The following is a 288,358-nucleotide window of genomic DNA, read 5'->3' as shown; positions in this document are numbered from 1 at the left end:
TACAAAGACATCGTTCAATTACGCTTTTCTATGACGTAATTAAATCTAAAATACATATGAATGTACTGTGAGTTTCCACTGTTGAAACATATGTATAAAAACATATCCAATAAAAAAGTAGAGACAATTAAAAACATATCGAGAATTTAACGCTCGAATTTTGAAAATCGAACATCTTTTACAAATTTGAATTCGAAATTTTTAAAAATCGAATTTAATCTTTAACAATCAAATTCAGTTTTATTCTTAATTTGGATGTTAAACGAATGTCATTTGGAAAAGTCAAAATCGAAAATTGGAAAGCGTAATATCAGAAATTACCATATTAAAATAATTCCAATTGGATTCTATTTTAATATCGATTGTCATCGAACTTTTCTTTGTGATAAAAGAGAACAAAAGTATATTCGTGTTTTTTGTAAGAAAAGAAATTTATAAAGGTTTTCTACCTAACAATAAAACCCTAAGTTAAAAATAGAATAGTAATAGTAACAAACATTTATATAAAAATCTGTAAATAAATTGTAAAATGCTAATTATATCTTATTCTTTTCTAAGTTAGTTAGTTTATGAATTTGCAATTTATTTTATAGCTCCATTAGACATCAGTTACTCATAAGCTTCGTTATAAACAATGATAATATATTAAAAATACCACAATATGTAACTCGATCCAATTTAACTGGTCCGTACATTGTTACAAGAGCGTTGTTATGTAACACGATCGCAGAGGCAACGCGTAAACTTAACAATAATATACATAATTTATCAAATTAAAACAACTTATTACCACGTTTAATATAATAGCTTCTTCGTTCTTTAATAATAATAATAATAATTGTTTATTTAGGCAACAAAAGTATTATCAAATTACAAAGTACGCCTGGGTCCTAAACTAGGTTCTAGACCCGTATTATAGGAGCCAGGACGCTCGTCTTAGTGCTATAGTTTAAGTAATAAGTTACATTGTGAAATTGCTTGCCTTACTTAATATAATGAAACTAAATAGTGACAATAGATACGGTCTTGACCGACCCGCAAGCTGATTCTTGTTAATATTGCTATTTACTTATCTAAAAATGCGACTGTTTTTTACACTTATTAACTATATTATTATTTTTGATAGACGTTCCCAAGTTCTTGCTCTTGTATTTGTTCTGCTTTCGTTTCTTTAATCCATTGTATTACACAAATATAGTTCATCATATGATGATATTGCACGCCCGAAGGGCTATCTAACTGTGTTGCAGCTGTTTATAAATGTTTGTAACCTTATAAAAATGTAATATAGTTTGTAATAATTGAATTATTATTAATAATAATAATAATATAATAAGAAATTATATTTCAATTGTTGTTTTAAAAATCATAGATCAATACTTTCAAAGAATGAAAAAAAAAGGCAAAGATAGTGGGGCGCTGAGGACGCCCATTTTCAAAATGGCGAACCCTATACATATATGACGTAATCACTATAAAATTACTGGATTACACGAAAAATTATCGATTTTTTCCATATTTAAGCTATTATTTATTATTTTTAGTCAAGTTAATTTCACTTTTGGAAGGAAAACAGATATGCGAACGCCTGAAATGTTAATTAAGAAGCTAGTTACACGTCATCTTATACATATTGAATATATCGATTTAGTCTATTTATAGCTGCGTCAGACATTACCCTAGGAATTTATTACAAAGCAACGAGTGATCTAGGCTGAAAGTGAAAAGAAAGTAAAAAAATTCTGAAAATATGCAGACATATGTTTACACGTTCAAATAAGTTTAAATTACAAATTATGTTTTCTTTCTTTTGTGATTTTTTAACGTAAATATTGTTAAAATATAAAGTTCGAAAAATAAATGGAAAGCCAAACTCACCGCGGCTGCATTCTCAAAATCGTCGGATCCAATATGGCGGCGGACAAAGAAGCGAATCGAAAACCCAACTTTCGTTCACGATCATTTAAAAAAAAAACTGAAAATTTTCCCAGCATTTCCTTTTTACTGAAACGTGAATTATTTTGGTGAATTTTTTTAGGTGATTCTTGATTTTTGTATTCTGTGACGCGATGTGATGCACTCCGGTGTATGCATCGGGGTGTACTGACCTAGGGCTTGTTGCAGTGGCGCAGGGCGCGCACACCAACGTAATGCAACACACACATTTACAATATCTTCACTACACGTAATAAACTTCGTTATTACTTGAACCGTAAGAGCTGGATTCGTTTATTACAATGTAGGTGAGCGTCTGTGTGCACCGAGGCCCGATATCGTTCGATATCCATGGCAACTGCTGAAATTATTCTGCTTAGCGGTACATACTTTAAACGTCTCCAACTTGCCTTGAATTGCACAAAAATTTCCAACGCTATACAAAATATTATTTCGCTACAACAAAACAGCATTTGAGTAAACAATCGTCTTAATATTACTACGTTAACTTTTTAAATAATAATTAAATATCATTTATTTCGTCTTGTAGTCACTCGATACAAATCTATCCTTAAACTAAGCAAGATCTTACGACTGTTCAGTCTTAAGGTAGAGTTAGAGGTAGAGTCTCCAAAGAGGCAATTTAAGATACTTGAACATCCTTTCCACTAGAACTTAACTATTAACTAATGTAGAGTATTTCTTAATTAATATCGAATCCTATAAAGCCTTAAACGAAAGGAAAATATCAAATATCTCCCTTAATAGTCTAACTTAATTTTCGTAATATAATGTAAGTTATTAAGTGATATTATATTACACTTATTACAACTAAGTTAACAAAAGAAAATCATCATTAAAAAAACAAACGACTCAAAACAAATAACAAAATAAACAAGAATTTATCGACAAGATACATAACAAAGAATTTGGATGAGAAGTAGAGGCATGAATAAATCAATAAAATAGCGCAACCGTGTAGCCTAAGTTTAAGTTTACTATAGAAAACTTACAGTATTGCCAACTCTTTCATTTTATACGAAAATGGGAGGGATGGCATTATGTTTACATACATGTGTATCTTCAGTGTAAACCCACGTTAAGTTAGAGTTTGTTATGCTTCTATCTGCGCAGAATGAAACACACCTATTGGGAACACATCAATACACATTGTACACGTTAACTTGTGTAACACAAACGTTGACTTGTTACTAAGTTAAGACTAAGTTAAGACTATGTAAGGCTAAGTTATTTTGAAAAGATTTTTTTTTAATTCAAATGTGTTTTAGTATAAACAGTGTGACATCTTACTAATATTATAAATGCGAATGTTTAGATGGATGGATGCTGGTTTAAGGCGTATCCAGAAAACCTGCATGGATCTAGCTGAAATTTGGCATAGATGTAGAACATAATATGGAAGAATACATAGGCTACTAATTAAGTTTCTTTAATTCTGTTCGAACAGAGTCGTGGGCGATAGCTAGATAATACGTAAATATAAAATATTACCTTAATATTCGACCAATTCTGATCACCAACGATGATTGATTCCGATAAGAATCTGTCAAAGAAACACAAATTATTGAGAATGATTTCCTTTGTATACTCAAATGTTTCATCACCTCTACCAATCATCCTATTTCTTATATAATCATAAATGTCTTGCGGTTAGCCATTACAGGAAAACTGAAGTCGAAAATGATGTCATGCAATGGTAACATTAGAATGATAACACACAAAGGCATCATCAAGACGTATGTTACTTGTACCCACCCTAATAATAAGGTTTATTACAGTACTGAACTGTATTCCCCATAACCTTCTTCCCGTTTTCTAACTTAAGCTTAACCTAATCGAAATCTATCAATCTTTTAAACCTTTGGTTTTCTTATTCTCGTCGTTACTATACGTCCCCATTGAGTAGCTTAGAGCTTGTCCAATAAAGAGACAAGACCATAGACAATTTAATTTCATAGTTTCTAATAGGTGTAAAGTCTCTACCCATAGACACCTGCAATAATATAAATTAGAATCAGTAATTTTTAACTAAACGACGTTTAGAACATCAACTTTGATGGCTAAGGGGTTAAGCACATGACTTGCTATCTGCAGGTTTTGGGTCAGAAAACCGCTATGTACCAATGTGTTTTTCGATTTACATATGTACAATTATCCAAGGTTCTTACGCTGAAGGAAAACATCTTAATGCAACCTGTGGTCTGCAACGAAATTTAAAAATATGTGAAGTCAACCCACACTGCGTCAGCGTTGTTGACTATGGTCTAGTCACTCCTGACTTAGGCTCAGGGCAGTTAGGACATATAATATGATGATAGATATGGAAAAGATAATCAGTACAGAAATCAAATGTCCTGCATTTGCATTGTATAAAATCTCAATTTACAATAATAATAAATTGAAGGTGACCCGTAACATGGTCAGTGTACTGACATCCCTGACTTCCGGCTGTCAACCGCGAGGTTCAACCACAAAGCTGTCGACGTATCACGGTTTGGTTTTAAAAAAGGAATTTATTGGTGTAATAGAGTATGTTGTTTATTGTCAACCCTAACCGTTACGTCCTTCGAGGAAGGAGATGGTCGGATCGTGATCGCAGTTTGGAATTTTTGAGAATTTGGCTCCTATGTATATAGGCCTAACGCAAAAAATGCAATTTTTCAGGCAGCCATTTCAGTACGATATCATAATAGCATTTATATGTTATGACTATATTTAAACACGACATTTAAAGGTTTTAGGAATAGAAAGATATTGCACAATTCGAAAATCACAAGAAGTAGTTTCGTTCAAAAACTGAGTTACCCCTATATAAGTAGGATGTCTGGATTTATTCACGACTGTTTAAAGTTGCTTCACACTAAATTAAAGGTCCACAACCTTGGATTTGTAAGTAAAAGTTATGTTTACTGTAATAACTTAAATATTCATTGCATTTTTTGCAGTTTGTACTTACTAACAACAGTTGATTAAAATGCATCTCTACCTAGTCGAAACTTGGTAGTATATTTTTTAATATTTTTTCCTTTCTCGTACAATTTAACATTGACGTATGTATGTTGTTCTCTTCATACATTTTGCACTATTTAGACCATACACACACTCAAACTAGTAATGTATATAAGTTCTCGTGTCACAATGTTAGTTACTCTACTCCTTCGACACATATTGACCGATTTTTATGAAATTTTATATTCACATTCAGTAGATCTGAGAATCGGCTACAATCTACTTTTTAATCCCGCACGGACGAGGTCGCGTGCGACAGCTAGTCATATTTAGATTCAAATATTACTGTCACCAAACCATTCATCAGTGAAAACTGTCGTCAGTAAACATATATGAACCCTAATTCAAGTCATCAAGGTCGATCGTTACAAAGAACTCCGGACCCAGAACGGAGCCTTGTGCTACAAAAAAAACAACCAAAAAATGACAAGCCGAGCCAAGACTGGCTCTTATCAATTATTCTTTGGCCGGTTTCATGCGTGCAAGTGAAATGGTACAATATACAAGCAATTTTAATACTTATTACAGTATAGTAAAGACTATTTAAGAGTGCATCTGAGAGACCTTGGTAAGGTAAAATAAAAGTGGGGTATGGTAAAAATTATGCTGTTGCTATGCAGCTAAAGATACGAAATCATTCCGTTTATGTTTAACCTTAAATCTTATATTTTATTACTTGATAAAATCATAAAGGTAATTAATTTGGAAAGTTCATGTTATTAAATACTTTTGCCTGTTTTACAGTTTTTATTTAAATTAAGTGACCTTAAATATGACTAAGTACGTGCACTTAAACGTAAATAATATGACTCGTTTATCTTTTTTAAAAGGTACATATAATATTAATTAGACTGTTCGTATATAGCATTATTATTAGGTTTGTAAAGTAGAAATTTTCATGTCTAAGTTGGAATATCTTAGGAATACATCAACAGAGTTTATCATCATCATCAGCTCACTATACGTCCCCATCGAGGGGCTCGGAGCCTACCCTAAGTAAGGGGTGATTAGGCCATAGTCAACCACGCTGGCCAAGTGCGGGTTGGTTGACTTCACACATATCTTTGAAATTCTTCACAGATATGTGCAGGTTGCATCACGATGTTTTCCTTTACCGTAAGAACGTCGGATAAATGTACATATGTAAATCGAAAATCACATTAGTACATGGCGGGATTCGAACCCAGGACCTGCAGATTGCAAGTCAAGTGCTTGACCACTGAGCCACCGACGCTCCAGGGTTTAAGTTAAGAGTAATTAGATTTTTTTTTAATTTCATAAACTAATAAAATCCATTACTGAAAAAGGTACCAGTGAAGTTTGATCAGTTTGTCTTTGAATCTCTTGAACATAGATTGCAGACTTGAAAAATAACAACGAGGTCTATTCAATTGTAAAGGTCAATTCTTCATTTTTACACTAAAAATAACAAGAGATTCATTAAGCTACTGAAACATAAGTTTAAGCTAAAGTTATGAAAATTTAAACTTAGTTTTTTTTACAAGAAATTTACTAATATTTCTTGTACCATTCCAACAAAGCTATGCTTGTGCTAGGACATGGTTTCCGACAATAGTCGAGTTACGGGATTCGAACCCACGACCACGTAATCGAAAATCTGTACCCTTAAACATTAAGCTATTGTCCTTGTCCTTTTCACTGTTTCTTAAGATTTAATTACGTCCACTATATGTGCCAATGACACTCCAAGGAAGAAGAATCAAATGTCACCTTACTCGTCAAAATCGGTTCATTTCTAGGCTAAAGACTGTCAATATAATTAACATACATACAAAACTATATATAAAAAGTTCCATAATTGCGAAGAACACCACTATATCCGGCAGGTAATCAAAACTAAATTTAGTATCAAGACATCGATGTCTAACCCCCAACTTGAACATGCACCATGCAAACCCAGAGAAATCAGGTCAAATTCGAAGAGTTGACAGCCCTATTTGTCTACTTGTATGTGTGTGTTTGAATGACTGCAGTATTAGAGGCTGTATTCCATAGCTGTGCGAAGGCTGCAGACGTAGGCCCTTCGCACACGGAAGCAAAGCCTGAGGTCAACGAACCTGACGCTGCCTTCGCTGCAATCTGTCGATGTCCTTTAAGTAATGGTCGTAGTGTTAGCGGAGATGAGGCTATTTCTTTGATGAATTATATTATAAAGAGTTTATAATACACGAAATAATTTAAAAACTAATAATCGTAATCAGTCTTCACAATGGAACTATGAACATTAAATTCTTCTAAACATGTCAATTTTATGAATGTCCACGGTCTATCCTTTCCCACATAAGGGTGAATACGTTCCTTATGAAAAGTGCGAAATTATAATTACCCATTTTCATTTTTATATTATAAAGTGGGAAAAAGCAAGCAGCCACATGAATTTTATGAAAAGGCGAATCCTTTGTATACCTTTAATCGACGGAGAACGCACAAAAAGACAATATTATCTTTTCCTACGAGTCCTTCTTTAAATCCACTTTCCATTCCGATTTTTTCTACCTAATTTTTCCCTTATAAGAGAGGGTCGGGAAAGGAGAGGAGTAAAATTAGGACTCCGGCACTCACACACGCTTGTCTTCTGTAATCTTGGGGTCTACTACTGTTAAAGTGCAGTAAGTATTGTTTATACAAAATAAAAGAAAAAGGTTAAGTACTGTAATCATTATCACATTGATAAAAATTGATATTTTAACAATAAAAGTGGGACACAAAAACAATGTGCGATATAAATTCAAAACCCGATAACAGCTTTTTTGAATAATAGCATACATATTTTGAAGTTATATCAGTTTAGTTAATTTCTTTAGCAAAATAAAAATAAAGATAGCTTAACAAACAATTTTTTTTATTTCAAGGTCACTGATATTCTATACATTTTGAGGTTATGAATTATAGTACTATCATACAATGACGCTGCATTTACATAGACTTACATATCGCTTCGAGATAATATTAACTAACGTTATTTAATCCACGTAATTTCAGTTACGTATGGAAACGCTTCAGCATCACTTGTGAAATCTAACGCTGTCATTAGAGACCCACCTTTATACCAGTCGACGCAATGAGGATACGGCAGTGAACTCTCTCTCAGTCATTCACATATATGCATCCCTCTCTATCACGCTGAATGCCGAAAACGCTTTGATATTGGATTTGAACGTAATTTGCTCACAAAGTTGTACGTTGCTGCATTTGAAATGAACGTTGTATGTACGAGTAGCTGCAGAATTAGAACTGAAATTCTTGTACATGGAAATCTCTTGTTGGAACACATGCGTATGTACATAATAACGTGATCCATATGTTATATATAAAATTCTCATGTCACAATTTTCGTTTCCATACTCCTCCGAAACGGCTTGACCGATTCTCATGAAATTTTGTGAGCATATTGAGTAGGTCTGAAAATCGGCCAACATCTATTTTTAATCCCGCGCGGAAGGAGTAGCGGGCGACAGCTAGTATGTATATTTTATCTGTGGAAACTACCTAACGTATCTGGCTATCATTTTATCAAAGTTCTTTGTTCATTTTATCAAAGATTATTTTCCATTTTTTTTTAGGTTTTTTTTTTTAACAGGAAGCAAACGAGCTGAACAACACCAAGGTAGGCAACGCATATGCAATTGCGTATGTCTATGGACAGCGGTCACTTCGCTATTTCAGCGATTTCAGGTGGCCGCTCGCTCGTTTGCCAAAAAAAAGATTTAAAAAAAAAATGGCGACAGTTCCGAACTCCTTACAACATCGGCAACGGATGTAGGTGTCAGTACAAAAGCGCGTCTGGCAATAGCACAAAAATGTCTAGACTGTGCCAACGATTTACACTCTTTAAATTACAGATTTAAGTGCCCCCTACATCTAACTACTGATTACAAGAAAAGATTTATTTACAAATTATTTAACAGTAGATTATTACTAATGGATGTTGTAAAGCATCAGTAGCTCAGGGGATAAGCACTTGACTTGCAATCTGCAGGTCTTAGGTTCGAATCCCGCCATGTACCAATTTTTCGATATACATATGTACATTTATCCGACGGTCTTACAGTGAAGGAAAGCCGTGATGCAACCTCCATATATCTGAGAAGAAATTCAAAGATATTTGTGAAGTCAAACAACTGGGCCAGCGTGGTTGACTATGGCTTACTAACCTCTAACTTAGGGTAGGTTCCAAACCCCTCAGTGGGGACATACAGTGAGCTGATATTCTAGAAGCTTAGGGTCAACTTGGGTCAGTGGCTTCCAAAGTTAAAAGGACTTTGGAATATTTAATAAAAATTTTCCAATATTGTGAACTTATACTCTGTACTTTATTGGGAAAAAGAAATAAAATGGCTTTATAAAAATGAGAATTAATAGTAAGATAATAATTAAACTTATTATTGTTAAGAAATACAAGTTCTAACATAAATTAAAGCTTCATATTAACTTACAAAGCCTTAACAATATGTTCAAGGAGTTTTTACACTTTAGCAGCCATTAAATCTAAGAAAAAAGAAGAAATTAAACATTTGAATTTAGTAACGTCAAATCAGTTATTCTATGTCTTTCTGTTATTCATGTTCTACAATATTAACACATTTTTCTGCAAACAAGGGTTTTTTTTATTTAAATCCCTGTACACAATATGTTATTAAAAACCTTTACAGTGTAAATTAACAATTTTAAAAAACAAATTAAATTCGTTTGCGACCTATTTGTATGTCCAAGCAATTAAATAACAATTAAACATTTTAATATTCTTTGTTATATTTTATCAAGTCTCTGAGAGACTGATTTACGAAATATGTTAGTGCGTGGCAATGATCATCAGTAAAGTCTTAGCATAGGTCAGTATTCTAGAAATAGCATCTATTTTAGCACTGGCCATTTAGCTGGGCGTGCCGCTGCAAAAATTTCAATAAAAAGTTTTTATTGCGCTAAAACGTCAGTGTAATCTGTGGTACATTTCTCTTTGAAGATCGCACAGACACGTCATTGATTAGAGACAAAGCTCTCCCACATTCCTTTCTAATTCATTGTTACTAATAATTCTGTATCTTAGTAATAAATGCGAATGTATGGATGGATGTTTGTTTGAATGTATCTCCGGAACAGCTGAACGGATTTTGATGAAATTTAGCACACATGGAGAACATAGTCTGGAATATCACATAGGATACTAATTATTTTTTAATACTGCGCGGACGTAGTCGCGGGCGACAGCTAGTTATTAATTAAAAAAATGCTTGTATGTTTGTTAGCTACATTCATTAAATACTACACAGATTAAATACATATTTAGAAAATATATAACCTGAAAATCTAAAAAATAAATATTTACATTGTGCAATTTTTTTTTATTATTTACACTTTTAATAGACAAGACCATCAAGACTTAAAAACTTGCAGCTGGATAAGATTCCAAAATCAATTCCACTTTTGTTTTTAAGCGTCAAATTGAAAAAGATTTTTTAATCTGTTTATAATAGGTCGTCTGTTCTGAGAAGCTATTTGGAGTATCTCCAACTTTTTTTCAGGACTTAGCAATAAGTGTAATTAATAAAATCTATATATGTACTAGAGAGCATCGGTGGCTCAGGGGTCAAGCACTTGACTTGCAACTGGTACTGGGTTCGAACCCGGTCATCTACCAATGTGTTTTTCGATTTCCGATTTCCGATTTACATATGCACATTTATCCGACGTTCTTACGGTAAAGGAAAACATCGTGATGCAATCTGCACATATCTGAGAAGAATTTCAATTCAACCCTCACTTGACAGCGTGGTTGACTATGGCCTAATCACCCTTAACTTAGGGTAGGCCCCGAGCCCCTCAGTGGGGACTTATAGTGAGCTGATGATGATGATGATACTAAAATGTTGGCAAAAAATTTATATTATTACCGTTTTGTATTCAGGAGTTTTATTACTTTCCACACTCAGAATCGTGTTATGGTTACAACGGTCTTTTAGTGCCAATCTCTCAAACTACATCTACTTTGAGGGATTCCCATAGATATTTAGCTATAGACATCTAATCCGAAGCACAGAAGTGGGGCGAAAAAGGGCAATTTTTTATTCCTTAGTGTTTAGCTTAAAACTTATAATTAGTCGTGACATTTTAAAAACACTAATTTACAACAGCAATAAAGCGCAATACTATTTTAATTTATTTTAAATAAATATAATTTTAGAAAATATTAGTTAGAATCACTTAACGCGAATGACGTGCGTTCGTTACAAAGTCCGGGCATCAGAATGAATAGCAAGGGGCTAAAACATCGACATTTTAGTAAGAATAGTGTTGAGTCAATACACTGGCACATTTTCGGATTTTATTCCTAACAATAATAATAAAATAACAATAATTAAAATTTGAACATATGTCTTGGTTGATTTTCTCTTTTATTCTCTTCTATCTTAAATTTTATAAACTATATTTTGCGGAATTTAGGAAGAAAAACTTTTTTTTACTAGTAAACATTTGAGTGACGCACACTCATGACATCATTCAATTAAACATCAAACTTATATAAAACACTCAATTTTGATATATTATAATATAACTAATATGTATGTGTATTATAGATTTTTTGTTAAAAAACATAAGCCTCAATTATCTTGTGGTACATCGTCCTTCATAATTTCAATATCTCGAACTGGGACGAGTGACGTACGTTGTGACCGATAGTAGGGGTCAGCGATCGATCGACAACGGAAAATCTAGATATCTAGACATTTCGAAATCTATCTAGGATTAGCACTGCTAGTAGCTCCATGATACCTTTCTTTATGACGTCATTTGATAACAATTACTAACAAAGAATCAATAAACAAATAGAATATTTGTAACAAACACTAAATAATCTTCATCAAAAATAGTCACTTGTTAAAAAATAAATTCACGTTCTAAATAAAAAGAAAAAAACATTTCAAACGAAAGCATCGCAGCGTCGTGTTAAAAGTAACGCCCTTTAATTAAAAAACGCTAGACATAGACAATAAGAGTAACAAAAGTTCCCTCCAAAAATTGACGTCTATCAAAAAATAAAATGGGATTTGTCGAGCTCCCATTGGTCCGTTGTATCTATTGCAGGGGGCCCGGCAGGTAGAACAGATTATAAAAAATATACGTTAACTATGCCGGGGATCTAGGATAGAGTATATGGAACCGGTCCAGTAAAGGGTCTTTTTTTTCTATTTCTCTAGTGGCTAGTGGCGGTCTACGATTGGGCAGCGGCTAATTTTTTTATACGGTCCAAGGCACGTTCAGGTAGGGCCCCGAGAATTTATTTGTTTTCAACCATATAACTTGTTTGGCGAAGTGTTATGTGGGATTGAGTTTATGTAAAAATTACATATAATGTATGATAATGGTTTGGAAGAAGAATAAAGAGTCGGGTTTCATTGGATTAATAGTTATTCGAAGCTAGAGTAAGCGCGTGAAATATAGTAAATTATAAAAAAAATTGCGTAAATAAAAAATGCTTACTTAATTAAATATATGGTTGCCGGCGATTCCGTCCGCGCAGAATAATATACAAATAAAATTAGTAGCCTATCTATTCTTCCAGACTATGTTCTACATCTATGCCAAATTTCGGCGAGATCCATCCATTCTTGAGATATCTTCAAACAAACATCCATCCAAACATTCGAATTTATAATATTAGTAAGATAGTAAGAAGTAACAATTGAGATTTTACTTATGACTACGCGTAGTAGGCACATTTTTACGACACACTTTTTTTTTATTTGCCTATCTAGTGTCGTAATTCGAATTTATAGTACTTATTAGGTATACTTGCATCTTGATATCAAATATTACATCGCAATGTCCATGCAATATTTACGTCAGATAAAAACAATGGACGACTATTCATATAAATGTCATATATTTAACCTCAAACAATACTGCATTCATATCATAATAATTAATAACTATTCAATCATCAATACAAGTTAAAATGAACTCTAACTTCTAATAATAGGAGTTATAATTGAATGTAATGTTATTATGAAGGTAACTGTGCCAAATCTTCATTCAGGAGTCACGGGCCCTGGCAGCAGCGAACTGGAGTTCAATGACCTGAGCTATGGAAATGTATATTACGTCACGTTGTTTAGCCTAGACTAAGAGCTAACTGACGACATCTAGATTTATATTCTGTCCATATATTATTGTGTTGTGTCCACACTTTGTCATAAATATTATCTACGGCTAAGACTTTAAAATGTGTCTAAAAGTTGAAATAAATTGTGCAGTCTCTTGTAGTAGATTTCTCATTAAATCTACAACTAAGAGTCTACCTTAGTAACTGTTAAACAATCTGAGTCCTGCAGCAACACGTATAATTCATAAGGAAGGTATTTTTTTACAATGGTATTTATTACTGGCCATACCTAGTTTTTTTGGTCATACATAGCCTATTCACCCTTCTTTGAATGCACCGACGTCATAGACATATAAAGTGGACAGCTTTTTAAGCCGTTTGTGTAGCAGCAAGACCTGTGCTTTCCTAACTATTGAATACTCCTTGTCTATGCCATGAATAGACAACTAATTATTCAATACGTACTTGTATTCATCATTATCAATCTGTCCTTATTAGCTACAAAGGTAGAGGAAGACCAAAGAAAGTATGGATAATGGAAGAAAGAGGGTATGCGTAAGATGGGGTTAGATTCTGATATGACGACTGAGCCGACCCTCCGTAGGTAAAAGGGCAAGTTGATGATGACCAACCTGTCCTTAAAAAAATTGCACTCTTTCTATATTTTTGTGGTACCGTTTGGAATATACTTCTACCACTACTTTTTAATAAATCTCTATCAGCCGTCAGCAGTCGCCTTAAGTATCTTCTTTTATGACGTCCTAGTCTTTGACTTTTTACAGGCAACAAAAGACATGAAATTCGTTATCAATATTTGCCTCATTTCGCGAGACTCGTCGGCGCCCCAGTGCCAGTGCGATATGCAAACGATACGAGTACAATATCTTATCAGATATCCGCGGACCGACTAGCTTACTGTCCTCGGGAATCGGCTCGTGTATAGATATAAGGTTATGCAATAGCCCACGAATTCTTGTTATAATAAAATAATAAGTACCAAAGTGATTAGTAATGTTTGTCATTCCCTAAACTCTCTAAAATTCACGGGAAAATCAGGCGAGAGTAAACGTAGTCAGAAAATGACTATAGCCGTTCACAAATTGATTTGTATACAGGGTGTTCAATGAACTAAAAAAAGAAAAGAAAGACAGAAAATCTTGAAAAACAGAACTTGAGCGAACCAAATTGGTGACTCTAGAAGGGTAATTAAACGTACTAGACACTGAATAGCATGCGAAGAGGTAAGGAAAGACCGTACCAAATAAAAGACTTATCTCTACCCATCTGGGTCACTGGTGTGTTGGATAGGAGAGTGGTTAAGTGTTGTTGTTTTGGTATTTTCCAAACCAATCGTAGAAAAGGAAACTACTAAAGTGTCAAATTTTGGTCATTTTAGGGCCAGTTTTTCTTTTTAATTATACTCATGACATTTCATAACCTTTCGTATGTTAACTGTCAAAATGTCAAAATCAGCCCATCTGTGAGTCCCAATACAGGACGCTCTCACAGACAGGAGTCTCCCTGTCTGTGGAGAGTCCTAGAATAGGACGATTAAATATTACTTACGATTCCGATTTTCCAAAGTGCAAAAGAGTAAACTCTTTATACACCGCAAAATACGTGCAAAACTAAAAACTGTCAACGCAGTGTGTCATCGTCCCGAAACAGGACGCCCCACAGACAAGAAAAAAAATCGAGCGTCCCAAATTGGGATGCTTCACACACAAGAGGATAAAGCGAGTCAAAGGCATTATTTATGATTGTGTTCTATTGATTCTGAATTAAATATATAGTTTCTGTAGCGGCTTTTTATCTTAATATCACTTCAACTATCATAACAATATTCGACATTTATATTGCATTTAATTATTCCTTATCTATACTATATGTTTGTATAAACGACTATATTATGTTTGTGTCCATCCTATTAAACTCATAGGTGTATGTTTTCATTAATTTTAATAGCACAGTCGGCTAAATCAAAGTGTATTAAGTAAAAACATTCTTATAGTTATCAAGTTTGTGATAAAAAATTGACATCTTTATTATAAGAAATCTCTTTCATACACATCCATGCAAATAAAAAGAATATTTGTAGGATTTTAATGAAATTTTCGCATGTTTTTGTGTGTACTTTACTATACTTTTTGAATTATAAAAAAATAGTTTATGTGTTCTTCTAGAGATGATCGTCGGTGGCTCAGTGGTTAAGCACTTGACTTGCAATCTGCAGGTCCTGGGTTCGAATCCCGCCATGTACCAATGTGTTTTTCGATTTCCGATTTACATATGTACATTTGTCCGACGTTCTTAAGGTGAAGGAAAACATCGTGATGCAACCTGCACATATCTGAGAAGAAATTCAACTAACCCGCACTTGGTCAGCGTGGTTGACTATGACCTAATCACCCTTAACTTAGGGTAGGCTCCGAGCCCCTCGGTGGGGACGTACAGTGAGCTGATGATGTGTTCTTCTAGAGTATGCTCTATATGTATGCCAAATTTTATCGAGATCCGTTTAGCCGTTCTGGAGATACCTTAATACAATCTTTACATCTAAACATTGGCATTTATAATATTAGTAAGATAACTTTTTTGAATTAGTTTTTTCATTACCGTACTAGCAGTTGACCGCGGCTTTGTCCGCAAGTAAATATAGGCCGGAATTGTAGCTTACCAATAGTGAAAGAATTTTTAAAATCGATTCAATAGTTTCGTAGTCTATTCAAACAAGCAAACAAACAAACAAACAAATCTTTTCATTTTGTAATATTAGTATCGATTATTAAATATATAACCAAGGCCATTTTTCTATTTTTATCGATGAATATTTTCAAAATAATAACAAAATATCAAATGTGTCATAACGTAGTCATTTATTTAACGGTATACCAAATAATTCATCTCATAAAGTATATCTTGGTGACAGTTTTGACAGGTCCACTGTCCACGGAACACAGTCCGTGCCAAGTGCCAATATTCTGTTATTTCAAGTGTCACTTTCAGCCACATTGTGTGACAGACGAAATTGGAGTAGACGTGTACACATTTTTAATTAAAAAAAAAAACAAAATTCACTTTTTAAACATTTTCAAATCTTTCAAGATTCAATCTCTTTAAGTATAATTAAGTCTTCAAATTTTAAAATTCATAATGTTTTTATTAATTCAGTACTAGGAAGTACTAATATATAGTTCAAATAGTCGAATGACCTTGAAACCTACCGCTACATAGTTAGCCCATTCGCACGGACGCTTTTTTAACGCCGCGTTAAAATTGGCATTGTCTTCTCTCGAGCGAACACTTTAAAATCTATCTTGTTTCCTTAGTCCAGTGTTCAAAATAAAACACTGTGTGGTAAAAACAAAAGATAAATGAAATTGCATTTTGTTTAATTTGACCGTTAAAAAAGCGCCCCTACGTATGAGGGTTTAGTACGCATCAGGCTATAGGCGTTGTTAAAACCTTAAATCACTATATCCTTCGAGAAAAAGCACACATCACATCATTTGATCGCACATTTAGATTATTGATAAGAAATGCAAGCATTATAAAAATGATATATAAAAACGGCTAAACACTCACGTATATACGTCCGGTGGCGGCACCGTATAGTTTCGAGCCCATCGGGGGCCCTTCATCAGGATGAGTGGTACTGGTATTATTTCGAGGACACGGCCCCGTCGTGAGCGACCACTCATTCTGATGAAGGGCCCCGGATGGGCTCGAAACTAGTCGGTGCCGCCACAGGACGAATATACGTCAGTGTTTAGCCGTGTTTATATATCAGTTTAGTATAATGTCTCACAAAAGTTTGAATCATTATAAAAATGTCTATGTTCCTAACAGTTAAATAATATTTAAGTTACAACACCGCGACCCACCGAACTACGAGCATGACTCACTGAACCCTGGACATCGCACGGAGACGGTTTTTTCATCGTCTGGCCGGGGACAGAAAAAAAATAACGTTGCTACGATGCCCTAATGTTTGCTCGCTCAATGTGTGCGAATACGCACCACGAGTAGAGTGACCACGAAACTTGTGTTTCTACTACAATAACAGGACAGTCTACTTTTGAAGAATTTCTCAAAAAAAAATTACACGTTACGGTTACTACTGTTTATCTACATTTAAATTGTAAATGGATTTTACATGTAAATTAATTAAAGACGTTAGCTAAATAAAAAAGTCATTGGTGTTCAAAATAATTACTATATTTTTCTATTTAAGAATACATCTCTTTGTATAAAATTAAATTATATTATTCCTTTTAATACTTTTCAATTCGCCACTTATATTAGAATTGTAGGTTATAGTGTAAAGACGATCTGATTCGTTTCTTAGGTAATATACAGATATAAATGATATACAGCTACAGTTTTTTAATAATACTAGCGGACCCGACAGACGTTGTCTTGTCTACACGTCTTTAATTTGATTATTTAAAATTTGACACTGAGATGGTAGTGTCGTCTGTCGGATCCAATGTAAAACATTCCAAAATCAACAACTACTAATAAATTTTAAAAACATTGTCCAGCGGACAAAATTGTGAATCTATACCATTCCCAGATCCCCTTGAACACACACAAAAAATGTCATCAAAATCGGTCCAGTCGTTTGAGAGAAATTCAATGACATACACACTCACAGAAGAATTATATATATAAAGATTTTTTGTACAATACACAATTTTTTAATTAAATTTTAATGATTTTTGCAATTATAGATCTTACTAATATTATAAATGCAAATATTTGTATGGATGGATGGATGTATGTAAATTAGAAGGTATCTCCAAAACGCCTGCAAATAATATCGTATAGAGATAAAACATAATCTGGAAGAACACATAAACAACTAATTAAGTTTTTTCTTATTCCAGCGCGAACGGAGTCGCGGGCGACATCACGTATTAATCATAAAAACAGTAATGATAATTGACATTGTTACATTATGTTTTAAACAGTGCTGACAGCATGGTCACCATAGCGTGGTTACGTGTAGGCATTGTGCGCAGAGACGCGCGTCGCTCGGCTTGGGGACACATCACTTGAATATTTTAATTATTACATCTTTGTTTCCAAATACATGTTGAGTAAAGCAATGTAACACACAATCTGAATTAACTGCTCTACTCAGAGACATTAAATCTACACTAAGCTACTGTATGTAACTATTTTTTTTTACGGAAATAGGTTTATATATAACAACGTAGAGTTGAGTGTAAAATTCAACCTTTTAAGTATAATAAATTTTATTACTAGACTGTAAATACAAAAAACATTGGTACTTAGTGGGATTCGAACTGAATACCTGCACATTACAAATCCCTTAACCCCTGAGCCACCGACGCTCAATCTTACTAATATTATAAATGCGAATGTTTAGATGGGTGGACGGGTCGATGTTTATTTGAAGATATCTCCAGAACGGCTCAACGGTTCTCTAAAAATTTGGTATACATGTAGAACATAGTCTGGAAGAACACATAGCTACTAATTAGGTTTTTTTATTTTATTCCGTGCGAACGGAATCGCTGGCGATCGCGTGTAAATACATATATTCCAAAGTATTGCATTATGTTTGCACTGGAATTTAAAATTTCCTAACACAACGGTTTCCCAACGTGCCTCCTAACGAAGCAGGCCAGACTTCAAGGCGTCTATACCTATTGCATACGACAAGTATGTGTCACCGTAAAATTGTGAATTTCGACAATGAATATCACTAGTCATATTATCAAATGACGACAAATTGTGAACAACATAAATAATTGAAGATTGTGTATTAAATTTAGAGATTTAAATCGTCAGATAGTAAAGTGATGCTACGTATTTTTTTTATTTAAAAATAGCCTGAAATGGGAATAATATTTAAAAAAAAATTACACCTAAAACTAACTTTTAAATTACTTTTAAAATCGATTTCATTTAAACAATTATCAATTTATAAAATGTATAGTGAAATTACAAACAGACGAATTCCCTTACTGGTCGGTGACGTAAATCAAAACACAATATAACAGTCTCTATCCCATTGACATAAAGGTTAAAATCGTGTGACAGTTAGACAATATGAATCGTGTATCAAACATAACATCAAGACAAACGCTTTAAGTATTCAAAGCAAGATTATTCTGATCATAAAACTACTTTTGAATTACCATATTAAGTTGTGGGGCCATTTTTATTTAAATCAATGTATCGTTCACACGTTCATCTAATGCTCGGTGTAACGTAAAAGAAAGATATAACTTTAACTTACTGAAACGAGAATGTGTTTTTCGATTTACATATGTACAGACGTTCTTACGGTGAAGGAAAACATCGTGATGCAACCTGCACATCTGAGAAGAAATTCAAAGATATGTGTGAAGTCAACCAACCCACATTCGCTAGCATGGTTGACTGTGGCCTAGTCACCCCTAACTTAGGTTAGGCTCCGAGCCCCTCAGTGGGGACATATAGTGAGCTGATGATGAAAATGAGAATGTGTTATTTGTTAGAAGGTATCTACAGAACGACTGCATAGATCTTGCTGAAATTTGCCATAGATGTAGAACATAATTTGGAAGAACACATAGGCTATCAATTAGAATTTTTATGAATTCCCCGTGAACGAAGTCGCGGGCGACAACTAGTTTCAGCATAATCCACTATGAGCTAGTAAAGACTATGAAAAATATTGTTATCTGTTTCTTTATTATATAAACTTTTTTTTAAATAAAAATTTATATTTTGTAATACATAGATTGAGCGTCAATAGCCTAATGGTTAGGGATACGGATTTCCGATCACGAGGTCGGGGGTTCGAATCCCGCCATTCGACTATTGTCGTAAACCAATATCCTAGCACAAGAGAGCTTAGTTGGAATGGTACAAGAAATATTAGTAAATTTACAAAATTACTGCTAATATTTAAAAATAAAATAGATGAATAAAATATAGATAACTAATACGGAGAACAAAAGTGAAGAGAAAAAATGTCTTCGGTCCTTTGCTTTTTTTTTATAACAGAAGGGGGCAAACGCGCAGCGGTAACACCGAAGTGTTCAACGACGCCCATGGACATCAGCAATACCAGAGGAACCGCAGATGCTTTGCCGGCCTTTGAGGTGGTGATAGGCTCGCTTCTTGAAGGACCCTAAGTCGTATTGGTTTGGAAATACCGCCGAGGACAGACCGTTCCACAACGCGGCTGTGCGAGGCAAGAAGTTGCGCGAGAATCGCACCGTTGTTATTGTAAATTTCCTCAGTTTTATTTACAATACAAAATACAAAATTGTAAGATCGACTCTAGAATATTCTTTAAACTTATATAAAACATTCCATCTACAATCTACATATCTATTATATGTTATAGGTACTTTATAGGTTATGTTGTCATTAAATATTGTCTATTACTCTATCTTCTAAATTAGGGTTACTATTATAGATAAAAAGGGTCTATTAACATATGTGTTAGATTTAAATTACATAGTTTGAAGTCCCCTGTATTTTTTAACAGTTGGATAGAATACGATGAAATTTTTGTTGAACATTTCAAGGACACGAGGAAAGGTCGCGGTCGTAAAACAATTTAAATATAAAAAACGATTGTTTGTTTTTATTACACTTATTAGTTGAATTGTAACATTAGTTGTAATTAAAACAACTTAATATTATAAATAGCTTGAATTTATGGATAGATGGATGGATATTGTTAGAAGGTATCTTCAGAACGGTTCAACTGATCGAGATAAAATGTGTCATAGATGTAGAACATAGTCTGGAAGAACACATAAGGTAAAAAGTTTTCTTAAATACGACACGAACGAAGTCACCGGTGAAAGCTGACAGATGTGTCAGGGCAACGCCTTTGGGATAACTAAAACCCAGCCCGTAAGGCCGTTAGTTGTGTTATTATATGTTCATATTGCATCTTGCATGCATCTCATGCAATATTAGCTGTCGCCTGCAACTTCGTCTGCATGGAATAAAAAACTTAGTAGTCTATGTGTTCTACCAGGTTATGTTCTACGTCTATGAGAAACAGCAAGAGCCATGCAGCCATTCAGGAGATACCTTTTTTTTGGGGGCCTTCAAGAAAAGAGCGTACACCTTCCTTAAAGGCCGGCAACGGTTCTGCGGTTCCTCTGGCGTTGCGATGTCCATGGGCATCGGATCAAATAATATTAGGCGATTCGTTGCTCGTTTGCCTCCTTCTCCTATAAAAAAACCTTATAACAAATATCCATCCATCCAAACATTCGCATTTATAATATTAGATAGTGCATATGCAATTGCAATTACATGCATGACAATTAGTTATGCAATTACTAATAAGACTAAATAATGTGTCCTTCATTGAAATTTTTTCTAATATATTTTTTTTTATAACTAAATGTGTTCCGGACGTTATCTGTTACATTATATAATTATTACAGTTTCTACTCATTAAACGAATTAATTTAATCTAAAGTCAACGACCTTAATCGGCATTAATCTGATTTATTCTGAATAACATTTTTTTTAATAACTTTTATAAACATTAATAATTATAATTCGAATATTTATTTAGTTTAAAATTAACTATAAATATTGCCTCTGGTTATTCTTTATTGAGCGTCCGTGGCTCAGAGGTCAAATACTTGAATTGCAATGTGCAAGTCCTGGGTTCGAATCCCGCCATGTACCAATGTGTTACATTTATCCGACGTTCTTACGGTGAAGGAAAACATCGTGATGCAACCTGCACATGAAGATATGTGTGAAGTCAACCAACCCGCACTTGGCCAGCGTGGTTGACTATGGCCTAATCACCCTAAATTTAGGGTAGGCTCCGAGCCCCTCGGTGGGGACTTATAGTGAGCTGATGATGATAATGAAATGATTCTTTATATTGTTTTTAAGACAGTCGACTACATAAGTAAATGAAACTATTTATCGCCCGTGACTTTGTAGCGACAATAGTGAGTTTTCTATTTTAATATTAGCTGTCGCGTAGATTAGTACCCAATCTGTTCTTCTAGACTACGTTCTATATGTATATTAAATTTCATAGAGATCCGTTCAACCGTATTGGATACCTTCAAACAAACATCCATCCATCCATCCATTTATCTAAACATTCGCATTTGTAATATTAGTAAGATTAGAATTAAGATTATAAAGAGAGAGAAGAGAGATTTGATTGAATAGTCTCCAAAACTGCGGAATAGATTTGAAAATACATTGACATCCAAACATTCACATCTAACTAATATTATAAATGCAAATGTTAAGATGGATGGATGTTTGAAAGTATATACAGAACGGCTGCATGGATTGCTGTAATTTAGCATAGATGTAGAACATAGTCTGGAAGAACACATAGGCTACTTATTAAGTTTTTTTTTTTAAATTCCGCGCGGACGGAGTCGCGGACGACAGTTAGTTTATAATATTAGTACGATTCAAGACAAATAGGACTTTCAAATTCGCACATTTTTTATAAGAATCATTGAGGCGAATAAAATTAAGGACACACTATACAATATTGAGTCAGTAACAAAATTATATAGGATGACCTTATCCTTGAAGATAAAAGCACCCTAAATAACCCTTATAATAAATTATAAACACCCTTACATCCTCAAGGTCACTCCCACGGAATAACTTAAGAACTTGTTCCTCCAAACAGGTCACTTTAAATTCAAGGGTGAATATTAAATTGGTATAATTTTATTATTAATACGTTATAGTTAAATGTTTATCTATTTCTATTAGTCTATTTTTATATAAGGGTTAACTATCATAGATCAGATTAGGGTCTTTTTATATATATGTGTTAAATTTCAATTATTTCTATTTCTCTATTTCATCTATTATATAGAAGTTGTTTATGTATTTTCAAGGACGTTTATTTCCTGTCCATTAAAATGTCATTTGACGTATTAAGTCGATACGGGAACGTACCCATACTACGTGACAATATTAGGGGGGGGGGCATAAAATACTACGGTCAGTCACATGAGCGGGGGGGTGGCTCAGATTTTAGACACGTAGTCGTTAGTTGTTTTTTTCATAATACATAATTCACTATTAATTTAAGTATGCATGCAGTCTTATGCTATAAACAAGAGTATGAGCCAAATTATTTATTTTTAATTTTTGCCTGTGAAGTTTTTAAAAATTATAATTATGAATTACTACGTAAAAACTAAAGGGCGGGGGTGGCTTGGCGTGTACTACGAGTGGTCACCGAGGGGAGGGAGGGGTCGAAAAAACTAAAACAATAGGTCACATAGTGTGGGTATATTCCCTAACTTGTCATAGCAACATTTCGTGCTATAGTTATCATAGAAACAGTTTGCTGTCTAAGTGGTAAGCGAATTTAATTCCTCGTTTACATGTACAAAAATTTTAACGAAAAAAAAACATCTTTTCGTTAGTTCTGTCTACCTAAATAGCTTTAGTATTAAGTGACATTGAAGGGCGTTTTAGAGCTAGCTGTATTGAAATGTCACTCAGTCTGTCCATTTATCTACATATAGATAAAATCTAGATATCAATCAGGTGTGAATCGATAATGGCCTAGTTGATAAGTAAGGGCATTCAACTCTACATTACGTTTGGAAATCTAATTAAGTTTTTAATCGATTATATTGATTCTCATGAATTTGGAACTACACTGGATTATGAGTTTAATTTTTTAACATTATAAAAAATATGCGTTGGTGGCAGATTAGGTGGCTAACTAGTAAGTGGCAACTTAGATTCGCTAAAATAGCGAAGTGACCGCTGCCCATAGACATCTGCAATTGCAGATGCGTTGCCTTTAATCGACAGGGGAGGGGACGCACAGGAACACATATTTGCGTAGTTTAATTTATAACAAGGTATAACGTAGGGTTGCCAGGTCGCCAAACCCAATAGGCAGTCCAGCCAATTTGGCCGGATAGAAACACCGGACAACCTACATTATTAAGGATTTTATCTCAGTATTAATAGCTTAACAAAAGCCGGACAACCCGGACACCGTTTATTTTGGACGGACACGCAATCAAAAAGCCTAACTATGTCCGGCTTTATCCGTACGCCAAATTCGGACTATATCATAGTTTATAGACAGCGGTAAATGACCGCTATTTTAGCTAAACCAAATGGGTGGTTGACTCGTTTTTAACCTAGTTATAGAATAAAGAAATTGATCACGATTTTTTGACAATTTTCGAATTGAGTTCCCCTCTCACCTTAGCCACCACTTTCGTATGTTGGATGATGTCACTTGGATACGAATGACGTCATAGCGTTTAGTTTTTTTTATCACAAACCGTGCAGCGAGATCCGCGATGGTTTTTTACCGCCGGCTCCACGTCCGCCTGGCACCGTCCACTGACCAAGTAATTACGAATTAATAAACTAAATAGCTATAACTTTATTATAAAAATATTATCCATTAAATGACGCTGTTACGTCCGCGTGGTTAAAAAATCTAAGGGTGAGTTCCCACTGTTCAAGATCTAAAAGAATCCAAGAGAATTCTCTTACATCCTCATTTCCAGATACACCAATTTATGACGTGTCTAGTTTCGTGACATTTTCGTAAGCATTTTTTTTTCATTTCTTTATAAACATATGTCTTTAGTGGCCAGTCAGTAGTGGAAAAATACTCTTGCAAAATATCAGCCAGTAACACTTTTGGAATGACAACGAAAAAAAAAACAAAACGGTCAATCATAATGTCGTAAATAATTACCTACAAGGCAGGCATGATTGAACGAACGCAAGAAAAAAAAAAGAATATTAGGTATGGAAAATAAGTGAAGGTAAATACACGTTTCCATTGCGAAACACTCGTACAAAATTATATTGTCATCTCTGTCTGACTTTACGGAAACAATAAGATAGCAATAACTTGTTTACAGCAGTGGAAGCTTACTGTAAGGAACACTGTCAATAAATAAGTTGTTTAAACAACATTTTATGGAAACCTTTTGGCTTAAAACAGTATTCCAAAGTACGTACTTACTCGATGTTCGATCACTTTAAAAGAGAAACAAACAGTTTAGGCCTATAGACAAAAAATATAGGACGTAGACTTAAATCTATATTTTAGTTTATAAAGCCTCATTTATTTTTCTCTCGGCTATATGAAATCTTAGATCGAATGTTCATAGACGTTTTTACAAAATTTTACTTTATAATCATTTTCAAAAAAATGTCGACTTTAGTCTATGGTTACCTGGCAGACAAAAGACTTGTGTTCTATACAAGGTTAGATTAAAAAAATCAATGTCCTGGAGCTGGAGCGGTATCAAATCAGATAGCAGATTACACGTGGTGCGAGTCGCGGCGTAGGCGATGTACCGTTACGGGGGGAATAGCCGCGCGCTTTTTTTCGCGCGCATGACCATCACAATATGGCGGCTAGCGTCGCATCGCTGCGCGCTTACCTCGCGGGGTCATACACGCGCCAAGCGCTATACGATACGTTCGTTTCACCTTCAACGTTATAATTGAACACATTCAAATACTAAAAACATACAAACATTACGCGGTATTTCATTTGGCACGTTAGAAACAGAGCAATCTTTTGCACGATGTGCAAACTCACGTACGTATGTATTTGATTTGGCACGTTGAAATCAAAAGTACTCTTCTCATCCATGTGTCAACTCAAACTTCGGGTGCTTGGCTTTCCAAGTTAAGGATTCTGCAGCTAATTATTCTTAAAATAACACTTACTGTGTATTTCTAAAACCCTTATAGATTAAGAAGTATTTTGTTATGGTTAGTTTCCTCTTTCATAAAATGGTATTTTCATCACCTTTGTCATAGACAATAAAGAATGACAAAATTATGTCTTTATGTATATCTTCAGTGATGGATGTTTGTTGGAAGGTATCTCGAGTACGATTACATGGATCTCGTTGGGATTTGGCATAGATGTAGAACATAGTCTGGAAGAACATATAGTGTACTAAGTTTTTTTTTTAATTCCACGTTGACGGAGTCGCGGGCGACAGCCAGTATGTTTTACATACAGTAATAAACAATAATATCTACACTGGAATATATTTATAAACATAACATAAAGATATGATGTCCTATAAATTATATGCCGACAGCTGGGCACATATTGTTTTCTTTAAACGTTTAAAAGGTTATCATTAAAATTAAAAGCTATCACGACAGTGTGGTAAAGGGGTAAATAGTGATATTTTTTACGATCCAACACTTTGTCTCTCTCTCTTTTATGTTACGCTAAAAGACCGAACTTATGTTTTTCGTTCGGTCGATTTACGTAACTTACTATCAGCCCAATGGTAATTCTTTTTTTGAAAAAATTACCATTGGGCCGAACGATCAATGATACAATTTTCAGTATAAGAAGAGAGGATGTACAGCAAAATAGATATTTTCCCAATACATCCCGCCCTCTCCAATTTATCCTTCCTTTATATTGAGGAAAACTGGTGGGATAGGAAAAAGGACTAGCATTGGAACCTTAAGAACCACACTCTATTGACGAAACAGAAAATTCTTCACGCCTGTCTTCTGTGTGGTCGTGGTTGCACCGTCCGACCATTCGTGCAGCCGCTACCGCTTCTGCAGTCTCTACCACTGGACGTATAAAATGCCAACTCCGCTACGACTAGCTGTCGCCCTTGATTCTGTACATACGGAATTAAAAAAAAACTTCATCAGTATCCTATGTTTTCTTCCAGACTATGTTCTACATCTATGCCAAATTTCAGAGAGATCCTTTGAACCTTTCCCCGAACAATCTATTTAAACTTACACATTTATAACATTAGAAAGATTAAATGAATATAATTGAGAACTCTATCCTATCCTTGCCTTGATAGAATAGAGTCTAGATCCAATGGTAATCAGTAGATGTTGTCACCACTGAACCGGGAGTCCCACTTATCTTATTAATATTATAAATGCGAATGTTTAGATGGATGTTTGTTTGATGGTATCTCCAAAACGGCTGAATGGATCTCTACGAAATTTAGCAGCAATGTAGAATATAGTATGGAAGAACACATAGGCTATTAATTAGTTTTTTTTTTAATTCCGAAAGCTAGTAAAAGTATAATAAAGAATATATTCTAGATCCAATGGTAATCACTAGACGTTGTTACCACAGAACCGGGAGTCCTGATAGGTATTAAATGAATGTCACCGCAGCGACCTCTGTCGTCCACAGACGTTATCGCTGATGTCACTGGCCAGCGTACACACCGCGACACTTCATGTGTCATATTATTATTAAAACTGCATTTGTATATTACGACACACTCATCTGACCCGGCGACAGACACTATACGAGGTATGGTCTGTCAGAAAATATGAAAAAGGCGTTAGGCCTAGAAAATGACAAGTAGATACGGTCCAAAATATTTTTTTTTGGCAGGATGACATTGGTTGGAAGTGTTTTTAATAAAACTAAATATGTTATCTGTGCACATACAAATTTTTGTCTGTGTGTCTGTCCGTATATATTTCGGTTAATCTTCAACACAGCTGGACCGATTTTTAATGACAGAACGGGACTTTTACTGAAGATTAGCTTATGTGTTATTTAGTCTTTTTTGTTTTTAATTCTGCGCTATATAACACTGTATAGATATACATAGAATATTCCCATCGCCATAACATTCGAAACGTTTATCTCCCTCATTCCCTATGAAAAAAAATGAGACAACAAATATGTAATGTTTTGGGCAGTGAAAATCCACGGTTAACAAAAAGCGTAGAATGGACGAACATTTCACGGCTTGACGCACTCTGTAATTGTGATTTTTTTCAAGTCCGTCTCTAGCGTTTATAATGTTTACGATAACAGATTTGATTTCTCTAAATACATAAATAATCTGCAAGGAAAATGATAAAGCAAGTAAATACAGGGGTCTAAGCTCCGAATATAAATTTGTCCCATTCGGCGTCGAGACCCTTGGTCCGTGGGGTCCTAGCGCTTTAAGGCTTTTTAAGAAAGTATCAAAAAAGTTAATCGCCATCACAGGGGACCGAAGAGCTGGCAGTTACCTCGGACAAAGAATTAGTATAGCTATTCAAAGGGGGAACGCTGCCAGTATCTTCGGAACCTTGCCTATAGGGACTCCTTTTAATAATATATTTTAGTTAATTATTCGTTTTTAATATTTTATTTTATATCAATACGCGTATAAACGTTCTATCTACAAGATTATGTTACGTAATAAGATATGGATTTAAGTCATCAAAATTAAAACATTAACCGTGGATTTCCACAGACTATATAGAAAAAAAAATATATTATTTTTTAATGATTTTTTTTTATAATCTTTTGCATAAATTATTCTGTAATGGAATCGACACGGTGGACATTAAATGGCACACAAAAAAAAGTTAATCTAACATTTTTTTTCTAAATAGTTTTTATGACAATCATTTGTTCTGAAATTTTATACTTTTTTTTTAATTGGCAAGTCAAGCTAATCGTAGTGCCAGTATTAATATCAAACAAAAATGTCCAATTTAAGGACTTTATCGTCCAACTGTTGGCTGATTGTAACGGACTGATGCCAAACCGCTTGCCAAATTCAGATATGTCAATGACCTTTATCTTACTAATATTATACATTCGAATTTTTAGATGGATGGATGGATATTTGTTTGAATGTATCTCCAGAACGACAGAACGGATCTTGTTGAAATTTGACGTAGATGTAGAACATAATCTGGAACACATAGGCTACTAATTAAGTGTTTTCAATACCTCGCGGACGAAGTCGCGGGTGACAGCTAGTATTAGATACATTCAGATCGACTAAATACTCAAGAAGGGCGGTGTTAAGAGCACTTAAATAAGGCGTGCATTTATGCGTAGTATGAATATAGAAGAAGTAAGAGAAGTGTCAGAGTCTATATTTATGCCATCCATCATTCATCTAAACATTCGCATTTATAATATTAGTACGATTAAATATTTTCCAAAAATTGACGAGTAATAGAAAATATACGAGTTCTAATAAGGATCTCGAAACAACTGTTTTTTGGGGACATACCATTTTTTATATATTGTCGTCATCCTTTTTATATTTGCAATCATTTTATGTCGACCAGTAAAGTCAGTCATAGGTTATAGAGACCATATAGTCATTGGGTTTGTACGCTTTCTCGGATGTCAAAATGGAACTATGAGCATCTATCCATGTAAATATTCGCATTTATAATATTAGTAAGATGTAGGCAATGGGTAATAATAAAGTGCCTACTACTGGAAGCAGTTTAGGTGATACGTATAAGGGGAAAACATATATATTGTTGGTAAAACATACGTAGTCGTTCATAATATCAATCGTCGGCGGTCAAAGGGTTAAAACACATATTTAAATGTATGTTGGAGTAATACAATATGTTTTTTAAGAAAATTAGATAATTGAATATAGTCTTTTATGCATATTTTGTTTAAATCGACAAACAATCATTAAGTAAAAAGAGAGAGAATAAATAACTTCTAATCTCGATATCACTAAATGGGAATTCGTAATGAATGAGAAATAATTTGTAATTTGTAATAAAACAGTTCTCTTTCCCTTCCCATCCTTTTTCCTATAAGGGAAGGATGGGAAGTGGAACTGGACTTTCCGGATGAGAGGATGCATGGATGAGAAAATATTTTCTTTCTGTGCATCCTCTCCTCCGTCGATTAAAAGTAGGCAACGCATATGCAATTGCGTATGTGTATGGGCAACGGTTACTGAAATAAAAAAAAGTCAAAAATGCCGAATGACCGTCCATTGCGTCAATTCTTGCTGATTTGTGTTTAGGACCGATTTAAATAGCTTTTTAAAGGTTTTTTTTGCTTCAATTTATTTACAATTTTAATTATAGCTATTAAAATAGGGACATTTTGTGATTTTCCTTAAGATTTAATAGATTACATGGATTTTAAACGCGATACTACCTTTTCTTAGCACATGACGTGTTTACGAAACACATTTTTATTAGTTAATTATATATTTACTGCTAATTGTAGGTGTCAATTACAAAATTCTAGTTGAGTTTTTCCTTATAGAAGATTATAAAAACAAAAAAAATAATAGAGGAACATCGTTTAGTTACTAAATCATTGAAACGAAGTGGAGCGTTACAGAACTTGGTTTTAACTTTTCCTGGTTGTCGTTTTTCTTGATAGACCTTATTAATTGTACTTAATTGCTAGCTAAAATTATTTTTTATTACATCTCAAGCCTTCGGTATAATATTTCAATCCGTTTTTATTGCAAATTATAGATGTTTTGTTAACACTTTCGTCACATGGTTCCTGTCTTTATATTGTTTCTATTTCAGCTCTTATCATCTATATAAATACCTGGAAATGCATATTTAAACTTAGTAAAGGTTAGTTTAAAGTAAAATAAAGATTGTACTTACAAAAACAATGATGTAAAGCCGACAACATCCAAAGAGATCCGCTTACAAGACACACAGTTTGCATGGTCCGGTCAGTTCACCGACACTTCACAAAATTGCCAAAAAAACAATGTCAAACGTCATATTTTTGCACAAAATCCGATTATTCGCAAACTGGACTATCCACTGGTTACATATCAAGGGTTTTCTAAATAGGCCTACAAGAATCTTATTGGATATATTAGACCGATACATGTGCGAATATTTGGCGCGAGCGCGCGGCCCCCGCGTATTTAGGCCTACGAGGTGAGCGCTAGAGCAACGCGCGCGCACCTCTCCGCTCCGACGAACACTTTTAGCGCAATCCTGATAAAATTTTAGACCCGATAGTGAGGCATGGAGCCCTGATAAGGGTTCCGAAACATCTAAACGTCGATACAATGTTAGCGGGCCGATCGCGGTGTAAGCACGTGTCGAACAGCGGCGGCAACTCCGGCGCTACGGGCGGGTTGGATATGCTTTTCTTGATCCAACAGGAGAGAGGGTGGAAAGGGCTGTCGTAGGGAACACGACAGGAATAGTTCGGGACAGTGTAGTCGGTTAAAATAGGTTAGTCAGTTGTAGGGTTGTCAGGGGGTCGTTTTTGGGGTCGTAGGATGGCGGAGGGCCGGGATGTCGGGGTCGTCGTGTCGGCCGACGGAGAGGTGAGGCGCGCGCGGCTAGCGATGGCGAAATGACGGCTCCCGCGCGCACCGCGTAACCTTGTACACACGACCTCGGGCCCGCGCTATGCCTAAAAGAAACATCCGATACACTCTGTAGGTATAACCACCTAATAGGTACCTAATTTTTTTGGGGCTCAACCTGTAACACAGTCGAGAGTAACGCAAATGAGACATTCTCAACTTTCTTCTGATAAACTGGTAACGTACAGTTGAACCGATCCAGAAATATATAGGTTGTTTTTTAGTCAGTTTTTTGGTTTAAAAGTAATGTCCTAGTAAACATAGATAAGAAATTTTAGTACCGAATCCTGTCTTTTGTATATTAATATAAGTAATACATATTTGTAATATAATTGGTAGAAGCATTTTAATAAACACCTCGATATTCCATAAAAGTAATAGACTGCAATTACCTACATTTATTTAAAAATTAACAGTAAAATTCTACCACACAATAGAGTCGGGATTAAACACATTTTTACTGAAAAAAATAAAGATACACCAATTAAAGATCACGAATTAGCTCACCTTTTGATTTAGGTATAGACTAGTTTCAGACCCCGTTGATTCTTCTTCAGGATGAGTGATTAAGGGCATATTCGGTGCATACGCTAAATATTGTAGTATAACAAGACTATTTTATTATACATGCGAATGTTTAGATGGATAGATGGATGGATGGATTTTTGTTTGAAGGTATCTCCAGAACGGCTGAACGAATCTCGATGAAATTTGGCATACTTATAAATCATAGTCTGGAAGAACACATAGACTACTAATTTTTTTTTTAATACCGCGTGGACGGAGTCGTGGGCGACATCTAGTCTTCAATTAAAGTTTTAATAATACTGGCACACCTAAATAATTGTGGTAGGCGTAATATCCAAAGAAAGGAAAAGCAAACAAATTTAAATATTGTTTAGTAAACAATCCTTAATATAGGTTATTTCCTGTTTGTGTTTTAAGATATTGAGGTTAAATGAGTTAATTAGACAACGAATTTTATACGATTTACTAAAGATTTAAACTAATTATTATTTTAATAAATTGCCGAGTCTCAATTTACGTTGTTATTTGTTCTTTTTGAATATTAAAAATTGGAAGGTGAGTGAAAGTAATTTAATGGAAACGTGGAAAGATCAACACGGTGCCGACTTTAGTGCTAAGTTCTAACAATTTCTGCTATACTGCAATATTTTAATATACATAATAGAATGGAGCAAACGAATGTTCCTACACCTAGGTGATCATCGCCCATGGTACAACACCAGAGGAATTGAATACTATTACCGACCTTTAAGAAAGAAATAGACTCGCTATTTGAAATATCATAAGTCGCATTGGTTTGGAAATGTTGCGTAGACCATACCGTTCTACAACGGCTGTACGTGGCAGAAAAGTTCGCGAGAACCGCACTGTTCAAGAATGCTATCCGAGTGGTGTGGATACCTGACGATCTGTCGACATATTTATAAACGTTAAATGGGGTAAACAAAACTCCATTTAAAACAGTCCCTTCCAATACGAACTCCTGATATTTTATCTTATTTTAAACTAGCTGTCGCCCGCGACTCCGTCCGCGTGGATATATAAAAAAACTTAATTAGTGTAAGCCCACCCATCCATCCATCCACATCCATCTAAACATTCGCATTTATAATATTAGTAAGTTAAATAAAAAGCAGCTCTTCGAGGCATAGATTCTAAAAAAAGAATATTTAGTATCCTATGTCCGTCTCCTGGCACTAAGCTACCTCCTCACCAATTTTCAGCCATATCAGTAAAGACGTTCTTGAGTTATAAATAGTGTAACTAACACGACTTTCTTTTATACATATATAGATATGCATTTTTAGGCTCTTAATACAGTACAATATCCATTGGTAAAGTTTAAATTAAAAAACAAAGAGCGATTTACAAAAAAAAATTGTGATATTTTTTTTTAAGTGACAAAATTCTTCGTATGAATACAGAGCCCTCTCGATAAGCACTGATTTTAATCTATTTTTAAATAATGTATGTAATATTCATAGATTTCCAAACATATATTATAAACAAGCCTTAAATTAGGGAACAAACAGATACAACTATTTCATAACGTATAGAGATTTAGAATATTAGGCAGTTAGACGGCTGGATGAAAAATGAACACTTACTTGGCATCATCATCATCATCATCAGCTCACTATACGTCCCCACCGAGGGGTTCGGAGCTTACCCTAAGTTAAGGTTGATTAGGCCATAGTCAAACACGCTGGCCAAGTGCGGGTTGGTTGACTTCACACATATCTTTGAATTTCTTCTCAGATATGTGCAGCATCACGATGTTTTTCTTCTCCGTAAGAACGTCGGATAAATGTACATATGTAAAATCGAAAATCGAAAAACACATTGTTACTTGGCAAATAATCGAATATTAAAAATGGATGGATAAATGGGTAATATAAATTAGTTAATATACAAAACTAGTATATTAAAGGAAATCCTGAATTATAAATGTTTCCTAGTATTGCATATTTATTAAATTATTCAATTTACTTGATTTTTCTTTTATAATTATAAGTTAGGACAAGTATTATAAAGTATAAAAAATTATTAAAAATCTTGTCATCTTTTTTTATTATCGAAATAAAAATATTTCTGTTTTTAATCGAAACTAATCATTAATTATATATTAATAACTCTATTTATTGTTAAAGAGAAGCACAATATGTACATTTTGATGTCTCAAAAATCACTAACGTTACTTTATGTTTAAGAACAACAAAAATATTTTAAAACACCGCTGCAATTTGCCGGATTTTATTTGAAAATCTATTAGCGCCATCTATTGACAAATTTATATAATTTGATCTTAACTCTGATCTGGCAATTTTAAATTAGAATTAACGAAAATTGTTCCTCAGTTTTGCTTTACAAGGGAGTAAAACATGTTATACATACATAAACGAAAGTTTGAGTACCCATACATTACCATTTCGAATGACATTCTTTGTATAAAAGTAAGTATTTTGTGAAGACAATATTAACATAAAATAGGTATGTTATTTATAAAACATTTGCTTAGATGTTATTATTAAAAACATTGATAATTCACCGTATGCTATTTTCTAGACTTTTAGACAAGGCTGTACATAATTTAGAACTAGATAAGTTAGGCTTAGATTTCAATTCACGCAAGCATAACCTTATATTTTTTATAGAATGTAGAAACCTCTTTAGTGTTTTTTAAAGATCGATAAAGTGTTTATTTAAGATACTGTTTACAAAAGTTAATCTTGGCTGTGTCTTACGTTTATCTTTAACTGAATAAGTCCGTACCGTTATGTACCTTTACAGTATTCCATTTGTAAGAAAACCTTATCTGCAATCAATGGAGTACGTTCCTTTCCTTTGGTTTTACTTCTAAAGAGTATTCAAGATAAAATTTCCTCATCTGTATATTTCTAAAAGTAACTTACTAATATTATAAATGCGAATGTTTAAATGGATGGATGTTTGAAGATATATCAAGAATGTCTTTACGGATCTCGCTAAAATTTGGCGTAGTTGTAGAACATAGTCTGGAATAACACATAGGCTACTAATTAAGTTTTATTTTTAATTCCACACAGACGATGTCTCGGGCTACAGCTAGTATGTTATAAATTTTACTTAAGAGAAAGGATTATTTTAAATTCACGCGTAGGTGGAACGACGAGGAATCTCAGATATCAAACACAATGATTAAGACATTCGACCAACTTTACATAAGCCGTGGGTTAAATAATCGATTTGAAACGACTTCGAATTGTTATAAATGTCCAGTTTTATTAATTCTGTTACCATCCAGATAAAAACAGAGACGACAAATACGACGGACTGTACACTCCTGTGTTATTTTCATTTAAGTATAGAAAAAGATTTTACCAACCTTTTATTCTTATTAACACGACATTAAAGACACTCCGTACGAAATAAAAAAATAAGTAGCCTATGTTAGACTACATTCTACGTCTACGCCAAATTTCAGCCGGATCCATGCAGCCGTTCTGGAGATACCTTCAAACAAATGGATGAACCTTATGATATAAAAAAAAATGTTTCTAACATTTCGCCATCTAACATATTCATTTATAATGTTAGTAACATATACAGTAAGAAGTAATGGCAACTTACGCCTTCAGTTATGGTCATTAAAAAAAAACTATAATAAATAAACAATAGTCAAACATTATTATGCTATAATATCAGTAATCATTATGGATAATCACGATCTATCTAAAATTTTACTAACTATATTTTAAATAGGCTCATCATATATAGAATCTATATACATATAAATAAAAATCAATTGCTGTTCGTTAGTATCGCTAAAACTCGAGAACGGATGAACGAATTTATCTTATCTTGCTATTTAAATGTTAGTGGAAGTCTAGGCAAGGTTTTAAAGGTGAAAAAAAATCGACAAATTGCCGGGAAACCCCTAAAACAGTCCTTTCCTTTTTACCATACAAACGGCTAAATGGATCTCGCTGATACTTGGTATAGATGTAGAACAGTCTGGAAGAACACATGGGCTAATATTATGTTTTTTTATTTAACTACGCGTGGACGTTGTCGCGTGCGATAGCTAGTTTGTTAATAAAAACACTAAATCATATTCTCGAATGAAAGCTTTCCCCCACTATCAATGTAGAAAGTAGATAGACATCAGGTGAGTACTGGGCACTGGGACTGAGTAGGCGACACAAAACTGGATTGTTTTCACTAAGATGTAGTGGGGAGGGAGAAACTCGATCTGTAAAGGTGCTGGCCAACAGACGATCTTATTTTTATCATTATACTATTATTTATTTGCAATTAACACGTAAACGCATCCGACAAGTTTTAGTTGTTCGAACTTGTGAGAAAATTATTTGTGCTTATGTTGAAATGTCTTAAAATAATGTTTATATATTCTTATACGAGTTTTATTTCTATTTAATAAATATAATATTGTTTGTCTAGTTAATATAGCACTCTTTAATTCGTCTAAGTAATTTTAAAGACACTGTTCTGTTTAATAACACCTTGAAACACTTATTCCATTTTATTTTTTTAACTACAGCGTACGTAGTATTAAATAAATATAATACTCAAATATAACGATGATCACTTAAGTCACTTGTTAATAATTAGGAAACAAAAGATGGGTAAGAAAAATTAAATAAAAACAATTATCAATGCCTTGACTTAACTTGACTTCATAAAAATAAATAAAAATATCATCAAAAAATTACGAACATTTCTGTGCTGGGACAAATTATTGTTGAAGATTTTATTTCTAAGTTGAGTAAGCTTGGAAACCACTAAAATTTTTAACATTAAAATTGAAAAACTTTAGATTTAGCTTCTATTGTATAATAGACTGCCTGCCATCTATTGTCTATTTGATTAATTATCAGAACGTGGAAATTTTAGTAATGCCAACCACCACTAGATGCCACTATAAATAAAATTTCTACTCACACAAACTTCAGTGTGGCAGAAAAACAAAATGCTTAAAGTAAATTAAAAATCTATGGTTATACGTCAAAGCTTGCAGCTAACTTCAGATCATTACATACACAATACAAAATTTGAAACATGGCTTCTACGAGATTTGCTGTTGTTGAAGTTAACGATTATTTATCAAAAAAACAAGCTTCAGATCCTGAACTAGCGGCAGATTGGGCAAAACTGGAAGAACTTTATACTAAAAAGTATTTATTACCCACATGCGTTACAAATATCATTCATTTATGTTTTAATATCTACATGGTGTTTTGCTTTTGTCTTTTTTCAGATTATGGCATCAAGTAACTTTAAAACTGCAGGAATTTGTAAATTATACATCTCTAAGGACAGGAGACCATTTAATACAGCTATACAACAACTTTATAACTATATTTGAAAATAAGTAAGTAGAAATTGCAAGTCACTGTTTCCTTATATTCTTCTGTAGAGTTCTCTGTTATTTGCTAATTTTGAATTAAAGATTTTAATTAAACCGTACAAGTAAAGCTTAAATTTTTATATTCTTTCTTAAGAATAACCTAATTGTTTGATATCCAATATAACCTCAAACTTACAATACAATAAATTGGCTAGATTTATAGCAATAGTGAATTCAAATAGTAAGAAAAGATGCCAAACTAAAGTTCTTAAATAACTTAAGTACTGAAAAACTCTGGTATTTATTCTTCCCTTAGAGTTTAAAACAAAACCTTTATTAATGTTTACAAAGGAGCTTTTGTAATATATTTTAGAAATTTTCAGACATTGAACCAGGATAATAGCATGCAAAATCTTTTCTTTTCCGAACAATGAAACCACAATATTAATTTAATTTCAGAATCAATCCATTGTCTTTGGTAGAAATAGTAGCTCATGTGGTTGAACAGTATGAGGATAAAAAGGAAGCCATCGCTTTCCTGGAGAAGATTGAGGCTAAGGTTAAAATGAATGATGAGGCTTTGACTCTTTGCAAGGTAATTAATTTAATGTAAATATCAGGTCATCTTATGTATTTTGAGTTAAATCTTACCTTGGCTATTTGAAATTTCACACAAGATTTTGTGCAATATAATTTGGTATATGGTGGGACAGATACTGTTTGGACTTGCAAAGGCAATATAAGGCAGTATAAGTAAAGACTTAAACTGATTCCTACTGCGTCAGGGTGTGCTAGCAGCTGAACCACAAGCCATTGTATGTTTTATCCATATTCTATTTGAATATTAGAAAAAAAAACAGTCTAACTCGTCAAAGACCTTATTTTAGTGCTTATTTTTTAATATGTCTCATTCTTATTGTAGGTTCTCCAAGGTCAGATATATCTGGAACAGCTGAATGATTTAGATGCAACAGAGAAAATCATTGAACAATTGGAAGGCACTTTGGAAGATGCTGATGGTGTAACACCAGTCCATGGCAGATTCTATAAACTTGCTTCGGAATACTACAGGTATCTATTCAACCAGTTTTAGTAAAGGGGTCTGCCTTTCAGCTAGTTATCTTGGCAGCTCTTAACTTGCGCATAACTAAAAATGCATCCTGCGCAGCTTGAATCCCTGCACAGAATGCATTTTTAGGTGTGTGGTGACACAGCTGGATGTGGGGAGAGACCATTTCCCCAAATGCCAAAATGCTAAGATTTTAGAAAACACTAATATGAATTACTTATGTTCTTTTGTTACATTTTGACATTTTATAATTTGAACTTTGTAATTAACTCTTTAAACCATAGTTCTTAATATCCCTTTTCTTTTTAGAATCATGTAACATAATATTCTTTTATATCAGCTGTTGCTTGTCTATTGTCTATTTATAGACAGTATTTGAATTGTTTTCTTGTTCTGTTTGTATACTATATGACATTATAATTTTTGAATACTGTAAACTTCTAGAGTACGTGGTCCAATGGCGCGTTACTACCGTGCAGCGTTGCGGTACGTCGGCTGCGCCCGGGGAGGAGAGGACCTCGCGCTGCCGGAGCGTCGAGCTTGTGCGTTGCGACTCGCTCTGGCGGGAGTTATCGCACCCACTGTGTATGATTTGGGAGAACTGGTGAGTGATAGCTTGAATTTTTTATATAGATACTTTATTAAGTACTAGAAGACAGATTTTTAATATCTGTGCTGTTGCCGTTATGAAAAAAAGATGTTGCAAAAGTGAATACTATAAAGAGTCAATAAAGAGAATGAAGGTCTGTGGTCTCTGTCTACCCCTCTGCGTTACGGGGGAGAGTATGTTGTAATAAGAGTGACAAGCATAGATGTTGATTGATATAGAAGTCATAGAAATATACCAGGAATGGGTTTCCTTTTCCAAAACACAATAAAATGTATCATTCAATTTCTCTGCAAAAAAAACAACAATTTTTATGTTTATTTTAATCTTAAATTAAAATCTTACAATCAACAGTTGGCTCATCCTATCCTGGAATCACTGGAAGGCACTCCGGACGCGTGGGCATGTGAACTTGTTAAAGCGGTGGCGGCCGGCGATATTGTCGCATTTGAAAAAATACGGTAATATACTTATCTACATATCCAACTTAGGAAAGAAACATATTATTATAAGGTAATTAATTTATATAGGTAATGCATAAATTGATAGAAAAAAATACCATTATTTTGTAATTATTTGTGTAATCCTTGTTTAACACTTTCACTGCCACTTGTTCACTTTAAATAAATTATATATATATATATATATATACTAGCGGACCCGACAGACGTTGTCCTGTCTACACGTCTTTAATTTGAATAAATTAATATGAAGTTAATATTTGATGATAATTGTGGATCTAAACCATTCCCAGATCCCCTTGAACACACACAAAAAATTTCATCAAAATCGGTCCAGTCGTTTGAGAGAAGTTCAGTGACATACACACTCACAGAAGAATTATATATATAAAGATGTGTACCACAAAAAAATAATGTTGCATGATTAAATAAATTAACATTTTTTTAGTTTTTGCTGGCTGTATTGCTGTAAATTAAAAAATATTATTTTTTCTTAGTGCCCAGGCTCCTCATCCCGAACTACATAAAGCAGATCGTCAGTTGAGACAGAAGATTGCTATCCTCTGTTTAATGGAGGTAACTTGTTTTTGTAATTTTAAAACTGATTTTAAGTAATCATACTTATTAAAGTTTTATTTGTAATACAATGAAATGTAAGAAAATTTTATTGAATTTGAACATTTTGCTCTCTATGTAACTTTTATAATTGACCTTATGAATTAAAGAGAAATTAAACACTTAAGTCTTCAACAATTTTTATGATTTGTATAGGAAGTAACATTAAATAAATTATAATTTTAATTGTTAAATAATAATTTGTTAATTCTCCACTAGATGGCATTCAACCGTACATCAGCTCAGCGCAAGCTGACGTTCGCGGAGATAGCGCGCGAGGCTCGCGTGCCCAGAGACGAGGTCGAACTTCTCGTCATGAAGGCACTCGCCGAGAAACTTATACGGGGTCACATCGACCAAGTCAGTAAACAATGATAAATACCTACAATACCTTATCACTAGCTGTCGCCCGCGACTCCGTTCTCTCGGAATAAAAAATATATTAGCTTATGTGTACTTCAAGGCTATGATCTAAATCTATGCCAAATTTCAGCCATCCATGCAGCCATTCTAAAGATAACTTCTAACAAACATTTATTATATTAGTAAACTTTGCAATAATTCTTAATAAATAAGGTTAAGTCAGAAATGATTATTAATATATTTATTTTACAAGGTACCATAGACCTTAGCTAATTAGGAATATTTTTTTGTTGCTAGGTGAGCGAGTGCGTCAGTGTTCGTTGGGTACGGCCGCGTGCGCTGAACCGTGCAGGAGCGGCGGCTCTGGCGCAGCGGCTGGACGCCTGGTGCACCGCCGTAGCCAGCGCCGCTACCCTACTTTCCCGCGCCGCGCCCGACCTACTCACATTGTGATAAAGTAACAGCAGTATTATTTTTTTATTCATAAATTTACAACCTGATGAAGTGACAAGGCTGACGTCTAATCTAGAGATATAGCTAATTTTGTGGCTATTTTTGTGGTTGTGGGTTTTTGATTCTCTTAATTGAGTTCGTTTAGCGGAAGGTGAGGTATTATTAGTTTTTTTTTTTAATTTAAACAATAATTTTCTTTTTTCAGGTCATCATTTCTGCATTTGAGTCAAAAAAGGCGTAACGCAATACAACCCATTAATAAAGTAAAAAATGTCATGAGTAATAAAAATTTATTCAAATTATTTTTGTTTTATTTTTAACTCTATGTAATTCAATGTTGGCGAACTTCTGTTTGCTTTGGCCCAACCATTGTCGGATTTAGCAGACGACGTCCGAAATATGGTGCTAAAGGCTTTATAGATATTAATTAAGTGTAAATATTTTTTTTTTGGTATATATTGTTATTGTTATTATCATTGATTTTTTTTTAATTTTATATCGCTTGCTTGTATATTTACTGTATTTTTGTAATTAGCTCCTAAGTTGATTGATTATGTGTTTGTTCATTATGGGACTGACATGTTCAAAAGAACAAAAGTCCCTAAAAAAATAAAGAGAAAAAAAAAAAAAAAAAAAAAAACTCTATGTAATCAATATATGTTGTCAAAATAATAAAAAAATTGAAATGATTTTTTTTGTTTTTATTCCTTTTACAACCTATTTAAGTTACTTTTCCATGAGCGTTATACGTTAGGTTCTCCTATAACCCATTTTGTAAACACTATAGAAAAAAGAAAAGTAAGAATCATAATCCAATTTTAGGAAAATGTTTCTTGTAAGCTTTTAAGACAATTAAGAAATTCTCATAATATGGTAGAGCGAGTAAGATAATTAAATGAATAAAAATAGCTTGATTTGTATTCGCTAATCATGTATTGATTTTATTAGTAAAGTAATAACCTCCTATGCTCTTAGGATAGTTTTGATTCTTCACTATACTTTTCTCCTGTTTTACTCTGTGTCAGCTTGTCTTTGGTCTTATAATTGCAAATGGCGGTCGCGTGACGGATGATAGTTTGCCGTCAAAATGTATACGCGATATCTTAATAAGTTCAAAGGTTTTTAAAGTGGCGACTCTAAAACAACAAATAATGTGTAATGAGGTAGGTAAATTACCTTAATGTGAATTCTTTCCAACATTACGTAACATTTTTTGTTTTTGTTAATCGCTCCCGAGGCTATCCGCTGTCTCGCTCGTTTGTTATGATTCCCCTGTCATTATTTACATCGGCGAAGTATATGCATCTCTTTCGGTTCCACAGTTTTCTTCCAATTGGTTTTTCATTTTTGAGTGTCGGCGCGACTGAGACCGAGGGAGGAAAGCTGGGACCCGACGGAAAAATATGAACAATTTGTGCTCTTAAAAATTATTGATTTTTCATCGTTAAAAAAACATCAGACGCCGCTAATTGCATACGTGATGTAGTGTCGCGCGGCGGCTCTTATGTGAGTATTGTTATGTCTATTTTAATAGTTTTTCCATGTTAGAGGTTGCGATCGTGAAAAGTCACATTTTTCAGCTCATGATAATCGACCATTTCGTTCACTTGCGACGATTGCGTTTCGCCTCGATTTTTTTATATCGTCTAAACATAGTTCGGTGTAATTATTTAAATATTGATTTTGTTATTTGAGGCTCGCATATGTGAGTCAGGTCGTTGCTGCACGAATGTTTATAACATTAGTTGGGGCCTGCGATATACTATTTTGGGATCGGCCAAATGTTGGCTTTGTGCTCATGTTTTAACCATCATATTGCTCCCGTGTAGCGATCACGAGCGTCAGACCATCATAAAACTAACGGCAAGGAAATTGTGTTATACATGTTATGCTTCCTGTCGCTGTGTTTATTTTTTACGACATAGCAAAAGAAAACTTAGCTACTGGTGAGTTTATTACAATAATTGCATTATGTCGTGGTTTTGTTTTTCGTATTACGTCTTTTATCGGTCAAACGGCCGTACCTAATGTTTGCGGCTCCGTGGAACATAAAAATCGTGATAAGATATTACTTTGCGCTCATGGGGCCTTACATTGTGTAGTTTTCAAGTTGCGGACTTCATGTGGTTGTGTAATGTAATCATTTTTGAAATGACATCAGAGCTCGACCTACAAGTGGAGTGGAAGACTCAATTACTTGATAATGTATTCTAGATATGTGTTCTAATAATGTTTTTAGTTTACATTTATGTGTATATTATCTGTGATTCGGCGTTCGACGCAATCGTCTAGCCTAGCATAAATAATTTTCTCCGAAGCCATATCCAAAGAGGTATAGGCCGCAAATGCGGTCGCGGAAATGTACCTTATTTGTGTCGTGATTTTTACTGAATAGCAATTTATTGTTATGTAGAGTCAAAAGTTACAGACCTACTTATACTAAAACACTACGTTTTAAAAGAGTTTTAGAAGAATATTTTGGGTAAATCGATCGATTTTTTAACTATTCTACAAGATTGATAACGAGTAAACGCTCACCTGGCTTCGCCGAAACAGCGAAGCGACCGCTGCTCATAGACATCTATAGTTGCAGATACGTTGCCTACCTTTAGTCAACGGACACACAGAAAAAGGATAATTCCCCTTCCTATACGATCCCTCTCATTGTCTATGACAAAATCAGAGACGTCATTGTACAGGTGGTCCGGCATTGGAAAGGTTAGGATATGTTTGGCCGACAATCGGTATCTACTAATGTGTCTGTTCTGATTTGTTCCTATTTCGTCTACCAATAGAAAGGTGTATCGTACAGTCTGAAAGTGTACGCACCACATTTATTTCTCAAAGCCGAATTACCCCGGCTCATATCAACAGTCAAATGCTGTTTTAAATTTGAGACTATGTTCTATATAAAATAACTCTATCGCTAAATCGTGTTTTTGTCTGAATGAGCCCTAATTTTTAAGGGCATGTTCACGTTTGGGCCGTTTTTAAATACATCTCTTACATTGCTACGTTTATTATTATGATAATACGAACTCCACTAACAAATCGCTTTTATTGTTGTCCGCCTTCCTTCTGTGATGCTACACAATACTTACACTTGCGGACACTGTTAATAAATTGTTTATGTTAATGTATGAGGACCGCGGGTTTTCATTGACGAAACACTTGTACAAAAAATTGCAGTCTCTTTCACTCTCTTCGAAAAAAATAGGGATAACGAACTTTTTGTACAGATCTTCCGACACTAAACCAACGTTTCCTACAAATGTGTATTATTAGATGAGTCAAAGCCCAATGTATTGAAATTTTAGGTACCACTAAAAATATGAAAGAATTCCAAAGATGTGTTAAAGTCAACGGGCATTTAGCTAGCGTAACTAAAGTCTAATCCAGTAACGATTTTAGCTCTATTAGCCCCCTGGGCAAGATTTCTGCAGGGCTCTTTTTTACAATACCTTTAGTTAACAGGGTTATGTGAGACTTGAATTCGCAGACCTGTAGCACTTTGAGCGATGCCCCAGCAGTGCTCTACTCTAACCAAGGTACTGACCTAATCATCACTAATTTAAGATAGACATAGATGAGTAGAGCTCTATCTGCAACAAGCTTGTTTATGTTATATTTCATAATACATAAGTCGATTACATTATGTGTGTGTGATTTACGCACAATGATATCATTTCGCTTAGAGCGTTCGTTATTGTTTAACAATTGTTAGTTAACGTAGCGCCGTCGGAAATGACGACTTGTATTGCGTCATACAAAATACGTGAACAAGAGCAATGTTATTAAAGATGCTTTAATGAAGTTGAATTAGACTACAAGATAATCGAAATCAGAGTTAGCTTGAGTTGGCACGTAGCGCTGAAGAGTACGCTTGTTCCCCACGTGAAAAATGCTGGGCGTTAAGTTCGTTTTAAATATTGTCTTATAGTCAAGCAAAAATAATCTCGTAATTTTGTTGGTCTATGGCTTTTGTCATTATTCTCACATGTTCAAACTTGAAGCGATTAAAGTTCCAAATCAAAACTTTGTTTTTCAAGTTATTTTTTATATTAATCCCGAAAACGCAGACACACCTGTTTTTGTCCTATTTCCGATATAGCACGGCGATAAGATTTATATGTTCACGGGTCACTGACATTCACAGTTTGAATATTTGCTGTCTGGCTTTACAACCGAATGTACCAGCAGTTTTTTTTTCTTTAAGTTGTTAAATTTTCATGAAATCGATATTTTCTTGTCGTCCAGTAACTTTGTATAGACTACTGTCTATCATTGATGATTTTATCTGGTTAAAATTGACCATATCAATAATATACTGAAGATATATATTCTTATCAGTGATCGATCGTCACTTGGGATAATCGGAACTATGACCGCGCCCATTTCATCTTTATTGCAAAGAAAATGTCACTTATAAAAATGCAGCTAGACTGGAAATTGCTTTTATTAAAACTACACTAATTGCTGCACTTAATTCTGAAACCAAAATTTCCGTTTAAAACATTGTCCGTTTTGTCAAAGACAATGACAGGGATGACGATATGTCATACAGAGGTCTTGGTTAGCGTCAAAAAGTGTGTTCCCTAGTGTATTTACCGACGTTCGCAAGTAAGAATATCTCATTTGCCCTTTTTCAAATTAAGTATAATAACGGTAGTCACAAGTCTTGTCTCTAGCCTACTATGTATAAATCTTTTCAACCATCTTAGCATCCCGAGGTCATACTAACTGCGTAGTGTCCTCCCTCCGTATCCCGCTATGTGACCTAAAATTGTGTTGTGCGCAGCAACCCGCGCGAAGTTAAGAGCCGTCAATATATCTGAAAGTGTTTATACCATTTTCAGTCACGTCTACCTCGAAATAAAATTACTAAGACATGCTTGACCAATCTATATTTTTTATTGACCATTTGATAATGAGTTTAACTGATGTCTTCGCAATCGAGGCCTACTGCCGAGGTCAGTGACAAAAAATACGGAAAAAATACTTGAATATTTAGTTGCATAAATTCTAGTCGCCTACAGATTTATTTTTTTACTAGATAAAGTGCGAAGACTATATTATATTTTATCTGTGATTTTTTTTGCAAGCATCTTCATATCATTCCGTCCAAGCAATTCTTAGATATTTGGTACAATCCAGTCATTCTCCTGTATTTTATCTAACTTTCACATCAATTTATTTATACTGTAAGCAATCTGCATCTAGGTACTTTGGATTGGTATTTTTTTAGTGTCCAAAACATGAATCGATCATAAACTTTTAATTCCTTCCCAAAAACATTTTGCGTAAATTCAATGCTCTCAAATATTTCCAAGAAATATACATAAGCACCAATCGCTCGGGCCAAATATAACCGCGAGGAGTGGGCCGTGGGCTGGGACCCCCGCGCGGGCTATTTCGGGCGCGCCCCTAGGGTCGACGCACTCCGGACCCCACCGTTGTCGGGACTCTTTTTTACTTATCTGTGAACAGATACGGGGGCACCCTACACAGCTCGGACTAAATGGGGGATTGTAAAGCACTCGTTGTTTTTCTGTCTGCCCCGCCGATGCGCAGACTTGATGGTTTCGTGTTGGGAATAAATGATTTTAAATCATCTACACTTCTATGTTAGTATATTAAAGAAGAAGGAATTGTATATTTGTATGTAACGAATAAACTCGTAAACTATTGGATCGATATTAAAAATTCTTTTGCCGTTAGAAAGGTACTTTATCGCTGAATAACATAGACTATATATTTTTTTTATTCGCGCGGACGAAGTTTGGTGGAAAAGTTATATATATTAGTAGAGTAAGTATGTATTTCTCTCTAATTAAGTCTCGTCTGTGGGACTAAAGTGTAACATTGTTTTCAATTTTTACCCTCAAATTAAAATGACTTTACCGTATAACAAGTTCATCGCCTTAATCAAACTCTTCGAATTTAATTCATTTAAATAAGAGTTCGTTGCCCGAATACAGTTTGTATAACATTTTTCTGAATATTTTTCTGTAATTTTTGATGTAGATACGTTGTTATAAATCTTAATTCTTTCTAATATTATAAATGCGACTGTTTGGATGGATGGATGTTTGTTAGAAATTATCTCCAGAACGGCTGTGTGGATCTAGCTGAAATTTGAGAACATAATCTGGAAAAACACATAGGCTACTAATTATTTTTTTTAATACCGCGCGGATAGTCACGGTGGCAATTCTTGACCGCTTTTACTATAGTATGAAAAAAGGTGCTACGATCTACAGAAATTGTATTCTCTTGTCAGACTGAAACGCAAATGCATATTTATCTATTCCTAGAGTCTATTACCTAGATTGTTCTAAATATTTTGACAAGTGAGATGTCATAGAATTCGGATTCATTCTCGATTTTTTTTATAAGAGTAGGGGGCAGACGAACAAAGGGATCACCGAGGTGTTCAGCGACTCCCGTGGACATCTGCAACACCAAAGTCAGCGGAATGTCATAGGAGTATGTGCATTAGCGCTTTTTTATTTATCAGTCATATTTAATCTATCAACTAAAAGCGGACTTTGTTTACATCATAATTCAATATGAAAAATAAACGAACTCGTGTCAATAATAGCATTGTAAAATGTAGACCCCATTTTTAGGGTCTTCCGAGCCCCTTTCGGTTTGGTATTGATTTTTTATGTTCATATTGTCTCCGTCCGTACAAAGTTACTCGTATACAGTTTTCTTTGTCTCCCTTCCACATGATATAAGTTGTCCCTTTCTACTGAAGCCTTCGACATTTTTCGTATGTATGTTCTATGCAATAACTGAACCACATTTAATGATACGGTAAATCAGGTTTACAGAGAAAAAAATCGTCAATTTACTTTTTTCGCATTTGTGTTGGCGAAAGAAATGAATGACAGTAGTTATAATAATAAGCACTGGAATAGTCACTTGACCGACTTCTTAGCACCACCTACATGAATATTTCGTCATAAAAGAAAACATTTCATCTTGTATTGTAGCGAGTTTACACTGCCGAAACATTTACATAAAAAATGGGTCGTTTTTGAAAAATTTACAATAAAGATCTCGGTTTTACATTTTGTCGGCTATATAAAAACAGGGTATATAAAGGCGTAAATAATGCTTCATTTTTCTTCATTTTAAGCTCACTATACGTCCCTCAGCTCGGACCTTATTCTTAGTAAGAGGTGATTAGGCCATAGTCATCACGCTGGCCCCGTGCGGGTTGACTTCACACATCTTTAAACTCTTCGCAGATATGTGCAGGTTGCATCACGATGTTTTCCTTGACCGTAAGAAGGTCTGACAAATGTATCTATACATTGGTACATCGCGGTATTCGAACCCAGAATCTGCAGATTACAAGTCAAATAATTAATCCCTGAACCATCGACGTTTTTCTTATAATACTTATTTTTTTGTTTCAGGTATTAAACATAATCGAGTTCCAGTATTTTACATATAAATTATATACAGTCTAGTCTAAAAGTTTCTTATATAACCAAACAAGTATTGCTTGTACTTAATATTTTCTACTTAATAAAACTGTGATAATAAGTGGCGGAACAATGTGGTTTTGTTCTAAATGAACTTGTGCAATTTTTATAAAAATATCAGTGCAATTTATAATAAGGACTGAAATATAATCGGCCAAAGATATCTTAAGTATTATGTTTTTATAAATTTTAATATAATCTGTGGTTGACTGACTGGCCGGCAAGATGGCGTTGCCACCGCAACAATTTTGTGTGCGATGGAACTCCTATCATACCAATTTACAGGTGAGTTTACTAATATTAGTGCTTGTACTAGTATATATGAATACTAAAATAAGAGTCTAAACAACTTGTATGGCTTTATATCTAGTAACATTAACGTGCCACTAGTAAACGTAATGTTATGGAAGGAAAATACAATTTAATTAAAGTAAAAAAAAACAAACTTAACACTAAGACAGTGTATTATATGGGTGTCAAATTATTTGCTATAAGTAATCAATAACTTTAGAAATTATATTAGTGATTATAAGCAACTTTTATTCATTAGAAAATTGGCTTGATTTATTTCTTGTATGACGTCATTAGAAGATAAATTATGAACTTGTGTTGTTCAGTCGGTATTCCCCCGATTGTTGCTGACGGAGCAGTTCGCTGATGTGACGCTGGCATGCGAGTCGCGTCAGCTGCGCTGTCACAAGCTAGTGCTGTCCGCCTGCAGCGCTTACCTCGAGCGCCTCCTGCTGCAGAACCCATGCAAGCACCCCATTGTTCTCATGCGGGATATGAGGTGAGAGAAACATACTTTGCATCTAGCACTAATGTTGTCAAAAATACCATCGTATCGTTATCGACAAAATTTATATTAAAATTTGTGCAGCGTTGTGTTTACCAAAAATCTTACACTAATCTTACTAATATTATAAATGCGAATGTTTAGATGGAGAAATGGATGTTTGTTTAAAAGTATCTCCAGAACCGCTGCATAGATTTCGCTGAAATTCGTCATAGATATAGAACATAGTCTGGAAGAACGCATAGGCTATATTATATTAAGTTTATTCTTAATTCCTGGGACGGAGTCGCGGCTGGCAGCTAGTTATGACATAAATCACGATGACAATACAAAGGCACTTGTCACAAATATTCGTGCTAGCACCACTGGTTATTATAGTCAAGTGTCTTACTTCTACTGGCTCCATAAAAAAACGTCTACCGTTTTAGTTTAAAAGTGGAGTTTTGCGTTTATTTTTAATACAAGGCCTAAATCAACCTGCACTAATAGAAGAGAGGATGTTGTTCATACAACAAGCTAACATCCCGTCTACTTTTAAAATTGTTTACAATACCAGTTGATTTTCTAGGTCTGGTTTGTTGGCTTTAGGTTTACTCCACCTGCATGTACCATTTTGTTAAAAGGGCATAGAACTATTGCTATCTCTGTCTAATAAAAGATAAAATTTATACACAGATTAAATAATTTTTTACTCCCGTGAAAAGGAGTATGGAACCCGCGACATGTGACGTCATAACTCTCGAATCGATAAAAGGATTATACATGGGCGTCGCCAAGGTGGGGAGTTAGAACGGAAAGCTGCGAATAAGACCATATTATTTTTAGCTGCCCAACTCTAGTTCTAGCTTAGATTATCGTCCGCCAACGCCCATGATGTATGTTGTATGTAACAGGTTCAGTGAGATGCAAGCTCTGGTAGACTTCATGTACAAAGGTGAGGTGAACGTCACACAAGAGGAACTGCCCAGCTTGCTCAAGTCTGCAGAAGCGCTGCAGATCAGAGGTCAGTTGAAAACACTATAGTTCTAGTAAGTAAATAGTAACAGTCATCCACTAGACCTGGACGTGGACGTAAGCTTCTTCTATAGATGTATTGGAGATCCATGAAAATTGGCTCCTGTTAACTTGGTCCAGATAAAGGGGAAACTAAACATATCTAAGTACTAAGATAAAGATATTTACTGTTAGGAAAAAATCCGACACTGTGCCGGTGTACTGGCGCAACACTAGCCTTACTAAAATGTCGACGTTTATGTCCCCTCACTAATCATTCTGACACTTAACTTTGTAACGAAAGCGCGTCATTCGCGCCAAAGAATTCTAACTAATCTTATATATAAAATTCTCGTGTCACAATTTTCGTTCCCATACTCTACCGATACAGCTTGACCGATTCTCATGAAAATTATTAAAATGTATAATTTATTATAAAAATTAGTATGGTAACATTGCAGGATTGTGTTCGAGTGACACAAGCGGCTTGACGTCAGAGACGAGCTCCGGCACAGAGAGCAAAGACTTCACGGTAGCGAGCGAGGCGCTCGTCGCCAACGCCCATAGAGAAACTACCACTAATGGTAAACACCTTGTATACTAATATTATAAAGCGAAAGAGTTTGTTTAAACGTGCTAATCACAGGAATTACTATTCCGATTTGAAAAATTCTTTTTTTTGTTGGATCCATTTATAGAGGAAGGCTTTAATCTATATAACATTACGCTGCGACCAATAGTTTTTTTAATGCCGCGCGGACAGAGTCTCGGGTGACAGCTAGTATAGGATAAAGGGGGACTTAGAAGCAGGAGGTTATAACGCGTATATTTAAGGTTAACCACCCGAGAAGAACAAGTACAATAAAGTACTAAAATTAATCAATTTAAAGACCAAGTTTAGGCATTTCAATATTTAATTCAGAAAATATTGACCTTTCAAACAATTTGCCTCATTTGACTTTGTGTAATCTAGTCATTTTATAAACTACCGTTTCCCCAGGTCCAACAAACCAGCACCCGAAGCCGGCCAACGTGAATGTGACAACAAACGGCACTAAGAAAAGGAAGTCAGAAGACAGGGAGAGGAATCCCGAGGTGAAGGAGGAGACGGTGGAAGAAGACGGACTTTATTATGGCGAACTGGACAACGAGAATATGGAATTTAACGAGGTTAGTTTCACTTTTTAGTGTTCCGTAGCTCGAAAGGAAAAAAACGAAATCCTTATAGGATCGCTTATTGAGCGTCTGTCGGTCAAACCCTTTTTTTATTACCATTGTGTTTTTCATTAGCAAAGTTAAAACGTTGAATAATCAAATATACAAGCTAAAATTTTCGTTAAAGAAATATATATACATAGTTTAACTCGCGACATCGTCCGTAGGTATTTAAAAATCGTCCAAATCTGTTTAGTGTTAAAAGATATTTTATCTGAAACAAAAATTACTTTTTTTCATGTCCAATATAAAAAATAATCAACATTAAAAAAATTACGTACAATATTGTTTTTTTTTAGGGTTCCGTATCTCGAAAGAAAAAAAACGGAATCCTTATAGGATCACTTTGTTGTCCGTCCGTCTGTCTAGTCAAGACACTTTTTTTAATCATAAAAATGTTGCCTTTCAGGAAGAAGAACCCGGAAAAGCAGGCAGCAGTTTGGGGCAAACGTCAGGTAAGACGGATTTTTTTTTCGAGTTTTTTTTTTTCAAAAATATTTTCAATGTTTGTTTGCAATGTGACTTCTATTTTGTCACTTGCTTTTATTAGTTACTTTTTTGTTATGACTCGACTGAATTAGTAGAGTTTTTTATTCGTTTTCGTGTTGTAATCGGGGAAAAAATCGATTTTTTTTGTGCGTGTGTAACCGAATATAAAACGAAGATCATATTGTGAATGGACATTGTAAAAATATGAACAATGAATGTCTGTAAGGTAGGCCATTTTTAAATATTACCAAATTGGTAGAATTTTTTTTTTTTTAGTAGAAATTGAACCATGAATGTTTTTATTATTGCAAAATGGTTTGGTCGTTATTTTTTATTTTATTTTCTATCTTACAGACATGTCATTTGTCATTTTTTATAATAGACATTCATGGTTCATTTTTTTTTGACCATTTTTTTTTTCAATTTTTTTCCTCATTTCAGGAAGCCAATATATACGAGTGAAGCCTGAAAGTGAATTATTGTTTCGTACAAAATTACAAAACTTAACAAAAACTAAATCGGACTACATAAGTAGACTTTCTAAAATGAACGCGACTGAAATGCAAAATGAATTTTCTAAATATGGCCTTGAAACAAATATGGCGTCCGAAGATGCGTATGTACAAAAAAACGCCGAAAATGATTACTACAAATCTTGGTTAGAACAAAACGGTGAACTCGAAGTATCACTTTTAAAAGCGAATCAAATAAAAAAAACCAAAACAGATATAAAAAATCAAAAATCCGAAGTGGAACTTATTCCAAAACCGAAAACCGTTAATAAAGATTACCCGAAATCTGGGGAGAAACCGCAGATACGTAGACGTGGTCGACCACCAATTTTCAAAGATAAAAACATGGATATTGGTGATACTGTGTTAAAATCTGATTTGGATCAATTTTTGGAAGGTAAAGAAGTTAGCTCATCTGGATTGTCTCGTAAGGATTTAGAAAGAGTCATGATGGGTAAATTCAACCCTAACAGAAGATACTCCAATGAAGCTATGTGGGCAGCTCTAATGGATGTTAAGAAAGGTGGAAGTATTTATAGGTAAGTTATACATTTATCCATCACTTGCTATCGCCCGTGACTCCGTCTGCACAGTATTAAGAAAAAACTTAATTAGTAGTGTAGGTGTTCTTCCAGACTATGTTCTACATCTGTCACAAATTTCATCGACATCCGTTTAGCCATTGTGTATCTTTTAACCAACATCCATCTATACAAACATTCGCATAATAATATTAGTAAAATAAAAAAAAGTCTCAGTCTCAGTCTTTTGTACTCAGAGTTAATCACTAAGGAGTCACTATACTTAGAATTATTTAAATAGAAGTTATGTTTTAATTTTAATTTTAATTCCAGAGCTGCCCAAACACACAAAGTGCCTCGCAAATCTCTACGTAACTGGATGAAGCGTTGCCACATTAAATCCTCATTCCCAATGCCGCAGCAATTGAAACAATTCGTTGAGAATAGCAAAAAACAAAGAGAATATAAAACATTTGATGGATATCCAAATGCTGGTGATAATCAAAGTTATGGTGAAAAAACTAATGAAGAACCATTTGATAATGAAATAGATTTTGGTAAACATTTCTTAACCTTCACGGGCAATGTTTCAAGCGAGGATGAGACAAAAGTTGAAAAACCTACCGAAACGGTAGAAAATAGTGAAGATGGCAACACTGCTCTTGATATGTCACTACATGAATAGTTCGCTTTTCAAATACAGTTTTTATTCAAAAAAAATGTTTTGCCCCAGTTTAGAAAATTTGCCAAAGAATTAGCAAAGTTGTGGAGGAATTTTTCTTTCATCAACTTTAATATAATTTTCCACTATCAGAGTCTAGGTTACATAATCAGTCGCATAGTGATTTATTATACAAAATCTAAGGGTGTTCCTTAGTGGCCACTCTGCGGCAGTATGACCAAAGTTGTAAAAAAGTGACTTATTTGACACAATGTGTGAAACTATTTGGACTTACCTTACCGTCTTATTATTCTATCTAATTTTAGTAAATATACTAAGAAGGTTAATTACTAAAGATTTTAATACAAAAATAGTAATTATTTTAACAAAAATTCTTTATTTATTTTAGATTTCCTATTTTATCTTGCAATATTACATCCAAAGATACTTTGTTTTTATCGTTTATAGTAAGACACCTCGAATGTTTTTTTTTGTTTTAAAAAGCGGTTCTTAGTAAATATTGGTAATACCAGTGCAATAAATTATTACCAATTTGGTAGCTTTTATGTTACATTCGAGGGGATATGTTATTTTTATTTATTTTTACCTACCGTTTTATTTGTTAAATGATTATAGAATATTATATAAAATATAATGAATGCTTGAAATATTGGCCTTTTATATGTCTTGTCGTACGTTTTCACTGACGAAAAATAACAAAAACATATTGTCATGACCGACAAAGTTATCCCACCCGATATATGTCAAACTAAATTATGATAGCCCACTGTCCCCTCCGATTTTCTCTCTCTCTTGTCCTACTGTAGCTTTCTTGTCTCTTTCTCTTGTTATGACATGACAATATGTTTTTGTAAAGATTTCTGCAGTGTAAACGCACGGTTATGTTCGTAAGGACAACGTCCAAAGATAAAGAAAAGACTTGAAAATGAAATTTTAGCTATAAATATTAAAGATGACAATCTATGGAGAAAAAAAAATGACGGGAGACTTAAATAGCTAAAAAAAACGACTGTCATCGTAACTTTTCGATACTTATAATTGCTTAAAAATAGTGATAATTTATTAATGTTTTTAAGGTTTACGTACTTAATTAGCTGATTGAATCCCCCCTTAGCTCCATCGAAAGTTGTTTTAGAAATTGTATATTTTAAGTTTGCTTTAATTAGGCCGATATGAGCGATCGTCGGATCTTGTCGGGACTTGTCGGAACTTATCGGAGTGTCTCAACCATTGACCTTTATAAATGGATTGGCTATATAATGTAGTATTTTGTGCCTATTCGATTTCCGCCATTTTGGCGCTTATAGTAAGGGTTTGTAGCGGTGGTGTGGATTTGAACTTATAATATTATTAGTAATTGCCTATACATTTATAGAGATCTGTGGTATCAAGTAATATTGAAAATTTGAATATCGGTGGAAACCAAATAATTCAACTCGATATTGAAATTTGAATTAATTCTAAGTTTTACGTATAATAGCAGATCCGTCGATCGCTGTATTACATAGGCTTTTAACTACGTGTGTTGTTCCTAAGATTATTTCAAAGCGATAGCATGCCTTCGAGGCATAGGTTTATCTTAATCTTCATGAGCGAGCATTTGACCTGATCGTTGTGGCATATTTGTAAGAGAAAGCAGTGTTCACCCGTCGTCCACTCGTGTTCGTCGCGTGGTCGCGACGGAGTGTTGCCAGTGTGTACCGTAGGGACCGAAGAGCAATTGGAGACTGAAAATATAAGATCGTTGATAATTGTTGCCAATTGAATAAATTTTGTAATATATTTATATGATAAATATTTAATTTAACGTAACTGGTAGTGTACTATAGTACTGCTGCGGTAGGGTAATAAGATGACGGCAAACGTAGTTACAAAAAAAAATAATTGGCATTGGATTTTTAGTTACAAAAAAAAATTACAATTGACTTCCAAAATTATAATTTTAGATATGTTTTCATTTTTAATTATATTCGGATAAATAAAAAATAAATTGGAAGTAAAATATGCAAAATTACGATATAAATATTTATACTTTGTAGTAATTTGAGACTAACTTATGGCCTTAAAGAAAGAAGTGTTGCCTTAACAAGAATTTCACGTGAAATTCCACTGACGAAATGCATGTTTTAAAACATATTGATATCTCAGCTTTTCCAAAGACAATGGGATGACAACATGTTTTTAAACAAAAGTTAAAACAGTGGAAACACGGATTCTGCCACAATAGTCAGGTCTATGCCAAAATCGCTCGCAATCCAAGAAGTGCCTACTTAGTATATAAAGTTATACATACATAGATGTAAGTTGCTATATAGATATATACATATATATTATAGAAGTGTTGTATGCAGTATTATGTTTATATACATTGCGTTTCATATTATTTCCAAATTAAAAGGACACTGATGAAATCATCTGTTCTGTACACCCCGAGTCAGTAAATATGCACATTTTATATTTACATTATTATATAAAATTTATGCATTAATTTATTTATTATTATAAGTAATTTGACTGTCGATTTTTAAGAAAGTTTGAAGATACACGTCATAAAAATAATTTCTTTTTAAATCGTCACCATAGCAATTGTCATGTCAAAAACGAGAATTTGTGACGTTATGTTCAATAATGTTAGTGCCTATTTCCACTAAGCGGCTAGTCGTGTACCTCCAGCCTTATTGAGTAACAGCATACTGATCATGCCGGAGAAAATAAAACACGACTTGCAAAAGCAACCGCATCTCTTCGCTCGGCAAAGTCGCGCAGCCAACCTCTATGTGGAAATAAGCCTTAAAAATTCGTGGCGATTGTATCGGTAGATATTTTATCATATTTTTATCTAAATAAATTAAGACTTAAAAGGTAAATTTTAGACTTCATTAAATGTATGAAACTGTATGTATTAAATTATTTCACAATGTTTTGTTTTCATTCACATAATTTATAAAAAATGCATACAGTTGACATGTCCGCCCGTTTATGGTTATTAAGGTTTATTTAATCCGGAATCGTACGAATAACGCAAGGCCGTTGTTTCAGAGAGAGACAGACGTATGTATTTCTCGTACATCCCCGTTTGTAAACTCTGAAGCGACGGCCGTACGTTCGTACGATTTCGGATGATGTCTAAATGAACCTTTAGAGTTAGGTCGATTTTAATGATTGTACCGATTTTTGCTATGTTACGGGAGTTAATAAACATATATGATATAAATACTATACTTTTATTGTTACCTTTTACCTTTTATCCTAAATCTTATAACCAGTTTTTTCCCAAACCTTAAGTAGTTTGTTCTACTACTTTTTTTTTAAGAAAATTGATTTTCCAATGTTAAAAATACAATATTTTGTATTTAATTATTACCGTTATTAAGATTCCCATTTTTGGAAGCGCACTGCTCACCACCAAGTGATAATTTTTTATAAATTATCCCGGTAACCATTACTTAAATCCGAATATTCAAATTCTTTAAAAAACAAAAATATTCGCGCATTAAAATTTTATGAAAGAAAAAACAATTTTTGTTTCTAATCTATTAAAATCAAATGCGGCTTTTCCTCGCTTTTTACATGAATACGCAAACCTCGATTCATCCATTTCCCGCCTGTAGGAAGCCAGGAAAAGAAACGCCCTGTCACAATGACAGCTCGAGTGTTGCCATCATCGAAACAAAAAAGTTACTATTAAAAATAAAAAAGCTAAAGGGCCGTTTCTTCTCCTCGCTTGTTGCAGGTTTGCGGACATCGACGGAAATAGTGACGAGACATTTTATCGATATGGACCACGGCATACCACTGAACATACACGCGCGGCCCCGCATCGTGGGACGACGGCCCAACGCCATCGTTAACATAGAAACTGACGTATTCCAAGAGAAATCTTACAAACAGTACTCATCCCAGCATCTCCGAGACGCTTTGATAGCGGTTAAAAAAGGTTACAGTGTTTATGCAGCTTCGAACAAATATGGCGTGCCAAGGAAAACTCTAAGGAATTGGATGGAGAAATATGATATAAAGAGTCAATTTTCTAAAGGTCGACGTGGAACTAGAACTCAAATCCTTGACCCGTTGGATCTTATGAGAGAAACCAAATCGGAGAGGTATGAAGGAACTTTGTAAGAAGAAAGGGATCGGAAATATTTTTACCTATTAGTTGCCAGAATGTGGTATATTTTCTAATAATTAAATGGATTTTATTTAAGGAATTTAGAAATATAAATGTCGTGTTTGCAGTCACTTGCATTTCATCATAATAAGGTTAGTTGGTCGATTGACTTTGATAAATATGTATACTTAATGTTTAAAATCCATAAATAATAGTAATTTATTGTTAAGATTTCGTGAACTTTGTACTTAATATTGCCAAAAATGTAAATTTACTAAAATTTTGTGATTTTTTTACAATGTTAACACTGTTTTTTTTTATCTGGAAATTTGCTAAATACAGTAACCCAGGTGGTTCAGAAATCTTTTAAATATATTTGTTTATCTATCTTAGAGTGTATAACAGTTGAATACCAAGATTTATCTATTTTTAAAATGAAAAATAATTCTACATTTTTTTACACAACATTTTTAAGGTTAGGATAGTAATTTTTATTTAATTTTGTAGTCTTTTTGCTCAAAAACTTCGCATAATTAAATTTAGGATAATAAAGCCAGAAGTCATTTTTTCCGCGGTCTCTTATATAAATGCAGCTTTTTTTTTCTTTAATAATCAAAATCAAAAATACGGTCGAACCTAGTTAAGCGAGAGCCCAAAGGGTTGCGATATTTTTAACGTCTATAGAGGTTTCTTTCAGTTTTCTTGTTTATGGTCGTCCTATGGGACCAGCGGGGATAGACAAAGCTCATTCGCTCCGAAGAGTATAGAACTGAATAAATTTCGATTAGTCATGTGATAAAAGAGCGTCGGTGGCTCAGGGGTCAAGCACTTGACTTGCAATCTGCAGGTCCTGAGTTCGAATCCCGCCATGTACCAATGTGTTTTTCGATTTCCGATTTACATATGTACATTTATCCGACGTTCTTACGGTGAAGGAAAACATCGTGATGCAACCTGCACATATCTGAGAAGAAATTCAAAGATATGTGTGAAGTCAACCAACCCGCACTTGGCCAGCGTGGTTGACTATGGCCTAATCACCCTTAACTTAGGGTAGGCTCCGAGCCCCTCGGTGGGGACGTATAGTGAGCTGATGATGATGACGTGATTGTCGCGCATTCCATACATTTTTGAAGTTCGCTATGGAATCGCTTCGGAGCGAAGGCAGTTTGTCTAACCCCTAGGTTCGACGGTGTTAAACGTTGTAAGTCCCAATTTTATATATTGTTTTAATTGTAATTAATATAAGTTAGATGATTAAATTAGTTCCTAACAAACCAAAGTAGCGTTCAATCCAAAGGGTTATATTTTTTTTATATTTCGTTGATTATTTTATAATTTATGGCAGAATATTATTTATTATTAATATTGATGACAAATAGAGTGCAATAAAATCAAGGCAATTTTTTTTTAAATATTCGAATTATTTTATAATTATTTAAGGTTATTTTATAGCACACGTGTTTTAGATTACTAACTGTGGTTTTTCATTGTTGAAAAACTTATGAAAAATATGTTTTCCACAACTTTTTCTAAGTTTATAATCATGCCTAATCTTGGCAGTGGAAGCGCACTGTAAAATATATATGTAAAAAGTAATTATCGAAAAATTTCCTATATTTCGTAAATATATGTCATAAGGACAATTTTTAATATAAATTATAAATAAAAGTATTATAATGTTCGTATTGCAGATAGATTTTTTAAACAGACTATTTTTATTTTGATGTGTTGCCAGAAAATCCCAGATCTTACCAAAACGGTAGAAAAATAAGAAACAAAAGAATACTATTTATTTGGCCTTCTGTATCTTTTTTGATTGAGGGTCTCTTTTATACATCGAACCATTTTAGAGTTGCCATTTAAAATAATTTATTTAAGCGGTAATCTGGTTGAAATTGAGTACTTTTATTTTCATTGAAACTGGTCATACTTTAGATTAAGGGCAAAGTTACTGTCTAGTATTTATAAATATAAGTACGGGTGATTGTATTTGATGGTAATAAAATGTTTTGTCGTGAATATAGCCTTTTATTTATAACGTAAAAGATATTTTAACTTGTGTCTATATTACTTAACCTCTTTTACCTTCAGAAATCTTTTAATTCATCCGTTAAGAATCACCCTGTATATGTATCCGGGTACTGAAGGTTTTAGTTGAAGACAATCTCCTCCTTTTCTCTTAATAGTGACATTGACCAACAGTTCTGGATTGCGTACTTACACTTTTTTTTGGATTAAAAAAAATTAAAATCGATTATCTGGCTTTTGACAGCTAAAGAGATTAGATAGGAATAGAATTTGTCACGTGCCTGCAGAGTTCGCGATAGCCAACGTGCAATGCCAGTACGACAGCCCGTCCGACAACGAGCCGGAGACGGAGCCAGCGCCGCGTCCGCCCGACGACCACACGTACGATCTGCGCGATGAGCCACCCGCATTCATCATTCACCAAGTCAAAAATGTTAGTATTTACAATATAGGCAGCGCAAGTATCTGCTTGGTTTCATTAAAATAGTAAATATTAAGTTAAAAAGTAGCCTATACAGCTTAGTCCCTCACGATCTATGAATCAGTTATGTGTGGTCGTAGTTTTGCACAATTCAATAAACCGCATTAGCTGCTACAGACTCTTACGTAATAAGCATTTTATCAAGTACTGTTCAAATATGAAAATAAAGGACAATGAGTGCAATATACCCAGACATTACAGGTGCAAGGAGCGTCTCCGTTGGTGGAAGTGCGGCCCAAGATCATGACAATCGGGCCGGGGTACGCTCCCGGCGTCAATATTCTGCACGTTGGAGATCGTCCTCAATATACACAGGTGAGATAGGAATGTTACTTCTATGAACAATGTATCACTGCCGCTTCACACTTTCTTTACCATTTTTTATAAGAGTTTGGGGGCAAACGATCGGCGAGAAAACCGAGGTGATCAACGACACCCATGGACATCTGCGACATCAGAGGAACTGCAGATGTTACTCATAATAAATAAAGCAATATATTATATGTAATTTGGCATTTGTATATCTCTCCTCTAGTCGCAGCCAGAGTTAAGCATCAGCAAGCGCATACGACGTAGCGAGGTGGTACTACGCCAGGCGGCAGACTGTGTTAGCCGCGGACACACCTTCCAGACAGTCTCTGAGCAGTTCAACATACCCATATCTACTATACGGTAAGATTAGCTTAGCCTGTTTCCGCATACTATATTTTTTTAACTTAAATACCTTTAAAAATAATAATATTACAGATTCTTCATGGCGCGTAAAGGAATTCTGCCACGTAGACGACGCGGTCGGAGCGCACAGGTACGTAACTTAAATTCTTTTGATGTGTCTGATAAAGCAAAATGCTAACATTTCTTAACTCCTAGATGAGTCAGATCAGCACCAGTCCTGAGCCACCGTTCAACATGCAGCACTTCAAACTGCCGGACTTCGGTCTGCCCAAAGACGACTCCAATTCCCCAACAGACATCAAGTTGCAATAATTCGTCATACTCACCTTATTCTCATAAAAACTTTGCTTTGTTCCGAACAATAACCGACAAAGAACCGACATGGAATCGACTAGGGACCGACATTGATTTATAACTGAAGATGTCCTCTGTCAAAATACTTGTATGAAAACATACGTTTTTGATCTGGTCTTTCAACAGTGGAAACATAAGATTATTTTAAGTAATTTGCTTAGAAAATATTGAGAATACTATTATTACGTTTGTTTCAGTATTAAAAAAAGTGATTGGAACAAAGTATAGGTTATGAATTGTAGGTTTGAATAGTGTAGTGTGTATATGAATTTTGACAAACCATCCAGTAACCCACCACAACTATTTAGAGGTTATATTTTTATTATATAATAATACGATTATTTTAACTTTGATAACTAAAGATTGTAATGAACTTGAAAAGATGATTTAATTTGTTAATTTACAACAGTGGTAGAACCCGCTTTAACATCTTCGCAAGAATTGTCCCGACTCGCTCGGTGAAATACCACGACCACACAGAAGACAGACGTCAAGTGGAAGCTATTCCGCGTGCAGTTTAAAGAGTGTGCGTCCCGGAGGCGTAATTTAGTCCTCTTTCCCTTCCCACCCTATTTCTTATAAGAAAAGGATTGGAAGTGGAAGTGGACTTTCCGGATGAGAGGATGCATGGAAAGGCAAAATATTTTCTTTCTATGCATCCTCTCCTCCGTCGATTATAGGTAGGCAACGCATATGCAATTGCGTATGTCTATGGGCAACGGTCACTTCGCTATTTTAGCGATTTCAGGTTGCCGCTCGCTCGTTTGCCATCTTATGATATAAAAAAATCTGCTAACCAGTGTAGACTAGTCTGGTTTGGTCTGCATGACAGTTTTAACTAATTACATTACAAAGTTAAAATAATCGTATTGTCTTTTATAGCAGCTTTTTTTAAGATTTTTTTTAAATGTTTGACACGATTCGTCACTTCCTGCATTTTTTGTTCCTATATTTTTTTTGTATAAAATCTAAGCATTTTGATATATTTTTTTAATTATAATTGACGTTACTTTGAGTTAGTCAATGCTTTTACATAATTATGTCGTATATACAATGTGAATATATAAATTAGAATCTCCAAATGTATAAATATAGTTTCGTAGAATTTTGTAATGCATTAGTTGATAAATATTTGAAAGAAATAATAGTTCTTATGTACTAAGCAGCTTTATTAGAATAGTTAAATTTAATATGTTTAGACTGTATATAGCGTATGTAGATCTATCACAATACTAACCTAACTAAAACTAACATAACCTAAAAAAAAATCTCCCGCTCTTTTTTTAAATTCCTACTACTTTAATTATTAAACTAAATTACACAATACAGCACCTAACAGTTAACACATTTCCTAAATAAAAAAGTACCAAATAATATTTTTGTTGAACTATGTAAGTAGGAATTGACTTTTAATCTATTTACTCTTTGGTTATCTGTAGAAGTTAAAATGTTGCTAGCATAAAAAACAGTCCTTCCTTCCTTCCTGTCAGCCATGAGACGCCCACTTCTGGGCATAGGCCTACCCCAAAGATCGCCACGATGACCGGTCTTGTGCCACCTGCATCCAGGAAAAACAGTAATAAAAGTAATTTGTCGAATAAAAAAATAAACCCACAAATGTATGCATTAAGCGCCAGTTTCTGAGAGAATATTCCAGAACGTTCCAGAATGTTCTTTATAAAATTCTGGAAGCTATAAATAGCAACGTCGGCTTTTAGTTAGGTTAGTTATCATAGAATTGGTTAATCGAATACACATTGTAACTACGCTATATTTTGTAGTCGTGCAAAACAATTTAAACAGTAAATAAAGTATGTAATATGTTATACTACAAATAAAATTAGTAATATCAGGGATAGAAATTATTTTTGTACACAATATAAATCTTGTAATAGATTCAGTGTTACACAGACGTGTTATTTTTCTGTAATTCAACGTAAATAGTAGATAATTTGTTCGAAAGCATCATATGACATTAATGGACATAATGAAGAAAGTGTACTAAGGTATTGGAAATATATTTGTTTTCTTTGTCAAAAAAATAAAAGTCTTACTGACAGCCACATTCAGAGTCACTGGCAGCTACATACAGAGTCGTTTATTACGTACGGCCCTTAGTGTACATTTAGTGTTAGAAATCTCAGCTAAGGGACTGCTTAAATACTATTAAATGTCTGATTGTGGAAGTTAGAGTTTAAAAAACATTTTGTCGTGCAAATAAATTCAGATATAAAGTTATATATCAAAACTTTTAGTAAAAATAGAGTCGATTAATTTTGGTATCGATGCGATAAAATTTCTATTAATCTTGTACAATTTGTGTAAATCTCATTATTTTTATTATTTTTAATTGTTTTTTAAGTCGTAACTTTAACGTTCGAAGGGCTTTTGCCTATAAATGACCAGTGGGTTTGACATTTCCCTCTGTCAAAATTAGCGGGTTAATTTTGACACTTTATTCTGTTAAGTTTCTTTTGTTTGACCACTGATGTTATTTATTATGAATATTGTGTTTAACATGTTTTCTACTACTATTATTTTGATTAGTTAGTTTATGTATCAACGAAAATTAAACTTTATTCATTGAAATAAAAATGAATGTTAAATATCTCTAAGTTATAAACTCTGACCGTATGGCGTAATTATAAAAAAGAGCCGCCATATTGAAATTTCAAATTTTCAACCAATCAGAGGGCAGTATTTACGACGGTGGCGCCGCCACTTCACATGGTCAAACTTTAAATCATAATGAGACGCTGTTGTAGTTGTATTTGGACAGTATTATTTTATGAACAATATTTTAGAGCCTGTAGTTTTTAGAGATTTATATGAATATAATTTTAATTACGACTTTCCAATATTGGAATCATTTTATAATTTAATTTTCAAATATCGATTTTGATATATGTTTATACGTAAGCTATGCATTTTAATGACCAAAAATTTTCATCAGATAAATACAACATGCATTTAAATTTTAAGGTAAATCAGTAAATCTGCGGTAAAAAGTGGCAATTTGTTGTGTCATTTCTATAAATAATGACTGATTATTATTTCATATTTAAACGTATTTCAAGAATTATTGTATCGCAAATGGATTAAGTTAAAAGAGTATAGTTCGCTTAACTCTTTTTGAGCCATTAAATGTGTCGAAAAAATGCCGCTTTCAGGCGATAGATGGCGCCACAAGACATTGCTTTTTGAAGTTATATTGTATATATAAGTTACAACCCGACTACAATAACATAATACCCGCTAGCAAATTTTATTTCAAATTAACAAAACTTATTTCAATATACAACTTCGTCACTAGATGTCATACCATGTTATTGTGGTTGTATTATACTTGAAATAGTACTCAAAAGATTGCGTGAACTATACTTATGTGCCATGTTCATTGTATGCTGGGTTGAGAGGGGAGCTTGGCCCAATATAGGTCATTTTACAATGTGTATACAAAGTACTGTAGACGTGAGAGTGTGTAGACATACAAGTGTAATAAAGTATTTTGTGTAATCAATTGCTTTTAATTTTTAATCTGTAAACTATGTCAATCATGACAACTGTTTGAAGTAGATAATCTAAACCAGCCAGTAATAATCAATAATTAGCTGTCAAAAAGAAATCTGTAATTAGTAGTCTATGTGTTCTACCAGATTATGTTCAACATCTATGCCAAATTTCATCGAGATCCATGCATCCACTGGAGATAACTAACAAACGTCTATCCAAACAGACATTCGTATTTATAAAATTACTAGCGGACCCGACAGACGTTGTCCTGTCTACACGTCTTTAATTTGAAAATTTCAAACTTTTTTTTAATAAGCATTCTGGACCATTTTAATGAAAATTTTAATGAATTCAAATGTTATGACAATATCCAATATATATTTGGAGTTGAGTTTGACACTGCGATGGTGTCTGTCGGATCCAATGTAAAACATTCCAAAATCAACAAATACTAATAAATTAAAAATTAATTAAAAAAACATTGTCCAGCGGACAAAATTGTGAATCTAAACCATTCCCAGATCCCCTTGAACACACACAAAAAATTTCATCAAAATCTGTCCAGTCGTTTGAGAGAAGTTCAGTGACATACACACTCACAGAAGAATTATATATATATAAAGATTAAGATTAACAAAACAGACATCCAAAACATAAATTTATTCAATTACAAAGTTTAGTTAAATTTATTAACAAATTTTCTTTACTTTACAATTTAAATTAGACCAACGCAAAATTTACATGAATATTTTTAATTTTATATATACATACCGTTGTACAGTTTGACTTAATTAATTTTATTTTATTATAACCCAAATAAATTTCGACCAAAATCAAAATAAGTCAAAAGTAATTAACTTGATAGACTTAATAAGAGGGAATTGCGGACGACTCAATACATCGAATACGTTGAATAACAAGGCTTCGGTTCCGGTTCCGGACAGGGTTCCGGACACGGAGGTATATACGGGTAATAACAAGGGTTTTGGGGTAATGGTTCCTGGCACGGTTCTGGACATGGTTCCGGGCATGGCGGAATGTAATAGCAAGGTTTGGGTTCAGGGCAAGGCTCGGGTTGCGGACATGGTGGGATGCATTGCGGGGTGTAGATGCAAGCGGGGCCCGCGCAGGGCGGGGCGAGCGGCGGGATGCAGATGGTTGGCTGGGGGATGCACGGCTCGCGCTGCTTACAGATGCAGACGGTGTCGCCGTTCCGAGTTGTGTAGCAGCGCCAGGGGGCCGCCGATGCGAGACCGAAAAGAGCTGAAAAAACAACACCTCTTAAAAGTCTTCAACCGTACGTTATTTGAAAAGTGATTCAAACTTTGGCACAATAATGTAACTTTTTTTTATAATTTTCAATGCCAAGTAAAAGGCTAACCAAAGCAATCTACGGAAGGGATTGCTTTAATCTTGTGGTGGCAGTTAGATTACTAGATAAGTGTTATACTCACCCAAGACGAGAAGAGCCGATGAATGCATATTTGCCGACTGTGGCTACTGAAGGAAACTTTCAAGCTTTATACCACAAGTATGCCATAACATGTCACACAATGCGACGCTTCGTCAACCATACATACAACATTATAAAAAAGTTAATGTAACGTTACATGCATTAAGAAAAAATAAAACAAAATTTCGATAAATGGGAAAGTAATTTATGACATATTACTTTTGAAAAAAGATAAGTAAACAATGGACGAACCATTTTGTGGTTCCATTATCTCTCTAGTCTTTAGTAATTTGTTATATACTACGAAGCGATTCCATAAAAAAAATTCAAAAATGCATGAAACTGACGCGCGACAATCACGTGTCTTATCGAAAGTTATTGTCAATTCTATACATTTTAGAAATTCGTTATAGAATCGCTTTGGAGCGAATGCACTTTATATAGACCCGTAGATTCGACTAAAAAGAACTTTCGACTTTTCATAGCGTAGGATAAGATGCTGAATTGTTTCTGAATTATTAACTAAAAGATACCAATTAAATCCTTGTAGGAAGATAAGCGATTAACTTTTGCGAATTAAAACAAAAAATATTTCTACGTATGTATTAGTGACGCCCAAAACTTTTTACACTTTATGACATTGACGAATAAATATTTAGTCTTTCCTTTGCTACCAAAATGCTCCAATGGTTACAAATCAAATACAAATTATGTTTGGTACACCGCAACTAATTAACCGAAAGTATTTCAGTGTTAAACATCTGGCCAGATATATAAATGTTGGATTAGGCACAACAAGATACATCCGGTCAAAGACATGGGGCGACTGACCACACTCGCAGTACTTGGTACGTTTCTCTGAAACCGATTGACATCCATTTCTCTTATTGTTAAGAAGAAATTTCTCAAGTTTATTTTTTAAATCCAAATAACTGATAAACTAATTATATATATTTTTTGTTAGCTTTAATAGCGTCGACTGCGGCGGCGCCGGCGCCACAGTTCCTGGAATACTTCTTGCCGAATCCTTTCACACCGTGTTCCGAGCCATGCTACGAGCCGTGCTACGAACCGTGCTACAAGCCGTGTGAGCCGGAGCCGACGCCCTGCCTCGAGCCCATACCGCCCTGTCCCTGTCCGGAACCCATCCCGCCATGCCCCGAGCCTAACATACCCCGCTGCCCCCTGCCGTGTCCCCCGCAACCCTGGGACCGCTCCTCACCGCCAAGTAAGTATTATAGAAAGAAGGCGAAATTATAATTTTCAGTTTAGCAATAATTTTAATTGTTATTATTTTTCAGCTCCCTGCGGCAATGGACCTATTGGTGTGACTATACCGAAATCGAACATTGGCGATAAATTACGCGCGGCGGGATTCCAGGCTGTTCAGGTACCCGGAGGTACATTTTATATACAGCATCTGCCGCCGTCAATGATCCAGCCACCGCCGATTCTAGTACGACCAAACCCGCTCAGTCCGATCACGCCGCCTTTCATCGTGGTGCAGCCGCCGCAGCAGCCGCCGGTCGTGCCCCCCCAGATAGGCGTGAGACCGGAACCGCTACCGCCCATCACGCCGCCGCCTATCGTCGTGCGCCCACCTCGGCCCTGCCCCATCCAGCCTGAATCGATAGTCGTGCGCCCTCCGCGACCGGGTCCAATCCAGCCCCCAGCGGTCACTGTGACGCAGCCGCAGCCGTCTCCTATCAACCTGCCGCCTATCATTGTGCGTCAGCCGACACAGCCGACTGTGCAGCTGCCGACAATCACTATCCCCACGTCGGCTATCCTTAGGAGCCCACCATGTGCCCCCTGCACGCCCACGCCCTGCATCCCGGAGCCCTGCCCTCCTTGCCCGGGACCATGCCCATACTGCATCAGTGGTTAATGTCCATAAATCGTCCTGCTGTACATACTTACATAAGTTCATATACATCAAATAGCACTTATATAAAGCTGTATTTATGTGCTAGATTATTATGTAATTATGTACCAGTACATTTCCTAGGATCTCTAACGCGACTTTCAGCAAGTTAAAGGACTTGATTATTTTAAACGCCTGCACGAGATTTCGACTGTATTTGTACGTTTGCAAATATTAGCTTAATATTGTATAATATTTCTTGTATATATATTTCTTTAATAAATATGTGTTTATTCTACTATATATGTTTAACTTTACCTTATTTCGTACTCAATAATTGTCCTAGATCTGCTCAGGATTTGATAAAAAAAAGTACTAGAATTAAAAAAAGAAAGATTTTTTTTTCTATAATTAGTCTAAATAATAATCGGATAAAACTAATATATAAATTCCGACCATAAATCTAACTAAAATAATAAATGCGAAAGTTTCGATGAACGGATGGATGGATCTCACTGAAATTTGGCATAGATGTAGAACATATAGCACGTAGGCTATTATACCAGTTTTTTTTATTTCGATTATATATTATTCGACAAATCGATTAAGTATTTAAACTTGCAAATAAAAAATAAGATACAGGATATTTGCTGCTACATTTAATATACCTATTCATCATCATCATCAGCTCACTATACGTCCCCACCGAGGGGAGCGGAGCCTACCCTAAATTAAGAGTGATTAGGCCATAGTCAACCACCTATTATTTATATGAAAATGCTAGGCTATGAAATACGCAACTTTAATAAAAAATAAGTAAAATGAAGGATAAGTATTACTTGGTTAAGTAGTGAAGTTAGGTTCGAATGAAGTTAAGGCTGATTATACCAACTTTTACAAGTTGGTTTTGATTTAAAGATTACCAATCTTTGAAATGTTATATATTTTATTGTTTTACGTAAGAATTGTTTTATAATAAATGTTTAAAAAGATTAATTTTCATTTTATATTGACTTTAATAGATAAAACAAGACATGTACATAAATATTATAAAATACTGATAAACTTACATGAATAGTGTGTCGATTGACCAAAAAAACAATAGCTTTATAGACCAGGCTTAATTATCACCTACCTAACCAGCTTAATAGCCATAGAAAGTGAATGTCAACGAAGAAGTAAGTATACGATCGTATTATATTACGACCCAATCATATTAATTAATTCAAACCGAATTTTAATTTTACCATTAAGCTTTGAATAAAAGAAAGGAAATAATATCCTTCTATAATTTTTACCAATAAATCTTACAAAATAAATTCTCGTGTCACAATGTTAGTTAACATACTCCACCGAAACGGATCGATCTTTATGAAATTTACATGCATATTTTGTAGGTCTGATAATTGGTTATCTATTTATTAATCCCGAGCGGACGGAGTCACAGACGACAGGTTTGAGATATAAAATAAGTCAAATGTTTTCTTATCCTGGACGTTTTAAATAAAAGATCTTTTACTAGAGAATAATGGAGATGAGATGATTGGGTAACAAAAAATAATTCATCATCATCTCCTATTCTAAGTTAAGGGTGATAAGGGTAAAAAATTAATTATTTACTTTCATTCTTTTCTCACCTTTGTTAACATTTAATTTCTTTACGCGCGTAAAAAAAACAAAACATAAAAATCCGTAACTAATTGTATAAAATTTTATCAATGTTTAATTTCTACTATTTTGTACATTACTTATCTTCTGCTTTTATTTGATATGCATTTTGTAAAAATATTTTAGAAGTAAATCAAAAACCGTTGTATGTATTGAAAAATATGAAATATATTAAAAATATCTAATCAAATTTGAACTCTATGCTAACTAAATAAGTATCATGTTTCATTGTAACATTGTATTTATTCTTTTAGCCAAATGTGATATTTTTTTGTATAAAAGTTGCACACAATTTCGTGGAAAATTAGACGACCGCAAGATGGCGCCGGGCTCCATCGTATGGTTATTTGGTAAGATTTGATTTAGTTAATTATTTCAATAGTCCTTCTTTACTACAACTAATTAAACCCAATACTGTTGGTGTCAATACATCCATCATCTTCTTCCGTCCAAAACCAAAGTCAAATACTTTACTTATAATTAGTTAGCTTTCAACAAAAATTATAAGTTAGGGTTGTCAATCGTTTGTTTTCAGCCCTTCTATTGAGCACGGCAAGTTGCCAGCCGCTGCCAGACCCCGAGCCGCAGTATCCCTGCGCAGAGTACCAGCCTTGCGAAACCTGGGAGCCCCCACCATGCGAGCCCTGCCCCCCGCCATGTCCCCCACCTTGTCCCCCGCCCTGCCCTCCGCCTTGCCTTCCGCCCTGCCCTCCGCCCTGCCCTCCGCCCCGTGCCGAAGATGAGGTCGTTCAGATCGGACCATGCAACCCTTGCGACCGCCCAGTCAACTATATGTATGGACAGGCACCCCCAGGTTAGTATACCTTGCGTAGAATGGATTGGCGATCAGCAGATCTTTTGTTCACTTCCGTAAAATATACTCTGGGTGCATCTGTGTTGTTACAAGTCTCAGAAGCTTGTAGTTAATAAATCTGTACACCTGATGCTTATTTTTTTCAGGGTCAATCATTATCAGGCCTGGCCAAGTCCGGTTTAGGCCGCGGCAGCCGATCACGGTGAAGCCTGGCCCTATCCAGTTGCCGCCGCCGGCCGTGGTGTGGGTGAAACCTGCGCCCGTTCAGCCCGAGACCCCCGCTCCGATTACCGTACGTCCGCCGCCCGTGCAGCCACCCACACCCGCGCCTATCACAGTCCGGCCACAGCCCGTCACCCCGCCTAGACCTGCGCCCATCGTTGTCAGACCAGCCCCGGTGCCTGTACCAAAACCAGCGCCTATTAAGGTATATATTAACCCAATTAAGATAAGAGACAATTCATTGACTTGTAAAAGCTTAAAGGACTCAAAACAACCAGCAAGTTTATTTTAACGTGTTAAGGATTGTTTTGTTTACTCCAGGTACAACCGCAACCAGTGCAGCCACCAGAACCTGAGCTACTAGTTGTAAAGCCACCAAGGATCAGCGTACCGGGACTGCCCGTCGTCTGCTTCCAGCCCAACCCTCCATCTTGCTTCAGGACATCAGGCAGCGCGCTTATCTCCCTCTACCAGCAGCGACAGCCGTGCCTAGAACCAATACCGCCGTGTCCCATGGAAACAATTCCACCATGTCCTACACCCATTAATCCGTGCCAAAACCCCATACCACCTTGCGCGTAATGTGAAACGATTATGTCATCTTTGGGTGTATAATAATATATAGTATATATATTTACATATAGTAATTAAGCTAAGTTTGCAAAATGTTTGTAGTCAGTCGAAATAAAGTGCAGGCATGTTACTATTGTGCAAATCAATTACTTTGTTTTTCTTGTTTATACTACCTAAGTTTAAAACTAAAAAAACAGCTTAAAAATGTATGTTCTGGTAAAGCTAAGGGTCAGGTTAGGAGATAAAAAAATATATATTCAAATAGATATAATTTATTGGGCCAAAAATAAAATTATTACATATATTTTCCAGTGTCAAAACTAAACTTTTTTTTCTACAAACGAGCATGTTTCTAATGAAGATTTTGATAAATTCAATGTTAAATGAATACACGGTGTTGATGTTAAAACAGAATATAGATCTTTGACAAAATTTATATTAGAAACCTGCAAGTTTGGGGTTTTTTTTATTTGCTCATGATTTTAAAAAGTCAATTCTATATTACATAGGAATTGCAATGAAGTGATTATATTGAGATTCTGCGTTGTTTTGTAATTTATGACTTTGTAATGCCAAGGGTTGTCGTACACTCAAACTTACGAGCGTGTTGGTGTTATCACTCGACGAATGGTAAGAAGAGTGGCTATTTATAAAAAAGGAACTCCCGCCGCTCCCAGGCCCATGCCCAGTCCATTCAGAGGCATTCCGAGTGGTAAACCACCTAGAGGCAAGCCTCCAAGAGGTAAACCACCCAGAGGCAGGCCTCCGAGAGGAAGGCCGCCTAAAGGCAATCCCCCGAGAGGCATGCCACATGGACTCAAACCAATATTAGGTGTACTTTCACAGACAGTAGAAGAGCCTAAACCGTTGATCATCGGTAAACCAGTGTAAGGATAGCCCAACGCGCCATAATTCAACATGTTAGGGACATTCTCACATACAGTTGTAGATCCGACATTAGGGACGCCGAGAGGCAGGCCTAAAGGCAGACCGATCGGGTAGTTACCCCACTGGTTTAGTAAGTTGAGTCCTCCCAATCCTCCAAGGCCTATGTTAGGGGTGCTTTCGCACACGGTGGCAGAGTTTAGAGCTGGGTAAGGCAGGCTGTAGGGACCGAGCCCGCCGTAGAGAGGGAGACCACAGCCATAGTACGGATAAATGTTGGGTGTAGATTCGCATACTGTGGTGGCGCCACCTAGCGGCACGCCAGGCATATTCTGTGCAGACTCGCACACTGTCGTCTGACCCAATGGGTTGCAATACGCGGAGTACGCCAACGCTGAAAGTAGTTGGAGATTTTAAGGTTGATGAATAAATTAAGACAAATTTTAAATAGAATTAATAATATTATGCCAATTTTAATTTACAATTTGTTGATTTAGTAATAGTTCTAAACTACTTACCAACGAACAATACACAAGTGATGGTATTCATGTTAGTTTTTTTCAGGTTCAGGTTTGACTTCTGACTGTCTGTAACATACTGTATTTGAACCCCCTATATATACGAAAAATATTAATTTCATTGTATACAATTGTGACATTGACACGGTTCACGGCTTTCATGAATTAATCAAAAAAAATCTTATCTTTATAATTAATCCAGATTGTTTTAAAAACTATTTTTCAGTATCTTCTATGAAAAAGTAATTAAAAAAGTTGTGTTTTATAAAATGGAACAGTAGACGAGTAGCTGCAGCACAAAAAGATCTACGGTTCCTATTCCTAGTCTGTAAATTAGAGGGTCGACCGATATGGTTGTCATACGTTATAGATTCGAATGTTTGGATGGATGCATGTTTGTTTGAAGATATCTCCAGAACGGCTGTATGGATCTCACTGAAATTTGGCATTGATGTAGAACATAGTTTGGAAAAACACATAGGCTACTATTTAAGTTTTTTTTTTTAAATTCATGCAGACCAAGTTGCGGGCGACAGTTAGTTATGTTAAAATAAACACGCCATTATCATTATGATTTTGTTTCCTTCGTACGTAATCTTTAGATTTTGTCATATCTGCCTATCTCATTTTGAATTCAAAGTATGAACGCTTTCTCAATCAATTCTATAGAGCTATGTTTTTCTTGGGATAATTCTCTACATGTCATGGTAGTTTTAATCGATTATATTTTCTGTCAACATTACCGCACGTGATGAGTTCATGCGTTGTAAGAAAAAAATATGTTCGTCGCGCTACCGTCGTTTGTTACAAAACAAATGAACACCAAATCATAATTAATATTTTAAACTAAACTTACCTTATGAGATATTGCGATGTATTCAGTAAACTTCAAACTCAGACGTACACAATCAAAGGACTTAATCACACTGAATTTTATTTTTGTGAGTCGCTGTGTAGACTCTTTATTAACCACCTTTTTTATTAATTTTTATAACACAATTTAGTTTATTTAAATTACTGTGTATTCTATTTGAGGTTTAAAGCTGGCAAAAATTAAAGAAGAATAAAAGATAAAAGGAAGAAGATTTCAGAGAACGAAAGTTTCATCAGCAAGATGAATTTCTTTAATCCAACTTTGCTTTTATTTCTTGGTAAGAGATTTGTTTTTATATTAACTATTTTTAATTGCTTATTCTTTATGTGAATCAAGTTGGAAAATTGCAATTATTTGACTTATTAATTAATCTTAATATTGTTTTTATTCCAATTCACACGAATGTGGCGACATCTATACCACACTTTCACGTAAACAGGTATATTGCTGTACGCAGCCATGTTTACTAACAGCCAGGTCATTCTCGCTCCCGCTGGACGTCAAACCTGTCCGCAAAGCGGTATGATCCGCTTGCAGAACCAACCTCATTATCCAATGAAGGTTGTAGTCGCGTTGGATCAGTTAACCTCAGACAAAAGCAGCAATGGTACGTATTTTAATCGATATAGTTAATTTCTACCTACTTATAGACATTCTCTACTAATATTTGGATATGTTAAGGCTAAATATTATAGCTTATAGTTATAGGTCATAGCTAATAGGTTTTAAAACGTTAATTCAGTTAATGATGTACAGCTCCCCCAGCCGATGCAATCTCTCAAGCGTCGCGCTGCCGGCCCGAAGCGAGCCGCATCTTCACCAAGCTGTTTAGCATCCCTGGTGCCGTCGCTGACTCATTCCTTAGTGGAGAGATAATGTTTTAAATAGCAATAAATGATGTTTTTCACCTAATTTGTTCTTACTTCGATTACTGAATACCAGTTTCAGTTTACTATTTGTAAGTAGAAAGTAAGACGATTAGGGAATTTTTAAAATAACTTTTTATAAGTAAGTTTTAGAGTTAATAGAATTTAAGTTTTGCAAAATAATTCAGAAAGAAACAATCAAATTCTTTTCTCATTGTTATATTAACATAGACTAACATTTTATAATTGTTTTGAATATTGATATTGATTTGACGAGTATTAATAACGGTTAATGCCGCACATCGTAAAGTCTCCGTTAGTGATGATTTAATTAACAAATATACGCTAAGCGTCTCCCTTAGTTAACGGTACTGAGTGCGGCATATCTCACTTTCCTGATAAAGCATTTTTAAAAGCGCTAGCACCGGCTTGCAGTGCCTCTAGGAATCTCGGGGCTTCTGTGGTAAGGGTTTTGGTAAACTCCTCGAAGTTCTGCTGCTGTTGAGTGGCCAGTTTAGTGAGACCCTCTTTGAACGTATCAATATTAATGTTTTTAGGGTCTGAAACGTCTTTGAATACATCCCGCGCTTTTTCTTCGGTTACTTTTACGCCGTCTATTATTTTTGCTATAAGTAAAATGAGTTTGATAAATCGTAGTGGTAATATTCTTAGCTTTTAAGCGCTTATCCTGGTTGGACTGTATGACAACCCGGTGCATCGATCGTAAGTAACCCGAAGGATAATGAATATCTTACTAATATTATAAATGCTTATGTTTGAAAATATCTCGAGAACGGCTGTACGGATCTCGCTGAAATTTGGCATAGATGTAGAACATCGTAACACATAGGCTTCTGATTTTTTTAATGTCGCGCAGACGGAGTCGCGGGTGACAGCTAGTATATAATAGATTAGTAAATCTTACCATCTTTCATCCACTGTATGACACCGTCTACGGAATTTTTACCGGCTTTTATGAGTTTTTCAAATTGCGGCTCCATTTTTAATGCGAAGTACAAAGCGAATAGAATGAGAAGAAGGGAACAAGTGAAACAGGTAATTTTGATTATTTTATATAACTTTTATAATAATGTTAGTCGATGTTATTATTTATTGACGTTATGTCACGATGACTTATCAAGTATGTCGACTTACGAGATTTATTTACGTTTTTAAACATTTTATTTTAAAGAAATTCTTGTTAATTTTCCACGGAAATAAAGTTTTTTATTTATATTATTGAATTTATATTTTATGTTATTAAATAGATGTAGCTATAACCAAATGAATAAAAAAAAATATTTCCTGCCAATGTTCTCTTTTCTTCTCTTCCTATAACTTCCTTTCACTGATTCAAGAGTTCTTTATCCTAAAGGTCTATCATGATTTTTTTTTATTTTAAAATATCAGCAGATTTTTATAAATTTACTAACATTCCTTGTACCATTCCAACTAAGCTCTTAGCTTGTGCTAGGATATGGTTTACGACAATAGTCGAATGGCAGGATTCCAACGCCCGACCTTATGATCGGATATCCGTACCCTTAACCATTAGGCTATTGGCGCTTGTTATTCAAAATATTCAAAAATGTTAAAATTTATATGAAATTTGTCGTACTTTACGCCCTATAAAGGCTTTTTACGAACCTTACTACTTACTAATATTATAAATGAGAATGTTTAGATGGATGTTTGTTTGTTGGTATCTCCAGCACAACTGAACGGGTTTCGATGAAATTAGGCATATAGAACATAGTCTGGTTGAACACATAGGCTATTGTTTTTTTTAAATTCCGCTCGGATGGAGTAACAGGTGACCTACTCTGATAAGAATTTTGTCTACGACATAACGAATGACTAGCAAACGTTAACGTTAGGTACTTTTAGACATAATTGGTAACAATCCTTTGGCGCGAATGACGTGTTTTCATTACAAAGTCAAGTGTCAGAATGATTAGTGAGGGGACATAAGCGTCGACATTTTAGTAAGGCTAGTGTTGCCCCAGTACAACGGCATAGTGTCGGAATTTCTTCCAAACAGTTCCGAGATTTTTCTGTTGATTTTTTTTTAATAAAAAAAGCAAAATTATCGACTTAATTCTTTTTTATTTCAGATTATTTCAATACAAAAATATAATACTCAGAAATTACAAATTACGTTTGATTGTAACTAGGCTTTATAAAAAAGCAAGCCTAAACATTTATAACAAGTTAGGTTAAAATATATCTAACCGGGGATTTGGCGAAACACTTGTATATTGCTATCTCTATTTTCCCAAGCAGTGTGAGAGAGATAGATATACTTTGTAAGGGTGTTTTGAAAGAAGAGACTGGTTATCAAAGATGGCGTCTCTAATAGTCGCGAGGCAATTCTTTATTCAAGTTACTTAAATTCACATTTGCATTATATTACTAGTTATATAAATATATATTATTTGAAAAAAAAAACAAAATTTTTAACTTGATGGCAACATTTATATATTATTTTAAGAATATTGCATTAAAAATATTATATTTGGTTTATTATTGTGATTTAGTAATTTAACTGAGACATGGCAACCCCAAACTTCATTTTGAGAACTAATTTCAGTATTATACTAAAATAAATCATGTCAGACAGCGTCTATAGCTTTTAGCTCCTAAAAATATATTTATACACAAAAAAATATATAAAAAAACACAATAAAATATCTAAAACTCAACCAACGCAATACCATCTCAATCTATATACAATGACACAATCAATAAGGATGACGTCACCCCGATTATATACAATTCAATGTAGTCAGACAAACTTATCCGGCCCAGTGACAATCACTATTATCACGGCTTTTTCTACTTTGATAGAAATATGACGTATATAAAGCTACAAAGATTTTGAAACGCCTTAATGTAAATGGCAGATGGTCACCGGGTCAAATAACCTTATCCATCTATATACGTTTAATTCGAGATGCCTTGACATATGTCAAACATAACGCGCGAAACTATAACTAATTGATTTCTGAGATGTATTAAACATATCCCTGTCTTTGACAAAACAGAGAAAAAAATATATTTTAAAAGGGGATTTTGGTCTTAGAAACCCACTGTAAATCGTTAGCTTCGTATCTTTAGAATACGTGAAATCAGATGTTGCGAATGTTTTACTAAAGAAAGATGGCGCTCTTTCCAAGATAACAAAATGGCGGGTCGAGAGATATAAAAAGAAATGGGTTACTTTTTTCGTATGCTAGCCAATTTATACTAATATTATAAACGGAAGTTTGTTTAAACGCGCTAATCATAGGAACTCCTGGTCCGATTTGAAAAATACTTTTTTTGTCGGATGGTCCATTTATAGAAAAAGGTTTAAGGCTATATAACATTATGCTGCGACTTATAGTTTTTTTTAATTCCGCGCGGACGGAGTCGCGGGCGACAGCTAGTTTAAAATAAATTTGCTTATCATTTCTCTGGATATAAAGTGTCTTATTTTCCATCGTTGCTATAGTTTTATTTTGAAAAATATTTAATTCAATTTTAATTTGATATGTTAGGAAGCTCAATGAAATTCAACAAAGACTTTAAAAACTTTTATCTCTTCACTATTCACTTTTCTAACCGTGTTTTCACCACCGAAAAAATTATAAGATATCGTCATCTCTTTCATTCTGTATGAAAAAGAAAGAGATAGCATACCGCCATTTCTTTCATTCTGTATGAGAAAGAAAGAGATAAATATATTTTTGAATGGGTGATACGGCACGGAAAAACACGGTTACTCATGACAAAGATCATGGAATGTCTTGCCTTGTTTTTAAATATACAGTCAAGCCGGGATAAACGAGGATCCGAGGGATCGTGATATTTTTTCTCGCTTATAAAGGTTTCTCGCTCATGGAAGTTTCTCGGACACTTACTTTATAGGTTTGACTTTATTGATTTTTTCTTTCTTAAAATCTTACAAAGAAAAATGTTATTATAAAGATAAAAATGTATAGAAAACATAGAAATAGTAAATAAACAAAAAACTAACTTATATCTATATTAAAAAGTATATACAGGGATGAATGGATTGGTACCACTGGTCAATTAAAAAAAAATATTTAAAAAATCCAAAAATGATTCTGTGAATTATTTAAAATACATAAAAATATATATATTAGCTTTTCATCAATATTTTGTGACAATAGCATGATTTTATAAGAACATATTAAAAACATATTACAATATTCTGATAATATATAACACATAATTATATCTTTTAACATAAATAGCTTCATTTTTTACTTCATTTGTTCTATAATAAAGTTAAAAGAAAAAAAAATTGTACCTCGCCTTATTGCGGAAAAATATGGAACTAAATTTAATTATTAAAAAACGATGTTATCAAGACGATTGAAGCGCCATCTTACTAAATTTTTAATAGTCCTTTTTAGGCAACAATAGGCATATTCTATATTTTTTCCTCAATCATTTAAAAGATATCTATAATAAAGAGCTAATTTCAAGTATCAATTGAGCATTAATTTCAACTATAGTTGATTAACTCATTCCAAAGTATTAAGATTAGTCAGTCGTAGTATCAACCGTTAAGGCTCGGCTGTTCTCGTGTCGGGTGCTTCGGTATGAAAGAGACGGTCAGCATGTCGTCCTCTTCTTGCAACAGACATCCGTCGTTACTTTTACTTCGGTTAAATAACCTATGGATAATAAAAATAATTATAAGTAAAATTGTAGATAATAAAACTTCACTGCTGTGATACTTGTATTAATATACAGTCGAACTTGGATACACGAGAACCCTCTATAAGCGAGAGTCAGGCTTCTTCGGACAACCTCCGAGAAACCGAGAAACTCTGATAAAAGGGATATCACTATAACAGGGAAAATATCGGTATCCCTTAGGCTCTCGCTTATCCAGGTTGAACTATATTCTGAAACCACCTTAAAGATATCACTGATTTAAGACAAAGATATATAATTCGCTACCAACATTACAAAAAAATAAAGCATTGATATATTATGCTATATATGTATAAATATAATAAATACATAAATATCATAATATATGTATATACAAAAGCTAATGGAACAAAAACTTAAGACACACAGATGGACGTATGGTTCACACAAACACACATCCAAATATCCATACAAATAATTTCATACACACATTCTTTTTGTAATGTAACATATATGTAAAAACCCACCCTACACAAAAAATCCCTACTTTACCATACCAAAAGACCATATCCCATACACACAACGACATTCAGGACCATCCACCGTCACACACACGCAAAATAATACCAGTCAACTACACCTGCAGGTCACTTCCAGGCCGGCCGCTTGTCCCCGCTTCGTGCCCCACAACAACAAGGATTAATTACATACAGACAGTGCTAAGATATTGTGCCATATCAGCGATTCCCAAACTTTAAACTAGACCACTTTCTAAAATTTTACTAGTTATGAACCCCTGGATTGATGATCCCATGGGGTCTAAATAGATCACTTTGGGAATCACTGTGCGATGATACAACTTAACTTGAATATACATACGAAGGAATACAAAATTATTTTTTGTATTTATTTGTCGTATACTCGCGTCGCTAGATGTCGCTTATATTACGCTAAGATGAATATAGTTAAAAGATCTAGATAAAATGTGAATTACATTAAGTTTGTGAAAGAACTATTATCTTTTAGCGTGTAGATGTGCAGTGATAAGGGATTTTCCAAAAAAAAATCACGAAAAATCACAAAAAATCACAAGGAGGGTAGGAAGTGGGGGCGAAATATGTTATTTGTTATACTAACTTGGCGAGTGGCGATGCGGCGCGGTCTGTCTGCAGGCGCTCGTCCAGACCGCGGTGTACTGACACAGTCTGCAGCTCCTCGCACTGCAGCGACTGCAGGTACTCCGCTGTCCGCAGCTGATCAACTGACGACTTCTTGAACCTGCAATATTTGTGTTTTTCTGATAAAAACAAAATAAAACTCGAACTCAAAGCGTCAATAGCCTAATGGTTAAGGTTGCGGATTTCCGATCGTATTCTCGGAGGCACTAAATGTGTTGAAATAAAAAAAATCCTTACGTCTTGAGTAGTAGACTGGAGCAGACCACAGACACGGAACTCATCGCCATCGCAGCTGATGCCATCCAGGGCTGCCAACATTACAATATTATCAATAATTACCCACTAGGGGGCGCTACATGTGCATCAAATTTACACCTAGAATATAACAGATTTACATCTAGAATATAATACAATAGTTCTACCTGTAACTGCAGACCGTATAACGCGAACGCTCCGCTCGCGAGCGGAATGCCGAGCAGATTGTACACGCTCGCGAACACAAAGTTAAGTCGAATTCGTCGTACTGTACTGCGCGATAACTCCAAACACGCCACCACGTCTAAAAGATCATTCTGGAAGATAAACAACATACCATTAAAATACAATTTTAATCATACTAATATTATAAATGTGGAACTTTGGGTGGATGAATGTATGGAAGATTATTACTACTGGCTAACAACAGAACGGTTAATCTGACAGACTGACAGGTCACAATAACATACTTATGAAAAACTAACTGTCGCTCGCAACTCCGTCCGCGCGTAATTGAAAAAAAAAACTTAATTAGTAGTGTAGCATTCGTTGCGCTATATTTGTCTCGTTCACGTACCGACACGTGTTGCCGGCTCAAAGGTCTGATATCGACTGACGTCCCCTCTCTCCGGCAAGTACTTTTGGCGTGTACGCTCGAGACAAACAACACTACGTTCATGCATACACTACAAGTAGCATATGTGTTCTTCCAGACTATGTCCTACATATATGCCAAATTTCAACGAGATCCATTCAATTGTTCTGGAGATACATTCTAACCAACATACATCCATCCATACATACATATATTCGCATTTATAATATTAGTAGGATTGACAAGTATATCAGAATATCTTACCCGCATTAGTACGAGGTCTGCTGCCTCAACGGCAACGTCAGTACCACTGGCGATGGCGATACCCACATCAGCCTGCGCAAGCGCCGGCGAGTCGTTCACACCGTCACCTACCTGGACACAAAACAAACATAAGAACATTCAAAATATAACTATAATGTTTAATAATGACAAATCATCATCCTCATCAGCATACGTCCCCACTGAGGGGCTCGGAATCTTCCCTAAGTTAAGGGTGACTAGGCCATAGAATCCTGGCCAAGTGCGTGTTGACTTTACGCATATCTTTGAATTTGTGCAGATATGTGCAGGTTACATCCGATGTTTTCCTTCATTATAGGAGCCTCGGATAAATGTACTAAAATATAATATAATAATGACAAATATGTTTCTAAACAAGACTTAGAAAAAAAAATTTGAGGTAAAAAATATTAGTTGATTGAAAATCACTTACCATAGCTACTTTCTGTCCTTGCTCTTGTAATTTTTGTATTTTGGCAACCTTATGCGATGGCAGTACTTCAGCGTACACCTTATTGATTCCCACCTAATATAAAAAAAACATCACATCATTACATTTGTACATACATATCCAGCATATATATATATATATATATATATATATATATATATATATATATATATGTGTACGTTAGTGTTGCGTATGAGTGCGTACCATACACACATGTGTACGTACGAAATTACCTCTGTTTACGTACACTTAAAAAGTGTGTGTGGGTGTGTAGTACTTGCCTGTCGTGCGATAGCGAGCGCAGTCTTCCTGTTGTCGCCGGTGAGTAGGCAGACCTGCAGACCCATACGCTTCAGCCAGTACACCGCCAGGTGCGCCTCCGGCTTCACCTCGTCCGCCACACCGATAGTACACACCAGTTGCTCTGTTACACAAGACAAACTCTCACTATATTGATATCCCTCTCATTCTCTAAGAAAAAATAGAGACAACAGTATTTTTATGCATGTGTGTGGGCAACACAAGGAAAAGTTAATACAAAGAAATAAATACATCTTGTATAGGTCTTACTAAATGGTAAACAGTACATTTTGAATGAGATGCGTTGATCTACAGTACAGAAGATAGACAGAGATAGAATGATAGATAAAGACAAGTGAGAAAAAAAGAAATGACAGCAGTTATTGTTTATATCAACGAGCCTGGACATCGATTATCACAAGGACCATTAAAAAGAAAAGAATCCGAGATAGAGAGAGATAGACAGATAACAAAAGCAATGTGAGTGAAAGAGTCATGTATACCATTGATAGCTGCGAGGACAGCGGTGCGGCCGAGCAGCTCGTCGTGCCGCAGCTGTTCCTGCACGCGCGCCGGCACGGGCACGCCGTTACGCGACATCCACTCCCGGTTGCCTATCAGCACTACTTGTTCGCTGCCAGACTCCTGGTAATAATATACATTACTAACCGTGAGTTTCTGAGACTAAAATGTCCATTAAAACATATTGCTCTCTTATCTCTGTTTTATCAAAGATTATGACAGGGATGTCATTATGTTATAATACATACAGATATTTTGGTGTCAAAAACCCACCGTTTGAGTTTGTAGTAAATCAACAGACAATAGATGCTCATATTTTTTTTGTTTTTTTTTTTATATCATAAGATGGCAAACGAGCGAGCGGCCACCTGAAATCGCTGAAATAGCGAAGTGACCGTTGCCCATAGACATACGCAATTGCATATGCGTTGCCTACCTTTCATCGACAGATCGATTTTGAGTCTAATTTCTTTATATTTTAGATATAAACTTGCCTGTTGGTCAGCGGGCGGAACTATAAGAGCGTGCAGTCGCGCGGCCGCCTGTGCCGAGCTGAGCGCCGCGTCCCCCGCACCTGCCACCAGCTCCACAGGCACCCCGCACACCTGCAGCGTGTCTCCTGGCCTGGAAGATATACATCATACATTTTTAACAATCACTGACTTAAAATCCTTGTATCTAAAACTCATCTGATTGTTGACAATGTCTATGAAAGATTTCACACAAGACAATCTGTTATTTATCATCATGAAAGAAAAAAAGCTGAGCTAAATTTTTATCAATAAATTACTGGTTTACAATCTTAATCTTACTTAAAATATTAAAGCGAATGTTTGGATGGATGGATGTTTGTTTGAAGGTATCTCCAGAACGACTGCATGGATTTCGATTAAATTTGGCATACATGTAGAACATTTTAGTTCCGGCGAACGTTGACGGGGGCAACTACTAGTTGTGAGTACTAACTTGGCAGCATTGATGGCGTCACGCAGCTGCTGCGGCGGCTGCACGCCGGGGCGCAGACGCACGCGCGCACGCAGCCCGCAACCCGGCGCAGCTGCGAACCCGCTGCACGACGCCGCACGGACCTCACCCAGCGCTGACCCGCACCACCGCACTATCGCTATACATACAAATATTATAAACAATAAGTCACTTGAAAGTGTAAGACAGTAACACGTCTTAGTATACTTCTCTCTCCCTCATTCCCTCTCTCCTCCTCTCTATCTCTCAAACATTGCAGAAATAGAACCTAATTGTCATTTTACCTATGTTTTCTACTATGAGAAAACAATAAATTAATAAATAAACGCAGTTTTACTGGTCTATTTCCTAAAATTAAAAGATTGATTTAAAATTTTGATACAGCGCCATCTTTCGCAAAATGTAATACAGTTTAGTAAAACTGTTTCGACTTACCGGACGCTACAGGATGTTCAGAGTTGAGTTCGGCGGTGTGCAGACAGGCGAGGATGTCGGGCAGGCTGGCCGGCTCGCCCGTCAGCAGCGACACCTTCGCCACGCTCGTCTTGCCGCGAGTTATTGTACCAGTCTTGTCAAATATCACAGTCTTCACCTAACATATAAAAATTCACTTTACTACTTCGCACAGTCATCTTAAATGATGAAGAAAATTCATTGATTGAGGACATCTCAAAAAATCTAAAGTAAAGAAAAAAAAATCTAAATGTCTATATGATGAGTAAGGAGATGATAAAAAGTTCTTTGTGTACATACCCGTATATTTTAACATCCTATATGTTTTGGACACCTGTATATTTAAAAACGTACCTTATGTGCATTTTCCAGTGGTTCAGCTCCTTTAATGAGCAGTCCCAGCTTCGCGCCAACGCCGGTGGCCACCATGACAGCAGTAGGCGTGGCCAGACCCAGCGCGCACGGGCACGCGATAGCGAGCACGCTCAGCGCGAAGTGGAACGCGCTCTGCACGATCAGCTCCCATCGTGTACCGTCTCTATAGATCTCCTACGAGTAAAAGAGATGGTGTAAATTGTAGAACGATTTTACAACTGCAGTATCACCCTTAGTGACGAATGAGTTACATAGGGCAGTTGTTGGTATCTATTCTTTTATTTTTTTTTGATTTAGTACTTTACAATGGTAATAGAATTTTAATTTTATTACATATCAAAATCTCTGTATAAACATATCGTCGTACTTTCATTATCTTTGACAAAACAGATATGACAATATTTTTTCAAGAGAGATTTCGGTCTCAGAAACCCACTGGTAATATTTAAATAATATTACGGTGTAAACATTATGGTAATAATAATTTCTAACGCTATTTATAAGTAGACTAGGTATCGCCCGCGAGGCCGTCCGGGCGGATATAAAAAAAAAACTTAATTAGTAGCTCATGTGTTCTTCCAGACTATATTTAACGTCTATGCCAAATTTCAGCTGGATCCGATCATTCCAGAGATACCTTCAAACAAACATCTATCCATCCATCCAGACATTCGTACTTATAATATTAATAGGATTAAGGATAGAATAAAAAAATCTACTTACAGGTGTAATAGCTTTTATCCTTTCTATATCTAGCGCACCGCTTATTATCCAGCAAATTAATGTCAATATTGACAGGAACACAACCATTGGCACGAAATATCTGTCAAAAATACAATGTCATAAACAACAAATAAAAAAATCCTACAAAATGTATCTTTCTATTGAAATAATTGAAGTATAATTAAACGTAATTTTATTTCTATCTCTAGGTATTAAACATAATATGTATTAAATTACTGCAATGGGAAGGGATTGGCTCCTGAACCATAACCTAGTTCAAGAGCCAAGGCAACCAAAATATATAAGAGTGTTCCAATTAAGCTTATATTTATTAACTAGTTGTCAGCCGCAACTCCTTTCGCGCGGAATTGACAAATCTATACCAAATTTCTAGATCAATACCATAGTAGATACCTTCAAACAAACATCCATCTAAACATTCGCATTAATAATATTAGTAAGGAGAAATAAGTTACATATCTTTTGGCGTAAACCAAAATTTACACAAAAAAATATTTAATTTACATTAAATAAGGGTCTTGACAGACAGAGAGACAGACAACAAAGTGATTCTATAAGGGTTCCGTTTTTTTTCCTATGAGGTACGGAACCCTAAAAAAATTGCCAAAAGATGCCAAAGATGATACTCCTAGAAAGGATATTTTGAATGTAGAAACGCAAGAAAAAATAAGTTTAAATTAATCTCTATTACCCGGCGATGGTGTCAGCGAGGCGTTGTACTGGCGCCTTGCTGGCCTGCGCGTCCTCCACCAGGCGTACGATCTGCGCCAGCGTGCTCGCCTCCCCCGTGTGCGTAGCGCGCACCAGCAGCGCGCCGTGCTGGTTTATACTGCCACCGATCACTAGAGAATCTAAACATATGGAAATATACTGATAAATGCACTTATATAATAAAAAAAACAACATGTAGTACTCGATATTAGAGTTGGCACGTCGTGAAACGGAGCTAGTCTTACCTCACGTGCCAACTGACGGTTAATTCTTAATTTATCCAAAACTGTAATTTAAATGCAAAACCTAGACCTTTTTTAAATAATTGACTATGTAAAGTGAATTATATATTTTACACAATGCGCTATTGTCAATTTAAGACAAAGATTTTTGGATTGACTAGCGATCGCCCGAGACTCGGTCCGCGGAGAATTAAAAAAAATATTAATAGCCTATGTTTTTTCTTCAGACTATGTTCTACATCTACGTAAAATTTCAACGAAATCCATACAGCCATTCTGGAGATACATTCTAACAAACATCCATCCATCCATAATTATAATATTAGTAGGATATAAAAATTAATTATGTTATAATAATGAATGTAATTCGTTAGTTACCTTTAGACTTCGCTACGGGCATAGATTCTCCGGTGATGAGTGACTCATCACACGTACTCTGTCCAGATATCACCTTGCCGTCCACTGGTACCTTGGCACCGGGGACCACCTGTTGGAAATAACACTTTTAGTAGATAAAAATATATAATGAAGCAAGAATTATTATACCCTATACCTCATCTTAATAATATTATAAATGCGAATGTTTAAATGGATGGATGTTTGTTACAAGGTATCTCCAGAAAGGCTGAACGGATCGGGCAGAAATTTGACATAGATGAAGAACATAATCTGGAAGAAAACATAGGCTACTAATTTGCTTTTTTCTTATTAATTCCGCACGAACGGAGTCGCGCTCGACAGCTAGTGACAGAGTAAACTTCCTTTATAAGAAAAAAAGGGGAAAGAACTAGAATCTTGCACATATCATCAGGAACGCAACTTCCGATGAAACGAAACGCGGAACTTCCACTTCTTTCTTTTTCTGTGCGGTCGTAAAACAGCTATTCTTCAGCTAATGCTACAAAATAATTGTTTATGGCTTACTTTAAGTATATCCCCTCTCTCCACCAGATCAATAGGTATACTCTTCTCAGCCAGCTCGTTGCCATCGCGATCCACCGTCACCAGCACAGCTTCAGTCGCCTTCAGAGACAGCAGCTTTGATAGTGCTTCTGATGTTTTGCCCTTTGAATAAACATTTATATTACGACTCCGTAGTACTCGAGTTAGTCACCAATCGTGGGTGACCAAAATCTCTGTATATAACTATGGTCATCTCTTTCTTTGACAAAACAGAGATAATGTTTTAAACGGAGATTTTGGTTTAAGAAACCCACGATAAGGAAGTTTTAGTGTAGGTTTACAAAGATACTAATTAAAATTATCATATTTGGTAATTATAAGAAAAATAATTACAGTTTAAATAATGAAAATATCCCTTATCTTGCAAGAAAAGGTTAGTTAAAAAGTATTTGTACATTTTTTCCGCATGAACGAAGACGGGAGCAATGGCTAGTGATCAATAAATACCAAAAACTTTGAATTAAAAAATCAATTTTACCTTAGCAATATTCTCCAGCCACCTTCCTAAAGACACGAAAACCAATAACATTGGTGGTGTGTCAAAAAATGTCAACGGACTCGTGTCTTTCTGTAGTGACATTGATGCTATCACCACTGCCAGGGAGTAGAAATAACTGTGTACAAAGGAATCATTATTAGTCATGATCAGTCATGTAAAATCACGTGCAATCAAAAAAATACTTCACACATGACTAGTGTCACTAGTCTACAGCAAATTCCTGTATAAGTATTTACAAATATCTTGACGGCTCGAGGTCAACTGAGCGCCCCAATATTAGGTGTTCCGTGTAACAAGTAAAATATTTCAAGCCCCAAAAATATTTGACAACCTCTATACGAAATATATTGCCATTTCTGTTCCTCCACTTAAATTCCTAAGAACACTTACTAAAATATGATATATATAACAAGAATAAATACATTTTTAACACATTTGGTGTAAAATACCTTTAAATAGGTAAATAATGATAAAATGTACACAATTTGTTCAAACGTACCTTATAGTTGTAGTCATTGAGATTAATACATCCATATTAGGACTGCCGTGACGTAACGCCTTGTACGCCTGCTTGTAGAAATGCCAACCGCCGATAAACTGAAAACATAGGCACTTACTAAGCTCGACCAAATCTCCACTAACACCAGGTGGGAACGTGGTCAAGCGCTGGCTTTTCAAACGTAAAAAAAACTGTCACATAAATAAAAAAACACACATATTACCAATCTGCGGGTCTAGACAATGTGACTTTTTCGCTCCGAAACGATTCCATAACGAATTTCAAAAATGTATAGAACTGGCAATAACTTTCGATAAGTCACGTGATTGTCGCGCATCAGTTCCATATATTTTTGAAGTTCGCTATGGAATCGCTTCGAAGCGAATGCACATCGCCTCGCTGGTTAGCAATACCCGTACATACAACTTACCTGTACAGGTGTAGCTAACAGCATCATAATAAGGTTCTCCAAGCTGAGGCCGGGCAGCACACAGCACATGTCGCGCGCACTATGCTGCGGCATCGTCGCCATGAAGTAAGTCATCGCTATCATACAAGGACCTCCGAATACTAAGGATACTAGGAACGCATTACGCCATTTTCTTATTTCTTCTCTGAAAGTAACAGTAGGACACAATTGCAATAAAATGTAGGAAAACCAAAAACCGTTAAAGATTTATTACATGGTTAGAGATAACTCCAACCGTGCAATGAATCTGAAGTGTGTAATGTTGACTATGCAAAGTGTGTAAACGTGACTGTGTGAAGTGTGAAGTGTGTAAACGTGACTGTGTGAAGTGTGTAAATGTGACGGTGTAACTTACTTGTGCTCGAGATAGTCAGTAGCACCGCGGCTGTTAGTACTGGCGACCGACGCCTCGAAGCCTAAACTATTGATAGCTTCGCATATCGTACGAGGTCCGATCATTTCTGTGTCGTATTTTATTTTTCCTCTGTAAACAAAAATTAAGAAAGTTATGTAAAATACCTACAATATGACAGCAGTAAATAACAAACTTATATAGTATAAATTTAATTAAAATTAGTCAAAATTAAATAGTACTCACTTGGAGGTAGTCAAGGCGACGGCGCATGACGCGACGCCGCTTAATTTAAGTACAGTCTTTTCTATTTTGCTGACGCACGACGCACACGTCATACCTTTTATCTGTGGACAGTAATTTTTTTTTAATACAAATTATATGCTACACCCAATATGAATACATTTGATTACGGCTTGAATATACTGCACCAAATTTGTACACAGTGAGAGTAACATTTGTACAAACTCGAATTATATTGAGTCAGATCTGTACACAGTTGGAGTACATACATTTAAAACTAGCTCCCTCTGTCCACAGCCGTCGCCGTCACTGAGCACATCAGCGGGGAAGCCGAGCGCGGTGATGGACTGAGCTATGTCAGGTGCCGATACTTTGCGAGGCTCATACCGCACCTCCGCCTTCGCAGCTAGTAATGCTATTACTACTGATTGCACGCCTGTGTACAAATTAAAAAAAATAATATCATTATCATGAACCCGCCCTTTTCAAAGGAAAGTACAGTATATATAGTTCTCCATACATCTCTACTAGACGTCATATCTGAATTAATCCCTTTGTTACGCATATCCTCATACTATCCATTCATATTTTTTTTCTCTTACTTAACTTTTGTAAACATCCACATTCAAATTGGCAATATGTCAAGCGAAAACGTTATACTATAATAATTTATAAGTGTACGCCAACGGGTGTACGTGTAATTACACAGTTAAAGTAAATTTTGAGAAAAAGTGTATAAAATCACAAATTTCAACCAAAGGGTTAGGATCAGTAATAATATAATGTGATATAAAGAAATTCCTAGTAATTACCATATATTTTAGAACAATGCTTCTCAATAGCGGCAACACACGAGGCGCACGTCATCCCGCGCACTTCTAACGTGCAGCGTGACGTCTGCTCCGCCATGCCCGCCTCGCCTGTCTCCCCCTACGTACAGTACATGTACAATATCACACTAAACTTCAAACTGAAGTCATTACACATTTATACACACACTAGCTGTTGCCCGTGACACCGTCCGCGCTAAGTTAGAGAAAACTTAATTACTAATTTTAGACAATATTAGTTAGAATCCTTTGGTGCTTTCTTTACAAAGTTAAGTGTCAGAATAATTAGTGAGAGGACATAAACGTCGACATTTTAGTAAGGCTAGTGTTGCGCTAGTACACCGGCACACTGTCGGATTTTATCCCTAACACTAATTAAGCATAGCTAAATGCGATCATTCTGTAGATAGCTAACAAACATACATCCATCAATCCGTACATATAAACATTCGTATTTATAATATTAGTACAATTTAAAAAAAAACATTTCACTGTTAGGAAACGATTCTATCTTCGGGTGACAAAGGCTTAATTCCGCGCCGGACGAAGTCTGGGGCAACTGCTAGTTTTATGAAACAACATGGTTAAATGTTCTGACATGGTTTTTGAATACTCGTGTTTTTAAATAGTATACATACATTGAGATGTGTCTTGGAAGCATTATTTGCTCTGACCGCGTCCCCTGATGCTTCGTTACTTTTATTTTGTGACGATGATTCTGTAATATTTATTTAAAATAATTTAAGATTAATTAATAGGGATATAAAAGAAATCTTCAAAGTGTGAAAGAGAGAGTAGACGTCATATAAAAAGACCCAAACATACATGATAAGGTCTTTTCTACTGGGAAAGGACTGGATTTGTCAATTTCAAGCAAGCTAGCAATTGTCAAGCACTTGACTTGCAATCTGCAGGTCCTGGGTTCGAATCCCGCCATGTACCAATGTGATTATCGATTTTCGATTTACATATGTACATTTATCCGACGTTCTTACGGTGAAGGAAAACATCGTGATGCAACCTGCACATATCTGAGAAGAAAAAAGAAGAGTGGTTGACTACGACCTAGTCACCCTTAACTTAGTTTGGGCTCATCGGTGGGGGCGTACAGTGAGCTGATGATGAAGAAGAGAGAAAAATCTTGATTTGCTGTTAATGCGATGATGAAGAGTATGTATTCACCTGAGTAAGGTTGACCATCGACTGTGAGTATGGTGACGTCAAATCCAAGGTCATAAATCGCGTCAGAGACGTGTTGCGGTGTGATGACGTCACGCAACACGCGCACGCGCGCCACGCCCTCCGCCAGACTGACACACGCCTGCCGCACTCCCGACATCTCGTGTAGACGACCTGAAACATACGAATAAACTTTAAATATGGCAACAATATAAAGAAAAATTGATTAACCATGAGTTTCTGAGACCAGAAATTATGTACAAAACTTGTCGTCATTATAAACTTCAAACTTTGACAAAACAGAGATTAGCAATATATTTTAAATGGGGATTGTGGTCTCAGAAACCCACGGTTATAGATGATGTATGTATAGAAAACCGATTTAAAAATTTTGTACTTGTAATATTATTAATTGCCGTGAAAACGCACTGCCGAAACATATTGTTATCTCTGTTTTCTCAAAGGCAATGAGCGAGATGACTGTCTTTATAAGAATGTTTAGACATTGGAAACACAGTTAGTCAAGAAACAACAATAAAACATATGTAAAAACAAAACACGATGTCCGTGAAATTGCAGCGCGGCATCAATTACATGTTTCTAATTTTCCATGAACAAGACGCAAACACATCGACTTTGTTTACTAATTATGTGCTTGCTACACATATATTAACAGTAGTATAGTAGATTCGGGAGGCTTAGTGAAAGCAAAAATTTAGGCGATAGAGATTGATATGTGATCTCGGATCTCGCTGAAATTTGGCATAGACGTAGAACATAGTCTGGAAGAACACATAGGCTACTAATTAGGTTTTTCAATTCCGCACGGACGGTGTCGCAGGCGATCGCTAGTCTGGTTATAATATAAGACGTAATACCTTCTATAGTATTGACGCAGGACTGACAAGTCATGCCGACAACGGACAGCACGAGGTTGCTCTCCGCGGACCCCGACATGTCTATCAACACATCCGTCGGGATCTCTTTAGGTAACAGATTTCTAAAACAAAAAAAAACAAATTAGAACTGCTATAAACTAAGATCCGTTTATCGGAGTTACCTTATTGGTTCTCATTTTAAATGCAATTAAAAAGTAATGTGAATTGAACATACTTTGTTTCGTCGTCAACGACGTCGGTGGGCGCCTCGAAACCCATGTCCTCTATGTGGGAGCGAATCGCCTCCAGCGAGCACACGTGAGGGTCATAGCGGAAGTAACCGGCGTGCTCAGACAGTTCCACCTAGAATAAAAACATTTCTTAATAATAATCAGTCGCAACCTACAAGGCTGCCAACTGGGAGCGCGAAAATAGCGAACTGAACACAGTGCTCGTTTGCCCCCTTCTGTTATTATTAAATAGTTACCTTCGCGTCCTCAACGCCGGGCAGCTCTCGCACAGATGTCTCAATGCTGCGCACGCAGGACTGACAAGTCATGCCATTGATGGCCACTCGCACCGCCACCAGCTCTTGCCCCGGCTCGCTGGCAACAAAAAATAACACATTAGTTTCATTAAAAAATAACGGCGAAGAATCGTGAGCTGCATGAATCTGCGAATATGTGTGCGCTTATCAAAGCAATCCATAGTTGTGACAGCGCGGTTGACTAAACCGCAGACTCTCCCAATTTTGGGTAGACACTCTAGGGAACATAGGAGACAAAATAACATTGTAAATACTAAAGCAATCCGGGATATTTAGTTGTAAAATGACTCAGTGAAATAGTTTATATAAACACGAAGTCAAATACATAGATAAACTCGGTTTGAGTTTTCCAAAGTAAAGTTGTATTTATCGATTGAACGAAATGTCGTAAGCGTTATTCAGTAGCTTATCGGTGTGTGATAAAAATATATAAATATCATATGACCCCAAGTTACATTCGATATACAGAAAGTTAAGCATTTAAAAAAATAAAAAGAATAAGTCGATGTCCTTTGCTCAAATTTTCAACACAAAAAAAATATTAATATGTAGTTAAAATACGTAAATAACATGAACTTTTTGGTCGTCGTCGAATTAAAAAAAAAAACACAATAATAAAATGTTAGATACTAAAACAATGGCATATTGCTCAATTCGCGCTATTGTAACATTTTTATACTTTACAATTTACATTTAAATAAGTTGAGCAATCTTAGTATTCATAAATACGTGCCATTTTTTTCACTCATTAACAACGTTAAAAATATATAGTTGGCTTTAGGGCTGCCAAATAAACTCCAATGATTTGTCAACCCTAGACTTCAGGCTGAAGGCGAAAACAACGACAGCAAGAGACTTGATTCAAAACACATTAAATATAAGACGTCGATTTCAAATGAACAGCCCGAATACGCACCGTTCAAACAAAAAATAATCGTAAAATAAAGATAATTCTGGTCGAAACTTTGATGTGACAACCCTAGATGTAGAAGCTTTAAAAAGTTTACTTTCTTATGCCTTAATTGTGTCAAGACATTTAAGACAAGACAATGTACTTAACATTCAATTTTATGCTAATCTAAGAAAGTCTTTAACGGTAATAATAACGGTTCAGGATGGAACCTAACAATCCATTTTACTTCTTAAGAGTCCTCTTATTATTTTTAAGTGATTAGCTGTTATTTAGTACTAAGAAACAACATAAATGTGATTAAATTTAATATTAAGTACATGTTTTCCTTTAACTATCTCAATTTGCAGTCTTAACTGACAGAGTGGGAAAGCAAGCGAAAAAACTCATTAAGGGCCAGTCTTTTTCCTCAAAAAACTGTTTTTTTTTAATTGCAAATACATCCGTATTAAAAAAAAACTCGTCCAATTAAAAGTTTCTACTTACATTTTACGTAATTCTTATCTTTAATTACTGGCAGTAAATGAATAAACACTACATTAAAAAAAAACTGCAACCGAACGTCGCTCAAGTTAACTAAATATTCAAACTCGTGATGTTTCCGAACATGTAGAAGTTTCCTGTGCCGAGTGCAAAGTTTAGTCGCAAGCAGCGAACCAGCGCTGCACAATATACAAACGTCTATTGTTATTGCAGAGAGGAAGCGCTGCAGCGCTGTAAAGTTAACAAACACCATAGTGCCGTGTGACATTGACAGATAACTCATAGTGTTGACGATTAATTAACTTCTATTAATAAAAAAATGTGACTTAAAGCCTATTTACTTTACTCATATCATTTTCACTATGTCATTGCACCTCACAGAAAAAAAATAATATATTTTTTTAATTTTATACGGATTGTTGAGGCATTTAAAGCCACAGTTTTAAAACCTTAACCTCAATTCGACTTTGAGTCTGTATCTTATTCATTTTTAATGCGTGTCGACTCGTTAACGTTACAAACACTGTTCAAACATTAATTACAAATTAACTTACGGATAAATTTTATGACTACATGAGAGACTGTATACTATACCTCATTAACCGTGGGTTTCCGAGACCAAAATCCCCATTTAAAACATATTGTTATCATTGTTTTATCATAGATGTCATAGGGATAGATTTAGGTCTCAGAAACCAACTATAAGTAGTTTTTTGGTGCCACACAGCAGAGGTCAAGGGATAAAAAAAAATTGGCTTTGTTTTTTTCATCGTTTACAAAGAATTAAGCGTAAACAAAAAACGAGTTATTGGACTCAAGAAAAACGGTGATATTTTTATGTTTTAAGATGACAAAATCAACTAGGCCTACCGACAAACTTGGTACACGAACATTAATTTGCATTAAGTCTAATGAGTAAGTTTTTTTATAGGAGAAGGGGGGCAAACGAGCAACGAATCGCCTAATATTATTTGATCCGACGCCCATGGACATCCACAACGCCAAAAGAACTGCAGATGCGTTGCCGGCCTTTAAGGAAGGTGCACGCTCTTTTCTTGAAGGCCCCTAAGTCGTAACTGTCAGTGGCTCTATCCCTTTCTCTTTCACGCTTTTTTTTCTTAAATAAAAACAAAAGGCAAAGAACAACGCATCTATTAGTCACAATCATAAATAAAGATAATAATGCGTCACTGTGGTTGAACTAGCTAATTGAATCCTTTAAAAAAAATATGATTGAAATCCACAATGATTCATGACAAATGAAGAATGAGTTCCTATTTAGTCGATCTTGGGACATCTTGTAGTCGGTTTTAAATTTGGAGGCGACCTACAGCTTAACATAATATTTTTTTATCGATAAAATGTCATTAGAACACGCAGGAATTGGTACATTTTATTTGATACTAGCCGTCGCCAGCCACTCCGTAAACGCGAAAATAAAAATAAAAAATTACAATCGATAGACTATGTGGTTTTCCAGACTATGCTCTACATTTATGCCAAAATTCTTCAAGATTAGTTGAGCCGCTCCGGAGATACCTATTAACAAATATGCATCCATCCATCCATCCAAACATCCAAAATTAAAAGTAACGAAACAAATGTAAAAGTGATATCAAATATTAAAGCAGCACGGAATTAAATTTTATATATTGAAAAAAAAAAACTACACTTCCACGCAGTTTTTTATAAAAACTCGATCTTAGACAACACGAACAATTATTTAAAATTAATTATTATTAATTAAATTATAAATTACCAGTTAATATTTAAATAACATTTATTCTTCAAGTCACTTTAATTCACTCACAGATTAAAAATCCAATAAATTTTTAATTAATATAATTTCCTACAATAATCACTAACACTATTAAATAGCAACTTCAATCTGCAAACGACAATAGAATAATGATTAGCTTTGACTTATCCCACCAGCAACAAAAGGGCGCGCAAATATCCAACATGGCCGCCGCGGACGTCAATATGTTATTAAACTACATTCTGCGAAGATTAAATAATGACTAGGTCATTGTCTGCATAATAATGTTTGCTAAACTTATTGTAAACTTTCCTTGTTCATATAACATGTAGTTCCAACTATTCTCACCTCGACAAATCCCTAGCTATAGGAACGAACAATATAAAATAAATCTTGTTCTAGTAGACATATTAAAAAAACTATAATATAATATATGCTATCGCGGATTTATTAGCAAAGCTTTTATTTAGCAAATTTAAAGAGCTACAATTCGTTCATACATCATTTTTACGTAGGTCCTATAGTTTAGTCTACGTAAGCAAAGAAAGCAAAAAAAGTCCTAAATTTCCGTAACACATTTTCAGTCAGTACAGTCAGTTTAAAAATTATTTAAAAAAATGTGAGGAAGCAAGCAAAACCTTTCGATCAAAAAAAAAATCAACATCTGAGCACCAGGGGCGGAGTTACACGGTAACATACATAAAAAAACATACAGACCAATTAAAAACTGTTCTTGTGAAAGCTTTCTGTTTGGGTTTTAGAAGGATTCTCATGGTAACTTTTACTATTGTAATATATATCAAACTTTAATCGATTAACATCTCTGTTTACTTTATATTCTTTGCCTCATTGGTAAAGGTTTGGCTAAGTCGCCGTTCAGTTAAATTTCTTTACATGATTACGATTTATCTTGTTATCATAATAAATTATAAAAGAACGCATATTAATAACATTATTAATTCAAGAATTTTTTATTTATGTAAACATAATGTAAATAATATATACATTTATAGAATTATGTTGTTTCTAAATAATATATATCAAACATATATAAAAGAAACTAAACATAACAATAGGTTTAGATTGAGTCAGATTTGTTTAAAAGGTTATTTCCATTGATATCCTTGATCAAATCAATTGTTTCCTGTATTTTTAAATATATCAAGACATTGATAAAGGCCGCAGCATCTCAATTTTTATCTATAACCTTATAACAAAGATTGTACTCGAATATGACAGTATAAGACGCCATTTTGCGCGCCAAAATTTTCCCTCCATTGTTTAACAAACATGCGGGTGACGCGAAGGTTGTGCAGTTTACACCTGGGATAAATCCTTTGATTATTAAGTGACAGGACCTTTCAGATGCATTCCCATATTCAAATTAAATCGAATAAGAGTTCTACTTTTGCTTGCCAATGCTCGTTATGTGCTCATAAAAACATGTTAGCATAATGCTCGTGTATGGACGGACTAAGCAAATAAATAAAAAACATTATTTTTAAATTTATTTGCTTAGTCCATTTCTTCATAGTCAAAGGATAAATAAGTACTACATTGGTTTACATTTTACGGTCACGTTTCTAAGAATTAATGGGTTTTTAAATAATTAAACGTAAGTATTTAAGCGCTTTAAGAAACTTGGTTATCGTTATTTAATAATGTAATGGCAGAATATACATAACAATTAATTGCCTTTTCTATAGTAATACAGATTATATAAAGCGAACGCTGCCTTGAGTAACATTACTCAACAATGCCGATTATTCAAGTTTCCGCAATACTGCGTGCCAACGAACCATTGTATCGATATCGACGCTGGCCATGTGGAACATCACTATTATTCCTGCATTCTTCCGATCCTCTTTAAATGATACCTGAACGAAGAAGGAATCGATTTTGACGACAGAATTCGATTATTTTTACCTAAATATAAATACAGTCGGTTTTCAAATTAACCAATTGTTTTCCTTCACATCCGTTTCGCAATTTCCTTAATTGAATTTGAAAATTATTTCTAGCAAATAATATTAAACAAAATTTTCCTTGATCATTTATCCTTGTAAATGTTTATACGCAGCGGACTCAGATCCCTTTTGAATGCAGAACGAGCTTTAGTACTTCCAATGCATATACAAAACTAGCTGTCGCCCGCGACTGCGTCCAGCGTAATTAAAAAAAAACTTAATAAGTATCCTATGTGTTCCAGACTATGTTCTACATCTATGCCAAATTTCATCAAGATCCATTAAACCGTACCAGAGATACCTTCTAACAAACATCGATGTAAATTTTCTCATTTATAATATTAGTAAGATAACTGTTTACGCCGAACACTATAAAGGTGGGGAATATTATCACAACATGTTTTATGTCAATGTTTCTGCAGTGCGGACAGCATTAAAACCATAATGTTCTACTATTCTACTAGTAGGTTTGGTCCAAGGCTTTGCCTTTCGCCTTGTCCGGCTCACGTGACATTGCTATATAATTATGTAACCGTCTCACGAATGTGGAGTATGTAATTATAATTAACGGATCTTGCGAAATATCCCAGTAAACACACTGAATCAAAAAAATCTTTAAACCGTTACTAATGTTAGATATCCAATAATATATAAGAATAAGAATAAATTTATTTCACAAAAACACGTTAGAATAATATACAGTGAAGTATCTTGCAGACCCCGAACTAGGCAGAGCCTGTATCTCGGGGTCTAGGAGTGCACTAACCATAAACAAAATAACAGTACGTACATATCATGTAAAACTAAGCGTTATATTATGAGATACAATTTGGAAAATAAGAAAATACATGAAGACATTAAACTAAGTAATTTTGAACTACTAATAATATCAAAGGATAGCATGTGTGTGTATGATTATGCGTGTGAGTATGTGAGACAGTGTGTGTGTGTGTGTGTGTGTGTGTGTGTTTTAAGTTAGGTGCGCAGGTGAATTGTTATTGGCTGGCGCAAAGAAGGGCAAATCCGACACAAAAACACATATGTTGTGAAATGGTCTGTCCTAGGCGGTATTACTACGACTTAGGGTCCTTCAAGAAGCGAGCGTATTACAAAGGCCGGCAAACTCATCTGCGGTTCCTCTGGTATTGCTGATATCCATGGGCGATGATGAACAACTCGGTGTTCCCGCTGCTCTTATTAAAAAATCAACCAAATATTTCATAGATATAAAATATTGATTATTCTATATTTAAGATGCATTACAGTTACAGACGTTAATTTCCTACCCTAGGTGAAATATTAAACGCTCATAAAGAGCTTTTTATATTTACGTCATTTCAATGATGTCCAATCACATATGAAAATTAGAAATAAATATGCAACAGCAAGATTTGATGTTGTTAAGCTGTTTTTGATGACAAAGAACTATTGCCGAATTAATTTTTTTAATTTCCTGTTATTTACAACCTGAACAATTGCCTCTCGATACAAGATAATTGTTACGAATGTCAATTCATTTTAGAGGTGACAACCCTAGCTATAAACCTACGCACGCGAATGACTTAAGGAATTTTTCATTACATTCCCGGACGCCGATCTTCACTCCCACTCACAGACAATGCCGCATATTAAATACTTCTATTTGCAGGAATTTCCAAGCTCTTTAAAACATGTAAAATTTATTGGATTTTCCAATTACCCGATTAAGCAATGTGTAATAAAACTGGTGAAATCGGTTGTAAAGTGCAATTTGATTTTTAAGTTGCATACTAAATTACTTTAGGTACACAATTTATCATTGGTTTCTGAGACCTAAATCTTACATATAAAATTCTCGTGTCACAATTTTCGTTCCCATACTCCTCCGAAACGGCTTGAGCGATTCTCATGAAATTTTGTGAGCATATTGAGTAGGTCTGAGAATCGGCCAACATCTATTTTTAATCCCGCGCGGACGAAGTCGCGGGCGACAGCTAGTCTCTTTATAAAAATCGTCATCCCTCTCATTATGGTCTCAGAAATCAACGATTAGTCAACTTTAGCGTAGCGCCTCCCAACTGCATACTACGATATATTTTCTAAATAAACTTAGCACGATCGTAAAAAAATGCAATAAAATAAACAAGTATGCGTTCTCATTTTCTGCTTATTTTTCTGAGGATTCTAGATATTTTCAATACGTTAAAGTCGATAAGATATTAGTTATCTATACGATAGTGATGCCACACGCTCCGCTGCTGAACCATGTCTACACAACTCCCGTCCTTCATAGATTGGTATGTTTGATGGAGCTGATTATTTTAACAGGATAAGATATCTTCACATTATTGTTTCTATACAGATTATAAAAAAAATCAAAACCGGTGAAAGGTAGAAACTAGTATAGGGAAAAAATAAGGAAAAACACATTAAAAAATTTTCGACATTTTTTCTTACAGCTTTCATCATCAGTTCACTATACGTCTCTATTAAGGAGCTCGGAGTATCCTAAATTAGGGGTGACTAGGCCATAGTCAATGCTGACTCAGTGCGGATTGACTTCACACATATCTTTGAATTTCTTCACAGATATGTGCAGGTTGCATCACGATGTTTTCTTTCACCGTAAGACCGTCGCATAAATGTACATATGTAAATCGCGTTGGTACATGGTGGGATACGAACCCAAGACCTGCAGATTGCAAGTCGATTGCTTAACCCTTGAGCCACCGACGTTCCTTACAGGTTTAGCATCATAAAAAATGACACGTTAAAGTACTTGTTTATTACAGATATATTAACCATATCAATATTTCCGTAAAGGAAGTCATAACCGCAACCAAATGTCGCATGTTTCCCATAAAATTGCCGTAGTTTCCAGAGTTTTTGTCTCTGTTTTTATGAAAGAGAAAGAACGGGATAACCATATGTTTCTGTATGAATTTTTCGTCAATAAAAACTATAGTTAAACATACTTCTAATTATGTTATTTATGTTGTAGAACTATCGTATTATATTTTTCCCTTACGTATGTTTTATATTTATCAATAATCAAGGAATGAGTTTTATATTCAAATAAACACTATCAGTTCAACACATCTTGTTTCGTCGTAGAAATTTAATAATTTAAATGAGAAAGCGAAAAAGATAGACACAACGTATTTGTGGATAAGATTAGGAACACATGTTAAGATCCATATTAATAAAATGTTTTAATGAACCGAATCTATATTTCAATTGTTCAATCTCTTAGAAAATGTTAACAATACACTACTATCTCAAGAACGGCGAAACGACATATTTTGTGGAAAACGTATATTGCAAATATTCGTAATAGACTATCTCTATCGTTAGTAAGTTTGAGATATCGTTATCTTCCTACTTCAAAATAAACTAAATTGGAATTTCTTCTCATTCACGCCTGTCTACTGTGTGTTCGTGGTATGGCACCGAACGAACTGGCCAATTCCTGCGAAGATGTTAAAGCAGACTCTACCATTGTTAGCAGTTGTGACCAACACAAATCTTTCGTAGGGCAATTTGACGATAGTAATGTCATATTACTAAACCTTGCTTGAAGGCGCTTCAATCCACTTAATTACATCACTTAATATGGCGAGGGTTTTTACATTTCTGGTCGTGCTATAGATATAAACTCACCTGATCTCAATATCATCGAGCCGTTTGTATTTGATACCCCTGGACAGCATCCTGACTTATCACTTGTCACTGATTCATTGTCACTTACACTTTGTCACTAATCTCTATGTCGTGTCTGTACTTAGAGTCTTTTATATTAGTTATATAATATTCTGAATCTCTAACACATTAGAAATTATAATATCACAACTCAAGAGAATAATTAAGTATTGTAGAGAAAATCTACAAGTAATTGACGCACTGAGCGTGGCTTTCTGACGTTAAATCTTAGTATTAAACATATCGTCATCCCTGTCATAATCTTTGGCAAAACAGAGATAACAATGTGTTTTAAACGGGGATTTTGGTCTCAGAAAACAACTGTGAGTTGTTGAACGATCATTTAGCTGTCGCCCGCATATATATCTGCGCGGAATTAGAAAAGGAATTGATAAGTAGCCTATGTATTCTTCCAGACTATGCTCTACATCTATGGCAAATTTCTGAGAGATCCGTTGAGCCGTATCGGAGATACCTACAAACATTCATCCATCTAAACATTCGTATTTATAATATTAATAAGATTGCCGTTTCTAGAGACGCCCTTATCTACAATCTACACAAACAACTACCGAAGTGAAAAAAGTGGGTGTGGCTTTATCAACAACAGCTAGTAAAACAAAGAAAACAAAAAGGGGAAAACATGATTTTTATATATCTATATGTATAAAAGAAAGTCTTGTTAGTTACACTATTTATTACTCAAGAACGGCTTTACCGATATGGCTGAAAATTGGTGAGGAGGTAGCTTAGAGCCAGGAGACGGACATAGAATACTATTTTTTTTTCGAATTTATGCCTTGAAGTTCTGCTTTTTATTTAACTTACTAATATTAAGTTTTTTTATATATCCAGGAGGGACGGAATCGCGGGCGACAGCTAGTTTTAAATATATTTCGTGAATCCTAATGAATATTTCATATCATGCAAACTTTAAACTCGAAAACAAAACGAACATTATAATAAAATATTAAATATTAGATACCTTACTTAATCCTAACCAAAATTTGAACAAACAATCCATCCCCCTCCATCCTAAATCCGATACAATCCATAACAAATGCAATCTTATTTTATATTTTAAAGAAAAGTTGTCTACCACTGAATACAACATAAAATCACAACACTTGAACAACTCATTCACATATGTAAATAGGTTACATATAAGGATTTTAATATCAAACCGTGTGCAACCTGTCATTATATCTAATTGCTTGATCAACGCGCACGGCACTAGTGGTTTGAGTTAGTGCGCACTACACTATTAAAGATAAAACTACAAGGCACATGATTAAACATATCTATGTCGCTGACAAATTGATAATACAGTCTAAAAACTAAACGACTGAAATTTATATTTTTATATTTTATACGGTACTACTTGTCACCTGGGAGTACGTCCGCGTGGAATTAAAAAGAAACTTAATAGCCAATGAACACATAGGACTATGTTCTACATCTATGCTAACTTTCAGCGGGATTAATTCAACCGTTCTGTAAATACTTTCAAATAAACATCTATTTATCCAAGCATTCGCATTTATAATATTAGTAAAAAATAAGATTAGGAGACTCAAAGTCGTCTCGTGTAGATGTATGAATGTGGAAGAGGCGACAGTGTGTAACAGGATTACGCCACATCTAAATCCGGAATCACTTGCGTATCTGTCTAGGTAATATAGTTTTGTTTTTTTTACCAATATAGTACGATAACGATTTTTTTAACATACCACGCATTTTAATTATTTATAACTATTGCATAACGATTGCAGATGTCCATTAGAGTGGATGAACACCTCGGTGTTCCCGCTGCTTGTTTGCATACTCTTATAAAAAAAAACAAACGAATAAAATGGTAACACTGCGGAAATAAGACTACTTATATACAATTATATTATGTAACTAAATAACTTTTATATATAGTATAAATAAAATACTATTAATTCTAAAAGAAAGTGACAACGTCGCAAAATAATTCAATTGATCTAAAAACTGTAAAAAGTTCCATAAAACGTGTTGAGCGATAAACATCGGAAACAAAGTGAAAGTTGCGCGGCCGCAGATAATACGTAATAAGAACATAAACCTATAGACACACTAGGGTACAAAATTATGTATATGTTTTCATCATCATCATCATCGTCACCTCGCTGTACGTCCCCACCGAGGGGCTCGGAGCCTACCCTAAGTTAAAGGTAATTAGGCCATAGTCAACCACGCTGACCAAGTGCGGGTTGGTTGACTTCACACATATCTTTGAATTTCTTCTCAGATATGTGCAGGTTGCATCACGATGTTTTCCTTCACTGTAACAACGTCGGATAAATGTACATATGTGAATCGGAAATCGAAAAAAACATTGGTATATGGCGGGATTCGAACCCAGGACCTGCAGATTGCAAGTCAAGTGCTAGAGCTCTGAGCCACCGACGCTCTTTATATTTTTTAATTAATCAAATTAATAAAAATTAAATATTGCCTAGAGAAAATAACATATCAGGTTTTGTGTTGTACGATAAGGGAAAATACGTACAGAATGACTCTTGGGGTTTAAAGGTGGATCCGCAACACCAGCATTGTGTTCGACTTTTAATGACTCGAACATTTCATGGTCTTTGTCCTTTCAAATATACAAAATCAATTTATAAAAGGTGTAGTTAAAACGATGTATACGTAAAAAGCGTACGATGTGTAAATAAGTAGACGGAATACAATTAAAAATTAATTCCAAAGGTGATGTGAGGTCGAATCGAAGCGCATTCAATAATAAACGATAGAGTCAGGGTCAAATTCATTTGATTTCCTCAATGTTAAATTTAATTTTCCTCTTTGTATTATTTCGATTATGTGAAAAGTTGGTAATTATTTCACGGATAATTGGACGGATTACATCAACCCGACAAGACAATGCACTGAAACTTACTTTGAAAGACAAAACCTTTGATTTGATTCACATATATGACATTTTTTTAATATACAAAAAAAAAGTGTCGAACAAAATTTAGAATACTGTAAAAATACTAAGTAAATTTTCATATAACATTTAAATTGTATAGATTATTTTTCTGACAAATTTGATATAATTATTGCACAATATGACCCAAGTGAATCGCAACCTTAATTACGTCATAAATGTATGTTTTTTGGTGGTAGGATTGATTTCATTTACGAAATTATAAATTCACTTTCATCGCAAAAACGTTATCACATTTTTTTTAAACTTTATTCTTAATTTAAAAATTGATATTTGTATAACAAGATTCAAACTTTAATATTACCTTAAATAGTATTGTAAAATTGTGTACGTTCTAGCCAATATTTTTGGATAGAACTATAGCTGTTCAGTTTCGTATGATAAAATTAAGACGATGTTCAAAGTACTTATAGAATAACTAGCTGACACGCGATTGCCGTCCAAACTGAATTAAAAAAAAACTTAATAACTAGCCTATGTATTCTTCTTCTATATCTGTGCTAAATTTTAACGAGATCAATACAGCCATCCAAACATTCGCATTTATAATATTAGTAAGATTACCTTTTTTTTGCAAATGTAGATGTCGTGTTATATCACTTTTTTTCCAGAGAGGAATGCTTTATGCATACTCCGCGCCTGGGGTGGACGCGGTAGTTATGTGGGATTCCCCTCCATAGCGGAGGCATACCCACTAAACCTCTCTGGGTTTACCTGACGGGGCCACGGGCACGCTTTCGCTCTTGTCCGCGACCCCGTCTGCGTCAGCTGCCGAGGCAGCTCCCTCTCGTCGTCGTGTTATATTTTGATTTGATGTTTAGAATACTGTGCTCTTCTAACTCTGCCTAGTCAACTATGGAATTAATCATTTCAATCAATATTATTAGTGAAGGATGACTGATACATTGTATGCTCGTTCAAAACATTACATACATCTAAATATTGTTTATAAAACATATATCTATTGTATTTTTTTTACAATAATAGTCACTTAAAAACAATTGCTGACATTTGATTCATAGTCATAACTTTGATGTTTTTATAAGAATCTAATGTTAGTTAAAATATTTAATTATCCTACGGAAGCTCTAACGTTTATAAAGGTTTGATATTTTTAATTCTATTTACATCGATGTATTTTTAATCGAGGTTTTCTATCTTGTTTCTAACTAATCTTACTGTTGTCGTTCAGCCATTAGTCGCATACTGCTGGGTATAGGCCTCCCCCAAAGATCGTCATGATGACCGGTCCTATGCTTCCTGCATCCAGGACGCTCCCGTAACCTTGAACAGGTCATCGGTTCATGTTGCGGGAGGCCTTACCACGCTGCGTCAACCTGTCCGTGGTCGACAAATTTTACTAATACCATAAATTCGAAAGTTTAGATGGCTAGATTGATGGATGGATGTTAGAAGGTATCGAACAACTGGACGGATCTAGATGAAATTTTTCACACAGTCTGGAAGAACACATAGGCTACTAATTAAGTCTTTTTAACCCCACGCGGCCGGTCACAGGCAACAGCTAGTTAGTCTATACGTTTTCTATATCTATTTAATGGAAATTATAACAGTATTCCTTGGCTATGGCAAAGGTTTTTTTTTATTTGAAAGGACCAATAAAATACATTACCTAAATTATAACTGTTTTATTTTTAATTTTTAATAATTGTGTGTAAAGAATTGACGTTGTAAAACTACAAAGACAATCTTTATTTATATGGTTTTATGAATATTTCTACGAATGTTTTCAATGAATTGTATTTATTTATTTATTATATTTGATAAGACTCCATATCTATACGGAATAATACACGAGATAGGGTCTTACAAACAATCTAGTACTTCTACGTATATTATCTAACTAAACTACAGTTTAGACTAACAGGAACATTTATATAGAAGTTTGAAGTTATATTACTTGAAAAATGCGGCTGAAGGAAATCTAACACAGAATTAAGATATTTCACACGATTAACATATTTGAAAATTCAAGTGTAACTTTATAATTGTTTTTTTTTCAACTGGAAGCTGAAAACAATGCTATAATTTTATTTTTTTCTATTTAAAAAAAAAGTAGTTTATGTTCATGTAAAAAAAATGATGTACTGGTCAGCGAATAAAGGCTGATCTTATCTTATTTAAAAAAAATCTCTTCATAGAGGCTTCAACTACCAACGAAGGTTAGACTCTGATTGGAGAAAACTAATATACGTACTAAGACCTTTTCTTTAATTAATGCATTTCCAATGGCGTAGCCCCTACTAGAATAGAATAGCATTCACGTTTGACTAGCCTTACATAATTGAAGGAGGTTTTTATTGCAACTTAACTGGCCTGAAACACCAAGGACAGACACCTTATAAATTTTTATGAAAAAAAAACTCACATGTTACAAAGATTTACACAATGTAGAAACATCTGTACAAGTGGCCGAGGTGTGCTTTCATACAAACAACTAAACAACAAATAGAACAATGTGGCGATTATTTTATTTGACGTTCTTCAAAACAATTGGCAGTGTTGTTTTGTTTATTAAACAAAATTCATTTGTTTTTGACCTTCCATAGACTTTTGATAGGTCAATATAATTGAATAGATTGCAGAGATTGTCTACACTTTGTCTGACTGCTTTCCTTTACACCAGTCTTTCCCAAAGTGGGCGATAACGCCCCCTTGTGGGCGCTGCACGTCTCAAGTTGCGGGTTATAGTAAAAGTTTCGTTTAGAATTCTCCGTTAATATACACATATAGGTCACAATAATTAATTAATTTAATTTGAAGTTATAGTGGTTTTTAAACATGTGAAAATATGGGGGCGCTAAAAAAATATTTATTCTCAAAGTGGGCAGTAGACAAAATAAGTTTGAAAACATATCTTGTTGTCTTTGGAAATATGGATATTATTATGGCGTATTTTAACAGTGGAAAAATCATAGCTACATTAGCTATAAAATTGGTTACCAATACTGATGAAGCCATTTTAAAGTCAAAAAGTTATAAATCTAAGTAAAAATGTCTCTAGCTAAGTTCTTTTATACTAAACTAGATGTCGCCCGCGACTACGTCGGCGTGGATTTAAAAAAAAATAATAAATAGCCTTTGTGTTCGTTTAGACTATGTCCTACATCTATGCCAAATTTCATCAAAATCCGTTGAGCCGTACCGGAGATACCTTCAAACTACCATCCATCTAAACATTCGCATCTCTATATATACAAAAGAAAGTCGTGTTAGTTACACTATTTATAACTCAAGAACGGCTTTACCGATATGGCTGAAAATTAGTGAGGAGGCAGCTTAGAGACGGACGTAGGATACTATTTATTCATTTTTTATTTTATTTTTTGAATTTATGCATTGTAGAGCTGCTTTTTATTTAACTTACTAATATTGTAAATACCAATGTTTAGATGAATGTAATGTGGATGGATGGATGAGTGGGCTACACTAATTAAGTTTTTTATATATCCACGCGGACGGAGTCACGGGCGACAGCTAGTTTATAATATTATTAAAAAAGTAAGATTGTATAGCCATTCATGTAACACTGACTAAGTATTGTTAACGTTCATAAATCTTATGTCACAATCCACAAATCAAATGAATTACATTGGTTTCGTTGGAAAATGATAATGGAATCAAACAGAATCGATATCAGTTTTTAGTCAATAAAAAACATAACAAAGTCCGTGCGCACTTAGTTCTGTTATTTATGACATCATTGTTTAAGTAAAGGACCAAACAATCTTAAATAAGGCAAGCAAGCAAAAATAAAAGTATCAAATGCCATCGATCCTTCTAAGAACGTGCAGTACCGAAATAGAATTTTGTAAATGCATACAGTACTTAAATATTGCTAATATAAACTCTGCCTTCACGTGGATTCGTCTAACTATATCTTAATAATATAAATGCGAATTTTCAGATGGATGTTTATTAGAAGGTATCTCTAGAACGGCTGCATGGATCTCGCTGTAATTTGGCATAGATGTAGAACATAATCTGAAGAACACATTGGCTACTAATTAAGTTGAAGGCTACTAATTAACTAATATAAATCAGAAAGTTTTGGCTAAATGTTTATTATATATTAAACGGCATTAAAGTGGGCCTACAAATAATGATTAAAAAAAAAAATTGTCATCATTTTGGTAGCGTTAGTTACATGCATATAACAAGTTAAACCATTGTAACTTTTTAAACGTAAACAATAACAGTACGATAGTACTTATTACCTTCATTATCATGAGAATATCAGTGTGAAATTAATTCCATGATACAAAAAAAAAAGATAAAAAACAGTGGGTTTCCACTGCCGAGACATTACCATCTATTTCATTTACTTTTGGAAAACCCAGGGATAACAAGTTTTTGTATACAGGTATTTTAGTAGCGTAAGTGTATCAACAAGACCTTGATAGATTAGTGGTTAGATGTATCTTTTAATTTAGTTACTGGGTTCAATGCCCAGTCGGGTAAATTTAATATAAAATATGTAATTGTATACTAACATTACTATGGAAAAATTCAAGATTACAAACATAATTCTAATTTTTATAGTTCCGTACCTCATAGGAAAAAAACGGAACCCTTATAGGATCACTTTGTTGTCCGTCCGTCTATCTGTCAAGACCTTTTTTATGAAGCGGTTACCTCGTTTTGAAACACGAAATTAGTACAAACACGTTATTAAAAACATAAAACATCTAATCTAGCATAATAGACATCAATTAATAATACTAAATTAGGAAAATTAATCCAAATAGCTCAGTAGCGACTTACTGACTATAGGGAGTTCGATTCCTAGATTTTAAATCAAACCAATTACTAGAAATGTCCTAAATGTTATGAATATAAGCTTAGGAACCGTTAAAGGACTTGCATTTATAAATTAGTAGACACAAATAGATAGATTTAAGCATTGGTTTCACTGACGAAACTAAAACATTGTTGTAAATCTCAATGTAAACCCTCATTAAAATGAGATTAAATTGTTATAATAAAGTTTAATTATTTTCGTATTTAGTCAAAAGTGCTTCGTTATTCTGATCTCTAAGTAAACTAAGTTAGAAAAACATGTACAACGATTAAGTGAAAACTTTCAATTTTCTAATTAAAAAAAAACATCAAATAAAAACCTCGTGAAACTGTTGCAAATTTAAATATAGAGAATTGTAGTCACAGAATTAATAAAAAAGATCAAAGTACACAAGTCACTGACACAATTATTGTTCGTTTTGGATCGTAATTATCGTTACGTGAAATTGTGAATGAAAAACGCGCGCGCTCAAAACACAACCAACGCTGCGCAATCACGCATCAACACTGGATTGTACCGCGCTATGTGGGTGAATGAAAGTGTTAGTGATGTACGTAATGCGAATCGAAATATCGACAAATTTGTATCCTTAAATTACTGAACACGTTGTGTGTATGCCGCTGACAGGAAAAACATTTCAAGCACAACCTTGTACTTCAAGGTCACTATACAAAATACTATTTAAAAAATCAGTTTTTTAAGACAGTATTTGAAATATTTAGTGTTACAATCTAATGGACGGCAGGACAGGATTTTATACAATAAATTGCCAAACTAAAGTTTGTATACATCTTAACTTAATTAACTTGTCTGAATTCTCAGCCCTATCAACCTTACTTATCAAGATCATAGGATTAAATCAAGAATTCATAATGTCATTTAAAATCATAACCAAAAAGTATCGATAACAAAACATAATTGTTATCAACACTATAATGATTAAGCTGTAATAGTTATTCAGTCCTTGCCTGCCTCTTGAGAAATTACGTGAACTACCATAGTCGATTGGAATTTACCACCTTATTACGATAACAATAAAACTCAAAATCGCTTATCTTCTAACGTACGACATGGAATAAAGGAAACTTTTGAATGCAAGATACGAACAGTGTGGGTAAGGCTTGTCATTACAGTAACATTGTAGTTATTTGAACATGTACACAAATATTGGAGTAAAAAAAATAAACGTAGCAAACCCTTATTACGCTAATGCAATAACGACGAATGCAGACGACTCAAATTATTAAGAAATAACAGGCCATGTTGCCCAGCTCACTCTACGTCCCCACAGAGGGGCTCGGAGCCTACCCTAAGTTAGTAACCAGGCCATAGTTAGCCACGGTGCCCCAGTACGGGTTGGTTGACTTCACATATCTTTGATATTCTTCGCAGATTATATTACATCATGATGTTTTTCTTCACCATAAGAACGTCGGATAAATGTACATATATAAATCGAAAAACCACAATGGCACATGGACGTGATTCGAACCCAGGACCTGCAGATTACAAGTCAAGTACTTAACCGCTGAGCCATCGACGCTCGGCCCAAACACCCAACCCTATTTGAACATATTGCTATCTCTCATTTTTATAGAGAAAATGAGAGGGATGTTTTATGAGTGAAAACGCAGTTAGCCTCTTGTCACAATTTCCTAAACACCCAATGCAATAATTCAGCCGACATAATCAGATTAATACAGCGAAGTTGTCATCGTACGTATTATCTATATTTAGACATAAGAATAACGCGATCTTTAATTAAAAAAAGTATGATAACATTCTTCTTCTTCTTCTTGAGGTGCCTCTCCGACTAGCGAAGGTTGGCTAACATTATTGCGCTCTAATGTATTGGGGAATAACACTTACGGTGGCGGTTTTTCCAGCATTTCGGTGTCTTCGCCTGGGAACAAAACAAATTATTATTACTAAATCTATAATTATAAACAATTTAATACTTAAAAAATATAAAATCGACATAAAAAAGGTCTTAGTAATTCGATGTAAAATAACTTTTTAAAAATCCAAGATATTTTTGAAATTTGTTTTTTAGTATTTGTATTTAAAAAAAGTAAAATAATTGCACTACACTCATAACCCAGACTGGGAAGCAGACAACAGATCTTTGGTTTGAGCGGGAAATTCAAAAACTTAATCTTTCAAACAACGCCATCTATCGGTGATACTTAGTGTTAATAACCTTTAAAACACAAACAAAACAAACTATAAATTCATCAATAATAACATTAATAATCTATCAAGTCTTTGTAAGCGTAACGATTAATAATAAACAATTAATTTAGATTATTTAATAGTATAAAATAATGAATAAATCGTGTTACTATGTAATGACCACTCGAGCGTACAATGCCTCTGTTATCAGTCACTAGTAGTTATCATTTGGTGCTACGAATGCGGCTTTGTGGCCGAGTTAGCGGCATACGACATACAATGGCAATCAAAGCGTGAACAAATTTAATAAAAAATTAAACATCTTCAATAACCTAAACTAACTTGAGTTGAAAGTTTAATTTTCATGCAGTTATATTAATTACAAATAAACTATTGGAGTTAGTACAAACATACTGTTACTATTAAAATGCTACATTATCTCTAAGTAACATCTTATATCTTACTAACATTATAAATGTGAATGTTGGGATGTATTGATGGATGGATGTCTCTAGAACAGCTGCATGAATTTCGCTGAAATTTGGCATTATAGAACATAGTCTGAAAGAACACATAACTACTAATTATGTTTTTTTTAAATTCCGCTCAGACTGAGTTGCAAGCTACAGCCAGAATTGTCATTAAATGATAAAAAAATAATGTTCACTTGTATAAACTATGTACTTACTAGCTGAAGTCATCTTGTTTTAGATATCTTCTCGACAGCAGGCGATTTTCCTCATGTTCTCATTTCACCTGTAAAAAATTAACCGTATTGATATTCAACATTTTAAGACTCAACTTTCACTATTAGATTCTAGTTTAATCAAACAAAAGACAAAAGCAAAAAGTTTAAATAAAATTTCTAAAGCACAAACCTACTCCGGAATCATCAAAACATACAAACAAAAACATCAAAATCTGTGCAGTAGTTTATAAATATGTAAGATACAAACATACAAACATACAAACTTTGATTTTTATGTAATAAGATTGTGATTTAATTGTTAAGAGGCTTCAACATATAACCTAGATTGATAACACAGTAGTAATAGTATTATAATAAAACATTTATGACAGTCTATATTTAAATAGAATCATAATTAATTTAAAAATTAATTTTTAAATTCATTTAACTTATATATAAAGGCAGCAAATTGTTTTAAAAGTAAACTTTGCTCCCATTTTTTCATTATTTTGTAATTAATAAATAAAAAAATAAAAGCCGCCGCCAGCCTCTTGGAAACCCTACCGTGCAACCGCAGCGATTTGGGGTCGATTTTTTATATTATTTAGTTTTATTTTTAGTTTGGTTTAGTTTTAGTATATAGTTTGTAGTATTATTTTGGTAGTTTAATTAATTAGTCATTTAATTACTTATTTTAATATTAATGAATACTTCATAATAAAACATCTTCATTTTTATAGTGAAAAAAAAAATTAATTCATATAAATATATTATTTTTTACATAATTCATGGAGGATATAGTCAAAGGGATAAGTGAGAGTCCAAGACACCAATACATATCTCGCTTATAGAGGTCTCTCTCTTATCAGAATTTCTCGCTTATGGAGGTTATCCATTGGGACTGGACATTGACTCTCGCTTATAGAGGTGTTCTCTCCAGCTCATTTTCCGATTTGACTTCCAAAAATGGAAGATTAATTAATTTAATGTTTTACAACACCTTTACTAACATAGTTAATTATTTATGTGGCATTTATTTATACATATATTTAGAAATAAAAATAATATAATTTTTACCATGCCTTAGTACTTACTACTGCAGTTAGAAACTGTAATGTGTAAGAGATAAGAATGTACAATCTAGTAAAATTTCATATGTACAATATTAAAGTTGTCAGATAAATTAATCTAGGCTATAAGATATTTATCTTTATCTTTTTATTGTCCAACTTGCTACTTGTATTTTTATATTTTTAGAAGATATGTAAACTATTATGAGGTAAATTATACAAATGTCACAGTATCTGTATAAATAAAAATAAAAATTGTAGTGCAAATCTAATCAATACTATTTAGAGAGAAATTAAAATAAAAAAAAAATTGTTTATTTATAAATTATAGTAAAATCCACACATACAGTCATACATAGAATTTTTAAATATTATTTAGTAAAAAATTTATTGCATCTATAAATCATACAAATTATAACAAAAGAGCATAGCTATGTAAAGTGAAGATGTGACTGTGCTTATTTTTGTTATGGGCATTATTACGTTAAATACATTTTTCTATTTGTAAAAGTGTATTACAGTTATAATTACTTGTAAATAAAAAGTTGGAGCAGAAACATAAAAGTTCTGATAACTTGTAAATGAAAAATTACAGCAACATAAAACTTTTCACCCCTTTTTAAAGACGAAATTCTCTCTTTATCAGATTTCATGGGTTTTATAACAAGATCATGTAAAAAATTTGATTATTTATTAAATTTGTTTATTACATTTTTTAGGAAATACGAAATATTATTTTAATCACACAACTTTTGAAACGACGACCTCTTATGAATATATGAATAAAAAAATCCAATTTATCAACTGTAGAAATACTTACTATATATGGTAAATGGTATTGACTTCTATTTAGGGCACACACAATCACAGTTTAAAGAATTGTACAATGAATACAATGAATTTTGTATGGTTCTGACTTTCTAAAAAATGATAATCATACAAAGGATAACCTATTTTATTGATTGTTAAAAGCACCTATATTACAAAAAATTTAAAGATTATGTGTATTACGTTTATCATTAAAAATGATATTTGCCGTAAATAATACTGTATTATAAATAACAATAATTTTCAGAAACTATGACATATCGTCAGAAGAATTGACATTTGACACTTGTGACCAACTTGCCATAAATAAGCAGAGAATTCTATAACATTTTAGTTAACTTACTATAAAAAAACTCGTTACTGAAAATATGAAGGCATTTATAAAAAAATTATTAGTATAAGTAACGTAAAAAAATTCAGTAGATGTAAATTTAAAAGAGTCAGAAAATCTGAAATTAACCAATTTAGTAGTAGAAAAATCAACAGAATGTTTACTTTTGACTGAACCTATAATTTACCTTAGAATAAATTGTCACTGTCAGATGAGTTTGACAATGGACAATAGGTTTTGTTGACGTATGAATAGTTTTGGGTTTGGCCACAATTTGTAGTAATTTATTCCCTAGTAATTAAAATACATACAGTTTATGAAATTTGTTGATCATGTCGGGACAAAATGTTAATGTCTGTGACATCGGGGAAGATGTAAAAAATGTATTAAAGAAGTTTCGTTTTCAAAAGCACAATTCAAATTCAGCATTAATTTTAAAGGTAAGATTGATAATTGTAAACAGGAAACGGGTATCATTCAATTGTTTGTGAACGTTTATTAATATAAATTACATTGCAATCGAATTACTCTTCTTTTACTTGTATTCTAACTGAAATATTGTAATTTTTACCATGATTAAATCTAACATACATTTGTCCAATCATACAATGCTTCTGTGATAGTAAATACAGATCATCGAATGAGTCACAATAAATTTTTAGTTACTCGCAGACAGGAACTTGTAAATAAAGCAATGAACATTCAACTGCGGTAATTGTTTATCTTATCTGTTGCATTTAAATTACATTTTAGCTTTGTTCTAGTTAGTATATTAAATAAATAATACTGCCTGTATATAATATATTAAAAAAATATTAAATTTTTTGTCTCTTACAATCTGTCCACAAATCTGTTGTCTGTGTTCAAGAGACAGTTGGTGTTCAAATAAAAATTATGACTCTTATTAATTTAATAAATTATACCTATTTTTTGTAAATATATTGTTTAATTAATTTGAAAGTCTTTCCCATATTTATTCCAATTTTCAGTTAATAAAGAGAAAATGACAATAATAAGGAAATTATGTGACTTAGGAATTAAACATTGGTGGTAGTTACTAAATATTAGTTTAGTCATTTGTTTGTTAAGATTAGTTACATTTAATGTTTTTGCATGTTACAGGTGAACAGAGAAAAGCAAGCACTAGAAGTAGACGAGGAACTAGAGAGTGTGGAACTGGAAGAGCTTCAGGACATATTGCCATCACACCAGCCTCGATTTATTATATACAGGTACATAAGACTAGCATTGTATATAACAAGATGTACATAGAAAATTTCTACATGTGGTTGTCTACTGTGAGATATAGGCCTTTTATATTATTTAACTTGACACTATGTTTTTTGCAAATGTGTTTTTGTACTCCTATAGCCTGAATGGATTAAAGGATGCAGAAGGAAGGAACACTCAGATATCATATGATTTATAATTGTCCCTAAAGCACAGAAACTACTTTTATGATACTAAATTAAAATATAATTTTTACAATATTTTCAGTTATAAAATGGAACACAATGATGGCCGCACCTCATTTCCGATGTGCTTTATATTTTATACACCCAGAGATGCACATATGGAGTTACAGGTATATGCTTTGTTTTTTTTATATCATAAGGTGGCAGACAAGTGAGCGGCTGCCTGAAATCGCTGAAATAGAGAAGCGACTGTTTCCCATAGACATATGTAATATGAGACATATGTAACAGAGAAGGGGATACAGAAAGAGACTATTTTCCCCTTATCTGGAAAATCCACTTCCACTTCCCATCTTTTACTTATAAGAAAAACGGTGGGCAGGGTAAGAGGACTAAAATTAGTTTTTAACATTCATTGTATTTGCTTTACACAGTTTTAGATTTTACAATTGTATTGAAGTTTCTTAGTAATGGGCAAATAATAATAATTAATACTATACAGGATGTTCAAAAATGACAACACAATTTCTTTGCTGAATGTTGACTTGTAAAAAACATTTGTAGGTTATGTACGCGGGCACACAGCGCGCTCTAGCGGCGGCGGTTGGTGCGCCACGTTTGCTGGAAGTGCGAGAGATAGACGAACTTACATCTGATTGGTTGAATGAGAAACTCAACAGATAGGCTTCAGTACCCTTTTGATAACGATATAGGTCACTTGTAAGACAACACTAGTGAGTAAGTTCCATTTTATTTCTTTTTAAATTGTGTATACAGGATGTACAAAATATTAAAATGACATTTTTGATAATGTTTCGTGTGGGTATTTCAAAATTAATTAATAATAATCAAAAGAGAATTCCTTTATAATTCAGTCCATTTATTTTTAAGTATATTAAAATTATATTTAATATATAAAACAAAGTACATTATTAAGTATTGCCACATTAAATATTATGGTTGATTCTTGCCAGTGACCTTGAAATGTTTTTTTTATCTCTCTTTTGTATTTAGTTTCCAAATGCTATATGTAGCGATGATATGTAAGATGTAATAATTAAAATAAGTGCATATTTATATATTTAATTATAAGAAAATTTGTGCGCACAGATGAGAGGAAATGTATTTTTTTCGTGTTTTCGTAAATTTTCACTGTTTTAGAGCGTTTTTTGGACCAAAACTTTTTCATAAAAATTTAATAGAAATGACTCCAATAATCAAAAAGCGTATATTTCCAATACTGACTATAACATAAAGTAAAATAATTAAATAGTTTTGCATAAAGTAAAAAAAAACATTCCAAAAAAATATTCTTAAATATTTATTTACAAATAAATCTTCAAAAATACTCATTTTATATAATATAATAAAAATTTTGCCTTTATTAAAAGTCCATTAAAACATATTGTTTTTTAAAAAAAAACCTATATATCAAATATATCTTGCCACATTTGCATATTTATATTACTATTATTTTGCTGTAGAATTTATTTACAGAACGCATATTAAAAATAATTGTTAAAAGTTTATGATAAAAATTCATTTATGTTATTAAAATTTCTCATACTATATAAATCGTTTATGTATTATATTGCCAGTCCATTGACATTGCAAATTAAAAAGTATAAAAAACTGTAATTATTAATCAGAACATATTAAAGATGCGTTTCGCGAGATGCAAAAGTATCGTTGCCCGCTAATTAATTGCGTATCCGGGCTAAACTAACAGTGTCCAGGTTGTCCGGCACGAGAGTGGCTGAGAGAAGACGATAATGCAGACAGACAAAATCCTCAATAATATAGGGTGTCCTTTCTACCCAAATGTCCGGACACTGGCTGGTCTGTCCGGCTATTAGTTTTGGCGTCCTGGCAACCCTATGCGATATAGAAGTTGGTGGCAACTGCTTACTGGTATATGACAGCAATTTCCGCGCCCCGTGATATCTCACCTTTAATTTTTATTTCAGTTAACATAGCCATGTTTAGTAGCTTAAATATTAATCAAAAAAGTAGTACTACATGTTTTTATGTGTTTTAATATTGCAACACTTATGATTATACCATTCGTTATAAATTCACATATAGATTATATCACAGTTAAATTTGGATTGAAAAAAAAAGAAAAACTTTAATTAGAAATAAATAATAATAAGTTTGAAGTGTTTTTGAACATTTATATATAGATATGGCTGAATGAAATAAGCTGAACGGTTTTTATATTGACTAAAAGTACTGCATTTATAGTGTAATGACTATGCGTTATTTGATAATAAATTAAGATTTGATACATTTTGAGTTTTTATTTTCTATTGTCGAAATATTGTTATCCCTTTCAGACTCTTTGAATAAAACAGGGACAGCATATTACGGCAGTAACCTTCATTTATACAGGATGATTCTTAATTAATTAATAGAAAGATTATAAACTATCCATTAAGAATCATCCTGTATACACCTACAGTAATACATCCCTTATGCGACTTCGACATTTATCATAAATATTTGCAACTAGTATGTTCTACCCATAAGGATAGCAGTTAGTGTGTCGCAGCCAGTAAGGTCAATTCCTTCTTCTAACATACGCTCGTAAGGTAGTACTGCTAGCTGTTGGTACCCGCATTTAGCGGCTAGCACCTGCGAGCTCCTAGCCGTGAATACCGTTGCCGCGGCTTTTATACCGAATGTATTGCAGATTGCTTCCCTGGAAATTTATATTTTAGTTTCATTAGGCAAACCCAGTGATAGTATAAATTTGCTGTACGAATGACAAACAAAGAATTGGCGCCAAATGGAAGTATTTCCTTGTATCGTTCGATGAGTGTGTGTCAGACACAAATTCAAATCTTCTTTCCGTTCACGCACTTATCTAAAAGGTAAAAAATGGATACCTAGTGGCTTGCTTGCCTTTTTTCCCTCACAATAAAACTTAGAGGTAGTAACCATAATTAGAGTTCAATGAAGATTTCAGTCTTAATTTTGCCAAAATGTTTACCTTGCCGCAATGATTTTCGCGCCAATGTTCTGTCCCCTATGCTCAGGCAGTACAGTTAGTCCACTCGACGTCAAGTACTTATCCACGCCGTAATATTCAAAGACATCCACCAAATTTTCCGCTCTCACTAGGGTCTTTAAAAGTTTCCTCCACGACTCGCCTGCGACCTGCAAACATACGCATTGACTATCTGTATTCAGTACATACACGTGTTCTGAGTTCGCTGTAATATAATTGTATTATGAACGAGTTAAGCAGTAGAAACATGACACCAAAACACAGAGATTGGGCGCTAAAATGCTTCTGAAATTAACTGTGATTTAATTTATCAAATTTCTTTAAACCGTTGAATTAATCCTTTCGCTATTTATTTCATGACTTTTGACTTCATTTTTGACATCAGAAGTGCTATATTTTTGCTTACAAGCGCTCTATAAACTAAATAAGTATATTCTTTTAAAAGGTACGCGTCCATTGGCCCGTTTCGGACGCACCGCACGCCCTGCCCGCATCGCATCAAGACAAAGTAATTTCGCTTAATCCGTGCGTTCGGTGCGTCCATCGCGTGCCAATGGACGCGTACCTTAATATTCCTTATACGATATTAATTCGAAAAAGAAAACTTCGTAACAAAAGCGTAAAATTTACTAGTATTTCTATCTATAGTCACTTCGGAGTTAAAAATAATTTATTACAATAATAAACAAAACAGTAGTATCGGTTAATTGATTGACGTTTTTATAGACTTCTGTATGATCTGGCAAATATCTCTTAACATCTTATTCCGTGGCGTAACTAGATAAAAAGGGAATCATAAATATCTTTGTGTACATTGAGTTGTACGCAGTTCAAAAGTAACCATCGTTTATCCATCAATCAGCCAGCAATTGCTTTTCTGTTTATACAAAAGGTTAAAAAATCAAAGATTCTTTTTTTTATATCATAAGGTGGCAAACGAACGAGCGGCAACCTGAAATCGCTGAAATAGCGAAGTAACCGTTGTCCATAGACATACGCATGCATATGCGTTGCCTAACTTTAATGGACGGAGGAGAGGATGTACAGAAAGAAATCATTTTCCCTTCCCATGCATCCTCTCATCCGGAAAGTCCACTTCCACTTCCCATCCTTTTCTTGTAAGAAAAAGGGTGGAAAGGAAAAGAGGACTAAACTAGGCCTCCGGGACGCACACTCATCAGACGAAACGGGGAATTGCTTCCACTTGATGCCTGTCTTCTGTGTGGTCGTGGTATTTCACCGAGCGAGCCGGGCATATTCGTGCAAAGATATTACTCTCTACCACTGTTAAAATTCTCTCTCTCTCTCCTTAACATTATAAACTGCACGGATGGACCTATGTCCTTAGAGATAATGTAGCATTTTAGTAGTGAAAGTATTTTTGTAATCGATTCAATAGTTTACGAGTTACGTTACAAACAAAAACAAATCTTTAAAGAGTATATACGGAAGTTAGATAAACCATTGCTTAATTACATCAAGTTTTCAACTAACATTGTTTATATCCTCTTCATTATCGTCTGTAGTCTTAACAACTAGGATGTTAAAGCCAACCAACTCATCAGGCATGCCATCTTTCTCCGTGTAGCAAGCAATGCATATCCCTTGGTCAGCGTAACTCTCCCAGTTGTTCCTGATCGTTGTCACTGATTCTACGTCTGATTTAATATCTGTAATGAAGTCGGTAAATGCATATTTAAGACGTGATATCAGCGGGGCTAGAAAAAATGCATTCGCTACGAAGCGATAATCAGGTGACTTGTCGAAAGTTATTGTCAGTTCTATACATTTATAAGTTCGTTATGGAATCGCTACGTAGCGAATGCACTTTGTCTAGCCCCGCTGTCGCGCAATATCTGGCGGTCTGTCCCATTGTGACGTACAGATTTTTAAAAATTAAATTAGAATTGATAAGGTGTCGTTACGTATTTGAAACGTAGTTATTTACTAATCAAAAGTAAGTACACTAATTTTAGAAGAAAAATATATATATAAAAATACCTAGAATTTGACAGAGCGGTTCGTCATTCAGGAATGTTTCCTCCATCATATCCAAGCAACGCTTTCTATCTGATGGCTCCATGTCTCTTATTTGATACCTGTTAGAAATATTTTTTATAACATAGACCTTTATTTACTATGTAAATTAAAGTTTACCATTACGCACGGATAAAATTGATTTACTTTGTTTTTCAATGCGGACGGCGCGCATGATAGACACAGCGCTAAGTAAATCATACAAAGCAAAATAAAATACGTTGCCTGCCCCGCGTGCGGTGCGTCCTGCGAGGGCCAATGGACGGGTACCTTTATAATTCTGTTTAAGGAACGTACCTAACAATGTTATAAATAGGCTGATCCAAAAAAGTATGCACTTGGTTATTATTTTAATTATTTCGTAGACTTACATCTTACCAGGTTGACCATTTTTATCTCGTCCTTTGAATCGACACCAGACTTTGCCCACGGGAACGGAGGAGGGTCGACACCACGGCATTTCTATTTAAATTCGTATTTCGAACACATAATTGCATTTATTTATTAGTTATCTGTTAGTTATAATTTGATTTAACGTGAGTTACATTTAAAATTTATGATAACAATAGCTGCAGCCCGCGACTTCGTCCGCGCGAAATTAAAAAAAAGTTTATTAGAACCCTATGTTCGAGCAGACTATATGTTCTATATTTATACCAAATTTCATCGAGATCCTTTCAGCCTTTTTGGAGATACCTTCAAACCAACATCCATCTATCCATCTAAACAATCGCATTTATAATATTTGTAAGATATTACGTGCTGGAAAATTAACTTATTAATAAATAATATCTCTTATTAAAGTACCTATACAAAAAAAATAAAAAGCAAAATATAAATAATATAAATACTTACCGGTTTTCTACGGATTTAATCTTTGAAATAGTTACTGCACATTGACAGTTGCATTACGACTAACCATAGAGTTAAGATATTTGCATATCTATGCGTAACTATTCCTGTACCTTGACTCAATAATATCTATGCACTAATAACGATCATTAAGGTCTCAATAAATGCAAGCAATTTTGTTCATAATCACGTAAGAAATAGAGATTAAAATTGATGAATAATTAAACTGTTTTTCTAACTTATTGAAACGGAGATGTGTGTGTTGACACTGTTTCCATTAAACGTAAGGAGTTGATATTCAACATCAAAAATAAAATAACTGAAATGTATTTTAACGGCAACAAAATAATATACAAATAGAAAACTATTCTTTAAAATTGTTTAAAATAATTCAAGTCAAGTAAAATAAGTCAAGTGAAGGAAAACATCGTGATGCAACCAGCACATATCTGAGAAGAAATTCAAAGATATGTGCAGATATGTGTGATGTCAACTAACCCGCACTGGGCCAGCGTGGTTGACTATGGCCTAATCACCCCTTACTTAGGGTAGGCTCCGAGCCCCACGGTGAGAACGTATAGTGAGCTGATGATGATGAGTTATTTTTGCTATTGTTTAGAGGAAACGTTACTAATCTAATTGTATAATAAATGAAAAAATACTAAATACTACGGTTTCCTTGCGTATACAATTAAGGATATTTACAACATATTTCCCTTTCCCTCGTGTTTTAATGACGACAATTTACAACTCACGAGAAATGTCGTGTCGCATAAGATAATGTTAACTAGCAATATTCATCTAGAAAAGGACAAACTGCAGAGCGCATACGCAGCTCTCTAGTATCGAGTGATCGAGTCATATCAGCTTATGAGTGCAGGTCTCAATGTAATGTTCAATAGTTTTATCAGTCCGCTAATAGCCATTATCATTCGTATCACAACGTGCAATTTATAAGGCTATTGGTGACAGTTAGTATTTATGAATGTATTATAGAATAGTTTTTGTTGGTAGCAATTCAAATTGTATTATTCTTAAACCCAATTAACCCGACTCCACTCATATTATAACAGCGGTAGAACCCGCTTTAACATCTTCGCACGAATTGGCCGGTGCGCCCGGTGCAATACCACGACCACACAGAAGAAAGACGTCAAGTGGAAGAAATTCCGCGTGTCGTCTGATGAGTGTGCGTCCCGGAGGCCTAAAGGGAAAATATTCTTTTTCTGTGTATCCCCTCCTCCGTCGATTGAAGGCAATGCATCTGCAGTTGCATATGTCTATGGGCAACGGTCGCTTCGCTATTTCAGCGATTTCAGGTGGACGCTCGCTAGTTTGCCTTATGATATTTAAAAAAAATCCCGAGAAAAATACAAATTTAATGACACCTAACGCTTTAAACTCGGTCAAAGCAAAGGTTACAGACCAATGGTAAATACGCAAGAAATTCGTCAGTTCCTACGTCAGTTGAGTGAGAAAAACATTTGTAAGGACATTTTATAAGTTAACGATGGTACTTACAGAAAACGTCTTTTTATATTCCATTACGGCACTCTTGGAGAAGTAATAAGCCCAATTAACCTGAATCTTGCAACATCCGGGATTAAAGTATGTCGTTATCCTCTGTGGTACAGATTGCCCCCTCTCTCCCCTCTCCTGCATACGTCACTAACAGAACAAGCTGGCGAAAATAAACAATACAGATTCTCAGAAACAACCTCCAATGACCAGGTGCTGTTGATATGCGATGCACATAGGGATGTAAATGTACCTCATTTTCCTTATCGATATCGATATAATACCTGAAAAAATTGAGTTCTAATCGGTATGTGTACTTTAGTTCATAAACATTAGTGTTTGTATAATTTCGAAATATTGCTAGGTCGTTTGGAATATACATATTTAAGATTTTTAATGGAATTTAAAATTAAGAATGATAAAATTGTCTTACTATTTATTTAAAGTAACATTCTGTTTAAGAGGCACCTAAATATTGGAAATGTGAGAGAAATGTATGAAAGTTCAGCGATATAGAATAGTGACGTGAGTTTTTAATATTTCTAATATCGATAACAAAAGCATCGATACATTCTTCGTCTCAAGATTAACGCACATACAACAAGAAAATTTATATTTCCCCCAATCCCGATTTACTTTCACGGGATCATAAAACAGTTTTATTCAGATGCGAGTTGGTCGGAGAGCGTGCCGGTCGCGGCCCCACTAGCCGGCCATCTTTAAAAATAGCCCGCGAGTGATCTTCTACGGAACCATTTAGGCGGGAAATTTAAAGTGACATTAACTGTAATTCGACTTTTAAATATAATTCTTAATTGTGTAGTTACTCTGTGTGTGGAATATGATTTTAAATGGGTAAGTAAGTATTGAAAATAACTATTGTATTTAATTATAACAGAATTAGTGACGTGTGAACAACACTACGCCTGCAATCTTGTTGGCAATGGATGGCAGTTATGTTTAAAATAAAGCGTAAAGAATTGGAAAGAACAAAGTTTATTTGATGAATGCTTTAATGTTGAGCGTTTAGTGAATGATGTTTCGTTTGTTTGTTTAAAAATATACATTTAGTTAAGTATTCGAACACAATGATTCGAAAATATAACGTGTTGCGTGTTTTCCCACAAACATTATTAATATTGATCTTAAATAGTATGTATTTTTAAACAGCTATTTTTAATAATAAATAAATGTAAGATTTTAATTTAATAATCATCGCTGACATTATTGTTCTTGGTATAGTTTGTTTAGCGCATTTTTTATTCCATTACAGAGTAACTTTTATATAGAGCTGTCTTTTGTTTACAGCCTTTGTGTAAACTTTTAAAACAGGCAATGTATAATCCTGCTGGAAGCAGTTGCTTCTTATTGAGTTCCACAATTCACATCGTTTACAGTTCGTGTATAATTTATCACACTATTTTTATCACGTTTTAAAGTACAGAAATATTCTTAGTACTTATAAAACTTTAGTTATCTGTGGTCGTATGTAATCAATAGTCATGGTATAAAAACTTAACTAACATTTAGTACTCTAATCGGCAATTTAGAATATTATAATGTTTCCGTTTGCAAAACACACGTATAAATACATTATGATGTCCCATTCTTATTCAAAGACAATGAGAGGGATGTTAATAAGTTAATACACGCCAATCAATCGCTTAAATTAAATACAATCGAATCAGAATAAGCAAATGTCATAGTCCGGTTTCGAAGGACCACATCCAAAAACGAGAAATTCGTCTAAAATACCTATATGAGCGAGAAAATATATCGATCCTTTGGACTCTCTTATCCAATTTCGATTGTAAACAAAGGAACGTCAAATCGTACAGATTGTTTAATCTCTGCCATAGACAATAAGGTTGGGTGACAGTATCCATAGAGAACATAGATTCTATGGTTATTATTATTTAAAAAGATAATAAGCTATAATATTTATTCAATAACTAATGTAAATAAGAATCCATAGAATTGATTATATACCATACTATTTCTAAACTGGATTAAATAAACAAAATCAACGTAATTAACTATCTGAAGACGTTTCATAAGTCATGTTGATGCGAGTTTGTTTAATAAACATTTCTAACGTTAATCAATATTTCTATATACAAGATGAATATCTTTTAAATAATAAAACCCAAACACTTTTAGAAATCGCCTTGAATTTACTGAGAATATGAAAAAACATAAACAATTATAACACGTACATAACCTATGAATAATTATGGATGGATCTCTCTAAAATGTGGCATAGATGTAGATTTTTTTTATACCATATGGTGGCAAACGATCGAGCGGCTACCTGAAATCGACCGTTGGCTATAGACAATTGATACTTTGCCTACCTTTAATTGACGAAGGATGGAATGCACATAAAGGAAATATTTTCCATTCCTACACATACCCTCATCCGGAAAATCCACTTTTACTTCCCATCCATTACTTATAAGAAATAGGGTGGACAGGAACGAGGACTAAAATTAGGCCTCTGGTACCACACTCATCCGACGACACGCGGAATTTCTTCCATTACCAGCCTCTCTTCTGTGTGGTCATGGTATCGCACCGGACGAACCGGCTAATTTGTGCGAAGATGTTAAAGCTCTACCACTGTTAAATAGTCTGGAATAATACATTGACTTCTAATTAAGTTTTTATTTTATTTGGCAGATGGAGGTGCGGGCGATAGTTAGTATAATAACATTGTATATTTCCCATCGTCTAGACCTGTGCCAATCACAATCTATTGTGTATATTTTGACAATCATAAATTGAAATAAATCGACCAAACAAAAATGTCATCGTAAATATCACGACAATCGTGTTCTTTCCAGACAGCAGAAAGTATACGTCTCGTAATCTAATGTCGCCGTAAAATTATGAACATCGTCATTTTATAATTCAACTAACGACGTTCTTTATTTACGGAAATGGAAAACAAAAGGAAAATTTACAAATTTACTTATTTCTTTGGATCAAAATTTGACAAGTATGCTTCATAACTTTTGGTTTGTTATTGAAATATGTGGTACGTTTGTTAGCAAACGGTATTTTCAATTTTACGATAACATAACAAACTTTACCCCGCCTCAGTCTATTATTGTATTGAGATACGAATCCGCTGCGACGCGTGTTTTTGCCAAAATCCCGCCACCCGCCACCCGCCTCCCTATCAATTACGATCGCACATCATATTTGACTAAACATCTTTGTATTTTACAATATAAACGAACTTTTTGATGGTTCCCAAGACCCAAATTAAAATATTATTATGATAAAGAAGCTAACAACTTGTACTTCTTAAAAATAAGAAAATTTCGCACACGGATGAACGTGAAATTTGACACAGTAAATATTATGTGTTATGACCAATAAGATAGTTATGTTTAATTAAGCCACGAGCAAAAGCGACATACAACTAAGTAAAAGTTCAAATTGGTTTGATGCGACGATAAAACATTCTGCAAAATGGCAAAATTGTGGCGTACAATTTTTTACGTAGGATTTTTATTTGTCATGGCGTGTTTATAATTGGGTATATATTACTAATTTACTCCGCTGGCGCAAGAGATCGCCAAAGTCGTCTGTCCTGTGCCTTCTCCTGCCAGTCTTGCTTATGGCTCCCGAAGGTCCAGCTCTATGGCGTTTCGCCAATAGCTATATATTCCTATTCAAAATTAAAAATCTACTAAATGCAAATATGTATTACACATGTTCTAACTATACCAACGTATACGTACACTTTCAAGTGGTAGCATAAATAATTAAGTCTACAGGTCAAGTGCCAGACTACCCAGACGCAACACTAGACAGAGTCTCAGACTAACAGGGCCGACGTTTGAGTAAGACGCGGTTGGGTGGCCGCCCAGGGCGTAAGACTGAAAGGGGCGCCACAAGTCAACAGAGCCCAGTCTCACATAACCCTGTTAAAAGGACCCCATATGTTCCTGAAGAATTCTCGCCCAGGGCGCTAGTAGAGCTAAAACCGTTAATGCAGACTCAATATTAATTAAATTACCAAATTTTACAGACTTAAATCCTCCTATTTCTTTCTTCTGTCTGACTGTCTCTACGGATAATCTATGTTCTTCTTTTCAAATATCATCTATAAGTTCACTATCTTGTTTATTTTGTCTTTCTATTATTACAAAAACAATTTTCTTCAACATCTTTCCTTGTAATAAAATTAGATAAGTAAACAGTTTTGTAGTTCACAGTAACATCGACGCGGTTGCTTTTTACTATCCCTGCGGACCGCGTGCCTTTGCCCACGCGCTCAACGCATTAAAACACCTAATTATAAGCGCGGGAACCAAAATAAAGATGGCGGAATATCACTGATCTATGATTTCTTTCACTGTGATTTATGCTAGAAAATGATAGGGGAATTTCATCGAATTGTTTGAATTGCAAATAAAATGATTATTTTTTTTAAACAATCTCACTAATATTACAAATGCGAATCTTTGTATGTATGGATGTTTGTTTGAGGGCATCTCGAGAATGACTATAGATTTTGTTGAAATTTGGCACCGTGCGAATTGAGTCGCGAGCGACAGCTAGTGTTATTTTAAATTTTTATCTTTTTATTTACTGTACCGATGGGTTATAATTTCATAAATTATACTAAAAATAAATTTAAACGTAGTCATTGCAATATTCGTGGATTATCTTCGCGTGTCTATTCCGGTAAGCATTTTTAAAAAGTATCAACAGTATGTATGAAATTATTACATATACTATGTTACGTGATAATTTTATTATAAGTGTTGCCTCTCAATCAATCAACAGTCAACAATGGCGCTTCTAATTTTGGCAAATGTTCCGAACGTCTGTACATTTATTACAAACATTGCTTCTAAAAATATACGACGTTAAACTACGTGTTTCTAAGTCCCGATATATTTGTAGCACACGGCACATAACGTAGTTAAACCACTAAAGTAAAGACAGGTTTATTTGATTTTAAGTCGTTTTCCTTTCACTTACTTCTTTCCGACGTATAAGAGTAGACAAAATTCATTTCTCATGACTGTCTTTTCATAATTGTACGATTTTATTGTAATTTTACTGGCAACCCTAGCACAAAACTTATGTTTTAAATGATGATTAAAAAACTAATAAATTAATATAAAAGAATTATGGCAATGACTCTAAAATCTATAATCATTATTAATTTTCAATTAAACCAACACGCGAATTAATCTTAAATTTACAGCCGCGCGAAATAATTTTGAACACAAATCAATTTGCTTTATGTCCTAATTATCAAGACGCGCATTATTTTAGACGGCTATCGACCTACTAGTTTATTTGTATTCAAAAGTAATAAATACACATACAATCTATATATGCAAAAGAAAGTCGTGTTAGTTACACTATTTATAACTAAAGAACGTCTTTACCGATATGTCTGAAAATTGGTGAGAAGGTAGCTTAGAGCCAGGAGATGGACATAGGATACTACAGTGCAACCTCAATATAACGTACCTCGATATAACGACTTCCTCGATTTAACAAATTTTTCGTAATCCCCTTGAATTGTCCATAAGAGTCAATATAAAATATACCTCTACATTGCGAACATTTTTTGCGAACAACGAAAATTTATAACGAATTTTCAACCATCGAGAAAAAGTATAAATACCTCTATTTAACGAATTTTGTCAACCCAAAACCTCTATATAAAGTTGCAGTGTCACTAATGTATGACTTTTAATCTCATAATATGTGATTCATGTTGCGACATGTTTCGACACGCTTTTGTTCATAAATCAATCATTGTTGTTTGATGGAAAGTAATGTTAACACTTATTCTCGTCACAATTGTCAAAGATTTAAGTTAAAATGGCTCAGAAACCTACAAAAAAATTTTGTTACTTGCCTAATTGTTTTTAAATAGAAAACACATACAGTAATTTGATAAAAAAGAGTTATCATTTATTAGTAGAAGTTGTTCGCTATAACAAGATGCGTACGTAATGTTGAGGTGAATAAAACTACTTTTTTACCTCTTTATAACGAATTTTAGACCATCCTAACCTTAACATAACGAACCTCAGTTTAACGAATTACTCGATATAACGAATATTTACTTGTTTCCCTCCGATTCGTTATATTGAGGTTGCACTGTATTTATTATTTTTTTTTTCGAATTTATGCCTTGAAGTGCTTTTTATTTAATTTACTAATATTGTAAATGCGAATGTTTAGATGGATGTGATGTGGATGGATGGATGGGTGTTTGAAGATATCTCTAGAACGGCTAAACAGATCGCGATTAAATTTGGCATACGTATAGTCTATAAGAACACATACACTAATTAAGTTTTTTTATATATCCACGCAGACGGAGTCGCCGGCGACAGTTAGTATTATATGAAAATCTTACCTTGAAGTAACTCATGCATCTATATTGCCAATTGACGAATAATTCATTATGATGTGCTTATTTAGGGTTCAATATGATTTAGGTCAGGGTAGAAGAGCTTAATATAGAAATAGTAATTTATTTCTCTTGGAACCCTGGTTTTCAACAAACAAACTCAACCAAACAATTCAGTAAAGTTATGGTTAAAATTTTCTAGAATTAGACGATTCTTTGTCCTTTAATTAATATAATTCTTATAATTGTAAACATAAGATAAACCGCAATTCAACCCAAAAAAAATCGACTTGGCTTCTCTGCCAAATAACACAGTATAATATTATTCTTTACACTTATAAAATACTATGTATTTCAACGTCGAATCGATTAATTTGAAGGATATTAAACTGCAAGATCTGCACACATACTGTTGTTAAGTGCTAAAATAAAGCAAGTCCCAATTTAAATTTAGCATTACCGTAGAACACGCACTTCATTTGTTTGGAATTATAAAAAAACTTAATGAGTAGTCTATGTGTTCTTTCAGACCATGATACATCTGTGCCAAATAACATCAAGATCCGTTGGACCGTTTTGGAGATATTTTGTAACAAACAAAAACATGCATCCATTTATCTAAACTTTATCGCATTTATAATATTAGTAAGATTAACGCCCCTTTCATTCTCTTGGCAGAAAAGAGACAACTATATGTATAATTTTTTTTTAATATCAAAAGTTGGCAAACGAGCGAGCGGCCACCTGAAATGGCTGAAATGCGAAGTGACTGCTGCCCACAGACATACGCAATCGCATATGCGTTGCCTACCTTTAATCGACGGAGGAGAGGATGCACAGAAAGAAAATATCTTCCCTTCCCATGCATCCTCTTATCCGGAAAGCCCACTTCCAATTCCCATCCTTTCCTTATAAAGAAAAGGATGGAAGGGAAAGAGGACTAAATTAGGCCTCCGGGACGCACACTCATCAGACTGCACGCGTAATTGCTTCCACTTGACGCCTGTCTTCTGTGTGGTCGTGGTATTTCACCGGGTGAGCCGGGTCGATTCGTGCGAAGATGTTACAGCGGGCTTTACCACTGTTGAATATATGTAATTCAAGTGTAACAGCAATTTTACAGATATACTAACAAAAATACATAAACATTGAAAACAATCCAAATGTCAATGATCTGAACATCTATAAAATGTTGTATGTCAGTGTACTTTTGACTTGGACTATATTTACCACCGAAAACTGACGCATTCTAACCTATTAAAATACTGACATCGTTAAATATACAATGTTTTTCGACTGGAAATCGGATCCAAATGTGTTTTTTTAATGGAAAATGGTAGTAAACTAGCAAGCTGGTCACTGGCTCTTAAGTAACCACAGAGCAGGCACTAGAAAAAAAGTAAAAAAAAAATAAGTGACTGATTCGTTGCCTATGGTTTTTAGATAGGAGAGGTAAATAATAATAATAAAAGAGCTTCAAGACAATTCCAACGAGTCTAAACTCGATATGGTTGTGAAGTTTCATACCGTGTTCCTATAGCCACCTTTCAGCGCCATCATCAGATGAGTACCATGACATCATAATATTGCTTTGTCACGCGATTGACAAATGTATGTATACTTACAGCTCAATCGGTAACCGGGGAGAAGTTTAAATTTAATTTAGTAGACTTCATGACAAGCAACAAAACAGAGAATTTCTTAATCATCTCCCCTTCCGATCCTCGGATCCCTGGATTATCAGTTGTCGCATTGGCTGCAATGTGCGACATTTTTTGTCTCAATGAATGCACTGATTTGGCAGAATGTTGTGTCGACCTTTTCTGGCTACTGTTCAAAACAATATAATGCAAATGGATTTGTGTGTTTACGTTAGTTTATTTACGGGTCTATCAAGTTTTTTCAGAGACACGTGACAAGATAAAGTAAAATGTACAAAGTCTTTTGCGTTGACTTAAAAACGATTGAATCCATTGTTCCCAAATAAAAATAACAGTAAAACATTTGAGGGATTTGATAAGAGTGGGAAACCATGACGTTGCAATTGTACTATTTTTCATCAGGTTAATGTCCTGGTACTGCTTAGTCACAGTTATTCTGACTACAAAAATGGAGCTGTTACCTTAAAACAGGTCGCCAAATGGAATGTAAATTGACAATTTAGGTTACCTTTTGTCGTACATTCTGCGCGGAAGTCTCAGTAATTTTGACTCATTTTAAACGGAACAATGATATACCTGGATGTGTCAACGACCTTCTGGATTTATTTCAACCAGTTCATTGTTTTCGGGAAAAAAATAATCGGTGTTCAGATTTAAATGTTAATTATAATTGACGTGCGGAAGTCGTGATATTAATCATGGTTGAAGAAAAAATACAACGCCCAAAAAATATCGAGTAAAATTTGTTTATACGGTAAATAAGTCTGAAATAAATTATTTTTACTATAATAGAACTGTTGGCAACACTACGAATTGTTTTGTTTATTTTAATCATAAGATTATAACGGATAAATAAATGTTGAATAAGTTACCAACTACGAATAAATAGAAAATGTCTTATATTGAACACTTAATATATTATTTACGAAGAAATTTAAAGCTTGCAGTATTAATGAATTGTATTTGTAAAATTGAAAATTTAGTACCAACCAAAGTACACGAAATACGTTCAAAAATTCTTTAACGACTTTAAATTTAGTGTAACGTTGGCAACATTGGCTACTGTACAGCTGGTGATGCCAAATTTAAAAAGTTTTAAAGATAAAAAACGCATGTGCTTAGAGATTTTAAAACACGTTTTATATCTGAACGAACAAACTATTAATAGTTTTTGCCCACGAACCTATGTATATTTTATTGACTTAATCTTTTCCACTTAATGTTACTTCTTCTTAATTAATTCTTAAGCAGATGTGCAATAAAATAAAATACAAAGTGTAGTTCTTCAATACAAGGACCCGTTGAGAAGTTAAAACTAAAAGCTAAAGCTAAAAGTACAAACTAAGATGAAAATAATTTTCAGAAAATGGACACTATAAACTCGTAGTCAGTACGACCTAGCAATAGTGTATATTAGTTGGCGTCTTTCAGGCTGCAGAACAGTCTAAAACAAACCAGTCGAGTGGCTGACTCACGCTCTGTTTACTAGACTGTTTACATGCGTCGAAGGTTGAACCATTACAGTTATATACTGTTTCGACGAGTAACACTAAACAATTATTTATATTTGTTATATTTACGATGACCACTTGCGTCAGATGTATTATACAAAAAATTAACGTAATATTTTTGTAAACATGTGGCAAAAGATACCATAGTTTAGAGAATTTGTTTTTACCATTAACGCCTTTTTTCGCATCCATAGACAGGCACATGTGCTTATTCATCAGCTTACAGTACGTCCCCACATAAAGTGTCCGAACCTACCCTAATTTAGTGGTGACTAGACCATAGTCAACCACGCTGGCCAAATGCAGGTTGACTTCACACATATCTTTGATTTTTTTCGCAGATATGTGCAGGTTGCACGATGTTTTCCTTCACAGTAAGAACGTCGGATAAATGTACATATGTAAATCGGAAAACTCACTGGCAAATGACGGGATTCGAACCCAGGACCATAATTTTTGTTGACCAAAAGTTTTGTTTTTAATTAGACAAAGGTCGAATTAAAAATAAACAAACTTTATTTTAATTTTCTCAATAAAACCGATCATCCCGATTTAAACTCATTAATTTATTTATGACTTAATACACAGTATTTTATAACACTTTTACCAGTATGCCGAATGACGTTTTATACAGGAAACATAAAAATCTCAAGCGTGAACGTCGCCATATCAACGGACAAGATCTGTCCGTACCTGTGCGATGTTTTCGCGATGGGTAATTAGGCGCTTCTTGCCAAGCTACTGTCGACATAAAAACAGTGCCGACCCTGTGACCGAAGTAGATGACCCATTTGAAAGTCCAAGGAGTCTCAATACTTTCAGTCAGGCCACATAGAAATTAATAAATACTGTGTAGTCATACTAAAACTCAGAGCATGTACTACAGACTAATCTTTGAACATCTTTCAAAGTAATTTTCCTTAAGAAGATATTCATAATTAACTCCGGTTTTTGTCTATAAGTAAAACGTATGTACAATTGAATATTGATGTTACATCACCTATGAATCGGAGCGAACAATACTTTGTGTAAGATAAACTGTAGTTTTTGTGAGCATTCCTCCGTTCCGGTAACTCTAATAATACCGCGCTTTGCCGCCATCTTGAATAGCTGAAGAAAGCGATGTTACGTTTAGAAATGTTCTATTTTTTTATATCTTAAAATTTATCTTATCTTAAATCTTCTAAAAACACTTTAATTTTATTTAATAATTTAACTTTAATTTACAACAATCTCTGTAACTGAGCTGAATACTGGCTGTTTCAGACGTATTTGATGACTCCTTTGATACTGTTAAGTTTACGCCATATTTCTATTAACAAAAATTTGCTTGGGAATAATTGACAAATACTTAAATATCTAATTACGTAATGTAAGTATCTGATTATATCGAATTCTCTTTGTGTATTAATAACTTCGATCCTGCTGGCATCTGACATTTCCAAAGCATCTAATTTTATCTGGGATGCTTTCGATGCTTGTTCCAAATCGGCAGCAAGAATAGTTCCATCACACCACCAGTAACAATCTGAAGTACGTATTTTTATAACTATTAAATACTTACGCAAAACTTAACAAAAGTAACGCGGAAGAAATAATTTCGATTTAATTTCTTGTTACATGATTAATTAGACATTTAATAACGTGATATATCTAAAGTACCCACTTAAATTCTCATACTTGTAATATAAATTATCATGGCAAATATTACTAGCAATAATTGAGACGTATTCACTATCTACTCACAATAAATCAAAATGAACGTAACACAGTACAAAATGCTTTAAATGACGTGTAGTTGAAAGTCAAAATGGCGGCCAATAAGAAGAACATTTTGTAATACTATACAAATAGATTTTCTTAATAATATTTCCTAACCAATACTTAGGATTTTTCAAGAAGCGAGCATACCGTTTCCTTAAAGGGCAACGCATCTGCAGTTCCTCTGGTTTTGTGGATGTTCATGGCTGTCGTTGATCACGTCAGTGTTCTCGCCACCACCGATACATAATAAGTAACTAAAATTAGTTAATTAACCTCTACCTCTGCTAACAATAAGCAATATTCCATAAGCAGTTTCATAGCGTCACTTGCAAGGAATATGTAAAATCTACAACTGACATTTATACTTTACATTTATGAGTACGTGTTTTGGCGCCAAAATCGTACGTCACGTCATGTCGCGTTTAAATCGTGCAGTGCCTCATGCTATAATGTTAACTGAAAAAATAAAAACGTATTAAAATCTTTAAAACGAAAATTATTCTTTCTCTTCATTTCATGATTCTAACAGATTGCGTTAATAAATTACCTATTTCCGAAACTGAATTAAAAATTGCTAACATATTTTGTATGTTTTTGTCCCTATAAGACTTTTTATTTGCAATTTAATTTTAACTCTTTCAAGTTAATTTCCTTTCCAATTTATCTTTTTTCACTTCTGCTAACCAATGTTGTGTCTAAACCTTTAAAAGGATTTGTTTTAATTAAAAGTCAATCGTAAATCTTGCTTATTGCCTGTTATTAACTGAAAACTAAAGGCTGGATTTATATTAACTATAAAACAGTTGACCTTTAACTAGTAAATATTTGTTTACATTACATATTTGAAGCTAATAAATGTACGTCTCACAAAGATACGTTTACATTTCACATCACCCACGCACACGATTGCACTGAATATAAACAATTTTATTTCAAAGATAAAAATATATTCCGTTGATCTTGTACATGCAAGAAAAGACAAAAGAAATTTATGAAATATTCATGATTATATCTATTTAATCGACTATTTCCATTGCTAAAACAACTGTACAAAAATCTTTTCATACTGTTAGGATAAAACACGTGTATAACAATCAGATAATAGCAACCGATCAAGCTGAGGTTCGGCCCTCACGGACACCCTTGAATCGGAATGCCTAAACGCGTAATGAGTGACAGCCAAAGCCGCGGTCCCCTCTCGGGATCACTTGAGTCTGGTCACTCCATGGAGCGTCCACAAAAGCAATGTAAGACCTCGGTGACCTCCCAATCCGGTAACTATAACGAAGTAACAGCCCGAGCCGAGGCTCCTGAGGGAGCCGTCGAGTGTTGTTACTCTTAAACGAGGTTCAGGCTAAGCGCCATCTGCACTCGGCCACCTCAAGCCCGGTGAAGCTGTAAATGCCTCTTCAAGGCAAACAGTGACTACTCAGTCACAAAAAAAGGGGAAAACATCATATTTTGTACATTTGTTTCAGCTGAATAAAGAAATGTCATATTTCTTCTTTATGGTATCAGCAAATCGAAAAAAAGCTAAAAATCCCCATTGTTATCCTGTTTCTGAATGTCATCACATATTTTTAATGCTTATGCGTTGAAAATGGAATGCGTAAGATAAAAAGATATTTTTGCATAGAAGCATTACTTGCTTTTTTCTTTGTCTGAAATATATTGTTATCAAACAAAAACGAAGTTACCAGGGAAATTATTTAGTGTGAATTGCATTGGAACTATTTATGTTGTTCCGCGTTTAATTCTAGCGACCGCGTAGATACTATGTGTCCGAATTTCAGTAGAAGTGTAACATTTTCGATGTATATTTTTATGACCCAAACTTTTATTACTCACCGAAGAGATTTCGTTTTTAAAGATATTGCGGAAGAATTCAAATAATATCTTGTTTTTTAACTTTGATTTGATGAAGCGCCTACAGTTAAAATAAATCGGAAAATAATTGCCTCTATCTGTATATTTGCTCGTATATTATACTAGGGTATTTTTAATTATTTTTCAATCCCTTTGCTTTCATTTCATCTGTTTTTGTTTAATCTCTGAACTTTTATGTTTTTACGTCAGGACGAAAAAAACTAACCATTGCCAAGATTTGCTTGTAATTTGTCATCAACTAACAACATTCATAAATTTTCAGAAGATTTAGTACTAGTACAGAAATAATTCGCAAATCATGATTTTATTTTAAATAGTTACCACGAGGAAATAAAAATTAATACACAAGAACTTTTGGTTATATAGAAAAAAGCAAAACACAATCAAAGGACATACGGAAGGTATGTAAGTGGCCACTAATTATAATCTTCCGGTAAAATAAAAAGCTATCTAGTTTTTTATGACACAGAAACAAAAATATGTAAAGTTTAGTTATTTAAAATACCTAAGAAAATTTAATTGGGACCACGGTTTTCTATCCTACTAACTCCTATCTTTGTATACAGAAAACCCATCAATCAAACTAGCCTAAATATCACATACTAGACCAAAACTTACCGGTCTACTTATCGCACGGACAATTTTAAAAATAGGTTTAAATAATAATGACAGACACAATATGATACAGTAATATGATATTTAGTCGAAATCCCAGAGCAGACAGAGTAAAATTACAATGGCCCAGTTAACTGGACGCACCTGTTTTTAGGTCGTCGCGAACGAATGCAATTCGCTTTGTCCGGTTGTTCACCTGAAACTCGCTCTTACCACGGCTCCTACGTATAGTGACGTAACTCGTTTTTTTGTGCAAAATTATATTTGCGCTTTCGAAATTCAAGTGTGAATATATCATGTTTAAATCATTTTTTCGATGTATTATAGTCTTTACATATGTATCAACGTACACCAAAATGACATTGAAAAATATATTTTTTTACGTACATCCATATACGTAGGACCCGTTGTATAACACGTTACCCCCTATTCCCCCTCCTAGTCTACGTCTGGATATAAATAAGCAACTATCGTGTCATCTATGACGACTGAGCAACGAATAGTCTATCTGTCCAAGTGACATTAATCTCGTAAGAATAAGAATAGCTTCTCTGAATACTTTAGTTACAGAAAAAATTAATACAAAGTAGAGTCCTGGCTCTAATAAGCGCTATAGATTGATATTCGTAGAATTTTCTTTGTAGAATTGGTAGATAAAATATTTATGATATGTCAAACGTAGGTAGGCGTTGTAACTCCCTAACTTTAAAGGGGGTAATTGGGGATGCAAGCGCGTAAAGTTGGGTCTCTTTTTCCCTGATTATTAGTGTAGTGTGACCATGAATGCAGCAAGAATCCTCGTACACTACAATGTCTTTGTACGAAGATGTCAATCGACAAAAAACATGAAAGTTAAAATATGCACCAGTAATTGCCTAGAATCCATTTTACTGTCAACATGGTCATAAGCATAGTAATGTAAAGCAACAAAAAAGTTGCTTTTCCTATGGCACGATATTTCTACACGTGCGACATGTACATGAAATAATATAAATAAATGTTAATCTAGTATTTGTTTTGGTATGGTAGACATTTGGCACCTTCTTCCGTACTACACAATACGGTATGCTAAGCTTCATTTGATACGGAGACCTAAAGATATGGAATCGCTTTATCGTTTAATAATAAACTAAATAATGATATATAATATAATGATGTCCATGGGCGTCGTTGAACACCTCGGTGTTCCCGCTGCTCGTTTGCCCCCTTCTGTTATAAAAAAAAAAATATTCCTTAGTTACTGTCACCCGTGACTCCGTAAGCGCAGAAGTATAAAAAAAAATATTTAGTAGCCTATGTGATCTTCCAGACTATAGATCCATGCTGCTGTTCTGGAGATTTCTTCTAACAAACATCCATCCATGTATGTAACATCTAAACATTCGCATTTCTAATATTAGTAAGAAGTAAGATTTTCAATAATAGAAATCAATAGAAGTTAAAGTGGATGTAATTCCGCGTTTCGTCTGATTAGTGTGAGTACCAGAGTACTGTTTTAAAAAGGAAAGAATAGAAAAGGGATTTCCTATGGGAAAGACGATTTAAAAACAAATAATCTTTTATTATGCGTCCTTAGTCTTTGTTATATAATTAATACCCTAATTTAGTCTTCTTTCCCTTCCCACCTTTTTATAAGGAAAGGATGGAAGGGAAGATATTTTCTTTCTGTGCATCCTCTCTTCCGTCGATTAAAGGTAGACAACGCATATGCATTTGCGTATGTCTATTGGCAACGGTCACTTCGCTATTTCAGCGATTTCAGGTGGCCGCTCGCTCGTTTGCCACCTTATGATATAAAAAAAATATAATATTTTGTATTAATCACTCTGTTGCCAGTCATTGAGGTTGAGTTGGCAGGATTATAACACTACTACGTACTCACTAGTTAAAACCAAGCCAACTTGGCGCAGGTGAGAGTAGAGGCAATTTATATAACAAAATTGATAAGTAAAAGCATCCATTTTTAATAGTTTTAAGTACTCAAAAGCAAAGTTTTACAGGAGAACTTTTTTGTTGAATTTAGCATTAAATTCCGAGTTTTCTTTCCATTGTTCGTTAGAATCAATTTGGATTTTTATATTATATATATTTCACTTTCCCGTTGAGTCAGTTGCCACTTGGGTTACCGCCAACGTTCATTGCAAAACATTAGTTAAAACTGACAAATATTTTTAAACACAAACGTTAACATAAAATATATTAAATTAAACATAATAAAACAGATTATTCAGTTTATTAAAACAATATTAATCTATGACAGTAATTCCCAATGTAGTTCAGGTGGAACTCCTGGGTTTCAAAGACGTTGGCGAGGCATTGCCTTTAGGGATTTTAAGATAAAGACTAGATGTAACATCAGCGGATCCATTGACATCACCGATGGTTTCCAAGACCATAATCTCTGTATAAAATATATCGTCATCCCTGTCGTTATCTTTGAAAATACAAAGATAACGATATTATATTTTAAGCCGAGATTTTAGTCTCAGAAACTCACGATGAATAAACAAAAATACAATATGTAAATTTAGTAAGATCTCCGAACTTTAGACGTAACAAATGTGTGTTTTCATTCAATTTGCCTGTGTATTTATAAGTAAAAAATCCAGCTTTACGTGTATTTCTATTCTAATTTATCACATTAAAATGATCAAAGCAATATTTAAACACTTCGTAAAATTATTTTGTCATATGATTTACGATTTCATTCAACCTTAATAAATGAAAAGTATAAAGAAAGTATATATCAGACATAGCACAGGTAATTTAAATAAAACCTTGTCTAATATGAAAAAGACTTTTTTATGTTAATAGCAACGACATCTGTTATAATGGAATTGAGTTTTTCTGTGAAACGGAAACGTTCCGAAAAGAGCGCCATCTAGTATTATTTTTTGTAACCAATAAGAATCCTACCGACTAAAACAGCTTGCAAACACTACAATATAGCTTTGAAAACTGTCTGGTCAACAATGATAACTCGAACCTCTTCATTTGAGTGCAACCTTGGATATTAAATAGCCCTGGTCCAGAAGTGCTTCGCGACATTTAATTTACTATGTAAATGTTGTTGTTAAATTAATAATAATAAAATTGTTTTACACTTCTATGTAAAATTACTTATTGACACAGATTTTTCTAAGAACATTTTGCTTAACTCTATTCTACTTCCCTTCGCTTACAAACCATTTTATTTTAGTGAAACCTAGATAAAATCTAACAATTCTAGCACATTTTAACGATATCGTTGACTTCGCTTGTGATGAGCGATGCAGCCGTGCTATTATTGATGTGTGTGGGCGACAACGGGCAGTTATATTCACAAAAACATAGAAATAAATACCAAACGGCCGTCCCAAATATCAATCCCACGACCCACTTACACTGCACGTTGTGATGATGCGATTGACATGATACTCTTTTGTTTTACTGTTACTGGCTGATTTGTCATTGTTTCTTCTTTGGAAAAAGGAGAAAATATAGCAGTCCCATATAGCATCATCTAGAAAACTCTCTTCTTACTTATATTTTGAATGCGAAACTTTGTATGTTTGGATCGATGTTTGTTAGAAGTTATCTCTACAACGATTGCATGGATCTGAATGGAATTTGACATACATAGATGTAACGCATAGTCTGGAAAAACACGCAGTATAATATTTTTTTAAATACTGCTGGCAACAATCAGCTTGTAAATAAATTCATGAAAATATGTACAAAAACCGGTATATGTCATAAAAGTGCGTAAGTAAGGTTAAGTTTGAAAAAATGTCGATACAATGTTAACTTTTTCGAATGAAGCGTATGCGTTCAAATAATATCGGGTTATTAACCCCATTGCTGATATAAGAGCGTATTGGCGGAAAAATTGCAACAGTTTTAATTATGTTCGACAGAATCGATTTAATCTAATTAAATTTATCTACAATGTACTAATTACATCCTACTTCAATTATCTTTAGAAAAAAATATTTATTAATTTTGTGTATAGCAAATAGGCAACAATTATATGTCAGCCATTTTTCTATATTTAGTAATTTAGCTTTCTACTCTTAAAATACAAATAAAAATTTCTATTAGTAAATTATGTATTTTCTTGTTTCAGGTGCAACAAACGAAACAAACATCGAATATATTGAATTTTAACGAAACATACAAAACAAAATTTTTATAACCACATCATTAGGTATTACCTTTATCACGGTTACCTATTACGAAAAAAAAATACTATGACAAAACAATGACGTTTAAAAAAAGCGCGCCAAATCTGTATAAAAATTAAGGCAGTGACATGTGTACGCTTTGAGCCAGTTTAAATGAAAATTGTGGATAAATCAAGTTCGTCTTTATTGAGATTGGGTGCCGAAAACGACGGGAAGATGTCGCTAGTAGCTCCCAGGCGGGTCCAACTCGATTGGGCACCCAGCATTCCATGGTAAGATTATAATTATAGACAATATTCATGCTTGATCCACCAGTGAAATTCATTTTCAACTTCAAACTCCTTTGAAATATACTACTACGTTGGGATTTTTAGCTAAACATGTGTTTATTATGGGATGATTTAACAGTGGTGGTAGAGCCCGCAATAACATGTTTAGCACGTGTCGGCCCTCTCGGTGGATTACCACGACGACACAGAAGACAGGAGTGTAGTGGAAGAAATTCCGCGTTTCGTCTGATGACTTCCCGGAGGCCTAATTTTTATCCTTTTGCCCATTCCATCCTTTTCGTGCAAGGAAAGAATGGGAAGGGGAAGTGGATTTGGCAGGGGCGTCCCTCCTCTTTTTTTTTAAAAAACTAAGCAACGCAACTTTAAATGCCAATGTTATGGGCAGCGGTCACTTCACTATTTTGGCCAATTCTAGTGGCCAGTTAATCGATTGTCACGGTTTGTTACATTAAAAAAATGGCCTGTTTAACAAAAAATTGCTGATAATTACAAATATTCAAACACCAAATTAAAGGAACATAAAATAAAACAATGTTTTCTTATTAGAAACCAAATAATGCCTTGTGAGTTTACACTGCTTAAACATGTGCACTAAAACTAATATTTTTTCCAAAAGACAGTAGAATAAAGATAATAATATGTTTTTGTATAGGTGTTACATTTTACATTCATAATTAAATTACACTTAAGTTCTTGACTATACTTGTTTCTTACTATTCATTAAACCAATTTATTATGCCGTAAAAAATAGTAAAATAGAGCTTTCTATATTTGTTGAAAATTCGAAAGCAAAAACTTGAGTACACTGTGCAATAATTCTAATTCTAATTACCATTATCGTAGTAATATCTATTTGAACCCTATTATTATCGGAAAGGTCATCGGCCTCTTAGCACAAATTACGGCTAACTTCAAGTAATACTGCGAAAAACCAACCCGTCAGCTGAGCGGGTGTCGCTTACTTCACTGCGGTGAAAAGAACCTGTCATGGCTCCGCGATCGATGTAGACCTATGTCGAAATCGAGAGAAAATACGAAAAATGCTACCGCGCGACGCGATGAAAGACGTTAAACGCGTCTCAGTTGCTTTTTTAACCGCTTAATAATTAAATAGTACAAAACGTCGCGCTTGTTCAGTGTATTTTCAGTGAATTTTCAGCGCATCTAAATATATTCTCTGTCGGATTGAGCGACGGATCCGATTTTCTAGGTAAGTTTTGTGTATTTACAACACACGATAAAGAATTTTATGTTGCGTGTTAAATGAAAATGTATTACAAAATTAGGTAAAATAAATATTACGGAGAAAATATATGTGAATTGTTAAAAAATCGATTGTATGTGGGTGGGATGCCCGGGTATTGCTTTCTCGCTTTAGTATTACCCGGCTGTGTTAGGAAGTGACGTAATACCGCGGCATTTCTCGGTTGCGTAGTGCAGAATAATCGGCCGGATTATTGTACTTGTCTCTTTTCTTCGTAGTAGTCTGACAATTTTACTTATTTTTAGTGGGATATTGACATTTTTCTAAATAAAAATATTACAATAAGTAGTACGACAACATTTAAGACTATTTACCGGTTTTATTTGTTTTTTCTACAAAAGTTTTATGCCAGTCGACACATAAAATCGATATAAAATATTAGTTTAGGCTATATCATTAAAGTGATCACTTGAAATAATATTATTTTAAAATGAATTTATTTAAACTAACTTTCGATAGCAGACACAACATTTATTAAATATGCTAATCTTCATAGATTTTTAAAATAGTCTTGGAGCTAATATATAATATTTTATAATTAAATCTATTTATGTCCCTTATATGAATTAATATTTTTAAACAGAATTTTCAAAAACAATCTAAAAGGTAATATAACTTTGTAACAATGGTTTCAGTGGATAACATATTACAATGGCAATTCATCTCAACCAGATCAATTATCTTAATAGTAAGCAATTACTCCTGTTATAAATGTATTATTCAATGTAACCACACCTACATAGAAACTTGTTCAATATGTCAAAATAATTTTTATAACTTTACTAGCAGTCGCCCGCGACTGTCCACACGAAGTTAAAAAACTTAATAAGTAGCCTCTGTGTTCTTCTTGACTATGTAGTACATCTATGCCAAATTTCATTGAGATCCGTTGAGCAGTTCTGGAGATACCTTCACACAAACAGCCATCCATACATCTGTCTAAACATTTGCATTTATAATATTAGTAAGTCAAAGGGATATTAAATTCATCAGATATGACAGTTGATATAGTGGTATGGAAGAGTTGTAAATATTGTGCTATTCAGAAAGTGATACCTAATAAGGCAGACTATATTTAAAAAATAACTGTTATTTGTCGAATAGATCTATGAACATAATTTATTAACATTTTATTGTAAGTTTAAATTTCTGAAATATATATCTATCTCTGTTTTTACAGAGATAATGAGAGTGATGATAATAGTTTTTGTACAAGTATTTTGACATTGTAAACTCAACGGTTACCTTCTGAATTGTTGCATTTAGTGGAGCATAACGTTACACAAAGTCAATCAGCCAACCATTAACAATGTTGATTCTTATCCAATTTTATTGTTATTTTATGTAAATTGTAAGAAATAGATTTTATAAACTATTTTCGATTATAACTGCAGTTGTATAGGCAAGTCAAAGGTAATAAACAGTTAATAATATCGGAAATAAAATTAGAAATTAACTTAGCATTTTTTAGGTTTGTAAATTAAATTGCATACCATGGGTTTGTCGAATCAAAATATCTCTATTAAGCATATGACAAAAAAGAGATAGCAATATGTTTTAATTTTAGTCTCAGAAACCCACAGTTATTTGTCCATCACAAGAAATTAACCCTGTTAATATAATGTTCGCTGGTCAGCTTAAGTATGTATTAGTAATCTTACCTGCTAAATTAATTAGTTTTCTTAACTGTAAAGGTAACATCTGCTATATATTAATTACAAATCATTTTTAAAAAATATTTGCAACCAAGAAGTTTTTATATTTACATTATTTAATTTAAGCCCTAGTGGGCGTATTTTTTTAGGTTATCATTGAATAGTGGGAACCAATGAGCTATAGTTACATAGTTATGTTTATGTACAGTATCGCACTCAAGTTATTCTGTTTTTACGTTATATTATGAAGATACACTGACCTGTTTATTATGTTGCTGACTGTACTATTTGTGTCAAGTTATGAAAATAAATCTGTGACAATTGTGCGCACAAATAACGACAGACATCTTTAGTTATAACGAGTGTGTTTAATGCGCGTAAGTTTTCTTGTTATTTTTGTTAAATGTTCAAAATCAAGGTCTTCTTTCCTGTACTCAAATCGAACAAATTTTCGCTGTGTAATAGTATTTATTTGAAGACTAGCTGTTGCCTGCGGCTCTGCCCGCGCGGGATTAAGCAAAACTTAATAAATAGGCCTAATCATCTTTAACTTAGGGTAGGCTCCGAGCCCCTCGGTGGGGACGTATAGTGAGCTGATGATGATGATAATAAATAGGATACGTGTTCTTCCATTTCTTCATGTGTGCCAAATTTTATCAAAGTCCGTTGACCGGTTCCGGAGATACTTTCGAATAAACATCCATCCATCCATCTAAACTTTTATTATATATTTATAATATTAATAAGATAGCGTGATTTTTAAAACGCGATGTTTTATCGCGCACTGTTGCATTTTGAGCACTGAGCGAAGGAAACAAATGAGATTTTTAAATCCTTACTCACCGGAAAGCTGCCAAAGTCGACTTTTAACGCGGCGTTAAAAAAGCGGCCGTGCGAATTAAGTGTTAAAAATTTCGACACATAGTTAAAACTGAAGTGATTAACGGTTACTTATTCTAGTACTATTAGCTTTTAAAACGAATCCAGTATAGAAAAACAGTAGTCTAATTAAATATAAAACCTCTGTGGTAGTTACTCTGTGTAACCCTTCAGCGTTGAGCTCTCAACGGAGTGAACTTTCGTTTCGTATTTATTCATAAAAGCCAAGGAATGAGGGCAAAGAAAAGCAGTATATAAAGTTTCTTCAATTTTAAACGCCTTTGAATTTACTTTTTGTTCTTTGCCCGTTAAAAGAGTTTAATATTTCTCATATTAGATATACTATTAAAAAAACATTGTCCAACGGACAAAATTGTGAATCTAAACCATTCCCAGATCCCCTTGAACACACACAAAAAATTTCATGAAAATCGGTCCAGTCGTTTGAGAGAAGTTCAGTGACATACACATTCACAGAAGAATTATATATATATAAAGATTGGTCCTGAACTAATTTTTACTGAACCTAATTACTTTTTCAATAAGTATTTCCGATAGCACTTTCGGACTGTGAAAGGCATCCGAATTATTTTTAAAAGATTGTCAAAGAAGGATTAGGTTCCATTAGACTGTATAATTTTTTTATTAACTTTTTTTGTACGTTCATAGACAATAGGATTCGATAAAATGATTAAATTGTTTCTGATGAAATTCTTTGCGTCTTTCCTAGGACTTGAGTTCATCGTCACGATATCCATTTATCGTTATTGTTTTTTTACAGTTATTTGATTTTAAATGCGTAATCCATATTGCGCCGTATTAGTATTCGTAAAGATTTTTATTACCAACATGAAGTTAATGTACCCACGTCCTGTACTTTAATATTGACCGCAACGTCCCCGTCTAATGGGTGCTTCGATCTGAGTGAATTTGGCACTCATTTGACGGATATTCTGAAGGAAAATGTGTCATATTTATAATGACGTCACAGGATTATAAATTACAATTATAACATGTTAGTGTATAATTTTAGGGTCTAGAGAAATATTTCTCAAACTTTTTGACTAGGGTAATCCTAGATTCTAAATTTGATTATTCTAGACCTTAGAATTTGTGATTATTTTCTTGCGTCCCTCGTACAGTTCACGTCCTAACTTTTTCTAAATACGTAATATTAATCTTTTGACGGTTTTTTTATCTGGGAATTTTTTAGTACGTAAAACTACTGCTACTATTTTGTTACACTTTAAGAAACGCTGGTCTAGAGAAATATTATTTGACTAATGGCTTTACGTCCCTTACTAGATTAATTTCTAAGTTGCTATCAAAATAATGCCAAACAACAATTTTGGCATCACTCTCATTCTATTAGCAAACTTAAAATACTGACATAAAATACATACGACTGAGCAAAGGCCCTATCTATTCTGCATTGCGTTGTTTAATTTGTGTTTTAAATTGTGTAATAAACACTTATAAATGTTGTAATGTCTTTGAATGGATTAAATGTCTTATTATTATTATTATATAGGATGATTATATTTCTTTTATTTCGTATACAGTAGAATTAAGTTAAGAATTAATTAGTATTCATCGGAATAAGAAACACCCGCATCAAATGTCAACTACAATATACCGACAACCAACATGATATTAATTTACTTGATAAGTTCGAGTTAAGTTACGTGCGGACAGAGGCGTGTCTCTACAAGGCCGTTGCGGTTAAAAAAGCAGTTATAGTAGGTTATTAGGTAATAAACTTTTATGTACAAGAAATATTAGTATATAAAGGAAGCAATGAGATTTTAGCTATTTTGGATACTTTGATTCATGTGTAGATGCTCGTCTACCATTTAAGCGTGGACTTTCACTGTTGCACCAACTGAAATAGATGATAGTATACTGAAATTGTTACAGTGAAGGAAAACATCGTTATACAACCTGCACATATCTGAGAAGTAATTCAAAGATATGTGTGAAGTCAACCAACCCGCACTTGGTCAGCGTGGTTGACTATGGCGTAGTCACTCTTAACTCAGTGGGGACGTATAGTGAGCTGATGATGATGATGATGATACTGAAATTACTCCGTATTATTTAAAAAAATGTCCATATTAGTTATGTTGTTAATCTATTTATACAGTAGGGGATCAATTTATCGTAGTTATTCTATTAAAACATATTGTAAAGCATTTATTTATTTTTGCTAAGCGTTCTAATTTAATTTAGCTAATTAATTTTAGGGAGTGTAATGCGACTAAGCTTGTACAATGCTTTCCTCGCATGTCTGCACCGTTTTGTTTTTTAACTGGGATCGTGGTCAAGCGTTAGCTTATACTATATTAAAAAAAACTCGTCTTGAAGTTTGATTAAAATTAAACATTCTGCCAAAGAGGTGGCATACTGGCTACTAAAAACTTTTGCCTTTTTAATTATGGAAAATGATAGTGGGGCTTTCCTGCTCTTTAGCAGATTTAAAAATTCGGCCACAGACGTGGCATACTGGCCACTAAGAAACTTTGCCTTTTTAATTATGTAAAAAAAGTAAAAAAAAAGAAGAGAATTGCGCGGGAAGTTAGATGAAATAATATTTTAAATATGTTAGTGTTATAACAAGTATGTTAACAACGTAATAAAATCATTTTTGGCTTTCGTGTTGTATTCAATTTATACAACATGGCTGGGTAACTTAGTTACCCAGCATTAGGGTTACAAAATCTACCCTTCATGATATCCCTTGATACCATCTAATAGGCCAGAAACCGATCAATAATGTGAAGATAGATTGTTTTGATTTGTATGTGGAGGGTGGGGTTCTACGTTTTATGCAACTGTGATGATTATGTAGAAGAAACACGCAAATGTTTTGTTTTGTTACTGTTTGTGTATGTTATTTTGTAGGAAAAAATAATTGTATCTATCTATACAGTTACAATTAGACTGTTTGTATGTAATATCAGCAAAAAAAATATTTTGTATATGTCATGTATTTTTTTACGTAACGTATTTGTCTCGTCTTCTCCGATTTTCGTAACGAAGACCAGATTTTGCCTGTACTTTGGTGTGGCTACTTTTTAAAATTTTGTTTTGACGAAGACGCGTGTGAGCGCTAGTTAATGCATTTTATTGCTTTTTAAAATAATACGTTTTCATAAATTTAGTCTTATTAATCCGATTGATTACCCATCTATGCAAATTTTATAAATACTTATTTGTGATAGGGATATTAATCACAAATTCCATAAGCTTCCATAGTGATCCATTATATTAGCTTTCAGGGTCACCTTTCAGCTTGGGGGACTGACCTAAAAACAGTAAAACCTCACCTCTCTTCGAACTTTTGTACCGTATTTATCCAGCAGTAAATACGCTATTTATTGCTTTTATATACGTGTATAAAGATAAAGATTGGCAACTAACCCTGTGACATTTTATAAAAACATCTTCACAAAGAATTCTTTGTTACAGGGACATTTTATTAAAGGCTATTTATATTGAAATTTATAAAAAGACACCACTGTTAGATCGATCGATACATAATGATGTAGACAGGTTTTATATAGTCACGTAAAATTCATATCATAAACCATAGGTGTAGGCATAATTTACAATATCATCAAACCATAGACATGAAAAGTTTTTTTACAGTGGACTATAAAATTGATAGTTGTGTTTGTCTGTCGCAGGGAGCAGGAGCCAGCCTGCGAGAGAGAGCCATCTTTCAAGCAGTTGGCACCGCACGCCTCTCATAGATCAGGTAATGTTTTTTAATCTTACTAATATTATAAATGCGAATGTTTGGATGGATGTTTGTTAGAAGGTATCTCCAGAACGGCTCGATGGATCTCGCTGAAATTTGACATAGATGTAGGACATAGTCTGGAAGAACACATAGGCCACATAAGTTTTTTAATCCCGGGCGACAGGTAATACAACGTAATTTAGTTTATTGACGAGTACCTATACTTGAAATAATGTTACCCTGGTAGTCTACCACGCTAGGTCTTAGTCGCCCTCATGACACAGATGTTTTTTTGTCAGTTTATCATGTAATGTTTTTCTGACAGAATCATCGTCGTCATCAGCGGACACCGAGTCCCAGGGCTCGGGCCCTGCCGCCCAGCAGCACCAGCAGCTTCGTGCGCGCCGCCATGAACCACAGGTCTGTAAATAATTTAAACGGTATAATTTAAATTACGAGGCTTTGAGGCGAGCTCTTTTAAGTCATGATAAATAAGCCCCTTAACTTTGAACAACTCTTGAATATTTTTGCTTCAAAACTAGAAAATGGATTTTTCTGTTCGAGCGAGTAACGTAAGTAGCGGGAAAGTATCTTGACGACAAAAGCCTTGTCTTTACACTTCATTTGAATTCACTCGGAGCTAAAATTATACAGAAAATTACCCTTTAATATATTCTTGACTATAAAAGTGCTACTTCGCAGGGTAAATATATCCCCTTCGATTTTTCATACCCTCCTTCACCCTTATGTATTGAAATTCAATATTGCACGTTATTTCATGTTAAATCGGGATATTCTAGTTATATATGGGTGCAACAAAGTTATTCTTTGGCGTTGCTTGTGGTGACCAATTTTGATGCGTAGATTACAAAAAATTATTTTAACCTCAAAGAAAGTTTAAATGATCTTTGAAAATACTATACAGTGTGGATGAAAATTGTTTATTATAGTTTGTCAACCTCATTCCATAAATCGTACTTAGTACTAATATTCCACCACGAATGTTTAGATTGATGGATGGATGTTTGCTAGAAGATGTCTTCAAAACGGCTCAATGGATCTCACTGAAAGTTGACACAGATGTAGAACATAATCTAGATAAAGACATAGACTACTTTTATACATTGTTAATTAGAATCCTTTGGCGCGAATCGCGCTTTCATTACAAGGTCAAGTGTCGGAATAATTAGTGAGGGGACATAAACGTCGACATTTTAGTAAGGCTAGTGTTGAATCCGACACCGGTACAGGCGGATTTTCTTTCTAACACTACTTACTAAGTTTCTTTTTTAATTACGCGCGGACAATGTCGCGGATAAAGTATAAGTATAAAATAGTTCACTGTAGTAAAGTATCTACCAGTTTCCATATATGGTGCGTAATGAATTTGTCCGTACCTATGTGCTAATTTCCTCGCTGTATGTCACTAGTTGTCGTACCATAACTGAGGAGAGACGTGTCAGCCATAATGAAATCAATGGATCAAACTGTTTTGCAAATCATTCAATGCTTGACTAAAGTAAGTGGCTTTACATGAAGTACACGTTTGGCATTTTCATTTTATTGTGTACACAATTTGAACAAATGAAAACCTATAAAAAGACTATAAAAATGTTGGCAATGTTTCATAATACTCTTTATAATGCTTTCAGATTGTTAAGATTTAAATTGCCAGATGAATAATACAAAGATTTTTAAGTTCGTTTGAAATATTCTTCTTCTCAGACACTTCAGTCTTTACAGAATAGTGGTCATCAAGTAGGTGCCGTAACTCGTTTTACCAGTTTTCTTTTTTTTTAAATGATAAGGTGGCAAACGAACGAGCGGCCACCTGAAATCGCTGAAATAGCGAAGTGACTGTTGCCCATAGACATACGCAATTGCATATGCGTTGCCTACCTTAAATCGACGGAGGAGAGGATGCACAGAAAGAAAATATTTTACTTTCCCATGCATCCTCTCATTCGGAAAGTCCACTTCCACTTCCTTTCCTTATAAGATAAAGGGTGGGAAGGGAAAGAAGACTAAATTAGGCCTCCGGGACGCACACTCATCAGACGAAACGCGGAATTGCATCCACTTCACGCCTGTCTTCTGTGTGGTCGTGGTATTTCGCCGGGCGAGCCGGGCCAATTCGTGCGAAGATATTAAAGCGGGCTCTACCACTGTTGAACTGTTCCCGGACTATTGAAATATTAATACACAAGCCAAAACCACTTTAAGAAACTGAGTACTTTTAAAATTGACTGTTTACGATTCAAGAAATGTAGTAATCGTTTGCTTTTATTTTTTTTAATCCTCTAAAAAGCGAAATGGCTTAGAAATATTTCCAAGTTTAAATCGTAAAAGCTAGAGAATGAGGGCAGCGTTTTCAATGGTATTCATTAGTGGCTGAAAAAAAGGTTTCTCAGTTATAGTGCCGCAGAATCTATGGCTGGAGACGTAGGGCTGCCAAAAAATGTAGACCCGGATACAGACGACGAAAAAAAATATACTTAGGGGACTACAAAAATATCGAGTGACTTGTTTGAACCACTCTGACCCTCGGCCCCAATTTTAAAGGATACATCTGAGGCGGATGGGGTGTAATCCTGGATATCACTTGCCAATAACTACCACAAGACTTGAGATTTGCTGGAATGATTACAATTTTTAAATAATTTTCTAAAACTATGAGATGTCAGCCCTGCTGAGACGACCGTGTCTTATATTGATCTTTGTTTTCACCCCGCAAGGTCGTGTTACAATGCCGATTGTAGGCGAAATCAGTTCTTTGGAAGTTTTCTCGTTTTTTACCTAGTATTTCAGTATACAGGTTAAGGTTAGAAAAATAGGGCGGATTTTCTTGACCTAGTTATTATATCTTACAATTTGATCTAGTATACAGGTTTGTAGTTTAGACCAAATCTAATGATAATTTAAAAAAGTTCGTTAGTTCTAGATAAATGGATTAATAATAGATATATGAAGAGTATAGAAGTTGTCATTTTTAAAGTAATAATGTGTTTTTTTAATTAACAAAACCCCTGAGGGATTTATTCTGATAAAGGAATAACATTTGGGTAAAAGAAAAATTCATTAAAGGTTAATACGCTGGCATTTACCCTTATGGATAAGGTCAGATCGAATTGCGTGATGAGGTAAAATTATCCAATAATATAGAAAAAATATTATTTTTCATAGTCCAGACGACATTGACATCTAATTTGAGGTATCGACTATTGTAAGATTTCGTAATTAGAATCACATAGACCGACAGAGTTATTTGACCCGGTGAGCATATATAAATTGCAATAGCTCATTAGTATTTGTCAAAAAGTGTACTCAGGCCAGATATCCTAGTAGGACTATATCTTCTATCGTGTCAGAGACCACAGAGTAACTAATAGTACTACGTAGGTTACTTTGTGTCTAAGTACACGTGCAAAGCCGGGATGGTAAGTTAGTTTCATAATACAACATTCACATTCAAAAGTGTTAGAGCCCACTTTAACATCTTCGCACGAAATAGCCCGGCTCGCCCGGTGAAATACCACGACCACACAGAAGACAGGCGTCAAGTGGAAGCAATTCCGCGTTTCGTCTGTTGAGTGAGCGTCCCGGAGGCCTAATTTAGTCCTCTTTCCCTTCCCACCCTTTCTTATAAGAAAAAGATGGGAAGTGGAAGTGGACTTTCCGGAAGAGAGGATGGTTGTAACGGGAAAATATTTCTTTCTGTGCATCCTTTCCTCCGTTGATTAAAGGTAGGCAACGCATATGCAATTGCGTATGTCTATGGGCAACGGTCACTTCGCTATTTCAGCGATTTCAGGTGACCGCTCGCTCGTTTATCACCTTATTGTATAAAAATGTATGTAAATATACCCTATAATATACAAACCGCATAAATTGATCTTATGCGGTCAATACTAACAATACATCTTCACCGTTGATTTCCACTGCTGTTACATTTGTATTTATATGTCTCCCTTATTTTAAAGAGACTGAAAGGGATGGCTATATGTATTACAATTGTCGGTGCAGTGAAGTTGTACGCTTATAGATTTCATCAGCTGTCTAGTTACCATTTGACCGCAGACCTTGCTCTTGGCCTTGTGCACGGAAAGTAATTGCTAACACACAGTAATTGTTTGTAAATTTTATAGAACTTTGGGTCTCGTGTTTATGTTAAAGTGATGTGATGTCGGGTGATTTGTGTTTTCATAATTTTATTTTTTAATTATCGACAAAAAATAGACATACAGACGAATTGAGAAGCTCCTATTTTTTGAAGTCAGTTAACAAATGGTGACACACAAGTCTTCATATATAGATAATTTATTGTATTGAATAAAATCATTGATTTAAAAAAAAACTTTTTGGAATATTGCGAATAATTTTTGTTTAAAGTTTTCGTATTATTTAGAAAAGTTATTAATAATTGTTATAGTTTATTGTCTTGGAAAAGTTTTTTTTTTGTATTTTACGTTACTATATGCGTGTTTACTGCACGTTACCGCTGTAGTCAATTAGTATGATCCAACCTGTTGATTTGCAATTAATTTGCATAAACTTAAGCAATAAAAATTCTTCTAGCTTTACAAAGAATGTGTATAGTTTTTTGCCTTGAGTATGTAGACTGGGAAAGGATGAATGAAAACATGTGCTGTATATCGAAATATATCTGAATTATTTAGGACAGAAGAGAAACATGAATAAGGTATACGATTTGACAGAAAATAATTTAAATGTTGGTGTAAAATTATAAAAAATTACATGCTTTGAAATTTATTCATCATCATCATCAGCTCACTATACGTCCCCACTTAGGGGCTCGGAGCCTACCCTAAGTTAAAGGTGACTAGGCCATAGTCAACCACGCTGGCCAAGTGCGGGTTGACTTCACACATATCTTTGAATTTCTTGTCAGATATGTGCAGGTTGCATGATTGATTGAATTGATGTGGTATTGTTTTCTATTACAGAGGGAGGAGCGGCGCGAGGAAGCCGCTAGCACTCCTAGAGTGCAACCTAATCCTTTGCTGAGGTGAGATTTGTGATACATAATTAATATTAACATAAACACATACAAAATTTCACTTATTACGTCTATTTTGTATGAATGTTTCGGCAATGGAAACACACAGTTCGACTAAAGTTAGGGAAAGCTATATGATTGGAAATCTCTCATAGATACGGATTATGATACGTAAATACTTGAGACGTACGCTGAGTAATATGAAGGGTATTTAATATTGGTATTAAAATGTCTGATTGGTATGAGAGGAGTTTACTTTGTATAGGGAGAAATACTATATTGATTTAATATCTTCCGATTTAAAGTTGAAAAAATCAAAATTATATAGCATCATCATCAGCTCACTATACGTCCCCACCGATAGGTCGGAGCCTACAATAAGTTAGGATAGGTCATAGTCAACCACGCTGACCAAGTGCGGGTTGACTTCACACATATCTTTAAATTTCTTCTCAGATATGTGCAGCATTACCATGTTTTCCTTGAACGTAACAACGTCAGATAAATGTACATATGTAAATCGAAAATCACATTGGTACATGGCGGGATTCGAACCCATGACCTGCAGATTGTAAGTCAAGTGCTTAACCCCCGACTCACGACGCTCAAATTATATATGTAACATAACAATGGTAGGTGAAACACATTTTGGGCCGCGGAGGACAGTGAAAGCGTGCCCGTGGTCCCGTCCCGATGCGTTGGAGGAACAGAGAGCTTAAGTGGGTATGCCTCCGCTATGGAGGAGAATCCCACATAACTACCAACCCCCTCCCGGGGCGCGGAGTATGCATAAAGCATTCCTCTCTGGAAAAAAAAGGTGATACACATTTTATCACAATGAACATGTGTTTTCATTGAAAAACTTGTATAACAACAATTTGATATCCATCGCATTATGTTTGAAAAATTTAAGATATGTTTTTGCGTATTAAGGCTGTGAAGATGATACGATATTTTAAAACTGTCGTTATTTGTATTAAGAATAAAAAGTATTTTATCCATTTGAATATTAAGCTTTAGTTAAATATTTGCAAGATATATTAAGCCGCTGCATAATGCTTCGCTCGACCATTATTCCATTGTCAACGGCATTGTATAAGTTGTTTTTAATTTCCCAGCGTAGTTACAGCCTTGATAGTAATATCTTGTTTAAATTAGTTTATTAGATTGAAATGTTACATTGTTATAGTAAAGGTATAGTGGGAAAGTATTTATCTTTTTGATCTAAATTGAACTACATTGCATTCTTTGAGCTCAAAGACAGCGCATAGAAAACAGACGGCTATAAACTTTTGAACATAGCAACTTCTTTCAAGAACTAATATTGAATATTATCTCCTTCGAAACGGCTTGACAGATTTTTATGAAATTTTATATGCATGTTCAGTAGCTCTAAGAATCGGCTACTGTCTATTTTTTAATTCCGCGCGAAGTCGCGGGCGATCGCTAGTAATTTATAAAACTATAACGCTTGTTGAGTTATGGTTAGAAATAATGTAATGTTTTTTTATTATGTTTGTTGAGGTAAAAAAGGGGTTCTAAATGTTGCCCTGTTCACTTTGCTAGTCGTGCCTTGAACAGTGCGGTTACACATAATGCATTCGCTCCGAAGCAATTCTATAGCGAACTTCAAAATTGTATGAAACTGACGCGCGACAGTCACGTGACTTATCGAGAATTGTTGTCAGTTCTATACATTTTTGAAGTTTGTTATGGAATCGCTTCAGAGTGAATGTACTTTGTCTAGCCGTGTGGGCAGTGCCCGTTAATATTTATTGTAAATTTAAATGATATTGTCAGGTCGCGTACCCTTCCCAACTTCGGTGGTAATCGTTCCCGCGAGGCGTCCCGCTGCGATACTTCGCGGCGAGCGCACCACATCACCATGGCTTCCGAGGACCTGCTGCAGCCGGGACACGTCGTCAAGGAGAGATGGAAGGTCTGACACTTCAATACTCAACAATGCATAGACTGCAAAAAATATATTTGAAACCTGTAAACATTTTCAAAAATATGTTTAGTTTGTGTGCCTTCATTTTTGAGTTTTTATTTTTAATAGTATTAAAATTTTAGTATCGATTGAGTTCTCATGAACCAAAGAGAATTTTACAATTAAATGGTCTCATGATACATCTTCTTTTAATTAGAAAAAAAGTTGTAGTATATAGTATATTACGTTGTCTTTTCAGGTTGTAAAAAAGATAGGCGGCGGTGGATTCGGAGAGATCTACGAGGGTCTGGACCTGGTAACACAAGAACAGGTGGCTCTGAAGGTGGAGTCAGCCAGGCAACCCAAACAAGTACTCAAAATGGAAGTGGCTGTCTTGAAGAAATTACAAGGTTTGTAAAGCCTGGTACTTTTAATAGGTAGCCCTCGTGTGATAATTGTGAATGATTTTATTTCAGTACAATATGGAACTTAAACCTACTATTAGTGATCGAAATTCAACTATTTGTTTTTTTTTTACAAAAATAAATTTATGTATTATACTTCTCCACGTTAACTTTAACTGTATCAAATTTCTCATATGACTTAGGATGCGGTTGTTAATTTTTTTCGTTTGCCTTGATCCTTTGATTGCAATCAATCCATCTTATCTTACTTTACTTATTATATATGCGAATGTTTAGATGGATGGATGTTTGTTAGAAGGTATCTCTAGAAAACTAAATGAATGTGGCCCAAATTTGACATATATGTAGAACATAGTCTGGAAGAACACATAGACTACTAAGTTTTTTTTATTGCACGCAAACGGAGTCACGGCTAACAGCTAGTATATTATACATGCGAATGGTTAGATGGATGTTTGTTAGATAGTATCTCCAGAACCAACAGGCCTTGTTGAAATTTGTCATACATATATGTATGACAAATTTCAATTTCCAGACTATGTTCTATAGAACATAGTCTGGAAGAACATAGGCTACTATTTTTTTTTTACATATTGTTTGTGATATATAGGCAAGGAGCACGTGTGTCGTTTTATCGGATGCGGTCGAAACGCCCGCTTCAACTACGTAGTGATGCAGCTGCAGGGCAGGAACCTGGCGGAGCTGAGGCGTGCACAGCCACGTGGTGCCTTCTCTTTATCTACTACGTTACGGTGCGACCTAATTTCTTATTATCTTACTAATATTATAAATGCGAATGTTTAGATGTATGTTTGAAGGTTTCTCTAGAACTGGTTGTATGGATTTTGATGAAAGGCATAGATGTAGAATATTGTCTGGAAGAACACTACTAATTAAGTTTGTTTTAATTCTGCGCGGACAAAGTCGCGGGTAAAACCTAGTACTGTATGTCATGTATACAGTACACATGTCATGTACACATCTAACTAATGGCTCCTATTTAAATAAACGTAACTTAAATTTATTTTTTTTAATGAAATTTGACTTTTTTTTTCAGGTTGGGTCTGCAAATATTAAAAGCAATAGATTCAATTCATTCTGTTGGCTTTCTACATAGAGATATTAAACCTGTAAGTAAACAAAAATGATTGTTTTTTACTAAAATACTTTTGTTTTTAAAAACATATACATAATTAACCACTCTTACTGTTAGTTCTCACTTGTTTTATACTAGTACTAGAATATTTCATCATCATCAGCTCACTATACGTCCCCACTGAGGGACTCAAAGCCTACCCTAAATCAAGGGTGACTTTATAGTCAACCACGCTGACCAAGTGCGGGTTGACATTCCCACATGTCTTGGAATTTCTTCTCAGATATGTGCAGCATCACGATGTTTTCCTTAGCCGTAAGAACGTTGGATAAATGTACATATGTAAATCGGAATTCGAACCCAGGACCTGCAGTTTGCAAGTCAAGTGCTTGACCTCTGAGCCACCGACATTCCTATATATTTAGTACATATATAAAGACAGTGTAAACCCACACTATATGACCATGTTATTTCAGAGTAACTTCAGTATTGGACGTCACCCGTCTAACTGTCGTCGTGTGTACATGCTTGACTTTGGTCTCGCGCGACAGTACACCACCAGCAATGGACAAGTACGTCCGCCGCGAGCTGCTGCAGGATTCAGAGGTACATACAAACATACATACAACACAAACATACGTATAATACAATATTTATTGGTAATGTTTAAATTACAGATCAAAGAACGATTTGCAAAAAAAAAAATTTTTTTTTCAATGTGTCATGTGTCGCAATACTAGTTATATAAAGTTATTATGTCCGTTTGTCATTCCTAATTTCTTTGGAAAGTCGCCAATTTTGCAATTTCAAGCAATTAATTTAATACGTTCAAATATTAACCTATTTCTTACTCATATTATAAATGCGAATGTTTAGATGGATGAATGGATAGAATGTGTTTGAAGGTATCTCCGGAACGGCTAAACAGGTCTCTAGGAAATTTGGCATAGATGTAGAACATAGTCTGGTAGAACACATAGGCTACTTATTAAGTTTTTTTTTAATACCGGGCGGGCGGAGTCATGGACAGCCGCTAGTTACATTATAAAGTATTGCATCCGCTATTGGCACGTCGGTAACAAGAGTATTCTTCTAATCCACGTGCCAACTGACGTACCGAGTACTAATTGACATATATTCCAGGCACTGTGCGTTACGCGTCAATAAACGCGCATAAGAACAAAGAGATGGGTCGTCATGATGATCTCTGGTCACTCTTCTACATGCTCGTTGAGTTTGTCAATGGTCAGCTGCCTTGGAGGAAGATCAAGGATAAGGAACAGGTTTGTTGGATAGACCACATGTTTTAGGACTAGACATAAAAATGCTTGCAAAATAAAGCTTTAAAAATATTTTTAAGATTCATATTAACAGTTGCACGGAATAAAAAAATCTAGTCATAAATGTAGCCTATGTCACCCAGGGATAGTGTGGCTTACCAACAGTGAGAATAGAAAACTACTACTGCACTTCCAGGTGGGGCTGATGAAAGAGAAATACGACTACCGTCTCCTGCTGAAGCATTTACCATCCGAGCTGCGTCAGTTCCTGGAGCACGTGCAGCAGCTGGAGTACGCTGACACGCCAGACTACACCATGCTCACCTCGCTGCTGGAACGCTGCTGCAAGAGACGTGGTATACGGGATTCAGATCCTTACGACTGGGAGAAGGATGTAAGTTTATTCATGAGACTTATTTCAATCCATCATCAGCTCATTATACGTCCCCACTGAGGGCCTCGGACCCTACCCTCAGTTAGGGACTAGGCTATAGTCAATGTTTGCTCAGTGCGGGTTGACTTTACACATATCTTTGAATTTCTTCTCAGTTATGTGCAGTATCACGATGTTTTCCTTCACCGTAAGGACCTTTGATAGACATGATTTCTATACGTTTGCGAAGTTATTTTATCTTAAAATGTATTGTGGATATTGCAGGCTGTAGCAGCGGCAGCGGGTTCCCGCGCACGCGCCGCCCTCGCACCCACAGAGCCCGCCGCCACAGAGCCAGACCACGCCCCTGACAGAGTGAGTATGCAAACCCAAATGTAACATAAATTACATACAAATAAAAACATCCCTCAGAACACAAACATATAATATAACGTAGTATTTTATTTTGTTGTAAAAAATACTGAAAATGAAATTTGACAAAAACGCAGTTATTTAGTTTCCCATCTGCACCCATGATATATACATTCTAAAACTAGATAAAGTAGTTTATATTTCTGTATACCTTATACATTAAATTTAAAATGTGGTTTGTTTCAATATTAACTCTTGTCAAGTCACAATAAGGTTAATTTTTGTTAAACAGGCGCGTCGCCGATTGGAGACAGAGGGCACAGCTGCGGTGGCGACGGACACGCACACGCATGCGCACAAGGAGAAGCGCGCCACGCCTGCCAGCCCGAGACACGCCCACGCGCACCCACACAGCCCCGCTACACACCACGTCAACGGATACGTAAGTCTTATGATATAACAATAATAAAAAAGCTTTAAAAAGTTTTTTTTTTAGGGTTCCGTACCTTATAGGAAAAAAAACGGAACCCTTATAGAATCACTTTGTTGTCCGTCCGTCCGTCTGTCAAGACCCTTTTTCTCAAAAACGCGTGAAGGTATCAAGCTGGAATTTATATCAAATGTTCAGGTCTGCGGTCCCTAGGTGGTTTGAAAAAATAAAACTTCTAAGCCAACCCAATCAAAAGATACGACCGTTTATTTTACATTTGGTTGAATTTATATAGGTTAGCTTTCGAATATAATTTCGTTTTGTTCACAGTCTGCTACTGATAAGGCAACTCCGGATAAGGAAGCTGAAGTCAGAACTACACCTGCGCCTTCTCCCGACCGACATGTTAATAAGGTATGTCAATTTAAAGCGAGTCTTCACTGCTACACATGTGTTTCAACGACATATTGTCATCTCTTACATTCACCTTGAAAAAATAGAACAATAATGACAAGTGGGGCATCGACTATTGTAATCAATATGATTTACTATTTTATTGTTTGTCTATTTAGCAGGAAAGCGGTGCAACAAGCGCAGCAGGAGGCGGGGGCGGCAGCGCAGGTAGTGGAGGCAGTGCTGCCACGCGGCCAGAGCGCCAGAGCGTACCACCCTGTAGGCCCAGGCCACCTCCACTCGGTACGTAATTCACGTACAATACGGTCTTATCTAGAAGTACAGTCAGCTACATAAATATGCACTTCAAAACTTTACAAACTTGTATAGGTACAGATAGGGATGCACACATTCTTCATGTAATCATAGTGTAAAGCATACAGACGATTGCGTGTGTACATATTTTGAAACCGTTTATAATAGTTTTTGAAGCTTTGTAAAATTATTATTATTTATGTAGCTGACTGTACAAGAATTTAAAGATTTTGCTGTACGAATTATGACAAATTATAGCATAAATAAAATTGTATTAATTGCTTGATTTACCAGCTGGTGGTCCGACATTGGCCAGACTTCGTGTTGTCACCGCCCCGCCCACTTGTGTACAAGAACTGGCTCACGCCCCCTCACCTTCTCTGCAAGGAGAATCTGTCAGCCCTCGGATCATAGCTGATGTGGACAGCATGCATTCTGATACGCACTTTAAAAGAGGTTCGTAACTGTAGTATAAAGGTTCGTTTTGATATAATTCAGAATCGTTAAAACAACGCTTGAAAGTCGCTTCAGAGACAGATGTATGGGAATAAAATACGACGAGCGTTGTTAATACGATTCCGGATTACGGAGTTTCTACTGACGACATTTTTATAAAAACATCCTGTAATCTTATTCTGTTTGACAAATAAGAGACTGCGATAAGAAATATGTGTAGCCTCAGTCAAATACTGTTTATACAGGGTGTTCATACATGTTTATTTGTACTCCATTGTACACATTCTATATAAGTTACCATGTAGCATAAATTTAAACAATAGGTTATGTTAAATAATTTTATTTAAATAAAATTAATATATACAACGCGTTTATATAGTTTAAGCCTACATATTAGAAAATAACAATGTAAATTTGGTTATATTGTCATATTTTCGACCAACGACTCTATAGAGTCCGTTGAACACGTTTTTTCCCGGACTTTTGTCCATATTGGACATGTCAATCCATAGTGCCTTTCCTTATTATTTAATAAATTTTATTACATTTTTTTTATAACATAATTACTTTATATGCTGTTATTTTTTTGGTCCGTTAGGTGGTCGTAGGACAGCTAGAGCTCGCGCTGACCAGAGTTACACGCAGTTCGCTGTTATGGATGATGATAATGTCTCCGCATTGCAACAGGTAAGAAATTATTTTTTTTATTATAGAAAATACCAATAACCGAGCGGCAACCTGATTTCGCTGAAATAGCGAATTGACGAATAAACACCAAAGTTGCAGATACTTTGACTATTCTAATGGACATTTCCATTATTAAAAAAAAACTTATTATTAAAAAAAACTTCGGAAGGCAAACATTTTTTTTTTGTGTAAATGATATAATTCAAATGATTACATGTAAGTATTATATATTTACATGTTATTTTGTTTGCAGATGACAAAGGGAGGTGCGCTTACGTTAGTGTCGCTGTGGAAGTCTCAGTTCGACGACTCTGAGGAGACAACTGACAACGAGTGGAAGCAGGAGCAGCTGCAGGTATATAAGCACGTATGTACCTCACAACACTCCCACACATATATGTACATATAGCTAAAAGTATATGCTTATGTATTTTTTTAAATTACGATATTACTATGTGTTGAATCAAGTACAAGTTAAAATTTTAATAAATTTTTCTTCATAAAATGTACAAAAAACAAAAACTTACCGCACATAATGTTTATTATTATTATTTTCATTAATCTTATTTATTAATATAATAAATGTGAATGTATGGATGGATGTTTGTTAAGAGATGGATCTCGCTTAAAATTTAACATAGATATAGAACATAGTCTGGAAGAACACATAGACTACTTAATTTAATAAGGCTAATAATTTTATTTCTTTTCATCATAATTTACTTTTATTACTTAAATATAGCTAATATTAACACTATCATATAACAATTATTGAAGAATACAACAATGGTCACCAAAATAACATTAATAATTATAATTCCAGTCACCAGAGCACCGTGGAGGCGGCGGTCGTGCTACCAGTGCTGTGTCCAGCTGCTCCAATGCTGCACGCACGCAGCTGCCGGCCACTCACACCCAGCACACCCAGCCCTCGCAGCCCACCCCGCCCACACAGCAACCAGCCCCGCCCTCACCCTCGCCCACCAAACTCACACACAACCAGGTAACATAACATAACAAATCGACATATAGGAAAAAGAAACTCCGTCTACGTATGTCTCTATAGGCACAGGTCGATTCGCCATTTCGGCGAATTTATTACGCTGTGTTCCATATAATACATACCGTTACATAACCTAATCTACCTGATAACGGTCGTAAATGTAAATATATACAAATAATGATATTTTTTAATTCTAGCAAACAATAATTTTTGTATGTAATAGTTCAAAAATGGGTTAACGCAATCTAAATTATTAATTTCATTTTAAATGAGAAAAATATTAGATGGATTAAATCTTATATCTTTAAATGAGCAATTCTTGTATATATATATATATATATAATTGGAATCTCGGAATCGGTTCCAACGATTTTCATAAAATTTAGTATATAGGGGGTTTCGGGGGTGATAAATCGATTTAGCTAGGATTTTTTAGAAAATGTCATTTTATTCGTGTTTTATCGATAATCAACTTACACGTAAACTTAACTTTTTCTATCGGTAAGATCGAAAAATATTATTCATATTTCATCAATTTATTAGTAATTCGTACTTAAATATAATTTCCAAAAAACACAATTAATTTTAATAAAGAAATGTCTCGATAAAATCTGTTGGTGATAGAATTTTCGTATTACATTTACTTCACTTAGCATCATCTCTTCATATTCAGCATGTCTATATTCAGACTTAGATATATTCATAGACATAAAACCAAATGTATTTTTTACCTAAATGTCCTACTAACGACAGATAAAACACCAAACAGAGCATTACACAACAAACACAGCAACAAATAAATACCTCAACAAACCAAAAAGTCAGGCAAGCTATGGTACAAATTTACTATAATAACGATGACCTGTTGAAACATCCAAAATGTATTGTCGTCTTTTTCACTCTCATATAAAATAAAAGAGACAACAATTTCGTTACACAGGTGTGGCAGTGGAAACCTATGGTTAGTATTATATAGCCAACTATACATCCCTACTATGGGTCTCGGAACCTACCCTAAGTTAGGGGTGACTAGGCTAGTCAATGTTGGCTCAGTTTGGGTTGACTTCACACATATCTGTGAATTTCTTCTCAGATATGTGAAGCATCACGATGTTTTCCTTCACCGTAAGAACGTCGGATAAATGTACATATGTAAATCGGAAATCGAATAAACACATTGCTACATGGCGGAATTCGAACCCAGGACCTGCAGTTTGCAAGTCAAGTACTTATCCCCTAAGCCACCAACACTATTAATTTGCTTTTATTGTTTTTGTACTGGAGTCTAAATTATGTTTTTTTTTTCATTTATTTTATTAGGTAGAAGTAGTTGAGAAAGTTGAAAAGGTTGAGAAAATAGAGAAACCGAAGAAAGATGCGAATGTCCGTTGCTGTTTGCACAGCGCCGGTATTGACGCGTTCCCGCACTTGCGACCCACACTACCGCGCAGCTGGACCTTGCCTGCTATAGGTAAATATTGTTTAAATCCTCTAAATAAACAATAAATAATAAAATTTATCTCATTTACTAGAAAGTAACTCATATTGCATCCATCTTTAGAGATTACTCAGTAAAAAATAAAATCTTACTAATGTCAAATGTTTAGATGTATGGATGGATGTTTGTTATTAAGTATCTCCAGAACAGCTAAACGAATCATACTTAAAATTGACATAGATGTAATATATAGTCTGAAAGAACATAGGCTACTAATTAAGTTATTTTCATTTTACACGGTCGGAGTCGCAGGCGACAGCTAGTTAGGAAATATTACAAATGTGATAAGGAGACAAGAAGAAAATGCTGATTCCGATTGGTTCACAGTATTTTAAGTACCCAGTTTTTTATGATTTAAATGAATAATTATGTACTGTAGGTTCCCGCGTGAGATCGCTTCGTCCACCTCTACTCCAGCAAGCATCATTCGACGGTGGTGCTGCGGGCGCGCTGCGGTACCGCTTGGACGTGATGCGTGGTGTGGCAGCGCGTAGTGATGGACCATCGCCTGAGCCCTCACCACCCAGAGCTGCAAGTTTACCTGTAAGTACCTATTTATCTGGCTCGAAGGACCAACACGTCACAAAAGTATTGCTAGTTTTTATTAAATAAATTACGAAATTAAATAATATGAATAGAAATTGATGTATTATATTAAAACTAGTTTTAAGGTTATGTTAAATCTATTATTATCCGATAGTAAGAATTTAAAAAAATCTTTCCTTATAGAAAAAAGTTGAAGTATTAATCTTTTCAAATATCATGGCGGCTCAAGGTCAACAACGCGCTACGCTGTTCTACGCTGAGATTTGAGCGACGTTAAGAGCCACCAAGATATTTGAAAACATTTATAATAAAAAATAAGAATAGTAAATTAACTGTTTTGTGTGTCATCAGGATGTGTCGCGATCAGGCAGCGGGTCTGGTGGATCAGAGCGCGGGTCAGGTGCACGCGCACGTCCCGCCGAGCGCACCGTGTCCAGCCGACTGGAGATACGCGTACGCGCTACACCCGAGCCGCACGGCTCGCCTGCACACACCGGCACACAAGGTGACAGTGAAGCAGAGTAGTAGCATATACAGTACTGCAATGCTTTGAAAGCAGATATACTGTAAAAACATTAATATAAGAGCAGTAATGTTCTGTTCTATATAATTGTGCTTCCCTCGTGTGAAACGCATGAGACTCGAAGGACCAATTTTTTTTTTTTATAAAATATTAGCAGATTTTTTTTGGAAATTTACTAATATTTCTTTTACCATTCCAACTAAGCTCTAGACTTGTGCTAGGATATGGTTTACGACAATAGTCGAATGGCGGGATTCGAACCTCCGATTTAACCATTAGGCTATTGGCGCTTCAATTATGCTTGTCTTTTTACCTTTTTTTCTTGTTATTTATTGTTTTTTTTTCACAGTACGTATCCACTCTGTGGTGACAGGCGGTGAACCGGTACGACTGAACCATGAAGAGGCGTCCGTATACTACGATGCTACTGAGCATCAGAGAGACAAAAGGTACAACCTCTCTGCCAACCCTTTTTTCTAAACTAAATCTTAATGTAAGAAAAAACCTAACCACGCAACTCATGTTTTTTTTGTGAATATTAGTTGCTGATATTTCTTTGTCTTCTTCCTTTCTTGAGGTATAAAATATTAAATATAATTTTCAGATCTTCAACACGTAGTGTAGAGAAGAGCCAAAGCCCAGCTGCCATGGAGAGGACTCGACTAGATGCGATACAAGACAGGTAAATACCATATAAGTTTTAAAAAGTAAACATATAAGAGGTAATTAAATAGTTTTATTTTTTGTTGTATATGTAAATAAATTGTTTAATTTACAGGAGCAGTTCAGTGACACGTCGCGAAGCAAACGCAGCAGGTGACAGTTCGCATAGCCTTAGAGATGTAAGTAAATATAAAAATAATGACAAAAAAATGTCGTTTAAAAGATTTTGGAACGATCTGTCTAGTTTTTTAATCGGTGCTTTGTATAATATGTTTTAAGGGTTCCGTACCCTGAAAGGAAAACGGAACCCTTATCATCACTTTGTTGTCCGTCCGTTTGTCTGTCGAGATAATGAGTTATCAGGAACGCGTCAAGATATCAAGCTGGAATTTATTAATATAACCGTGCCTGTCTTAATATACAGTAGAACCAGGATAATCTAGAAACCCCTATAAGCAAGAAAACTATGTAAGTTGGTCTGTATTGTAATTTATACTTATTGTTACAGCGGTCTACGTCTCGTATCCCCGTGGCGACTGGTGGTGGTGGTGGTGGTGGTGGTGGTGTGGGTGCAGGGGGCGCGGCTGGTGGTGCAGGGGGCGCGGGGGGTGCGTGCGGTGGGTGCGGCGAGGCGCGCGGCGGGCGGCTGGCTAAATGCGCCTCCTGGAGCGGCGATGGACCACTCTCGCCCGCACCAGACCCCAATGACCTCACTCCAGGTAACGTCATATACAAATATATAATAGTAGTCAAAGAATTAAATTTCCTACACACAAATACAATCCCATATCTTAATTGAATATATATAATTCAATACGTATGTATGTATTCGATATAATTGCTTCTGAATATTTAAAGACATGAAACTTTGATATGGTCAATAAATAGATTATTATTTGCTGTTCAAAATTAACGAGACTTAGAATTCTTCAAACGACTTAGTTGTATTTTAGAAAGTAATAAAAATTATTGTTATTCAGCTCTACGCAGACGTCGGCAGAACGCGAACGACAAGTACGCGGTGGACCCCGCGCGGGAACTGAACCTGAGATTTGCGCGCCCGCGTCACCGACAGCCGCCGCAGCCGCACACCAGGTACATAACTCTACATACATACATACATCTAGTCTTATTCCTTAACAATACTTTATAGCATAAGTATCACTTTTACCTTTGGTTTCTAAGACCAAAATCTCCGTATAAAACGTACCGTAAACCCAATTAGTATCTTTTACAAAACAGAAATGATATATTAAACGGGGATTTTCGTCTCGGAAACTCACACTTAGGTTAGGATAGTTCATTTATTTCATCCTAAATTGATTTAAATATTTTTGTATGTACAGTAGGAGCGGTGCGCGTGGCGTGCCGGCACTACTGCTGGCGTCTCCCCCGGCTTCGGGCTCCGCTGCCTCGGGTGCTTCGGGCTCCTCCTCGTCGGGCTCCCCGCCGCCTGCACCGCCGCCCGCAGCCGCGCCCCCACACAATGCCGCACGTGCGCGACGCTTCCGACCACTCTCTATCGCTCCATAGGTATTATAGTATTCTGATGACTTAGGAGCTCGGAATTTTGCGCTGTGCAGCGTCTTGAGCCTACAAGATATTTGAAATGAACTATACTTATTGAATCTTTTAAATATCAGGCAGCGACCTTGAAACTTGGAAAGACATGACAGTATGTTTTTATACAGGTGTTTTCGCAGTGAAAACTCAATACATATATTACAAAAAACACTACTACAATTAAACTTCTTTACACTTTATTCTTGTATATCCTTACTTTTATCTCTACTTACATATTGTTCCTTTAACGATACTAATTTAGTATTCTACTAATTATTCATTTAAGTAATAATCAGTCACATCATAAACCATAACGACTTTAGAACAACTTATATAAAAATCAAATCCAATTAACATTGTACAGTGCTATGCAAACTTTACAGCGGCTCGAAATTTCACATGATATCAATTAGTATAAATTAAACTATAGAAGAAAATTAAAATAGGTAGATGGTTACTTTCATGATGTCTTTGTTACTTAGACTCTGATGTTTTCAGTATTTCATTGTTTTTATTTTTTTTGTTCCAGGAGACGGCCACCGGCTGTGACGTCACAGTTGAGAACCCTTTCTGAGATAGCAGAGTCCTTGCTCCGCAAAGTGTTGGAGTACTTTAAATATGTTATATTTTCGCAAATCAAACGTTTACGTCGCGGTGAGTACGAGAGAAAAAAAGGTTTTATCCAATTTCACGTTTATAGTGCGATAAACTTATTCGGCCCGGTGAGAGTTGCAGATATCGCGGTTGCTTCTGTCATAATAATATGTAAAACTTACTAAGGCATAGAAAGATACAGTCCGTAGGATTCTTGTGGCTGTGTTGTGCACACTGGGCGCTATCGCGAAGTTTCACTTGTTCCCACCGGGTCACATAAGTTAGTCGGACTATACATAAATGTATGTACAGTCTAAGAAATCATATCCCATACACTCGATGCTTCACGCCAAATGTCAATTGTCTTGAAAAATCGATAAAAAAATATGCATTTCGCTTATTTAAATAATATTGTGATTTTTAATAAATTAAAAAAATATGTAAAAAAATGACACTATAGTACAAATTATCGAGTGACAGAAAAAAAAAACGCTTAAAAATGTGTTCCATTTCACATATCTGAGTGTAAAACAATAAAGGTAGCGCCACACTGAAATTGATTATTAAAAATATTTATAAAAAAAGGTTAACAAACAATCCAGTGTGGTCACACCCTAAAGATTTAGTTGATTGGTTTTCTTAGACCGTGCGTACAAAAGAATTAAAAAAAAAAGTATCTTTAATATTTATCGATTTTTAATCATTGCTTATATTAAGCCAAAAGTATATAATTATTTTTATATGCCCACGAATACACAGTACCTACGAAGCCACTTCATTGTATGATATATCCGACAAAAGAAAATATATTTTTGGCTTAGTATTGAATTGTGATTGGAGTGCTAGGCTATTTACCTTATTATTGATAAGGATTTTAATAGCGTTATTCGATTTTGCTATATTCCTCGGTTTAGAAAGCAAAAGGGGAATGTTACAACTGTTTTTAATAAATTAACACGTTCAATGCCAACTTAATTTTCATACAAAAAAATAGTAGCATTGAATGTGTTAAAAATTTCAATGCATAAAAATTTCTATTATGCTTTCTATATCGTAGAATGAAGTTTGTTTCGTACCATAAGGTGCTTTGTGAATAAAAATTCTTAGATCTCTTGTTAGATAGAACTTGCCTTTTTAAATCTAATACGTTGACAAATAGATGTCGCTGTTTGTTGAAGTTTGAACGAGTTTGTTCGATACAAATTTGTTACAGCTTTAGACGGGATAAGATTGATTAAAATTATCAACATTTATAAAAAAAAAACATGGAGTGAGAGAAGTATTTTGTGCTAAGTCTTGTTGAAAATTCAGCCTTTGATAAAATTGGAATTATGAAGAACGTTTATATTAATTTAGGATTAACAAATGTATGTATATTATTTATTTCTTGCATGAAAAAAGCGTTGCCTAAAGGCATTCTGTACGAATCCATCATTTTTTTTTATCTATCAAAATTATTTATTTCGTTTTTTATTCTATAGTCTATTATTTTGTGATGGTGCATGAGTATTTTTGTTTTAAAAAAATAACTCAAAAAGATGTATATTCTTTTTTGTTTTTCCTGAAAATAAGTAACATAAATGGAAGGAATATTCTAAATCGATTTAAAAAGCTTATTGAGATGTTAACGATTATTCTAAGTTGACAGTTTGTGTCAAATATAGATTATATACGTATGTAAAGATGACAAAAATTTTTGTTTGGTAATGAAACTATATTGTTTGTGGTTTAATTAACAAGTGTCTATGGTTTGATTTTATATTATTATGAGATGAGATTAAGTTGTAAATATTTTGCGAAAATATTTCAATCTTTATGCATGAAACAATTGAAAGCATGCGATAATGTCGTCTCTTAAAGTGGATATTTTATAAAAATGACTGCATTCATTGATATTTTACATTATTCTGTTGAATTTAACGTCTTGTGCGTTGTCTCTGCGTGCGTTCTTCTATGATTTGTTTAGTCTTTGTATTTAAAGGTTTTTTTTTACATATGGTAACACTCGATAAGTCGTGTCAAATAGGTTACTTATTATTTATTATGTATGATAAAAAGTCTCGCTAGCATTTACTGCCCAAATCAGCTTTGTTATTTATTTGTATGTCTATAATTTATTATTTTGAACTCAACATTTGCGTGTGAAAATGAAGATATTTATTTAATCTGTTCTTACAACTGGCAACATTAAACCTATTTAGTATGAAATCACTTAAAATACTTATCCATATCTTAACGCATTTCCTCAGTCTAGATTTTCTATATCCTTAGACTTTTTTAAGAAAGAAATAACACTAAATGATATATATGCAATGCCACCAATTAGAAGTTACAAATTTGTACGTAAGCTACAAGAATAGTTGGAAAATATCTTGTGCTTGTAAGAAACCTTATTTTCAGTTTGAATAATTTTACAATATACCTAGAGCGTAGTTTTAGCTATAAACCTGAAATAAATATTAAATATTTAAAACCATAGACCGCGTTTTGTAGTGTTGCCACTATAAATTGTGCGTAAGAGAAAAAACTACATTTTACTAAACCGATACTAGTTAACATTTTATACAGAAATTAGATAAAATAATCCTTATTTATCTATATATTTTTTGTTACTAGTAACACAGATAATAGTTGCTGAGGGTTGCCATTATTCTGTATCACCTGAACGAGATAATAATTTTTGTAACAATGTCATAACATATACCAACATTTGACGCCATTTTTTCATATTTAACCCTAGATCTTTATAATGTAAAACAAATGATGGCGGAGACTTATCATTTTACTTTGTGATACTCAATTATTTACGAATGTAGTTTTATAATATTGAAATTATCTGTAATCATAAAGAAAAATGTAGAGAATGTGCTTCTTACACACCGCTTTAAAATAATTTGAAAACATTTATCATATGTTTTTGAAACTTTGCTCTCTTTTTTTTATTATAATTATAATGACAAAATGATACTTATTTTTTGTTTAATAAGTTGTCTAATAACGAGGCTGCTCCATAAAGATGTATCCATATTGAATGAATTAATAAATATACGTTATTTAGACGCCATTATGAAACTCTAGTCTTTCGCTGCTTAGTGAATAGTAATGTTGTATGTAATAATTAAATACTGATTAATTAAAAATATCTAGAATTAAGTATTATGATATTAAAAGAGTTGGTGCGATATATGTACGTGTAACGGAACGTTTTAACCTTGATTTAGCAAATGTTGCAATATGCAAAATCAAAGTTGAAGTGTTCGGCTAAATGAGGTGATTTAAATTGCTTAGGAAATCGCCGTGTATGGTTTTCGAAGTGAAATCAGTTAACAGCCGAGGTGTTTGTATTGTTTTTTCTTCTTAATATAATCCTTATATAGCTTTCGACAGCTGTGCACGGGAGTTCCGGAACACATTCTAGTCTACGAACGGCTTCCGTCTCATAGATATATCGAAGGGATAAAAAAAATGAGGCAGTTATTTTTGTCAGAAGAAATAAAATTATGTAAAAATTGTTATTAATTGTAAGCCCTTTTAAATTGTCTTCGGGGATTATGCCGCGCTTGCGAGGCGTGGCGTGTTGCAGCGGGCTGTATGTTGCGGCGATGCGCTGATTTTTTCTTTTAAGAATGCACGCTCGATTATGTTTTATTTTGCCATATTTTTTTATATTTACCGAAATATGCACAATGAAATTTAAATAAAAGGTATTTGTCCTTATCGGCGTTTTATTTATTTAAACTCATCCCACTGTGAATGGAACTAAGAATAATTTAATAAAAAAGCTTATCGCACTAGATTACTATAGTATATATTACAAGGAACGGGAATTACACCGGAGCCACTGACCTACGGACAAGCCCTAGTATTTTGTACCTTCTTGATTTTCACCATTTTGCTATTGACGGTTGCTCAGGTAGTGGTAGTGAAGTGGTCACTAATAATACTAAGAACTAATAGGGTTAGAATTAACTGTCAAGAACAGCAGTTGCGTTGAAGGACATATGAGTATTTTTAAAAATCTAGGCTGCTCTAGGTCATCGGCGCGCTGTGTCTCCCCCGCATGCTGCTACACTTTTTATTGTTTTCTGATCTTATGCTTCCATTTATAGTTACCACTTATGCCTAAGCTCTATTTCTTCGCTACTTTTGACATTCTCCAGTTTGATAGAAGGTTGAGGATGTTTTTGATAATTCAAATTTTAAGTATGATAAACACTTCATTTATGGTTAACTTACTAGAACTGATCTACATACATTTTTATAACCAAGGCGACGACACAAATACTTTTTAATTTGAGTATTATTTACTTGCGACATTAGATGCTTAGATCATGCGAGACACAAACCTTTATCTTTAAAAAATCAACTTGACATTTGTCATCCACTGGCGCTGTCACTGTCATCTGTCCATCACTTTGTCGATCAGAAAAGTTGATTAATGCAAATATTCGTATAAATATTTACGAAAAAATGTACACAGAAGTCGACGTATTTGTTAGTAACTTTACACTTATCGATCCTGAAATATATCAATTATGGATTGAGGGTTGTTCATGTAAGTTTCTATTTATAAATCAAGGTATACTAAAACATTTTCAAAGACTACTACTCAGAGGAATTATTAGTAATTTGAAGGAATTCCTCTAAGTTCCTTACAAGTTATATTTCAATAAAGATTTTTATTGAATTGAGAAGCAAAACCAGAAATAACTTCTTATCTAAATTTGAGCCTTATCTTCCAAAACAACTTCTTTTTAGCTAGCGAAGCAGTATCAACACTACATAAACGGTCAGCTGAAAAACAACAAGGAGCTACAGTGGAACTTATAGCCAGTGATGTTTTGGATCACTACAGGTATTATTAATCCTATATTTATAACCTACCAAAGGTATAGTTATAATTCACTATGTCTGGAGGATTGCCACAGTATATTTTACTCTTCTATGCATCTCTATCAGCTGATATATCTGAATATACTCCCATTTAATGCATATCCTCTTATGTACAATCCATCCATTTGTTCCATTTTCCTCTACCCTTGTAGTCATTTAAGTTCAATCTTTCTTATTTATGTGATCATTTTCTCTGCGCATAATACATCCTATAGTGCTTTTAAACTTTAGCTAATATACATTCTTAATTTTATACGATCATGTCACACCACAAATCAATCTTAACATATGCATCTTATAACAGATGCCAAAGTTCTAGGTATAATTGTAAGTATTAAATAATTTTGTTTCAGGACTTTCGCTTTACTTGAAAGGCTGCTGACAGTCCCATCAAAACTGTCAGAACAGATGATATTCCAGATTGATGAGCCCACTAAGCAGATGTTAATTGAGAAGTAAATATAGCCAAATATATAAATAACCTAGTATTAAAAGTGTATCTGTGCAATAAATACTCTTCTTACTCTGATCTTGTAGATACTATGACTTGGATGATGCAGTTATTAGAGAACTTCTGGGTCGAAAATTATCATCAAGACATAGAAAAGACTTAGATGAGGCAAGTTTATATTAATATAACCTTAAATAGATTATTAAAAAAGTTTATTAAACTTTATTCTTTGTGTAGGTAGCGGAGAGATCAGGCGCACCACTACGCTGCTGTAGACGTCAGTTTGATAATGTGCGAAGAGTCTTTAAAACTGTTGAAGAGATGCCTGGTAATGTGGTGGCGAATATACGGAATACCTTCCTCATATCAGAGCCTCTAGCTAGGTATGTTCTTTGCAAAGACCATGGATCAATTCTAATATTAGTACAGAATGCTACCACAGAATGAAGGCATTTCTCATCTCTGTTGTAATTTGTTTATGATTATTTTCATAGGAAATATGGTGCGGTGGTGTTCATAGCGTGCATGCGCTTTGAGACCGGCAAGCGGAAGTTGCAGTATCTCACATTTAACGATTTCTTCCACTGCGCACAGGTAACCTTTAAACTCAGACTTTCATTACAATTTATATACTAGATATATTTATCATTCATCATAATATTTGCATTTAGATAGTCAACAAACAAGAGACCTAAAAACTAAATAATTCTCACATCATAACTTATAGGAAAATGTTAGAAACTGTCAGGTTGATTTGTGTCGTACCAGGTCTATTTCTGCATCATACTAGGTGTCTTGTGTCCCGTACCAGGTCTATTTCTGCATCATACTAGGTGTCTTGTGTACCTTACCAGGTCTATTTCTGCATCATACTAGGTGTCTTGTGTACCGTACCAGGTCTATTTCTGCATCATACTAGGTGTCTTGTGTACCGTACCAGGTCTAATTGTTTACCATAGCAGGTATCTTGTATGCGGTACCATGTCATACAGTGTACCGTACCGGTTCTAATTGTCTACCGTACCAGGCTATAATGGGCAGCTGGACGTACAGCTGCACTGGCCCGGAGTACTACGACACGGAAATGGACCGCGAGTTCCTGCTGGAGCTGCGCGAGCTGCGGCTGCTGCTGGACAAGGAGAAGGAGCATAAGCATCTTGTCTGCATGCGTCTCAGACCCAAGCTACTGGATAAGTCATACCAGGAACTGGAACTTAACTTTAGGTACGGAGTGGATCCTTCAATGTTATAATTGGATATACAAATGTATGAAGCTGAAGTAAACTTGAAAAAAAAAATACTAGATACTTCATACTATTAGGAAGAAAATCCGACACTGTGCCGGTGTACTGGCGCAGCACTAGCCTTACTAAAATATCGACGTTTATGTCCCCTCACTATTCATTCTGACACTTCACTTTGTAAAGAAAGCACGTCATTCGCGACAAAGGATTCTAACTAATGTCTAAAAATAGCGTTAATATTATGCTTTTAATAATGCTCCTTTTTTATATGTCAGTTTGTGTTTAATAATTTGAATGTATTTTCTTGCAGACTGTACACGCGCGCTCTGGTGGGCTTAGCGTGCAACTTGCATCGCGGCAGAGAACTGCGCTCTCTCTTTATTGACCTGCTAGAACGGTAAGAATTGTGCTAATTGCTTTTATCTACATACTAGCTGTCGCCCGTGACTCCGTTCGCGCGGAATTAAAAAATAAATTAGTAGTTATCTGTTCTGTTCTTCCATACAATGTTCTACAGTCGAAGAGAGAGTCCAAGGGACCGCGATGTTCTCGCTTATAGAGGTTTCTCTTTAACCCGAGTTTCTCGCTTATGGAGGTTTTTGGTTTATCCAGGTTCCAACTTAATAAATTACTGTGTGGGATGTACTTTGAAATTTTATATGAATTCAAATAAATTCTTCAATAAATAAATAAATAAATTAACAGTTCAAAACTAAAAGAAAAATAATAAATTGTTGTAGATGCATTGAGCCATTGCGACTGGGCTGCTGGCCCAAGACGGATCTCGCGCAGTTTTTGTGCGCGTACGAACAATGCGCTTTACAAATGGATGTTCTAAGGTAATGGACTAATAATATACATTTTTTTTATATCATAAGGTGGCAAACGAGCGATCGGCCACCTGAAATCGCTGAAATAGCGAAGTGACCGTTGCCCATAGACATACGCAATTGCATATGCGTTGCCTACCTTTAATCGACGGAGGAGAGGATGCACAGAAAGAAAATATTTTCCCTTCCCATGCATCCTCTCATCCGGAAAGTCCACTGATATACGGTTAAACACTGTCTTATATTCGTCCGGTGGCGGCCCCCGATGGTCTCAAAACTAGTCAGTGCCGCCACAAGAAAATACCTCAGTGTTAAGCCGTTTTTATATAACAGTTTAGTATAATGTCTCATGAAAGTTTGAATAATTTTATACATTTACTGAAGTACTTCTTATTTTAGGAATAGTATAAAAATTCCAGCTTGATACCTTTACCCGTTGCTGAGAAAAAGTGTCTTGACAGACAGACGGATAACAAAGTTATCCTATAAGTGTTCTGTTTTTTTATTTTATGTTAATATATTTTTCATTACAGGGAAGCAGATTTGAAGAGTGTATGGGAGAGATATATGCGTGTGGTGAGTCAGTGTTTACTCACTATGTACCATATCTGATTTAATTTAAACAATTTTTTATCCCGCTCTAAGTCTGTGAATGTGAGAGGGATGTCAATATTTTTATCCAGCTCGAGTAACCCATAGATAGATTTACACTAATATCTTCATATTGAAGTTTGATTTTAAATAGATTTTGGTAACTTGAAGTTTTCAATGAAATTTTTCGTTTTTTGGTTTGCAAAAATGTGTGTAATTTAACTGTGAGTCATATATCTTCCATCTCTATTTTTTCAAAGAGATGTGAGGGTAACATCATGTGTCCCTGCATTCTTGAACCCACAGTAAAGAAATGTCGATTACATATAAAGCCGAACATGGATAAGAGTCCAATGGAACCTGATGTTTTTCTCGCTTAGGGGGCGTCCATAAATTACGTGAGATGTTTAAGGGGGGAGGGGGTCGAGGCAAATCTCATCTAATCTTACGTTGGAGTGGGGGGTCGGCAAATATCACGCAATTTTTTTTTCTGATTGAAGCAAGAAAAAGAAAAAGCACGAAGCAATTTTTTTTCTTTTTACAATAACACTCCAACGCGTTTACATAAGAAACTCACATTTTGAAAAATCTCACGTGAGATTGGGGGAGGAGGTTGAATAAAATTTCACGATATCTCACCAGAAGAAGGGGCAGAAAATTAAAAAACACCTCACGTAACTTATGGACGCCCCCTTCCAGAGGTTTCTCTCTAATCAGTTTCTTATAGAGTTGTAAGGTACTGACAACGTCAGTAAAAGAGTTTTAATAAATTGCCAATTATTTTTGAATGAATTACGGATATTGTCCAAAACAGATAGAGGATTTTAGGTTATCCGGGCTGTGTAGGGTGAAAAATTAATTTTATTTATTTCAATTATTACTATCATTATTTTAAACATTACTACTGTATTGTAAAATATTGAAAGAATTTATAAAGATTTAAAAAATTAAATATATCGTTTGTGTAAATATATTTCTAATTTTATCTTATTCCTTTAGTGTTTAACCCTTAATCAGATGGTGTCCAGTGTGACGAACAACTAGTTTAGAGAAAATTACGTAAGTATGACTTTACTAAAAAAACAGTTTTTTTGCTACAAAAAATGTCGTTAAATTAAGTTAAGGTTTTTTATAATATATTCAAGTTACTTGAATAAAATAACGTGATTTATGAAAACAAATATTTAATCCATCACTTATAACAAAAACATTACTATTCTAATATTTACAATGTTTTTCAACAACTAAAATTGTTTGAGAATTGAGTTAAATTAAATAAATTTCACTAATAGACACTGAGCGTCGGTGGTCAAGCACTTGACTTGCAATCTGCAGGTCCTGGGTTCGAATCCCGCCATATACCAATGTGTTTTTCGATTTCCGATTTACATTGTGATGCAACCTGCACATATCTGTGAAGAAGTACAAAGATATGTGTGAAATCAACCCGCACTTGGCCTGCGTGGTTGACTATGGCCTAATCACCCTTAACTTAGGGTAGGCTCCGAACCCCTTGGTGGGGACGTATAGTGAGCTGATGATGATGATGATGAAAAGACACATAACTAAAGAAAATTACCTAAGAGTACAATTATTTGGTACAAATTTCCCATTGGTACTATGCTTGATGTTCCGTTAGTTCATTTCTACATGTCCTGTTCCAAGTGTAGATGTTCCTAAATGTCTATAAGTCCTGTTGGTACAGATTCCTGTAATGTAACTGTGTCTGCAGCATGTCATCCTCGTTTACAGTCACACTCAGCGGTGGGATGAGTGCACCAGCTACAGACCTGACAACACACATAATGTATGATCATATGGAAATAAGAAAGAGCCCAATTACCTTTTTAACTATGTATAAAATGAAAAGACTTAGCTGCTAAAACACTATTACCTGCCCTCAGCATTAAGGAAGTTGAAAGTAGAGCAAGCATGCTCGGTAGTCAGCAGTTCCACATTTAGTTTGTTGGCGCGCGCTGCACGGAACGCCGTGTCTATGGCCTTACGTTCATTTGTCTCCAAACCCACTATCTATGGACAAAATATTGAATGAAATATGCTGTACGTAGATATCATTGTTACAAGATATTCATTTCAGCATTTTTTGTGAACTAACCAGTAAATCTATTTTGGGCTCCAGGATTTTAAAGAGTCGCAGTGACTCCTCTGTGATTTCATATGATCCACGCACCTGCCATGACAATACTGTCCTGAAACAATATCTCATATTGTAATATTAGAATGCAAGCTATTGGTTGAACTGGTCTTCTCTTCGAAGGGGTAGGAAAAATAAAAACAAAAGAATATCCAAGTACACACAAAGCAAAAATTACCTAGGAAATAAAGCCATAGGGCCCAGCACTGTGACTCCATTGTTCAATCTGAAGCCATACTGAAATAATAAATATTAAATCAAAAATAATTCAATACTTTACAACAATCTATAACTTTTTTATGCTGAGTTTAATAAAAAAGAAGACTTCTATAAAGACAATCATTCAGGAATTGGAACATGTTTTGCCGGACTACACCCATATTATTAATAAGCAATCTTATATCAATAACTGACATATAAAACCCACCGTTGCATAGGAATCAACCATAAGGCCTAGTTCCAACTCTTGGTTAATAATTCGAACTGTTGTCTTTTCATCCCCTTCGTAAGCACCCTTGTGCCTCACCAAACTGCAATATGTAGTAATAAATTATAAATGCGATATATTGTATATTTTATAAATATTACGCGGAATAAACACTAATTAAAAAAAAAACCAGCTGACTATTTTAATACATTAACATAACCTTAAAATTGGAGTCCTTTTAAAATTGGTGGTGATTCTTTTAACTGAATTCAATAACATTTTGATTAGTTTTGGATAATATGGTCGAACTATTCTTCCTTTTTTTAAGACATGAACAATAAAAATTCAACGCAATTTTAAATAAATAAATTATTTTTGGGTTTAAGTTGTCAGTGTCAATAGTTTTCACTTGACAGGCAACTGCCAAAGTCAAGTCAAATCATTTGTCAATGGCTTAATTGAATGCGAAGCTTTTGAAACAGATGTTTTTTTCTACGGTCTTATAATTTTTAAACACGATAATAATCTTCTCATTTGCTGTTTTACACATAGGTAAACTGTTTTTCGTTATTGATGATAATTTCAGAAGACATTTATTGGCATAGGATGAAAGTGTTATTTTCTAACATTTGGTAATTTAGGACATACTGGTCACACTGAACTAGCACCTCGAATGACGTCACCGATTAAATAAATGCGGAAATGCCGGGAGGGAGAGGGAAATGCGGATAACCGGCATGCGTCAACATTGCAGATGCGCGTCAATTTTGAATTATGCAGATGTCAATTTGTGATAACACAGTGATAACATTTTAAACACAACAAGTTGTGTAGTTGAAATTTTTTATATTTTTAAATATTAACATGCATTATTGTGCCTGAATTTGTATTGTAGTGACATTAATCGGAATAAAATTCTAAATTAACTATTCGTCTCAAGTTATCCTAAAGTTTAATAAAACAATGACAAGTGTTGAGAGTTCTACCATTGTTTTGCATGAAGAAAGGAAACGATTCGTTACTTCTCGTAGCGAATATGATGTTGATTTGTGGCGAGAATTTAAGAAACGTTGGATGGTGTTTGGCGTACTGGGTGCAGTAGCTCTGGCGGTGATATCTCCACGACTGGGCGCTCCCGGAGGCAACTACCCTGCATGTTCACTCATAGATCATTTTAGAATGCATAGCACCTCATACAAACATGTAATTATTTTTTATAGCTTTTAAATCACACACAATATATGCTAGAAAATTGAAGTTAGAAAATAATAAAATTAGATGTTTGATACTTCTAAAAGTTTAGTAATTGGTAAAAAAATGATTATTTCCTAGATAATGTAATTGAGACTAATTATCTATTATGAGTACAAAACAGGAAAGTATGTAATAAACAGAGAATGGAAAGATATGTGGCAAAATCAAGTAGTAAATATTTTTAGAAGTAATTATATTGTTATTCATTTACATCGAAGTAGCCTTTAGCATAATTATTGCTATGCCAATGCATATTAATTAAATTACATAGCAAGTTGTAGTAATCCAATTTAAATAAATTAATTTATATGAATCATAGTAAACTTTTAAAATGGAGCACAAGAAAAACAAAAGATGTTTCTGGATTATTGAAGAAAAGCTTATTTTTTATGCTATGCTTTAAGGAAAGACTTTAACAGTTCTGCATATTTTTAACTAATTCCTGCATTAAAATACAATTTTTATCACACATATTTTAATATTACAATGCTATTCCACCTAGCTCAGTTTTCATTTTATTTTTTTATTTATTACTGAAAAAAAAATTATACCTTACTTTTTAAGAATAACTATTTTTAAGGTTATGTGTTTCTTCAAAAAATTGAAAAATCTATAACTGCTATAATTTGTAATAATTTTATTAACATTACTGAATAACAATTTATTTCATATTTGTTTACTGTGTAACGTATTTTTAAATAGGTAAACTTCGTATGGAAATTGTGCGATGTTGTGCGCTATGGAATTTATACTACATAACGGGACGTAGTACTGGATTGCGCGGGGAAAATGGCGTGCGTGAAATTCGTGCGCGTTTGTACGCACTATCTGTTCTGCACGCGCAAGTGATCGCACCAGTAGTGGCCGCGGTGTCCGCACTTGCCTTGCGAGATGCTAACCTCGATAGACGACTACTTGAAGGGTATGTTTTAACATAGACTATGATTAAATTCATTTTTAATTGAGTAAAAGAGCAGACTATATTTTGAGGTTAGCAAAGAGTGCAAAGGTATATGACATTTTTTGTAGTGCCTTGGTCGCTCGTTCCCGAGGACCCTGCGGCTGGTTGTCGCTTGCGCTATGTTGCGACTCATCACCAACAACACCAGTATTGGCAGCCATCAACTACGTCGTGTCTCTGCTCACCGCGCCGTTTGCAATTTTATTCTTTGTTAGTTGACCTCAGTACGTAGATAATAATTACTATAAATACTATAGATGGATTAATTAAAAGGGACTGTTTTAATTGTATGGCCAATTCGACCAGATTATTAGTCCTCAAATTCTTGTTTATGGTATGTTCGTAGTGCGGTCGTACAGCATTGCCTCCGTTGAGCGGTATCGTGTGGACAGTGGTGACGACGGCAGCGCCTTTTCTGATTGGTTGCTGGCGGTCGCAGCGCCTCTCGCCCCGCGCTCCCCGCACCATCACTCGCTTGCTGGCTCTGCTTCTACTCTACATCGACTGCAGCGCTCTCTTGCGGGACGCTGAAGGCAGTCTTTACATCACCGATGTTTTGGCGACTTTGTTTTTAGGTAAAAACGTGCTTTTGGAATCCAATAATAAAATCAAATGTCATGTCTGATTGAGAAGATAACAATAAACTATAGTCAATTGGGGTTGCCATGAAAATACTTGCGGGTTACCACAAAAAAAAATAGTGATGTGAGATATACGATTTAAATAAAAATACGGTAACCGATAAATCTTCTAGTTGACATTGAAGGCTTTTTATGACTTTTAATTGTTTACTACGTTGTACGTTATAGAGATAAGCAGTGTGTCGCTAGCGGCTGCGGGCAGTTCGCTGTACGCGCACTACGGGTTGCTGCGACGCAGTGAGAGCCGTGCACTCGCACTTGCAGCTGTGCCTAAGGCGGTCGGGCTCGGTAAGTATATATTTATTACTTAGAGCTCAATATTTAATTTATAGCTTAGTACTCATTGAAGTTACGATATACAGAGTCAGCCACCTACAAATGGACCGATGCTATACGACCATCACAGCTGTCTCTATGGTCATAGACCCGTGAATCTTTAGAATTTTTGCCTCTTTTATAGTAGAATGTTGTGATTAGGTTGGGAGATGAAGGTTTCTTGCATGTCTTCGGGACTGGCACACCTTCCGACAGTGTTCCTGGCACCCACACAAGCACTGCTAATGGCCGCGCTCTATGGAACTGACAAGGATGACCAGCCTGAAGATGACTTAACCTTTGAAGATTTACCGTTGCTTCGTGAATGACTGAAAAAGATTGTTATAATTTGAATTTCAATAATTAATAATTTAGGGTTTTTAGTAACATTTTTTTACTTAAAGTTGTAATCGCATCTAAAGAATTCCTTTTATGGATACTCTTTGGTATGAGTTGTATCTGTTTCGTCGTTTTTCATATTTGGGACCCTTTTAAAATGTCTTATTGTTCGTAGTTTTCATCGAAAATTAAAAAAAATTATAACTAAACATAAGTTCAAATCTTAGCCTTCCACTAAAGTGTGGCCAGTTCAAAGTCTGCGTGAGACCTCATTAGTTAATTGAATAGTATTTAATTAGTGGGTTTACTAGGATTAGGTATAAACCTTAATTAGCTTATAGTATTAGGTAACCTGAGGCCTTCCATTAGCCTTACTGAGATCAGATTAATAATGTTATATCGCTACGATACAATTGACTCTAGTAAAAGTAATAAATTGCTTTTTTATTAAACTCAGAGCCATTGGTAGACTAAACTAAGTTTTCGCGATCGAATCCTAAGAAATTTTGCGCCGTCCAATTGTCTCAAATAAATGCTCAAAAATGTTGGTCAATTTTGTTGCGAAATAATAATTATTTTTACGTTGACAAAATATTCTATAATTCATACGAATTTCGGTTGTGATTTTTCTGAAAATATATGACCAAAAAATTACTGAAAACTACACGCATTGTTGTTATAAAATGTTCGATTTTCTTGAAATAAAATTTGTTTTATGAATCAAATGTGTTTTATTAAATACACTTATAAATATTATTATATCACAATTTTGTTGTACAATTTAACGATTTTCTTCGCATGTGAAAGTAAACCTACTTAATAACTATTTTTATATCACAATCACAGTCATTATAGCACTTAAACTGTCTTATATTAAAGTTTCCACTGCCGAAACACGCGTACAAAAACATGTTTATACGAAAATTTCTGTAAGAAAAAAGTTTTGACAATGAAAACCCATGGTTACACTAGTCAGGGCTTTTCAATATTTTTCTTTCACTGAGATTCTATATTCGAATTTTGAAATTTCATGTAATTCATAAAATAACCGATAAATTGGATTTAATTTGATTGGTCACATCACTAAAACGTCATATGTGTCAACTGCCAAACATTACAAATGTCATAAGCCAAAATACTTGCCAGTGCAAAAAAGCCACTACAATTACAGATTAAAAATACGAGTGTAATCCTTGATTATCTTACAATATTTGGTTTAAAATTAATTAACATAAAGGCACTTTTCTATCACATATTTTATACATTTTTAAATAGCAATAATTGCTGCACTTAAAGTCATTTAATAATGGCTTAAGCATTCAACTATTGTAGTTTTTCTGACATTCACTAGTTCTTGATTTAAGATTCTACTTCTCTTCTCTATCTCTCTTCTCGTGAGGTAAAGAAGAAAACACAGGTTAGATAAGTCCACAACAGTGTCTTCTATCAAGCGGGCTGAGCCTCCGCCGGGGCCTGCTGTTGCAGCAGCTCCCAGTAACGACCTCGCTTACGAACCAGTTCTTCATGTGAACCGGACTCTGCTACTACACCTGGAATAGTTCATATTTTTATTATGATATTATTTCTAGACAACGTTATATTAAGAATAAAAAAATCAGACTTTGAGAAGGAGTTGAGGTTAGATAGAGTTTTTATTTCGTTGTACCTTTGTCTATGAGACAGATAGTGTGTGCATGTCGCACAGTGGCCAGTCTGTGCGCGATGATGATGGTGGTGCGGCCTCGTGACGCCGCCTCCAGTGCCGCCTGCACAGCCTGTGGACATCGACAACATTCATGTCAATACTATTATATAACATCTAGTTATTTGCTCTGAAATAAATGCAGTACTGAAGGCTGAATACAAATCGGAAACTAGCGTTAATACGAAAAAAAGTACACGGGTATGAATTTTCTGGATCAGGCCCAGTTTCCTACGGCTGTAGTGTCTCTATGATTTGCTTACCTTCTCACTAGCGGCATCTAGTGCGGAGGTAGCCTCATCTAGCAATAGCACACGTGGACGTCGTAGTAACGCACGTGCGATGGCCACGCGTTGTTTCTGCCCGCCTGATAACGCAGCGCTGCCCGCCTCCAGCACCGTGTCGTACCCCTGATAGAAATAATTTATATATAAAAATATCACATGAATTATACTATATTAAGTTCAAGACTATCAGTAAAAGAATCTCTTATTACCCCTTTTTAAACATAGTATAGCCGGACTGTGGAACACAATTCACGTACTTTGATTGTCTTAATAATACATAGAAGAGATTTTTACCAGTGGCAGGCTGGCAATGAAGTCGTGTACGTTGGCCTGCTTGGCGGCGTCGATGACTTCGTCTAAGGGCACTTCTCGGGAGGCGTCACCGTATGCGATGTTGTCGCGCACGCTGCGCTCAAACAGCGCCGGCTCCTGCTGCACCAGCCCGAGCTGCGCGCGCAGCTGACGCAAAGTTAGGTCCCGCTTCACATCGCGTCCGTCCACTGTCTGTAATAATGGTGTAAATTGGAGATACATTTTGTTAATTCAAATTGATAATCCGACTTGAAGGACCAATAAGTTTGGACCATTTCGCTGTTGATCACACTGTAGTATTACTTACCACATTTCCGCTGTCAGGGTCGTAGCTGCGCATGAGTAGCTGCAGCAGCGTGGACTTGCCGCAGCCGCTGGGCCCCACCAGCGCCAGCGTGCGCCCTGCCTGCAACGACACGCTCAGTCCGCGCAGCACCTCCACTTGTGGTCGTGTTGGGTATCGGAATTTGATATCCGAGAAATTGATCTCGCCAGTCGCCGACTGAAAATGAACGCTGAGTTTAACTACAGTAACTAACAGTGTATTTACCTTTATATAACTTGTCTTTTACCACACATAATTGTTAAATGGTCATTAAAGGCACTGACAGGTGTCCATTAGTAGTCGTAGTCCATTTAGTGAGAGAAATCTACACGTAGAGAAGGCTAAGTGACCATTACACGACTCTGTTTGTAACACATGGATACTCAAATACTGTAGTACCTGACAAATTAATGAAATGTATAAATTCAGCATACCCAATCAGGATGTTCGACAGCAGTGGGTTCAGTAACAACTTGTGGAGTCCTCTGCAGCGCACTAACAACGCGAGCAGCAGCACGACGCGCCGCCGCGAAGTTAGGCGCAAAAGATAGAGCTTCCGCTAACATCCATGCTCCGTAGATCAACGCCTCTGATACACTGCATAACACGAATAAAATTTTTACTAGTTGAAACAACTCAAAACGGTTTTAGAGATAGGATTGGTTTCGAAATTATAGCTTTTTTTCAAAGAATGATAGCTCTTCAATATGAAAGAACATTTATATGACAGATTATTATAATATAAAATACTTACAGTATAGCATATTCATAAGGCAAATCCTCTCTGGCGATTAGATATCCTCCATATGCAAGAGAGACAGCATATCCCAGCGTGGGCGCGCACAGACACAGCCCGTAGACAGGACCGCGCACCCAGCGGGCTCCGTGCGCGTGCGCTTCTGACTCGCGCAGAGCTTCGGCGTATTTGTCCAGTATTGCCAGCTCCACGCCTGCGACCATAGACATGTTACTCTTGTTTTGAAATGACAATGACAGCTGTCAGTGTGACGTAACGAGGGATGTAAGCAAACAATCGATAAATTTACGGTTTTCGAGTTGATTTAAAATTGAATAGTCCAATGGAATTAATTGAAAATTATAAACGTTTTACTCTTTTTTCATATATCAAGGCAATTAAACTAAGATCGTTTATTTTCAATAACTGGACATGATAACCATAGGTTAAAATTCTTTAGTTATTGTCTATTTAAATCGAATTTATGTTATTAGCTTAACTCACCTAAACTCTGTACGGTGCGCACGTTAAGTACAGCTTCTGTCGCAAGGCGGGCGGCGCGCTGTAGCGACTTTAATTCTCGTTCCTCCGCCCGCTTTGTTACGGTCCCTTCCAGCCAAATTCCACCAATAACCTTAAAAACACATAAACTATTAGACGAAATAAGGTTTTATTGAATTCTATGCATAAAAAGTAATTCAAAAGGTAAATACTTACACATGGTACACTAAGTAGACTGACAAGCGTCATTTTCCATGAGTAAGCCATAGCCAGACCTACACCTAGCACCATTGTAGACGTACCTTGAAGCATAGTGCCTAAACGAGTACCTGAAAACAATATTTTATCGTAAATGTCTATTACATTGGGACTAAGGTCAAACTTCTAGAGCTAGACTAAAATATCAGGTTAGGAATTAATTTGGCCGATGAAATAACAAAAATTGAGCTTATCCTTTAATATTTATTTAGTAAAAAACTTGGGAATTTTTTTTAAACTAAGTTTATGAAAAAAAATATGTTTTTAAATCTAAAATTTGTCCAGCCTTAATGTTAAAAAGTAGATTATTAATTACCTGTAGCGCCCTGCACAGCGGCGCAGTCGGAGGCGAGTCGGGCGCATAGAGATCCCACTGAGTTGATCGGCACGTCGAACCAACCTTGTTCCTAAAAACATTTTATACTTAAGTACAGCTTAATCGTGACAAACACATCATGCTCCTATTACTTCGATTTAGAAAAGTTGTGTGTATTCCAAAATCCTTTATATATAAAAATCAATTGATGTTCGTTAGTATTGCTAAAAATCGAGAACGTCTGAAAAGATTTATCTTATCTTGGTCTTGAAATGTTCGTGGAGGTCTAGATAAGGTTTAAAAGTTGAGAAAAAATCGAATAATTGCCGCGAAACCCTCAAAATAGCCATTTTTAAACGGCTGTATGGATCTCACTAAAACCTGTCATAAATATAGAACATACTCTGGAAGAGCTCGTAGGCTAATAATTATGTATTTTTAATTCCGCGCCGACGAAGTCGCGGGCGACAGCTAGTCGTACAACAATCGTAGAAAGAACTGTCGCAATATAGAATGTTTTCAAGCATAGTCTTCCGTTTTCTATTGTAATAACGTACCTGTACGAGGAAGTTCCTGAAGGTCATGACTCGTAGCCTGTCAGTGAGCTGAGCACCAGCGCGGCCGAGCAGAAAGGCCTGCAGGAAGGTGACCAGCCCGCTGAGCGCCGCCACGCCCGCGAATATGCCTGCGTACATGTGCGACTTGGCGAGGATCTCTTCAGGATTCGATAGGGAGAACATCTGGAATACATAATCATATTTATTCTCTCTACTCTATTGTACTCTATATAATGTATTATAGTCTCTTCTCTATGGAATTATGTTAGTAGTTTAAGACATTAGTTAGAATCCTTTGGCGCGAATGGCGCACTTTCATTACAAAGTCAAGTGTCAGAATGAATAGTGAGGGGACATAAACGTCGACATTTTAGTAAGGCTAGTGTTGTGACAGTATACCGACACAGTGTCAGATTTTCTGTTAGGAAGAAAGAAGTAGTCAAAACTTAAAAAAAAACCTTGATAAGTTTGGGCGTAAGTTGACATAAAAATGAAGAGAGTTTTTACATTAAATAGTTTTTTTTTTTATTTAAGTGGGTTTAGTATATATAGGAGTCATCTTATTGACATAATTCAGTCATGTTACTTACCCCGTATAATTTAGAGAATAGAAACGCGAACACCGGCATGGTGGCGCCAATAGCAAGTGAAGCCAGTCCACCGCCCAGCAGCAGCGGCCACTCAGCACCGTTCAACTTCAACAGCTGCCAGTTGGATACTGCAGGCTCTTTCTCCTGTTCGCTCTCGTCTCCTTCAAGCTCATCTTCTGTCTCTGTCTCCTATACCAAGAATTTCATTCGATTAGTCAAGTTGAAACCGGATTTTTTGATCACATCACTAATATTTGACAGCTGTCAAACTAAACCTTTTTCTTTAATGAAAATGGTAAAGCTATATACTTACAGGCGCCATGTCAAGTGCGGGTGGCGGTGTGGTGAGTCGCAAGCTACTTCGCATGAAACCCTCGCGAACCATTGATCCTGCGTCATAATTATTCAAATTAATGACTCGAAGATAATAAAATTCTGTAATAATTATTCAGATTTACATGAAGGAATCGGATAAACGTCGTAAAATTTACCTTTCCTACTCCTAATGGAACATATACTGCTATTCCTTCGCACGGGCTGCGGTCTACGCTCTACCACTACGTCGTCATCTTCACCTTCCGCCGTTGACTCTGCTAGAGCTTTCTCGATACTCCTAAAAATATATTACCATTTTAAATTAACATTACGGTACAAAACTGTTGATTTACTGAAAACTAATGGTCGCCCGCGACTCAGAACGCGCGGAATAAAAAAAAACAAAATTAGTAGTCTACGCGTTCTTCCAGACTATATTCTATATGTATGCTAAATTTAACATATACAGCCGTTCTCGAGATTCAGAGAAACATCCATCCATCCAAACATTCACATTTATAATATTAGTAAGATTTGAATATATATAAATATATAACAGCGCTATCTATTGGTTGCTCACCTGTGTGTGAGGTCGTCGTTGACCAGTCGCCAGTACGCGCCGCGCTTCGCCAGCAGCTCGTCGTGCGTGCCTTGCTCCAGCACAGCGCCCTGCTCCACGTACACTATGCGAGATGCATTCACTATTGTTGATAACCTATAAATAAGGTTAATATTGAGAAAAATGAATATTGAGTGTTAAAATTGGTATTATTTATATTTTTGATGACTTTACCTATGTGATACTACTAATGTTGTTCTGCCTACACTTGCAGCGTCAAGAGCGGCTTGCACCTAGAACAAAAACAATTGCATTCATTTGAAGGCAAACAAGCAATAGCTGTAGTTGGTCACTGTTGCGTAATTTGTAGAGACTTAACTCTTATTAAAGGCAAAAAGTTTAATTTGTTAATATTTTGAATACTAGAATGGCTTAGAATTGAATAGTATTTTCGTTTGTGATATAGTTGTAGGCGCTTAATTTTATGCATCAACTCCAGTAATTAAGATGCTCTGCGATATAAGAAGGTCTTACCAGTCTTTCCGCGGCTGGATCCAGTGCAGAGGTGGGTTCATCCAGCAGCAGTATGGCGGGACGGCGCAACAACGCACGTGCGATGGCAACGCGCTGTTTCTGCCCGCCCGATAGTTGCGCCCCGCGCTCGCCTAACACTGTGTCGTAGCCCTGAAATAGCAATGTATTATAGTAACTAATATTATGAGTTTGTTTGTTTAAGAGTGGTAGAACCCGCTTTAACATCTTCGCACGAATTGGCCAGGTTCGCCCGGTGAAATACCACCACCACACAGAAAACAGGCGTGAAGTGGAAGCAATTCCGCGTTTCGTCTGATGAGTGTGTGTCCCGGAGGCCTAATTTAGTCCTCTTTCCTTTCCCACCCTTTTCTTATAAGGAAAGGATGGGAAGTGGAAGTGGACTTTCCGGATGAGAGGATGCATGGAAAGGGAAAATATTTTCTTTCTGTGCATCCTCTCCTCCGTCGATTAAAGGTAGACAACGCATATGCAATTGCCTATGTCTATGGGCAACGGTCACTTCGCTATTTCAGCGATTTCAGGTGGCCGCTCGCTTGTTTGCCACCTTATGATATAAAAAAAAAAATATTAATTATGCTCTAATACTACTAAATGGGTTTGAAAAATTATTTCATTGTTGAAAAGCTACACATTCCTCGGATGCTTTAGACAAAGTCGCGAGAAACAGCTAGTTTATTTGAAATAATCATGTCCCTCCTGTCTCTATCATAGCTATACTAAAGTAATATACTAACATTAACCAGTTTGGTAATAAAGGTATGCGCGTGCGCAGTCTTAGCTGCAGCGATGAGGTCCGCTTCAGAGACGTTCTCCATGCCGAGTGTGATGTTGTCGCGAATGGTGCCGCTGAAGAGGACCGGCTCCTGTCCCACCACACCTACAGATAAACGCTTTGTTAATGCATAGTAAAACTTGAATGACCGCGGCAGTTAGATACGATCAAGTACACAAAGCAACGTAAAGCTAAACCAAACTAATATTATAAGGTGGCGAGAATCAACAACAATGGCAACATATACATACCAATACTACGTCTATAGTTATGTAGATGCAGATCATTGAGTGCGTGTCCATCGACAGTAACACTGCCGCTGTCAGGCTCGTAGGCGCGCTGCAGCAGCTGCAGCAGTGTCGACTTGCCGCATCCAGATCCCCCCACTAGCGCCACCGTCTCACCAGCCTTGATTCGCAGACTTAATCCACGTAATACCTGATTACAAATAAAATAAACTTTGAATTAAAAAAAAATATAGCACTCTGAATACAAAGTGGAAAGTTGACATGTACAAAGTGACTTCTATCACATATGTATCTCCTCTCCGCCAAATAGTGTTCCCTTTTCCTTTGTGTGTTTAAAAATATATATGCCTAGCCGTCACCCGCGACTTCGCAAGCGCGGAATTAAAACAAAAGTTAATGAGTAGCCTATGTGTTCTTCCTGATTATTTCCTACGTCTGTGGCAAATTTAATCAAGGTCCGTTGGTTTGTTCTAGAGATACGTTCAAACAAACATCCATCCATCCAAACATTGGCACTTATAATATTAATGAGATGGCATACCTTAACATCAGGCCGAGATGGATAGTTGAAGTACAGATTATCAAAGACAATATCTCCTTTAAAGCTATCAGGCTTGGTGCCGGAGTCCCGCAGCGCGTCCACCTTGGAGCGCCTCTCCAGCAGTCTGAACAACGACTTGGCTGCGCCGCGCGCTGCGGAGAACATCTCCAGATGTGGCTGACACATCGCGATGTTCTGCGCCGCCATGAACGTGCAGAATAACACCTAGAGGAATATATACATTATAGAAGCCAGACTAATAAAATTCAGACTTAAACCTGATCTAGAGATTTGTTAAAGTCAATACTTACAGTAACCATAACACCAGGATGGTACTCTCTCTCCGGTGGAGGTAGTGGCATGTCTCTAGCAACCAATGCTGCACCATACGCAAATACGACAGCGTTCAAGCTGTAGGTGAGCAGCCAGCCCACACCAGCGCCTGCGCCTGCCCACGCAACACGCTTGCGAGACGCAACCGACGCCTCTTGAAGGGCTTCTGAATATCTGTGAAATATGATGTATAGATAGAACTGTTCTACTAATCTGTACAATATACACGTAGAGGAAAGAGATAGTTATTTCTGTGTACCTTTCGACTTCTAAGTTTTCACCAGCGTATGCCCTGACGGTGCGCACAGCTGCCAGCGCCTGCCCCACCAGCCGGCCTGCAGCACCGTAACGCGACACTTCCTCGCCTGACCACCGAGTCTGGTTCTATATTACAAAAGTGTAATTTAATAGATGTGTCCGCTTCAAGGTATTTACAGTATGATCTTAAATGTACCTAAAATTTGTCATGAATTTTGCAATGTTTACGTAAAAATAACTTCATTGGAATTTCTTTGTTTTTTGGTAATGATGATGTGATATAGAGTATATAATACCTTAGCAACTATAGCAGCGAAAATAATAGCTATAGGCACGAGAGCCAGTGCAGCCAATGTCAACTGCCAGCCGTAAGCCAGCGCGAGAGCGCAGGATAAAGCCACAGTGCCAGCGAGGTAAGATATCATCGCGACTTGCTCGCCCACGCCCTGTCTCAGCTTCTCCGTCTCTCTGTAATAACAGCCTTTGGTTATTTACTTGTACTGTACTGCATACAGCATTTGATTTGGCACGTCAGAAATAAGAGTATTTTTCTGATCAACGTGCCAACTCACGTATACTATAAGTATAAAAGTCGTACTCGGTAAGTGAAGCAGCGAAGTTCATTGTGGTGTTGGTATCAAAGAAAGCGATCTCTTGACTCAACACCGACCGCAGCAGTTTCCAGCGAAGTCGTGCTATCTGCAAATATGAAACAAAATTAGTAAATAACACTAATCTATAGCAATAAGAATGTTATCGTCGCCTTTGTTTGACTGCAGTAAATCCTAATAATGTCTTTCTCACGGTTTTACCAAGACACTAACCGCGGGTTTCTGAAATCAAAATCTCTTTATAAAACATATCTTCTTTGTTTTTGACAAAACAGATACCAATATGTTTTAAAAGGATATTTGGTCTCAAAAACCCACCATTACGTTTTTGTTAAGGGTTGCTGTTAATTGTGTATAATACACATCGTAATAAGACAGAAAGGGTGATCAGTGTCATTACCATTCTAGCGGCAGCAAAGTTGCAAAGCGTGACAGCGAACGCAGCGGCGACGAGTTGTGCTATCATTATAGCCACACTGGCCCATGCGAACGCTATTGAGTCCTCAACCAACGCGTCCATGTGCGACGGACGATCTCCATTAGGCCTGTAAGAAAATACAAGACAGTTGTTACACTGGTAATATGCACCGAGTGCTTAAATTGAGAATGAAATGTAACTAGCGACCTTTAACTATCGATTTATACATAGACTTATATAATAGAAAACAAACATGATGTTTTTTGCTTTTGCTTGTGGTTTTGAGAAAAAGCGTTAGAGGTTCAAATTCATCGCCATTTCAATACCATCTTTCTTCTTTGCCTTGGACTTTAGTATAGTTCCCGCAATTCCGTCATATGATCTTTTTCTGTTCTTTATTTAGATACCCGCAAATCCGACCACGCAGAAATAAAAAAACTTAGTATGTAGCCTGTGTTTCAGACTACGTCTATGCCAAGTTTCATGGAGATCCATGCCACCTTTCTGGAGATGTCTTCTAATAAACATCCATCCAAATATACTTCAGCCATCTACCTAAACTTAAGCATTTATTGATTGCATTGCCAAGAAATTGTATTGTACACATTAGAAGATCTTAAAAAAACTTACAAATGCCGTCCACCGCCGAATAAATACATAATATGGGATGGAGCAGGTGATTCCTCAGCTCTATGGCGCTGTACGAAGAGGGCTGTGATCTCGCCATACGCCAACACGGCCAGTACCAAGCCTCCTGCACACAGCCAGCCCAGTACTGCTCCGCAGAGAGTAGCACATCGCTCACCCCATGTTGCATATCGCCACTGCAAACAAACATACATTTATAACTTAGCTTAGCTTCGATTTTAATTAATAAAGGGCGCTATCAGAATAAAAAAAACATAACTCTTTTCGTAACTTGTTCAAATAAATAGAATTTTACTTTAACGCTTATTTATTACATCCCTGACCGTGGGTTTCTAAGACCATATAAAACATATCGTCATCCGCGTCATTATCTTTGACAAAACAAACATAACAATATATTATAAATTGAGATTTTGTAAGAAACCCGTACTTTACTATTTATTCGCAGTTCATAAGTTAAGTAAACGACATTAAAAAAATCCCGTCATAAACAATAATCGTGAATATTTTTCCGCAAGTGTGTAATATTACGGAAATATATGTTTCTCAGTTGTCTCACCATGTGATTCAAGCTAGGCTGAGAGAGAGAGAGATATGTTTCTCGGTATTAGACATTCGTACGTCAAAGTACCGGTGGCAGGGGCAAGGATTCGCGGAAGCTGCTGCGGTCATTCCCACGCATTACTGACTCACAGACAGGTTTTATATTCGTTGCATAATATACTAAATCTATTTACATAATAAATTAAAAAAAAAACCCTCTAAACAATCGGAAAATTATAGCGATATGTGAAACAAGGAAAGAAGCTTGTGGGTTTTTTCCTTATATTATTGACAATTTATGTCAATTACGTGTTACTAATATGTATATTAGATGTAAATAACAGACTATCTATCGCCCGCAATTCCGTCTGAAAAAATTGGTAGTAGCCGATTCTCAGATCAACTAAATATGCATATGAAATTTCAAAAAAATCTGTCAAGCCGTTTTGAAAGAGTATGGTAACTAACATTGTGACACGAGGATTTTAAAGACGGACGGACAGAACCTTGACCATTTGTGAACTGAGAGAGTAGACATTTCACTATGTCTATGGTTCTGTAATAATTAATTTATTGTCATTTAGCTTGGGAAAAACAAACTGACATTTCTGCCAGACAAATAAACATGATATCTTATAGGGACGAAGTTTTTTGTTTACATCGGACGTTGAACTATAGAACATCTGTTCTCTTAAAACATTACTATTCAATATTTACGATGACTAAGTATTTTATTCCCTTGTTTGTTTATTTTAAAAGACAGTAGGTTTTGCGCACGATTTACAAACTTAATGGTTACGAGTTCCCTTCCATTACAACATATTTATATATGTTTGTTTGTCAACAAAAAATATTCGTAATTTCTATTTGACGTTATTCTGGCAACTCTCTCGCTTTTTTAGATTCATATAACACTCACATGCATGCTGTTTTCAGGTGCTTTTTAATAATACAACCCATCCTTAGTATGTCTTCTATATATTAATACTAGCTATCGCCTTCGAGTCCGTCCGCGCGGATTATTTCGCGGACGTTTCCAGACTATTTTCTACATCTATGCCAGATTTCAGTGAGATCCATGCAGCCGATCTGTAGATACCTTCAAACAAATATCCATCTATCCAACCAATTCGCATTTATAATATTAGAACGAAGTAATATATAAGTAAGATTTTGCGATATATGCTTGGTTTATATTATGACAGTACATTAGACGCTCAAAATCAAAGCTGGCATACAACTGGCATAATGTTAGCACTAACTGATGCCAGTGAGCCATAAAAATCCAAACCAGGCCAGTGCAGTCCAGTAGGACTACTGTAATGGCATAATCTAAACCGGGCATAACATTTGCTGTGGAAGTCCCCGACGAGATTGACATTCACTTTTGAATCGTAATTATTCGGAAAATATTTTTTCCTTAGTTCTTGACTCATTTTTTAATGATTAAATTTTTACAGTTTATTCTTTATTACAAGATTATTATACGTACATCTTTTACAATTTTTTTAAATCTACACAAGTTAAAACATTTACTCAGTTCTAGTGATGTTAATACAGTTTTTATCGTCCAAATTTATAAATGCGAATATTTAGATAGATGTTTGCTTGAAGGTATCTCCGGAACGGCTGCATGGATCTCGCTGAAATTTGGCAAAGGTATAGAACATGATCTTGAAGAACACATAGGCTAATTATTAAGTTTGTTTTTGATTCCGCGCGGACAGAGTCGCGTTCGACAACTATAACTACATAAAATTATACTGTTTTATCGAATACAGCTTCTAGACGTTTTGATTCGGAGTGTTTTAATTGGGTACAATGTCGTATTTTTCATTGTCCGTACGATGTTTTTGTAACAGGGGTCAAATGGCAATGCCGATAGTGGTAATATAACGTAAAGATTATAGCTAGGGTTGCCACTTTCAATTTTGAGACGAATTATTCAATTTTGTATGTGTAATTAGAGGGAGTTAGACATTGTCTTCTGGTCAGGGCGGTGTGAAATAAGACACCAGATGACTTTTTGACGACCTTTTTTTATATCATAAGGTGGCAAATGAGCAAGCGGCCACTTGTAATCGCTGACATAGCGAAGTGACCGTTGCCCATAGACATACGCAATTGCATATGCGTTGCCTACCTTTACTCGACGGAGGAGAGGATGTACAGGAAAATATTTTTCCTTTGCATGCATCCTCTCATCCGGAAAGTCCACGTCCTCTTCCCATCCTTTCCTTATGAGAAAAAAGGTGGGAAGGGAAAGAGGACTAAATTAGGCAGCTGGGACAAAATAGTTAGGTTTTGCAAGTGTCTGGTCATCGTTTTTTCTGTCGCTTGGTTTAGTTTCATCGTTTATTGGCAACCCTAACTACAGCTTGTTGAAATAATAAAAATATTTATGAATTCCCCTCTGAGGACGTCGTCGACTAATTAAAGTGCCATTTTTAATTATAATTCCTAGAACCCGGAGTGTTTCGTTCATTATCTTTGTTTGAACAAACTTATTAAATTAATTAAACAATAAGTTACGATTGGTTGACGCTGTTATTGTTTCATTCGGTCAATTCATTTCCTCACCTTGTCCGTAAAGAATTAATATCCGTAAAATAAATAAAAGATTCTTATCTTTTTTTTTTCAAATTGTAGTGGTTGGTGTAGTGGTTATATTCGGTAATAGAGATGGCATCCCACTGTTTTAAAACATCTAAATTTATCTAGATATAAATACTAGAAATTAACTCAATTTTGTCATTAACAAAGATGTAAAAAAGACATTTTCGTGGATCATATATTCATTGTGTTGAATGGAGTAAATTTTATAGTTATGTTTTAGTCGAATATTGTGTATATTATGTATAGCGTTATCGAAATTATATACGTAAAACGTTAACAATTATTTTATTTCTTACTAGCAGTTGCCCGCGAATTCGTCAACGCAGAATTAATAAATAAGTGGCCTATATCGCCTCGTGAATCAGTCTACCGCTACCTATTCTATCAGCTACCTTTCCGTCAAGTTTCTTCAAAATCCATCCACCCGTTCCTAAGATTATCCATAACATATGCAGCGTTGTCTAGACAGACATAAAGACAGAAATTTTAAACATTTAAACAATTTGCCGTTATCTCCAACGCAAATATATCTCGTGTACGATATTTTTTCTTCAATATAACATACAGACACTCCAATTTTATTTATATGTGTAGATTTATTAAATTAAAACATATGAGAATCATAACATTCATGTTAATTAGGTTAATTATCGTTGTTAACGAAGTTTTAATGTTTTTTTATAAAACAGCTGTAGTTTTTTTCCCAGAGGCAGACCCAAAACGAGATGGAAAGATGTAGTACTGAAAGACATGAGTGAGTGCCAAGTTTCAGAAGATGTCATGGACAGAGCGAAGTGGAAGAGACGGATTGTGACCTGACCCCACCATGTGCGATGCAAGCTAGGCAGAGAGAGAGAGAGAGAGAGAGAGAGAGAGCTGTAGTTGTGTCGTCAGAGAGTTTATAAAAATAAAAGAAACGTCGGTGAATACTTTCCATTTGTTATTGTAATATTGTCAGACATGTGTGAAATTTTCATGTGAATCTCACTAACAACATATAAACATAAGAAAGTACAATGAAATTTTATTACTGCAATGCAATGAATACATTTAATTACTACAATTGAGGAATAAAAGATTAGCGTGGTTTGGACATGTTATGCGGAGGGATGATGATATAAGCAAAAAAGTAATCAGAATGGCTACAGAGGTAGAGGAAGACCAAAAAAAGTATAGAATGACTGTGTGAAAGACGATGCGTAGGAAGGAGGTAGATTCGGATATGACGTCTGATAGAGATGTATGGAGGAGTAGTATATACTTCGCCGACCCTCAATAGGGATCAGGGCAGGTTGATGATGATGATGATTACAATGAAACATTCGAGTCTTTCAAAGTTTGTGAAAATTTAGGTGCAACATAGCTGTCGTTCGCGACACCGTCCGCGCGAAATTAAAAAAAAATAGTAGCCTTTGTGTTTTTCCAGAGTGTTTTTTTACATCTATGCTAAATTACAGCCAGATTCATGGAGCCGTTGTGGAGATACTTTCTAACAAACATCCATCCTAGGCATTCGCATTTATAAATTAGTAAGATTAGCAATGTTACTAAAGAATACTATTTTCATTAAAGATATTGTAAGAAAAATTTACGTACTTATGTACGTTTTTAAGTACTACCAAGTGTGTTGTTGGTTTCTGAGACAAAAATCCTGCATAAAACATATTTTTATCACTGTTTTGTCAAAGATAATGAAAGGGATGACGATAGGCTTTATACATAGATTATGGTATCAAAAACCAACTATAAACAATCCAGGGCAAAATACGAAACAAAAGAGAAACTTACAGTACGTACTGGAACAAGTTGTTGGGGTCTGGGGAAAAAGGGAACAGGTTCGGGAGAGGGGGTACAAGGAACAGGTCAGAGGGAGAGGATGGGGAAACCCGTTGTTTTAAATTACTAAGCGCGAGTCTTGCGATATATTTTTAATTCTGCTTCGAATATATCATTATGTTTTTATGTTTTATCTTCCTTGACCAGATTTAAGTGTCGGCAATTTAATGTATAATTTCGTTGTCCCCATTACATGAAACTTGTTTACAAAAAACAGTTTTTTCGCTTACGTGTCATTATATATTACATTACGACGGAATATAACATGATTAAATTATAAAGATATAGTTTTTTTAAATTAAACATAGCATAAGAATATCACCAATCCCACTGCAATATATTACTTTTAAACAATCATTTTAAGTTCTGTTTCGTTTTTAATCATAGAAACAGATGAATCATTCTTTCATACAAACCATTCAAAGCGTCGATAGCCTAATGGTTAAGATTACGGATTTCCGATCACGTGATCGAGGGTTCGAATCCGCCATTCGACTATCGTAAACCATGTCCTAATACAAGCATAGAGTTTAGTTGAAAAGGTACAAGAAATAATTAGTAAATGAACCAAAATCTGCTAATCTGACAAATAATATAATTGCGAAAGTATAGATGGATGGATGGATAGATGGATGTTTGTTAAAAGGTATCTCCAGTACCAGGATGGATCTCGATGAAATTTGGCAAACATATAGAACATAGTCTGGATGAACACATAGGCTACTATTTTTTTTTTATTTCGCGCGGACGGAGTCGTGAGTGACAGCTATTATTTAATTTAAAAAAAACCATTCATCATTCTATACCTGTCAATTTGACAGTAAAGTTTCTCAGGTAAACAGGAAGCAAAAAATCAGCTTATGCAGAATGAAGTCTTACCTTTTTCAGTATGATCTTTGAGCACAAAGGTTTATTGTTAAAACATTTCTTTCTCCAATCTGCATGAACTTTGATATTATTTAACTTTTATTATGTATTGTTTACCGTAAACATGAAGTTTTTATGCGTTAACTTGGAAAATTGTTCATCGTTGTTATTCATTCACGTTACGTTTTTCATTTCCCCAATGTGAGTAATCTTTTGACACGTAAATTGTTTTTTTTTTAATATGACTGAGCTGAATATTGCTTTGATTTTGAATTAATTTTGAGGTTATAAATGCTGGTTCCTTTGTCTGATTCCTTTAACTTATAAAAACATTCAATATTTTTTTATCATACTTGTTAAAAATCTAATTTATAAGCTTAGTCATAGTAAATTTGCTCTGATTCTAAATTTTTTTTCTTTGAAAAAAAAACAACGAATAATTAATTTTACATCTTACTAATCTTATTATACTTCTTACTAATATTATAAATGCGAATGTTTAGATGGATGGATGTTTGTTTGAAGGTATCTCCGGAACGGCTGATCGGATCTATCTGAAATTTGGCATAGATGTAGAACATAATCTGGAAGAACGCATAGGCTACTTATTAAGTTTCATTAATTCCTCGCGGACGGAGTCGCGGCCGACAGCTTGTATTATAATGTAAGAATCATTTTTAATTCGACTTTTCATCTTTTTTAAAACATTATTTGGTTGTTATAAAACTTACAGTTAGTTAACTGAAGTGATAAAACGGTATATTATTTTTGTGTAAAAACCCGCCGTTATTTATCTGTACTTTGACAACGACCCGGTGACCATACGCATTGGCAACATCTGTATCTGACGGGATTCCCCGACCGGCGAAGTGAATCTTACTGTTTTCCTATATGCGCTGAATCATTAATTATATATTTATTTATATACTTATAACCTGTGAGAACAAAAGTGAAAGTAAAATATTGTATGTACGAAACGTACCCGGTATATAAACAAGCAAAAAGTTCACAATCGATTTTTTTTTCTTTAAAAGCCTTTCATACGGTGTCCATAAAACATCTGGTCGAAGTTATAACAAAATATTAAAATCACAAACTTTGGCAGAATCATTGTTTTTTTCTTTTTAATTTTAAAAAGTCATATTTACAATCAGCCAGGGTTATCTTTTTGAGAGAAATAAATTGACGCGACGGATATGACAATAATATACGCGAATTTAAAAAAAAAGAAAAAAAACACAGACGAATTGAAAACCTCCTCCTTTTTGAAGTCGGCTAAAAATAAAATAACACAAAACATAATTACGTGAACGCATTATGACGTTTAGCTGGTGCAAGTTATTGACATTGCGATGGGAACCGGGTTCTGTGAGTCAATGGCCTATTACACAGACCCAGATGGACATTAACACAAGTATTTATCATAATAAATATTTAAGATAGTAAAAAGTAATAAAATTGATAACTAGCTGATGCCCGCGCAAAATAAAAAAAACTTAATTAGTAGTGTTTTCTTCCATGTTCTACATGTCTTCCAGCGAGATTCATGCAGCCGTTCTGGAGATATACTGTAACAAACATCCATCCATGCATACATCCAAATATTCTCATTTATATAATAATATTTAGTAAAATAACAATAATATGTAAACGGTGTCATATAAGTGTTGAATGTAATTTATAACCAAAACCGGACGTCAGACAATGCAAATGTAAAAGTAAACGGTTTTTATTTCTTGTACGTGTCCCGAATTAAATCGCAAGTCATTTGTCAAAGATTATGCGGATATAACAGTCCTAGTGCAGATTTATGCCTTTTTTTTAATTTTATGACCTGGTAACATAGACCTTTAGGTCATATCTTATTTGGAAGATTTATGCCTTTCTAAAACTGCACAAAGATAATTTATCATCATAATTTTTGATTTTTGTTTAATTTAACGAAATGTTATATAAATTTTATTATTTAACTACGACTACGAAAAGTTTAAATAATCAATGTCATGTCAAATGATGTCATTGTCTAAGTAATTTAAAAAAAAAAACGATATATTATTAATCAAGAAACTTATTAACTGAATCTGTGATCCTTAGTAGTTTATAAACGCATACAATTATTGATTATTAATAACACAGATTACTAGCTAACGCTCGCGACTCTGTCTGCGCGAAATTAAGAAAAAAAACTGGTCAAGTGCGAGTCAGACTCGCGCCCCGAGGGTTCCGAACAAACCTGTAGGTAGAGCCAGGAGACGGAGATAAGATACTATTTATTCATTTTTTGTCGAATTTATGCCGTGAAGAGCTGATTTTTATTCTATTTACTTTATATTATAAATGCGAATGTTTAGATGGATGTGATGTGGATGGATCGATGGGTGTTTGAAGTAACTATGTTTTCTTCCTTTTACATCAATGCCCTATTTCAGTGAGATCCATGCAGCCATTCTAGTAATCCTTCCAATAATCATCCATACCTCCAAACATTCTCATTTCTAATATTAGTAAGACTTCAGCACGTGTCGCCAGGTCGATGCCGCCGTCACCTTTGTATATAACAACAATATCCCTTAACAAAACGTTTTCCTTCGCGGACCTTTAACCGGTTTATAAAACAGCTTATTTGAATGAAGTATTGTAACCAGTTCTAACTGGTTTTCCTTATACAATCGCGTAATTTACAAAGATTCAGAGACCCTATGTCTTTCCTCTTCAATTTACGTGTTCGATTCTATCTCATTGGGGATCAAATAGTTTTTTTTTAAATCTTATTAACAGTTCTTAGAGAATATGAATTTAATTCAAAACTTTGGTCACCAATGTCAACATTATAATTATTCTACTTCTAAGGTAATTCCCCCGACTCCATATAGGCTTTGCTTATTTATTACTTAACTGTCGCCCACGACTCCTTCCACGCGAAATTAAAAAAAAAACTTAGTAGCCTATGTGTTCTTCCAGACTATGTTCTACATCTGTGCCAAATATCATCAAGATCCATTGAGCCGTTCCGGAGATACCTTTAAACAAACATCCATCCATCCATCTAAACATTCGTATTTATGATATTAGTAAGATTTAAAAACAATATGTTGTTTTTTAATAAGGAGTGTTATTATGAATCAACTTTTATTCCATTTCGGAACACGTGTGTTTTATATCTGATATTTACAGAACATGTTTTGATAGCAAATTAACACATTTTTTTCCTACAGTGCAACGCACGTGCTAAGAATATAATATAAAAATGTCTGACTAATAAACAGATCATTTATCTATAGTATATAAGCTGTCACCCGCGACTTCGTCCGCGCGGGATTAAAAATAGATGTTGGCCGATTCTCAGACCTACTCAATATGCTAACAAAATTTCATGAGAATCGGTCAAGCCGTTTCGGAGGAGTATGGGAACGAAAATTGTGACACAAGAATTTTATATATCTGACTAATGAAAAGATCTATGGTAGATTGTCATTTATTGAAATGAAATGAAAGATTTCAATGGAGCACCATTAGCATAGCAAAATGCTAAAGGGTATTAGTACTACTAATATCGATCCATGCAACAAACTGGACCACACATGTCTGGGAAGTCCGAGTCACCAACGCGGGCTTCGTTACTTGTATGCGTGTCCCATAAATATTCCTATACTGGCTGCCGCCTGCGACTCTGTGCGGGCGTAATAAAAAACTTAATTAGTAGCCTATGTGTTCTTCCAGACTACGTTGTATATTTATGTCAAATTTCAGCGAGATCCGTTAGTCTGATGAACTACTGATCGTCTTCGTTTCTTAGTAATTGAATTATTTATATATTTACCTGTATGTCGGAACTCTAAATATACTAACGTATTATGTGTGGGATATTGCAAGCTACATATTTACAAAGAGGAAAATGTGTCATATTAGAAATCAATACCACGCTTGTAATTGTAAACCCGTAACGACTACGTCAGTGATGGATGAACGCACATCTTACATTGTTAAAGCTTGCTACACACGTTCGGTTTTAACTACATAGTTTTATAAGTATCGGAATGACCGTCGGTGGCTCATGGGTCACTTGACATGCAATCTGGAGGTCATGTGTTCGTATCCCGCCATGTACTAATGTGTTTTTTGTTTTACATGTACATATCTGCGAAGAGATTCACATATGTATGAAGTCAATCAAACCGTACTGGGACGTGGTGTCAACCCTCAATCAGTGAAGGCTCCGAGCACTTGAGCGGGGACATGTAGTGAGCTGGTGATGATGATGATGATGACGTTTCTATGGTGTGTAGCCGACTTAATAATATGACATATTGTGTACTTTGACTAATCTTGTTCCTTAACATATTAGTTTAAGTAATAGCTTCATACACGTATTATTCCATTTAAACCAGTTATGTATGTAAAGTTGAATAGTTAAATTCGCTTCACACTTAAGATCAAATGTTTTACGTCTACAGAAAACAATCACCATAAGGGCTATAATTTGGCAAATTTGTATACTGTTTTGACAGATTTTATGCCTAATTGCATATACCTGCAAATAATGACATAGAAATGGGTTATACTGTGCATAAATGTACTTTTTCTGCAGCTAATCAAACGATTTTGTACTTTAAATCAAGAACGATAAAGTGTTTATACGTAAATACACTTTAAACTCTTTGTGTTGATCTCCTTTCATAATAGTCAAGAATAACTAATTAAAACACTGCATTTGATTATTTCGTCCTTCAAGACTAATTAATTTGATGATGGCAACTATCTGTGTGTTTACACAGTAACATATTTATGTCTAAACGAGCTATCGCACGCAACACATTCCGCGCGGAATTAAAAAAAAAACTTAATTAGCCTATGTGTTCTTCCAGACTATGTTTTACATGTGTGCCAAATTTCATCAAAATCCATTGAGCTGTTCCGGAGATACATTCAAACATTCTAGATCCATCCATCCATCCATCTAAACATTCGTGTAAAATTAAGCATTTATTTCTTATCTCTTCTAATTGCTATAATGTCATATATTTGACAACCAATATTAGAAGCATTCATGAGAGGACAATAAAGTGATATAGAAAGATATAGAGCTATTTTATTTATATTTAAGGTTTAATTGTCGATTAAAGATTGAAATATATATCTATTTCGTTATGTATTATATACAATTGAAAGAAATCCTATGCAAATAGTTAAAGCGAAGCAATATAATTTCAATCTATTGTGACTAAAGTGATTTTATAACTGAGTAATTATTTCCCAGGTAAAATGACAAATACAATATGACGTAATGCATTTGTGGTCAAAATTCTATGTGTCAATGGAAAGTTTTTTTTATTACGCTTTTTAATAAGCAAAGAAATTCTTGCAGGTTTTAGCAATGTACACAATAAATTAGCGCTCTAAATCTTTTTAAGTCTTTAAACTGTAAATTAAAAAATAAGATTTATGAGCATTTATAATCTATGTATAATCTTTTATTATTTATAATCTATGAAAGTTGTGTTTACCCAGAGAAAGTCGAGTGTCAGCGTCGGGATTCCCCATGTGGGGGAAACAAGATTCATCGACTAATATCATTCATTTTATGTTAGTAAACTGGAACAAATTTAAACATTTAACATTTTGTTCCGTAGAATAAAATTTTTTTACATTAAATTGCCGTGAAATGGCTGAATGACGCATTTAAAACTTCCTTACTGCCCAACTCGGCCTATCTAATATTATAAATGCGAATGTTTACATGGATGGATAGTAAATGTGTTGTAAAAAAATAGCTCTATAACATAGATTCGTTTAAAATAGCTATTCAATGGATGGCCCATTATGTGGTATTCTAGATTAGTATTATTATGATATCATAGTTGTGGTTTATAACAAAGATAAAATAAATATAAATGGTAACACTATTTTATGTAATCGAAACATATTGTGGCCATATTCTTTCTTTAAAAAGAAAGGACTAACTCATCTTTTATATGGACGTCGATACTCCACGGCAAAACAAGAGAAAATCAAGAAACCTATTTTGTTTTTCAGTCCTCATTTATAAGAAACTAACTATCGTCCGCGACTCCGTTCGCGCGGCATTAATTACGACTTAACAAAGATATGTGTGAAGTCAACCAACCCGCACTTGTCCAGCATGGTTGATTATCGCCTAGTCACCCCTATTAGGGTAGGCTCCGAGCACCTCGGTGGAGACGTATATCAAGATGATGAAAAGGCTATGTTTTTTTCCAGACTATGTTCTACATCTGTGCAAAATTTTATCAAGATCTGTTGAACTGTTCCGGAGATATCTACAAACAAACATCCATCTATCCATTCTCATTTATAATATTAGTATGATCTATACATTTGTCTTACTAATATTATAAATATATAAATATATTAATAAATAAACTTGTTTCTTAGGCTTATCAAGATAACCAGTTAATTTAAACAATAAATACATTTAAAATCATTCTTATTATTTAATATTAATATATACAACGCTTATATATAGCTTACGCCTACATATATTAAAACACAACAACTATACAACGCCGTAATTCTGTGGGGTAAACAGAGATGATGTTATTTGCAATCTTACCATACCTTTCATATCATCCAAATCCATACATCTGTTTATACATGATCGTATGTTTTAACTACATTTTGGATATAGTTTATTCAGCGTAATGGTTGCCTTTTATCAAATCTCTCGTTCCTTTGTTTTTCACATTTAAATATGTAGTTACATGGTATGAGATATGTTTACGGCAATATACCAAGAAACCCAAGGGTCTGTTCAGATAGAAGGGATGGTGATTCAAGATTTCTTATTAAGAGTCTAGAAGAGTGCAAAGTTATAAAAAGATGTGCAAAGTAAAAATAAATCTTATTTCAAGTCTATAAAGGTTAATTTTGTTTGCGACGAAAAATTTGTTCTGCTCTTCGTCCAGGTCTATTGAACGTACCCTTTTGTGTGAACGGACCCTTAGACCGGTTTTTCATCACGATATAATCAAGTGATAGGAATTTCCCCGCTCACGTGATTTTTAAAAGCACAAACGAAACAAATAACATCTCATACACGGTTAAGGACATATAAACATACAAATGATTCTTACTAACATCATGAATGCGAATGTTTGGATGGATGGATGTTTGTTTGAAGGTATCTCCAGAACGACTGAACAGATCTCGATGAAATTTGGCATACATATAGAAATTAGTTTACAAAAACACATAGACTAATTATGTTTTCTTTTAATATCGCACGGACGGAGTGTAAACTATTTTAAACTTGATGCGAACAAAGTCGCAGACGACTGCTACTAAAAGTCAATACACATCAAAACAAGTCCTACGCAACTAATTGCAGGTAAAGCGATGGAAAATAATTGCTAAAACTTATTAACAATTCTAGAATATTTCTATATTGCCCACGTGTATACGTTTTACTTTATTATAGGAAAAATCAACGGAAGTTGTTAGATTTATTTATGGGTATAAATGCACTATTAACTTTGATAAATAATAATTAACTGTCGCACTCGACACCATGCGCGTGGAACTAAAAAACTTTATTAGTAGTCTACGTGTTCTGTGTTCTACATCTATGCCAAATTTCAGCAAGATCCATGCAGACGTTCTAGAGATACTATTAAACAAACATCCATCCATCTAAACATTCACATTTATAATATTAATAGGATTAGTAGAATATCTTTGTTTACCGAAAAATCATTCATCATCATCAGCTCACTATACGTCCCCACCGTGGGGCTCGGAGCCTACCCTAAGTTAAGGGTGATTAGGCCATATTTAACCACGCTGGCCAAGTGGTTGACTTCACACATATCTTTGAATTTCTTCTCAGATATGTGCAGGTTGCATACATATGTAAATCGGAAATCGAAAAACACATTGGTACATGGCGGGATTCGAACGCAGGACCTGCAGATTGCAAGTCAAGTGCTTGACCCTTGAGCAACCGATACTCTAAAAAATCATAACAAAATGTTTATTGTAATATTTTTTTATTTAACAATCTATTTCGCAATAACCAAATATGTTATAATATTATACATATACTTAAATCGTATAAAAAATTACATAAACTAAGAAACACGTAACTCAGAACAACTTTTATTACGATAACATTGATAATATTTTAATTTAGTTGTTGAATTAATGGTAAATAACCTCTGAATGTCCGTCGATCGGCCAAGTTCAAGGCACTGATCTGATGCAACCGCGACACTACGCACTTCGCATACCAATATACAATGTTATCCAAAATTTATAGCAGCTTGCTAACACGACTCGTTGCGCTGAATACAATTATATTAACATGTTTTAATTCGAACTAATGCCGAAATTAAGTAAACAAACGTTATATATACATGATGGCCATAAACATATTTCCTTTTTCCGTTAGTTTGTGAAAATTGACAGATAATAGGAAGTTTTAAATTAAATGAAGTTAATTTCGTATAGTTGTGTGAAATTGAATAGTGTTTTATGTTTTATTCAATACATGATATTTAGTATAATGTAAAATTTGTCGGCGTTAAGAATGGTGCGTAAAGGAATGCGTAGCGCGGCAAATTCTTGAGCACACTTTTCTCAACTGACAGTGCACCTGTGCAGATATGCAACTAAGCGCGAGCCACCATAAAGATTGAATCGTATAATACTTCATCAACTTTTTTATTAACACGATAATAACTAGTTTTGATCACACATTAGATTATATTTCCGTAATCGCAAGTAATTATAACTTCATTGAATCTGCAAAAAATGTGCTATGTATCTTGATTGAAAACAGAAATCACTAGGTTTATAGCTACTAAAAATATCTGGCTGTATGAGAATGAATATGAGAAGGAAATTAATAAAAAAGAACAGAACAACAATAAAACATCATAACCTATATAAAAAAATCCCGGAGTTCCGTAAAACAAAAATCAATTTTAAACTGACAAGCAAAGTTATAAATTGAAAAAGTAATATAAATCTCCATTCAATATGAAATTCATGAATTTTGTAAGATATTAGGCATCTTGAAAGGTCATCGTCAGTTCGGCCGACTGATCTATTTTCGTCAAGCAATATTTAGACATTTCACGCGCGCTGCGATCCGGTTTGCGCGTGACGTCATGACGGGATGGGATTTTTTGTTAGAAAATTGAAAAAGAGAACGTTCACTGAAGGACGCTTACGTTTACCTCCAGAACTAAACCCATACATATAGAGAGAGATTTTGACACTAAAAAAAATTGACAAGGTGTTAAGACATGCAGATATGGTTCGTCATTTCTTCTAAAATACTCTTTGTAAGCGACAAATTAAAATCTCGACAATGCTAAATTCATTTACAGGTTAGGTTTTAGACATATAATTATAGTGTGTTTATGGTATCTTAGCATCAATTTCAATAGTGATATCGATTTTTTTAAAGTGGCAACCCTAAGCGAGGAGTCGTAAGTCACCGTCGCAAATGCAGTGGTGCGCAACAATTAAAACATATTTATCGTGCACGCAAGTCATTGTGATTATTCTACAAGTTGTTAATAATACAACATACTAAGTGCTTAAGTAACAAAGTACGCATCCCAGAAAAAGATAATACCAGAGAAATTTAAGTTTATTCGCTTTCTGTTGCTTCGTATATTCTTCATACATATCTTTAGAAACCTATGAGAAAGTCTTTGTAAAGTATCAATACAACGCTCTCATTTTCTTCCTGTAATTGACACAGCTGATCTAAATATGCTTAAAATAAAAAAAAGAACTTACAGACGAATGACAGACGATAACCTCCTTTTTGAAGTCGGTTAGGCTAAAATGGAGTAGATTTTCTAAGTCTCGTTGAATGCGTCCTAACTAGTACTTAATTCGATATTGTTTTATGTTGCGTTTTATATAGTAATTAAAAATCAATAAATTCATATGACGCATATCGTTGTGCTGGATTTTCACGGGTAATTAATAGATTATTATTTAGTAATTGATGGACAAATTAGTATTCTTAATCTGAAAGATGTCGCATGCATCAACGGAAGTGGTGCTACGTGAGTGGCGGTTTTTCTGGTTTTGTTTTACGTCATAAAACACGTGATATCAATTTTTTTAATCTATTCCCATCTGTTTTTTAAATAAAAACTAGTATCACATCACTCTAGGTTTTAGATGTTTGTGAGTTTAATGTACGACCAGGAATTTGTTTGCGTTTTGGTTTTTTAGAAAAAATGTTTACATTTTCTGATTTTCTATTTTCAAAAAAAGGAATTTTATTTTTTATAGTATTCGAATTTGAACTATAAATAACTAAGGTTTTATAGTTTTTTTACCATAACTTTTTTTGAAACTGTGATTGACCGATCGATCAACTTTTTGTTATTACTACTTTCAATTGTATTTGATATTTATATAAATGCAGGAAGGCTATCAAGTATTATTTTTTGTTGTTCCAAAAATGAAGACTTGAACTGTTCATAAAATATTTTTTGTTTTATATCATAAGGTGGCAAACGAGCGAGCGGCCACCTGAAATAGCGTAGTGACCGTTGGACATAGACATACGCAATTGCATATGCGTTGCCTACCTTTAATCGACGAAGGAGAGGATGCACAGAAAGAAAACATTTCGATGCATCCTCTCATCCGGAAAGTCCTCTTCCACTTCCCATCCTTTCCTTATAAGAAAAAGGGCAGAAGGGAAAGAGGACTAAATTAGGCCTCCGGGACGCACTCTCATCAGACGAAACGCGGAATAGCTTCCACTTGACGCGTGTCTTCTGTGTGGTCGTGGTATTTCACCGAACGAGCCGGGCCAATTCGTGCGAAGATGTTAAAGCGAGCTCTACTACTGTTAAATTGTTAACTTAATCTATCAATTAATAAATGTTAAGAATATTTAGTATATTTAAAATCAAGGTCATCATGAATGACATCGCTTAATTGACCTATAATTGCTCAAAAATTTAATAAAAAATTAACAGCAAAAACATTCACGAAAACATAAAAAAGCATCCAATAACTTTTTATTAATACTTTAAGACAATTTTATATGCATTTTTTTGGCAATTGGATAAAAACAAATGTAAAAATAATGCGTAACTGCTGCAAATTTTAAACAATAGATATATTACGCATCAAATTTTATTTAAATGTTTTTCAATCATTTGAAAAGAGAACACTGTTATTTTGAAAGAAAGTATGCGTTCAAATATCATGTACCCGTTTTGCAAAGAATTTGAAACGGGTATAAGAAATATCAAAGAAAACATGAAGTTTGCTTTTTTGATCGTATAAGAGCGATCTCGAACGTTAACCTTTGTATGGAAATTGAAAGCTAAATTATACACGCGTTATCATAATTTATTTGTGCATAGTGATTTTAAGTGGTTAATAAATTAATCAATAGGTTAATTGTAAGATTATTCTTTATGTTTATCTTAATTCCTAATACAGGAAATGGATTTATCTTAATTTTATTTTTGTTGTATCCATTTTATTTGCAAAAAATCCCAAATATGAGAGACTTAGACTATTGCCTACGAATTAGTCTAAATAAATTACTTATTAAACATCTGTTATTGTAAAGAAATGACATATATTTTTAACTTGTAAGTTTGACAATTTTTCTGTAAGTGAAACACCGCGGAATTAATATAGAATAAATGTAAGAATATCGATGTATATTAATAATTATAATAATGACGGATCGACAAGGAAAATACGAAGGGTTATTATACTCTTTGTAAATTATTGTCTTCAAAATACATGTGTTCATGCTTCATTATGGTGGAAAAAGATAAATACTAAATCAAAACAATTTAATACATAGATACTGAATTATTTTACTGGTTCAGAAACATCTCATAAACAATTTTGTTCACAAGACTTTTACCTAATAAAAAAACTTTCGTAAACAAAATAATGAAGTTACGCCTTTTATTCAACGGCACTTACCAACATTATAACTTTACGAAAATATTTGTCCGAACTCAAAACAGTGAAATATTACTAACAAAAGCTTTGGTTAACCACATGTTTGGTTGACCGTTGATATGTGTGGCTTGTTTCCGATACCAACAATGCGATATTCTATTCATATAGCATATAAATATTATTTTGCAGTTATTTTTACAGCGATAAAACGTTCTAACCTCACACTTTTGTAGAGTTTAAAAAGTAAACAGTAATTTAGAAATAATATTTGACTTTGCTAGCTTTGTAAATTTTAAAATGCCATGAAAGCTGTATTTATGTTTAAAAAGATGACTCCAAAAAGGTTTTAATTCAAACGAAAATGGTCATAAATATTTCTAACGTTTTAAAATTTGAATAATTTAAAAGGGACTCACCAGTCCGAAGAACCCGATTGTAACGTCCTGTTTCCTTTTGATAGGTGTTCCCATATCGTAGAATTCGCCGGTTTGGCTCACGAATCTTTTACTTTGACCTTTCATCACTGTTATAAGAAAATTATCGTATGTTTATTTCAAATTTATTCGCGTCGCACGCTTCTCACCCTGAGTCGACGTGCGTATACGCGTACATTCAGGGCGCGCGTCGGATCGCCACTGACCGTTGTTTGGTCGCGGCCTGCACGATAAAAGTCGTGAAATACTCACCGGGCGCGGGAAACCCCTTCGAAGCTTTAACGGTTTTCCTGCAGCGAAAATATAAAATCTCATTTGATATTCCTTCAGCTTTCTGTCTACAAATACGTATATGTTAGTTATCTTGACGTAATATAACGTGTTATTTTTAATGTGGTTATTTTAAAATTTCTTCGCTTTGTCGAATTTCTTTCCAGTTTTTAAGTTACTTAAAAAACTGTTGGTTATTTGCTACATTAAATATTTAACTATTGTTAATAAGCATGAGAAATGGAGAAAGACATTATTGTACTTTTTAAAAAACTGTCTTTTTTCGCAGCGGTATTTGTTAGTTTTTCAGTTTTAAAATAGTTGTGGTTATCGACTAGTCTATCTTTTAACTTATTATTTATTAACTTAATAATAATAACCATAATTACATAAATAAAGAACCATAAATCTGTATAATTTAATCAATGGGTGGGTACTAGCAGTTCCAAGAAACCTTTGTCTTTTAGACTTCGTTGTCCCTCTTTTATATTACGTGAATCCCATAATACCTTTTGAGTAACTTTCCTTAAAATTAACCAGTTTTGTTTATAAATCTTATTTGACTTGTGCTATCATATCTTAAAACATATTAAGATTCTTTTACTGGCCACGATTGAAAAGATTTGATACAAATGTACTTTTGACTTGTCTTAATAAATATTTTTTATTTAAAAAGGACTGTCACGTACTACAATTTTTTTCTGTTTAACTTTATCTTTTCCATTCTGATGGTTAATCAAGGTATATATTTATTGCAAAGTTATTATAGCTATTAAGAATTGCTTAAAAATCTAAATTTTCCTTGTTATTTTTCTAACTAATTTAAATATTTCCGAGACTATCTTGAGTACTAAGATAATAATGAGAAATGATAATTTTAACTTTTAATCATAATAATTGGACAGCAGTTACGCCATCTTGTGACAAAACCACGCCCGATTGTTCGCTTCCTATTTTAAAACAATAGTATCGTGACACCGCCCGTAAATTGATTCCTCTATTAAATTAAAACAATTTTGCATTTCTCTAGGAACAACCTTTCTATCTTTCAAATACTAGGAATTCAAATTACATCACTGACTTAGTTACTGTATCTAATTCATAATAAATAAAATTAAAATCACACCATTCTATAATTTAGATTAGCCTGAAATGAGACGGCTTCATGGGAAACTAGCTATCACCCGCGACTGCGTTCGCGCGGAATTAAAAAATAACACTAAATAACCTATGTGTTCCTCCAGACTACTACATGTGTGACAAGTTTGATCAAAATCGGTTCAGCCGTACCGGAGATACCTTCAAGCAAACCATCCATCCATCTAAACTTTCGCATTTATAACATTAGTAAGATTAATTTAATTAAAATGTAAGAAATACTTTACACAATTTGGTGATGATTTTGGAAGGCACAAATGCTAAGTTTACATTTAGATGACGTCATAACATTAATATGTCTATGACGTCATCTAACATTTTATTCCTAAAAGCAAAATACCCAATCATTTTTTTGTTCGTTAAATACGTCATACGATATGTAACAAGACTACTTAGTAATACGTTATTTAAGTTGAAGTTAATATATAAATATTTTAATTAGACGTTTGGTTTTAGAGCACCATTTGCATAATATCTTAAATAAGGAACCTATTAACGCATTACTTATTGTTGTTTTAAATGTAAATTTTATCACCTTCGAATGTTATTTGTTATTTTATCTTAATTAATAAACCAACAATAGTTCGGACTTTGCTCGTCAAGGGAAAATCAAAATATACAAACAGTATCGCCGGGTTAACGGACATTAATTTTTGACAGATGTGAGGTTGTTGTAGATTTACGATTTTCCGGTTTTTTTTTTATTTTTGTTACGCAAACATTGATAAGGAATAACTTATACGTACGTTTTAACAGTGGTAGAGCCCGCTTTAACATCTTCGCACGAATCGGCCCGACTCGCCCGGTGAAATACCACGACCACACAGAAGACAGGCGTCAAGTGGAAGCAATTCCGCGTTTCGTCTGATAAGTGTGCGTCCCGGAGGCCTAATTTAGTCCTCATGCCCTTCCCACCCTTTTCCTTATAAGGATAGGATGGGAAATGGAAGTGGACTTTCCGGATGAGAGGATGCATGGGAAGGGAAAATGTCTTCTTTCTGTGCATCCTCTCCTCCGTCGATTAAAGGTAGGCAACGTATATGCAATTGCGTATGTCTATGGGCAACGGTCACTTCGCAATTGCAGCGATTTCAAGTGGCCGCTCGCTCGTTTGCCACCTTATGATATAAAAAAAACGTAGAAACATAGATACATAACCTATAGATGGAATATTTCAAACAAATTCGACGTCTTGAATTCATAGACAAATTTGTATATAGAGTAGATTTTTTAGCCCCAATTTTATTCTCTGGATCTGTGGGTTATGTTTTTGAAGGCGGTCAACTTTTAGGAAATAATAACCATAGATATTATTTTTGGTTTGTCGTTGAATTAATGAAATGATGAAATCATGTTGAAATTAATATTTATTAAAAATCTCTTATTATCTAACAAAAATAAAATCATGTTAAAACATAATTAAATACCATTAAAAAATTAAACGTAAATTGGTATAAGTATATGCGTAAATTGTATTTGTTACACAGTCGTTATTTTCTATTTGACCGTTATACAAAGCAGTAAGAATTTTAGGTTAGGTGTCGAATATTAAACAGAGTGTATGTAATAAATAACAATACTAGTAATTCAATAATAACTTAACAAAAAAAAACTATGTCAATATAACTACATAATATTTTAAATATTAAAACTGTCATCGGCGGGGGCGCGTTTGTAAAATGCGCGGGAAACGTCAACGGGTCCTCTGAGACCGAGCCATCCGAAGTAGCCGTGTCGCCACAGCAGCATCAAGGTTAACATAATGGGAACAGCCAGAAGCACTCCTGAAATTAATATTGCTTTTTAAATAAATATCCACTTAATACTAACGATTAATAACTTTCTTCTTTTTTCTTTTTTCATTTGGATTTTGCAATATTTTTTAAATTATCGTGAACCCATACACCATTTGTTGCGTTTGTTACAAACGTCAAACGTCAAATTGTCCGTTACAATCAAGATGTTAGTGACCTTAGATAGAAAAGGTAACTCAAATATTATTATTGTAGTAAAATTGAATTATTTCCAAACCTGACTAATGATTCTTGACTTTGGACTTGAACTTCATAGAGTCTACCTCTATGAATAGAGTAAGTTACTAGCGCGTTTTAAAATATTTCGTTTTTTATTTTATTTTAAACTAAAAAAGTTTTTTCATTGGCTGAATCGCGATCGCCTTTGCCTTTTTCCTTATAAGTATAAAAACTAACCTATAAGTGTCCCGAGCAACATGGCGCCGTCCTTTTCAGGTCGGTGTCCGTATTTGTCGACGCAGCGCATTGTGCGATGTACATCATGTAAGTGCTTCATCGTGTAGCCTCTCATTTCGATCGGTTCATTGCATCTATAAAGAAACACGTCTTAATTAACACGTGATCTAGATTTAGGTAAAATAATTAGTATGAACGTATATCAAACAGGCACAGAGTAAGTAGAAGATGGTAGATGAGTAGAGAATGTTTGCGTACGATGTGTTGGATACAAAAGATTTTTTTGCTTAATTCCTAACTGAAGCAGTGCGTTTTTTAATTGTTTAAAAATCTAAATAGTTATACTTAACTAAATAGGTATGAATAAAATAGTTTTTACTAGTTCTTGCCTGCGAGTCCGTCTGCGCGGAATTAAGAAAAAAAACTTAATTAGTAGCCTATGTGTTCTTACAGACTATGTTCTACGTCTATGTCAAATTTCAGCGAGATCCACATCCATCCATCTAAACGTTCGCATTTATAATATTAGTAAGTGTTTTTTAGCCTTTTCAAATTTTATCGATTATGTTTATTTAAAAATGTAGCCATTATATTAATAGTTACTAAGAATACTATAAAAAATGAAGCTTTAAAACTACCCGAGACGTGGAAAGACCGCGACGTCTTTGTCACCATGTGGTTTAACAGGAAAATTATAATACGCTTTTTTGTATTACTTAATATTTCATGTATAAAATTGTTTTCAAACGAAGGCTATTTGTATTCAAGACATACGTTTATCGATTTAAGAGCCCGAGATGTCGAATTTAAAAAGAAATATTTTAAGACAAAAGCAGATACTTTTTAAATTATAAATGGATGGATGTTTATTTGAAGATATCTCCAGAACGGCTGAACGGATCCTGCTGAAATTTGGCATATATATAGAGCATAGTCTTGAAGAACATATAGGCTATTCATTAAGTTTATTTTTCATTCCGCGTGGGCGGGGTCGCGGGTGATAGCTAGTCAATACATAACGTGTGTAGTTACAAGGAAATATCATGTACAATAATATGAGCTGGCCATTATTTATATGAATGATCTTTAAAAAAATAGACGTAGAAGTTTGATTGATTATAATTCAAAAATAGAGACAGACTATCAGGAAAATATACCTAATTTATAATAATAGATTTTTTGTACGAAATATAATAGTAGTTTATATTTTATGTGCCAATTACTTTTAAGAAAAAAAATGTTAATTCAGCTCTCACACCAAGAAGTTTGCTTGTCGTAATAGTGTTCGGTAGTTTTGTGGTATCTGGTTGTCGCGCGCTTATGTCACCTTATAATATTTAAAAAAAAATCTTTAAACACTTACATCATATTAGCAGTGGCGTTCGCATGCTTTGCTTCAATCACCGGTACCAACACGTCGACCATCCATTGCGTGGAGCAATCGCAGAGGAAGGGATTGTTGGATACATCTACTGCTTCTAGAAGATCCCAGCGCGGAAGGAAACGAGCATCCAGCTCTGATAAGTTATTTGATTGTAGGTATAACTGGAACAATGCAATGAGGAAAGTGTAAAAATGAATCATAAGGGTTTTGGAGCAATTATTTTGTTGTGTCATTCTGGTTAAAGGAGTAAACGATGATCAATTGTTTTTGATTCGATGTGCTCATATCTCCTTCAAACAACTCAAGATGTGATTAAAACTATAGAAACATCTTTTCTTATTACCTCTTTTACGGTAGGCCAATCGTAAGTCTCCCCGATATCATCCGGCCTAGCTAAAGCCCTGGGGTCGACGAAGGTCAACTTGGGATTGAAGCTGACATGCAGACGTTGCAGGTTTTCCAGACCCGCCAGCGCACCGGTCTCGATGCTACGGAGCTCCCTCATGTTGCACATGTGCAGTTCTTGAAGCTTACGGAGACGGGGGAACCCTCTGGAAGATTACATTGGAGATGTCATAATCATCAGCTCACTATACGTCCCCACTGAGAAGCTCGAAGCCTACCCTAAGTCAGGTATGACTAATAATCAACCACGCTGGCCAGTGCGGCTTAGTTGACATCACACAACTTTGAATTTTTTCGCAGATAAATGTAAAGCACATTGATACATGGCAGGATTCGAACCAATGAGCCACCGACGCTCTAAGTTACGATGTGAAATAGCTCCAAAAAATGTCAAAACTTTACTAAGTAAACTAAAAATACATCATTGTACGATGACCTTAGTTGTCACGAAAAACCACAAAAACTAGAAACATTATATGTTATGTTTCTAGGTTTTTTTTTTCGTTTACTTTTAACATAAATGTATTTCGTACGTAGTGTAGCAAAGAATAAAGTAAACAAAGTATTTAGAGATGTAATAAAATATGGATTTAAATCTTATTTCATAGTAATATCTTACAAATATCATGAATGCGAATGTTTAGATAGATGGATGGATGTTTGTTTGAAGGTATCTAGAAACGGCTGAACGGAACACGATAAAATTTGGCATACATATATAAGTTTTTTTTTTAATTCCGCGCGGACGGAGTCGCGGGCGTTTGCTAATTGTTACAATAATTCAAAATGCAGAATTATATTAAGTTAGACATCGAAGTATTCCTTACGGATAATCCTCGGATGACATATCCAACTTAACAATGGGGTTCTGATTGAGGTTTAGATAGACCAGGTTCTTAGTCTCCTCCAATTCCTGAGGCACGGCGGTCAGTAGATTGTCGCTGATGTCCAGCCGCTCCAGATAGCGCGGCGTGTGCAGGAACTTATCCGGAATCTCTGTCAGTTGGCAACTGCGCATGCGCAACACCTGGGGGGAAAACAGTATACTGTCGCGCGACATACTCTGGTTCGGTTAGTAGCTCTATCACGATTAATTATTTCAGAAAACATATAAAACTTAAGTAGGCATGGAAAATAACACACGAAACTTCTCTCTCCTCCTCCTCCCTTCACATCTCTTCTTTTTTATAAAAGGAAGTAGGCAGTGTCTCTGTTTTCAAATGGCTACTGGCTAGTAATAACCTTAAAAAGAAAAAAAGGAACATGGTGGTTGATTTTGTATTCTTTTTTACGGTACCTTGAGCATAGGCAAGCTGGAGATGGCGATGAGTGTGACGTGGTCGATGGTGGCGAGCGGGTTGCCACTGAGGTCGAGTTCTGTCAACTCGGGAAGGTGCTCGAACAAGTCCTGGTGCAGCGAGTGCAGCTCGTTGTGCGCCAGGTTCAGCTTCCGCATCGCTGCTAGTGGCTCGTATTCCTCGGGGGAGAAACGACCCTACGACATGACGTGATAATTTGAAATATTATTTAAGTAAGTTTGTTTGACTCGTTTTCTCCATATGAGTTACTCAGTTAAGATCAATTGTGCTATTTTCCAGTCTTAAATAAAAAAAAGATAATCAACTTATTATTACCCGCGACTCCGTCCGTTTAAAAAAATAGATCGCCGATTCTCAAACTTACTGAATATGCATATAAAATTAAAAAAAAACCGGTCAAGCCGTTTCGGAGTATGGTAACTAACATTGGAATACGAGAACTTTATATAGAAGATTTTTTCATTATGTTTGAGGTTTACTAAACAATTTTGAGCGTTATTTGCTAGCGTTTAGGTTTTTTTTTTCTAGTGACATCAAGTTTTAAGGGATGGTTACACGGATTGTGTACTAAGTTACCTCGAAGACATGTGGACTGAATTTATCAGTTGTCAACTTATTGTGGCTGAGATCCAATGTGGTCATCTCCTGCAGGTCCCTGAAGCTAGCGTTGTCTATGAACTCTATGGAACATCTTGAGAGGTTAAGGATCTGTATCGGCAGATCGCCGATCACTGTCACGTTGGTTATAAGATTCTCGCTCAAGTCCACAATTGTAGGCTTCAAGCCTTTCAAATCTGAAATTATTATATATATGTTAATAGGTAGAGTTATATGCTACTACTTTATTTCGCGTGCAAACTGTAAAAAAATTTACTTTTTAAATTGAACACCTAAAAATTCGCTTTTTGTTCGATAAGTTACTTCCACTGCCATCTAGCGGTAGAACATCGTATCTTTTTGTTTTAACAACTTACCATTCCATTCTTGTAGAGAGAAAAATTCAGAAATACTTTGGTCGAAGCAATCCACTTTGTTGTCTTTGCATTTACATTTTCTGCAAATCCCAGTTTCATTCAAAGCTGGGTTCAGAGTTGTGGGTGGGGCTACAGTGGTAGCATCTGTAAATAAGTTTAAAAATTATGCTACTGGTCGTTAGATGGCGTTACATGTAACGTAAAACTGATATTTTACACCAAAATTTAAATGCTATAAAGTGCTTATCATTAAAAGTGCATCACAAAGTTTTATTTTGTATTTGTACAATGCTAATTATTTTAACCAACCAATCTCGGAATCCGGATCATATTAATCTGCTTTACATTACTCACTTTCAGCGGAACTGACAGCAATCACCGACAAGACACAAGCCAACCACAATATGACTCGACCGTCCATTTCACCTGTAAATACATAAATTATCTTATATGACTAAGAAATATAAGATTGACAGCATTTGCTATTTATAAACAGTCGTTTCCGGATTCCAATTAATCTAATAATCTTTTCCTCTTATGACGTAAACAATAAATAATCTTATCTTACTTCTTACTAATATTATAAATGCACAAGTTTAGATGGATTGATGAACACATGGATGGGTGTTTGTTGTTACAGATCTCCAAAACGGCTTAATTCCGTAAATATGAAGTATGCCAAACAGGTAGACTACAGCCTTTTTAGAGGGGAATGTTTTACGCATACTCTCCACGGGGGGGGGGGAGTGGTAGCGATGTGGGATTCTCTTCCAGATGAGAAGCATACCCACTAAACCCCTCTGTTCCTTCTACGCATAGTGACGAGGTCACGGGCACGCTTCCGAGGTAGACTGCCCGGAATAACATATAGACTACTCTACACAACTGTTGTTTTTAAATTTCACGAGGATCAATCCGAAGGCGACAGCTAGTATATTATAAGTAAAATATGTATTTCTCATTTAAAATAAAGCAAAAATTTATGGTATTATCACCAATTAAATAATAATAGTTCAATGAATATAATTTGAGTTATACATTAAACATATACTTTAATAAAGATATGTATAAAACTAGCTGTCGCACAGGACTTCGTTCACGCGGAATTAAGAAAAAACTTAATTAGTAGCCTATCTGTTCTTCCAGACTATGTTCCACATCTATGCAAAATTACAGCGAGATCTATGCAGCAGTTCTGGAGATATCTTATAACAAACATCCATACAAACATTCTAATTTATAATATTAGTAAGATTATAATATTGACCAAGTTTTCATTATCTAATAACTGTATAAATCATAAGATTACACTGTTATCTATTGATCGATGCAAGGAAAATATTTATGTACCTATATATATTTATCATCATTTCATATGTTTTATATTTGAAAAATGGATTTTTAGGTGTAGCTATTTTATATGTAAACTATACTGTAAAAGTTTGTAAATCATTTTACAACATTTATATAAAAATGCAAATTTATCGTCTATACATTTAATAACATCCATTTTATAAAAACAGTACTAAGTTTACTCCCTTACGCCGACGGTCATATTTTAAAAGACAAAAAGTAAAACACTCCACCACTATAAAATAAAACACTTTATCTTTGCATTGTAACATATGACGAGTTATATTATTCATTTTCTACTACAAACCATACACTTTGATTAACTCAATTAGACAAATTGATAAGAAACAAGACAACAAAAGTAATAAAACCAAACTTAACCTTTTGTCACTCTTCAAGTTAATTATTAAAACATAACACTGGAAAAAACACAAAACTAATAATTAAATCTCAAAGGTTTTTACGGACACTGATTTACCTTTATACATTTGAACACAAAATGGCGGACGGCAATATTTTGTATCTTATCTACATTTGGTATTATCGCTATGTTTAAGGGCTTATCAGTTACTGTACATCTATAGTCTGAGCGATTTTTTAAGCGTTGACCTATTTTATGGTACATTATATTAGGTTTTATATTTTTTATGCATTATTAGTTTAATGCATTTAGAGCGAATGGCGCGCTTTTGTTACCAAGTGTCAGATTAATTAGTGAGGGGACATAAACGTTGACATTTTAATAAGGCTAGTGTTGTGCCGATACACCGGCACTGTGTCGGATTTTCTTCCTAACAGTTGCGTATAAATGGATATTCGATTAACAATAAAGACCAATACTACTTCATATTTACATTATTATACTGTAATGAAGAGTTATATTATAATTTCTTGAAGAAATGTAGCAGAACACATCTCAACTAATTTACATAAAACCCTTGAACAAACACCTTCCAAAATTTTGGCGGCCTCAAGGCTGATTAAAAAAGTTTTTTTTTATCAAATATTTAAATATTTAATTTAGTTTTTTTTATTCTGTACTAAATATGTACACATTTTAAATATTATATCTGTAAATATATAATTTTTCAAACGCTAACACTGGGGCCACACCTTTATCTACTATCAACATGCCTTATATCCTAGATTGCGTCCACACCTCAATATTTCTGAGAACAATCGCAAAATTTCTCATAACGCCTTACTGAGAACTATCAGTGTTTTATCAAAAATTCAAATTAATTTCAATTTAGTCATCTTTTGTGTTTCAAATTTACAATAAAAACTAGTACAATTAATTTATTTTGTAGACATAGACAACCGTTTTGTAAAATACATCTAAAAATAAAGGAATTGAAGCATGAACTATTATAAAATATATAACTAAGTATGGAAAAATAGATAGACCAAAACTAAGGCCATATTTTGTTTGCGTCTTAGATCCTAACAGGTAAAAGCAAAGGCACAAAATCATATTTTATAAATATAAATTATACGCTTTCAAATCGTGTGGATTTGATATATTTTCTGACCCCAACAGTAATATAAGAATGAAAAATATATTAAAGTGGCAGGTCAATTTATATTGGTCTAAAGCAGCGCCTAACAAGTCCCAATGGACAGTAATCCCGTGCGCGCCATCTAGCGTCAAGCAGGATAATCACTTGCTAATTGACGTAAATCGTACTTTGACGACAAAACGCGGGAAATTGCTATAAGTGATTCTTTTCGTAAATTCCAACAAAATAAATTAAATATAATAATATACTGAGAAAAATTCTACTGCAATTTTTTAATAATTTGTTAGATTTTTTTATATGTAAACTTTTTTCATTATTTGCTTGAATTTTCTTTGATAAAGTACGCATATAAAATATCCTACTCATTAACTTACTCCTTACTAATATTATAAATGCGAATGTTTAGATGGAAGGATGATTCTTTGAAGGCATCTTATCGGCACCGATGTAGAATATAGTCTGAGAGAACACATATTAAGTTTTTGTTTTCAATTCCGCGCGGACGTAGTCGCGGTTGACTGCAAATAAAATATAGTTTTAAAATGTGCAATAATTTTATATTGCGATAATAGCAAGGAAAACGTTATTCATGGCGCGCATTACTGTATAAAAACTAAATAATAATGTCCAACTTATTGAAAGATATAATGGCATAATGGCAGGAATTATAAAGTTCATGATTTTTATCTATAATCTGTGTGACAAGTGAATTGGCGGGAACAAAGGTTAAGCAGCGCCAAGGGGATCTGTGACATTTAGTGTTAAGTGCAAACAATTATTTCTCCCCTTTTAACAGTTTGTCGTAGTTTGAGTACAAAAAAACATCACTAATCGTGCTAATATTATAAATACGAAAGTAACTGTGTCTGCCTGTCTTTTCACGCAAAAACTATTGGACCGATTAAAAATTCGTTACCCAGATAGTCTGGAGCTTAAAGAAGGACATAGGTTACTTTTTAAGGCGATAAAAGGATTGTAAGGGTTGAAAAGGGGAGATTTTTTATGTAAGTATTGTCATTTGTACAGATTTGAAGCTTGAAACTTATTTTTTAGACTGCTAATTTGATAAAGGAAATATAAAATTCAATTTTTGTAAAAATGTTATCCTCAATAGTCCAAAATAATAGTAGGTGATGAAAGTTTGTTTTAGAATATTTTATGGTTTATGTGAATGTTTTATGATATGTTTTGTTGTTATGTATTATAAGTGTTCATAAAACTCAATTCCCTACCCTAGTTCTGTTCTATTCTGTAACATGTTACATTACACATCTTAACGTCGGTTAAAACTTTAGGTTTTATATATTACGTAAAAAACCATACAGGATTCAATTTCAGTTACTTACTGAAATTACAATTCCTCACTCCGCAAATCATAAAAAATATAGTCTTTTAGTTACATACGTAAAGATGACATTAGATACCTACCAGACAACCTGACATACCTGACAAAACATGAGTAGAATAATGGTAATAAATTCGTGTTATTCCATCAACGTTTTAATATGATCAGTTAATCAAACATATATTAAATAGGAAAGCAGGCAGGGGTCTACACGTCTGTTCAAAGGGAATAATAATCCAATAGAAAGTAATCAAACATCGCCCTTGACAATAGTTCGCGTCCCTTTGAATTTTGGATGTTTATTACAACGTTTATTATCTGATTACTAAGAGAGAAAACTATTAATAAGATAAGGAAAAACTTTAAAAACATAGATTAGTAGTAGTCGTTAAAGTTATGTAGTTAAGAAGGGCAAGGGTGAGCGGTGGAAAGGAGAAGAAAAATCTGTTTTCTGTGACGTCATTTGATTTGTGGTCTGTTCTAAGCGGCAGAATGCAGACTTGAGCTTCCTTCCTGAGCAGAAGAAGCCGAACGAGGTCAATTCAGGCTTAAATTTACTGATTACTAGCTGTCGCCCGCGACTCTGTCAGCGCGGGATTAAAAATAGATGTTGACCGATTCTTAGACCTACTCAATATGCTCACAAAATTTCATGAGAATTGGTCAAGCCGTTTTGGAGAAATATGGGAACGAAAATTGTGACACGAGAAGTCTAGTCTAGTCTTACGAATATTATAAATGCGAATGTTTAGATGGCGGATGGATGTTTGTTTTTTTTTGAAGTTTTCTCCGGAACGGCTGGACGGATCTCGCTGTAATTTGGTATTATTTTAGAACATAGTGTGGAAGAACACATAGGCTATTCATTAACTTTTTTTCAAATTCCGCGCGATCGGAGTCGCGGGCGATAGCTAGTTTGGAATAAAAATCCGTCTAATGTAATCTAAAAGCGCTCATAAATCTCTCAATTCCCATATAATTTGCAACCTTTCAAAGTTCGCAGACATCACCCTAATACCAGTTCGATCCGGCTATAACTGGATCAAAGCGACGCATTCCAGCTTCTAATAACTGCAAATTACTGTCCCGCAAGTTTATCTCTAACATAGCTCAATATACAAACAACTTTATTGCTGTGCACTAAGGTTCAATTTGCTTTAAATTTGTAAAATAAAACGGTAGACTAAAGTTTGGTAGATATTTGAACAATGGCGGGCGCCATATTGAGTTGTCGCGGTTCTAAGAGAAGGTAGGGCTTAATACAACTCTTTTAATTTTACGAACTAAAGCTTTCATTTTGATATAATTTGGTTACATGATATGTGTTATGCAATATGTTCCTAGTGTTTTTTCATTATTATTGTTTAAACAATTAAATTTAATTATTTTTAACTACACATACTCGTATTACATATTAGACATAGCTCATCTATAAAGGCTTAATTATAAAGAATTCAAAAACACCTTCATTGTTTTTTAATTAATATTCCTAAGAGTATGATAAATCTAATCACATACAAACTAAGGGCCATCTAAAAATAAATACTTGTGGAAAGTGTTACTGCATACCATCATCCCAGCTATTACTCGTCCACTTTGAAGTGTTTTTTGGCGTCTGTCCGGACAGGTGCGGCATTGTTCGGCAGCTCTTTCATCCTGTTACAGCTTTAACCTACAACATACTGTAGTTACGCCATCTGGAGGAAAGGTATTATATTCAAGGAGGTAAGGTACACCTTTCAGCTTTTTTTAAAACTTTACTTTTAACTATATTATATAAAATGGTGACTGCATTGTAGTTATACAGTACTAGCTGTCACCCGCGACTACGTCCGCGCGGAATTAAAAAAAAAACTTAATAAGTAGCCTATGTTTTTTTCCATACTATGTTCTATATCTATGCCAAATTTCAGCGAGATCCGTTAACCCGTTTTCGGAGATATCTTCAAACAAACATCCATCCATACAAGATTTCGTGACAACATATCCAAATTTTATTATTTTCTTAAATCTTACTAATATTATAAATGCGAATGTTTAGATAGATGGAAAGTTAGATATCAACAGATCTGGCTGAAATTCGGTGTAGATCTAAAACATACTTTTGGGGATGACCAAAAGTTCAAACAACAATATTCCTTGCACTCGTTTATTTAATCACTCGCTCCACAACATCGATCATCAATCCGTTTCTAGAATGATTACGTCAATTGCCGATACTTATCACCTTCGAGTGCTTTTCGGTTGTCGACTACTCAACGAATGAATCCGTCTCCGTGGTCGTTTTCACATTTATACGTTTATTCTATAGACCAATCCAACGGAACCGGACGTTCGTTCAGTTGTCGTATTAAAATAGTAAAACATTTATTAACGATTCAACAATATAATCTAAAATCATAAAACAGGTTAAGATTAATTTACGGATGATTAAAACAATTATGTATTTTCAACTCGATACAAATAAAAGTAAATTATTAAGTTTAAGGAAGCTAATCAATTGCGCAACTAGTCTTGAGTCAATGCAAATACCATTACTACATGAATTACGCCCTCAATGACTATATAATTATAAAATAGGCACGAAGGACCCTAACAATATTATAGTCTGGAAGAACACTTTAGCTTCTTTTTTTTTATTCAGACGGAGTCGCGGGCAACAGTTAGTCACTCTGTCTATATAAATTATAACTATGGTAAAAATATATTTTGAAGTCGTGTCAAATTATTATAACGAAAATTATATCATATTAATAATTTCTCTGTATACTGCCCACAACCCTCTTACGATTGGGGAAACATTTAACAATACGTGAATTACTAGCAAATTGTCCGTGAGATTCGGAACGCCGTAACAAGGTTACGTCGCCCGACGGACGCGTCAACTTTGTTAGGGCGGACTGAACGGCACACGTCGCAACTTATCCTACAAATTGTATGTTTTGTGTGCATAACAAAATTAATAACCACTTATTGTTTTCCCGCCTTTTAGATGAAAGGGTTGTTTTGAGGTTATAATTTATTTTTTTAATTTTTTGTGTTGCATGATATTTACAGACAACAACCACAAAAAGTATAAGGATTGAAGAAAAAAACAATTTCATTTTATTATTTATTCTAGAACTCCTTATATATCGAAATATATTACAACGAAAATCTCATTATGACTATGTAATTATCTTTAAAACTATTTTTTTTCCAATTGAACTATTCGAAGAATATAAAAGTACATAGTTGTGATGTATATGAAATGACTTCAATAACTATCACAAATAAGGGAACGTACCCATACTACGTGATCCGTTTGGGGTTAGGGGGGAGGGGAGTCTTTAAAATACTACGGTCAGTCACTGGAGTGGAGGGGGCACAGATTTTAGCCACGTAGTCGTTACTTGTTTTTTTCATAATACATAATTCACTAGTAATTAAAATATGCATGTATTATGCTGTAAAGAAGAGTATAAGCCAAATTATGTTACCTGTGAAATTATTAAAAATCATAATTATGAATTACTACGTAAAAACTAAAAGGGGTCTTGGCATGCACTACGAGTGGTCACCGAGGGGAGGGAGGGGTCGAATAAACTAAAAAAATAGGTCACATGGTATGGGTATGTTCCCTTAAGGTATTATATAAAGATAATATTGCATTTTAGCGTTCAACTCCAATGTATGTTTTTTATGTACTTAAAAACAATGTTATTCGTTATCAAAAGAATTTTAATCGAACTTCTATTGCGTTTAAAATCGATAGTTTTTTTCATCATGTCTAATATTGAAAACAGGTTTATTTATATACAAACAATTTTTAATACAACAAAAGTTATTAAAAGGTAGGCAACGCATATACAATTGCGTATGTCTATGGGCAACTGTCACGTCGCTATTTCAGCGATTTCAGGTGGCCGCTCGCTCGTTTGCCACCTTATGATATAAAAAAAATCCTACCGTTCTTTGTCTTTCGAAACAAAACGCAGTTGCGCTATTTTTATTTATTAAGCACAATTTTTTTATCAATGCTTTACTAATATTCGGGAATAAAAGAAATAATATATAATTGTAATTTTGTTTAAAACCAATATTGGTAAGACTAGATCTGACTAGATTTTTTTTAACACAATTGTACATATAATTTTATTTTATTTTAAGTATTTACAAGATATTAAAAATGTAATATTGCACGAGTCACTATTTTAAATATAAATAATGAGCTAAAATAAACAATCCATCATATTAAATTATTCAAACTTTCGTGAGACATTATAATAAACTGATATAAAAACGGCTAAACACCTACGTACATGTGTTCGTCCGCACGTCGCTCACCGAGTGAGCGACGGCCGCGTCCGCGAAATAATACCAGTACCACTCATCCTGATGAAGGGCCCCCGATAAGCTCGAAACTAGTCGGTGCCGCCACCAGACGAATATATGTCAGTGTTTAGCCGTTTTTATATCAGTTGAATCTGTCATATTGGTAAAATTCATAAAAAGTTTACATTCGTTTTAAATAAAATGGAGATTAAAATTATATATAAAAGAAAAGGAAAGCTATTGTTAACAACAATTATTATTTCCAAGTTAAATTACAAACATATTTTTTATTTAATTTGACAGATTTAATTCAAAAATCTATTCATTATGACGTCACACAACAATAGCTACAATCTGATTATTTACAGCGCCATCTATCTGATAAAAAAGTTTGAATTATTCTAATAATTTATCGTTTTATTTTACGTGCCGCCATTCCCGTAGTGTTGTGCGTAGTTTGTCTCGCCGACAATATCGATATCGCTATCGCTGTGTTCGGTTTCAGAGTCTGATGTTTGAGTTGTCGATATTCTAGAATCTTCTGCCTATAAATAAATATGATATTTAATTTTGTGTGTCCAATTTTTTATAAGTTAAGATTAAATTTCAACAAGTAAGATTTGATTTGAAGTTCATTCGCATAGTGATAGCATTTTTTTATGTGATTCTTGTCACTTGTCAAAGGACGTTTTCGGTTGCTAGATGTTTAATTTTACATTGTTTAAAATACACATTCTTACCTTTCGACTTTCTCCTAATTGTGTATGATGCTTCGTTGTGAAGTCTACCGCTGTATTACCTGTAATAAATAAATAATCCTATGTAACGAATTTAAACACCTTTCTAAAATTAAGTTTTAATACAAATAGCATCAATTTCCAAGTAATACGTAGAATAAGAACGTTTTAGCAAGTCAGAGACATTCTTCTCCTACTTTGTCTGCACCCACACCACTCCCCATCTTTATTACTCAAACGATCCACGACGTTTTTCAAAATAAGCTCTTAACTAGATCTATTAAAGTTGAATATTGCTTAGCTATTATTCTAAGAAGTCGGTTGCCATGGGAACTAAGACGTCAGCCATCTTGTCGACAAAATCAAATTAGGGGCAACGTCTTGAGTTGTGGCGCGAAAGCGGCGATTCCAAATTCAATTTCCCCGCCTTTGAGGTTTGCTACTCTCAATTAGGCAATAGGGTTGCCAGACGATTAACATTCATTTACATAGCCTCAACTAAAAATTAAACACTAATAAATTCAGAGAATGAATATTTACCTCTTAACAATGACAAAATGTTACATAAGTAAGCATCGTTATACATTCTAGTTTTTTTAAATAACATCAACTACACTGTACCACCTTAAAGCGTTTAGTATATTAGATTATTAAGAACGGATTAGTTAGCGACACAGCTAACTAGACAGATTACTGACTTGTAAATAAAACTTGCATGAAGAAAGCATCTTAAGAAAACTGCTTAAGTAAAGTGCGAATAATTTAAAATCTACATATATTAACCAATATAGCGTCTATTCTAGTTCTATGGAGCGATTGAACTTTGATCAATTTTCCCTAACTATCGGCAATTGTTAGAAACTGGCAACTTGCTCCAACTTTAATTATATTCATCGAAACTTGGCATTTCTTGAGAGTTAATCAACTATGCGCTACAACTTGAACAGGTAAACGTAAATTTTAACACGACACGATAATTTGATAAGTAATTATGTTGATAAATTTAATACATACTTACATATAAAACGTTACACTGACAGTTCGTGATTGTAGTCCCTTTAAATTAATAAATGACAAGGTTACATCGGAACTTTTTGGTGGTGGTAGTATCTGTAGGTTTGTACTACCTACTTTTATATGCGTTTTGGCGTAAAACAACAATGAAATAAACATTCTTAATACCCGATAATAAGGCGTTCCGTATTATTATGTAGTTTTAACCAATGTCTTATCAAGCGGTTTCACTTGTTTATATATTTAGAAATGACAACCGCATCAAAACATTTAACCCACTCTCATGGAAAAATAACTACACAAAAGTCTACAATTTTCGTTTCCTAGTTGGAATAGAAAAGAATTCCTATCTGACCTCTTTGCTGTTGCTGTTGCTTCCTCATTTGCTTCTTGTGCTTCATACGCCGGTTCTGGAACCAGGTCTTGACCTGTGTCTCCGAGAGGTTCAGCGCGCCAGCCAATTCCACGCGTTCCGGCGTAGACAGGTAACGTTGGGACTCGAAACGTTTCTCTAGACCTAATTGGTATAATAAAATCTTACTTAGTAAATCTTTTGTTTTACGTTGATTTAGTAAAGCGCCTAAAATAAAGAACACAGCAATTAGTATGTTATAAAACTTTATTTCAAAGTCAAACTGCTGATTACATTTCTTGGCATACGTCTCCCTCACTGCAGATAAAGTTGGATAGTAGGTTGTTAAGTTTACTAATACGTAATTTAATAAAGCTACCAACCAGTAAGTTGTGGATCAGAGAAGACGGTCCGTGCCTTCCTCCGTCGGCAATGCTTGAGAGCAGACAGTGACAGCTCCGACGGCGTGAACAGCGCGTGGTACGGCACGCCTGCACATATCACAATATTTTGTTACATTATTCATCATTTTATCGTCATTATCATCTAAAACTCTACAGCCGCGGGTGCGGGGCGGCCTAGGCCTGGATAAGTAAATTCATAGCAATAAAAATCGCAAAACGTGATATATTATGTTTTTATGTTTCCTACAAAGAATTAAAATAATTTTCAATCTCTACGACAGGTTAATTGGTTCGGTCATAAATCATCTTTCTTCTTAATTCCTAAAATATTATTATTTTTATAGTAATCTCTGTTATATATTTAAAATAACTCCATAATTTCTCTTAATGAAAATCTAAAATCCATTTTAGTAGCAGAACACCGGACTTAAGAATTTGATTCATAACCTAGACCAGTGGTTCCCAAACTTATTTTGTCTACTGCCCTCTTTGAGAATAAACATATTTAGCGCCACCATATTTTCACATATTTAATCGCGTCATCGCCCACTTTGGGAAAGACAGACCTAGACCTAGACCAAAATCCCCATTAAAACATATTGTTATCTCATCTCTGTTTTCTCGGAGATAGTGACGATATGTTTTATACAAAGATTTTGATCTCAGAAATCAACGATAAAAGATATAAGAATTGCTTGTTTTATAATGTTTTATTTAGGAGCTGAAAAGAAATTTTCAAGATGACTTTACAACGACGAATCAGCAAATTTACGATTCTTGTATTGTAGAGAATAAAAATGAAAATATCAATTATAATAACGTTTTTAGGTAACTATTGACGAATACCGAAGAGTCTTTACACTTCACACAAAATTCTGACTTAACTGGTCATTTAGGTATTTGCGCTTTATACCTATTTCTTTGCCGTAACGGTATTTTCCTTCAACTCAATTGTCACTGATAAATTCTCTAGGTTGCGTAGAATTAATTCTGTTTTAGAGCATTTATGGCTTTAAATTAGTTATATAAATACAGTTTCCATGTAATTTTTTAAAGCTATTAACAATATCAGCGTTCCTTACGTAATATCGAGGCTTTAAAAACCTTACCTTGAGATAAAAAGTAGGGAGTTTCCACAGACTTGTAGGTATTTGGAGTGTGTAGATATGCCCCAAGAGCTCCCATGGCCACGTGAAGATACGACCCTTCTCTACCTGGGACATGGGGCCTGACTTCCCCTGGAACTGGGAAGAACGGCTTCGGTTCCGGCCGGTCGTAATCAAACCTCCTCGGATCCGGTACTGGCTGTTTGAAACCGCGACTTTGGCCTCGATACAAAATGTCTTCTATTAAAAAAGAAGTTTTCGAATTTTGCTCTTGACGATTCGAATCCATAGGAGAGTCGCTTCTTGTTTCTTGTTCCATTTTTGAAAATGTGTTTAGTTTTTAATTTTGTGAATCATTTTATTTTTTAGAAAACGGATTAATACTATTGAAATTAATTTTCATTATTTCTTAAAACTATGTCTTGGAATCACAACGTAATTATACACTTTTAGAAACTCATCAATTATCTTATTTCGAAATATTTAAAGTCTGTGATGAAAAAATCGCAGCTTTTTTTCGAAAAAAAAAACTAAACTATTAACTGTTAAAAGCGCGGGAAAATGAAAAATTAAAACATAATATTAAAAACCGCGATTCCGTCGGTGGTCTGTATGATCGATAATAATTACGTATATAATTTGTCAGTTTTCTCGTTGTTTTGAGGAAACGAGGCGATTTGGTCCGCGGGCCGGGCTAAACTGTCGCGCTCGGGATGATATGGGAGGGCTGGAGGGAGGCGCCAGCCGGAGGGATGGGGTGGCAACCCTCAGGGGTGCCTATCTCGGAGAGATTTAAAGAGGTGTGAGGTAAATATTAATTCTGGTGTTTGCTTTTTATCTGGCACTTAGTAGTCGTGTTTTGTATCTACCTATAGTTATTAATTAAATTTTAGGTGTAGACTATTTCAACTAAGTATTGTTTTAAAAAAAACATGGAATGAACTTCTTTTCTTATCTTCTTTTAAAATATTTTTTTACAAACCGTAACTTGACTTTTTTATTTAATTTTTTATATTAATTTAACCTTTTTTTTTAATTCGACGAAATTTTTTGTAGCAAAAAACTGTTTTTTTTTGTAGTAAAGTCATACTTACGTAATTTTCTCTAAACTAATTCAGTAGATTTTTTTTATTAGTTGTTCGTCACACTGGATACCATCGAATTAAGGGTTAATTAGAATCATGACGTAATGATGTGTACTATTTTAAAAAAAATATTACTCAAACGGCTTCCAGCTTACGGCTTCCTTAGAAATTGAATCCGTACTTCTTGCATATCTTTTTACATGATACAATTTTATGTTACAAAGACACAAAGAGAATGCAAATATTATCATTTACAAAAAAAGATTCTCCAAAATTTTATAAGTAACACTGTAATTAATATTATTAGCATTTTCTTGGTTAAATCCATCTACGAGCATCTTTGAACATAAAAACGATAAATAAATCCGCCCTATATCCCTATCTATAAATGTTTATTTTGTATATATTTTCAGATCAGATTCGTAGTTCCAGATTAACCAATTAAATATTATTCTTGTTTTAAATACAATTAGAAAAAAAGAAACAATCTTTTAACACAATACTTTCAAGTGTGAATTCGACTTAAACAGGCTCCTACTAAACTTTCCTTTATTGTTAACACGTTCCATGCCACTACGAAAATTTTAAATAATTTCATTTACCTCGCTATTTACTTTAGTCACATTTGGTTACTGAAGTAGACCTCATTTCCCTATATAACTGTCATCTGCGACTCTGAAAACTGTAACTACTATTGTGTAGTTAGTAGTGTTCTTCCAGGCTATGTTCTATATAGCTTTCATGTGCCTTTCAGCGAGATCTATGCAGCCGTTCTAGAGATAGATAAGGGCTACGCGGTAAGCCGGTGCTGGTGTGAGGGCCGGAGTAATCCTCCGCCTCTGAATATGTCGTCGTTATCAATGTCGTCATGTATGGATATATATTGAAATGGAATAACTTCATACAAACATCCATCCATCCAGATATTCGCATTTATTTGATGTTTGAATATTTCAATAGTATTGTGTCCGTGGTCTAAGTGTTTGTATATCTGTGCATATCTCCATCAGATGGAGGCTTGAATTACTGTAAGACGACGTAACCCGCTCGCCGCCGGATCATCCAATGCAAAGCGGGCATTAACTGGACTAAAACGTCTTGATACTTTGATATTATTTTCGTTATATATTCTAAAACAATAATAGAATATTTATAGTTACTTGTTGGTTTGTCACAACAGGTCTAATTGTAAGTTTCCATTGTTGAAACATCTGTATAAAAGCATATATCCCTTTCATGTAACCGTACTCCTTACTAATATTATAATTGCGAAAGTTAGAATGGATGGATGTTTATTAGAAGCCGTCTGCAGAACAGTTCCGATCTTGCTGAAATTCAGCACGGATTTAGAAAAGAATCTGGAAGAACATAAGCTACTTACTAAGTTTTTTTTAATTCCGCGCAGACGGAGCCGTGGCGACAGTTATTATTGTAATAAAAGTCTTAGTGAAAGACAGTGAAAACTAGCTTTTAATTTCATCAAATTTACAAGTAACAATGTACTGAAGTGAGTCTAGTATTGCCAGAGTCGTAGACTAGGCAACCTCCTAGTCGGGCACTCTTTTATAACACTATATTTAAAAATTAAGGAGTGTCATGTATTTTTTATCAGCCACTATAAAGCATTCTACGTGAATAAAGTATCAAGAGGTCTAAACTCTGTTATCTGTTAGCGATCCATCCCCCGATATCTCACCCTAATCCGGCGGCAGGGCGGCAGGGCGGGGGCTCCGGGCGGCCAATGGCGGGCCGGGGCGCGCGCCCCCAGCGCCCTCGGCCAATCCAGCCTCGCCAATTACGGATCAAAAGCTTACAGATTTGGGGTCACTTTCGACCGTTTGCCGTTTTGTTAGCTACGTTTATTTTCGAGTAAAGCTATGTCGCCCACTCTATTATACTAGTATATGACTCCTAGAATCGATTACCTTTCGTAGACCGAATTTTGTTATTTTTATTTTTATTTATTTTGCGTGAATTTTATAATACAATTGTTAATCCAAAAAGATGTAGTTAAATTAATTTGATATTATTATTTAGAGGAGAAATTTTTATAAAACACTTTGGATTTGTCTACAAAACTATCAATATTAATGTGACGCGTAATATCACTTTGTTGGTCTCTTTTTGTTTTCGATAAAAACATTGGAATTACACAAGGAAAAAAAAATTGTGAAAAGATAATTTAGTAGCTATAGTATCCACTGCATGTTCCCAATCTCAGTAGTATTTATAAAATGAAAATAATTTGGTTAAAAGACTATTTAGGCGCTAACGTTAATAATGTACTAAGTTCTAAGAATTTATTGTTGACTTTATAGATTTAAAACATTTTGTATTCTTCCTTTCGATTTTTCTTAGAAAACGCTAGAATTCGTAATAACTCAAATTATATATTTTTAAATTTTTAAAAAGTTTCTATCTATAGATACTAGGCTTTTTGTTTTAATATTCACTATCTTATAGTTCGGAGGTCTTATATGGGATCCAGGTTATTTAAAAAAGGTCTTTCTAGGTCTTTCTAGATATAGGTTTTACTTCTATATTTATGATTTTTATAATCAATATATTTCCGAGGTCGGATTATCAACGAATTTCTTACAAATTCGTTAACTGTTTTATCATAAAGTAACTAGAGGAAAGGGAAATTACCCGTCAGATATAAATACAGAAAACAAGGACCTAACTACGTTATACATAGTTCTAGTAATTAAAATAAGTTTTATGTTTTTTTATATTAACTTAACGATGATACGTTTATGGATTTTATGGAGTTAAATGTAGAACCTCATCCTTTTTTATTACGCGTTTTAAAAAAAATGTATTACAATACAAGGATTCATAGGTACAAGTTTAATTCCACTAACAACAAATCTCGTCACAAGATTTGCTAATTGGTGTAACGCCGAGAGTTGGACCCTTGTCAGCGCAGTGGCTGAGAGGCAGCGCGCCTTCGCCTCTCCAACATTCTCCCGCTAATGACTCTGTGACTTATCTCACTGACAGCTGTCATCTCGTTGACAGCGCGCCAACATTGTGGATAGCCGACTTGGAAATATTTAAATGTTGTAATCGTAGATGATTTTTAAACTTACAATTAACGATTTAGTTTAATAGAATACGGAATACGTAAGTGCTGTTATAAGAAGTGGTAGACAGAGAAGGCAAGAGAGAGAGAGAAAAGACTCCTTTCTTTAAAAATAAGAGATCGTTGTAGTTGTAACTTACCGTGAGTCAATCACTGTTTGTGTTTTTAAAGAGTGACAATGTGTTTTTTTCTGGTAATTAGGCAACAGACACTCACCGTAAGACAAAAGGTACCAGCTTAAACACTTCCTATTTACATTTAATCGTGGGAAATATAACATCTAATAAATTAGTATAAAAAAATCTAATCTGGCATCATGAATAGCTTCAAGAGCTCTTACTACATAACTAGTAACTAATTAGGGTTCGAAGTCGCACGGCTTACCTGATGAGGTGGCCACTGATTGTCGATACAACACGTACGATTTAGTGTTGTGTCAACACGGACCACGCTCCTACACACATTGAGTGTAACTAGATGAGACACTATTCGTAACTTTTCTTTTTTAAATGTAATTTTTCTGGACTAACAATTTTAAAGGAATACTTTAACGTGTCTGCGACTTGGTTTATATTACTTAGGAAATTTTAAAGTTTGAATTAAACAGAATGATACTCTTTTCGCGAGTGTAATAGTGGTAGAGTCGATATGATATAAAAGTCTATTCATATTCTAGTTTTTTTTTTATTTAAGTCGTGTCAGAATGAATAGTGAGGGGACATAAACGTCGACATTTTTGTAAGGCTAGTGTTGCGCCAGTGCACCGGCACAGTGTCGGATTTTATTCCTAATACTTCTAAGCTTAGAAAATAACCTTTAGTATAACTTTCTTTATACATATCCTTAAACGTCAATATGTGAATAAAATTCATACTAAATTTGAGACATCTAGTAGACTAAGTCCGTGTTTACAGATAGAGTAGGTGCTATGTTCGCACGAGGCGGCATTATGAGGTGGCACGGGACTTGGAGCTGCAAACTTTATTATAATACTTGTAACCCTTCAAATAGATGAAGATACAGGATGTTCTCTTGTTAAGAGGTGTTACTTTATCAATATAGATATAGAATAAACATGTTCTAATTTTAAATAGATTGACTAACGATATCAATAAGCAAATGTGACTTTAGTATTTTATTGCGAAAGTGGATGACAAATACAACTAATAGGATGGCTTTAGTGCGAACATATTTACGCTAAAATGTAAAATAATTTGTCTCTCAAAGATTGTTTATTAATGTTATTATTTTTAATATAAAATTTTATTTAAACAATGTTCATAACATGTTTTTATTGTACTTATTACTTACAATAACGAAATTGATTGTACGAAATAAGGCGGGCGTTTGATTGTGGTACCCCCGCCCGCCCCCGCGTGTACCCGCCACCGCGCGCCGCCACGCGCCGGCAATCGAGCGAAAATGTAGCAATTTACTCCCGCTAATATGTTTTGACAGCCCTAATTGAACCTTAAAGTACTCTAATTAAGTACACAGAAGGGAAATACTGACGTGTAATTGCGATTTATTGGATTTTGTTTGTGTGACAAGGCTTTTATGTTGGAAATTATAACTTTTTAAAGTTCCCTACGTGTTTTATATTCAAAGAATTCTATATTCCGTTTACATATAACACTGTATTCTGATTCGTATACGGAATGTATTGAGTTTTATAAGACGCACAAACAGTGGTATAGCCCGCTATATCTTTTACACGAATGGGTCGGCTTGACATGTGCAATATCAAATCCACGAAGAACACACTCGTGATGTGAAAGTAAATCTGCGTTTCGTCAGATTAATGTACGTCCCGTAGGCGTAATGTTAGTCTTATTTCCCAACCCTTTTCTTATAAGGAAGGGATAGGAAAGGGAGGTGTTACCTTTCGGTTTTTTTTCGCTATAAAATGCCACATTTTCATAATAAATAACTATTCCTTGAAAAATTACTTTAAAAAAAAATGGGATCTACATTTTTTTAAATTAATGTTGCTGTGAAGTTTTCATTTAAAATATTCATTTAATTAGGGTATAGCTAGCGCATCTTGTTAAATTGCTTGTAATAAACACTGTACGCAAAGGATTTAGGGCCGTCAATAAGGATAAAGGAAGTTTATTTTTTCCACACACTCATTATTAGTAAGTACTTCGTTTAGAATTGCTGGTATCTTGTTTCTTCTTAACGATGTGTCAAAAGACCCCATTCAGTGAACGCAGGAAATGAAAACAAAGGAACGAAAAATCAACGCTCAACGACCATCGGGGAATTTGAGACGCGACACGCGCGCGCCACGCGGCGGGTAGCGGAACTAACCCCTCGAATACAATGACGTCTCAACTTGAGATTTTAAGCTTAAATTCTTTTAATAAGCTAGGTAAAGCAAAGTAGATATCAATATAATGTGCGATAGGAAAGCCATAAAAGTATACAAGGTAAAGGTAGTCCTGGGCAAAGTTATAGCGGACTAGATTTCAGCAAAATTAAATGAAAAAAAAAAATAGTAACCTATGTGTTCTTACATTGAAGGAAAACATGGTGATGCAACCTGCACATATCTGAGAAAAAATTCAAAGATATATGTGAAGTCAACCAACCCGCATTAGGCCAGCGTGGTTGACTATGGCCTAATCACCCTTAACTTGGGTAGGCTCCGAGCCCCTCGGTGGGCACGTATAGTGAGCTGATGATGATGTATTCTTCCAGGCTATGTTCTAAACTTATGCCAAATTCCAGCGAGATCCATGCAGCCTTTCTATAGATCAACATCGATCCATCCATCCATATGAATTTACATTAGTAAGATTTAAAAAAAAATAACAAACAGAACATTAAAATATCCATAACACTAGAAAGAGTGGTAAGATTTTTAGTCTATATTTTCGAGGCCATAAATTTTAATCTGTTTGAAATATATTTAAGCATAAAAATAATATATTTCACCAATTTTTCTATTCTACGTATCAACGCATTTACAATAAAAGTATACTCAAATCGTGACAAAGAAAAAAAAAACACATATATAAGAGAAATTATATATATTTCAATATATTTTCTTCACAACATATTTATCGCACGGCACCAGCTACATTACATTATCGTACGTTAAATAGTCATATAATTTCTAAATCACAATCGTTATCAAACTCACACGAGAATACAAGAGAAAAAAAAAATGGTTGTCTATAAATAAATAAATATTGCTATATCTTTTATACAAAATAAGCGTACACGTAAAAACCTATCGCACGAGCGCTCAGGTGCATTTTGTATAAATACATAGAAGGAAAGTGGATGTGCCGTATCAAAAGGTAAAGAGGAGGACACATTTAGATTGGAAATTCAAATCAAAACGTACGCCATAGTTCTTAAACTTTTAACCAATCCTAGTTAAGGACGATCCGCCACTGATAAAAACTTGAATTACTTATTAACGTTGTTTTAAGAGTAGACGAGTTCTTGCACGGGTCGGCAAACGTAGTGTAAGACGTCCTCAGACTCGTTGGAGCGATGATCTTCGCAGAGCAAGAGCTGGATGAGAGTGGCCGAGGATCGTGCTCAGTGGCGTGCCATGGAAGAGGCCTATGTCCAGCAGTGGACTAATGGATGATGATGATGTTGTTTTAAGATTTAAATATTGTTAGGTAAATATACATTGTATGAAAATATTACTTTAATAAACTTTTGAAGAATTATATTTTTATGGAATATTTTAAAAAATAGATGACGATGTTGTAATCAAGAATAAATACACTTTATTCTTTAAATAAAGAGCTATTCTTGATAACTGAATATTCAGGAATAAAGTCAAAACTGGATAAGAGATAGTCGAAGAGAAATTTCTCGCTTATAGAGGTTTTTCTTTAACCCTAGTTTCTCGCTTATGGAGGTCGCACGTCAAATCGGACAATGACTCTCGCTTATAGATGTTTCTCGCTTATCCATTTCCCCACAGTATTTTTACTATAACAAGGTTAAATTTTAAAATTGAATTCTTTAATTTCGATGTTTTTATTTAGTTTTGATGTACACAAAATGCACCCATAACGTTACAATTATAAAAACACTGACTGGAATTAGCAAGAATTGATTCACGAATACAATTAAAAATATTCACAGATTATATTATAAAAAAAATTACAGATTTTTTTTTAATTTGTGTCTTGTACAGTCAACACAACTTATTACAAGCTCATAGCTTTACTTGCTGACTGTACTTTTTGTAAAAGAAATCGCACACAAGACGAATTAAAAACACATATAGACTTAAAACCAATAGCCTCGACATATGACACGTGTTCACAAGGTGTTGACTGACTAGACCAAAGTTATCTGAAAATATATATGCCGCAACGAGAAAAAAAACTTCATTGAACTTAAATGGCTTTTGTTTTAATTTTCAGATAATGTATGCATCGGTACGAACTCCTTTTCTAAAAGATAGCAGTTTCCCGTGACTCTATCCGCGCAGAATTATTAATAAACCCAGTAAAAATATATCCTATGTCACCCAGGGAAAGTGTTATTTCCCAACAGTGAAAGTTTCAAATCGGTCCAACAGTTTCGGCTTCTATTCAATTAAAAAAAAAACAATGTCAAGTTTAATTTATATTAATAGAGGTTGGTCTAGTTAGTACTCACCTTTATTAAAATACGTATATTTATACGTAGTCATTTTTTTAAAGATAATTTTATTATGATTTCATATATATATCAGTTTTCTATCATCATACAGACAATACATCATACATCTATCATACAATTCGTAATTGAAAATACTAGAGTTTTTAATAAAATAGAGCTTTTTTTTCTTTTAAGATAGCCAAAAAAAAATCTCAAGATACATCTATCACATACATCTTCGCTGTGAAAATAGTTAATTCATAAAAAAAATCTAATAAATTTAATATAAAATAATTAAAGCAAGATACAGGGAAGATATTCTAATGATTCAGATACCTTAAATCAAGACTAGGAGTTATAAATAAAAACTTCTTACAATGGCAACTCTGGGTTACGACTGGCAACACAGACTTTGTTCTGTCAAAGACAATGTAAGAGAAATGTCATTCGAAACCCATAGATATTTTTATAGAGAAAGGGACAAACGAGCGGCGAACACAGAGATGACATCCGAAAAACCAGAAGCCTTAGTTAATTACCGTGGGTTTCTGAGACCTAAAACATATTGTTATCTCTGTATTGTCAAAGATAATGACAGGGATGACGATATGTTTTATATAGAGGTCTTAGAAATATTTCAGTTTTTCTTTATTTTAGATAAAAATTTAATGTAATTTATTAAATACTGCCATGTATTATTTCAATCAAATACAAACCAATGCAAACTACAAATAAACAGTCTTCGTTTAATTTCATATTGGCATAGGTAAAATTAAATCGAGACGAGTGAATATCCAAAATAATATTTACTTATTACCTAAACATTAAAGAGAAAGGTACAGTCGCTCACACTAGCATATTGGTGTCAATTTTAATAATCCTACTAAATACATTTTCTTCAATTTTACATCCACTATTTTATAAAATCATACACGAATACTTATAGACTAGTTTCCAATACAATAGCAAAATATTACGCGCGTAAATGCACCCAGATTGTTAATATTTTTTATAAAACAAAAAAAACACTAACTTAGTTAACTTTGTTCGTTTTGAGATCAGGCCTTTATAAAAATTGAGTTGTACTATTTTTTTTAGCTTAAAATGCGATTTCCAATTATATTTAGCACGTCAAATAATACTGATATTAAAAAAAAATTTTGCACATCCATTTCGAAACTCCACCGTAGCAAATAGACCATAGGTATATTAAAACTAAACTAGGTCTTAGATTACGGTTTTAAATGTCTTCAGTACTATACAAAAGAACTGCACAGTAAGCAATAAACAGATGTGTTGTAGTTTTTAGGATTCCGTACTTCGAAAGGAAAAAGACCAGAACCATTATAGGATCACTTTTTAAAATATATATTTCGCTTTTCCTTTCGTCTGTACCTAAAATGTTACCAGTGTTAATTGTTAATAATTTGCTCGTTATAACATAGATTACTTTTTTTAATATATATTTTTTATTCAGTTTCATAATACAGATTTTATAACAAAGAAACTAACCTTTGTGTACTTTAAACGGTATGAATGCTTAAGTTATTCATTCGTTCCATTTCATCATTCACTTCAGTCTCCGTGTAGTTTTTCATTCATTCATTCATTCGACAATTTCATTCGTTCAAAATATTTGCAGATATTTATATGTTCATATGAAGTTTGAACATAAGAATTTCCAAATATAGTTTTTTTTTTAATTCATAGAGATAACTCAATATAATAGACAGCCATAGTGAAATAGTGAATTTAGCACATAAATATATAATTAATATACATTCTAGGAATACATTTGGTAGCGCGACATGTCTATTACTCTACAACAGCTACTTGCATATTTTTATTGCGATTTCAGCAATTTTTTTTTATAATAAAACATCGATAATTTTAAACATCCACAGTATCTAAGCTTAATCGTTTCAAATGTAGGAATGAAAATTTACATATCCATTATTTAGATTGTTGAAATTAAGGCTCGGCACACACGGGTCACCAACAAAGCTACCGGTGGTCAGTAACGAGTTCACATGATTTTTTTTACTATAGTGAGTTGCCGCCATCAGCCACACGTTTGTGCTGCGTTCTAACATAAGCGAAGAGAGCGCGAAAAATTCAAATATTTACGTAACGCATTTTGGACTTTAACTTAAAATCTAATAAAGTTCTCGTTAATAAAAAAATGGGATACATCTGCAAGCAAAACCTTTCGATTTTTATAATTCAAAATCGGAGCACCGTAGTTACTTTTAAAAGTCGGCAAGACATGTATGTTAAACCGTGTGAACTGGTTGAATGCCACCGGTGACCTGTCTGGACCGAGCTTGAAGCAAAACTTGCTTTAATATCTCATTATATAAATTCAGTGCACATTGACTTTGATTCATCCGTCACGATAATCAGAGTCAGTGTAGCGTGTGACAAATTATTTATCATTTTGGCCATTTATACTTTTGAACGTGACAAAACCATATCGTGTTTGTGGTCATGGTTCGTTTGTGACAGCGCCATCTATATTAAAGTGGTGTCTCCTTGCGCCACTGGAAAGCGTTTGTCTTGACTGCCGGGTTGGCGGAGCTGGCGCTAGCTGCGAGCGCGACTCCAGTACGTCGAATGTTCGCTGCTGCATTGTCTATTACAAAAAAAATATTATTTGTTAGTTAAATAACTAAAAAAGAATGATAGTGGTACATCCAATGACACTGGGAAAGAATGCCAATCGTATGACACCACAGTTTTCGAAACCGGATCTATTAGGTAACAATAAAAAATATTGCCCTCATGGGTCAGTCGGGTAAAAGGAGAAAAGATTTTCAGGACAACCTTGATAATATCAAAAACTATATCTTACTAATATTTTAAATGCGAATGTTTTAATGGATGTTTGTTTGAAGGTATCTCCATAACGGCTGAACGGATCTTGATTAAATTTAGCACATATATAGAACATAGTCTGAACATATATTTTGAAATATTCTATGACTGATCCTCTTAAAGTCTTGTACAAAATTTGTATATTAATCATCAATCGCTTACCAAGTCCATTCCTCACGTTGTTCACAAGCCGCATCGCTGGATTGGTAACTATACCGTTCCTTTTGTTTTTGCTGCAACAAAAATAACTTTGAAAATGCATACTATATGTACTATTATACAAAAGAAAGAAATTGTGCGATATTCCTACATATTACCAACACCAACAGAACGCTGACAAATAGTACTCGCCTGAAAGTCGCAAGAATTTACATTCTTTGTACCATAATGCGACATTAAAGTCGAGAAATCTTATTATTGCATAGAAAAATTAATTGAAAACATAATCCGTAATGTACATGCAATACAAAAGCTGTAAGCAGAAATGTACAATATATAAGCAAAATGATTTCCAATTTACTTATGTCAATAAAATTGCTTGTAATTGCTTATGAAATGCTTTCTTAAAAAATACCGTATTACAAACTTAGGCATATAACTAATGTCCGGCATTCACAGTCTTACAGTGACATGAAAAATGAAAGCAAATATGAGAATCTTCTTGAAGCGATGACTCTAGCGAAATTCCACTGTGTGCAGTCACTGTGATTTTATAAATAAATACATCAGAAAAATGTATAAAGCATTGCGAATAGTCAACCTTCCAAAACCAAACACGCCATCACCATAGTGTAATACCATATAAAAACGTTCTTTGATCAAGTAAATTAAAAAAATAATAAAAAATATAGAAAAAAGTATGTCAGAGTATTTCTGTAAATCCAAATTTACTTGTGCCAACATAAGAACATATCTCTATTTACAATTTAACCCTTCCCAGTGCACTGCAAAGAAAAATGTACAAAAAAAAAGTTTTTTTAAAAAAAGAATAAAATGTATAGCCATTTCATTCTTCTAATAAAAACATAGATAAAACCATAAACCACGTGTAAGAGCCCAACCAAACAAAATCACAGTGACCTACACAGAGTAGTTATATTCAGACTCACGTTTTCTTAAATATTCGTCCTCGCGCTCTGCCGATACTGCCAACTATCCTGGTGTACGCGGCCCGGCCCCGCCTACTCCACACCTCGCTACGTATATCGTACACCACTACTTAGCTATATTATCAACATCTAACAACAGACAATAATCTGTGCGACCTTCTCATGACAGCTGTCAAAGTGACACCTGTCAAAACTTACCACAGTGTATAAAAGCGCAATATGGATAGATGTGAAATTTTTGATGAGATAGAATTAGCACAAATTATTTCTGTTTGTATAAGCTATACACACAACAAGCAGCAATAACGATAATAAATATGTATAATGGTTTGAAACATGCCTAAATATACATACATGCTATACATAACTATACTGGAGTAAATAAAATTACAAATTCAATGTATGCATTGGACACGTGGGAAATTAGAGTACTCAATTGGTTGACGTGCCAACTCAATATGCGGGTAGTCATTTTTTTTTGATAATGTATGCATATCAGACCTGTCCTGTCTGTCTCCTGGTGTCTTGTTGTCACGGCCTAATATAATACGCATATGCGTGTCTCGGTTGAAATGCGTGTCCGTCACCACAGGCTGCACACCGCTCAGGCTCGCCGGCTGGGAACCTAAAAAACATAATATTGGTCATTATTAAAAAAATACATATTGAAAAACTCCTTCTTTTTTATATCTGCTAGAGATAATATAGTGAGGTTTACTAAATTCAATAGGTGTGAAGTCATCATATAAATAGTATATGATAGTAATATATTTTAGTTAGAAAATCTTCCCCTATAAAGCTCTACTAAGCTACTCGAGACCAAATTGCAACTAAATTACGGTACAAATTGCTTTACTCACCGAATACAGCTAGAGGCTGCGCTGCGTGTGTGGCAGATGCGGAAGCGGAGGCGGGGGCAGGGGCGGTGGGGCTGCAGACATCGCTGAGGGGGCTGCGCGGGGGCGAAGCGTACAACGGGGAGGTGTCACGCTCGCAGCCGTGTCGCTCCTCGCGCCGCCGGTCCCGCCCCCTGCCCCGCGCACGCGCATACCCTTGTAGTTCCGCGTCACGCTCGTTCGCTATGTAGCTCCTGTTTATACAAATCAGTTATTTATCATTGGTTTCCGAGACCAAAATCCCTCTTTAAAATTGGATGACAATAAGTTTTATAGAGAAACTTTGGTCTCGGAAACGTACGATAAGTAAGCCATATATTTAACTGTAAATGAATGCCTATGTTGGTGTCGTACAGCGGTCTAGATTACTGCAGTTTACAATTTTATATTTTCCAGTATATTGTATATACTAACCTTAGTTTAGCATCTTTTTCTACCGCGTGATGTTCCGGTATAGGTTCGTCTCGCTCTTTCTCACGTCGACTCCGCCCACATCGCGCCACTTGCTGGGCGAATGACAGCGATAGGTTGGCTCGATTCATCTAAAACATAGGTCTTTATTACATAAATACGGAACTTTCATGACGAATTTCTACAGTAATGCCACCACAATATGACCAACTATTCCTACGCATAGAGAACAAATATAAAAACAATAGCTGTCGCCCTCGACTCCGTTCGCGCGTGATTAAAAAGAAACTTAATATATACCTTGTGTGTTCTTCCAGACTATATTTTACATCTAAGCCAAATTTCAGCAAGATCTGTTCAACTGTTCCGGAGATATCTTCAAACATCCATCTAAACATTTACATTTATAATATTAGTAAGATTAAAAGACAATTACCTTATCATGTATGGGTATATCTTGTTCTGGTTGTTCATGGGAGCGTGCAGAGCCACCCGTCAGGTTGGAAGAAGATTTTGTCGAATTAGAACTGTGTACACTGCGCCGTTTATAGTCCGGAGATCCAGCTGCAACACAATACATAAATTATTACATAGAAAATAATTAAATTAGCGAAAATATACGTAACATACTTCTGACTTGAGGACAAAGTCCACACGCATTTGCAGAAGATGCTACACTGATTTTTTATGCTAGTATTCGGCCTAACTTTTGATGTCTATGAGTTTTAACCGACTTCAAAAAGAAACTATTCTCAATTCGTCCGTATGTTGTTGACACTGACTCTAGAATAAAAATAATTGTAGAATATAAGAGTGGTAGAACCCGCTTTAACATCTTCGCACGAATTGGCCAGGTTCGCCCGGTGAAATACCACGACCACACAGAAAACAGGCGTGAAGTGGAAGCAATTCCGCGTTTCGTCTGATGAGTGTGCGTCCCGGAGGCCTAGTTTAGTCCTCTTTCCCTTTCCACTCTTTTTCTTACAAGAAAAGGATGGGAAGTGGAAGTGGACTTTCCGGATGAGAGGATGCATGGAAAGGGAAAATATTTTTTTTCTGTGCATCTTCTCCTCCGTCGATTAAAGGTAGGCAACGCATATGCAATTGCGTATGTCTATGGGCAATAGTCACTTTGCTATTTCAACGATTTCAGGTGGCCGCTCGCTCGTTTGCCACCTTATGATATAAAAAAATATATAGAGATAGTACAAGAACAAACAGTTTATTTTCTATTTTCGAGGGTATTCATGACATTAATATTTTTACTTATTAGTGCATTTTGTTTAGGAATATTTTTTGAAGTTGATTTTCTTCTTATTACTATTTATTTTTCGGATTTGGGTTGGTATCTGTCAAAATAAACTTAAACATACTTATGTCTACTTGTCACTAATAATAATTACCAGGTCTAGGTCGCGGCAGTTCGTCTAAAGTGGACACAGGTGGCGCTGCAGTCGCTACAGGCACAGCGGGTGCAGATGGCGCCGCCCAGCGCTCCAACAGGCGGCAGATGTTGGCGTGTCCTGCGCGCCACGCAACTTTAGCTGGAGTACGACCTGCAAATACATACATAAGACTTTGATAAAGCCTTGTTTAACAAGCTATCTCAGAAATGAATATAAGCACAACACTATACTTGAACTTATTTCTTGGAATAAGTTAAGTTAAAGTTTATGACAAAAAATTGGTATAATATATGTTACCGCAGTGATCAGCCTGCATGGGATCAGCGCCATGTTGTAGAAGCCACAGCACGCATTCTTCGTGTCCCTCTTGTGCAGCGATACCTGCAATATTACAACGTGAACATCTGCTTAAAAGAATACTATAAAAATGTAACATTGTGTAAATGTGTTCTTAGAAACGCGGCATGTTAGTTGTTAGTATTTGTAACATACCAAGGGGCGTAGCACCCTGCGTGCAAACAGCGGAGGGCGAAGCACCATGCCGCAGTAACGCCTTCAGCGCCGCTGTCCTGCCCCGCCACGCCGCCGCATGCAACGCCGTGCGCGCGCAACGATCACGACCGTCCACACGAGCGCCACCTACGTACATATCATGTTACTATATCTATTTAACAAATATTTACTTTTGTTCTGGCCTGAATCTGATTTAACAAAAACACTTACCGACAGTTATAAGTAAATTCACCATTTCCGTGTGACCTTGCCAGGCGGATACGTGTAGCGGTGTGCGACCCTGCGAGTAAAATTTAACATTTTTAAAAACTGTAGACAGAAACGTCAATTTTAAATATTGTGTTTTGTGCTTTGTACATAGTGTGTACCTCGCTGTCGCTGCAGTGCACGCTGGAGCCGCAAGTCAGCAACTGGCGCGCCATAGCGAGCCGGTTATCCAGCGCCAGCACATACAGCGTACTACGCCGATCCGCGTCCAGTGCGTCCACATCCGCACCACGCTCCTGCAGCGCTGCGACCGTCTCGAAATGGCCTTCCAATGCTGCCAACCTGAAGTACACAACAAATACATATGATTGAACACGAGATGACATACTGTACACGTTCTCGCTCTCACTCTATCTCTTCCTCTGTCTCCGTACCTAAGTGCAGTCTTGCCGTCGTGCGCGTGCTGATCTACAGGCGCAGCCCAGTCGTCGAGTAACAGCGATACGAGGCGGGTGTGCCCCTCCTGCGCTGCCAGCATCAGCGCGCCCTTGCCGTCGTTGTCAGCCTCGTCCACCTTCGCACCCGCTTCAAGCAGCGCCTCGCACACCTCTATGTGACCTATAATATACATTTATTATAAGTAAAGATATCTATTGAAAATATAAATTTAACAAAATAAATCGACTTATAATACCTTCAAAAGCAGCATAATGGAGTGGAGTCCAGCCAGAATTATCTCTATGGTGTTCGTCGAGACCACGGTCAAGCAGCTGTCTGACCACTTCCACATTGCCTAGGGAGAAAATACAACATAAAAGGGGACCCCAATTTTTCACAACCTAGATTATTTTTGCTTAAATATATATGTAATTACGTACCTTGTGCGGCTGCAGTACTGAGCACAGTCCTGCCCTCTGCGTCCATGTTGTCGACGCAAGCACCCCAAAAGAGCAGCAGGCGTACGGTGCGCGCGTGTCCTGCAGACGCGGCCGCCCACAGTGCAGTGCGCCCCGCCATGTCGCTCGCCTCTATGTCCGCCTCAGCTTCCAGTAATAACTCACAGATCTCACTGTAAATAATTTCATTATTAACTAACTATTGCCAGCGACTCCGTCCGCTCGGAATAAAAAAAACATAATTAGTAGCCTGTGTGCTTTCAGCCTATGCTCTATTTGTATGCCAAATTTCAGCCGTTTTGGAGATACCTTCAAACAACCATCCATTATAACAAAAAGTATAGTTAATTAAATTTATAAGAATTTGTTTTTAAATTGTACATGATGTAAAGTCCAGTTATTAACCGCGACACTGAAATTAGTATAACAAATCTACACTAAGGGCCTCTTTGTGCACACTTAACGGTTCAGTAAAGTTTATTATACAATTAAAATTCATTTTTATTGTTTTATGAACATACGTGTGCCCCTCGAAGGCGGCCACCAGTAGTGGCGTGGCGCGGTCTCTGTCCGCCTTGTGTACATCAGCACCCCTCTCTATGAGAAGTGCGGCGCAGGGCGCACCAGCTGCACACAGCGCAGCCACTGCTAATGCTGTGCGACCTATATTAAAACATATTATCTTACCGCGATCCTTCATTCAGAGCATAAATTTAAAACACTAAAAAATCCAGTAATTTAAGTCAAAAAATATTTTGCATAACAAAAAAAAACAATTATTCAGCATTTCAGATAATGTGCAAGAGATTGACTGATTTTAAACAAGAACGCGGAAAGATTTATTTTAAAAAAATATAGAGCATAGATCTTATTATTTACTAGCTGTCGCCCGCGACTCCATCCGCATAAAATAAAAATAATTAGTTCCCGGTAATTATTCGAATTTTTCTCACCTTTTAAACCTTCCCTAGATTTCCACGAGCATTTCAAGACCAAGATAAGATAAATCCATTCTGCAGTTTTCGAGTTTTAGCGTGACTAACGAACAGCAATTGATTTATATATATAAGACTAGCTGTCGCCCGCGACTCCGTCCGCGCGGTATTAAAAATAGATGTTGGCTGATTCTCAGACCTACTCAATATGCTCACAAAATTTCATGAGAATCGGTTAAGCCGTTTCGGAGGAGTATGGGAACGAAAATTGTGACACGAGAATTTTATATATAAGATATATATTGTCTCACCATCAGCATCCGAGTGGTCAACATCAGCTCCAGCGTCAAGCAAGGCGCGTACAATGTCAGCATGTCCCATGTACGCGGCGGCGATGAGCGGCGTGCGGCCCTCCGCATCCGCCAGGTCGGGCCGAGCGCCGCCCGCCAGCAGCCGCGCCACCACCGCCTCGTGACCCGACCACGCCGCCGCCCTGACACAAACAATATACAATACTGACTATACTGAATTCATATTTATAAGGGTTTCTGAGACCAAAATTCATATTTAAAACATATTGTTGTCTCAGGGATAACGATATGTTTTATACAGATTTTGACCTCAGAAACCAACTATTAGACTATTATCAGCTGTTATATAAAGTACATAGCTGATAACTTAATTATTTCCTTCGAAAAAAAATATATATATATATATTATTTTGATTATTTAAACAAATTAATGTTTACCTCAGTGCGGTTCTGTTATCAGCATCAACACAGTCGACGTCACAGCCATGTTCAAGCAGAACTTCTACTACCTGCAACCGATAAATATTACTCTAAAAATCTTTTACCACCTTGATTTCAAAATTAGCCCAAAAACTTTAATTTTATCTCACTGATATCTATAAATGGCTTGGAAATGGTAGCCTTTGCTTATTTCTGACTTAAACGCCGATGTTCAAGTTCTTGACAACAATCAGCGCCACAAAATGGCGGTTATCAAATAGGCACAAAATACCATAGTTATATATAATATATATAGTATAGCATGTCTATATATTGTTAGGCACAACACTAGCCTAACCAAAACGTCGTCGTTTATGTCCCCTCACTAATCAATCTGATACTTGACTTGTAAGGAAAGCGCGCCATTCGCTACAAAGGATTCTAACTAATTACATCTAAAAGTATAGAGGTCTGTGTTATTCCCACCTCGCTATGACCAGCCCAGGCAGCAGCTCGCAGTGGACTCCAGCCGTCAGCATCAGCGGCGGATGCATCAGCACCGGTACGGAGGAGCAGCGCCGCGCACCCCGCGCGCCCGCCCCGCGCCGCAGCGTGCAGCGCTGTGCTACCTGACGCGTCTGTAGCTAGTGCTAGCTGCGGGTACCGCTGTATTGTAAAAATAACGTTAAGTTCACTTAAGTGTCATCATCATATCATCAGCTCATTATAGGTCCTCAATGAGGCTCGGTGCCGACCCCAAGTTGGAGGTGATTAGGTCAATATAGTGCAAGATACTAAATAGAGTTTTTATAATTTTCCCAGATTTTTTATTTCTAAAAATCGAATAGACAAAATCAGTAAAATATATTTTTATAATCTAAATATTATTTATAACATGCCTAGAAGTTTAAAACGCTATTTTAATCCATTTTTTAAACATATACTTTCCCATCGATTTAATCAAGTGACCAAGATCATTAACGCATACTTTTTATAACGAACGAGCAATGGTAATCAAAGCTGACCTTCAGTAGTATAGAGAGTGTGTCATCATCTCCGCGCGTGGCGAGCTCGTGGACAGTGGCGGGGTCCACCACCACCTCCTCCGGCTCCTCCGCGCTCCCCTCCTGCATCTCTTCACCCTCCATCGCCTGCTCACTTGATAACTGCAATATACATACCAAAATTACACCCACTGATATTTACGATAACAATAAAATGAATTTAGCTTGCATTAAAAATCTTTAAATCGAGCCAAATCGGTATGAAGACAATAAATATGCATCAAAATCATCTTACTTCTTACTAATATTATAAAAGCGAAAGTTCAAATGGATAGATGTGTGTTAGAAAGTATCTCCAGAACGACTGCACGGTTTTCACTGAAATTTGGCATAGATTTAGAACATTTTCTGAAAGAACACATAGGCTACTTATTAAGTATCTTTTAAATTCCACTCAGAGTCGCGGACCAAAAACTAGTCAGCCACAAAAGACAAAAAAAATCGTAAATTACTTTTATCAGCAAAGGTGTTTGTTTTCATAATATATTAGCATAAAACTTACTAAATCATGTAAATCCTGTATATCATCAATGTGCTCGCTGTCTGACACGTTGGGTGTGGGCTCTGCACGGCTCAGCTCCAGCAACGCGCGCATCACGCGTCTGTCACGCGGCCACTGCGCCTCACTGCCGCTCACTAGCTCCGGCATTAGCGACTCTAATGCTGACGGCTCTGGATAATAAAAGAAACATGTTTATTTATATGTTTTTAAAACAAATTAAAACAAACATTTTTAACAAAAATCCATCAATTTTAGCCAATATTAGCCTGACAAGCTTTGTATGGAATGTCGTTTTTTAAATTATAACAAAAACTAAATAAATTTAGTTATAGCCTATGTTACAAGACTAGCTGTAGCTCAAGACCACGTCCGCGCGGATTTAAAAAAAAAACATAATAAGTAGCCTATGTCTTCTTCGAGACTATGTTCTACATCTATGCCAAATTTCAGCGAGATCCATGCAGCCGTTCTCGAGATACCTTCAAACAAACATCCATCTATCCATCTAAACATTCGCATTTATAATATAAGTAAGATGGGAAGTAAGAAGTAAGCTAATTAGGTAGCATTCTAACGGTGAAAGTAATTTTAGTAATACAAAATAAGTATTGTAGTTTTTGAGTTTATTCTCACTGTTAAAAGCAATTATATTTTGACACTATTAAAAATAACCATATATATAAAAAATTATTATATTGTACTCACTCCAAGATATTCCCAAATCATAAAATAACATTTCCAAACTATCCATTATTAACAAATATTTGACGCTGCGTCGAAATTATTTAAAAAATCAGAAAACCCAACATTTTTAATTATATTTTCACAATTAGTTTTATAAAAATCAAACTTTTCATATTAAAATACGTCTTCGTACAAAAACATTTAGTTACATACTAATTTAAATTAAATCAATAACTTCATATTTCCCTAATAAATAGTAACAATTAAATTTGATTCTTAGTATCATTATTATAAGGTTGAAATTGCTTTAATTGTGGTCGTAACCACAGGATGTGATAGCATAATTATGGCTAACACACAATCAGAATTAAAAGGAAATATTAGGTCAGTTACATTTCTACGATAAAAATTTAATTAACAATTAGCTGAAATATGCAAATATATTTTTAATCTGTAAAACTGAATCTTTCTCTTTCTTCTCCTTTCTCGCTCTTATTTTCTATACAAAGATTATATTAACCTTATTTGTGACAACAATTTTAATATTTTTGTCAATATTACTAATATTATAAATGCGAATATTTAGATGGATGGATGGATGTAAGAAGGTATCTTCAGAACAGCTGTATGGATCTCTATGAAATTTGTCATACATATAGAACAGTCCGGAAGAACTCATAGGTTACCAATTAAGTTGTTTTTATTCCACGCGGACGGAAACGCGGGCGACAACTAGTTTATACATAAATAAAAGATAGTAATAAGTTAATATTGGTGACAGGTAAATTCATTCAACCAACACGTTCTAGTCATTGACTACTTAGAAAATAATAAGTTGAATGTACGTCAAAAGACAGTCATCATTGCCCCCAATCTTGTCCCATTTAATTTACTCACTGTTGGTAAAACAAAAACTACTTTCTAGTAATAGAAGAAAAAATAGATATTTACTTATATATTACACATTTTTTTATTACTAGATTACTATTAAATTCAAAACAAATACAATGACGAACTGTAATCCATCTAGGTCAGGGAAGACCAACCTTTTAATCATCGTGCCATTTTTCTAAAGCAATGTTTAGTGTTGTCATAGACTTACATCAAATTATTTCGACTTTTTGATTTGGTTTTATTCCTCATATAATACCTATTTCATACTTTTATGTACGTAATTAATTTTGTGATAAGTTATATAACCAAAACATTTCTTCGCGTATTAATAGCACGCGTACCATTGGTTCTTTACCCCTGATGTAGGTACTATTATCAATATTTTGTTTCAATGTATAAGTCGCATTTATAATTATCGTAATGGAAAACGATTCCGATTTACATATGTACATTTATCCGACGTTCTTACGGTGAAGGAAAACGTCGGTGGCTCAGTGGTCAAGCACTTGACTTGCAATCTGCAGGTCCTGGGTTCGAATCCCGCCATGTACTAATGTGATTTTCGATTTACATATGTACATTTATCTAACGTTCTTACGGTGAAGGAAAACATCGTGACGCTGCACATATCTGAGAAGAAATTCAAAGATATGTGTGAAGTCAACCATTTGGCCAGCATGGTTGACTATGGCCTAATCACCCTTCACTTAGGGTAGGCTCCGAGCCCCTCGGTGGGGACACATAGTGAGCTGATGATGATGATGATGTAATAGAAAAACCAATTTACGTTACGACAGGAAATTGTTTTACTTAAAATTCATTAAGGTTCGGGGTAATCCGTTGACGTCTGTTATGAAAATTCCATTTACATTTGTCAAAAGACAAATTTAGATATAAAATTGTGTTTATTTAAATAAATTGAATTATCCTATATTAAATAATTGAATTATAATTGTTATACAGGAAAATAAGGAATATATTTACGTTTGCAAAGTCTTTGTTTACAATGTTTATATATTACTAATATTATAAATGCGAATGTTTATATAGATGTTTGTTAGAATGTATCTCCAGAACGGTTGCATGGATCTCGCTGTAATTTGTCATAGATGTAGAACAAAGTCTGGAAGAACACATAGGCCAATATAAAAGTTTTTTTTAATATCGCGCGGGCGGAGTCGCGGGCGGGAGAAACATTATTTAGAGGAAAGATTTGATCGATTGACTGTACTCCGAAACTACTGAGCAGTCTTGAAAAAATCTTTTACAGTTGGAAGTCTTCACTATCCCTAGGTGATGTAGGCTTTAGTTATTACTAGATTTATTTTTATATTCGCGCAGACAAAGTCGCGGAATATTGCTATTGTTTATATTTTTAGTATATTAATTACCTGATAAGGAATCCTTGCCTTCAGATTCTGGATCCAATTCCTTTTCTTCCGGCTTTATTTCGTTATTCTGAAATTAATACGTTATTTTATTTTGACGGCAATTCGTAAATCAAGATACTTTGCATATATATGCGTTGCCTACCTTTAATAGACGGAGGAAGGAAGGAACATTTCCATGCATCCTCTCATCCGGAAAGTCCACTTCCACTTCCCATCCTTTCCTTATAAGAAAAAGGGTAGGAAGGGAAATAGGACTAAATTAGGCCTCCGGGACGCACACTCATCAGACGAAACGCGGAATTGCTTCCACTTGACGCCTGTCTTCTGTGTGGTCGAGGTATTTCACCGGGCGAGCCGGGACAATTCGTGCGAAGATGTTAAAGCGGGCTCTAACACTGTTTCTAGTTATTAACAAGTATACGTACTTCAGAATCAGTATGTTCAATTTGTTTGATTGTTTCAGTTTCTCTCTTCAAAGCTGATTCTACATCACATCCCGAATCCAACACCCATAGTAAGATCAGCGTGTGGAGATCCAATGATTCGTCTTGATCTCTGGAATTGTTTAATATGTTAACTTTAGGTTTACACTGTCGAAATACTTGTATAAAACATATTATCTTATCTTTATCAATCTACTTAAAAATAGAATCATCAATCTACTAAGAAAAAGAGCGCCAATAGCTTGACGGTTGAGGGTATGGATTTTCCGAACATGGTCTAGAGTTCGAATCCCGCCATTCGACTATTCGTAAACCATATCCTAGCACACGACTAGAGCTTACTTGGAATTGTACAAGAAATATTAGTAAATTAACAAAACCCTAATATTTAAAAAATAAAAAAAATAAAATGACAATTATTCCTTCAATAGAGCAAAGATTGTGTTTGAATATTACTGAGGTCAATCGATACTATTATTTTCTATCAAGTAAATATTTTTTTTTATTTGTAAGTTTCTATATATATTTAATAACTTACTCTTGTTTATTTTTCTTCTGCGCGGCCATATGTTGTTCTAAATGAGTCATATGATATACATAGTTGTGTATCTCCAATGCACTTAATCTGAAATAAAAAAAAATACATAGTAATTAAAATAATCATTGTTTATAAGTGACGAGAAATAGGTTATTTTTTTGAAATTACATATGTACATTACATCCTATGTTCTTACGGTAAAGGATATTGGAACACGTTTGTATAGTGCGGGCTATACGTCTTCTCAATATCATATCTAGAGATATAGATTTATTTAGTTGCAGCGAGTCGAAATTCACAGAGGCTGCGTACAGATGTGTGGAAGACGTTTGAATATTTATGTTTAGTTACGCGTAGATATGTTCTTGCACTGTTTATCTATGTATTTTTTTTTATTTTTTTTATTTTTCATTGTTATGTGTTAATTACTGTTATTATAAAATATGTTATCGTATAAACTGTTATGTAAAGTGTGTTTAGTGTCAAATTGGTTTGGTTGTATACTGTAAGGATGCTATACAGTTTTTAAATAAATAAATAAAATAATGAAAACATCGTGATGCTGCACATATCTGAGAAGAAATACACAGATGTGTGAAGTCAACCCGGACTCGTCAAGAGTTGAATTTGGCATAGTTTCTTCTAAAATGGGTAAGCTCTGAGCTTTGTGTTTGTGGAACATCTCTTGCTAAAATACGAGTCGTTATAATATTTTCTATACAAATTACCTTTTAGCATCAAGCGTGTAGTACATAGCGAGGGCGGCATGTCCGTCAGGCGGGCAGCAGAGATAGCGGCGCGTGCAGTGCTTCACGTCCACCAGCCATGCGGCGAACGAGTGATGGAAGATTGACAGGAATCCAGTCGACCGCTCCATCACCAGGATCCTAAGTACAATATCTAAATCAGTATGGACAAATACACCCAAGTGGTTCTCACCTCGTGGGGTCGAATAACATGGCGGGGGTGTACGCTTAATAAACTTGACAACTCACATATTGAAAAGAAATTTAGCTTCAGGTAATTAAAATGAGATACCTCCTGAGCAGATGCAGTCTTCTATTAAAGTCTTCTCTAGTGACGCTGTACTCCTTGGTGAGCAGGCACTTGTATAGCATCTCCTCGGTGACGCCGCACCGTGCCGCTAGCAGCACGTCCAGCAGGAGACGGACCTGAACATGTTAACAATTAGTTTCCACTGACGAAACATACAAAAGAAATATTATCTCTCTTATTCTTTCAGCAGTGATTTAGTGTAGATTAAGTAAGAGAAATCTACACTAAGTAATTTCCGTAATGTAACATATATTTTACAGTTACCTTAGTGAATCGTCGTCCATGAAACAATCTCTGTGCCAGCCATAGATACAGCCCGTTGAGGGTGCCCGGTATTTCTCTTATCTCTCGCAATGCGATAAATCCATCCGCTACACCATCCAGTACCTATACAAAAATAAATAGATGTAATAATAATTTTACTTGCATTTTAAAATGGATGGATGGATGTTTGTTAGAAGGTATCTCTAGTACGTCATCATGGATCTCGCTGAAATTTGACATAGATGTGGAAAATAATCTGGAAAAACATACTAATTAAGTTTTAAATCCGCTCAGACAGAGTTATAAATGTAAAAAAAAAATGTTAGTTACCTTTTCCAAGTACAGCAGGCAGCCATCGCTCTTAATGCGGAGATGGTCGAGAGCTGCCGCAGCTGCAGCCGCCGCAGCGGAGTCACTCGACACACGGGCTCTGATACAAAAACACATCAAACTATAAGTTTTCACTGCCGAAACATTTACACAAACACATATCGCCATGTTTCCCATTGTATTTTCTATTCTCCATTCACATTTTCCATCCCAAGAAAAATTTTAAAAATGTGTTTCAACACGTGATTCTATTATTCAAATCTTTTCACTTGACACCCAAGTCGGGAGGATCGTAGGAAATATTTATCCCGCCATTTTGTGTAGGTATAAACAAATGTATTCGATAAACAATCAAACAGTAGGATTTGAAAAATAACAATAAAAAAATATAATCAGTGGCCGATTTCTATAAAATTTAAAATTACAATATTTCACCTTAGTTTGGGTTCGGTGTCGAGACGTGCAAGCACGTAGCGCTGCACATCGGCAGACACGTGTGCACGTTGCAGCTCGTCTAGTGTTATCTTACGGAACCCTGCAAATATAACACATTTAACATATCCTTTCAAGTCAAAAAGCACTAAAAATAAAAAGTAAAATAAGAAATTAACAAAGTTATTTGCTAGGACTATGAAATGTGATATTATTTTGACAACGCGACTTCGTACGCTTCAAATAAAAAAAAAACTAATAATAAATATAGCTTATTATATATCACCGGGGGATAGTGTAGCTTCCCAACATTTAAAGTTTTTTTTCAAATCAGTTCAGTAATTTCGGAGTTTATTCGTTGTACAGAAACAATCAATCAAATCTTCCCTCTTTATAATATTAGTACATAAAACATAACAAACCAGTGAACATCTTAGTAAGCCCCTTGCAATGTCGTCGCGCCGTGCAGACGAGCAGTAACCAATGCGGCAGTAAGTGCTGGTGACGAGCTAGCAGAGCCGCAACGCTGTCCGAACTCTCACTTTGAGTTTGACCTAGAACATATAAAGACATTATTTATTATTTACAGTTACTTTTACGTAGATAGGAAGTAAATGAGGTATAGTTGTTTTTAAATATCTTGGAGGTCCAAGGTCATCGCAGTGCCCTCCCCATGCATTCAGTTACGCCTCCAATACACCTAACATTGTATTTTGCGCAGTGATTTATGTGGAGTTAAGGCCAGTCAAGATATGTGAAAACTACTATACAAAAGGAATAAAAATGAATACATGTAGTAGTTCCAAGAATTTTTCTTTTTTTTGATACCAAAAAAAATACAAAACCTTATTTATTTTCATACTCTAACCGTTGGTTTCTGAGATTGAGAGAAAAAATCTCTATATAAATATGTAAACTAAGATTTTAATCTCAGAAACCTACGGTAAGTGAATAAAAACATCAAAAATGTATACAGACCACTTATAGATCCTTCATCGATTGCATCAACAAGTAAAAACAAACATTGTTTCGGCGGATCGATTTCAAGTAATGGGAACAGCAGAGCTTTCTTAAAGCATTCATCTGGATTCTTCTCTAAATGATGTGGCAGTAAAGCTTGCTGGATCTCCGGTTCTGATAACAGCTTATCGTAATATGCGTTAGCTATCAACGTCCTAGGACTGATAGGTAAACTAGGAATAGGAGGAGGCATATCATCACTCTCTGAACGTTTTTTTTCTAATAACTTCTCTATATCAATTTGTTCGTTTGCTTCCTCTTGTGCTAATATATTTTGGTACTCTGGATGTTCGGTTTCTTCTCCTCTAGGCGATGTTGGTGGTTCTTTTTTATCATCTAATCGTTTATGTGGAGAACTTTCATTTGAATTAGGACGTAATTCGCTTTTATTCGGATATCGGAAGTTGGCGACGGGTATTCTGGATTTCGGTGGACTATTTTCGACTTTAGGCTTCTCATTTTCACTGGAACTGTCGTTTTTTTGTTCCGTCGATAGACTTTTTTGTAATAACGATGGCTTCTTCTCAGTCAATGGCTCGGAGCTTTGTCGCAAAAGACGTGAATTCCTCATTTCTTTGGATTGACGCTGAGAAATGTTACGTAGAAATAGATTCTCGTGATTTTCATACAAACGGAAATCGGGATTATTTTCATCATTCATGAAAGGATTTGTAGCTTTCACGCTCGAACGTGGCAAGATTTCTGGCAACTGTAACATGAAATTTTCTTATTTAGAGGTTTCCATTATAAACTTAAATATTAGTTTTTAATACAATGTTGATTATAAGATGGCCTAGCATGAATATTGTGAGAAAATTTTAGTAATGTAATCGACAAAATTCGTATTAAAATTACATATAATATCATATGTCGTCCTTAACAAAAAATGTCACACATCACCAACTAACTATACGTCACCACTGAGAGGTTCGGTGCCTACCCTTTTTTTTTTATAGTCAGGAAATGCATTTACGCACGCCTACGCCGGGCGGTGCAATGGCGTAGGGAGTGTGGGACTCGCCGGCCACAGAAGGTGACCAGAACGGTGCCTACCCTAAGTTAGGAGTGACTTGTTACTAGACTAGACTAAAAAAAAGTGTAATGAACTGACATCATCAGTATGTGTGAGTGCTGCATCATCATGCTGCAGCAGCATGGAGGCGGCGGGCATGGAGTCAGTGTAGGCGTCGCGCTCATGTATGCGGTCTATAGTGCGCGTGCGTCGCCCGCTGCCGCACTCCTCCTCGTCTGTACGCTGCTCAGCTACAAACATACATACATAAATATCACTTACTATAATAAATAAAAATAACTAGAAAATACAATTTTATACAGTATCTGTTACGCGCGATTCCGTTCACACAATATTAAAAAAAAATTAATTAGTAGCTTATGTGTTCTTCCAGGCTATGCTCTACGTGTATGCCTAATTTCAGCAAGATCCATGCAGCCGTTCTGAAGATACCTTCTAACAAACATCCGTCTATCCATCAATCAAAACATTCGTATATATAATATTAGTAAGATTTAAACATAATTTTAGATGAAAATGATTATAGGTGCACAAAAATGGCCTGAACAGCTTCAAGATGATGTTGGTATGGCCGTGCCGTTTTTTTTGTCATATTAGCGGACTTTTGCTCAACTTGCGCACAACTTCTATTCTCTAAACACTTGCACTGATTTGCAGCTAAGCACGAGCCGTTGTAAAGTTTGAAGCTTTTAATACCCTCACTATCAGCAAGCAACGGCTTGGAGCTCTCCTCGCCATCATCTCCTAGTTCACTGAACCGCTGTATTAATCGTTCTTCTTCTGAATTACGTCTGAAAATTAAAAATATTAAACTTAAAATTTTAAATGGAATTTATTGGTTACCTTTACCAAAGTTTCGAATAAAAGGCATTTCTCAGGTTTCACCAACGTCTATATTTTTTTGTAATTCTATCAATATTTAAAACCAATTGCTTTGTATACCAAATATATCGTATTCTAGCAATAATTACCTATTAGTAAGCGGTGTAGAATCATCCCTCGGCGACTGATCACGCTCAGCGTCGGTACGTGGTCGTCGAGATGAGTGACTTAAGATCTGCATAGCGACAGAACGCACAAACTCACCGGGACGAAGACTGTTCTCATTGTCACCCTGAAATACATAAATAACATATTGTTGATAAAGGTAACGCATATGAATTCTCTGGAGATCTCTCTCATCTGCAGATGACGATCAGTCTTAGTTATTTCTTCTTGTGTCGACTTATACAAAAAAAATTGTAGGACATAAGTCCTATATAAAAATTATCTTTCTACCTAACTCAGAGTCATTTCGTTGTTATTTCAGCAATCCCATAACACTGTACATCTTACTAATATTAAAAATACTAATGTTTGGATGGATGGATAGATGGATGTTTGAAGGTATCTCCAGAACGACTACATGGATCTCGCTGAAATTTGGCATATATAAAGAACATAGTCTGGAAGAACACATAGAATACTATCTTTTCGAACGGAGTCGCGGGCGACAGCTAGTTTCCCATAAACCTACAGTAAGGGACTCCTATAAAGACACTCTGTGTATAACAATTTGTCTGTATGTTTAAAGGTCAACGGAGAAAGATATAAAGTAATGCATTATTATCAAACCTGTATAAAATATCGTGCCAACAATCGCCTGTTCAAAGCGCGCTGTTGTCGCGCCTGCGGACCCTGTCCCGGCTGACTCAACTCCTGACATAGAGCTGTCTTACCACTACCAGCGTCTCCTGCGATATCAAATAAAAAAAACATTGAGCCATTATATAATAACACTTTCAATACTACTTGACTTGATTTGTGACAGCACTTTCATATTAAAATAAAAAAATCTAAACTACGGCTCAAGTTCAGCTTTTCTTTCAGGAGTCACGGGCTATCATCATCAGCTCACAATACGTCCCCACTGAGGGGCTCGGAGCCTACCCTAAGTTAGGGGTGATTAGGTCATAGTCACTGACTTCACATATATCTTTGAATTTTATTCTTCTCAGATATTTGCAGGTTACATCAAGATGTTTTCCTTCACCGTAAGAACGTCAGATAAATGTACATTTGTAAATCAAAAAACAGTTTCGGATTCACGGATCACGGATTCGAATCCAGGATCTGCAGATTAATCAAGTCAAGTGCTTTAACGCCTGAGCCACCGACGCTCTCATTAGTGCAGACAAGGCCTAAAGTAAGTCCTTCTTACCTAGTATAAGGGCCCCGCACGTCTTGCTAACAGGCCTCTGTTCAAGACAATGAGCAATCTTCTGAAAAGCCCACTCCCTGCAGAAGAAACGTCGCTTGTCTGTCGTTATAGTCGCCTCAGTCACTTTGTGGGCTGATGAAGACTTACGCACTGGCCGGTTAGAATCTTTATCGTGAGCCCGTGATGCTATCGGACTTAATGGTGTACCTGATAATATAAAGCTATTTTAATCGTTTTATATTTACATATCAGTTATTTACAAAAGCAGTACCTTAGTGTAGATCTGTGGTTCTAAACCTACACTAAGAGTCGCGCTTAGTTATTAAATAGCAACTCTAGGTATGGCATTAAAAGATTCAAATATTATTACTGAGTTATCCTATTATTCAGACAAGTTTATTTTAAAGATAGCACTTTACATTTAGTTTAAATAGAAGCAATTGCGTATAAGCTTGCAATTTACTTTGCTTTGGAACACTATGGAAATGAAACAAGCTCTATTGTGCTCATTTGCTTTGTTTTAAAAGATACGGCAAGTTTTAAGTTTCCGGCTTAAGCTCTAACATTTGTGTCCACGGAACAGAACAGCAATCAAAGGATTTGAATTTACCTATATTCCTACGTTATTTTTTTAATTTCATGATTGTTAAAATAACTGTTAAGTTAATAAAACCTATTGATAATAGAAATCCTTACCATCAAAATCGAAATTGTCCCTTTCTCGATCTTTATCTCTTTCTCTCTCACGTCGGTACTCTCTGCAGCCGTCTCGTTCTCTCTCTGGAAAGCCTCGATGCCTATCTGTAGGTGTTCTATCGTGGCCTCGAGGAGTTGATACTTCGTTTAAAGGAAGAGATCTGTAATTAATTAATTCATTACATTAAAATAAAATTGGATGGATGGATGGATGGATGGATGGATGGATGGATGGATGGATGTATGTATGGATGGATGGATGGATGGATGGATGTATGTATGGATGGATGTATGTATGTATGTATGTATGTATGTATGTATGTATGCTTGAAGGTATCTCCAGAATGGCTGACCGGACCTCGTTGAAATTTGGCAGACATATAGAACATAGTCTAGAAGAACACATAGGTTACTAATTATGTTTTTTTTTAATTACGCAGGGACGGAGTCGCGGGCGACAGCTAGCTAGTATATAAGTAGTATTAATATTTACCTAAGGTTGACTCTATGCTCAGCTTGCCTTACAGCGGAATGTCTGTGCTGCTGTTGCCTCATGCTGACTTGGTTCTGCCTTAAATAAGCCTCAACTTTTCCCTCGCTCGAGTCATTTTTCCGTCTCGACCTGCTAGTTTCTTCCTTCCTTCTCGACTCCCTCTTCTCTAACTTCTCAATTCTATTCTCTAAAGGCGCATTCATCAGCTGTATGTTACCGCCGTGATTGAAATTCAAAGGATCAAAGTCTGCTCTCGCTAGATTCTGTCCCCTCGACTCCCTTGTGGCCATACTTTTAGAATTTTTACCTTTGAACTGAGACTTCGGCACTACTTGACTATAAATCGGCATTTGATTCGACATCTTAGACTAGCTTTGGTTAAGAAAAATATATAATTTCTTATTTCGTTTATATCGAGACCCTATACACTTTTTAAAATATTGGCTTTGGTTTGTTAATTGACACTTAACTAGAGGAACCCGGGGCTGGTTAGGAAACAAATGGAAAATTAATTAAATATAGCCCTAGTTTATTCAGTATGAGGTTCTATGGAGATTCAAGTCATGATACTTGGATAGGGTCCCTTTCCTTTGCTTGAGAGCAGACCTGACAGCTGTGACTTGAGATTTTCTTGGCACATCATGTAGCAGGACACGTAACCTGAAAAAAACAAAATACAATTATTTTTTATGTCATAAAGGGGCAAACGAGCGAGCAGCCACCTGAAATCGCTGAAATAGCGAAGCGACCATTGCCTTTTTTAATCGACGGAGGAGGGGATGTACAGAAAGAGAATATTTTCCCTTTCCGTACATCCCTCATCCGGAAAATCCACTTCCACTTCCCATCCTTCTTTCTAATATTATAAATGCGAATGTTTAGATAAACGGATGTTTGTTTGTATCTCCAGTACGCCTGAACGGATGTCGTTGAAATTTGGCATACACATAGAACATAGTCTATAATTATGTGTTTTGTTAATTCCGCGCGGACGGAGTCGCGGCCGACAGTTAGTTCTTTATAAGAAAAGGGTGGGAAGTAACAGAAGACTTCAATTGTTAGTAGTAAAAGTTTGTGTTTGTAAAAAAAAAAAGAAATAATGACCTGGATTTATGGTGCGTTAAAAGGCAGCGACATACGAGCTTACACTATCAAGGACATCACTTGAATATTCAGATGGGATCTTTGTACGCTTTAGGTCTTTGACATGTTCTGAATACGGCTTAATGGTCTAAGCAAAAAGGCTTTACAACGATCTTAAAACGCTGTGTAAAGTATACCAGCGCTTAGATTTTACGTAAAGATGGATGAAATGAATACAAGACGTTGAAGCATTTTATTTTCATATTAGGAAGAAATTAACCGTGGCTCTTGTCGTATTTATCACCAAAATTTTTAGGGCCACTTAAAAAATATATATTTTCGATATTATCAAGTCAAAGAAAACAATGGATTTACAATAAAAATAAGGTCTTTTTCTCACGAATATTTCTTAAATCTATGTACTTAAGCTTCAAATCCATTCTGAAGCGAATAAACTTGCCAAAAAAAAATGCAAATTAGTTTCGGTAAACTTTCTTGTATTCGTTAAAATTTTCCGCATTCACAGTATGAAGAGCATCTTAAAAGTTTAATTAAATACTTTTCGATCTTTCCATCGTTGACTGAGACGTGCTCTACAAAATTTATATGATAATACCATTACCATAGGGTTGTCAAAAAATCAAAACGTTGTTTTTAGGGTTCCGTTTTTTACCTCATAGGAAAAAAACGGAACCCTTATAGGATCACTTTGTTCTTTACTAGATTAATTATAATTAAACATCTAATAGTAATAGGATTGTTAACTCTGTTGCAATTGTATTAAAAAGATGGGTGGTACTCACTAACAAGTTCCACGTTTTCCTAAAACGTTGTATAACGTTAAAATAAAGTAAACTAGCTGTCGACTCAGAGTCTGTCCGTGCGGAATTAAAAACTTAATTAGTAGCCTGTGTGTTCTTCCAGGCTATATTCAACTTTTATACCAAATTTAAGCGAGATCCATGCAGCCGTTCTGAGGACACCTTCTATTATAAAAAACATCCATCCATCTAAACATTCGCATTTATAATATTAGTAAGATGTTAAATTAGTCGCAATATACATTATTTTATTAATTTTATACAAATCATCCTTCATCGTATAGTTAAATTAATGTTCATGTCGAAAGTTAATTCGACAAAACGGTACAAATGAGCCGGTTAACGTGTATTCGTGATACGTCAACATTACACAACGGGTGCCAACATAATTCATTTAAAACACATCTGTATTACAAATGTGATAGAGTCGTTTTTGTTATTTAACTGAATTCGACAACATAGGTAAGTGAATTTCCTCCTTAATTCTCAATTGCCGGAAGCTCAACGGTTAAGGATCAATGTAAAAAGACTTGCTATTGCAATGTCAACTTTATACCTTGATGATAAAGTTTAAAATAAAACGCTGATGGTCACCCTAAGCATACCCACCCCTAGTTGTGTCTGGATTTTCCGCGAGTGAAAACTTTAAAGGCGTAATTTTGTTTTAGAAGTTCTCACTTAGGGTAGGTCTTAAATACGTTGAATTTGTGTATTTTTTTTATAGGTCGAAATGAAGGTTTTATGTAATGTAAAAGTATAACAGTAATTATATACAATATATAATAAAATATAAACAAAAAATGTACACCTCGTAGTAAAGGATAGGTAAGTGGGATTATATTTTTTTTTAAGTTACAAACTATTACGAACCACGCAAAGATTGTGAAAGTTCATTTAGATACCTTTACGTATATATAATAGTCTTTATGTATTAAATATAATAACATACATAAGTCACAACACGATACACATTTCCTATATCTGGAACAATGTTACTTGACCCCAAAAAGGTTTAGAAGCCCTTATTTTCCTCGCCCCGATAAATGTTGTGTAACGAAACATAAGAAATTTTTCCTCAATTACGTATTTGATGGATGGAGTCCAGAGCTATCGACTTATTGGCATACGACTCGGATATTTACTGTACGACAATAAATCTTATTCCGGATACAAGGACATTGCTTTTGTCAGCTCAATTTGTGATCGATTTTGTGCTAAAGTAATATTATACAGGATGTTGCTTAGACAATAATTGACTTTGGAATCTACCAATTAGTAACGACGAGAAAGCCCATTTGAAAGTACTTTGAAACAGTAAATTGGTCTGTCCTCGGCTGTATTTCCAAACTGCTACGACTTAGGGTCCTTCAAGAAGCGAGCGTATCACCATCTCAAAGGCCGGCAACGCATCTGCGGTTCCTCTGGTATTGCTGATGTCCATGGACGTCGTTAAACACCTCGCTGTTCACGCTGATCGTTTGCCCCCTTTTGTTATAAAAATTAAATTTATTAGGAAATTAGGAATAGGATATTGTTTAGGAAAGATCTTCAAAAGAAACGAAATCTTGCATGTTGCGATTGGCGTTTGTTTTAATTAATGATAATATCGCATCGGTTTATTCTCAATGTGATGTGGCCTGGTCTTAAGTATGTTATTGTACGTACGCATTACCATGATATAAATATTTATAAATGTAACTGTACTAGGTCAGTGTCCGAACGCACATGCTAAGCTACCGACACACATTAGAACCTATGTCGGTCTTGATAAAACCCAAAGAAATTGTCTACACTAATATTATAAAGGGGAAAGATTTGAACTACTAACTAAAAATTTCTTTCACTATTGGAAAGTCACACTAACCCCAGGTGATTTTTATTGGTAAATTTTTTTAATTCCGTGGGGACGAAGTCGCGGGCAACTTCTAGTTTACTAAGTCTAATTAATCATCATCATCAGCTCACTATACGTCCCCACCGAGGTGCTCGGAGTCTACCCTAAGTAAAATGTGATTAGTCCATAGTCAACCACGCTGGCCAAGTGCGAGTTGGTTGACTTCACACATATATTTGAATTATTTCTCAGATATGTACAGGTCAATAAGTCTAATTATTACTTGAATATTTCCATTGTCTCTTTTAAATACGAAAACATTATCTGTATGTCTGTGCCTTCTGTGTACGTCTCACGGCGCACATTAGAACCGGCCTGAGGAATCGTAAGTAAGAAGGCTTATATCGAAATTTTCTAACTTGGCATCTCGTAGTCAAACAAACGGACGTTTCTCAGTACTTCAGATTCGATCGAGATATCCTATAAACTATGTGCCAAATAAACAGTAGCTCAATACTAACACAATGTTAATAGATATTTGAGTTCGCTACTGCAATTCTAAATTTAGATTTCCATTTTACATAGTTGAGGCGTGTTACGCGATGCAAAAATCGTGCGATATTTATTCGAAGCATTTCCATTGCGAAAGATACTTAAATATGAGACAATAACTCTTTGTTATTATAAAAATGCGAAGCATTGTATTTACAATAATAAAATCTTTAAATAGTATTCTTTATTCAAATGATATCTGCATTTATAACCTTTCAAACAATGTTCTTCAAATTCCGTGTTCTTAAAATAATATTGTTATAACGATTAAAAATTATTTAATGTTATAATACTTCTTACAAATATTACAAATGCGAATGTTTAGATAGATGGATGAATCTTTGAAGGTTTCTCCGGAAAGGCTCAACGGATTTTGATGAAATTTGACACACATGTAGAACATAGTCTAGAAGAACGCATAGTGTACTTATTAAGTTTTTGTAAATTCCACGCGAACGGGGTCGCGGGCGACAGCTAGTTTCCAATATATTACCATCTTTTCACAATATAACTCGAAATTAAACGATATCTACTACATTATACCTATTATAAAATACACAATAAACTTATTTAAAAGTGCAGTATATGATAAAATTCTCCCAGACTACTAGTTTAGTAATTTATAAGATGATATAAGATCATGTAGGTTAAGAGGCTGCACGTGTTGTGTAATATGAACGTTGACTGCACGTGTTCAAGTCTTACGAATATAATAAAAGGGCAATAGCTACAATACTTAACACGTTAGCTGCCAGAATGATTTTTCGATTTTTTTTTTTAAGTTGTCCAAAAACATTTGAACGGGTCCTGACGGGTCACACTATATACAACAATTCGATTAAAAGCCACAGCGAGGTTTTGAATGGAAGTATGGCTTGTCGGACACGTAGTCCGACACGGCCTGATTGAAATATTAGCTTGTCGGACATATAGTCCGACATGGCAGCTAACGTGTTTAAGAATATAACTAATACGACCCATACAATGAAAAGAGTTACATCTCTTGAAATCTAACTCTTTTCATCAGATAAGTCTGAGCCTAAAGAAGGAATCGTAAAAATTTGCAAGATATACTTTAACATTGCTAACCGTGGGTTTCTCAGACCTAAATCTCTGTATAAAACATACCATCCCTGTTATTATCTTTGAAAAAACAGAGACAACGATATGTTTTAAACTTAGATTTCTCAGCGACCCACAGTGATACCGCTAAGTTGCGATGATGATGACATTTGCAAGCTATTCGAATGACATAATAGTTTTAACAAGCAAATCAACAGCCGCTATGATATTCAGCCTAAATATAACATCCGCTACAAACAATAACAAAACAATTCACAGTACAATACAATATGTAAACAATACTACACACAATACGATCATCACCATCATCATCATCATCTTATGTTTACATCAGATCCAATCTATCATTTGAAAATAACAACACAGCAGAAAAACAAGAAAAACCTACAACAAACTTATAGCCTAGAAACATATGTACTGCGTTTACTTAAAAACGTGTTTTAACCCTTTCACCGCCGCTGTTTGTTCAAAACAAGCGAGTATATACTATGCAGAAATATGAAAAACCTACTCTCAATTTTCCTAACCTTTTGCGCAGCCCTAGAGTACTGTAACACATACATTGTAATGAAGTCGTTCATGTATTAACTTGCTTCAGATATTATACGCTTAAAGATCGCATTAATAATGCAATGCGCACACGCATGTCATTATGGTATCACGGTCCGTTATGAAATCACATCAATCTATTTGCGGACGTCTTCCGTATAACGCCTCACCGCGTGCATGTAGCATGGAATGGCGCAACAGTATGATAAAATGATACTTAAACTAATTGTCGTTTAAATATTTACTGTATAAAATCTGCACTAAAGGACTGCTAGGTAAACATTTTTCTATCATACTCAGAGTTAACTAAGTAAGAGGAGATAATAATATCCATGTGAACACAATACAGATTGACCGACGATACCTATAAAAAAGGGTCTTGACAGACAGACGGACGGACAACAAAGTGATCCTATAAGGGTTCCGTTTTTTTCCTATGAGGTACGGAACCCTAAAAACACAAAGGAAATGTTTAAAACTATAAAATGTTATATATAGAAAGGCATGTTATTCTTTAGAGATAATTGTTTTATTCAGTAAATTTATGAAATTTGATAAAAACATACTAAGATCAACATATTTTAAAGTAATCATAGATAATTCTATGCAAGGTTGAATGGTTAGTGGATAAAAGATGGCTTAACTTAATTAACATTCTAGACTAGCGCAGATATTGCATCACTAAATCGCTATAATACTTTTTCAATTAAACAATATTATTAAAAAAATAAAAAGAAAATATATTATCTGTTCTCAAAATGAACATCATGTATAAAATCTTCTTTCATGCTACAGACTTATAAAATCAAAAACGTACATTTTTTTAATCTGTTATGAGATAAAAGACATTGATTTTTTTTTTCAAACTCCATTACAAATGCACCGACGGACAACGAAAATACAACTGGCAGTCATAAAACAAAGCGCACCATTGGCCGGTGATAAAAAGAAAACATACTAAATTCATTCGAAATTTGAATGAGGCCTCTCGCCATTCCATTATGGCGGGGCACGAGCGTTATTTCCCGCGCTTTTTTCAACGCCTCTTTTTAAAGCCGTATGCACGCGCATAACTTATAAAGTCCGGCAAAATTAAAAAGCGCATTTCGTATATCATAATCTCACATAAAATGTATCCTATTCACGTATTCGTATAATGTGTCTGGATAGAGTAATAAACACAAGAGCGTGCCGATGTTTTGCGTTAAGTGTTATTACATTGGCCGTCTGCAAGGCAACTCAATTAGCGGATTCAATTAGAAAGAATAATGTATAACGCATAAATACAAAATCCATTTGCGTACAACTGACATTAACGTAATATTTTAACAATAGACATGCGTTGTAATAAAAATAAAACGTCACATTTTAAAACGAGTGTACTGCAGTTTACTTTCTGACCATAAAATTAGGCTATATAAAGCCGAAAGTGTCACCATTTCCACGGATTTATTCGATAGCAAATTTATTATTAGTAACACAAGTTATCCCTAACTTAGGGTAGACTGCGAGCCCCACGGTGGGATCATATAGTGAGCTGATGATGATGAACACAAGTAAGACAGATCGTTTGTCATAGTCTAGGAATCGCATCTAGAACCAGTGACTCATTAGTTACTTTGACCGCTAGTTCATATAATGTACCTAAACGTCTTAATATACTAAAAGCTAACGGATGCAAGTTCAAATAGTTATCTGGTTGATTTATGCGCGAAGTATCGTGTTTGAGTTGCATTCTCTAGAAAATCACAGTACCAGTGTCAACCGAGCGTCGGCGTCTCTTTGTCAAGATAATATTTATTAAATGGTCTATGAAACAAGATATAATTAAATAAAGAGATAACAAGACTAGAAAATATGCTAGATGTGATTCTTAGTAATAGGGTTAGAAACAGTATTATTGTAGCAAATGTATGTAATATTAGGCATTTGCATATTCATCGTAAAGTAAGCCAAAAGTCAAGCGAAAAATATTCATGATAAAAGTGGGAGCAGTATTATTCTTCGCAAGATATATAAAAATAAAAGTGGAAGCATAAATATAAAAAAACATTTCGTGTACTACAACGACAAACAACGAGAGCGTCGGTAGCTCAGGGGTTTCAACACTTGACTTGTAACCTACAGGTCCTGTGTTCGAATCCCGCCATGTACCAATGTGTTTTTCGATTTCCGATTTACATATGTACATATATCCGACGTTCTTACGGTGAAGGAAAACATCGTGATGCAACCTGTACATAAATTCAAAGATATGTGTGAAGTCAACCAACCCGCACTAGGCCAGCGTGGTTGACTATGGCCTAATCACCCTTAACTTAGGGTAGTCTCCGATCCCCTCAGTAAACGTATAGTGAGCTGATGATGATACTACAACATTAAAAAATTAATGTATATTGTCGAAAAAACAATATGTACTTTTCTGTCCTTTTTCCTTTGATAGATAAATCTACATACTCGTATTTTGTTATAAGATACAGGGTGTTCAAAGTTAAACCGGATTAAAGTCAATCGAGCGCATTGATTAAGCCCTAAAAGTACTATCGTAAGGGTTCCCAAAGGGATCGCTAACTTGAACCGTGTGTGCGACAACTTAAAACGGCAACTTAAGCCGGATTACATACTATCTAAGTTGTTATGTACTATTACTTATTAGATTGTGTAATTTTATTTTATAAAAAAGCGAATATATTACGTTTGAAGTACTCCTTAAATCCTATAGCACTTTAGTGCATTAATATTGAATTGTGACGTCAAAAAACGATCTTAGGCGCGCTTTAAGTCCAATAAACTCGTCTAATATCAACGAAATTTAAGTACCTTTAAAAATCTATCAACTCGTTGCAAACATTAATGAAGTGAATAACTCCAAGCCACTTGCTTATCGTCATACTATAAAGCAAGATGAGATGTTCAAAGTCGCGTGCAGAGTCCGGCGCCGAGCACGCAATAACTTGCAGTCGAGAACATAAACACGTCATACTAGCGGTCGACCACAACCGCAATCATATTTTACACAACTCAACTTACACTTATTAATACTTAAGACCTTGTTAACCCCAACATGCGCTATTGCATCAAATTGCATTAAAGCATTTAGAAGCCAAACCAACATGCAATCGGTATAATATCGTCCCTAGATATAGGGCTGCCAACTTTACAATTCACATCCTCTCTGCTCCGAAAACATCAACTTGCACTATGAACCATGCATTATCATTTATGCTGAAAAGGAATAAAACCCGAAGTGGTAACATCCCTAGCTAAACTAAGCAGTTGCCAGAATCGCTATCTTACTGTTACTAATATTATAAATGCGAATATCTCCAGAACGACTGCATGGATGTCGCTGAAATTTACGGGAAGAACACATAGGCTACTAATTAAGCTGACGAACTCGCGAGCAACATCTAGTCATTTATAAAAAAAAAAATTGGATAATAAAAAAAAAACCTATTTTGTATACAGCACATGTTTATAGCTTTTCTCTTGTATATAAGCATATTCGATACAACACTATCAGATATACTAACAATAATGTAACATTTTATTATCCGCTCGACATTCGGTGACCTTCGTACCAAAGCTTACACGAGATAGATAAGATAATCCTAAATTGGATACGTGCACTGAATACGACAACTCGACAGCTCTGGCGACTCGGGACTTTGGAAGACATTTTAGCACTAAATAGCTTGCTCTCTGTAGAATTTTTATTGATGCTACGTTTATTTATAGAATTCGGGAAAAATAAATTTGAGAAATTGGAACCCCAAAAATAATTATCGACATTTTCTAAATGCTTCGTTTAGTAATACCGGATCGAATATGCGAGGACTTTTTCATCAATATTCAGTTGTCTACAAAATTAGGGTTAATTTCTCAACCACACCTTGTATATGAAAGCTGATGTACCACCGCAAAGGGTCCACTTGAGCGGACAAGGGCGTCTGAGTAGCGGTAGTTAGGTCGAGAAAGCGTGTCCGAACACATATACTTGACTCTCTTAGAAAATGCTAAGATTATTTCCTTCCGTACTTTAGTCTTCTAGGCTCCGTCAAAACTTTCATATGTAAAAATTACAGCGTAAACAAACGTTTCTGACATAAATGTTTTTATTTTTTTTCACTTAAATGTCAAAGACAGACTAAGAAATTCACAAGCGGATTACTCCGCGAATATTTAGCATAATACGACGAACTTTCATTCATTATACTGATAAGTAAAATAGAAATCTCTCCAAATCGTTTATATAAATTTTCGTAGAATACAGTTATCACGTAACCTAAACTTCAACTAAAATATTATATGCATATTAAATTTGAGTGTGTACGTCTAGTCCGTACGCGGAGGGGTTTCAAACAATGGAGCTTAACGCCCGTACGGTATTGTCTAGTCTAGACCACATTTAAGGGCTGTCAATTAGAGATAATATTCTCAATATATGTAGAGCTACTCTTTGTCTAAAATCACATCTTATGTTTGCTTTTTAGGTAAAGTGTTTTAGCCAAGTCTTATTTTAAAATTATATTTGTTTTTTTTTAATCTTTATACAGATACGTTTCCACAGGTTAGGTTTAAATGCAAAAGCGGTTTAAGCATGGATGCGCTAGATTAAGATTGCTATGATGCTGTGCAAAACATCTTAGCCTTTGTCTCAAAAACGAATGATGTTATACTTCGCGCAGAATACAATTTTAGTTGTAGCGGGATGTGGGTGTAAGGCATTGATGACATTGAGTCGCCAAGATATTTGAACTTACTTATATCTTTTATTATAAAACTGACAGCCCTAGACATTTGTCATTAGACGCGTAGAAAAACGTTGCAGCATTGTGCGTCATATAGCACGCTACCAAACAACCAACATGAGCTGCATTAGCGCAGCTCGATTGTTACGCAACTTTACGTGATGCGTTCAGAAAGAGCATTGTCAACTGCTGCTTCCACAACATCCGACTTCAAACTGTATATCTAGGTATACAAAAACAGGAATATGTGTTCCAAATGACATACTTGTCTAAAAAACCCTTGACGCTTATGAAACAAAACTTTCTGTTATTTTTTTTAAACAATAAAAAATCTCACCTCTATGGTACCTATTAAATCTTACTATCATTTTAAGTGCGAAAGTTTCGATGGAAGGATGGATAGACGGAACGTCTAAACGGGTCTCGCTGAAATTTAGCATAAACGTAGAACATATTCCTAAACGCATAGACTACGAATTAAGTTTCCTTTAAATCCGCGACACATAATTCGTAATATTAATAAATTTCGTACATAAACACATTTTTAACAACAATTTAAAATGCAGAACGTATAATTCTTTCTAAGTCTATGAAAGAAAAGATGTACAAGAAATTTAATGACATAAACTTCATAATTATAATCATTATATTAAACTAAATACGAAGCTTTAAGTAGGTCACCTTTCTTTCACTTCAGCATACAAATAGCTTGTTAAGTTCATAATATTACAGTTAGCAACAAACTCCACAACGTTAACCATCAAAGACCGGGCCAGTGAAATGTTAATTTCTCTTTTAATTATAATTAGTATACAATTTCCACCGCAGACCGCAGCAGCACTGGCAAATGAATAATTAAAACTTAAACCCTACTAATAATACTAAAGCACTGGAAATGACCTCGCTTTTAACCTTTTTAATACAAAAATTGCTTTACACGACCTCTAAACGCTAAACTCAAACGACTATAAAATGTGCCAGTTAAATATTTTTCTTACACAAAACTATGAATTTTAGCTAATTAGTAAATTTCTAGAAGTACAAATGAAATTCCTTTAATCTTAATAGCCAAGATTTTGAAATAAAAATACAAAAATTATTCCGGGTCACGATAAACAAGATATTCAAGATTTCAAAATTAAAATAAAACATACATTTATTTACAGGCACTAAAGAAATATATTAGTAAGGACCACATTACATAAGTGGTTCTGTAGTGTTGTTCTTTTTAACATATAAAACATTTACGACGTAAACGGTTGTATCTTTTAATTGCGTTAGTTTAGAAGTGTAATTTTTTCACAGCACCTAGCGACCACAGACCTAAACATTTGATATAAATACCAGCTAGCTGGTAGGTAGGCTGTGAAGGTATCAACCTTCACGCTTTTTTGAGAAAAAGGGTCTTGATAGACAGACGGAAGGACAACAAAGCGATCCTATAAGAGTTCAGTTTTTTTCCTTTCGAGGTACGGAACCCTAAAAATAGTAAAAGTTTGTACATTACAATCTATGTTACAATTTATGAATTAAATCTCATTTAAAGCTAAACAAACAAACTCATATCGATCAATCACATAATATAATCGAATTAACATGTACAAGGGGGATATGGTGGTGGTCTTCCGTTGCTTGCGTCTGGGGAGCGAGACGGCACTAATTTGAACACATAAATAAATGTACAAATGTATGTACAGGCATGCAAATTACATTAAAAATTAAATTTTCGGGCTTCAATTCATTATTTACATTTAGAAAATTAAATAAAAATAAAGTTATCATTGATTTTTAATCAAATTCTTGATACTTGGTCAAAAAGCCTAACAATATCTATAGTTTGGGTTGCCAGGTCGCATAACTTATAGGCGGACAGACCAGCCAGTTTGGCCGGATATTTAGGTAGAAAGGACATCCTACTTTATTGAGGATTTTGTCTCAGAATTAATAAGACACACTCGTTTGCGTGTAAAAAGCCGGACAACCCGGACACCGTTAATTTAGGCCGGACACGAGATCAAAACCTACGATCAGCTTTATCCGGACGCTCGGCAATATCTATAATTCAAAGCAGTAATACGTTACAATAATGTGTACATAGAAACATTGCAAAAATGTGTTTTAGTAATGCAAGTAATGTAGAATCACAATAGACTATTTAATATTCGATCAGTTTGTAATCCTGCCAATATAACATCAAATAAATTACGTCGAATAAGATACAAACGGACAGACAGCAAAATATATTAGCACTCATCGAGAATTATAGCCGATCCACCAAGTTCAAATAAACTCTTTCTGTTATATATTATTACTAGCTATGGCCAGCGACTCCGTCCGCGTGAAAATAAAAACAAACTTTATAAGTAGCCTGTGTTCTTCCAGACTATGCTTTACACCTATGAAAAATTTCAGCAAGATCCAAAGCAGCCGTTCCGGAGATACCTTCAAACAAACATCCATCCTTCCATCCAAAAATTCGCATTTATAATACTAGTAAGTCTATTTTCCATTAACATGGTTACCTCAGCGTGTATTTACTACGGAAATATAAAATTCTATCAAAGAAAACACGTCCCCGATAGTGTTACCACACAATCAGGAAATCCGGAACTCATCTGAAACACGATGCTATTGACTTTAAAAATATAAACAATGTACTAAAATATACTCACGACGTTGTCCTATCAGAAGTTTAGTCAGAGAATAAAAAATTAAACACTAACACAATTAAACCACAATCATTTTAAAGATCATTTGAATGCTTTTTTATCGTTAAATACAAAGACATTTACTTTAGAGATAGCAGTACTAAGAATAAAAAAAATTATGTGACCGTTATGACAACTCTATAAATATTATAATCTGTGGTTGAAAAGATTTTTTAAAAAAGCTTCCACAACGTATCTACGTATTTATTTTATCTTTTGCAGGAATTCCCACTATAAAAGTGGCGAACCTAATCGCAACAGTGGCATCGTACTAGGCCAGTAGCGATCCCTACAGAGGCGGCAACTAAAAATAAAGGCCCACATATCAGTATCGATTCCAGGAACAATAGCCCTCCGGACGATACCCCGCGTACGGACGAGCTTTCAACTAATTGCTGGCCTCGACTATTGAACAAAGATACTGTTTTTGTATCATATCTTACAACTAGCTGTCGCCCGCAACTCCGGCCGCACACTGTTAAAAAAAAAACTTAATTAATAACCTATGTATTCTTCCAGACTATTTCCATATTCATGCCAAATATCAGCGATATCCATACATCCGTTCTCGAGACAACTTCAAACAAACAACCGTCCATCCATCCATAATATAAGTAGTATAGTAAGAAGTAAAAAGTAAATAATAAGTAAGACAAATGAAAACGATGACATTTTGTATTGCTGTAGAAAACCATCTGTAAGAACGCATAGGCTACTTGTCTAATTCCGGCAATCGGCGTCACGCGTGACAGCTACAAAGCATATAAAGATGACAATTATTAAGAGTAACAAAATGAGTCATCACATTTTCATCATCTTTGTAAAATGTCATTGAACTTAGAGCTCTCTTAAATTAACCACATTAGTCACAATTACGTTAATTTGTATTTCAACTTAAATAATAATATTTTAGGTATTATAAGACCAAATTGCCTAATCACTTCAGTGGTAGTTACAATAGTTGAACAATACAACAATTGAAAATCACTTAAAAGCTCAAAATGAGAAAAAAACCTAATTCCCATAACCTTCATAACACCATTCCCTAATCAATATCCCTACAAAAAGCACCCCATCGAAAAAAAATCACGTACGAGTACACAACATCGCGCTCTATCTACTTACATGAATCAATAGACCTGATAAATCCACAAAAAATCATGTCACGAAGTGGACCACATTCCAGCGGATTGTCGAAATATAAAAAAAAACTTTATAAAAAATAACAAAGTTCACACGTCAACCACTTCCTATTTCTGGCGGAAGTATTTTATTTTCTTATGGTATTTCGAAAAACCAACTACATATGACGTTGATCCAACGATGGAAAGGTATCGATGGTCTTGTCACTCACTATTCAGTTCACAAGCACTGCTCAAATCTTCATGCCGATGTTGAGATGAGCACATCACGCCCGCAGTGATTTACCGACACGTACACACGAGTTTGTAACGGGGACTTTGCTACTTGGATTGGATATTGTTCCTTTTTGTAAGCGTATACAGTGTTGTGCTTATATCGATCATTCCCGTAGTGATGTGCATCATTAACATATCGATATTTTAAGAACACACGATGTACGGAAAAGATAAGAGAAGCGTGTTCGTGTTCGATATATGTGTATTGAAGAATAGGAATATAGCAATCTATTTAGCGGACAGTTAGGTAGGATATGTACAAGACAAAAAACGAAACCATAACTACATTAATACTATCACTAGTTCCATATACAAATAAACAGTAATAAACAAAGTTATTCTCCAGCGGCAAAAAAAAACCATCGAACAACATCGATTAAACTGGAACGATCTAACTTAGTTGTCTAGTTGTTAGTTACGGAGCGTACAGCAATAGACCGTCGCAATCTCGAACTTTCAGCGGCAGGAGGAAATTGCTCAGAACTTCCACATCTAATAGTAATACATATATAAAACTGTTTGTATGTGTTACACACATTTGTGTAAAACGTGCGTCAGGAAAGAGAGGTTGTTTAACAGTAAGTTTCCACTGCTGTAGCACCTAAACAAATAATATTATCTTAGAAATTACTATAAGATTATGTATAGGTTTTTAAACAGTGGAAACTCAAGATGATAAATTGTTCTAAACTACTAATATATGTATTAAAAAGCTTAGTATTCAATTTATTGCGAATTTATTAATAGTATCAAACAGTTATATCATCTTTGATAGCTCTTCAAATTACATTCGTATCATTATATACACAAATCCGTTAAGTTTTGCAGTAAAAAGTGATTTATGATTGATTGATTTTCATTAGCATTTCAACGGCGATTCATTTCAGTGCAAACGCACCCTTGCATATCGATGATAGTAAATATATAAATCGTAATTTGCTTTTGTAAAAAGCACCTTAATACTTTTCAAAAGATGACCGATAAAGAATCATTTATTTTTAAGAATTTTTCGCATAAAAAGCAGATAATAAATTGCTAAATAAACTTCAAGGCATACTTAATCAGTATTCCTTGCATTAAATCCGCCTACAGAGTTATTTGAATAGCATTTTGGAAGCGGAATGATAGTCGACGAAAAAATACATGCAGTATGTAAATCCCTGGCAATTCTAAGGGCTCGTACAGACGGACTTCCGCATTGAATATGCATGCGACTAATATACCGTCTCAAATGGTGGCCACAATTCCGCTTTAAGTTACAACCTTTGTAATCGTCGTATAGATACAATTCTTATTACATTTTAAGAGAAAACGTCTTCAACCAGCTTTTTCCTACAAACTAGCTTAGTACTATCAGTGTATTCCTACAGAAATTAATATTGTACTCGACAAAAAATGGTACAAAAATTAAATAAAATGTGTAACGAAATTTTTGCCATTACTGTGTAATAATGAAAATATACTTTCTGAACTATCCGACTCGAAGGACCAGACTGAACGTTTTCTAAGCATGTGTCCTTCGATATATACATCAATCACATAATTTACAGCAACCAAAACCGTAACACTAATCTATATTTCAAGCAGGTAACAACACTACTTAAGAAGCACATCACTAGCAAAACGTCAAATCATATTTGCTGATAGAATTAATTTAATTGTACAATAAACACCGGAACTACGTCACTGACACCTGACCACCCGGTATGCAAACAATGCAAGTACGTTATTATTTTCCGTTCGATTCAAATATTTCAAGAACGCCGAGAACTATAATACTTTTCATATTAAAATCCTAAAGATCACTGCTGTAACTAAACTAAAGGAATAAAAAAGTTTACTCTTCATTTAATCCTCCAATCGAAAGATTGCTAAAATGAACGAATACAAAAACAACTATAAAATAACTACGAATTATTAATTACATCACAAGTAAGATCTTGACGAGATCAATCGTCTTACAAATACGTATTCAACATTCATCATATTAAACATTAAAAGTGCATTTACGCGTTAACATTCGTAACAACAATCGTGTAAAACCACGCGCCCTCGTCTAGTCAAATTTGCTGGCGGCGCGCATTTATTGATTGCCATAACGCAGGATCGGCACAGACGCCGCCATGTCAACGAACCCTCAATCATTCACTGGAAGCCTTAAAATTAAATGCTAGTCGGAGACCGTCTGGCCCCTTCGCCTTTGCTCCTTTTCTCCGACATTCAGAAAATACACATAAAATATAAAAATCGTATCTTTATTACATTTCGATATAAGTGAAATTTACTTAGAAACCACTTTATTTGCAAGATTGCTTTCTTTTATATTTTAGATATGAATTTGATTTATCTTTTATTACCCAGCTTATCTATAGATACATTAAATTGTTTTGTCTGTGTGTAATATTGAAATAAAAAAAATATATTTTGTGTATGATTTGCTTTAACTATAACAAAAAACCAATATTTAAATTTTTGCCTGAATGTCTGTCCCAAGTTTGTTCCGAGTAATCCCCGGAACGGCTGACCAATATTGACAGGACCTTCATTGGATGGCTAGCTCTCTTGATCAGTTTTACGAAATAAATTTTAATTTTCATAGAGTACCTAAAATACCTTTTTAACCCTACGTCAATAATGTAATGGGCAGTATTCACTATATTGTCCCTTCGTCCGTGACACGCGGGAGGGTGTAATCGAACTTACCCCTATGCGTTTGTGCAGTCGCTTAATAATTAAGTAAATGCTACCCTGCCATGTAGGATTTATGAATAAAGTAATAAAGGGTCGTCCTGCAAGAGAGCAGAACACTATATTACCATCTCTGTTTTTCCAAAGAGAAAATAGAGACAACAATATATTTTAGTAGAGATGTCGGCAATGGATTACTACACAAGATAAATTAAAAAGCCAAGGTCACATTGACAATATAGAATAAAAAACAGAATGAAAACTAAAAATAGAAATGTAGTCTAGATTTTGAAACAATTCGTCGAGAAAAACTAACAATAAATAAACAGAAAACCACTCGTAGCCGAGTCACGAGACTCATAAAGCAATCTGACAACGACTTGATCACATATTCTAGCTTTTTTATTCAGGTCATTCTTACCAGGGCTACGCCTACGATGATGAGTCAAAGCGGATGCAATTCACAAATAATACTAATTTAAATCTTACTAATATTACAAATGCGAATGTTTGGATAGATGTTTGTTAAAAGGTATCTCCAGAAGGAAAAATGAAATTTGGCATAGATGTAGAACATAGCCTGGAAGAACACATAGGTTACAAAGTTTTTTTTATAATTCCGCGCGGACGAAGTCGCAGGTGACAACTAGTATTATTATATTTATGCTAATGTGTAAACCGAATGAACAATATCTTATGAAAGAATAATATATAATTAATTCCAACCTCACAACAAAAGATTTCGAATGAATTAGTAATTGAGTAGGATTTTATGTCCGTAGTACTTACCATTAATCTTTAACTTATCCATTAAATGCTAATTGAATAGTAATTACCTATAACTAGTTTATGATCTACTAACGGTTGCCCCCGACTTTGTTCGTGCAGAATTAAAAACACGCCTATATTATGCTGGTATGCATCAAACACCTTCCCTTCGAAATCAAGTCGTTTCGAAGAAAACCCGGAACAAACGCGACCTTGCTGACAAACATACTGACAAACATTTTGACATATCTTTCGATATTACATGCAGACACTCTAATTTTATTACACGTATAGCTGCATAGATAAAGTTAAAAGGAATAAACAAGTGACTTGATAAGTAATAAATATATTAACTTCCAAGATCAAAGCAAAATACTTTGCGCAAACAGCACGACATACGAAACTAAAACAGTAGCAACTACTTAAATACTGGTCAAAACATCATCTCACATATTTCTCCAGCTTCATGTTGCGGCACACAACTATATCAGTATTATAAAGTATCGAATACAACACTTTCGTACCGGTATAGTGTACTTTAGACAACTAAGGGAAAACATCAAACAAAATGTCTTTTTAAGTATAGGAAAGATGTGACTTTATACATTCACCATTACTTGACGTACTGGCATAATCTACAATAACATTAACCGTTGATTTCTGAAAATAAAATTTATTTTAAAGTGCTGTATATGATAAAATTCTCCCAGACTACTAGTTTAGTAATTTATAAGATGATATAAGATCATCATGTAGGTTAAGAGGCTGCACGTGTTGTGTAATATGAAAAAGGGCATAGCTACAATACTTAAAGAATATAACTAATACGACCTATCCGACGAAAAGAGTCACATCTCTTGAAATGTAACTCTTTGCGTCAGAAGTCTCTGAGGGCCTAAAGAGAAATCATATAAATTAGCAAGATATACTTTAACATTGTTAACCGCGGGTTTCTCAGACTTAAATCTTTGTATAAAACATATCGTCATCCCTGTCATGATCTTTGACAAAACAGAGATAACAATATGTTTTAAACGGGGATTTTCGTCTTAGAAGCCCACGATAAGTGCCTTTCAACTTATTACATGAGGCGCGGAGGGCCATAACTTTACTAAATTGAGAGATTTGGTCTGAGCGTTCATTTAACTGTAAACAAAAGACTTTCTAAGGGCATTGTATAAGATACTAGCTGTCGTCCGCAACTCCGTCCGCGCGGGATTAAAATAGATGTTGGCCGATTCTCAGACCTACTCAATATGCTCACAAAATTTCATGAGAATCGGTCAAGCCGTTTCGGAGGAGTATGGGAACGAAAATTGTGACACGAGAATTTTATAAATATATAAGATTAAGTATAAATATTAAGTGACAGTGTAAAGGGGCCAAGCGGCTTTAATATGAAGCTTGAAGTGATGGCCTAAGGGAACTGCCGAGTCTTGCATTGATAGTGTTTAAACAGCTACGTTCTGGATGACCGACTTTCTAGGGGTATTCATTTTTAACCATTCGTTTAGCGAGCAGAGAAAAACAATTCAAAGGTTACAAACATAAAAACACTCTTTTCTTTTCTCTTAGAAGGCGAGAGAACGTTCTAGAAACTGAAAAGCTGATAAATTTAGTCTATTGAACAAGATTTCTGCTTTTCTACTAAATTTAATACAAAAATCTGCACTTAGCGACTGTTAAATTAACAATCACGTGTCTTTGAGTACGCTTAACTGTTTATTGTTAATAAAAACAACAATTTACAATAATCCAACAAATGTAGCATAACCAACATACCTAAAGTTACACGAGCGCACGATGTGAATTGGGTAAAGGTAATATTTATATACGCGGTATCAAGCAATGTTTACACAACGTGTGTACAATGTGTAAAGTGTGTACAAACTGGGCGACGCGGACATGTAATCCCAGTTACAATTATGTAGAGATAGGCCATTCTAAACATACGACATGTAATTGAATAAAAGTAACAACAAAGCAATATAAAATTGTTTTTATTATCACACACTAGCAGTTGCGCGCAACTTTACCGAAAGGAATTAAAAGATTTTTTTTTTATAACAGAAGGGGGCAAACGAGCAGCGGGAACACCGAGGTATTCAACGACGCCCATGGACATCAGCAATACCAGAGGAACCGCAGATGCGTTGCCGGCCTTTGAGGTGGTGATAAGCTCGCTTCTTGAAGGACCCTAAGTCGTAGCAGTTTAGAATTCTAGTAATAAACATTGCCTATGGCACTCGGGGATAGTTTAGCTTCCCAACAGTGAAATAATTTTTCATTTCGGTTCAGTTTCGGAGCCTATTCAATGGAAACAATCAAATCTTTCCTCTTTAAGTATAGGTATCAAATCACTATGTTCCTACGCTCAGATAAGCATTAGATAATTCTACAAAAAGTAACTGCTGCAAAACAATAGTGTCCAATTAAAACTTAAGTTAACACTTAAGAACTAATGAACTGCTCCCTTTCCCGGAATTTAACTGGCGACAATCAAAATGCTTGTGACTCGACTCACATGGGTCGTGGCAACGGAAACCGCCAATTAAGATGTACTTATCCAATTGTGTCTTTGTTAAATAAAAAAAACACGTGATAGTGAAAATTTGTAACAAAAAAAGTGCATTCAAACTGAAACTAACTATTAATAGTCATTCGAGATATGACTTAATTTCAAAAACTCGTAATTGTAAATTTCGCGTCACTCCGCACAAGGCAGCGTGGCCGAGCGGTCTAAGGCGCTGGTTTTAGGCACCAGTCCGAAAGGGCGTGGGTTCGAATCCCACCGCTGTCAAATATTTTTTACATTTTCTAGTTTAGGAAATTTGTTTCAGAACTAAGTACGACAGAATTCATAACTTTGAAACTCTACTAGATAAGGCACATACATAAATTGGAACTTACGAAATGTATTGCCAAGTAATTTACATAATTAACCTAAAAAATTTAATTTTTATTTAAAATACTCTTCATTTGATGTTGAAAAAAGTTAACGTTTTTTAACCAATTTTGTACCTTTTTAGCATCCAACAAATGCCGTAATACACTTCCATATTAGGAAAACATAAAACCATACCAATTCATGACAATAATAAAACACTAAACAATTTTCACATCGCACCGTAACCGTGTCAAAACTAATCCCAACTCCAACAATCCAACTTCCTAACGAACTGACTAACAAACTAATGAAGTTATAAAAAAGCAGCAAAATGCGCAAGCTGTTGAATTTGAAAATTTAATTAAGAAGGACTTTCATACTTTATTCACGTAAAAGCTCACCTGTTTACTTAACTAAGTGACTGCGTCATGTACTAACACTAAACATTAAATAAAATATAAAGAAAACAGTGCGTTTGCACTACATAGTTCCACCTGTCCCGTCGCTTTTAACTTTAAAGTATAAAATAGGTTAATAATCTTACTAATATCATAAATGCGTATGTCTAGATGGATGGATGTTTGTTTGAAGGTATTTGGCATAGATGTAGAACATAGTCTGACAGAAAACATAGGCTACTAATATGCTCTTTTCCTAATTATGTTCTTTTTTAACTCCGCGCGGACGGAGTCGCGGGCAACCTATAAATCGAAGATAACGGGGTAAAGCTGATACATTGAGGAACAAAAAAATAGACATCATAAGAACTATCAAATGAAAACACTATATATGATTATTCATGTGTAGGTCCACCTTTCTATATTCTTAATTTTCTTCAGTACCTTTGTTCACCAGGAACTATTCGGACTTACAAATATTAAAAATGCACCTGTACGTTCCTAATATTAAAATGTAAAGATGTATTTACGTATCATAAATCGAGCATACATTAATGTTTGGAAGTCCCCCCGCAGATATTCAATTTCCATACTACGTACATACGATACAGTTTTAGTGAATACTAAATAGGGCTATTTAATGCAATGGAAGTAATCTGATTATAAACAGGAACATATTTCTGACATCGATCTCTGTACATAAATATATTCCTAATAATATATTACAAACATATTGATAAGTGCAATATAGGGTAAACTACTGCTACCAACATATAATCGTCAGTCATTCTCCTTGAAAACTGAAACAACAGTATCTTATTGTGTACATGTTTTGGCAGTGGAAACACATAGCACACAATATCGATGCATCGAAGGTCATAATCTAACTATCACGTAACATTTGAAGCCGGCATAGAATAGGTTTAAGATAAAAATAACTCGATGACGCGACACCAATAAATTGATTTATCTACTTATATGTACTTGATATCAAACACAATTGAAATAAAAATTGAAACAAGGTACGCATAATAGACCAAACTAACGAAACTAATGGTCGCCCATTGGTCGTAATTATAATCGAATAATGTGTTTATCTAATTAAAAAAGGCTTTAACATTAACTTTGTTTAATTTTATGTTCGCACAATTTCCTTAGAAAAACACATAGTTATCGCTTGATGTATTAATCTTACTAATATTATAAATGCCAATGTTTAGATTGATGGATGGATGGATGTTTGTTTGAAGATATCTCTAGAGCGGTTCAACGGATATTGATGAAATTTGGTATAGATGTAGAACATAGTCTGGAAAACACATAGGCTACTTATTAAGTTTTTTTTTTAATTCCGCACGGACGAAGTCACGGTGGACAGCTAATATTATATAGATTTTTATTTAATTTACAATATGGTAACCAAATAATTATTACATTAAAAACATTTTAATCATCTTAATTTGTCACTGGCACAAAATGATCAAATTAAAAATGAAATTATATTATACAGATGCAATAGAGTTGAGTACTAGATAATAAATTACCGCACATGTGTGGACGACATTAATTGCAAATACGTTTAATTTTACATGGAAGTCGTTGAACCAGATGAACGAGGTTAAATTATACAGAACGACTTTATAAGGATAAGCTATGTCTACATTTATGAATTTAACACTATAGCGTGAGTATTTAAAAACAAAAAATAATAAAAAAAGGCATTAGCATTTGAACATAAGCCATAAGTAAAGGCTTTAATGCGTACTTTAAATTACTCTTTTAACATTTCAGTTCATTTTTAAAATAAATTGTAGCTGTGTATTTGAAATAAATAAACGGGTCAATTGATTAAACCGGCCAAGTTCACGTAGCATTTTGTACGAAAGCCAACTCGGATCTCCGTAAGTTTCTGCACTGCGACTCTAACTCACTTTTAAATTAATTACATTGAATTAACGCTTGTACTGTATTTCATTAATATCTGCTTTTGAGAAAGAAAAAAAAAGGAAAACTTTGCTCTTTGAAAAGTTTTCTACGATTACTAATAATCTACATATATAAAAGAAAGTCGCGTTAGTTACCCTATTTATTTGTCAAGAATGGCTTTACCGATATGGATGAAAATTGTTGAGGAGGTAGCTTAGAGCCAGGAGACGGACATAGAATTCTATTTATTCATTTTTCCCCCAATTTATTAAGTTATATTATACTTGGAATGCTTCATCGAAGAATTTTCAAAGACGGAAGCAAAGGGATGCGGTTCCTGGGTATCCAGATGTGCGTTCTACTGATGCTCAAAGCTACCTCCTCCGCGGAACAGAGTTCGACGGGTCAGCTCGTAGTAATATAATCAGCTTCAGGCAATCTGGACATTTGGTGCACCCTTATGTTATTTATTGCTTTGCTTTGCTACTAAATTCAGGATTATCAGTTGCAGTATGCATATAAAACCGCACCCCACTGCCGCACCTTCCTAAATTCGAGGGAAGGCTCGGTCTCTTCTAAAATAGGGGCTGAATGAAACCAAAACACATGTATTTTCGAGTATATTAAACTAAGTATAGTTGACACATCGTGACCTTTGAATCTGCGCTCAATGTAAGCCTTTTGTGGGCGTTTACGTGGGCATTGCCTAAAATACTGATATAGGAATATTAAATATATGTTTAGCCTTGTCAACATTCGATTAGTTCCCATTTCTGGTGTCAATTTTCACAATTGACATTTTAAAGGACATAAAATATTATCATTTATAGGTAGATATTTATTTCATCAATATTTTTAACCAATAACAGCTGCATTTTGTGCACACAGTCAGTAGCGGCGTTAGGGTAGTGAGGTGGGGCGATCGCCCAGGGCGTCGGGCATAAAGGGGCGTCAGAGTCGGATATAAAGGGTAACATACACATGCACTTCGAACAGCAAAATATGGACTCGCGCTTTGTTATGCAGTATAAGAGGTGTCATATCCAAGGTCCGAGGGAGCCAATGTCCTCTTATCGCTATACATTCCGCAATTTATGTAAATAGGAAGCGATCGAGGTTAGCATAATTACTTTGATTTTTTTATCTACAACTTAGCCGCGATTTCTTGTCTTCTTAGAGTTGTAGAGTATTTCCTTGTTTCATTTCTGGGCAAGGAAATAAATTGCAACAAGGTCCTGTATATTTATTTGTAAGGTAATGATTTCGATTCATAGTTAATCTTATTGAATAATTTAACTATTCTCAGCCTAAAAATATTAGTCCACTGAACGTGGGCGTAAAGGTGACACAATAATTCAGACCTTAGCTGGCCTTCTATTTTCCGACTTTTTTTTGTAAACAAAAAAACGTTGCGATAATAATTGCTAACGTTCCTATTTCTTAAAAAGTTTATATCGCATTATTACACCATTTTTTGTTCTACAGTGCTTAGTCATTTAGGCAAAAAAAAAGTTCGATACTGACCCCAAAAAAGCGGCGCCATGATTCAGAAAAATCTCGCTAAATTCGCGGAATGCGGACGAAGAAGTAAATGGAAATTATTATTTTACAAAAAAGCAAACTACTTTGTATTGAAGAGGGGAAGAAAAAATTTTTTGTACATGAAATATTTGCATGTAAATAACACATTGTAATTTACTACTTATGTGTTAAATCTACTCTAGTTTTATTGTATTTTTATCTATCATTTTTTTACAGAAGTACATCTAGCAAACATGCTATATATTACAATTGTGTGGTAAAACTACAGCTTTACAAAATACAAGTGTGTTATATAGTATTATGTATTTCATCCATTGAGTCCATTCCCCTTTCCAGGATTTAGATCCCAAAGATTAGATTATGTAGATAGTCAAGACAAAGATAAATAGTGTATAAATAACACACTTCTTTCTGTCCATCATCTCTACCAATTAAAGAAATGTAATGCAACTGCATAGTGATTACAAATTTCATAAAACAGACCAGACATATGGTCACCAGTGCGTCTAATAACATGATTG

General features: G+C 34.8%; 18 protein-coding genes, 2 long non-coding RNA genes and 1 other non-coding gene across 37 annotated transcripts in view; 10 read left to right on the top strand and 11 right to left on the bottom strand.

The window, feature by feature from the left end:
* Nucleotides 1-2,233, bottom strand: part of LOC106124666 (uncharacterized) — a 48,737-nt gene extending 46,504 nt beyond the window's left edge. Inside the window, exon 1 of the long non-coding RNA XR_001228213.1 lies at nucleotides 1,879-2,233. This is a non-coding gene — a long non-coding RNA (uncharacterized LOC106124666). The remainder of the gene's footprint in view (nucleotides 1-1,878) is intronic.
* Nucleotides 2,234-36,741: 34,508 nt separating this feature from the next.
* On the top strand, nucleotides 36,742-40,952 carry Rpn9 (regulatory particle non-ATPase 9). Its single transcript, XM_013320429.1, has 10 exons — nucleotides 36,742-36,911; nucleotides 36,995-37,108; nucleotides 37,544-37,679; nucleotides 38,007-38,155; nucleotides 38,598-38,757; nucleotides 39,115-39,221; nucleotides 39,719-39,797; nucleotides 40,056-40,196; nucleotides 40,497-40,656; nucleotides 40,858-40,952. Exons 1-9 carry the CDS (start codon nucleotides 36,796-36,798, stop codon nucleotides 40,650-40,652), a joined length of 1,158 nt encoding a protein of 385 aa, XP_013175883.1. The 5' UTR covers nucleotides 36,742-36,795; the 3' UTR covers nucleotides 40,653-40,656; nucleotides 40,858-40,952.
* A 736-nt stretch (nucleotides 40,953-41,688) lies between these two features.
* LOC106124500 (protein bric-a-brac 2) lies at nucleotides 41,689-61,448 on the top strand. Of its 6 annotated transcripts, none has more exons than XM_013321226.1 (13): nucleotides 41,689-41,815; nucleotides 41,975-42,158; nucleotides 48,080-48,433; nucleotides 48,766-48,938; nucleotides 49,838-49,947; nucleotides 50,399-50,521; nucleotides 50,938-51,107; nucleotides 51,562-51,607; nucleotides 59,783-59,928; nucleotides 60,178-60,291; nucleotides 60,512-60,648; nucleotides 60,724-60,781; nucleotides 60,847-61,448. In XM_013321226.1, the coding sequence occupies exons 3-13, from the start codon at nucleotides 48,374-48,376 to the stop codon at nucleotides 60,961-60,963; spliced, it is 1,254 nt and encodes a 417-aa protein (XP_013176680.1). In that variant the 5' UTR covers nucleotides 41,689-41,815; nucleotides 41,975-42,158; nucleotides 48,080-48,373; the 3' UTR covers nucleotides 60,964-61,448. The 6 variants fall into 6 exon arrangements, with proteins under 6 accessions (XP_013176680.1, XP_013176679.1, XP_013176675.1 ...); XM_013321225.1 differs by having other exon boundaries at nucleotides 60,169-60,291; XM_013321221.1 differs by lacking the exons at nucleotides 59,783-59,928; nucleotides 60,178-60,291; nucleotides 60,512-60,648; nucleotides 60,724-60,781; nucleotides 60,847-61,448 and adding exons at nucleotides 52,083-52,692; nucleotides 53,008-55,275.
* A 3,846-nt stretch (nucleotides 61,449-65,294) lies between these two features.
* LOC106124219 (sperm mitochondrial-associated cysteine-rich protein-like) lies at nucleotides 65,295-66,059 on the bottom strand. Its single transcript, XM_013320686.1, has 2 exons — nucleotides 65,973-66,059; nucleotides 65,295-65,781 (listed from the first exon to the last, which is right to left on the bottom strand). The coding sequence occupies exons 1-2, from the start codon at nucleotides 65,998-66,000 to the stop codon at nucleotides 65,411-65,413; spliced, it is 399 nt and encodes a 132-aa protein (XP_013176140.1). The 5' UTR covers nucleotides 66,001-66,059; the 3' UTR covers nucleotides 65,295-65,410.
* A 665-nt stretch (nucleotides 66,060-66,724) lies between these two features.
* Nucleotides 66,725-68,066, top strand: LOC106124185 (vegetative cell wall protein gp1). Its single transcript, XM_013320655.1, has 3 exons — nucleotides 66,725-66,819; nucleotides 66,936-67,199; nucleotides 67,273-68,066. The coding sequence occupies exons 1-3, from the start codon at nucleotides 66,789-66,791 to the stop codon at nucleotides 67,857-67,859; spliced, it is 882 nt and encodes a 293-aa protein (XP_013176109.1). The 5' UTR covers nucleotides 66,725-66,788; the 3' UTR covers nucleotides 67,860-68,066.
* Nucleotides 68,067-69,797: 1,731 nt separating this feature from the next.
* LOC106124186 (vegetative cell wall protein gp1) lies at nucleotides 69,798-71,258 on the top strand. Its single transcript, XM_013320656.1, has 4 exons — nucleotides 69,798-69,853; nucleotides 70,039-70,317; nucleotides 70,464-70,744; nucleotides 70,861-71,258. Exons 1-4 carry the CDS (start codon nucleotides 69,823-69,825, stop codon nucleotides 71,119-71,121), a joined length of 852 nt encoding a protein of 283 aa, XP_013176110.1. The 5' UTR covers nucleotides 69,798-69,822; the 3' UTR covers nucleotides 71,122-71,258.
* A 501-nt stretch (nucleotides 71,259-71,759) lies between these two features.
* On the bottom strand, nucleotides 71,760-72,590 carry LOC106123860 (elastin-like). The gene is made up of 2 exons (XM_013320269.1): nucleotides 72,516-72,590; nucleotides 71,760-72,391 (listed from the first exon to the last, which is right to left on the bottom strand). Exons 1-2 carry the CDS (start codon nucleotides 72,544-72,546, stop codon nucleotides 71,760-71,762), a joined length of 663 nt encoding a protein of 220 aa, XP_013175723.1. The 5' UTR covers nucleotides 72,547-72,590.
* Nucleotides 72,591-73,369: 779 nt separating this feature from the next.
* Nucleotides 73,370-74,290, top strand: LOC106124229 (uncharacterized). The gene is made up of 4 exons (XR_001228196.1): nucleotides 73,370-73,456; nucleotides 73,559-73,666; nucleotides 73,829-73,996; nucleotides 74,146-74,290. It is a non-coding gene; the product is annotated as an uncharacterized LOC106124229 (long non-coding RNA).
* Nucleotides 74,291-74,458: 168 nt separating this feature from the next.
* On the bottom strand, nucleotides 74,459-75,370 carry LOC106124203 (uncharacterized). Its single transcript, XM_013320674.1, has 2 exons — nucleotides 75,181-75,370; nucleotides 74,459-74,881 (listed from the first exon to the last, which is right to left on the bottom strand). The coding sequence occupies exons 1-2, from the start codon at nucleotides 75,254-75,256 to the stop codon at nucleotides 74,643-74,645; spliced, it is 315 nt and encodes a 104-aa protein (XP_013176128.1). The 5' UTR covers nucleotides 75,257-75,370; the 3' UTR covers nucleotides 74,459-74,642.
* Nucleotides 75,371-78,489: 3,119 nt separating this feature from the next.
* Nucleotides 78,490-113,990, bottom strand: ATP7 (copper-transporting ATPase 1). 6 transcript variants are annotated; one of them, XM_013321361.1, is made up of 31 exons: nucleotides 113,818-113,990; nucleotides 111,928-111,995; nucleotides 110,937-110,970; nucleotides 92,415-92,532; nucleotides 92,163-92,290; nucleotides 91,928-92,049; nucleotides 91,053-91,223; nucleotides 90,509-90,588; nucleotides 89,853-89,970; nucleotides 89,310-89,476; nucleotides 89,044-89,144; nucleotides 88,801-88,929; nucleotides 88,407-88,590; nucleotides 87,977-88,074; nucleotides 87,457-87,592; nucleotides 86,940-87,080; nucleotides 86,394-86,502; nucleotides 85,754-85,913; nucleotides 85,042-85,141; nucleotides 84,298-84,492; nucleotides 83,926-84,082; nucleotides 83,473-83,629; nucleotides 83,001-83,130; nucleotides 82,488-82,629; nucleotides 81,966-82,108; nucleotides 81,667-81,759; nucleotides 81,216-81,326; nucleotides 80,524-80,673; nucleotides 80,339-80,409; nucleotides 80,061-80,201; nucleotides 78,490-78,940 (listed from the first exon to the last, which is right to left on the bottom strand). In XM_013321361.1, exons 2-31 carry the CDS (start codon nucleotides 111,938-111,940, stop codon nucleotides 78,823-78,825), a joined length of 3,717 nt encoding a protein of 1,238 aa, XP_013176815.1. In that variant the 5' UTR covers nucleotides 111,941-111,995; nucleotides 113,818-113,990; the 3' UTR covers nucleotides 78,490-78,822. The 6 variants fall into 6 exon arrangements, with proteins under 6 accessions (XP_013176815.1, XP_013176811.1, XP_013176814.1 ...); XM_013321357.1 differs by lacking the exons at nucleotides 110,937-110,970; nucleotides 111,928-111,995; nucleotides 113,818-113,990 and adding exons at nucleotides 101,233-101,454; nucleotides 109,387-109,560; XM_013321360.1 differs by lacking the exons at nucleotides 110,937-110,970; nucleotides 111,928-111,995; nucleotides 113,818-113,990 and adding exons at nucleotides 101,233-101,392; nucleotides 109,387-109,560.
* A 467-nt stretch (nucleotides 113,991-114,457) lies between these two features.
* GMF (Glia maturation factor) lies at nucleotides 114,458-116,630 on the top strand. The gene is given in 4 exon segments (NM_001312331.1): nucleotides 114,458-114,596; nucleotides 115,279-115,388; nucleotides 115,654-115,741; nucleotides 116,136-116,630. Coding segments are annotated over 4 exon segments (426 nt in total). The 5' UTR covers nucleotides 114,458-114,488; the 3' UTR covers nucleotides 116,256-116,630.
* Nucleotides 116,631-117,137: 507 nt separating this feature from the next.
* Nucleotides 117,138-123,125, bottom strand: AgmNAT (Agmatine N-acetyltransferase). Of its 3 annotated transcripts, none has more exons than XM_013321972.1 (6): nucleotides 122,992-123,125; nucleotides 120,990-121,080; nucleotides 120,583-120,680; nucleotides 120,076-120,251; nucleotides 118,564-118,730; nucleotides 117,138-118,272 (listed from the first exon to the last, which is right to left on the bottom strand). In XM_013321972.1, exons 2-6 carry the CDS (start codon nucleotides 121,076-121,078, stop codon nucleotides 118,080-118,082), a joined length of 723 nt encoding a protein of 240 aa, XP_013177426.1. In that variant the 5' UTR covers nucleotides 121,079-121,080; nucleotides 122,992-123,125; the 3' UTR covers nucleotides 117,138-118,079. The 3 variants fall into 3 exon arrangements, with proteins under 3 accessions (XP_013177426.1, XP_013177425.1, XP_013177427.1); XM_013321971.1 differs by lacking the exon at nucleotides 122,992-123,125 and adding an exon at nucleotides 121,474-121,548; XM_013321973.1 differs by lacking the exon at nucleotides 120,990-121,080.
* Nucleotides 123,126-123,668: 543 nt separating this feature from the next.
* Asator (tau-tubulin kinase asator) lies at nucleotides 123,669-170,022 on the top strand. Of its 4 annotated transcripts, none has more exons than XM_013321182.1 (30): nucleotides 123,669-123,843; nucleotides 140,926-141,255; nucleotides 148,758-148,828; nucleotides 149,139-149,233; nucleotides 153,778-153,839; nucleotides 155,631-155,769; nucleotides 156,020-156,170; nucleotides 156,796-156,937; nucleotides 157,243-157,315; nucleotides 157,758-157,887; nucleotides 158,425-158,564; nucleotides 158,758-158,955; nucleotides 159,220-159,309; nucleotides 159,599-159,748; nucleotides 160,067-160,150; nucleotides 160,312-160,432; nucleotides 160,739-160,900; nucleotides 161,499-161,587; nucleotides 161,841-161,954; nucleotides 162,411-162,590; nucleotides 163,911-164,061; nucleotides 164,468-164,631; nucleotides 164,986-165,139; nucleotides 165,507-165,606; nucleotides 165,762-165,839; nucleotides 165,936-165,999; nucleotides 166,329-166,539; nucleotides 166,801-166,915; nucleotides 167,167-167,353; nucleotides 167,913-170,022. In XM_013321182.1, the coding sequence occupies exons 2-29, from the start codon at nucleotides 141,137-141,139 to the stop codon at nucleotides 167,351-167,353; spliced, it is 3,534 nt and encodes a 1,177-aa protein (XP_013176636.1). In that variant the 5' UTR covers nucleotides 123,669-123,843; nucleotides 140,926-141,136; the 3' UTR covers nucleotides 167,913-170,022. The 4 variants fall into 4 exon arrangements, with proteins under 4 accessions (XP_013176636.1, XP_013176637.1, XP_013176635.1 ...); XM_013321183.1 differs by having other exon boundaries at nucleotides 160,309-160,432; nucleotides 161,841-161,942; XM_013321181.1 differs by having other exon boundaries at nucleotides 160,309-160,432.
* A 2,364-nt stretch (nucleotides 170,023-172,386) lies between these two features.
* Fibp (acidic fibroblast growth factor intracellular-binding protein) lies at nucleotides 172,387-176,486 on the top strand. Its single transcript, XM_013320396.1, has 10 exons — nucleotides 172,387-172,532; nucleotides 172,736-172,832; nucleotides 173,224-173,325; nucleotides 173,408-173,489; nucleotides 173,559-173,704; nucleotides 173,816-173,915; nucleotides 174,349-174,545; nucleotides 174,876-174,962; nucleotides 175,306-175,404; nucleotides 175,929-176,486. The coding sequence occupies exons 1-10, from the start codon at nucleotides 172,448-172,450 to the stop codon at nucleotides 176,005-176,007; spliced, it is 1,074 nt and encodes a 357-aa protein (XP_013175850.1). The 5' UTR covers nucleotides 172,387-172,447; the 3' UTR covers nucleotides 176,008-176,486.
* A 981-nt stretch (nucleotides 176,487-177,467) lies between these two features.
* Nucleotides 177,468-178,982, bottom strand: LOC106124110 (NADH dehydrogenase [ubiquinone] 1 alpha subcomplex assembly factor 3). Its single transcript, XM_013320570.1, has 6 exons — nucleotides 178,789-178,982; nucleotides 178,569-178,671; nucleotides 178,320-178,378; nucleotides 178,103-178,196; nucleotides 177,881-178,017; nucleotides 177,468-177,776 (listed from the first exon to the last, which is right to left on the bottom strand). Exons 1-6 carry the CDS (start codon nucleotides 178,845-178,847, stop codon nucleotides 177,671-177,673), a joined length of 558 nt encoding a protein of 185 aa, XP_013176024.1. The 5' UTR covers nucleotides 178,848-178,982; the 3' UTR covers nucleotides 177,468-177,670.
* Nucleotides 178,983-179,458: 476 nt separating this feature from the next.
* LOC106124138 (uncharacterized) lies at nucleotides 179,459-182,104 on the top strand. The gene is made up of 6 exons (XM_013320606.1): nucleotides 179,459-179,771; nucleotides 180,525-180,744; nucleotides 180,852-180,993; nucleotides 181,130-181,358; nucleotides 181,593-181,712; nucleotides 181,902-182,104. The coding sequence occupies exons 2-6, from the start codon at nucleotides 180,536-180,538 to the stop codon at nucleotides 182,066-182,068; spliced, it is 867 nt and encodes a 288-aa protein (XP_013176060.1). The 5' UTR covers nucleotides 179,459-179,771; nucleotides 180,525-180,535; the 3' UTR covers nucleotides 182,069-182,104.
* Nucleotides 182,105-182,824: 720 nt separating this feature from the next.
* Nucleotides 182,825-211,378, bottom strand: LOC106124533 (multidrug resistance protein homolog 49). Its single transcript, XM_013321289.1, has 27 exons — nucleotides 211,139-211,378; nucleotides 192,903-193,096; nucleotides 192,255-192,399; nucleotides 191,842-191,942; nucleotides 191,540-191,711; nucleotides 191,245-191,369; nucleotides 190,964-191,159; nucleotides 190,653-190,877; nucleotides 190,115-190,301; nucleotides 189,826-189,968; nucleotides 189,071-189,220; nucleotides 188,771-188,829; nucleotides 188,558-188,692; nucleotides 188,154-188,275; nucleotides 187,976-188,052; nucleotides 187,663-187,851; nucleotides 187,073-187,255; nucleotides 186,516-186,606; nucleotides 186,158-186,270; nucleotides 185,945-186,074; nucleotides 185,459-185,654; nucleotides 185,139-185,301; nucleotides 184,687-184,881; nucleotides 184,362-184,571; nucleotides 184,044-184,190; nucleotides 183,745-183,853; nucleotides 182,825-183,628 (listed from the first exon to the last, which is right to left on the bottom strand). Exons 1-27 carry the CDS (start codon nucleotides 211,241-211,243, stop codon nucleotides 183,525-183,527), a joined length of 3,966 nt encoding a protein of 1,321 aa, XP_013176743.1. The 5' UTR covers nucleotides 211,244-211,378; the 3' UTR covers nucleotides 182,825-183,524.
* A 2,606-nt stretch (nucleotides 211,379-213,984) lies between these two features.
* On the bottom strand, nucleotides 213,985-220,757 carry LOC106124913 (leucine-rich repeat neuronal protein 3). Its single transcript, XM_013321937.1, has 10 exons — nucleotides 220,611-220,757; nucleotides 219,231-219,302; nucleotides 218,877-219,020; nucleotides 218,479-218,696; nucleotides 217,881-218,078; nucleotides 217,411-217,610; nucleotides 216,522-216,729; nucleotides 216,158-216,339; nucleotides 214,795-214,928; nucleotides 213,985-214,368 (listed from the first exon to the last, which is right to left on the bottom strand). The coding sequence occupies exons 2-10, from the start codon at nucleotides 219,295-219,297 to the stop codon at nucleotides 214,223-214,225; spliced, it is 1,497 nt and encodes a 498-aa protein (XP_013177391.1). The 5' UTR covers nucleotides 219,298-219,302; nucleotides 220,611-220,757; the 3' UTR covers nucleotides 213,985-214,222.
* Nucleotides 220,758-227,815: 7,058 nt separating this feature from the next.
* On the bottom strand, nucleotides 227,816-231,340 carry LOC106123859 (brain-specific homeobox protein homolog). Its single transcript, XM_013320268.1, has 5 exons — nucleotides 231,025-231,340; nucleotides 229,895-230,002; nucleotides 229,515-229,676; nucleotides 228,149-228,207; nucleotides 227,816-227,953 (listed from the first exon to the last, which is right to left on the bottom strand). Exons 1-5 carry the CDS (start codon nucleotides 231,338-231,340, stop codon nucleotides 227,831-227,833), a joined length of 768 nt encoding a protein of 255 aa, XP_013175722.1. The 3' UTR covers nucleotides 227,816-227,830.
* A 10,027-nt stretch (nucleotides 231,341-241,367) lies between these two features.
* LOC106124490 (ankyrin repeat domain-containing protein 50) overlaps nucleotides 241,368-288,358 on the bottom strand; it is a 48,342-nt gene continuing 1,351 nt past the window's right edge. The window contains exons 2-39 of one of the 2 annotated variants that reach the window (XM_013321199.1): nucleotides 262,830-263,489; nucleotides 262,337-262,497; nucleotides 261,641-261,847; nucleotides 261,055-261,173; nucleotides 260,412-260,554; nucleotides 260,137-260,231; nucleotides 259,519-259,670; nucleotides 258,366-259,116; nucleotides 257,810-257,941; nucleotides 257,391-257,490; nucleotides 256,956-257,055; nucleotides 256,626-256,748; nucleotides 256,344-256,477; nucleotides 256,034-256,192; nucleotides 255,306-255,392; nucleotides 254,750-254,879; nucleotides 254,325-254,391; nucleotides 251,356-251,525; nucleotides 250,815-250,955; nucleotides 250,276-250,455; nucleotides 249,808-249,878; nucleotides 249,370-249,551; nucleotides 248,645-248,786; nucleotides 248,106-248,296; nucleotides 247,922-248,020; nucleotides 247,662-247,845; nucleotides 247,389-247,569; nucleotides 247,231-247,300; nucleotides 247,000-247,146; nucleotides 246,805-246,888; nucleotides 246,505-246,657; nucleotides 245,538-245,665; nucleotides 245,105-245,232; nucleotides 244,655-244,884; nucleotides 244,296-244,419; nucleotides 243,795-243,881; nucleotides 242,848-242,918; nucleotides 241,368-242,443 (exon numbers count right to left, since the gene is read on the bottom strand). In XM_013321199.1, the coding sequence (XP_013176653.1) occupies nucleotides 242,328-242,443; nucleotides 242,848-242,918; nucleotides 243,795-243,881; nucleotides 244,296-244,419; nucleotides 244,655-244,884; nucleotides 245,105-245,232; nucleotides 245,538-245,665; nucleotides 246,505-246,657; nucleotides 246,805-246,888; nucleotides 247,000-247,146; nucleotides 247,231-247,300; nucleotides 247,389-247,569; nucleotides 247,662-247,845; nucleotides 247,922-248,020; nucleotides 248,106-248,296; nucleotides 248,645-248,786; nucleotides 249,370-249,551; nucleotides 249,808-249,878; nucleotides 250,276-250,455; nucleotides 250,815-250,955; nucleotides 251,356-251,525; nucleotides 254,325-254,391; nucleotides 254,750-254,879; nucleotides 255,306-255,392; nucleotides 256,034-256,192; nucleotides 256,344-256,477; nucleotides 256,626-256,748; nucleotides 256,956-257,055; nucleotides 257,391-257,490; nucleotides 257,810-257,941; nucleotides 258,366-259,116; nucleotides 259,519-259,670; nucleotides 260,137-260,231; nucleotides 260,412-260,554; nucleotides 261,055-261,173; nucleotides 261,641-261,847; nucleotides 262,337-262,497; nucleotides 262,830-263,191 (5,901 nt within the window). In that variant the 5' untranslated portion in view covers nucleotides 263,192-263,489 and the 3' untranslated portion in view covers nucleotides 241,368-242,327. The remainder of the gene's footprint in view (nucleotides 242,444-242,847; nucleotides 242,919-243,794; nucleotides 243,882-244,295; nucleotides 244,420-244,654; nucleotides 244,885-245,104; nucleotides 245,233-245,537; nucleotides 245,666-246,504; nucleotides 246,658-246,804; nucleotides 246,889-246,999; nucleotides 247,147-247,230; nucleotides 247,301-247,388; nucleotides 247,570-247,661; nucleotides 247,846-247,921; nucleotides 248,021-248,105; nucleotides 248,297-248,644; nucleotides 248,787-249,369; nucleotides 249,552-249,807; nucleotides 249,879-250,275; nucleotides 250,456-250,814; nucleotides 250,956-251,355; nucleotides 251,526-254,324; nucleotides 254,392-254,749; nucleotides 254,880-255,305; nucleotides 255,393-256,033; nucleotides 256,193-256,343; nucleotides 256,478-256,625; nucleotides 256,749-256,955; nucleotides 257,056-257,390; nucleotides 257,491-257,809; nucleotides 257,942-258,365; nucleotides 259,117-259,518; nucleotides 259,671-260,136; nucleotides 260,232-260,411; nucleotides 260,555-261,054; nucleotides 261,174-261,640; nucleotides 261,848-262,336; nucleotides 262,498-262,829; nucleotides 263,490-288,358) is intronic. The other variant, XM_013321200.1, reaches the window with a different exon arrangement.
* TRNAL-UAG (transfer RNA leucine (anticodon UAG)) lies at nucleotides 283,805-283,884 on the top strand. Its single transcript has one exon. It is a non-coding gene; the product is annotated as a tRNA-Leu (tRNA).

Source organism: Papilio xuthus, unplaced genomic scaffold (genome assembly GCF_000836235.2).
Source record: "Papilio xuthus unplaced genomic scaffold, Pxut_1.1 DF825946.1, whole genome shotgun sequence".
Taxonomy (NCBI): Eukaryota; Metazoa; Arthropoda; class Insecta; order Lepidoptera; family Papilionidae; genus Papilio; species Papilio xuthus.
Note: the sequence above shows the minus strand (reverse complement) of the source record. Positions and strands in the feature narration are given on the sequence as shown.

Excerpts from the sequence above, each read along its gene's own strand:
- LOC106124913 (XM_013321937.1), bottom strand. The coding sequence starts at position 219,297 with ATGGACGGTCGAGTCATATTGTGGTTGGCTTGTGTCTTGTCGGTGATT. Across the intron at positions 218,697-218,876 it reads CTCTCTACAAGAATGGAATG|ATTTGAAAGGCTTGAAGCCT; the intron begins GTAAGTTGTTAA and ends TAATAATTTCAG. Across the intron at positions 216,730-217,410 it reads ATGTCATCCGAGGATTATCC|AGGGTTCCCCCGTCTCCGTA; the intron begins GTAAGGAATACT and ends GTAATCTTCCAG.
- Asator (XM_013321181.1), top strand. The coding sequence starts at position 141,137 with ATGAAAATTGTGGATAAATCAAGTTCGTCTTTATTGAGATTGGGTGCC. Across the intron at positions 149,234-153,777 it reads CGCGCCGCCATGAACCACAG|AGGGAGGAGCGGCGCGAGGA; the intron begins GTCTGTAAATAA and ends TTTCTATTACAG. Across the intron at positions 157,316-157,757 it reads TACATAGAGATATTAAACCT|AGTAACTTCAGTATTGGACG; the intron begins GTAAGTAAACAA and ends ATGTTATTTCAG.
- LOC106123860 (XM_013320269.1), bottom strand. The coding sequence starts at position 72,546 with ATGAATACCATCACTTGTGTATTGTTCGTTG. Across the intron at positions 72,392-72,515 it reads CACTTGTGTATTGTTCGTTG|CGTTGGCGTACTCCGCGTAT; the intron begins GTAAGTAGTTTA and ends AACTACTTTCAG.
- LOC106124500 (XM_013321222.1), top strand. The coding sequence starts at position 48,374 with ATGGCGTTGCCACCGCAACAATTTTGTGTGCGATGGAACTCCTATCAT. Across the intron at positions 49,948-50,398 it reads AGAAGCGCTGCAGATCAGAG|GATTGTGTTCGAGTGACACA; the intron begins GTCAGTTGAAAA and ends GTAACATTGCAG. Across the intron at positions 50,522-50,937 it reads TAGAGAAACTACCACTAATG|GTCCAACAAACCAGCACCCG; the intron begins GTAAACACCTTG and ends CCGTTTCCCCAG.
- LOC106123859 (XM_013320268.1), bottom strand. The coding sequence starts at position 231,340 with ATGGAACAAGAAACAAGAAGCGACTCTCCTATGGATTCGAATCGTCAA. Across the intron at positions 230,003-231,024 it reads TCCCTACTTTTTATCTCAAG|GCGTGCCGTACCACGCGCTG; the intron begins GTAAGGTTTTTA and ends TGATATGTGCAG. Across the intron at positions 227,954-228,148 it reads AATTAGGAGAAAGTCGAAAG|GCAGAAGATTCTAGAATATC; the intron begins GTAAGAATGTGT and ends ATTTATTTATAG.
- LOC106124185 (XM_013320655.1), top strand. The coding sequence starts at position 66,789 with ATGGGGCGACTGACCACACTCGCAGTACTTG. Across the intron at positions 66,820-66,935 it reads GACCACACTCGCAGTACTTG|CTTTAATAGCGTCGACTGCG; the intron begins GTACGTTTCTCT and ends ATTTTTTGTTAG. Across the intron at positions 67,200-67,272 it reads GGACCGCTCCTCACCGCCAA|CTCCCTGCGGCAATGGACCT; the intron begins GTAAGTATTATA and ends ATTATTTTTCAG.
- AgmNAT (XM_013321972.1), bottom strand. The coding sequence starts at position 121,078 with ATGCCGTGGTGTCGACCCTCCTCCGTTCCCGTGGGCAAAGTCTGGTGT. Across the intron at positions 120,252-120,582 it reads ACCGCTCTGTCAAATTCTAG|ATATTAAATCAGACGTAGAA; the intron begins GTATTTTTATAT and ends ACTTCATTACAG. Across the intron at positions 118,273-118,563 it reads GCGAAAATCATTGCGGCAAG|GGAAGCAATCTGCAATACAT; the intron begins GTAAACATTTTG and ends ATAAATTTCCAG.
- LOC106124219 (XM_013320686.1), bottom strand. The coding sequence starts at position 66,000 with ATGCATTCATCGGCTCTTCTCGTCTTGG. Across the intron at positions 65,782-65,972 it reads ATCGGCTCTTCTCGTCTTGG|CTCTTTTCGGTCTCGCATCG; the intron begins GTGAGTATAACA and ends TTGTTTTTTCAG.
- LOC106124203 (XM_013320674.1), bottom strand. The coding sequence starts at position 75,256 with ATGGAGCCGCAATTTGAAAAACTCATAAAAGCCGGTAAAAATTCCGTA. Across the intron at positions 74,882-75,180 it reads CATACAGTGGATGAAAGATG|CAAAAATAATAGACGGCGTA; the intron begins GTAAGATTTACT and ends TTTTACTTATAG.
- Fibp (XM_013320396.1), top strand. The coding sequence starts at position 172,448 with ATGTACACAGAAGTCGACGTATTTGTTAGTAACTTTACACTTATCGAT. Across the intron at positions 173,326-173,407 it reads AAGCAGATGTTAATTGAGAA|ATACTATGACTTGGATGATG; the intron begins GTAAATATAGCC and ends CTGATCTTGTAG. Across the intron at positions 175,405-175,928 it reads TTACAAATGGATGTTCTAAG|GGAAGCAGATTTGAAGAGTG; the intron begins GTAATGGACTAA and ends TTTTCATTACAG.
- LOC106124110 (XM_013320570.1), bottom strand. The coding sequence starts at position 178,847 with ATGTTATTGAATTCAGTTAAAAGAATCACCACCAATTTTAAAAGGACT. Across the intron at positions 178,379-178,568 it reads TGGTTGATTCCTATGCAACG|TATGGCTTCAGATTGAACAA; the intron begins GTGGGTTTTATA and ends TTATTATTTCAG. Across the intron at positions 178,197-178,319 it reads CCTATGGCTTTATTTCCTAG|GACAGTATTGTCATGGCAGG; the intron begins GTAATTTTTGCT and ends ATATTGTTTCAG.
- LOC106124186 (XM_013320656.1), top strand. The coding sequence starts at position 69,823 with ATGGCGCCGGGCTCCATCGTATGGTTATTTG. Across the intron at positions 69,854-70,038 it reads CTCCATCGTATGGTTATTTG|CCCTTCTATTGAGCACGGCA; the intron begins GTAAGATTTGAT and ends GTTTGTTTTCAG. Across the intron at positions 70,745-70,860 it reads CAAAACCAGCGCCTATTAAG|GTACAACCGCAACCAGTGCA; the intron begins GTATATATTAAC and ends TGTTTACTCCAG.
- LOC106124533 (XM_013321289.1), bottom strand. The coding sequence starts at position 211,243 with ATGAAAGGTCAAAGTAAAAGATTCGTGAGCCAAACCGGCGAATTCTAC. Across the intron at positions 187,256-187,662 it reads TATTCTCTAAATTATACGGG|ATGTTCTCCCTATCGAATCC; the intron begins GTAAGTAACATG and ends TATGTATTCCAG. Across the intron at positions 185,302-185,458 it reads CCTTATGAATATGCTATACT|TGTATCAGAGGCGTTGATCT; the intron begins GTAAGTATTTTA and ends CGTGTTATGCAG.
- Rpn9 (XM_013320429.1), top strand. The coding sequence starts at position 36,796 with ATGGCTTCTACGAGATTTGCTGTTGTTGAAGTTAACGATTATTTATCA. Across the intron at positions 36,912-36,994 it reads GAAGAACTTTATACTAAAAA|ATTATGGCATCAAGTAACTT; the intron begins GTATTTATTACC and ends GTCTTTTTTCAG. Across the intron at positions 39,222-39,718 it reads GTCGCATTTGAAAAAATACG|TGCCCAGGCTCCTCATCCCG; the intron begins GTAATATACTTA and ends ATTTTTTCTTAG.
- ATP7 (XM_013321357.1), bottom strand. The coding sequence starts at position 101,282 with ATGCTGTCCAGGGGTATCAAATACAAACGGCTCGATGATATTGAGATC. Across the intron at positions 92,050-92,162 it reads GTCGTTGACGACGAAACAAA|AAATCTGTTACCTAAAGAGA; the intron begins GTATGTTCAATT and ends TTTTTGTTTTAG. Across the intron at positions 82,109-82,487 it reads TGTCCTCGCAGCTATCAATG|AGCAACTGGTGTGTACTATC; the intron begins GTATACATGACT and ends CTTGTGTAACAG.
- LOC106124138 (XM_013320606.1), top strand. The coding sequence starts at position 180,536 with ATGGAAATTGTGCGATGTTGTGCGCTATGGAATTTATACTACATAACG. Across the intron at positions 180,745-180,851 it reads GATAGACGACTACTTGAAGG|TGCCTTGGTCGCTCGTTCCC; the intron begins GTATGTTTTAAC and ends CATTTTTTGTAG. Across the intron at positions 181,359-181,592 it reads TTTGGCGACTTTGTTTTTAG|AGATAAGCAGTGTGTCGCTA; the intron begins GTAAAAACGTGC and ends TGTACGTTATAG.